Consider the following 288358-nt stretch of genomic DNA (forward strand, 5'->3'; position numbering starts at 1 on the left):
TTGGACTAAAGAGAAGCTCCTGTTTTACTCAGTTTCCAATACTGAGTTGAACTAGATATGCCCCGTTTGTGTAGGAAGCACAATTCTTTTGTTCCTAGCTAGCTCACTGTACTGGCCCTAGAGGAAACCCATTAGAGTGCAAGAATGCCCGTTTCTCAAAAGCAGAGTGTTTTTCTTGCATGGCACACTAGGGTTCAATCAAACTTCCTAAACGGAGTTGAATCACTTTCAGTTTCAAATTCTAGCAGCAAGTGTTCATTCAGGCTAAGAACAGCACTCTTCGCTATTCTGGCCATACACAGTGCAAATAGCATTCGCGTCTGTTCCCAGCCAGTACAGTGTATTGGACTGAAGAGAAGCTCCTGTTTTACTCAGTTTCCAATACTGAGTTGAACTAGATATGCGCCGTTTGTGTAGGAGGCACAGTTGTTTTGTTCTGAGCTAGCTCACTGTACTGGCCCTATAGGAAACACAGTAGAGTGCAAGGATGCCCGTTTCTCAAAAGCAGAGTGTTTTTCTTGCATGGAACACTAGGGTTCAATTAAACTTCCTAAACGGAGTTGAATCACGTTTAGTTTCAAGTTCTAGATGCAAGTGTTCATTCAGGCTAAGAACAGCACTCTTGTGCTAACCTGTCCATACACAGTGCTAATAGCATTCGCGTCTGTTCCCAGCCAGTACAGTGTATTGGACTGAAGAGAAGCTCCTGTTTTACTCTGTTTCCAATACTGAGTTGAACTAGATATGCCCTTTTTGTGTAGGAAGCACAATTCTTTTTTCCTAGCTAGCTCACTGTACTGGCCCTAGAGGAAACACAGTAGAGTGCAAGAATGCCCGTTTCTCAAAAGCAAAGTGTTTTTCTTGCATGGCACACTAGGGTTCAATTAATCTTCCTAAACGGAGTTGAATCACGTTCAGTTTCAAGTTCTAGCAGCAAGTGTTCATTCAGGCTAAGAACAGCACTCTTCGCTATTCTGGCCATACACAGTGCAAATAGCATTCGCGTCTGTTCCCAGCCAGTACAGTGTATTGGACTGAAGAGAAGCTCCTGTTTTACTCAGTTTCCAATACTGAGTTGAACTAGATATGCCCCGTATGTGTAGGAGGCACAGTTGTTTTGTTCTGAGCTAGCTCACTGTACCGGCCCTATAGGAAACACAGGAGAGTGCAAGAATGCCCGTTTCTCAAAAGCAGAGTGTTTTCTTGCATGGCACACTAGGGTTCAATTAAACTTCCTAAACAGAGTTGAATCACGTTCAGTTTCAAGTTCTAGCAGCAAGTGTTCATTCAGGCTAAGAACAGCACTCTTGTGCTATTCTGTCCATACACAGTGCTAATAGCATTCGCGTCTGTTCCCAGCCAGTACAGTGTATTGGACTGAAGAGAAGCTCATCTTTTACTCAGTTTCCAATACTGAGTTGACCTAGATATGCCCCGTTTGTGTAGGAAGCACAGTTCTTTAGTTCCTAGCTAGCTCACTGTACTGGCCCTATAGGAAACACAGTAGAGTGCAAGAATGCCCGTTTCTCAAAAGCAGAGTGTTTTTCTTGCATGGCACACTAGGGTTCAATTAAACTTCCTAAACGGAGTTGAATCACGTTCAGTTTCAAGTTCTAGCAGCAAGTGTTCATTCAGGCTTAGAACAGCACTCTTCGCTATTCTGGCCATACACAGTGCAAATAGCATTCGCGTCTGTTCCCAGCCAGTACAGTGTATTGGACTGAAGAGAAGCTCCTGTTTTACTCAGTTTCCAATACTGAGTTGACCTAGATATGCCCCGTTTGTGTAGGAAGCACAGTTGTTTTGTTCTGAGCTAGCTCACTGTACTGGCCCTATAGGAAACACAGTAGAGTGCAAGAATGCCCGTTTCTCAAAAGCAGAGTGTTTTTCTTGCATGGCACACTAGGGTTCAATTAAACTTCCTAAACGGAGTTGAATCACGTTCAGTTTCAAGTTCTAGCAGCAAGTGTTCATTCAGGCTAAGAACAGCACTCTTGTGCTATTCTGGCCATACACAGTGCAAATAGCATTCTCGTCTGTCCAGCCAGTACAGTGTATTGGACTGAAGAGAAGCTCCTGTTTTACTCAGTTTCCAATACTGAGTTGAACTAGATATGCCCCGTTTGTGTAGGAAGCACAGTTGTTTTGTTCTGAGCTAGCTCACTGTACTGGCCCTAGAGGAAACACAGTAGAGTGCAAGAATGCCCGTTTCTCAAAAGCAGAGTGTTTTTCTTGCATGGCACACTAGGGTTCAATCAAACTTCCTAAACGGAGTTGAATCACGTTCAGTTTCAAGTTCTAGAAGCAAGTGTTCATTCAGGCTAAGAACAGCACTCTTTGCTATTCTGGCCATACACAGTGCAAATAGCATTCGCGTCTGTTTCCAGCCAGTACAGTGTATTGGACTGAAGAGAAGCTCCTGTTTTACTCATTTTCCAATACTGAGTTGAACTAGATATACGCCGTTTGTGTAGGAGGCACAGTTGTTTCGTTCTGGGCTAGCTCACTGTACTGGCCGGATAGGAAACACAGTAGAGTGCAAGGATGCCCGTTTCTCAAAAGCAGAGTGTTTTTCTTGCATGGCACACTAGGGTTCAATTAATCTTCCTAAACGGAGTTGAATCACGTTCAGTTTCAAGTTCTAGCAGCAAGTGTTCATTCAGGCTAAGAACAGCACTCTTCGCTATTCTGGCCATACACTGCAAATAGCATTCGCGTCTGTTCCCAGCCAGTACAGTGTATTGGACTGAAGAGAAGCTCCTGTTTTACTCAGTTTCCAATACTGAGTTGAACTAGATATGCCCCGTTTGTGTAGGAGGCACAGTTGTTTTGTTCTGAGCTAGCTCACTGTACCGGCCCTATAGGAAACACAGGAGAGTGCAAGAATGCCCGTTTCTCAAAAGCAGAGTGTTTTTCTTGCATGGCACACTAGGGTTCAATTAAACTTCCTAAACGGAGTTGAATCACGTTCAGTTTCAAGTTCTAGCAGCAAGTGTTCATTCAGGCTAAGAACAGCACTCTTCGCTATTCTGGCCATACACAGTGCAAATAGCATTCGCGTCTTTTCCCAGCCAGTACAGTGTATTGGACTGAAGAGAAGCTCCTGTTTTACTCAGTTTCCAATACTGAGTTGAACTAGATATGCGCCGTTTGTGTAGGAGGCACAGTTGCTTTGTTCTGAGCTAGCTCACTGTACTGGCCCTATAGGAAACACAGTAGAGTGAAAGGATGCCCGTTTCTCAAAAGCAGAGTGTTTTTCTTGCATGGCACACTAGGGTTCAATTAAACTTCCTAAACGGAGTTGAATCACGTTCAGTTTCAAGTTCTAGATGCACGTGTTCATTCAGGCTAAGAACAGCACTCTTGTGTTAACCTGTCCATACACAGTACTAATAGCATTCGCGTCTGTTCCCAGCCAGTACAGTATATTTGACTGAAGAGAAGCTCCTGTTTTACTCAGTTTCCAATACTGAGTTGAACTAGATATGCCCCGTTTGTGTAGGAAGCACAATTCTTTTGTTCCTAGCTAGCTCACTGTACTGGCCCTAGAGGAAACACAGTAGAGTGCAAGAATGCCCGTATCTCAAAAGCAGAGTGTTTTTCTTGCATGGCACACTAGGGTTCAATTAATCTTCCTAAACGGAGTTGAATCACGTTCAGTTTCAAGTTCTAGCAGCAAGTGTTCATTCAGGCTAAGAACTGCACTCTTCTCTATTCTGGCCATACACAGTGCAAATAGCATTCGCGTCTGTTCCCAGCCAGTACAGTGTATTGGACTGAAGAGAAGCTCCTGTTTTACTCAGTTTCCAATACTGAGTTGAACTAGATATGACCCGTTTTGTAGGAAGCACAGTTGTTTTGTTCTGAGCTAGCTCACTGTACTGGCCCTATAGGAAACACAGTAGAGTGCAAGAATGCCCGTTTCTCAAAAGCAGAGTGTTTTTCTTGCATGGCACACTAGGGTTCAATTAAACTTCCTAAACGGAGTTGAATCACGTTCAGTTTCAAGTTCTAGCAGCAAGTGTTCATTCAGGCTAAGAACAGCACTCTTCGCTATTCTGGCCATACACAGTGCAAATAGCATTCGCGTCTGTTCCCAGCCAGTACAGTGTATTGGACTGAAGAGAAGCTCCTGTTTTACTCAGTTTCCAATACTGAGTTGAACTAGATATGCGCCGTTTGTGTAGGAGGCACAGTTGTTTTGTTCTGAGCTAGCTCACTGTACTGGCCCTATAGGAAACACAGTAGAGTGCAAGGATGCCCGTTTCTTAAAAGCAGAGTGTTTTTCTTGCATGGCACACTAGGGTTCAATTAAACTTCCTAAACGGAGTTGAATCACGTTCAGTTTTAAGTTCTAGATGCAAGTGTTCATTCAGGCTAAGAATAGCACTCTTGTGCTAACCTGTCCATACACAGTGCTAATAGCATTCGCGTCTGTTCCCAGCCAGTACAGTGTATTGGACTGAAGAGAAGCTCCTGTTTTACTCAGTTTCCAATACTGAGTTGAACTAGATATGCCCCGTTTGTGTAGGAAGCACAATTCTTTTGTTCCTAGCTAGCTCACTGTACTGGCCCTAGAGGAAACACAGTAGAGTGCAAGAATGCCCGTTTCTCAAAAGCAGAGTGTTTTTCTTGCATGGCACACTAGGGTTCAATTAATCTTCCTAAACGGAGTTGAATCACGTTCAGTTTCAAGTTCTAGCAGCAAGTGTTCATTCAGGCTAAGAACAGCACTCTTCGCTATTCTGGCCATACACAGTGCAAATAGCATTCGCGTCTGTTCCGAGCCAGTACAGTGTATTGGACTGAAGAGAAGCTCCTGTTTTACTCATTTTCCAATACTGAGTTGAACTAGATATGCGTCGTTTGTGTAGGAGGCACAGTTGTTTTGTTCTGAGCTAGCTCACTGTAGTGGCCCTATAGGAAACAAGGTGAGTGCAAGAATGCCCGTTTCTCAAAAGCAGAGTGTTTTTCTTGCATGGCACACTAGGGTTAAATTAAACTTCCTAAACGGAGTTGAATCACTAGGGTTCAATTAAACTTCCTAAACGCAGTTGAATCACGTTGAGATTCAAGTTCTAGCAGCAATTGTTCATTCAGGCTAAGAACTGCACTCTTCTCTATTCTGGCCATACACAGTGCAAATAGCATTCGCGTCTGTTCCCAGCCAGTACAGTGTATTGGACTGAAGAGAAGCTCCTGTTTTACTCAGTTTCCAATACTGAGTTGAACTAGATATGACCCGTTTTGTAGGAAGCACAGTTGTTTTGTTCTGAGCTAGCTCACTGTACTGGCCCTATAGGAAACACAGTAGAGTGCAAGAATGCCCGTTTCTCAAAAGCAGAGTGTTTTTCTTGCATGGCACACTAGGGTTCAATTAAACTTCCTAAACGGAGTTGAATCACGTTCAGTTTCAAGTTCTAGCAGCAAGTGTTCATTCAGGCTAAGAACAGCACTCTTCGCTATTCTGGCCATACACAGTGCAAATAGCATTCGCGTCTGTTCCCAGCCAGTACAGTGTATTGGACTGAAGAGAAGCTCCTGTTTTACTCAGTTTCCAATACTGAGTTGAACTAGATATGCGCCGTTTGTGTAGGAGGCACAGTTGTTTTGTTCTGAGCTAGCTCACTGTACTGGCCCTATAGGAAACACAGTAGAGTGCAAGGATGCCCGTTTCTTAAAAGCAGAGTGTTTTTCTTGCATGGCACACTAGGGTTCAATTAAACTTCCTAAACGGAGTTGAATCACGTTCAGTTTTAAGTTCTAGATGCAAGTGTTCATTCAGGCTAACAATAGCACTCTTGTGCTAACCTGTCCATACACAGTGCTAATAGCATTCGCGTCTGTTCCCAGCCAGTACAGTGTATTGGACTGAAGAGAAGCTCCTGTTTTACTCAGTTTCCAATACTGAGTTGAACTAGATATGCCCCGTTTGTGTAGGAAGCACAATTCTTTTGTTCCTAGCTAGCTCACTGTACTGGCCCTAGAGGAAACACAGTAGAGTGCAAGAATGCCCGTTTCTCAAAAGCAGAGTGTTTTTCTTGCATGGCACACTAGGGTTCAATTAATCTTCCTAAACGGAGTTGAATCACGTTCAGTTTCAAGTTCTAGCAGCAAGTGTTCATTCAGGCTAAGAACAGCACTCTTCGCTATTCTGGCCATACACAGTGCAAATAGCATTCGCGTCTGTTCCGAGCCAGTACAGTGTATTGGACTGAAGAGAAGCTCCTGTTTTACTCATTTTCCAATACTGAGTTGAACTAGATATGCGCCGTTTGTGTAGGAGGCACAGTTGTTTTGTTCTGAGCTAGCTCACTGTAGTGGCCCTATAGGAAACAAGGTGAGTGCAAGAATGCCCGTTTCTCAAAAGCAGAGTGTTTTTCTTGCATGGCACACTAGGGTTAAATTAAACTTCCTAAACGGAGTTGAATCACTAGGGTTCAATTAAACTTCCTAAACGCAGTTGAATCACGTTGAGATTCAAGTTCTAGCAGCAAGTGTTCATTCAGGCTAAGAACAGCACTCTTGTGCTATTCTGGCCATACACAGTGCAAATAGCATTCTCGTCTGTTCCCAGCCAGTACAGTGTATTGGACTGAAGAGAAGCTCCTGTTTTACTCAGTTTCCAATACTGAGTTGAACTAGATATGCCCCGTTTGTGTAGGAAGCAAAGTTGTTTTGTTCTGAGCTAGCTCACTGTACTGGCCCTATAGGAAACACAGTAGAGTACAAGGATGCCCGTTTCTCAAAAGCAGAGTGTTTTTCTTGCATTGCACACTAGGGTTTAATTAAACTTCCTAAACGGAGTTGAATCACGTTTAGTTTCAAGTTCTAGATGCAAGTGTTCATTCAGGCTAAGAACAGCACTCTTGTGCTAACCTGTACATACACAGTGCTAATAGCATTCGCTTCTGTTCCCAGCCAGTACAGTGTATTGGACTAAAGAGAAGCTCCTGTTTTACTCAGTTTCCAACTGAGTTGAACTAGATATGCCCCGTTTGTGTAGGAAGCACAATTCTTTTGTTCCTAGCTAGCTCACTGTACTGGCCCTAGAGGAAACACATTAGAGTGCAAGAATGCCCGTTTGTCAAAAGAAGAGTGTTTTTCTTGCATGGCACACTAGGGTTCAATTAAACTTCCTAAACGGAGTTGAATCACGTTCAGGTTCAAGTTCTAGCAGCAAGTGTTCATTCAGGCTAAGAATAGCACTCTTGTGCTATTCTGGCCATACACAGTGCAAATAGCATTCTCGTCTGTTCCCAGCCAGTACAGTGTATTGGACTGAAGAGAAGCTCCTGTTTTACTCAGTTTCCAATACTGAGTTGAACTAGATATGCCCCGTTTGTGTAGGAAGCACAGTTGTTTTGTTCTGAGCTAGCTCACTGTACTGGCCCTATAGGAAACACAGTAGAGTGCAAGAATGCCCGTTTCTCAAAAGCAGAGTGTTTTTCTTGCATGGCACACTAGGGTTCAATCAAACTTCCTAAACGGAGTTGAATCACGTTCAGTTTCAAGTTCTAGCAGCAAGTGTTCATTCAGGCTAAGAACAGCACTCCTCGCTATTCTGGCCATACACAGTGCAAATAGCATTCGCGTCTGTTCCCAGCCAGTACAGTGTATTGGACTGAAGAGAAGCTCTTGTTTAACTCAGTTTCCAATACTGAGTTGACCTAGATATGCCCCGTTTGTGTAGGAAGCACAGTTCTTTTGTTCCTAGCTAGCTCACTGTACTGGCACTAGAGGAAACACAGTAGAGTGCAAGAATGCCCGTTTCTCAAAAGCAGAGTGTTTTTCTTGCATGGCACACTAGGGTTCAATTAAACTTCCTAAACGGAGTTGAATCACGTTCAGTTTCAAGTTCTAGCAGCAAGTGTTCATTCAGGCTAAGAACAGCACTCTTCGCTATTCCGGCCATACACAGTGCAAATAGCATTCGCGTCTGTTCCCAGCCAGTACAGTGTATTGGACTGAAGAGAAGCTCCTGTTTTACTCAGTTTCCAATACTGAGTTGAACTAAATATGCGCCGTTTGTGTAGGAGGCACAGTTGTTTTGTTCTGAGCTAGCTCACTGTACTGGCCCTATAGGAAACACAGTAGAGTGCAAGGATGCCCGTTTCTCAAAAGCAGAGTGTTTTTCTTGCATGGAACACTAGGGTTCAATTAAACTTCCTAAACGGAGTTGAATCACGTTTAGTTTCAAGTTCTAGATGCAAGTGTTCATTCAGTCTAAGAACAGCACTCTTGTGCTAACCTGTCCATACACAGTGCTAATAGCATTCGCTTCTGTTCCCAGCCAGTACAGTGTATTGGACTAAAGAGAAGCTCCTGTTTTACTCAGTTTCCAATACTGAGTTGAACTAGATATGCCCCGTTTGTGTAGGAAGCACAATTCTTTTGTTCCTAGCTAGCTCACTGTACTGGCCCTAGAGGAACACATTAGAGTGCAAGAATGCCCGTTTCTCAAAAGCAGAGTGTTTTTCTTGCATGGCACACTAGGGTTCAATTAAACTTCCTAAACGGAGTTGAATCACGTTCAGTTTGAAGTTCTAGCAGCAAGTGTTCATTCAGGCTTAGAACAGCACTCTTCGCTATTCTGGCCATACACAAAGCAAATAGCATTCGCGTCTGTTACCAGCCAGTACAGTGTATTGGACTGAAGAGAAGCTCCTGTTTTACTCAGTTTCCAATACTGAGTTGACCTAGATATGCCCCGTTTGTGTAGGAAGCACAGTTGTTTTGTTCTGAGCTAGCTCACTGTACTGGCCCTATAGGAAACACAGTAGAGTGCAAGAATGCCCGTTTCTCAAAAGCAGAGTGTTTTTCTTGCATGGCACACTAGGGTTCAATTAAACTTCCTAAACGGAGTTGAATCACGTTCAGTTTCAAGTTCTAGCAGCAAGTGTTCATTCAGGCTAAGAACAGCACTCTTGTGCTATTCTGGCCATACACAGTGCAAATAGCATTCTCGTCTGTCCAGCCAGTACAGTGTATTGGACTGAAGAGAAGCTCCTGTTTTACTCAGTTTCCAATACTGAGTTGAACTAGATATGCCCCGTTTGTGTAGGAAGCACAGTTGTTTTGTTCTGAGCTAGCTCACTGTACTGGCCCTAGAGGAAACACAGTAGAGTGCAAGAATGCCCGTTTCTCAAAAGCAGAGTGTTTTTCTTGCATGGCACACTAGGGTTCAATCAAACTTCCTAAACGGAGTTGAATCACGTTCAGTTTCAAGTTCTATCAGCAAGTGTTCATTCAGGCTAAGAACAGCACTCTTCGCTATTCTGGCCATACACAGTGCAAATAGCATTCGCGTCTGTTTCCAGCCAGTACAGTGTATTGGACTGAAGAGAAGCTCCTGTTTTACTCATTTTCCAATACTGAGTTGAACTAGATATGCGCCGTTTGTGTAGGAGGCACAGTTGTTTTGTTCTGAGCTAGCTCACTGTACTGGCCCTATAGGAAACACAGTAGAGTGCAAGGATGCCCGTTTCTCAAAAGCAGAGTGTTTTTCTTGCATGGCACACTAGGGTTCAATTAATCTTCCTAAACGGAGTTGAATCACGTTCAGTTTCAAGTTCTAGCAGCAAGTGTTCATTCAGGCTAAGAACAGCACTCTTCGCTATTCTGGCCATACACTGCAAATAGCATTCGCGTCTGTTCCCAGCCAGTACAGTGTATTGGACTGAAGAGAAGCTCCTGTTTTACTCATTTTCCAATACTGAGTTGAACTAGATATGCGCCGTTTGTGTAGGAGGCACAGTTGTTTTGTTCTGAGCTAGCTCACTGTAGTGGCCCTATAGGAAACAAGGTGAGTGCAAGAATGCCCGTTTCTCAAAAGCAGAGTGTTTTTCTTGCATGGCACACTAGGGTTAAATTAAACTTCCTAAACGGAGTTGAATCACTAGGGTTCAATTAAACTTCCTAAACGCAGTTGAATCACGTTGAGATTCAAGTTCTAGCAGCAAGTGTTCATTCAGGCTAAGAACAGCACTCTTGTGCTATTCTGGCCATACACAGTGCAAATAGCATTCTCGTCTGTTCCCAGCCAGTACAGTGTATTGGACTGAAGAGAAGCTCCTGTTTTACTCAGTTTCCAATACTGAGTTGAACTAGATATGCCCCGTTTGTGTAGGAAGCACAGTTGTTTTGTTCTGAGCTAGCTCACTGTACTGGCCCTATAGGAAACACAGTAGAGTACAAGGATGCCCGTTTCTCAAAAGCAGAGTGTTTTTCTTGCATTGCACACTAGGGTTTAATTAAACTTCCTAAACGGAGTTGAATCACGTTTAGTTTCAAGTTCTAGATGCAAGTGTTCATTCAGGCTAAGAACAGCACTCTTGTGCTAACCTGTCCATACACAGTGCTAATAGCATTCGCTTCTGTTCCCAGCCAGTACAGTGTATTGGACTAAAGAGAAGCTCCTGTTTTACTCAGTTTCCAATACTGAGTTGAACTAGATATGCCCCGTTTGTGTAGGAAGCACAATTCTTTTGTTCCTAGCTAGCTCACTGTACTGGCCCTAGAGGAAACACATTAGAGTGCAAGAATGCCCGTTTGTCAAAAGAAGAGTGTTTTTATTGCATGGCACACTAGGGTTCAATTAAACTTCCTAAACGGAGTTGAATCACGTTCAGGTTCAAGTTCTAGCAGCAAGTGTTCATTCAGGCTAAGAATAGCACTCTTGTGCTATTATGGCCATACACAGTGCAAATAGCATTCTCGTCTGTTCCCAGCCAGTACAGTGTATTGGACTGAAGAGAAGCTCCTGTTTTACTCAGTTTCCAATACTGAGTTGAACTAGATATGCCCCGTTTGTGTAGGAAGCACAGTTGTTTTGTTCTGAGCTAGCTCACTGTACTGGCCCTATAGGAAACACAGTAGAGTGCAAGAATGCCCGTTTCTCAAAAGCAGAGTGTTTTTCTTGCATGGCACACTAGGGTTCAATCAAACTTCCTAAACGGAGTTGAATCACGTTCAGTTTCAAGTTCTAGCAGCAAGTGTTCATTCAGGCTAAGAACAGCACTCCTCGCTATTCTGGCCATACACAGTGCAAATAGCATTCGCGTCTGTTCCCAGCCAGTACAGTGTATTGGACTGAAGAGAAGCTCTTGTTTAACTCAGTTTCCAATACTGAGTTGACCTAGATATGCCCCGTTTGTGTAGGAAGCACAGTTCTTTTGTTCCTAGCTAGCTCACTGTACTGGCACTAGAGGAAACACAGTAGAGTGCAAGAATGCCCGTTTCTCAAAAGCAGAGTGTTTTTCTTGCATGGCACACTAGGGTTCAATTAAACTTCCTAAACGGAGTTGAATCACGTTCAGTTTCAAGTTCTAGCAGCAAGTGTTCATTCAGGCTAAGAACAGCACTCTTCGCTATTCTGGCCATACACAGTGCAAATAGCATTCGCGTCTGTTCCCAGCGAGTACAGTGTATTGGACTGAAGAGAAGCTCCTGTTTTACTCAGTTTCCAATACTGAGTTGAACTAAATATGCGCCGTTTGTGTAGGAGGCACAGTTGTTTTGTTCTGAGCTAGCTCACTGTACTGGCCCTATAGGAAACACAGTAGAGTGCAAGGATGCCCGTTTCTCAAAAGCAGAGTGTTTTTCTTGCATGGAACACTAGGGTTCAATTAAACTTCCTAAACGGAGTTGAATCACGTTTAGTTTCAAGTTCTAGATGCAAGTGTTCATTCAGTCTAAGAACAGCACTCTTGTGCTAACCTGTCCATACACAGTGCTAATAGCATTCGCTTCTGTTCCCAGCCAGTACAGTGTATTGGACTAAAGAGAAGCTCCTGTTTTACTCAGTTTCCAATACTGAGTTGAACTAGATATGCCCCGTTTGTGTAGGAAGCACAATTCTTTTGTTCCTAGCTAGCTCACTGTACTGGCCCTAGAGGAAACACATTAGAGTGCAAAAATGCCCGTTTCTCAAAAGCAGAGTGTTTTTCTTGCATGGCACACTAGGGTTCAATTAAACTTCCTAAACGGAGTTGAATCACGTTCAGTTTGAAGTTCTAGCAGCAAGTGTTCATTCAGGCTAAGAACAGCACTCTTGTGCTATTCTGGCCATACACAGTGCAAATAGCATTCTCGTCTGTCCAGCCAGTACAGTGTATTGGACTGAAGAGAAGCTCCTGTTTTACTCAGTTTCCAATACTGAGTTGAACTAGATATGCCCCGTTTGTGTAGGAAGCACAGTTGTTTTGTTCTGAGCTAGCTCACTGTACTGGCCCTAGAGGAAACACAGTAGAGTGCAAGAATGCCCGTTTCTCAAAAGCAGAGTGTTTTTCTTGCATGGCACACTAGGGTTCAATCAAACTTCCTAAACGGAGTTGAATCACGTTCAGTTTCAAGTTCTAGCAGCAAGTGTTCATTCAGGCTAAGAACAGCACTCTTCGCTATTCTGGCCATACACAGTGCAAATAGCATTCGCGTCTGTTTCCAGCCAGTACAGTGTATTGGACTGAAGAGAAGCTCCTGTTTTACTCATTTTCCAATACTGAGTTGAACTAGATATGCGCCGTTTGTGTAGGAGGCACAGTTGTTTTGTTCTGAGCTAGCTCACTGTACTGGCCCTATAGGAAACACAGTAGAGTGCAAGAATGCCCGTTTCTCAAAAGCAGAGTGTTTTTCTTGCATGGCACACTAGGGTTCAATTAAACTTCCTAAACGGAGTTGAATCACGTTCAGTTTCAAGTTCTAGCAGCAAGTGTTCATTCAGGCTAAGAACAGCACTCTTCGCTATTCTGGCCATACACTGCAAATAGCATTCGCGTCTGTTCCCAGCCAGTACAGTGTATTGGACTGAAGAGAAGCTCCTGTTTTACTCATTTTCCAATACTGAGTTGAACTAGATATGCCCCGTTTGTGTAGGAGGCACAGTTGTTTTGTTCTGAGCTAGCTCAATGTACCGGCCCTATAGGAAACACAGGAGAGTGCAAGAATGCCCGTTTCTCAAAAGCAGAGTGTTTTTCTTGCATGGCACACTAGGGTTCAATTAAACTTCCTAAACGGAGTTGAATCACGTTCAGTTTCAAGTTCTAGCAGCAAGTGTTCATTCAGGCTAAGAACAGCACTCTTCGCTATTCTGGCCATACACAGTGCAAATAGCATTCGCGTCTTTTCCCAGCCAGTACAGTGTATTGGACTGAAGAGAAGCTCCTGTTTTACTCAGTTTCCAATACTGAGTTGAACTAGATATGCGCCGTTTGTGTAGGAGGCACAGTTGCTTTGTTCTGAGCTAGCTCACTGTACTGGCCCTATAGGAAACACAGTAGAGTGAAAGGATGCCCGTTTCTCAAAAGCAGAGTGTTTTTCTTGCATGGCACACTAGGGTTCAATTAAACTTCCTAAACGGAGTTGAATCACGTTCAGTTTCAAGTTCTAGATGCATGTGTTCATTCAGGCTAAGAACAGCACTCTTGTGTTAACCTGTCCATACACAGTACTAATAGCATTCGCGTCTGTTCCCAGCCAGTACAGTATATTGGACTGAAGAGAAGCTCCTGTTTTACTCAGTTTCCAATACTGAGTTGAACTAGATATGCCCCGTTTGTGTAGGAAGCACAATTCTTTTGTTCCTAGCTAGCTCACTGTACTGGCCCTAGAGGAAACACAGTAGAGTGCAAGAATGCCCGTTTCTCAAAAGCAGAGTGTTTTTCTTGCATGGCACACTAGGGTTCAATTAATCTTCCTAAACGGAGTTGAATCACGTTCAGTTTCAAGTTCTAGCAGCAAGTGTTCATTCAGGCTAAGAACTGCACTCTTCTCTATTCTGGCCATACACAGTGCAAATAGCATTCGCGTCTGTTCCCAGCCAGTACAGTGTATTGGACTGAAGAGAAGCTCCTGTTTTACTCAGTTTCCAATACTGAGTTGAACTAGATATGACCTGTTTTGTAGGAGGCACAGTTGTTTTGTTCTGAGCTAGCTCACTGTACTGGCCCTATAGGAAACACAGTAGAGTGCAAGAATGCCCGTTTCTCAAAAGCAGAGTGTTTTTCTTGCATGGCACACTAGGGTTCAATTAAACTTCCTAAACGGAGTTGAATCACGTTCAGTTTCAAGTTCTAGCAGCAAGTGTTCATTCAGGCTAAGAACAGCACTCTTCGCTATTCTGGCCATACACAGTGCAAATAGCATTCGCGTCTGTTCCCAGCCAGTACAGTGTATTGGACTGAAGAGAAGCTCCTGTTTTACTCAGTTTCCAATACTGAGTTGAACTAGATATGCGACGTTTGTGTAGGAGGCACAGTTGTTTTGTTCTGAGCTAGCTCACTGTACTGGCCCTATAGGAAACACAGTAGAGTGCAAGGATGCCCGTTTCTTAAAAGCAGAGTGTTTTTCTTGCATGGCACACTAGGGTTCAATTAAACTTCCTAAACGGAGTTGAATCACGTTCAGTTTTAAGTTCTAGATGCAAGTGTTCATTCAGGCTAAGAATAGCACTCTTGTGCTAACCTGTCCATACACAGTGCTAATAGCATTCGTGTCTGTTCCCAGCCAGTACAGTGTATTGGACTGAAGAGAAGCTCCTGTTTTACTCAGTTTCCAATACTGAGTTGAACTAGATATGCCCCGTTTGTGTAGGAAGCACAATTCTTTTGTTCCTAGCTAGCTCACTGTACTGGCCCTAGAGGAAACACAGTAGAGTGCAAGAATGCCCGTTTCTCAAAAGCAGAGTGTTTTTCTTGCATGGCACACTAGGGTTCAATTAATCTTCCTAAACGGAGTTGAATCACGTTCAGTTTCAAGTTCTAGCAGCAAGTGTTCATTCAGGCTAAGAACAGCACTCTTCGCTATTCTGGCCATACACAGTGCAAATAGCATTCGCGTCTGTTCCGAGCCAGTACAGTGTATTGGACTGAAGAGAAGCTCCTGTTTTACTCATTTTCCAATACTGAGTTGAACTAGATATGCGCCGTTTGTGTAGGAGGCACAGTTGTTTTGTTCTGAGCTAGCTCACTGTAGTGGCCCTATAGGAAACACAGTAGAGTGCAAGAATGCCCGTTTCTCAAAAGCAGAGTGTTTTTCTTGCATGGCACACTAGGGTTAAATTAAACTTCCTAAACGGAGTTGAATCACTAGGGTTCAATTAAACTTCCTAAACGCAGTTGAATCACGTTGAGATTCAAGTTCTAGCAGCAAGTGTTCATTCAGGCTAAGAACAGCACTCTTGTGCTATTCTGGCCATACACAGTGCAAATAGCATTCTCGTCTGTATTGGACTGAAGAGAAGCTTCTGTTTTACTCAGTTTCCAATACTGAGTTGAACTAGATATGTGCCGTTTGTGTAGGAAGCACAGTTGTTTTGTTCATAGCTAGCTCACTGTACTGGCCCTATAGGAAACACAGTAGAGTACAAGGATGCCCGTTTCTCAAAAGCAGAGTGTTTTTCTTGCATGGCACACTAGGGTTCAATTAAACTTCCTAAACGGAGTTGAATCACGTTTAGTTTCAAGTTCTAGATGCAAGTGTTCATTCAGGCTAAGAACAGCACTCTTGTGCTAACCTGTACATACACAGTGCTAATAGCATTCGCTTCTGTTCCCAGCCAGTACAGTGTATTGGACTAAAGAGAAGCTCCTGTTTTACTCAGTTTCCAATACTGAGTTGAACTAGATATGCCCCGTTTGTGTAGGAAGCACAATTCTTTTGTTCCTAGCTAGCTCACTGTACTGGCCCTAGAGGAAACACAGTAGAGTGCAAGAATGCCCGTTTCTCAAAAGCAGAGTGTTTTTCTTGCATGGCACACTAGGGTTCAATTAAACTTCCTAAACGGAGTTGAATCACGTTCAGTTTCAAGTTCTAGCAGCAAGTGTTCATTCAGGCTAAGAACAGCACTCTTCGCTATTCTGGCCATACACAGTGCAAATAGCATTCGCGTCTGTTCCCAGCCAGTACAGTGTATTGGACTGAAGAGAAGCTCCTGTTTTACTCATTTTCCAATACTGAGTTGACCTAGATATGCCCCGTTTGTGTAGGAAGCACAGTTGTTTTGTTCTGAGCTAGCTCACTGTACTGGCCCTATAGGAAACACAGTAGAGTGCAAGAATGCCCGTTTCTCAAAAGCAGAGTGTTTTTCTTGCATGGCACACTAGGGTTCAATTAAACTTCCTAAACGGAGTTGAATCACGTTCAGTTTCAAGTTCTAGCAGCAAGTGTTCATTCAGGCTAAGAACAGCACTCTTTTGCTATTCTGGCCATACACAGTGCAAATAGCATTCTCGTCTGTTCCCAGCCAGTACAGTGTATTGGACTGAAGAGAAGCTCCTGTTTTACTCAGTTTCCAATACTGAGTTGAACTAGATATGCCCCGTTTGTGTAGGAAGCACAGTTGTTTTGTTCTGAGCTAGCTCACTGTACTGGCCCTATAGGAAACACAGTAGAGTGCAAGAATGCCCGTTTCTCAAAAGCAGAGTGTTTTTCTTGCATGGAACACTAGGGTTCAATTAAACTTCCTAAACGGAGTTGAATCACGTTCAGTTTCAAGTTCTAGCAGCAAGTGTTCATTCAGGCTAAGAACAGCACTCTTGTGCTATTCTGGCCATACACAGTGCAAATAGCATTCTCGTCTGTTCCCAGCCAGTACAGTGTATTGGACTGAAGAGAAGCTCCTGTTTTACTCAGTTTCCAATACTGAGTTGAACTAGATATGCCCCGTTTGTGTAGGAGGCACAGTTGTTTTGTTCTGAGCTAGCTCACTGTACTGGCCCTATAGGAAACACAGTAGAGTGCAAGAATGCCCGTTTCTCAAAAGCAGAGTGTTTTTCTTGCATGGCACACTAGGGTTCAATTAAACTTCCTAAACGGAGTTGAATCACGTTCAGTTTCAAGTTCTAGCAGCAAGTGTTCATTCAGGCTAAGAACAGCACTCTTCGCTATTCTGGCCATACACAGTGCAAATAGCATTCGCGTCTGTTCCCAGCCAGTACAGTGTATTGGACTGAAGAGAAGCTCCTGTTTTACTCAGTTTCCAATACTGAGTTGAACTAGATATGCGACGTTTGTGTAGGAGGCACAGTTGTTTTGTTCTGAGCTAGCTCACTGTACTGGCCCTATAGGAAACACAGTAGAGTGCAAGGATGCCCGTTTCTTAAAAGCAGAGTGTTTTTCTTGCATGGCACACTAGGGTTCAATTAAACTTCCTAAACGGAGTTGAATCACGTTCAGTTTTAAGTTCTAGATGCAAGTGTTCATTCAGGCTAAGAATAGCACTCTTGTGCTAACCTGTCCATACACAGTGCTAATAGCATTCGTGTCTGTTCCCAGCCAGTACAGTGTATTGGACTGAAGAGAAGCTCCTGTTTTACTCAGTTTCCAATACTGAGTTGAACTAGATATGCCCCGTTTGTGTAGGAAGCACAATTCTTTTGTTCCTAGCTAGCTCACTGTACTGGCCCTAGAGGAAACACAGTAGAGTGCAAGAATGCCCGTTTCTCAAAAGCAGAGTGTTTTTCTTGCATGGCACACTAGGGTTCAATTAATCTTCCTAAACGGAGTTGAATCACGTTCAGTTTCAAGTTCTAGCAGCAAGTGTTCATTCAGGCTAAGAACAGCACTCTTCGCTATTCTGGCCATACACAGTGCAAATAGCATTCGCGTCTGTTCCGAGCCAGTACAGTGTATTGGACTGAAGAGAAGCTCCTGTTTTACTCATTTTCCAATACTGAGTTGAACTAGATATGCGCCGTTTGTGTAGGAGGCACAGTTGTTTTGTTCTGAGCTAGCTCACTGTAGTGGCCCTATAGGAAACACAGTAGAGTGCAAGAATGCCCGTTTCTCAAAAGCAGAGTGTTTTTCTTGCATGGCACACTAGGGTTAAATTAAACTTCCTAAACGGAGTTGAATCACTAGGGTTCAATTAAACTTCCTAAACGCAGTTGAATCACGTTGAGATTCAAGTTCTAGCAGCAAGTGTTCATTCAGGCTAAGAACAGCACTCTTGTGCTATTCTGGCCATACACAGTGCAAATAGCATTCTCGTCTGTATTGGACTGAAGAGAAGCTTCTGTTTTACTCAGTTTCCAATACTGAGTTGAACTAGATATGTGCCGTTTGTGTAGGAAGCACAGTTGTTTTGTTCATAGCTAGCTCACTGTACTGGCCCTATAGGAAACACAGTAGAGTACAAGGATGCCCGTTTCTCAAAAGCAGAGTGTTTTTCTTGCATGGCACACTAGGGTTCAATTAAACTTCCTAAACGGAGTTGAATCACGTTTAGTTTCAAGTTCTAGATGCAAGTGTTCATTCAGGCTAAGAACAGCACTCTTGTGCTAACCTGTACATACACAGTGCTAATAGCATTCGCTTCTGTTCCCAGCCAGTACAGTGTATTGGACTAAAGAGAAGCTCCTGTTTTACTCAGTTTCCAATACTGAGTTGAACTAGATATGCCCCGTTTGTGTAGGAAGCACAATTCTTTTGTTCCTAGCTAGCTCACTGTACTGGCCCTAGAGGAAACACAGTAGAGTGCAAGAATGCCCGTTTCTCAAAAGCAGAGTGTTTTTCTTGCATGGCACACTAGGGTTCAATTAAACTTCCTAAACGGAGTTGAATCACGTTCAGTTTCAAGTTCTAGCAGCAAGTGTTCATTCAGGCTAAGAACAGCACTCTTCGCTATTCTGGCCATACACAGTGCAAATAGCATTCGCGTCTGTTCCCAGCCAGTACAGTGTATTGGACTGAAGAGAAGCTCCTGTTTTACTCATTTTCCAATACTGAGTTGACCTAGATATGCCCCGTTTGTGTAGGAAGCACAGTTGTTTTGTTCTGAGCTAGCTCACTGTACTGGCCCTATAGGAAACACAGTAGAGTGCAAGAATGCCCGTTTCTCAAAAGCAGAGTGTTTTTCTTGCATGGCACACTAGGGTTCAATTAAACTTCCTAAACGGAGTTGAATCACGTTCAGTTTCAAGTTCTAGCAGCAAGTGTTCATTCAGGCTAAGAACAGCACTCTTTTGCTATTCTGGCCATACACAGTGCAAATAGCATTCTCGTCTGTTCCCAGCCAGTACAGTGTATTGGACTGAAGAGAAGCTCCTGTTTTACTCAGTTTCCAATACTGAGTTGAACTAGATATGCCCCGTTTGTGTAGGAAGCACAGTTGTTTTGTTCTGAGCTAGCTCACTGTACTGGCCCTATAGGAAACACAGTAGAGTGCAAGAATGCCCGTTTCTCAAAAGCAGAGTGTTTTTCTTGCATGGAACACTAGGGTTCAATTAAACTTCCTAAACGGAGTTGAATCACGTTCAGTTTCAAGTTCTAGCAGCAAGTGTTCATTCAGGCTAAGAACAGCACTCTTGTGCTATTCTGGCCATACACAGTGCAAATAGCATTCTCGTCTGTTCCCAGCCAGTACAGTGTATTGGACTGAAGAGAAGCTCCTGTTTTACTCAGTTTCCAATACTGAGTTGAACTAGATATGCCCCGTTTGTGTAGGAAGCACAGTTGTTTTGTTCTGAGCTAGCTCACTGTACTGGCCCTATAGGAAACACAGTAGAGTGCAAGAATGACCGTTTCTCAAAAGCAGAGTGTTTTTCTTGCATGGCACACTAGGGTTCAATTAAACTTCCTAAACGGAGTTGAATCACGTTCAGTTTCAAGTTCTAGCAGCAAGTGTTCATTCAGGGTAAGAACACCACTCTTGTGATATTCTGGCCATACAAAATGCAAATTACATTCACGTCTGTTCCCAGCAAGAAGAGTGTATGGGACTGAAGAGAAGCTCCTGTTTTGCGTAGTTTCCAATACTGAGTTGAACTAGATATGCCCCTTTTGGCGACAAAGCACTGTTCTTTTGCTTTGAGCTAGCTCACTGTACTGTCCCTATTGGAAACAGATTAGAGTGCAAAAATGCCCTTTTCTCAAAAGCAGAGTGTTTTTCTTGTATGGCAAACTAGGGTTCAATTAAACTTCCTAAACAGAGTTGAATCACATTCAGTTTCAAGTACTAGCAGCAAGTGTTAATTCAGTGTAAGTACACCAGTGTTGTGCTATTTTGGACATACATAGTGCAAATAGCATTCACGACTGTTCCCAGCAAGTAAGTGTATTGGACTGAAGAGAAGTTCCTGTTTTACTTAGTTTCCAACACTGAGTTGAACTAGATATGCCCCGTTTGTGTAGGAAGCACAGTTCTATTGTTTTGAGTAGCTCACTGTACTGGCCCTATAGGAAACACAGTAGATGTAAGAGGCCCTTTTCTGAAAAGCAGAGTGTTTTCTTTGTATGGCAAACTAGGGTTCAATTAAACTTCCTAAACGGAGTTGAATCACATTCAGTTTCAAATTCTAGCAGCAAGTGTTAATTCAGGGTAAGTACACCACTCTTGTGCTATTCTGGCCAATCACAGTGCAAATAGCATTCGCGTCTGTTCCCAGCAATACAATGTATTTGACTGAAGAGAAGCTCCTGTTTTACTCAGTTTCCAATACTGAGTTGAACTAGATATGCCCCGTTTGTGTAGGATGCACAATTCTTTTGTTCCTAGCTAGCTCACTGTACTGGCCCTATAGGAAACACAGTAGAGTGCAAGAATGCCCGTTTCTCAATAGCAGAGTGTTTTTCTTGCATGGCACACTGGGGTTCAATTAAACTTCCTAAACGGAGTTGAATCACGTTCAGTTTCAAGTTCTAGCAGCAAGTGTTTATTCAGGCTAAGAACAGAACTCTTCGCTATTCTGGCCATACACAGTGCAAATAGCATTCATGTCTGTTTCCAGCCAGTACAGTGTATTGGACTTTAGAGGAGCTCCAGTTTTACTCAGTTTCCAATACTGAGTTTAACTAGATATTCCCCGTTTGTGTAGGAAGCACAGTTCTTTTGTTCCTAGCTAGCTCACTGTACTGGCCCTATAGGAAACACAGTAGAGTGCAAGAATGCCCGTTTCTCAAAAGCAGAGTGTTTTTCTTGCATGGCACACTAGGGTTCAATTAAACTTCCTAAACGGAGTTGAATCACGTTTAGTTTCAAGTTCTAGCAGCAAGTGTTCATTCTGGCTAAGAACACCACTCTTCACTATTCTGGCCATACACAGTGCAAATAGCATTCGCGTCTGTTCCCAGGCAGTACAGTGTATTGGACTGAAGAGAAGCTCCTGTTTTACTCAGTTTCCAATACTGAGTTGAACTAGGTATGCCCCGTTTGTGTAGGAAGCACAGTTCTTTTTTTCTGAGCTAGCTCACTGTACTGGCCCTATAGGAAACACAGTAGAGTGCAAGAATGCCCGTTTCTCAAAAGCAGAGTGTTTTTCTTGCATGGCACACTAGGGTTCAATTAAACTTCCTAAACGGAGTTGAATCACGTTCAGTTTCAAGTTCTAGCAGCAAGTGTTCATTCAGGGTAAGAACACCACTCTTGTGATATTCTGGCCATACAAAGTGCAAATTACATTCACGTCTGTTCCCAGCAAGAAGAGTGTATGGGACTGAAGAGAAGCTCCTGTTTTGCGTAGTTTCCAATACTGAGTTGAACTAGATATGCCCCGTTTGGCGACGAAGCACTGTTCTTTTGCTTTGAGCTAGCTCACTGTACTGTCCCTATTGGAAACAGATTAGAGTGCAAAAATGCCCTTTTCTCAAAAGCAGAGTGTTTTTCTCGTAGGGCAACCTAGGGTTCAATTAAATTTCCTAAGGGAATTGAATCACATTCGTTTGAAGTTACAACAGCAAGTGTTATTTTAGGGTAAGAACACCACTCTCGTGCTATTCTGGCCATACACAGTGCAAATTACATTCCCGTCTGTTCCCAGAAAATACACTGTATTGGACTGAAGAGGAGATCCTGTATTACTTAGTTTCCAATAATGAGTTGAACTAGATATGCCCCCTTTGTGGAGGAAGCACAGTTCATTTGTTTTGAGCCAGCTCACTGTACTGGCCATAAAGGACACAGTAGAGTGCAAGAATGCCCTTTTCCAAAAGCAGAATATTTTTCTTGTATGGCAAACTAGGGTTCAATTAAACTTCCTAAACAGAGTTGAATCACATTCAGTTTCAAGTACTAGCAGAAAGTGTTAATTCAGGGTAAGTACACCAGTGTTGTGCTATTTTGGCCATACATAGTGCAAATAGCATTCACGTCTGTTCCCAGAAAGTAAGTGTATTGGACTGAAGAGAAGTTCCTGTTTTACTTAGTTTCCAACACTGAGTTGAACTAGATATGCCCCGTTTGTGTAGGAAGCACAGTTCTATTGTTTTGAGCTAGCTCACTGTACTGGCCCTATAGGAAACACAGTAGATGTAAGAGGCCCTTTTCTGAAAAGCAGAGTGTTTTCTTTGTATGGCAAACTAGGGTTCAATTAAACTTCCTAAACGGAGTTGAATCACATTCAGTTTCAAGTTCTAGCAAAAAGTGTTAATTCAGGGTAAGTACACCACTCTTGTGCTATTCTGGCCAATCACAGTGCAAATAGCATTCGCGTCTGTTCCCAGCAATACAATGTATTTGACTGAAGAGAAGCTCCTGTTTTACTCAGTTTCCAATACTGAGTTGAACTAGATATGCCCCGTTTGTGTAGGATGCACAATTCTTTTGTTCCTAGCTAGCTCACTGTACTGGCCCTATAGGAAACACAGTAGAGTGCAAGAATGCCCGTTTCTCAATAGCAGAGTGTTTTTCTTGCATGGCACACTGGGGTTCAATTAAACTTCCTAAACGGAGTTGAATCACGTTCAGTTTCAAGTTCTAGCAGCAAGTGTTTATTCAGGCTAAGAACAGAACTCTTCGCTATTCTGGCCATACACAGTGCAAATAGCATTCATGTCTGTTTCCAGCCAGTACAGTGTATTGGACTTTAGAGGAGCTCCTGTTTTACTCAGTTTCCAATACTGAGTTTAACTAGATATTCCCCGTTTGTGTAGGAAGCACAGTTCTTTTGTTCCTAGCTAGCTCACTCTACTGGCCCTATAGGAAACACAGTAGAGTGCAAGAATGCCCGTTTCTCAAAAGCAGAGTGTTTTTCTTGCATGGCACACTAGGGTTCAATTAAACTTCCTAAACGGAGTTGAAACACGTTCAGTTTCAAGTTCTAGCAGCAAGTGTTCATTCTGGCTAAGAACACCACTCTTCACTATTCTGGCCATACACAGTGCAAATAGCATTTGTGCCTGTTCCCAGCCAGTACAGTGTTGGACTGAATTGAAGCTCCTGTTTTACATAGTTTCCAATACTGAGTTGAACTAGATTGTCCCGTTTGTGTAGGAATCACAGTTTTTTTGTTTTGAGCTAGCTCACTGTACTGGCCGTATAGGAAACACAGTAGAGTGCACGAATGCCCTTTTCTCAAAAGCAGAGTGTTTTTCTTGTATGGCAAACTAGGTTTCAATTAAACTTCCTAAACGGAGTTGAATCACAATCAGTTTCAAGTGCTAGCAGTAAGTGGTAATTCAGTGTAAGTACTCCACTGTTGTGCTATTCTGACCATACACAGTGCAGATAGATTTCCTGTCTGTTCGCAGCAAGTGCAGTGTATTAAACTGAAGAGAAGCTCCTGTTTTACTTAGTTTCCAATACTGAGTTGAACTAGATATGCCCCGTTTGTGTAGGAAGCACAATTCTTTTGTTTTGAGCTACCTCACTGTACTGGCCCTTTAGGAAACACAGTAGAGTGCAAGAATGCCCTTTTCACAAAAGCAGAGTGTTTTTCTTGTTGGCAAACTATTGTTTAATTAAACTTCCTAAACAGAGTTGAATCACATTCAGTTTCAAGTTCTAGCACCAAGTGTTATTTCAGGGTAAGTACACCACTGTTGTGCTATTCTGGCCATACTCAGTACAAATGGCATTCACGTCTCTTCCCAGCAAGCACAGTGTATTGGACTGTTGGAGACCGACTCTGGACAGCTGTGTCTTGAACCTTGTGTTACCTGCCACGATTTATCAAGCCTCGTGTAAATAAGAGGCTTTTAGTCTAACCTAGGAATGTAGGATTAAATAAACCTCTTTAAATCAGCTAGCTGCAGCAGCAGCGACCTCCTGCTGACCCTCCTTCGGAATTTGCTTTGTCCTCTCCTCACTCCTGCTCCCCCTCCCTACCTGAAGCCCTGTTTATAAGCTCTAACACCCACTCAATAAATGAGACCTTGACGCAACTCAGACTGACTTTGTCTTTCTTCACGCGCTTGGTCTCCTTTCCCTCTCACCCCCCATTGATTCACAGGTGGTCCCTGCTCGAGACCCTCGAATAACCTGGCCTGCTGGACGGGTCAAGTGGCGCCCGAACGTGGGGCTCGAGGCACGGCGGCTCACTACTGGACGGCAAAGAGGAAACGTGGTCTGGCCAGACTCACTAGGGTAGAGGTGCCCCAACAGCATCACTCGTGCGCCGCGGGCAGCCTTGATGTAAGTGCCGTTCATCAATCAATGGGTAAAGCACTCTCTAAAGAGGCTCTCTTCATTAAGGAAATGAAGAAATCAGGGAGAGGGGAATAAGAGTCAAAAACAAAGAAAGAAAAAAAGATTTAACTAAGTTTTTCTGTTTCGTGGAAGAAAAATGTCCCTGGCTGGTTATTAATGGCCCGGGCATCCACCCTTTGACGTGGAATAAAGTTGGAAAGGGTATCAATAACTTGCTTAAGGATGGAGAGTATGTCCCCGATGCATTCTTTAATTTCTATGGAGTAATCAGAGATGTTTTAAAGGATTCAGAAAAGGATAGTAGGGTGTCACATCTTCTGGCACTTGCTGAAGACCTATTAAACGATGTGTCCATCCCAGAAGACGGTAAGAGTGAGGTTGTCACAAATCACATTGAACAAAAGACCAAAAGACCCCACCGTGACCCTCAAGGGTCTAGAGGTTTATTGACATCTACCGGTAAGAGCGCTCTCTGTCTTGTCTCTGTCTCTGTCTTGTCTCGTTAAGTTTTGTGCTGGTCGACTGATTTGTACTTTGCAGGCTCTCACTGGGACAGACGTGTCCGGACAGTGATCCTGGGAGGGAAAGAGAGATGTCTCATTCCCTGATTTGGGCAAGGGACCCCCTAGTCCAAAGCCATTTGGGGCCACCTCAGAGGTGACCATTTGATTTTAGGAGTCTCCTCCAGGGAGTGCTTAGGAGAGGAGCATCTTTGGGTACCTTTCCCCATGGTGGGAGGAAGTGCCACTTTGTATTTTGTCCCGGGAAATTGTTAGAGACATTTTGTGGGGTTTTTTGTATGTTTTATTGTGGTCATTGTTGCTTTACTCTCTGTTTCTCTTTCAAGAAATAAGGTACATGTCTGACTGACAGGGATGTGAAAGCCCCCTGATGTCTGTTTGATCTGGATTGTTTTTGGTGTGATTGAGCCTAGAGGGTCACTCTCCACAGAGCACATCAGGCTGTCATTGTTCTTGGAGCTTTGTTGGTTATCTCGTTGGGGCAAAGTTTTTCTTTCGTGTGCCCTTGGTCTTGTGTGTAGTGTGTTAACTGTTCTCATTGTTGACTTGACTGTGACGGATGCTATGGGACAGTCCCCTTCTTCTTCACTAGACCTTTGCCTAGCCCACCAGAAGGATGTGCGAGCCACAATCAAGGGGCTTGCTTGCTGTGAGTGAGGCCATCATCATCTCAGTGCTGATGTGCTGGATTGTCTGTGTAAATGTCATCTGTTTCTGCTACTCATCTCCCTTATTTTCCTGGGGGGAGGAGAGAGAGGCACAGCGAGGGCCACCTCCCTCCCTCCCTAGCTCTCTTGCTATCAGGACTGCAGGCAGCTGGCTGCTCTCACGAGGGTGGGGGTGCGTGCTGGGTGCGTGCTCTCGGTACAGGCGGGCTAAGATTCTCATGTCCTGCTCTGGACAGGACAATGGCTGCCTGCAACTGACAAAACTGTGTGAACACTGAACAGAGAATCTGACTTTAGTCAGAGGAGTTAACAAAAACTTTTTTTCAGGAACACTGGCAGCCAAGGAGATACTTTATGACCACTGCTCCCCCTCCCTTCCTTTACTGTGATAACTTCAAAGTCTCTTCTGCCAGCCAGGAATTTCTCTTGTTAACCCTTCTCTGTCCTGATTGTGAAACCTCAGTAACACCCCCCCCCAACTTCATCCCCTACAGACAAAGAGAAGCTAAAACCAGGATTCTTAAATGTAGATAAGAACTTAGACGCCTTTTTCCAGGTGGCTTTATCAACTACAGGAACTTAAGAAAACACAGAGTTAGGATATATGACCATCTGACAGAGACTAAGTGGTCATAGAACATCCCAAACTCCCCAAACTCCCCAAACCCGGGAGACAGCTTATAAAACTCCTAAACACGGTTGCTAAACAAATGAAAAATAAAGATAACATGAAAAACTACTGATATGAACCTAAAGAGGGACACGGGCAGTGGGAGATGAATTATGTGGTCTGTATTAGCCTCACAAAGAAAGGCGTGTGCTCCTTCCAACCTCCCTGCTGTGTGTGAGAAGTTTGGAACGAGCCCCCCTGCCGAGGCTTGTAAACTTCATTTGTATAAACCTTGCTTTTGCATTCTGTACCTGAGGTCTCCAGTGGCTTCTTTGGGGACATGATCTGGGTATAACACTGATATTGCTTGAAAAAGAAATGTTAATTTCCCAGTTCAAGATACTAGGAAAATCATACTTTTGTTTCCACAGGAAAAATAAAAATTTACATGGGTTTTGGTCATTTGAATTCAATGCGTTACAAATACTTGCCATCATTTAAGAAAATTGGTTTCAAATTATTGTTGGTTAAGATAAAAGTTTAAATAAATGATTTTTTGACTTAAGGAAGCAGTTTAAGATATAAAAATTTAAAGGCTTAAGCATGTCATGAGGGTTTGAAAAAAATATAATGAAACTTTAAGGTCTAACTTTAAAGTTTAAGTAAACATATTTCAGATTTCTTTCTCTTGCTATTCTGCTGTTACATGGAGACTCCAAAGGGTCATAGTTTTAAAAAATGTCTGTCTATTCTACAGGTATGAATGAAAATGTGGCCACATGTATGTTTGGTTTTGAATGTCTGAGTTTGCATGAATGTCCTTCTGTGTTAAGGAATACAAGTTAATACTAGTCATCTGGCTATCCAGATACTAGTTTAAAGCATAAACGGTTCTATTTAAATAAAAACAAACTGAGAGGTATATTTAACTAATATATCTATAGGAGAACAAATTAGCCTGGTCATTATTACCAAACTTAGAGAAATTTTCAAGATTAGGCCTAGATTTGTTTGGCTCAGATACATTTAATAGATAATGGTCCTCAAACCTGTCAATGATCTGATGAATATGACATTTAAATTATTTGATTAAAAACTTACTATTGGAAACAGAGACTCCTAGCTGACCAGCTCCTAGCCATGACTCCCAAGGTCTCCAAAGAAGATATGGAATGACAAAAAGATGCCACCTGAATTGCGAACGACACTGACCACAGGGCAAGATGCCCCAATGCAACGCCTGCCTCCAGGACCCAGCCCAGACTGTGGACAAGTAGTAGGACACTGTCAGTCTTCCGTGTCCCTATTCCACAGAAAAGGTACTCTTCCTTATGGGCTTGATGGTGGTAGAAGATTGATGTTGTTCTGACTGGTACCTCCAACACTATAGAAACCTGGGTAAGGGGTTGATCACTGTAATTTATAGGATTGGAAGCTTCTTGGTCTGCACTCAGATATAGTTTATCCTTCTCAGATCTCTGACAGTGCTGATGACTAGGCTAGCTCTAATTTTGTCAGCATGGCAGCATCAGACAACCAGATCTTTCTGCAAGGCCATAGCTAGCCTTTTAGCTCACTTTTAAAAAAATGTTCTAAGATGTAAAAATTAAAATAAATCATAAAGGTTCGGATATGAGTCTAAAATAAGATATGTTTCAGATTACTCTCCTGTTCTATGGTTCAGAGCTTAACATTTAGGAGTTCTGATGAGCTGATAGAGCAATGACCACTTACTGTTCAGTCATTTGTTTTAGATATCATCTAAATATGTCTAAATGTAAACCTAAAAGTGCTTTTCACCAGGCTTAAAATCTCTGTCCAACTTACACCTGGCTTTCTGGACAGAAGAAAAATGCCCAAATCTGTAGTTCTTGTTGGGACTCAAAGGTATAAGTCTACTTTTGCTGTTTTACAGATACCCATTATCTGCTTTGTCTACAATATGGATTTCAGTACAGATTGGTAATGCTAATGTATCTAAAACTTTTATGTAATTCTGCAAAAAGGCCTCAAAGGATCAAAAGAGTCATAAAAACATAGACCCACTCCACAGAGGTCGAAAGAACCCAGATAAGTATTCCTAAAGATGGTATTTTTCCTCTCTCATGGTCTTGGAATTAGTGCTTTTCCTATTATTAAGGGTATAAACCTAAGGGTTCCAAATAAATTCATAAATTTTAACCTCTGTTCCTAGTTCAAATCTTTCTCAACAGATTTCTACTTGGCTGGCAGACACCTCCAAGTTTCAGTTGCTGACTCCACTGCTCCAGATGACTGTGGACTCCGGACGTGCTAAAGGCTAACGTGGACCAGCCCAGCTAACATGATTCTTCTCTGTCCCTATGGGGTCAGGCAGCTACATGCTACTGACAAATGCCCCCTGCCCAGTCTTTGACCAGCTTTTCAGCCTTTTGGGGGAGGGGCCCTAATAACGACGACCCAATGCCAGCTTGAAGCAGTTCCAGAAGAGAATACATCGTCCCATTTTCTTTGTTCAGAAAAGGCTAAAATGCTGGGTCAAAAGAAAACTCCTTGGCATAGAGACCAGATGGCTAATTATACATGAACTATTCATGGCCATTACAGGCCGTGAGTTACTAAAATAGGCCACGAGTTACTAAATGTAATACCATAATTTTAAGGTTAAAATTTGCCAAAAAGAAAATGGGGGAATGAAAAACCCTAGCCCTTCAGGCTTACACCCCCAAGCCTCAGGAAAAGAGAAAACTTTAAGCACCAGGAAATGAGAAACTAAAAATCTAGTTCCAAGAGCAACCTGACTTAGCCATTGTTCAATCTCCCCTGCAACCATATAACAATGTAAAAAGATTTCTGTTAAGAGATGTGCTCAACTGTGACTGGGATAGTTGCAGGTGTTCCAGAAAGGACCACTGTGACCTTTGTGTAAACTCCACTCCCACCTTGATACCCCCCCCCTTTGAGGTTTCAGGAAAAATGTACCTGTTGACGCAAATTACCCGTCTGTGATCACTCTGTACCCAGACCATGATCTTGTGAAATGAAATTGTATGGGAATTGTAATCTTGTGGATTTTTCCTTTATTAGCCTTTATGGGGCTGCAGTAAGATGTGGCTCTTGCTCTTAGGAGCAGGGTTTGCTCTTCTATACAAAAGCTTTAAAGAATCCCCTTGGCTTTCTACCCTGATCCCCACCCTCCTGGACCCCTGATTATTTTTCTTCTCCTTCTCATTACCTTTGGTCCCTGGGCCTTTCAGCGGCTGACTCGGTTTATCAAAAATCAGATTGATTCGGCCTTACCACGACACGTCTCCATTCATTATCACAGAGTAGATTCCGAGGAGGCCGGCCAGGAGCCCCATCAAGGACTCAGATTCAGTGTCCTAAAGCCCAAACGTCCCCACGGTCTTGCTAGAGAGTACTCAATGACGGGAATAGTACAGGGCCCACGCAGGAGACAACAGCGTGCAGAGGTCGTTGAGACTGGCTCAACATGGCACCTGCCGTGCGTGGGAGTCCCCCTGTATAGCCTAAGACAGAGGCTCTGTCGGACCTCCGCAATCCCGATCTTATGGACTTGGTCCATTTTTGAAAAAAGAGGGGGAAGTGTTGGAGACCGACTCTGGACAGCTGTGTCTTGAACCTTGTGTTACCTGCCACGATTTATCAAGCCTCGTGTAAATAAGAGGCTTTTAGTCTAACCTAGGAATGTAGGATTAAATAAACCTCTTTAAATCAGCTAGCTGCAGGGGCCTGGGACCAAAGCGACCTCCTGCTGACCCTCCTTCGGAATTTGCTTTGTCCTCTCCTCACTCCTGCTCCCCCTCCCTACCTGAAGCCCTGTTTATAAGCTCTAACACCCAGTCAATAAATGAGACCTTGACGCAACTCAGACTTACTTTGTCTTTCTTCACGCGCTTGGTCTCCTTTCCCTCTCACCCCCGATTGATTCACAGGTGGTCCCTCCTCGAGACCCTCGAATAACCTGGCCTGCTGGACGGGTCATTGGACTAAAAAGAAGCTCCTGTTTTACTTAGTTTCCAATACTTAGTTGAAGTAGATATGCCCCGTTTGTGTAGGAAGCACAGCTCTTTTGTTTTGAGCTAGCTCACTGTACTGGCCCTATAAGAAACACATTAAACTGCAAGAATGCCCTTTACTCAAAAGCAGAGTGTTTTTCTTGTATGGCAAACTATTGTTCAATTAAACTTTCTAAACGGAGTTGAATCACATTCAGTTTCATGTTCTAGCAGCAAGTGTTAATTCAGGGTAAGTCCACCATTGTTCTGCTATGCTGGGCATACACAGTACAAATGGCATTCACGTCTGTTCCCAGCAAGCACAGTGTATTTGACTGAAGAGAAGCTCCTGTTTTACTTAGTACCAATACTGAGTTGAACTAGATATGCCCCGTTTGTGTAGGAAGCACAGTTATTTTGTTTTGAGCTACCTCACCTTACAGGCCCTTTAAAACACAGTAGAGTGCAAGAATGCCCCTTTCTCAAAAGAAGAGTGTTTTTCTTGTATGGCAAACAAGGCGTCAATTAAAGTTCCTAAATGGAGTTGAATCACATTCTGTTTCAAGTTCTAGCAGCAAGTCTTAATTCAGGGTAAGAATACCACTCTTGTTCTATTCTGGCCATACACAGTGCAAATAGCATTCGCGATTGTTCCCAGCAAGTACAGGGTATTGGACTGAAGAGAAGCTCCTGTTTTACTTAGTTTCCAATACTGAGATGAACTAGATATGCCCCGTTTGTGTAGGAAGCACAGTTCTTTTGTTTTGAGCTAGCTCACTCTACTGGCACTATAGGAAACATATTAAACTGCAAGAATGCCCTTTTCTCAAAAGCAAACCTATTTTCTTGTATGGCCATCTAGTGGTGAATTAAACTTCCTAAACGGAGTTGAATCACATTCAGTTTCAAGTGCTAGCAGCAAGTGTTCATTCAGGCTAAGAACACCACTCTTCACTATTCTGGCCATACACAGTGCAAATAGCATTCGCGTCTGTTCCCAGCCAGTACAGTGTATTGGACTGAAGAGAAGCTCCTGTTTTACTCAGTTTCCAATACTGAGTTGAACTAGATATGCCCCGTTTGTGTAAGAAGCACAGTTCTTTTGTTTTAAGCTATCTCTCTGTACTGGCGTTAAAGGAAACACAGTAGAGTGCAAGAATCCCATTTTCTCAAAAGTAGAGTGTTTTTTTGTATGGCATTCTAGGGATCAATTAAACTTCTTAATCGGAGTTGAATCACATTCAGTTTCAAGTGCTTGCAGCAAGTACTTATTCAGGGTAAGTACACCACTGTTGTGCTATTCTGGCCATACACAGTGCAAATAGCATTCGCGTCTGTTCCCAGCAAGTAAGTTTATTGGATTGAAGAGAAGCTCCAGTTTTACTTAGTTTCCAATACTGTGTTGAACTAGATCTTCCCCGTATGTGTAGGAAGCACAGTTCTTTTGTTTTGATCTACCTCATTGTACTGGCCCTTTAGGAAAAACAGTAGAGTGCAAGAATGCCCCTTTCTCAAAAGCAGAGTGTTTTTCTTGAATGGCAATCTAGGGTTCAATTAAACTTCCTAAACTGATTTGAATCACATTCAGTTTCAAGTGCTACCAGCAAGTGTTAATTCAGGGTAAGAACACCACTCTTGTTGTATTATGTCCATACACTTTGCAAATAGCATTCTCGCCTGTTCCCAGCAAATACAGTGTATTGGACTGAAGAGAAGCTCTTGTTTTACTTAGTTTCCAATACTGGGTTGAACTAGATATGCCCCGTTTGTGTAGGAAGCAAAGTTCTTTTGTTTTAAGCTATCTCACTGTACTGGCGTTAAAGGAAACACAGTAGAGTGCAAGAATCCCATTTTCTCAAAAGTAGAGTGTTTTTCTCGTATGGCATTCTAGGGATCAATTAAACTTCTTAATCGGAGTTGAATCACATTCAGTTTCAAGTGCTTGCAGCAAGTACTTATTCAGGGTAAGTACACCACTGTTGTGCTATTCTGGCCATACACAGTGCAAATAGCATTCGCGTCTGTTCCCAGCAAGTAAGTGTATTGGATTGAAGAGAAGCTCCAGTTTTACTTAGTTTCCAATACTGTGTTTAACTAGATCTTCCCCGTATGTGTAGGAAGCACAGTTCTTTTGTTTTGATCAACCTCATTGTACTGGCCCTTTAGGAAACACAGTAGAGTGCAAGAATGCCCCCTTCTCAAAAGCAGAGTGTTTTTCTTGTATGGCAATCTAGGGTTCAATTAAACTTCCTAAACTGATTTGAATCACATTAAGATTCAACTGCTAGCAGCAAGTGCAAATTCAGGGTAAGTATACCACTCTTGTGCTATTCTTGCCATAAACAGTGCAAATAGCATTCCTGTCTGTTCCCAGCAAGTACAGTGTATTGGACTGAAGAGAAGTTCCTGTTTTACTTAGTTTCCAATACTGAGTTGAAGTAGATATGCCCCGTTTGTGTAGGAAGCATAGTTCTTATGTTTTAATCTAGCTCACAGTACTTGAACTATTAGAAACAAATTAGAGTGCAAGAATGCACTTTTCTCAAAAGCAGAATGTTTTTCTTGTATGGAAAACTATGTTTCAGTTAAACTTCCTAAATGGAGTTGAATCACATTCAGTTTCAAGTGGTAGCAGCAAGTGTTAATTCATGGTAATAACACCGCTCTTGTGCTATTCTGCCCATACAAAGTGCAAATAGCATTCACATCTGTTCCCAGCAAGTAAGTGTATTGGACTGAAGAGAAGCTCCAGTTTTACTTAGTTTCCATTACTGAGTTGAACTAGATATTCCCTGCTTGTGTAGGAAGCACAGTTATTTGTTTTTGAGCCAGCTCACTGTACTGGCCCTGTAGGAAACACAAGAGTGCAAGAATGACCTTTTCTCAAATACAGAGTGTTGTTCTTGTATTGCAAAATAGGGATCAATGAAACTTCCTAAACGGAGTTGAATCCCATTCAGTTTCAAGTGCTAGCATTAAGTGTTAATTCAGGGTAAGTACACCACTGTTGTGCTATTCAGGCCATATACAGGGCGAATAGCATTCACGTCTGTTCCCAGCAAGTAAGTGTGTTGGACTGAAGAGAAGTTCCTGTTTTACTTAGTTTCGAAAACTGAGTTGAACTAGATATGCCCCATTTGTGTAGGAAGGACAGTTCTTTGGTTTTGAGCTTGCTCACTGTACTGGCCGTATATGAAACACATTAGACTTCAAGAATGCCCTTTTCTCAAAAGCAGAGTGTTTTTCTTGTATGGCAAACTAGGGTTCAATTAAAATTCCTACAGGGAGTTGAATCACATTGAGATTCAAGTTCTAGCAGTAAGTGTTAATTCAGTGTAAGAACACCACTCTTGTGCTATTCTGGCCATACACAGTGCAAATAGCATTCATGTCTGTTCCCAGCAAGTACAGTGTATTGGACTGAAGAGAAACTCCACTTTAACATAGTTTCAAATACTGAGCTAAACTAGATATGCCCCGTTCGTGTAGCAAGCACATTTATTTTTTTTTGAGCTAGCTCACTGTATTGGCCCTATTGGAAACAGATTAGAGTGCAAAAATGTCCTTTTCTCAAAAGTAGAATGTTTTTCTTCTATGGCAACCTAGGGTTCAATTAAACTTCCTAAAGCAATTGAATCACAATCTGTTTGAAGTTCTAACAGCAAGTGTTATTTCAGTGTAAGAACACCACTCTTGTGCTATTCTGGCCATACACAGTGCAAATTACATTCGCGTCTGTTCCCAACAACTACACTGAAGTAGTTCCTGTTTTACTTAGATTCCAATACTGAGTTGAAGTAGATATGCCCCGTTTGTGTAGGAAGCACAGCTCTTTTGTTTTGAGCTAGCTCACTGTACTGGCCCTATAGGTCAGAGTAGAGTGCAAGAATGCCCTTTTCCAAAAGCAGAATATTTTTCTTTTATGGCATACTAGGGTTCAGTTAAACTTCTTAAACGGAGTTGAATCACATTCAGTTTCAAGGGCTAGCAGCAACTGTTGATTCAGTTGAAGAACACCATTCTTGTGCGATTCTTGCCATACACAGTGCAAAATACATTCGCGCCTGTTCTGAGCAACTACACTGTATTGGACTGAATTGAAGCTCCTTTTTTAATAAGTTTCCAATACTGAGTTGAACTAGATATGCCCCGTTTGTGGAGGAAGCACAGTTCTTTTGTTTTGAGCTAGCTCACTGTACTGGCCCTATAGGAATCACAGTAGAGTGCAAGAATGCCCTTTTCTCAAAAGCAGAGTGTTTTTCTTGTATGGGAAACTAGGGTTGAATTAAACTTCCTACATGGAGTTGAATCACATTCAGTTTCAAGAACTAGCAGCAAGAGATAATTCAGGGTAAGAACACCACTCTTGTGGCCATATTCTGGCCATACACAATGCAAATTACATTCGCATCTGTTCCCAGCAACTACACTGTATTGGACTGAAGAGAAGCTCCTGTTTTACTTAGTTTCCAACACTGAGTTGAACTAGATATGCCCCGTTTGTGTAGGAAACACAGTTCTTTTGTTTTGAGCTAGATCACTGTACTGGCCCTATTGGAAACACAGTAGAGTGCAAGAATGCCCTTTTCTCAAAAGCAGTGTTTTTCTTGTATGGCAAACAAGGGTTCAATTAAACTTATTAAACGGAGTTGAATCACATTCAGTTTCAGCTTTTATCAACAAGTGTTAATTCAGGTTAAGTACACCACTGTTGTACTATTCTGGCCATACACAGTGAAAATGGCATTCGAGTCTGTTCCCAGCAAGTACAGTGTATTGGACTGAAGATAAACTCCTGTTTTACATTATTTCCAATACGGCATTGAACTAGATATACCCCGTTTGTTTAGGATGCACAGTTCTTTTGTTTTGAGCTAGCTCACTGTTCTGGCCCTATAGGAATCACAGTAGAGTGCAAGAATGCCCTTTTCTAAGAAGCAGAGTGTTTTTCTTGTATGGCAAACTAGGGTACAAATAAACTTCCTAAAGGGATTTGAATCACACTCAGTTTCAAGTGCTAGCAGCAAGTGTTAATTCAGGGTAAGAACACGACATTTGTGCTATTCTGGCCATTAACATTGCAAATAGCATTCTCGTCTGTTCCCAGCAAGTACAGTGTTTTGGACTGAGGAGAAGCTCCTGTTTTACTTAGTTTCCAATAGTGAGTTGAACTAGATAGGCCCCGTTTGTGTAGGAAGCATAGTTCTTATGTTTTAATCTAGCTCACAGTACTTGAACTATTAGAAACAGATTAGAGTGCAAGAATGCACTTTTCTCAAAAGCAGAATGTTTTTCTTGTATGGCAAACTATGTTTCAGTTAAACTTCCTAAATGGAGTTGAATCACATTCAGTTTCAAGTGGTAGCAGCAAGTGTTAATTCATGGTAATAACACCGCTCTTGTACTATTCTTCCCATACACAGTGCAAATAGCATTCACATCAGTTCCCAGCAAGTAAGTGTATTGGACTGAAGAGAAGCTCCAGTTTTACTTAGTTTCCATTACTGAGTTGAACTAGATATTCCCTGCTTGTGTAGGAAGAACAGTTATTTGGTTTTGAGCCAGCTCACTGTACTGGCCCTGTAGGAAACACAAGAGTGCAAGAATGACCTTTTCTCAAATACAGAGTGTTTTTCTTGTATGGCAACCTAGGGTTCAATTAAACTTCCTAAACGAGTTGAATCACTTTCAGTGTCAAGTTCTAGCAACAAGTGTTAATTCTGGGTAAGAACACAACTCTTGTGCTATTCTGGCCATATACAGTGCAAATAGCATTCGTGCCTGTTCCCAGCAAGTACAGTGAATTGGACTGAAGAGAAGCTCCTGTTTTACTTAGTTTCCAATACTGAGTTGAAGTAGATATGCCTCGTTTGTGTTGGAAGCACAGTTCTTTTGACTTGAGCTAGCTCACTGTACTGGCCCTATCAAAACACAGTACAGTGCAAGAATGCCCTTTCCTCAAAAGCAGAGTGTTTTTCGTGTATGGCAAACTAGGGTTCAATTAACCTTCCTAAACGGAGTTGATTCACATTCAGTTTCAAGTTCTAGCAGCAAGTGTTAATTCAGGGTAGGTACACCTCTGTTGTGCTATTCTGGCCAATCACAGTGCAAATAGATTTCTCGTCTGTTCCCAGCAAGTACAGTGTATTGGCCTGAAGAGAAGCTCCTGTTTTACTTAGTTTCCAATACTGAGTTGAACTAGATATGCCCCGTTTGTGGACGAAACATGTTCGTTTGATCTGAGCTAGCTCACTCTACTGGACCTATTGGAAACAGATTAGAGTGCAAGAATGCCCTTTTCTGAAAAGCAGAGTGTTTTTCTTGTTAGCAAACTAGGGTTCAATTAAACTTGCTAAATGGAGTTGAGTCACATTCAATTTCAAGTGGTAGAAGCAAGTGTTAATTCAGGGTAAGAATACCACTCTTGTGCTATTCTGGCCATACACAGTGCAAAGAGCATTCGTGCCTGTTCCCAGCAAATACAGTGTATTGGACTGAATAGAAGCTCCTGTTTTACTTAGTTTCTAATATTGAGTTGAACTAGATATGCCAGGTTTGTGTAGTAAGCCCATTTCTTTTGTTTTTAGATACCTCACTGTACTGGCTTTATAGGAAACACAGTAGAGTGCAAGAATGCCCTTTTCTCAAAAGCAGAGTGTTTTATTGGATGGCAAATTAGGGTTCAATTAAACTTCCTAAACGGAGTTGAATCACATTCAGTTTCATGTTCTAGCAGCAAGTGATAATTCAGGGTAAGTACACGACTCTTGGGCTATTCTGGCTATACACAGTGTAAATAGCATTCACCTCTGTTCCCAGCATTTACAGTGTATTGGACTGAAGAGAACCTCCCGTTTTACTTAGTTTCCAATATTGAGTTGAACTACATATGCCCTGTTTGTTTCCGAAGCACTGTTCTTTTGTTTTGAGCAACCTCACTGAACTGGCTCTATAGGAAACACAGTAGAGTGCAAAAATGCCCTTTTCTCAAAAGCAGAGTCTTTTTCATGTATGGCAAAGTAGGGTGAAATTAAACTTCCTAAACGGAGTTGAATCACATTCAGTTTCAAGTGCTAGCAGCAAGTGTTAATTCAGGGTAAGAACACCAGTCTTGTGCTATTCTGGCCACACATAGTGCAAATTACATTGGCGTCTGTTCCCAGCAACTACACTGTATTGGACTGACAAGAAGCTCCTGTTTTACTTAGTTTCCAAGACTGAGTTCAAGTAGATATGCCCCGTTTGTGTAGGAAGCACAGTTCTTTTGTTTTGAGCTAGATCACTGTACTGGCCCTAACGGAAACACAGTAGAGTGTAAGAATGCCCTTTCCTCAAAAGCAGAGTGTTTTTCTTGTATGGCAAACTAGGGTTCAATTAAACTTCCTAATCAGAGTTGAATCACATTCAGTTTCAAGTGCTAGCAGCAAGTGTTAATTCAGGCTAAGCACACAACTGTTGTGCTATTCTGGCCATACACAGTGAAAATGGCATTTTCGTCTGTTCCCATCAATTACAGTGTACTGGACTGAAAAGATGCTCATGTTTTACTTAGTTTCCAATTATGAGTTGACTAGATATGCCCCGTTTGTGTAGGAAGTACAGTTCTTTTGTTTTGAGCTAGATCACTGTACTGGCCCTATCAGAAAGACAGTAGAGTGCAAGAATGCGCTTTTGTCAAAAGCAGAGTGTCTTTTTGTATGGCAAACTAGGGTTCATTTAAACTTACTAAACGGAGTTGAATCACATTCAGTTTCAACTGCTAGCAACAAGTGTTAATTCAGGGTAAGTACACCACTGTTGTGCTATTCGGCCATACTCAGTGAAAATGGCATTCGTGTCTGTTCCCAGCAAGTACAGTGTATTGGACTGAAGAGAAGCTCCTGTTTCACATAATTTCCAATACGGTGTTGAACTACATATGCTCTGGTACCTTAGGAAGCACAGTTCTTTTGTTTTATTCTAACTCATTGTACGGGCCCTATAGGAAACAGAGTAGAGTGCAAGAATGCCCTTATCTCAAAAGCAGAGTGTTTTTCTTGTATGGCAAACTAGGGTTCAATTAATCTTCCTAAACGGAGTTGAATCACATTCAGTTTCAAGTGCTAGCAGCAAGTGTTATTTCAGGGTAAGAACACCACTCTTGTGCGATTCTGGCCATACACAGTACAAATTACATTCGTGCCTGTTCTGAGTAACTACACTGTATTGAACTGAATAGAAGCTCCTGTTTTACTGAGTTTCCAATACTGAGTTGAACTAGATATGCCCCGTTTGTGGAGGAAGCACAGTTCTTTTATTTTGAGCTAGCTCACTGGTCTGGCCCCACAGGAATCACAGTAGAGTGCAAGAATGCCCTTTTCTCAAAACAGAGTGTTTCTCTTGCATGGCAAACTAGGGTTCAATTAAACTTCTTAAACGGAGTTGAATCACATTCAATTTCAAGTGCAAGCAGCAACTGTTAATTCAGGTTAAGAACACCATTCTTGTGCGATTCTTGCCATAAACAGTGCAAATTACATTCGCGCCTGTTCTGAGCAACTACACTGTATTGGACTGAATAGAAGCTCCTTTTTTACTGAGTTGGAATACAGAGTTGAACTAGATATGCCCCGTTTGTGGAGGAAGCACAGTTCTTTTGTTTTGAGCTAGCTCACTGTACTGGCCCTATAGGAATCACAGTAGAGTGCAAGAATGCCCTTTTCTCAAAAGCAGAGTGTTTTTCTTGTATGGCAAACTAGGGTTCAATTAAAATTCCTAAACGGAGTGGGATCACATTCAGTTTCAAGTGCAAGCAGCAAGTGTTAATTCAGGGTAAGTACAGCACTGTTGTCCTATTCTGGCCATAAACAGTGCAAATAGCATTCGCGCCTGTTCCCAGCAAGTACAGTGTATTGGTTGAATAGAAGCTCCTGTCTTACTTAGTTTCCAATATTGAGTTGAACTAGATATGCCCCGTTGGTGTAGGAAGCACCGTTCTTTTGTTTTTAACTACCTCACTGTACTGGCTTTATAGGAAACACAGTAGAGTGCAATAATGCCCTTTTCTCAAAAGCAGACTGTTTTTCTTGTATGGCAAACTAGGGTTCAATTAAACTTACTAAACGGAGTTGAATCACATTCAGTTTCAACTGCTATCAACAAGTGTTAATTCAGGGTAAGTACACCACCATTTTATCTATTCTGGCCATTCACAGTACAAATTACATTCCTGCCTGTTCTGAGTAACTACACCGTATTGAACTGAATAGAAGCTCCTGTTTTACTGAGTATCCAATACTGAATTGAACTAGATATGCCCGTTTGTGGAGGAAGCACAGTTCTTTGTTTTGAGCTAGCTCACTGTACTGGCCCTATAGGAATCACAGTAGAGTGAAAGAATGCCCTTTTCTCAAAAGCAGAGTGTTTCCCTTGCATGGCAAACTAGGGTTCAATTAAACTTCTTAAACGGAGTTGAATCACATTCCGTTTCAAGTGCTAGCAGCAACTGTTAATTTAGGTTAAGAACACCATTCTTGTGAGATTCTTGCCATACACAGTACAAAATACTTTCACGCCTGTTCTGAGCAACTACACTGTATTGGACTGAATAGAAGCTCCTTTTTTAATGAGTTTCCAATACAGAGTTGAACTAGATATGCCCCGTTTGTGGAGGAAGCACAGTTCTTTTGTTTTGAGCTAGCTCACTGTACTGGCCCTATAGGAATCACAGTAGAGTGCAAGAATGCCCTTTTCTCAAAAGCAGAGTGTTTTTCTGGTATGGGAAACTAGGGTTCAATTAAACTTCCTACACGGAGTTGAATCCCATTCAGTTTCAAGTGCTATCAGCAAGTGTTATATCAAAGTCAGAATACCACTCATGTGCTATTCTGGCTATACACAGTGCAAAGTCCATTCGTGTCTGTTCCCAGCAAGTGCAATGTATTGGACTGAAGAGAAGCTCCTGTTTTACTTCGATTCCAATTCTGAGTTGAACTAGATAAGCCCAGTTTGTGTAGGAAGCACAGTTCTTTTGTTTAGAGCTATATCAAGGTACTGGCCCTATAGGAAACACAGTAGAGTGTAAGAATGCCCTTTTCTCAAAAGCAGAGTGTTTTTCTTGTATGGCAAACTAGGGTTCAATTAAATTTCCTAAGCGGAGTGGGATCACATTCAGTTTCAAGTGCAAGCAGCAAGTGTTAATTCAGGGTAAGTACACCACTGTTGTCCTATTCTGGCCATGAACAGTGCAAATAGCATTCGCGCCAGTTCCCAGCAAGTACAATGTATTGGACTGAATAGAAGATCCTTTTTTACTAAGTTTCCAATATTGATTTGAAGTAGATATGCCCCGTTTGTGTAGGAAGCACAGTTCTTTTGTTTTTTGCTACTTCACTGTACTGGCTTTATAGGAAATACAGTACAGTGCAAGAATGCTCTTTTCTCAAAAGCAGAGTGTTTTTCTTGGATGGCAAATTAGGGTTCAATTAAACTTCCTACTCGGAGTTGAATCACATTCAGTTTCAAGAACTACCAGCAAGTGATAATTCAGGGTAAGGACACCATTCTTGTGCTATTCTGGCCATACACAGTGCAAATTACATTCGCGTCTGTTCAAGCAACTACACTGTATTGGACTGAAGAGAAGCTCCTGTTTTACTTAGCTTCTAATACTGAGTTGACCTAGATATGCACCGTTAGTGTAGGAAACACAGTTCTTTTGTTTTGAGCTAGATAACTGTTCTGGCCCTATAGGAATCACAGTAGAGTGCAAGAATGCCCTTTTCTCAAAGGCAGAGTGTTTTTCTTGTATGGCAAACTAGGGTTCAATAAACTTCCTGAACGGAGTGGGATCACATTCAGTTTCAAGTGCAAGCAGCAAGTGTTAATTCAGGGTAAGTACAGCACTGTTGTCCTATTCTGGCCATAAACAGTGCAAATAGCATTCGCGCCTGTTCCCAGCAAGTACAGTGTATTGGACTAAATAGAAGCTCCAGTTTTACTTAGTTTCCAATATTGAGTGGAACTAGATATGCCCCGTTTGTGTAGGAAGCACAGTTCTTTTGTTTTTAGCTACCTCACTGTACTGGCTTTATTGGAAGCACAGTAGAGTGCAAGAATGCCCTTTTCTCAAGAGCAGAGTGTTTTTCTTGGATGGCAAATTAGGGTTCAATTAAACTTCCTAAACTGAATTGAATCACATTGAGTTTCAAGTGCTAGCAGCAAGTGATAATTCAGGTTAAGAACACGACTCTTGTGCTATTCTGGCCATACACAGTGCAAATAGCATTCACCTCCTTTCCCAGCATGTACAGTGTATTGGACTGAAGAGAAGCTCCCGTTTTACTTAGTTTTCAATACTGAGTTGAACTGGATATGCCCTGTTTGTATCGGAAGCACTGTTCTTTTCTTTTGAGCAACCTCACTGTACTGGCTCTATAGGAAACACAGTAGAGTGCAAGAATGCCCTTTTCTCAAAAGCAGAGTCTTTTTCATGTATGGCAAACTAGGGTTTAATTAAACTTCCTAAACGGAGTTGAATCACATTCAGTTTCAAGTACTAGCAGCAAGTGTTAATTCAGGGTAAGAATACCACTCTTGTGCTATTCAGGACATACACAGTACAAATTACATTCGTGCCTGTTCTGAGCAACTACACTGTTTTGGCCTGAATAAAAGCTCCTGTTTTACTCATTTTCCAATACTGAGTTGAACTAGATATGCCCCGTTTGTGGAGGAAACACAGTTTTTTTGTTTTGAGCTAGCTCACTGTACTGGCTTTCTTGGAATCACAGTAGAGTACAAGAATGCCCTTATCTCAAAAGCAGACTTTTTTTCTTGTAAGGCAAACTAGGGTTCAATTAAACTTCCTAAACGGGGTGGAATCACATTCAGTTTTAAGTGCTAGCAGCAAGTGTTATTTCAGGGTAAGAACACCACTCATGTGCTATTCTGGCCATACACAGTGCAAAGTCCATTTGCGTCTGTTCCCAGCAAGTGCAGCGTATTGGACTGAATAGAAACTCCTGTTTTACTTAGTTTCCAATATTGAGTTGAACTAGATATGCCCCGTTTGTGTAGGAAGCACAGTTCTTTTGTTTTTAGCTACCCCACTGTACTGGCTTTATAGGAAACACAGTAGAGTGCAAGAATGCCCTTTTCTCAAAGGCAGAGTGTTTTTCTTGGATGGCAAATTAGGGTTCAATTAAACTTCCTAAACGGAGTTGAATCACATTCAATTTCAACTGTTACCAGCAAGTGTTAATTGAGGGTAAGAACACCACTCTTGTGCTATTCTGGGCATAGACAGTGCAAATTGCATTCGCGCCTGTTCCGAGCAACTACACTGTATTGGACTGAATTGAAGCTACTGTTTTATTGAGTTTCCAATACTGAGTTAAACTAGATATGCCCCTTTTGTGGAGGAAGCACAGTTCTTTTGTTTTGAGCTATCTCACTGTACAGGCTTCATGGGAAACACAATAGAGTGCAAGAATGCCCTTTTCTCAAAAGCAGAGTGTATTTCCTGTATGGCAAATTAGGGTTCAATTAAACTTACTAAACGGAGTTGAATCACATTCAGTTTCAACTGCTAGCAACAAGTGTTAATTCAAGTTAAGTACACCACTGTTGTGCTATTCGGCCATACTCAGTGAAAATGGAATTCGCGTCTGTTCCCAGCAAGTACAGTGTATTGGACTGAAGAGAAGCTCCTGTTTTACATAATTTCCAATACGGTGTTGAACTAGATATGCCCTGATTCTGTAGGAAGCACAGTTCTTTTGTTTTATTCTCACTCATTGTACGGGCCCTATAGGAAACACTGTTGAGTGCAAGAATGCCCTTATCTCAAAAGCAGAGTGTTTTTCTTGTATGGCAAACTAGGGTTCAATTAATCTTCCTAAACGGAGTTGAATCATATTCAGTTTCAAGTGCTAGCAGCAAGTGTTATTTCAGGGTAAGTACACCACTCTTGTGCGATTCTGGCCATACACTGTACAAATTACATTCGTACCTGTTCTGAGTAACTACACTGTATTGAACTGAATAGAAGCTCCTGTTTTACTTAGTTTCCAATACTGAGTTGAACTAGATATGCCCCGTTTGTGTAGGAAGCACAGTTCATTTGTTCTGAGCTAGTTCACTGTACTGGCCCTATAGGAATCACAGTAGAGTGCAAGAATGCCATTTTCTCAAAAGCAGAGTGTTTTTCTTGTATGGCAAACTACGGTTCAATTAAACTTCCTCAAGGAATTTGAATCACATTCAGTTTCAAGTGCTAGCAGCAAGTGTTAAGTCAGGGTAAGAACACCACTCTTGTGCTATTCTGTTCATAGACAGTGCAAATTGCATTCGTGCCTGTTCCGAGCAACTACACACTATTGGACTGAATTGAGGCTACTGTTTTACTGAGTTTCCAATACTGAGTTGAACTAGATATGCCCCGTTTGTGGAGGAAGCACAGTTCTTTTATTTTGAGCTAGCTCACTGGACTGGCCCTACAGGAATCACAGTAGAGTGCAAGAATGCCCTTTTCTCAAAACAGAGTGTTTCTCTTGCATGGCAAACTAGGGTTCAATTAAACTTCTTAAACGGAGTTGAATCACATTCAATTTCAAGTGCAAACAGCAACTGTTAATTCAGGTTAAGAACACCATTCTTGTGCGATTCTTGCCATAAACAGTGCAAATTACATTCGCGCCTGTTCTGAGCAACTACACTGTATTGGACTGAATAGAAGCTCCTTTTTACTAAGTTGCCAATACAGAGTTGAACTAGATATGCCCCGTTTGTGGAGGAAGCACAGTTCTTTTGTTTTGAGCTAGCTCACTGTACTGGCCCTATAGGAATGACAGTAGAGTGCAAGAATGCCCTTTTCTCAAAAGCAGAGTGTTTTTCTTGTATGGCAAACTAGGGTTCAATAAATCTTCCTAAATGGAGTTGAATCATATTCAGTTTCAAGTGCTAGCAGCAAGTGTTATTTCAGGGTAAGTACACCACTCTTGTGCGATTCTGGCCATACACTGTACAAATTACATTCGTACCTGTTCTGAGTAACTACACTGTATTGAACTGAATAGAAGCTCCTGTTTTACTTAGTTTCCAATACTGAGTTGAACTAGATATGCCCCGTTTGTGTAGGAAGCACAGTTCATTTGTTCTGAGCTAGTTCACTGTACTGGCCCTATAGGAATCACAGTAGAGTGCAAGAATGCCATTTTCTCAAAAGCAGAGTGTTTTTCTTGTATGGCAAACTACGGTTCAATTAAACTTCCTCAAGGAATTTGAATCACATTCAGTTTCAAGTGCTAGCAGCAAGTGTTAAGTCAGGGTAAGAAACCACTCTTGTGCTATTCTGTTCATAGACAGTGCAAATTGCATTCGTGCCTGTTCCGAGCAACTACACACTATTGGACTGAATTGAGGCTACTGTTTTACTGAGTTTCCAATACTGAGTTGAACTAGATATGCCCCGTTTGTGGAGGAAGCACAGTTCTTTTATTTTGAGCTAGCTCACTGGACTGGCCCTACAGGAATCACAGTAGAGTGCAAGAATGCCCTTTTCTCAAAACAGAGTGTTTCTCTTGCATGGCAAACTAGGGTTCAATTAAACTTCTTAAACGGAGTTGAATCACATTCAATTTCAAGTGCAAACAGCAACTGTTAATTCAGGTTAAGAACACCATTCTTGTTCCATTCTTGCCATAAACAGTGCAAATTACATTCGCGCCTGTTCTGAGCAACTACACTGTATTGGACTGAATAGAAGCTCCTTTTTACTGAGTTGCCAATACAGAGTTGAACTAGATATGCCCCGTTTGTGGAGGAAGCACAGTTCTTTTGTTTTGAGCTAGCTCACTGTACTGGCCCTATAGGAATGACAGTAGAGTGCAAGAATGCCCTTTTCTCAAAAGCAGAGTGTTTTTCTTGTATGGCAAACTAGGGTTCAATTAATCTTCCTAAACGGAGTTGGATCATATTCAGTTTCAAGTGCTAGCAGCAAGTGTTAATTCAGGGTAAGTACAGCACTGTTGTCCTATTCTGGCCATAAACAGTGCAAATAGCATTCACGCCTGTTCCCAGCAAGTACAGTGTATTCGACTGAATAGAAGCTCCTGTTTTACTTAGTTTCCAATATTGAGTTCAACTAGATATGCCCCGTTGGTGTAGGAAGCACCGTTCTTTTGTTTTTAACTACCTCACTGTACTGGCTTTATAGGAAACACAGTAGAGTGCAATAATGCCCTTTTCTCAAAAGCAGACTGTTTTTCTTGTATGGCAAATTAGGGTTCAATTAAACTTACTAAACGGAGTTGAATCACATTCAGTTTCAACTGCTATCAACAAGTTAATTCACTGTAAGTACACCACCGTTTTTTCTATTCTGGCCATTCACAGTACAAATTACAATCCTGCCTGTTCTGAGTAACTACACCATATTGAACTGAATAGAAGCTCCTGTTTTACTGAGTATCCAATACTGAGTTGAACTAGATATGCCCCGTTTGTGGAGGAAGCACAGTTCTTTTGTTTTGAGCTAGCTCACTGTACTGGACCTATAGGAATCACAGTAGAGTGCAAGAATGCCCTTTTCTCAAAAGCAGAGTGTTTCTCTTGCATGGTAAACTAGGGTTCAATTAAACTTCTTAAACGGAGTTGAATCACATTCCGTTTCAAGTGCTAGCAGCAACTGTTAATTTAGTTTAAGAACACCATTCTTGTGCGATTCTTGCCATACACAATACAAAATATATTCCCGCCTGTTCTGAGCAACTACACTGTATTGGACTGAATAGAAGCTCCTTTTTTAATGAGTTTCCAATACTGAGTTGAACTAGATATGCCCTGTTTGTGGAGGAAGCACAGTTCTTTTGTTTTGAGCTAGCTCACTTAACTGACCTTATAGGAATCACAGTAGAGTGCAAGAATGCCCTTTTCTCAAAAGCAGAGTGTTTTTCTGGTATGGGAAACTAGGGTTCAATTAAACTTCCTACACGGAGTTGGATCACATTCAGTTTCAAGTGCTAGCATCAAGTGTTATTTCAAGGTCAGAATACCACTCATGTGCTATTCTGGCCATACACAGTGCAAAGTCCATTCGTGTCTGTTCCCAGCAAGTGCAGTGTATTGGACTGAAGAGAAGCTCCTGTTTTACTTCGATTCCAATTCTGAGTTGAACTAGATAAACCCAGTTTGTGTAGGAAGCACAGTTCTTTTGTTTAGAGCTAGATCAAGGTACTGGCCCTATAGGAAACACAGTAGAGTGTAAGAATGCCCTTTTCTCAAAAGCAGAGTGTTTTTCTTGTATGGCAAACTAGGGATCACTAAATTTCCTAAACGGAGTGGGATCACATTCAGTTTCAAGTGCAAGCAACATGTGTTAATTCAGGGTAAGTACACCACTGTTGTCCTATTCTGGCCATAAACAGTGCAAATAGCATTCGCGCCAGTTCCCAGCAAGTACAATGTATTGGACTGAATAGAAGATCCTTTTTTACTTAGTTTCCAATATTGAGTTGAAGTAGATATGCCCCGTTTGTGGAGGAAGCACAGTTCTTTTGTTTTGAGCTAGCTCACTGTACTGGCCCTATAGGAATCACAGTAGAGTGGAAGAATGCCCTTTTCTCAAAAGCAGAGTGTTTCTCTTGCATGGCAAACTAGGGTTCAATTAAACTTCTTAAACGGTGTTGAATCACATTCCATTTCAAGTGCTAGTAGGAACTGTTAATTCAGTTTAAGAACACCATTCTTGTGCGATTCTTGACATACACAGTAAAAAATACTTTCGCGCCTGTTCTGAGCAACTACACTGTATTGGACTGAATAGAAGCTCCTTTTTTAATGAGTTTCCAATACTGAGTTGATCTAGATATGCCCCGTTTGTGGAGGAAGCACAGTTCTTTTGTTTTGAGCTAGCTCACTGTACTGGACCTATAGGAATCACAGTAGAGTGCAAGAATGCCCTTTTCTCAAAAGCAGAGTGTTTTTCTGGTATTCGAAACTAGGGTTCAATTAAACTTCCTACACGGAATTGAATCACATACAGTTTCAAGTGTTAGCAGCAAGTGTTATTTCAAGGTCAGAATACCACAGATGGGCTATTCTGGCCATACACAGTGCAAAGTCCTTTCGTGTCTGTTCCCAGCAAGTGCAGTGTATTGGACTGAAGAGGAGCTCCTGTTTTACTTCGATTCCAATTCTGAGTTGAACTAGATAAGCCCAGTTTGTGTAGGAAGCACAGTTCTTTTGTTTAGAGCTTGATCAAGGTACTGGCCCTATAGGAATCACAGTAGAGTGCAAGAATGCCCTTTTCTCAAAGGCAGAGTGTTTTTCTTCTATGGCAAACTAGGGTTCAATAAACTTCCTAAACGGAGTGGGATCACATTCAGTTTCAAGTGCAAGCAGCAAGTTTTAATTCAATGTAAGTACACCACTGTTGTCCTATTCTGGCCGTAAACATTGCAAATAGCATTCACGCCTGTTCCCAGCAAGTACAGTGTATTGGACTAAATAGAAGTTCCTGTTTTACTTAGTTTCCAATATTGAGTTGAAGTAGATATGCCCCGTTTGTGTAGGAAGCACAGTTCTTTTGTTTTTAACTACCTAACTCTACTGGCTTTATTGGAAGCACAGTAGAGTGCAAGAATGCCCTTTTCTCAAGAGCAGAGTGTTTTTCTTGGATGGCAAATTAGGGTTCAATTAAACTTCCTAAACGGAATTGAATCACATTGAGTTTCAAGTGCTAGCAGCAAGTGATAATTCAGGGTTAGAACACGACTCTTGTGCTATTCTGGCCACACACAGTGCAAATAGCATTCACCTCCTTTCCCAGCATGTACAGTGTATTGGACTGAAGAGAAGCTCCCGTTTTACTTAGTTTTCAATACTGAGTTGAACTGGATATGCCCTGTTTGTATCGGAAGCACTGTTCTTTTCTTTTGAGCAACATCACTGTACTGGCTCTATAGGAAACACAGTAGAGTGCAAGAATGCCCTTTTCTCAAAAGCAGAGTCTTTTTCATGTATGGCAATCTAGGGTTTAATTAAACTTCCTAAACGGAGTTGAATCATATTCAGTTTCAAGTACTAGCAGCAAGTGTTAATTCAGGGTAAGAACACCACTCTTGTGCTATTCTGGCCATACACAGTACAAATTACATTCGTGCCTTTTCTGAGCAACTACACTGTTTTGGCCTGAATAAAAGCTCCTGTTTTACTCAGTTTCCAATACTGAGTTGAACTAGATATGCCCCGTTTGTGGAGGAAACACAGTTTTTTTGTTTTGAGCTAGCTCACTGTACTGGCCCTCTAGGAATCACAGTAGAGTACAAGAATGCCCTTTTCTCAAAAGCAGAGTTTTTTTCTTGTATGGCAAACTAGGGTTCAATTAAACTTCCTAAACGGGGTAGAATCACATTCAGATTCAAGTGCTAGCAGCAAGTGTTAATTCAGGGTACGAACACCACTCATGTGCTATTCTGGCCATACACAGTGCAAAGTCCATTTGCGTCTGTTCCCAGCAAGTTCAGGGTATTGGACTGAATAGAAACTCCTGTTTTACTTAGTTTCCAATATTGAGTTGAACTAGATATGCCCCGTTTGTGTAGGAAGCACAGTTCTTTTGTTTTTAGCTACCACACTGTACTGGCTTTATAGGAAACACAGTAGAGTGCAAGAATGCCCTTTTCTCAAAGGCAAAGTGTTTTTCTTGGATGGCAAATTAGGGTTCAATTAAACTTCCTAAACGGAGTTGAATCACATTCAATTTCAACTGCTAGCAGCAAGTGTTAATTCAGGGTAAGAACACCACTCTTGTGCTATTCTGGGCATAGACAGTGCAAATTGCATTCGCGCCTGTTCCGAGCAACTACACTGTATTGGACTGAATTGAAGCTACTGTTTTACTGAGTTTCCAATACTGAGTTGAACTAGAATGCCCCGTTTGTGGAGGAAGCACAGTTCTTTTGTTTTGAGCTAGCTCACTGTACTGGCTTCATGGGAAACACTGTAGAGTGAAAGAATGCCCTTTTCTCAAAAGCAGAGTGTCTTTCAAGTATGGCTAATTAGGGTTCAATTAAACTTCCTGAACGGAGTTGAATCACATTCAGTTTCAAGTGCTAGCAGCAAGTGTTAATTCAGGGTAAGAACACCACTCTTATGCTATTCTGGTCATACATAGTGCAAATTACATTCGACTCTGTTCCCAGCAACTACACTGTATTGGACTGAAGAGAAGCTCCTGGTTTACTTAGTTTCCAATACTGAGTTGAACTAGATATGCCCCGTTTGTGTAGGAAGCACAGTTCTTTTGTTTTGAGCTAGATCACTGTACTGGCCCTATCAGAAAGACAGTAGAGTGCAAGAATGCCCTTTTGTCAAAAGTAGAGTGTCTTTCTTGTATGGCAAACTAGGGTTCAATTAAACTTACTAAACGGAGTTGAATCACATTCAGTTTCAACTGCTAGCAACAAGTGTTAATTCAGGGTAAGTACACCACTGTTGTGCTATTCGGCCATACTCAGTGAAAATGGCATTCGCGTCTGTTCCCAGCAAGTACAGTGTATTGGACTGAAGAGAAGCTCCTGTTTTACATAATTTCCAATACGGTGTTGAACTAGATATGCCCTGATTCTGTAGGAAGCACAGTTCTTTTGTTTTATTCTCACTCATTGTACGGGCCCTATAGGAAACACAGTAGAGTGCAAGAATGCCCTTATCTCAAAAGCACAGTGTTTTTCTTGTATGGCAAACTAGGGTTAAATTAATCTTCCTAAACGGAGTTGAATCATATTCAGTTTCAAGTGCTAGCAGCAAGTGTTATTTCAGGGTAAGAACACCACTCTTGTGTGATTCTGGCCATACACAGTACAAATTACATTCGTGCCTGTTCTGAGTAACTACACTGTATTGAACTGAATAGAAGCTCCTGTTTTACTTAGTTTCCAATAATGAGTTGAACTAGATATGCCCCATTTGTGTAGGAAGCACAGTTCATTTGTTCTGAGCTAGCTCACTGTACTGGCCCTATAGGAATCAGGGTAGAGTGCAAGAATGCCCTTTTCTCAAAAGCAGAGTGTTTTTCTTGTATGGCAAACTACGGTTCAATTAAATTTCCTCAAGGAATTTGAATCACATTCAGTTTCAAGTGCTAGCAGCAAGTGTTAAATCAGGGTAAGAACACCACTCTTGTGCTATTCTGTTCATGGACAGTGCAAATTGCATTCGTGCCTGTTCCGAGCAACTATACTGTATTGGACTGAATTGAGGCTACTGTTTTACTGAGTTTCCAATACTGAGTTGAACTAGATATGCCCCGTTTGTGGAGGAAGCACAGTTCTTTTATTTTGAGCTAGCTCACTGGACTGGCCCTACAGGAATCACAGTAGAGTGCAAGAATGCCCTTTTCTCAAAAGCAGAGTGTTTTTCTTGTATGGCAAACCAGGGTTCAATTAAACTTCCTAAACGGAGTGGGAACACATTCAGTTTCAAGTGCAAGCAGCAAGTGTTAATTCAGGGTAAGTACAGAACTGTTGTCCATTTCTGGCCATAAACAGTGCAAATAGCATTCTCGCCTGTTCCCAGCAAGTACAGTGTATTGGACTGAATAGAAGCTCCTGTTTTACTTAGTTTCCAATATAGAGTTGAACTAGATATGCCCCGTTGGTGTAGGAAGCACCGTTCTTTTGTTTTTAACTACCTCACTGTACTGTCTTTATAGGAAACACAGTAGAGTGCAATAATGCCCTTTTATCAGGAGCAGACTGTTTTTCTTGTATGGCACACTAGGGTTCAATTAAACTTACTAAACGGAGTTGAATCACATTCAGTTTCAACTGCTATCAACAAGTGTTAATTCAGGGTAAGTACACCACCGTTTTTTCTATTCTGGCCATTCACTGTACAAATTACATTCGTGTCTTTTCTGAGTAACTACACCGTATTGAACTGAATAGAAGCTCCTGTTTTACTGAGTATCCAATACTGAGTTGAACTAGATATGCCCCGTTTGTGGTGGAAGCACAGTTCTTTTGTTTTGAGCTAGCTCACTGTACTGGCCCTATAGGAATCACAGTAGAGTGCAAGAATGCCCTTTTCTCAAAAGCAGAGTGTTTCTCTTGCATGGCAAATTAGGGTTCAATTAAACTTCTTAAACGGAGTTGAATCACATTCCGTTTCAAGTGCTAGCAGCAACTGTTAATTTAGGTTAAGAACACCATTCTTGTGCGATTCTTGCCATACACAGTACAAAATACTTTCGCGCCTGTTCTGAGCAAATACACTGTATTGGACTGAATTGAAGCTCCTTGTTTAATGAGTTTCCAATACTGGGTTGAACTAGATATGCCCCGTTTGTGGAGGAAGCACAGTTCTTTTGTTTTGAGCTAGCTCACTGTACTGGCCCTATAGGAATCACAGTAGAGTGCAAGAATGCCCTTTTCTCAAAAGCAGAGTGTTTTTCTGGTATGGGAAACTAGGGTTCAATTAAACTTACTACACGGAGTTGAATCACATTCAGTTTCAAATGCTAGCAGCAAGTGTTATTTCAGGGTCAGAATACCACTCATGTGCTATTCTGGCCATACACAGTGCAAAGTCCATTCGTGTCTGTTCCCAGCAAGTGCAGTGTATTGGACTGAAGAGAAGCTCCTGTTTTACTTCGATTCCAATTCTGAGTTGAACTAGATAAGCCCAGTTTGTGTAGGAAGCACAGTTCTTTTGTTTAGAGCTAGATCAAGGTACTGGCCCTATAGGAAACACGGTAGAGTGTAAGAATGCCCTTTTCTCAAAAGCAGAGTGTTTTTCTTGTATGGCAAACTAGGGTTCAATTAAATTTCCTAAGCGGAGTGGGATCACATTCAGTTTCAAGTGCAAACAGCAAGTGTTAATTCAGGGTAAGTACACCACTGTTGTCCTATTATGGCCATAAACAGTACAAATAGCATTCGCGCAAGTTCCCAGCAAGTTCAATGTATTGGACTGAATAGAAGATCCTTTTTTACTTAGTTTCCAATATTGAGTTGAAGTAGATATGCCCCGTTTGAGGAGGAAGCACAGTTCTTTTGTTTTTTGCTACTTCACTATACTGGCTTTATAGGAAACACAGTACAGTGCAAGAATGCTCTTTTCTCAAAAGCAGGGTGTTTTTCTTGGATGGCAAATTAGGGTTCAATTAAACTTCCTACTCGGAGTTGAATCACATTCAGTTTCAAGAACTACCAGCAAGTGATAATTCAGGGTAAGAACACCATTCTTGTGCTATTCTGGCCATACACAGTGCAAATTACATTCGCGTCTGTTCCCAGCAACTACACTGTATTGGACTGAAGAGAAGCTCCTGTTTTACTTAGCTTCCAATACTGAGTTGACCTAGATATGCACCGTTAGTGTGGGAAACACAGTTCTTTTGTTTTGAGCTAGATAACTGTTCTGGCCCTATAGGAATCACAGTAGAGTGCAAGAATGCCCTTTTCTCAAAGGCAGACTGTTTTTCTTCTATGGCAAACTAGGGTTCAATAAACTTCCTAAACGGAGTGGGATCACATTCAGTTTCAAGTGCAAGCAGCAAGTGTTAATTCAGGGTAAGTACACCACTGTTGTCCTATTCTGGCCATAAACAGGGCAAATAGCATTCGCGCCTGTTCCCAGCAAGTACAGCGTATTGGACTAAATAGAAGCTCCTGTTTTACTTTGTTTCCAATATTGAGTTGAATTAGATATGCCCAGTTTTTGTAGGAAGCACAGTTCTTTTGTTTTCAGCTACCTCACTGTACTGGCTTTATTGGAAGCACAGTAGAGTGCAAGAATGCCCTTTTCTTAGGAGCACAGTGTTTTTCTTGGATGGCAAATTAGGGTTCAATTAAACTTCCTAAACAGAATTGAATCACATTGAGTTTCAAGTGCTAGCAGCAAGTGATAATTCAGGGTAAGAACACGACTCTTGTGCTATTCTGGCCATACACAGTGCAAATAGCATTCACCTCCTTTCCCAGCATGTACAGTGTATTGGACTGAAGAGAAGCTCCCGTTTTAATTAGTTTTCAATACTGAGTTGAACTGGATATGCCCTGTTTGTATCGGAAGCACTGTTCTTTTCTTTTGAGCAACCTCACTGTACTCGATCTATAGAAAACACAGTAGAGTGCAGGAATGCCCTTTTCTCAAAAGCAGAGTCTTTTTCATTTATTGCAAACTAGGGTTTAATTAAACTTCCTAAACGGAGTTGAATCACATTCAGTTTCAAGTACTAGCAGCAAGTGTTAATTCAGGGTAAGAACACCACTCTTGTGCTATTCTGGCCATACACAGTGCAACTTACATTCGCGTCTGTTCCCAGCAACTACACTGTATTGGACGGAAGAGAAGCTCCTGTTTTACTTAGGTTCCAATACTGAGTTGAAGTAGATATGCCCCGTTTGTGTAGGAAGCACAGTTCTTTTGTTTTGAGCTAGATCACTGTACTGGCCCTATCGGAAACACAGTAGAGTGCAAGAATGCCTTTTTCTCAAAAGCAGAGTGATTTTTTGTATGGCAAACAAGGGTTCAATTAAAATTATTAAACGGAGTTGAATCACATTCAGTTTCAACTGCTATCAACAAGTGTTAATTCAGGTTAAGTGCACCATTGTTGTGCTATTCTGGCCATACACAGTGAAAATGGCATTTGAGTCTGGTCCCAGCAAGTACAGTGTATTGGACTGAAGAGAAGTTCCTGTTTTACATAATTTCCAATACGGTGTTGAAGTAGATATACCCCGTTTGTGTAGGAAGCACAGTTCTTTTGTTTTGAGCTAACTCATTGTACAGGCCCTATAGGAAACACATTAGAGTGCAAGAATGCCCTTATCTCAAAAGCAAAGTGTTTTTCTTGAATGGCAAACCAGGGTTCAATTAAACTTCCTAAACGGAGTTGAATCACATTCAGTTTCAAGTGCTAGCAGCAAGTGTTAATTCAGGTTAAGAACACCACTCTTGTGAGATTCTGGCCATACACAACACAAATTACATTCGTGCCTGTTCTGAGTAACTACACGGTATTGAACTGAATAGAACCTCCTGTTTTACTGAGTTTCCAATACTGAGTTGTACTAGATATGCCCCATTTGTGTAGGAAGCACAGTTCTTTTGTTTTGAGCTAGCTCACTGTACTGGCCCTATAGAAATCATAGTAGAGTGCAAGAATGCCCTTTTCTCAAAAGCAGAGTGTTTATCTTGTATGGCAAACTAGGGTTCAATTAAACTTTCTAAACGGAGTTGAATCACATTCAGTTTCAAGTACTAGCATCAAGTGTTAATTCAGGATAAGAACACCACTCCTGTGTGATTCTTGCCATACACAGTGCAAATTACATTCCCGCCTGTTCTGAGCAACTACACTGTATTGGACTGAATAGAAGGTCCTGTTTTACTGAGTTTCCAATACTGAGTTGAACTAGATATGTCCTATTTGTGGAGGAAGCACAGTTCTTTTGTTTTGAGCTAGCTCACTGTTCTGGCCCTATAGGAATCAGAGTAGAGTGCAAGAATGCCCTTTTCTCAATAGCAGAGTGTTTCTCTTGCATGGCAAACTAGGGTTCAATTAAACTTCTTAAACGGAGTTGAATCACATTCAGTTTCAGGTGCTAGCAGCAACTGTTAATTCAGTTTAAGAACAGCATTCTTGTGCGATTCATGCCATACACAGTGCAAAATACATTCGCGCCTGTTCTGAGCAACTACACTGTATTGGACTGAATAGAAGCTCCTTTTTTAATGAGTTTCCAATACTGAGTTGAACTAGATATGCCCCGTTTGTGGAGGAAGCACAGTTCTTTTGTTTTGAGCTAGCTCACTGTAATGGCCCTATAGGAATCACAGTAGAGTGCAAGAATGCCCTTTTCTCAAAAGCAGAGTGTTTTTCTGGTATGGGAAACTAGGGTTCAATTAAACTTCCTACACGGAGTTGAATCACATTCAGTTTCAAGTGCTAGCAGCAAGTGTTATTTCAGGGTCAGAATACCACTCATGTGCTCTTCTGGCCATACACAGTGCAAAGTCCATTCGCGTCTGTTCCCAGCAAGTGCAGTGTATTGGACTGAAGAGAAGCTCCTGTTTTACTTCGATTCCAATACTGAGTTGAACTAGATATGCCAGTTTGTGTAGGAAGCACAGTTCTTTTGTTTAGAGCTAGATAAAGGTACTGGCCCTATAGGAAACACAGTAGAGTGCAAGAATGCCCTTTTCTCAAAAGCAGAGTGTTTTTCTTGTATGGCAAACTAGGGTTCAATTAAATTTCCTAAACGGAGTGCGATCACATTCAGTTTCAAGTGCAAGCAGCAAGTGTTAATTCAGGCTAAGTACACCACTGTTGTCCTATTCTGGCCATACACAGTGCAAATAGCATTCGCGCAAATTTCCAGCAAGTACAGAGTATTGGACTGAATAGAAGCTCCTTTTTTACTTAGTTTCCAATATTGAGTTGAACTAGATATGCCCTGTTTGTGTAGGAAGCACAGTTCTTTTGTTTTTAGCTACCTCACTGTACTGGCTTTATAGGAAACACAGTACAGTGCAAGCATGCTCTTTTCTCAAAAGCAGAGTGTTTTTCTTGGATAGCAAATTAGGGTTCAATTAAACTTCCTACACGGAGTTGAATCACATTCAGTTTCAAAAACTACCAGCAAGTGATAATTCAGGGTAAGAACAACATTCTTGTGCTATTCTGGCCATACACAGTGCAAAGTACATTCGCGTCTGTTCCCAGTAACTACACTGTATTGGACTGAAGAGAACCTCCCGTTTTAATTAGTTTTCAATTGTGAGTTCAACTGGATATGCCCTGTTTGTTTCGGAAGCACTGTTCTTTTCTTTTGAGCAAACTCACTGTACTGGCTCTATAAGAAACACAGTAGAGTGCAAGAATGCCCTTTTCTCAAAAGCAGAGTCTTTTTCATGTATGGCAAACTAGGGTTTAATTAAACTTCCTAAACGGAGTTGAATCACATTCAGGTTCAAGTACTAGCAGCAAGTGTTAATTCAGGGTAAGAACACCACTCTTGTGCTATTCTGGCCATACACAGTGCAAATTACATTCGCGTCTGTTCCCAGCAACTACACTGTATTGGACTTAATTGAAGCTCCTGTTTTACTTAGTTTCCAATACTGAGTTGATCTAGATATGCCCCGTTTGTGTAGGCACACAGTTCTTTTGTTTTGAGCTAGCTCACTGTTCTGGCCATATAGGAATCACAGTAGAGTGCAAGAATGCCCTTTTCTCAAAGGCAGAGTGTTTTTGTTGTATGGCAAACTAGGGTTCAAATAAACTTCCTAAACGGATTGGGATCACATTCCGTTTCAAGTGCAAGCAGCAAGTGTTAATTCAGGGTAAGTACACAACTGTTGTCCTATTCTGGCCATAAACAGTGCAAATAGCATTCGCGCCTGTTCCAGCAAGTACAGTGTATTGGAGTGAATAGAAGCTCCTGTTTTTCTTAGTTTCCAATATTGAGTTGAACTAGATATGCCCCGTTTGTGTAGGAAGCACAGTTCTTTTGTTTTTAGCTACCTCACTGTACTGGCCTTATAGGTAACACAGTAGAGTGCAAGAATGCCCTTTTCTCAAAAGCAGAGTGTTTTTCTTGGATGGAATATTAGGGTTCAATTAAACTTCCTACTCGGAGTTGAATCACATTTAGTTTCAAGAACTAGCAGCAAGTGATAATTCAGGGTAAGAACACCACTCTTGTGTATTCTGGCCATACACAATGCAAATTACATTCGCGTCTGTTCCCAGCAACTACACTGTATTGGACTGAAAAGAAGCTCCTGTTTTACTTAGTTTCCAATACTGAATTGAACTAGATATGCCCCGTTTGTGTAGGAAGCACAGTTCTTTTGTTTTGAGCTAGCTTACTACTCTGGCCCTATAGGAATCACAGTAGAGTGCAAGAATGCCCTTTTCTAAAAAGCAGAGTGTTTTTCTTGTATGGCAAACTAGAGTTCAAATAAACTTCCTAAAGGGATTTGAATCACACTCAGTTTCAAGTGCTAGCAGCAAGTGTTAATTGAGTGTAAGTACACGATATTTGTGCTATTCTGGCCATTAACAGTGCAAATAGCATTCTCGTCTGTTCCCAGCAATTACAGTATTTTGGACTGAGGAGAAGCTCCTGTTTTACTTAGTTTCCAATACTGAGTTGAACTAGATGTGCCCTGTTTGTGTAGGAAGCACAGTTCATTTGTTTTGAGCTAGTTCACTGTACTGGACCCATAGGAAACACATTAAACTGCAAGAATGCCCTTTTCACAAAAGCAGATTGTTTTTCCTGTATGGCAATCTAGGGTTCAATTAAAGTTCCTAAACGGAGTTGAATCGCATTCAGTTTCAAGTGCTAGCAGCAAGTGTTAATTCAGGGTAAGAATACAATTCTTGTGCTATTCTGGCCATGCACAGTGCAAATAGATTTCGTGTCTGTTCCCAGCAAGTACAATGTATTGGACTGAAGAGAAGCTCCTGTTTTACTTAGTTTCCAATACTGAGTTGAACTAGATATGTCCCGCTTCTGTCGGAAGCACAGTTCTTTTGTTTTGAATTAACTCACTGTACTGGCCCTATAGGAATCACAATAAAATGCAAGAATGCCCTTTTCTCAAAAGCAGAGTGTTTTTCTTGTATGGCAAACTAGGGTTCAATTAAATTTCCTAAACGGAGTGCGATCACATTCAGTTTCAAGTGCAAGCAGCAAGTGTTAATTAAGGGTAAGTACACCACTGTTGTCCTATTCTGGCCATAAACAGTGCAAATATCATTCACGCCTGTTCCCAGCAAGTACAGTGTATTGGACTGAATAGAAGCTCCTGTTTTACTTAGTTTCCAATATTGAGTTGAACTAGATATGCCCCCTTTGTGTAGGAAGCACAGTTCTTTTGTTTTTAGCTACCTCACTGTACTGGCTTTATTGGAAACACAGTAGAGTGCAAGAATGCCCTTTTCTCAAGAGCAGAGTGTTTTTCTTGGATGGTAAATTAGGGTTCAATTAAACTTCCTAAACGGAATTGAATCACATTGAGTTTCAAGTGCTAGCAGCAAGTGATAATTCAGGGTAAGAACACGACTCTTGTGCTATTCTGGCCATATTCTGTGCAAATAGCATTCACCTCCGTTCCCAACAAGTACAGTGTATTGGACTGAAGAGAAGCTCCCGTTTTAATTAGTTTTCAATTGTGAGTTGAACTGGATATGCCCTGTTTGTATCGGAAGCACTGTTCTTTTCTTTTGAGCAACCTCACTGTACTGGCTCTATAAGAAACACAGTAGAGTGCAAGAATGCCCTTTTCTCAAAAGCAGAGTCTTTTTCATGTATGGCAAACTAGGGTTTAATTAAACTTCCTAAACGGAGTTGAATCACATTCAGTTTCAAGTACTAGCAGCAAGTGTTAATTCAGGGTAAGAACACCACTCTTGTGCTATTTTGGCCATACACAGTGCATATTACATTCGCGTCTGTTCCCAGCAACTACACTGTATTGGACATAATTGAAGCTCCTGTTTTACTTAGTTTCCAATACTGAGTTGAACTAGATATGCCCCGTTTGTGTAGGAAGCACAGTTCTTTTGTTTTGAGCTAGCTCACTGTACTGGCCCTATAGGAATCATAGTAGAGTGCAAGAATGCCCTTTTCTCAAAAGCAGAGTGTTTTTCTTGTATGGCAAACTAGGGTTCAATTAAACTTTCTAAACGGAGTTGAATCACATTCAGTTTCAAGTACTAGCATCAAGTGTTAATTCAGGATAAGAACACCACTCCTGTGTGATTCTTGCCATACACAGTGCAAATTACATTCGCGCCTGTTCTGAGCAACTACACTGTATTGGACTGAATAGAAGGTCCTCTTTTACTGAGTTTCCAATACTGAGTTGAACTAGATATGTCCTATTTGTGGAGGAAGCACAGTTCTTTTGTTTTGAGCTAGCTCACTGTTCTGGCCCTATAGGAATCACAGTAGAGAGCAAGAATGCCCTTTTCTCAATAGCAGAGTGTTTCTCTTGCATGGCAAACTAGGGTTCAATTAAACTTCTTAAACGGAGTTGAATCACATTCAGTTTCAAGTGCTAGCAGCAACTGTTAATTCAGTTTAAGAACACCATTCTTGTGCGATTCATGCCATACACAGTGCAAAATACATTCGTGCCTGTTCTGAGCAACTACACTGTATTGGACTGAATAGAAGCTCCTTTTTTAATGAGTTTCCAATACTGAGTTGAACTAGATATGCCCCGTTTGTGGAGGAAGCACAGTTCTTTTGTTTTGAGCTAGCTCACTGTAATGGCCCTATAGGAATCACAGTAGAGTGCAAGAATGCCCTTTTCTCAAAAGCAGAGTGTTTTTCTGGTATGGGAAACTAGGGTTCAATTAAACTTCCTACACGGAGTTGAATCACATTCAGTTTCAAGTGCTAGCAGCAAGTGTTATTTCAGGGTCAGAATACCACTCATGTGCTATTCTGGCCATACACAGTGCAAAGTCCATTCGCGTCTGTTCCCAGCAAGTGCATTGTATTGGACTGAAGAGAAGCTCCTATTTTACTTCGATTCCAATACTGAGTTGAACTAGATATGCCAGTTTGTGTAGGAAGCACAGTTCTTTTGTTTAGAGCTAGATAAAGGTACTGGCCCTATAGGAAACACAGTAGAGTGCAAGAATGCCCTTTTCTCAAAAGCAGAGTGTTTTTCTTGTATGGCAAACTAGGGTTCAATTAAATTTCCTAAACGGAGTGCGATCACATTCAGTTTCAAGTGCAAGCAGCAAGTGTTAATTCAGGCTAAGTACACCACTGTTGTCCTATTCTGGCCATACACAGTGCAAATAGCATTCGCGCCAATTTCCAGCAAGTACAGAGTATTGGACTGAATAGAAGCTCCTTTTTTACTTAGTTTCCAATATTGAGTTGAACTAGATATGCCCAGTTTGTGTAGGAAGCACAGTTCTTTTGTTTTTAGCTACCTCACTGTACTGGCTTTATAGGAAACACAGTACAGTGCAAGCATGCTCTTTTCTCAAAAGCAGAGTGTTTTTCTTGGATGGCAAATTAGGGTTCAATTAAACTTCCTACTCGGAGTTGAATCACATTCAGTTTCAAAAACTACCAGCAAGTGATAATTCAGGGTAAGAACACCATTCTTGTGCTATTCTGGCCATACACAGTGCAAAGTACATTCGCGTCTGTTCCCAGTAACTACACTGTATTGGACTGAAGAGAACTTCCCGTTTTAATTAGTTTCCAACACTGAATTGAACTAGATATGCCCCGTTTGTGTAGGAAGCACAGTTCTTTTGTTTTGAGCTAGCTCACTACTCTGGCCCTATAGGAATCACAGTAGAGTGCAAGAATGCCCTTTTCTAAAAAGCAGAGTGTTTTTCATGTATGGCAAACTAGGGTTCAAATAAACTTCCTAAAGGGATTTGAATCACACTCAGTTTCAAGTGCTAGCAGCAAGTGTTAATTGAGTGTAAGTACACGATATTTGTGCTATTCTGGCCATTAACAGTGCAAATAGCATTCTCGTCTGTTCCCAGCAATTACAGTATTTTGGACTGAGGAGAAGCTCCTGTTTTACTTAGTTTCCAATACTGAGTTGAACTAGATGTGCCCTGTTTGTGTAGGAAGCACAGTTCATTTGTTTTGAGCTAGTTCACTGTACTGGACCCATAGGAAACACATTAAACTGCAAGAATGCCCTTTTCACAAAAGCAGATTGTTTTTCCTGTATGGCAATCTAGGGTTCAATTAAAGTTCCTAAACGGTGTTGAATCGCATTCAGTTTCAAGTGCTAGCAGCAAGTGTTAATTCAGGGTAAGAATACAATTCTTGTGCTATTCTGGCCATGCACAGTGCAAATAGATTTCGTGTCTGTTCCCAGCAAGTACAATGTATTGGACTGAAGAGAAGCTCCTGTTTTACTTAGTTTCCAATACTGAGTTGAACTAGATATGTCCCGCTTCTGTCGGAAGCACAGTTCTTTTGTTTTGAATTAACTCACTGTACTGGCCCTATAGGAATCACAATAAAATTCAAGAATGCCCTTTTCTCAAAAGCAGAGTGTTTTTCTTGTATGGCAAACTAGGGTTCAATTAAATTTCCTAAACGGAGTACAATCACATTCAGTTTCAAGTGCAAGCAGCAAGTGTTAATTAAGGGTAAGTACACCACTGTTGTCCTATTCTGGCCATAAACAGTGCAAATATCATTCACGCCTGTTCCCAGCAAGTACAGTGTATTGGACTGAATAGAAGCTCCTGTTTTACTTAGTTTCCAATATTGAGTTGAACTAGATATGCCCCCTTTGTGTAGGAAGCACAGTTCTTTTGTTTTTAGCTACCTCACTGTACTGGCTTTATTGGAAACACAGTAGAGTGCAAGAATGCCCTTTTCTCAACAGCAGAGTGTTTTTCTTGGATGGCAAATTAGGGTTCAATTAAACTTCCTAAACGGAATTGAATCACATTGAGTTTCAAGTGCTAGCAGCAAGTGATAATTCAGGGTAAGAACACGACTCTTGTGCTATTCTGGCCATACACTGTGCAAATAGCATTCACCTCCGTTCCCAACAAGTACAGTGTATTGGACTGAAGAGAAGCTCCCGTTTTAATTAGTTTTCAATTGTGAGTTGAACTGGATATGCCCTGTTTGTATCGGAAGCACTGTTCTTTTCTTTTGAGCAACCTCACTGTACTGGCTCTTTAAGAAACACAGTAGAGTGCAAGAATGCCCTTTTCTCAAAAGCAGAGTCTTTTTCATGTATGGCAAACTAGGGTTTAATTAAACTTCCTAAACGGAGTTGAATCACATTCAGTTTCAAGTACTAGCAGCAAGTGTTATTTCAGGGTAAGAACACCACTCTTGTGCTATTTTGGCCATACACAGTGCATATTACATTCGCGTCTGTTCCCAGCAACTACACTGTATTGGACATAATTGAAGCTCCTGTTTTACTTAGTTTCCAATACTGAGTTGAACTAGATATGCCCCGTTTGTGTAGGAAGCACAGTTCTTTTGTTTTGAGCTAGCTCACTGTACTGGCCCTATAGGAATCATAGTAGAGTGCAAGAATGCCCTTTTCTCAAAAGCAGAGTGTTTTTCTTGTATGGCAAACTAGGGTTCAATTAAACTTTCTAAACGGAGTTGAATCACATTCAGTTTCAAGTACTAGCATCAAGTGTTAATTCAGGATAAGAACACCACTCCTGTGTGATTCTTGCCATACACAGTGCAAATTACATTCGCGCCTGTTCTGAGCAACTACACTGTATTGGACTGAATAGAAGGTCCTCTTTTACTGAGTTTCCAATACTGAGTTGAACTAGATATGTCCTATTTGTGGAGGAAGCACAGTTCTTTTGTTTTGAGCCAGCTCACTGTTCTGGCCCTATAGGAATCACAGTAGAGAGCAAGAATGCCCTTTTCTCAATAGCAGAGTGTTTCTCTTGCATGGCAAACTAGGGTTCAATTAAACTTCTTAAACGGAGTTGAATCACATTCAGTTTCAAGTGCTAGCAGCAACTGTTAATTCAGTTTAAGAACACCATTCTTGTGCGATTCATGCCATACACAGTGCAAAATACATTCGTGCCTGTTCTGAGCAACTACACTGTATTGGACTGAATAGAAGCTCCTTTTTTAATGAGTTTCCAATACTGAGTTGAACTAGATATGCCCCGTTTGTGGAGGAAGCACAGTTCTTTTGTTTTGAGCTAGCTCACTGTAATGGCCCTATAGGAATCACAGTAGAGTGCAAGAATGCCCTTTTCTCAAAAGCAGAGTGTTTTTCTGGTATGGGAAACTAGGGTTCAATTAAACTTCCTACACGGAGTTGAATCACATTCAGTTTCAAGTGCTAGCAGCAAGTGTTATTTCAGGGTCAGAATACCACTCATGTGCTATTCTGGCCATACACAGTGCAAAGTCCATTCGCGTCTGTTCCCAGCAAGTGCAGTGTATTGGACTGAAGAGAAGCTCCTATTTTACTTCGATTCCAATACTGAGTTGAACTAGATATGCCAGTTTGTGTAGGAAGCACAGTTCTTTTGTTTAGAGCTAGATAAAGGTACTGGCCCTATAGGAAACACAGTAGAGTGCAAGAATGCCCTTTTCTCAAAAGCAGAGTGTTTTTCTTGTATGGCAAACTAGGGTTCATTTAAATTTCCTAAACGGAGTGCGATCACATTCAGTTTCAAGTGCAGGCAGCAAGTGTTAATTCAGGCTAAGTACACCACTGTTGTCCTATTCAGGCCATACACAGTGCAAATAGCATTCGCGCCAATTTCCAGCAAGTACAGAGTATTGGACTGAATAGAAGCTCCTTTTTTACTTAGTTTCCAATATTGAGTTGAACTAGCTATGCCCCGTTTGTGTAGGAAGCACAGTTCTTTTGTATTTAGCTACCTCACTGTACTGGCTTTATAGGAAACACAGTACAGTGCAAGCATGCTCTTTTCTCAGAAGCAGAGTGTTTTTCTTGGATGGCAAATTAGGGTTCAATTAAACTTCCTACTCGGAGTTGAATCACATTCAGTTTCAAAAACTACCAGCAAGTGATAATTCAGGGTAAGAACACCATTCTTGTGCTATTCTGGCCATACACAGTGCAAAGTATATTCGCGTCTGTTCCCAGTAACTACACTGTATTGGACTGAAGAGAACCTCCCGTTTTAATTAGTTTTCAATTGTGAGTTGAACTGGATATGCCCTGTTTGTTTCGGAAGCACTGTTCTTTTCTTTTGAGCAAACTCACTGTACTGGCTCTATAAGAAACACAGTAGAGAGCAAGAATGCCCTTTTCTCAAAAGCAGAGTCTTTTTCATGTATGGCAAACTAGGGTTTAATTAAACTTCCTAAACGGAGTTGAATCACATTCAGGTTCAAGTACTAGCAGCAAGTGTTAATTCAGGGTAAGAACACCACTCTTGTGCTATTCTGGCCATACACAATGCAAATTACATTCGCGTCTGTTCCCAGCAACTACACTGTATTGGACTGAAAAGAAGCTCCTGTTTTACTTAGTTTCCAACACTGAATTGAACTAGATATGCCCCGTTTGTGTAGGAAGCACAGTTCTTTTGTTTTGAGCTAGCTCACTACTCTGGCCCTATAGGAATCACAGTAGAGTGCAAGAATGCCCTTTTCTAAAAAGCAGAGTGTTTTTCTTGTATGGCAAACTAGGGTTCAAATAAACTTCCTAAAGGGATTTGAATCACACTCAGTTTCAAGTGCTAGCAACAAGTGTTAATTCAGGGTAAGAACACGACATTTGTGCTATTCTGGCCATTAACAGTGCAAATAGCATTCTCGTCTGTTCCCAGCAAGTACAGTATTTTGGACTGAGGAGAAGCTCCTGTTTTATTAGTTTGCAATACTGAGTTGAACTAGGTATGTCCCGTTTGTGTAGGAAGCATAGTTCTTTAGTTTTGATCTAGCTCACTGTACTTGAACTGTTAGAAACAGATTAGAGTGCAAGAATGCACTTTTCTCAAAAGCAGAATGTTTTTCTTGTATGGCAAACTATGTTTCAGTTAAACTTCCTAAATGGAGTTGAATCACATTCAGTTTCGAGTGGTAGCAGCAAGTGTTATTTCAGGGTAATAACACCACTCTTGTGCTATTCTGCCCATACACAATGCAAATAACATTCACGTCTGTTCCCAGCGAGGTAGTGTATTGGACTGAAGAGAAGCTCCAGTATTACTTAGTTTCCATTACTGAGTTGAAGTAGATATTCCCCGCTTGTGTAAGAAGCACAGTTATTTGGTTTTGAGCCAGCTCACTGTACTGGCCCTGTAGGAAACACAAGAGTGCAAGAATGACCTTCTCTCAAATGCAGAGTGTTTTCCATGTATGGCAACCTAGGGTTCAATTAAACTTCCTAAACGAGTTGAATCACTTTCATTGTCAAGTTCTAGCAACAAGTGTTAATTCTGGGTAAGAACACAACTCTTGTGATATTCTGGCCATATACAGTGCAAATAGCATTCGTGCCTGTTTCCAGCAAGTACAGTGTATTGGAATGAAGAGAAGCTCCTGTTTTACTTAGTTTCCAATATTGAGTTGAAATAGATATGCCTCGTTTGTGTTGGAAGCACAGTTCTTTTGTTTTGAGCTAGCTCACTGTACTGGCCCTATCAAAACACAGTACAGTGCAAGAAAGCCCTTTTCTCAAAAGCAGAGTGTTTTTCTTGTATGGCAAACTAGGGTTCAATTAAATTTCCTAAACGGAGTGCGATCACATTCAGTTTCAAGTGCAAGCAGCAAGTGTTAATTCAGGGTAAGTACACCAATTTTGTCCTATTCTGGCCATACACAGTGCAAATAGCATTCGCGCCAATTTCCAGCAAGTACAGAGTATTGGACTGAATAGAAGCTCCTTTTTTACTTAGTTTCCAATATTGAGTTGAACTAGATATGCCCCGTTTGTGTAGGAAGCACAGTTCTTTTGTTTTTAGCTACCTCACTGTACTGGCTTTATAGGAAACACAGTACAGTGCAAGCATGCTCTTTTCTCAAAAGCAGAGTGTTTTTCTTGGATAGCAAATTAGGGTTCAATTAAACTTCCTACACGGAGTTGAATCACATTCAGTTTCAAAAACTACCAGCAAGTGATAATTCAGGGTAAGAACACCATTCTTGTGCTATTCTGGCCATACACAGTGCAAAGTACATTCGCGTCTGTTCCCAGTAACTACACTGTATTGGACTGAAGAGAACCTCCCGTTTTAATTAGTTTTCAATTGTGAGTTCAACTGGATATGCCCTGTTTGTTTCGGAAGCACTGTTCTTTTCTTTTGAGCAAACTCACTGTACTGGCTCTATAAGAAACACAGTAGAGTGCAAGAATGCCCTTTTCTCAAAAGCAGAGTCTTTTTCATGTATGGCAAACTAGGGTTTAATTAAACTTCCTAAACGGAGTTGAATCACATTCAGGTTCAAGTACTAGCAGCAAGTGTTAATTAAGGGTAAGAACACCACTCTTGTGCTATTCTGGCCATACACAGTGCAAATTACATTCGCGTCTGTTCCCAGCAACTACACTGTATTGGACTTAATTGAAGCTCCTGTTTTACTTAGTTTCCAATACTGAGTTGATCTAGATATGCCCCGTTTTTGTAGGCACACAGTTCTTTTGTTTTGAGCTAGCTTACTGTTCTGGCCATATAGGAATCACAGTAGAGTGCAAGAATGCCCTTTTCTCAAAGGCAGAGTGTTTTTCTTGTATGGCAAACTAGGGTTCAAATAAACTTCCTAAACGGATTGGGATCACATTCCGTTTCAAGTGCAAGCAGCAAGTGTTAATTCAGGGTAAGTACACAACTGTTGTCCTATTCTGGCCATAAACAGTGCAAATAGCATTCGCGCCTGTTCCCAGCAAGTACAGTGTATTGGAGTGAATAGAAGCTCCTGTTTTTCTTAGTTTCCAATATTGAGTTGAACTAGATATGCCCCGTTTGTGTAGGAAGCACAGTTCTTTTGTTTTTAGCTACCTCACTGTACTGGCCTTATAGGTAACACAGTAGAGTGCAAGAATGCCCTTTTCTCAAAAGCAGAGTGTTTTTCTTGGATGGAAAATTAGGGTTCAATTAAACTTCCTACTCGGAGTTGAATCACATTTAGTTTCAAGAACTAGCAGCAAGTGATAATTCAGGGTAAGAACACCACTCTTGTGCTATTCTGGCCATACACAATGCAAATTACATTCGCGTCTGTTCCCAGCAACTACACTGTATTGGACTGAGAAGAAGCTCCTGTTTTACTTAGTTTCCAATACTGAATTGAACTAGATATGCCCCGTTTGTGTAGGAAGCACAGTTCTTTTGTTTTGAGCTAGCTCACTACTCTGGCCCTATAGGAATCACAGTAGAGTGCAAGAATGCCCTTTTCTAAAAAGCAGAGTGTTTTTCTTGTATGGCAAACTAGGGTTCAAATAAACTTCCTAAAGGGATTTGAATCACACTCAGTTTCAAGTGCTAGCAGCAAGTGTTATTTGAGTGTAAGAACACGATATTTGTGCTATTCTGGCCATTAACAGTGCAAATAGCATTCTCGTCTGTTCCCAGCAATTACAGTATTTTGGACTGAGGAGAAGCTCCTGTTTTACTTAGTTTCCAATACTGAGTTGAACTAGATGTGCCCTGTTTGTGTAGGAAGCACAGTTCATTTGTTTTGAGCTAATTCACTGTAGTGGCCCCATAGGAAACACATTAAACTGCAAGAATGCCCTTTTCACAAAAGCAGATTGTTTTTCCTGTATGGCAATCTAGGGTTCAATTAAAGTTCCTAAACGGAGTTGAATCGCATTCAGTTTCAAGTGCTAGCAGCAAGTGTTAATTCAGGGTAAGAATACAATTCTTGTGCTATTCTGGCCATGCACAGTGCAAATAGATTTCGTGTCTGTTCCCAGCAAGTACAATGTATTGGACTGAAGAGAAGCTCCTGTTTTACTTAGTTTCCAATACTGAGTTGAACTAGATATGTCCCGCTTCTGTCGGAAGCACAGTTCTTTTGTTTTGAATTAACTCACTGTACTGGCCCTATAGGAATCACAATAAAATGCAAGAATGCCCTTTTCTCAAAAGCAGAGTGTTTTTCTTGTATGGCAAACTAGGGTTCAATTAAATTTCCTAAACGGAGTGCGATCACATTCATTTTCAAGTGCAAGCAGCAAGTGTTAATTAAGGGTAAGTACACCACTGTTGTCCTATTCTGGCCATAAACAGTGCAAATATCATTCACGCCTGTTCCCAGCAATTACAGTGTATTGGACTGAATAGAAGCTCCTGTTTTACTTAGTTTCCAATATTGAGTTGAACTAGATATGCCCCCTTTGTGTAGGAAGCACAGTTCTTTTATTTTTAGCTACCTCACTGTACTGGCTTTATTGGAAACACAGTAGAGTGCAAGAATGCCCTTTTCTCAAGAGCAGAGTGTTTTTCTTGGATGGCAAATTAGGGTTCAATTAAACTTCCTAAACGGAATTGAATCACATTGAGTTTCAAGTGCTAGCAGCAAGTGATAATTCAGGGTAAGAACACGACTCTTGTGCTATTCTGGCCACACACAGTGCAAATAGCATTCACCTCCGTTCCCAACAAGTACAGTGTATTGGACTGAAGAGAAGCTCCCGTTTTAATTAGTTTTCAATTGTGAGTTGAACTGGATATGTCCTGTTTGTATCGGAAGCACTGTTCTTTTCTTTTGAGCAACCTCACTGTACTGGCTCTATAAGAAACACAGTAGAGTGCAAGAATGCCCTTTTCTCAAAAGCAGAGTCTTTTTCGTGTATGGCAAACTAGGGTTTAATTAAACTTCCTAAACGGAGTTGAATCACATTCAGTTTCAAGTACTAGCAGGAAGTGTTAATTCAGGGTAAGAACACCACTCTTGTGCTATTTTGGCCATACACAGTGCATATTACATTCGCGTCTGTTCCCAGCAACTACACTGTATTGGATATAATTGAAGCTCCTGTTTTACTTAGTTTCCAATACTGAGTTGAACTAGATATGCCCCGTTTGTGTAGGAAGCACAGTTCTTTTGTTTTGAGCTAGCTCACTGTACTGGCCCTATAGGAATCATAGTAGAGTGCAAGAATGCCCTTTTCTCAAAAGCAGAGTGTTTTTCTTGTATGGCAAACTAGGGTTCAATTAAACTTTCTAAACGGAGTTGAATCACATTCAGTTTCAAGTACTAGCATCAAGTGTTAATTTAGGATAAGAACACCACTCCTGTGTGATTCTTGCCATACACAGTGCAAATTACATTCGCGCCTGTTCTGAGCAACTACACTGTATTGGACTGAATAGAAGGTCCTCTTTTACTGAGTTTCCAATACTGAGTTGAACTAGATATGTCCTATTTGTGGAGGAAGCACAGTTCTTTTGTTTTGAGCTAGCTCACTGTTCTGGCCCTATAGGAATCACAGTAGAGTGCAAGAATGCCCTTTTCTCAATAGCAGAGTGTTTCTCTTGCATGGCAAACTAGGGTTCAATTAAACTTCTTAAACGGAGTTGAATCACATTCAGTTTCAAGTGCTAGCAGCAACTGTTACTTCAGTTTAAGAACACCATTCTTGTGCGATTCATGCCATACACAGTGCAAAATACATTCGTGCCTGTTCTGAGCAACTACACTGTATTGGACTGAATAGAAGCTCCTTTTTTAATGAGTTTCCAATACTGAGTTGAACTAGATATGCCCCGTTTGTGGAGGAAGCACAGTTCTTTTATTTTGAGCTAGCTCACTGTAATGGCCCTATAGGAATCACAGTAGAGTGCAAGAATGCCCTTTTCTCAAAAGCAGAGTGTTTTTCTGGTATGGGAAACTAGGGTTCAATTAAACTTCCTACACGGAGTTGAATCACATTCAGTTTCAAGTGCTAGCAGCAAGTGTTATTTCAGGGTCAGAATACCTCTCATGTGCTATTCTGGCCATACACAGTGCAAAGTCCATTCGCGTCTGTTCCCAGCAAGTGCAGTGTATTGGACTGAAGAGAAGCTCCTATTTTACTTCGATTCCAATACTGAGTTGAACTAGATATGCCAGTTTGTGTAGGAAGCACAGTTCTTTTGTTTAGAGCTAGATAAAGGTACTGGCCCTATAGGAAACACAGTAGAGTGCAAGAATGCCCTTTTCTCAAAAGCAGAGTGTTTTTCTTGTATGGCAAACTAGGGTTCAATTAAATTTCCTAAACGGAGTGCGATCACATTCAGTTTCAAGTGCAAGCAGCAAGTGTTAATTCAGGCTAAGTACACCACTGTTGTCCTATTCTGGCCATACACAGTGCAAATAGCATTCGCGCCAATTTCCAGCAAGTACAGAGTATTGGACTGAATAGAAGCTCCTTTTTTACTTAGTTTCCAATATTGAGTTGAACTAGATATGCCCCGTTTGTGTAGGAAGCACAGTTCTTTTGTTTTTAGCTACCTCACTGTACTGGCTTTATAGGAAACACAGTACAGTGCAAGCATGCTCTTTTCTCAAAAGCAGAGTGTTTTTCTTGGATGGCAAATTAGGGTTCAATTAAACTTCCTACTCGGAGTTGAATCACATTCAGTTTCAAAAACTACCAGCAAGTGATAATTCAGGGTAAGAACACCATTCTTGTGCTATTCTGGCCATACACAGTGCAAAGTACATTCGCGTCTGTTCCCAGTAACTACACTGTATTGGACTGAAGAGAACCTCCCGTTTTAATTAGTTTTCAATTGTGAGTTCAACTGGATATGCCCTGTTTGTTTCGGAAGCACTGTTCTTTTCTTTTGAGCAAACTCACTGTACTGGCTCTATAAGAAACACAGTAGAGAGCAAGAATGCCCTTTTCTCAAAAGCAGAGTCTTTTTCATGTATGGCAAACTAGGGTTTAATTAAACTTCCTAAACGGAGTTGAATCACATTCAGGTTCAAGTACTAGCAGCAAGTGTTAATTCAGGGTAAGAACACCACTCTTGTGCTATTCTGGCCATACACAATGCAAATTACATTCGCGTCTGTTCCCAGCAACTACACTGTATTGGACTGAAAAGAAGCTCCTGTTTTACTTAGTTTCCAACACTGAATTGAACTAGATATGCCCCGTTTGTGTAGGAAGCACAGTTCTTTTGTTTTGAGCTAGCTCACTACTCTGGCCCTATAGGAATCACAGTAGAGTGCAAGAATGCCCTTTTCTAAAAAGCAGAGTGTTTTTCTTGTATGGCAAACTAGGGTTCAAATAAACTTCCTAAAGGGATTTGAATCACACTCAGTTTCAAGTGCTAGCAACAAGTGTTAATTCAGGGTAAGAACACGACATTTGTGCTATTCTGGCCATTAACAGTGCAAATAGCATTCTCGTCTGTTCCCAGCAAGTACAGTATTTTGGACTGAGGAGAAGCTCCTGTTTTATTAGTTTGCAATACTGAGTTGAACTAGGTATGTCCCGTTTGTGTAGGAAGCATAGTTCTTTAGTTTTGATCTAGCTCACTGTACTTGAACTATTAGAAACAGATTAGAGTGCAAGAATGCACTTTTCTCAAAAGCAGAATGTTTTTCTTGTATGGCAAACTATGTTTCAGTTAAACTTCCTAAATGGAGTTGAATCACATTCAGTTTCAAGTGGTAGCAGCAAGTGTTATTTCAGGGTAATAACACCACTCTTGTGCTATTCTGCCCATACACAATGCAAATAGCATTCACGTCTGTTCCCAGCAAGGTAGTGTATTGGACTGAAGAGAAGCTCCAGTATTACTTAGTTTCCATTACTGAGTTGAAGTAGATATTCACCGCTTGTGTAAGAAGCACAGTTATTTGGTTTTGAGCCAGCTCACTGTACTGGCCCTGTAGGAAACACAAGAGTGCAAGAATGACCTTCTCTCAAATGCAGAGTGTTTTTCATGTATGGCAACCTAGGGTTCAATTAAACTTCCTAAACGAGTTGAATCACTTTCATTGTCAAGTTCTAGCAACAAGTGTTAATTCTGGGTAAGAACACAACTCTTGTGATATTCTGGCCATATACAGTGCAAATAGCATTCGTGCCTGTTTCCAGCAAGTACAGTGTATTGGAATGAAGAGAAGCTCCTGTTTTACTTAGTTTCCAATATTGAGTTGAAATAGATATGCCTCGTTTGTGTTGGAAGCACAGTTCTTTTGTTTTGAGCTAGCTCACTGTACTGGCCCTATCAAAACACAGTACAGTGCAAGAAAGCCCTTTTCTCAAAAGCAGAGTGTTTTTCTTGTATGGCAAACTAGGGTTCAATTAACCTTCCAAAACGGAGATGAAGCACAGTCAGTTTGAAGTTCTTGCAGCAAGTGTTAAATCAGGGTAAGAACACCACTCTTGTGCTATTCTGGCCATAAACAGTGCAAATAGCATTGGCGTCTGTTCCCAGCAAGTACAGTGTATTGGACTGAAGAGAAGCTCCTGTTTTACTTAGTTTCCAATACTGAGTTGACCTAGATATGCTCCGTTTGTGGACGAGGCATGTTCGTTTGATTTGAGCTAGCTCACTCTACTGGACCTATTGGAAACAGATTAGAGTGCAAGAATGCCCTTGTCTAAAAAGCAGAGTGTTTTTCTTGTATAGCAAACTAGGGTTCAATTAAACTTCCTAAATGGAGTTGAGTCACATTTAATTTCAATTGGTAGAAGCAAGTGTTAATTCAGGGTAAGAATACCACTCTTGTGCTATTCTGGCCATACACTGTGCAAAGAGCATTCGTGCCTGTTCGCAGCAAGTACAGTGTATAGGACTGAAGAGCAGCTAATGTTTTACTTAGTTTCCAATACTGAGTTGAACTAGATGTGCCCTGTTTCTGTAGGAAGCACAGTTCATTTGTTTTGAGCTAGCTCACTGTACTGGTCCCATAGGAAACACATTAAACTGCAAGAATGCCCTTTTCACAAAAGCGGATTGTTTTTCCTGTATGGCAATCTAGGGTTCAATTAAAGTTCCTAAACGGAGTTGAATCGCATTCAGTTTCAAGTGCTAGCAGCAAGTGTTAATTCAGGGTAAGAATACAATTCTTGTGCTATTCTGGCCATGCACAGTGCAAATAGATTTCCTGTCTGTTCCCAGCAAGTACAATGTATTGGACTCAAGAGAAGCTCCTGTTTTACTTAGTTTCCAATATTGAGTTGAACTAGATATGCCCCGTTTGTGTAGGAAGCACAGTTCTTTTGTTTTGAGCTAACTCACTGTACTGGTCATATTGGAAACAAATTAAACTGCAAGAATGCCCTTTTCTCAAAAGCAGAGTGTTTTTCTTGTATGGCAATCTAGGGTTCAATTAAACTTCCTAACCAGAGTTGAATCACATTCAATTTCAAGTGCTGGAAGCAGCAAGTGTTAATTCGTTGTAAGTATACCACTCTTGTGCTATACTGGCCATATACAGTGCAAAGAGATTTCCCGTCTGTTCCCAGGAAATACAGTGTAATGGACTGAAGAGAAGCTCCTGTTTTACTTAGTTTCCAATACTGAGTTGAACTAGATATGTCCCGCTTCTGTAGGAAGCACAGTTCTTTTGTTTTGAGCTAACTCACTGTACTGGCCCAGAGGAAACAGAGTAGAGTGCAAGAAGGCCCTCTTCTCAAACGCAGAGTATTTTTCTTGTATGGCAAACTAGGGTTCAATTAAACTTCCTAAACGGAGTTGAATCGCATTCAGTTTCAAGTGCTATCAGCAAGTGTTAATTCATGCTAAGTACACCACTGTTGTGCTTTTCTGGCCATACACAGTGCCAATAGCATTCCTGTCTATTCCCAGCAAGTAGAGTGTATTGGACTGAAGAGAAGCTCCTGTTTTACTTCGATTCCAATACTGGAGTTGAACTAGATATGCCAGTTTGTGTAGGAAGCACAGTTCTTTTGTTTAGAGCTAGATAAAGGTACTGGCCCTATAGGAAACACAGTAGAGTGCAAGAATGCCCTTTTCTCAAAAGCAGAGTGTTTTTCTTGTATGGCAAACTAGGGTTCAATTAAACTTCCTAACCGGAGTTGAATCACCTTCAGTTTCAAGTGCAGGCAGCAATTGTTAATTCAGAGTAAGAACACCACTCTTGTGCTATTCATGCCCTACACAGTAAAATGACATTGGCCTCTGTTCCCCGCAAGTACAGTGTATTGGACAGAGGAGAAGCACCTATTTTACTTAGTTTCCGTACTGAGTTGTACTAGATATGCCCCGTTTGTGTAGGAAGCACAGTTCTTTTGTTTTGAGCTAGATCACTGTACTGGCCATATAGGAAACACATTAAACTGCAAGAATGCCCTTTTCTCAAAAGCAGAGTGTTTTTCTTGTATGGAAATCTAGGGTTCAATTAAACTTCCTAAACGGAGTTGAATCACATTCATTTTCAGGTGCTACCAGCAAGTGTTAATTTAGGTTAAGTATACCACTCTTGTGCTATACTGGCCAGACACAGTGCAAAGAACTTTGCAGTCTCTTCCCAGCAAGAACAGTGTATTGGACAGAAGAGAAGCTCCTCTTTGACTAATTTTCCAATACTGATTTGAACTACATGTGCCCCGTTTGTGGAGGAAGTACAGTTCTTTTTTTTTGAGCTGGCTCACTGTACTGTTCCTATTGAAAATAGATTCGAGTGCAAGAATGCCCTTTTCTCAAAAGCAGAGTGTTTTTTTTGTATGGCATTGAAGGGTTTAATTAAACGTCCTAAACAGAGTTGAATCCCATTCAGTTAAAGTGCTAGCAGCGAGTGTTAATTCAGTGTAAGAACACCACTCCTGTGCTATTCTGGCCATATACAGTGCAAATAGATTTCGCGACTGTTCCCAGCAAATACAGTGTATTGGACTGAAGAGGAGCTCCTTTTTTAGTTAGATTCCAATACTGAGTTGAACTAGATATGCCCCGTTTGTGGAGGAATCACAGTTCTTTTGTTATGCGCAAGCTCACTGTACTAGCCCTGTAAGAAACACAGTAGCATGCAAGAATGCCCTTTTCTCAAAAGCAGAGTGTTTTTCTTGTATGGCAATCTAGGGTTGAATTAAACTTCCTAAACGTAGTTGAATCACATTCAATTTCAAGTGCTAGCAGCAAGTGTTATTTCATTGTAAGGACACCACTTTGGTGAATTCTGGCCAAACACAGTGCAAATAGCATTCGCGCCTGTTCCCAGCAAGTACAGTGTATTGGACTGAAGAGAAGCTCCTGTTTTACCTAGTTTCCAATACTTAGTTGAACTAGATATGCCTCGTTGGTGTAGGAAGCACAGATCTATTGTTTTGAGCTAGCTCACTGTACTGTCCCTATAGGAAACACTATAAACTGCAAGAATGCCCTTTTGTCAAAAGCAGTGTGTTTTTCTTGTACGTCAAACTAGGGTTCAATTAATCTTCCTAAACGGAGTTGAATCACATTCAGTTTCAGGTGCTACCAGCAAGTGTTAATTTAGGTTAAGTATACCACTCTTGTGCTATACTGGCCATACACAGTACCAATAGCATTCGTACCTGTTCCCAGCAAATACAGTGTTTTGGACAGAACAGAAGCTCCTGTTTTACTTATTTTCCAATACTGAGTTGAACTAGATAGGCCCCGTTTCTGGAGGAAGCACAGTTCTTTTGTTTTGAGATAGCTCACTGTACTGGCCCTAAAGGAAACACAGTAGAGTGGAAAAACGCCCTTTTCTCAAAAGCAGAGTGTTTTTCTTGTATTGCAAACTAGGGTTCAATTAAACTTCAAAAACGGAGTTGAATCACATGCAGTTTCAAGTACTAGCAGCAAGTGTTAATTCAGGGTAAGAACACTACTATTGTGCTATTCTGGCTATACACAGTACAAATATCATTCGCGTCTGTTCCCAGCCAGTACAGTATATTGGACAGAGCAGAAGCTCATGTTTTACCTAGCTTCTAATACTGAGTTGAACTAGATATGCTCCGTTTGTGGAGGAAGCACATTTCTTTTGTTTTGAGCTAGCTCACTGTACTGGCCCTGTAGGAATCACATTAGCGTGCAAGAATGCCATTTTCTCAAAAACAGAGTGTTTTTCTTGTATGGCAAACTAGGGTTCAATTTAACTTCCTAAACGGAGTTGAATCACATTCAGTTTCAAGTGCTAGCAGCAAGTGTTAAATCTGGGTAAGAACACCAGTCTTGTGCTATTCTGGAGTTACACAGTGCATATAGCATTTGCGTCTTTCCCAGCAGTACAGAGTATTGTACTGAAGAGAAGCTGCTGTTTTACTTAGTTTCCAGTACTGAGTTGAACTAGTTATGCCCTGTTTGTGGAGGAAGCACAGTTCTTTTGTTTTGAGCTAGCTCACTGTACTGGTACTATAGGAAAAACAGTAGATTGCAAGAATGCCCTTTTCTCAAAAGCAGAGTGTTTTTCTTGTATGGCAAACTAGGGTTCAATTATACCTCCTACAGGGAGTTGAATCACAATCAGTTTCAAGTTCTAGCACTAAGTGTTAATTCAGGGTAGGAACACCACTCTTGTGTTATTCTGGCCATACACAGTGCAAATAGCATTCGCGTCTGTTCCAAGGAAGTACAGTGTATTGGAATGAAGAGATGCTCCTGTTTCAATTAGTTTGCAATACTGAGTTGACCTAGATATGCCCCGTATATGTATGAAGGACTTTTCTTTTATTTTGAGCTAGCTCACTCTACTGGCCTTATGGGAAACACAGTAGAGTGCGAGAAAGGCCCTTTTCTGAAAAGCAGAGTGTTTTTCTTGTAAGACAAACTAGGGTTCAATGAAACTTCCAAAACGAAGATTAATCCCATTCTCTTTCAAGTGATAGCAGCAAGTGTTAATTGAGGGTAAGAACACCACTATTGTGCTATTCTGGCCATACACAGTGCAAGTAGCATTCGCGTCTGTTCCCAGGAAGTACAGTGTATTGGACTGAAGAGAATCTCCTGTTTTACTTAGCTTCTAGTATTGAGTTGAACTAGATATGCCCGGTTTTGGGCGGAAGCACAGTTCTTTTCTTTTGAGCTAGCTCACTTTACTGGCTCTGTAGGAAACACAGTAGCGTGCAAGAATACCATTTTCTCAAAAGCAGAGTGTTTTTCTTGTATGGCAATCTCGGGTTCAATTAAATCTCCTAAACGGAGTTGAATCAATTTCAGTTTCATGTGGTAGCAGCAAGTGTTAATTCAGTGTAAGAATACTCCTCTTGTGCTATTCTGGCCATACACAGTGCCAATAGCATTCGTGCCTATTCCCAGCAAGTACAGTATATTGGACTGAAGAGAAGCTACTGTTCTACATAGTTTCCAATTCTGAGTTGAACTAGATATGCCCCGTTTGTGTAGGAAGCACAATTCTTTTTTTTTTTTTGAGCTATCTCACTGTACTGGCCCTATGGAAAACACATTAAACTGCAAGAATGCCCTTTTCTCAAAAGCAGAGTGTTTTTCTTGTATGTCAATCTAGGGTTGAATTAAACTTCCTAAACGGAGATGAATCACATTCAGTTTCAAGTGCTAAAAGCAAGTGTTAATTCAGTGTAAAACACCACTCTTGTGCTATTCATGCCCTACACAGTAAAATAGCATTCGCGTCTGTACCCAGCAAGTAGAGTGTATTGGAAAGAAGAGAAGCTCCTGTTTTATTTAGTTTCCAATACTGAGTTGAAATAGATATTCTCCGTTTGTGTAGGAAGCACGGTTATTTTGTTTTGAGCTAGCTCACTGTATTGCCCCAGAGGAAACAGAGTAGAGTGCTAGAAGGCCCTTTTCTCAAACGCAGAGTATTTTTCTTGTATGGCAAACTAGGGTTCAATTAAACTTCCTAAACGGAGTTGAATCACATTCAGTTTCAAGTGCTAGCAGCAAGTGTTAATTCATGCTAAGTACACAACTGTTGTGCTCTTCTGGCCATACACAGTGCCAATAGCATTCCTGTCTATTCCCAGCAAGTACAGTGTATTGGACTGAAGAGAAGCTCCCGTTTTACTTAGTTTCCAATACTGAGTTGAACTAGATATGCCCCATTTATGTAGGAACCACAGTTCTTTTGTTTTAGCTACCTCACTGTACTGGCGCTATAGGAAAGACAGTAGAGTGCACGAATGCCCTTTGCTCAAAAGCAGAGTGTTTTTCTTTTTTGGCAAACTAGGTGTCTATGAAACTTCCTAAATGGAGTTGATCAGTTTCAAGTGCTAGCAGCAAGTGTTAATTCAGGGTAAGCACACCACTATTGTGCTATTCTGGTCCTACACAGTACAAATGGCATTCGCGTCTGTTCACAGCAAGAAAGTGTTGGACAAAGAGAAGCTCCTGTTTTACATTGTTTCCAATACTGAGTTGAACTAGATATGCTCCCTTTGAGGAGGTAGCACAGTTCTTTTGTTTTGAGCTAGCTCACTGTACTGGCCCTATAGGAAACACAGTAGAGTGCAAGAATGCCGTTTTCTCATAAGCAGAATGTTTTTGTTGTATGGCAAACTAGGCTTCAGTTAAACTTCCTAAACGTAGTTGAATCACATTAAGTTTCAAGTGGTAAGTGCAAGTGTTAATTCAGGGTAAGAATACCACTCTTGTGCTATTCTGGCCGTAAACAGTGCAAATAGATTTCCCGTCTGTTTTCCAGCAAATACAGTGTACTGGAGAGAAGAGAAGCTCCTGTTTTACTTAGTTTCCAATACTGAGTTGAACTAGATATGCCTCGTTTGTGTTGGAAGCACAGATCTTTGTTTTGAGCTACCTCACTCTACTGGCCCTATAGGAAACACAGTACAGTGCAAGAAAGCCCTCTCCACAAAAGCAGAGTGTTTTCTTGTATGGCACTCTAGGGTTCAATTAAACTTCCTAACCGGAGTTGAATCACATTCAGTTTCAAGTGCTAGCATCAAGTGTTAATTCAGGGTAAGAACACCACTGTTGTGTTATTCAGGCCCTACACAGTAAAATAACAACCCGTCTGTTCCCAGCAACTACAGTGTATTGGAATGAAGAGAAGCTCCTCTTTTACCTAGTTTCGATACTGAGTTGAACTAGATATGCCCCGTTTGTGTAGGAAGCACAGTTTTGTTTTGTTTTTTTTGAGCTAGATACTCTTCTGGACTTATTGGAAACAGAGTAGAGTGCAAGAAGATCTTTTCTCAAAAGAATAGTGTTTTTCTTGTATGGCAAACTAGAGTTCAATTAAACTTGCTACACAGAGTTGAATCACATTCAGTTTCATGTGCTAGCAGAAAGTGTTAACATAGGGTAAGAACACCACTCTTGTGCTATTCTGGCCATACACAGGGCCAATAGCATTAGTGCCTGTTCCCAGGAAGTACAGGGTATTGGACTGAAGAGAATCTAATGTTTTACTTAGTTTCCAATACTGATTTGAATTGGATAAGCCCCATTGTGTAGGGAGCACAGTGGTTTTCTTTTGAGCTAGCACACTGTACTGGCCATTTATGAAACACAGTATTGTGCAAGAATGCCCTTTTCTCAAAAACAGAGTGTGTTTCTAGTATGGTAAACTAGGGTTCAATTAAACTTCCTAAACGGAGTTGAATCACATTCAGTTTCAAGTGCAAGCAGCAAGTGTTAATTAAGGGTAAGAATAATACTCTTGTTCTATTCTGGCCATACACAGTGCAAATAGATTTCGTGTCTGTTTTCAGCAAGTACAGTGTATTGGACTGAAGAGCAGCTCCTGTTTTACTTAGTTTCCAATACTGAGTTGAACTAGATATGCCCCGTTTGTGTAGGAAGCACAGTTCTTTTGTTTTGAGCTAACTCACTGTACTGGCCATTTAGGAAACACATTAAACTGCAAGAATGCCTTTGCTCAAAAGCAGAGGGTTTTTCTTGTATGCCAATCTAGGGTTCAATTTAACCTCCTAAATGGAGTTGAATCACATTCAGCTTCATGTGCTAGCAGCAAGTGTTAATTAAGTGTAAGGATACCCCTCTTGTGCTATTCTGGCCATACATAGTGCCAATAGCATTCGTGCCTGTTCCCAGCAAGTACAGTGTATTGGACTGAAGAGAAGCTAATGCTTTCCATAGTTTCCAATTCTGAGTTGAACTAGATATGCCCCGTTTGAGTAAGAAGCAGAATTCTTTTTTTTTTTAGCTGTCTCACTATACTGGCCCTATAGGAAAAACATTAAACTGCAAGAATGCCCTTTTCTCAAAAGCAGAGTGTTTTTCTTGTATGTCAATCTAGGGTTGAATTATATTTCCTAAACGGAGTTGAATCACATTCAGTTTCAAGTGCTAGCAGCAATTGTTATTTCAGGGTAAAACACCACTCTTGTGCTATTCATGCCCTACACAGTAAAATAGCATTCGCGTCAGTTCCCAGCAAGTAGAATGTATTGGACAGAAGACAATCTCCTGTTTTATTTAGTTTCCAATACTGAGTTGAAATTGATATGCTCCGTTTGTGTAGGAAGCACAGTTGTTTTGTTTTGAGCTAGCTCACTGTATTGGCCCTACAGGAAACACAGTAGAGTGCAAGAATGCCCTTTTCTCAAAAGCAGAGTGTTTTTCTTTTATGGCAAACTACAGATCAATTAAACTTCCTAAACGGAGTTGAATCACATTCAGGTTCAAGTGGTATCAGCAAGTGTTAATTCATGTTAAGAACAACAGTCTTGTGCTATTCTGGCCATACACAGTACATATAGCATTTGTGTCTGTTCCCAGCAAGTACAGTGTATTGGACTGAAGAGAAGCTCCGGTTTTACTTAGTTTCCAATACTGAGTTGAACTAGATATGTACCGTTTATATAGGAAGTACAGTTCTTTTGTTTTGAGCTACCTTCACTGTACTGGCCCTACAGGAAACACAGTAGAGTGTAAGAATGCCCTTTTCTCAAAAGCAGAGTGTTTTTCTTTTATGGCAAACTACAGATCAATTAAACTTCCTAAACGGAGTTGATTCACATTCAGTTTCAAGTACTAGCAGCAAGTGTTAATTCAGAGTAAGTACACCACTGTTGTGCTATTCTGGCCAATCACAGTGCAAATAGATTTCGTGTCTGTTCCCAACAAGTACATTGTATTAGACGGAAGAGAAGCTCCTGTTTTACTTAGTTTCCAATCCTAAGTTGAAATAGATATGCCCCGTTTGTTTAGGAAGCACAGTACTTTTGTTTTGAGCAACCTCACTGTACTGGCCCTATAGGAAACACAGTAGAGTGCAAGAATGCCCTTTTCTCAAAAGCAGAGTGTTTTTCTTGTATGACAAACTAGGGTTCAATTAAACTTCCAATACGGAGTTGAATCACACTGAGTTTAAAGTTCTAGCAGGAAGTGTTAAATCAGGGTAAGTACACCACTGTTGTGCTATTCTTGCCATACACAGTCCAAATAGCATTCGCATGTGGTCCCAGCAAATACAGTGTATTGGAATGAAGAGAACCTCCTGTTTTACTTAGTTTCCAATACTGAGTTGAACTAGATATGTCCCTTTTTGTAGGAAGCACAATTCTTTTTTTTTGAGCTACTTCACTGTACTGGCCAAACAGGAAACACAGTAGAGTGCAAGAATGCTCTTTTCTCAAAGCAGAGTGTTTTTCCTTTATGGCAAACTACGGATCAATTAAACTTCCTAAACCGAGTTTTACCACATTTTGTTTCAAGTTCTAGCAGCAAGTATTAATTCAGGGAAAGTACAACACTGTGGTGCTATTCTTGCCAATCACAGTGCAAATAGTTTTCACGTCTGTTCCCAGAAAGTACAGTGTAGTGGACTGAAAAGAATCTCCTGTTTTACTTAGTTTCCAGTACTGAGTTGAACTTGGTATGCCCCGTTCGTTTAGGAAGCACAGTTCTTTTGTTTTGAGCTAGCTCACTGTACTGGACCTATAGGAAACACAGTAGAGTGCAAGAATGCCCTTTTCTCCAAAGCAGAGTGTTTTTATTGTATGGCATTCTAGGGTTCAATTAAATTCCTAACCGGAGTTGAATCACATTCAGTTTCAATTGCTAGCACCAAGTGTTATTTCAGGGTAAGTACACAACTGTTGTTCTATTCTGGCGAATCACAGTGCAAATAGCTTTCTCGTCTGTTCCCAGTATTTACAGTGTATTGGACAGAAGAGAAGCTCCTCTTTTCCTTAGTTTCCAATCCGGAGTTGAAATATATATGCCCCGTTTGGGTAGGAAGCACAGTTCTTTTGTTTTGAGCTACCTCACTGTACTGGCCCTATAGGAAACACAGTAGAGTGCAAGAATGCCTTTTTCTCAAAAGCAGAGTGTTTTTCTTGTATGGCAAACTAGGGTTCAATACAACTTCCTAAAGTGAGTTGAATCACATTGAGTTTCAAGTTCTAGCAGCAAGTGTTAATTCAGGGTAAGAACTCCACTCTTGAACTATTCTGGCCATACACAGTGCAAATAGCATTCGCGTATGTTCCCAGCCAGTACAGTGTATTGGACTGAAGAGAAGCTCCTGTTTTTCTCAGTTTCCAATACTGAGTTGACGTAGATATGCCCCGTTTGTGTAGGAAGGACAGTTCTTTTGTTCCTAGCTAGCTCACTGTACTGGCCTTATAGGAAACACAGTAGAGTGCAAGAATGCCCGTTTCTCAAAAGCAGAGTGTTTTTCTTGCATGGCACACTAGGGTTCAATTAAACTTCCTAAACGGAGTTGAATCAAGTTCAGTTTCAAGTTCTACCAGCAAGTGTTCATTCAGTGTAAGAACAGAACTCTTGTGTTATTCTGGCCATACACAGTGCAAATAGCATTCGCGTCTGTTCCCAGCCAGTACAGTGAACTAGACTGAAGAGAAGCTCCTGTTTTACTCAGTTTCCAATACTGAGTTGAACTAGATATGCCCCGTTTGTGTAGGAAGCACAGTTGTTTTGTTCTGAGCTTGCTCACTGTACTGGCCCTATAGGAAACACAGTAGAGTGCAAGAATGCCCATTTCTCAAAAGCAGAGTGTTTTTCTTGCATGGCACACTAGGGTTCAATTAAACTTCCTAAACGCAGTTGAATCACGTTCACTTTCAAGTTCTAGCAGCAAGTGTTCATTCAGGCTAAGAACAGCACTCTTCGCTATTCTGGCCATACACAGTGCTAATAGCATTCGCGTATGTTCCCAGCCAGTACAGTGTATTGGACTGAAGAGAAGCTCCTGTTTTACTCAGTTTCCAATACTGAGTTGACCTAGATATTCCCCGTTTGTGTAGGAAGCACAGTTCTTTTGTTACTAGCTAGCTCACTGTACTGGCCCTATAGGAAACACAGTAGAGTGCAAGAATGCCCGTTTCTCAAAAGCAGAGTGTTTTTCTTGCATGGCACACTAGGGTTCAATTAAACTTCCTAAACGCAGTTGAATCACGTTCACTTTCAAGTTCTAGCAGCAAGTGTTCATTCAGGCTAAGAACAGCACTCTTCGCTATTCTGGCCATACACAGTGCAAATAGCATTCGCGTCTGTTCCCAGCCAGTACAGTGTATTGGACTGAAGAGAAGCTCCTGTTTTACTCAGTTTCCAATACTGAGTTGACCTAGATATGCCCCGTTTGTGTAGGAAGCACAGTTCTTTTGTTCCTAGCTAGCTCACTGTACTGGCCCTATAGGAAACACAGTAGAGTGCAAGAATGCCCGTTTCTCAAAAGCAGAGTGTTTTTCTTGCATGGCACACTAGGGTTCAATTAAACTTCCTAAACGCAGTTGAATCACGTTCACTTTCAAGTTCTAGCAGCAAGTGTTCATTCAGGCTAAGAACAGAACTCTTCTCTATTCTGGCCATACACAGTGCAAATAGCATTCGCGTCTCTTCCCAGCCAGTACAGTGTATTGGACTGAAGAGAAGCTCCTGGTTTACTCAGTTTCCAATACTGAGTTGACATAGATATGCCCCGTTTGTGTAGGAAGCACAGTTCTTTTGTTCCTAGCTAGCTCACTGTACTGGCCCTATAGGAAACACAGTAGAGTGCAAGAATGCCCGTTTCTCAAAAGCAGAGTGTTTTTCTTGCATTGCACACTAGGGTTCAATTAAACTTCCTAAACGGAGTTGAATCACGTTCAGTTTCAAATTCTAGCACCAATGTTCATTCAGGCTAAGAACAGCACTCTTGTGCTATTCTGGACATACACAGTGCAAATAGCATTCTCGTCTGTTCCCAGCCAGTACAGTGTATTGGACTGAAGAGAAGCTCCTGTTTTACTCAGTTTCCTATACTGAGTTGAACTAGATATGCCCCGTTTGTGTATGAAGCACAGTTCTCTTGTTCTGAGCTAGCTCATTGTACTGGCCCTATAGGAAACACAGTAGAGTGCAAGAGTGCCTGTTTCTCAAAAGCAGAGTGTTTTTCTTGTAAGGCCGACTGGGGTTCAATACAACTTCCTAAACGGAGTTGATTCACATTGAGTTTCAAATTCTAGCATTAAGTGTTAATTCAGGGTAAGAACACCACTATTGTGCTATTCTGGCCATAAACAGTGCAAACAGCACTCGTGTCTGTTCCCAGCAAATACAGTGTATTGGACTGAAGAGAAGCTCCTGTTTTGCTCAGTTTCCAATACTGAGTTGTACTAGATATGCCCCGTTTGTGTAGGAAGCACAGTTGTTTTGTTCTGAGTTAGCTCACTGTATTGGCCCTATAGGAAACACAGTAGAGTGCGAGAATGCCCGTTTCTCAAAAGCAGAGTGTTTTTCTTGCATGGCACACTAGGGTTCAATTAAACTTCCTAAACGGAGTTGAATCACGTTCAGTTTCAAGTTCTAGCAGCAAGTGTTCATTCAGGGTAAGAACAGAACTCTTGTGTTATTCTGGCCATACACAGTGCAAATAGCATTCGCGTCTGTTCCCAGCCAGTACAGTGTATTGGACTGAAGAGAAGCTCCTGGTTTACTCAGTTTCCAATACTGAGTTGAACTAGATATGCCCCGTTTGTGTAGGAAGCACAGTTCTCTTGTTCTGAGCTAGCTCACTGTACTGGCCCTTTAGGAAACACAGTAGAGTGCAAGAGTGCCTGTTTCTAAAAAGCAGAGTGTTTTTCTTGTAAGGCCGACTGGGGTACAATACAACTTCCTAAACGTAGTTGATTCACATTGATTTTCAAGTTCTAGCATTAAGTGTTAATTCAGGGTAAGAACACTACTATTGTGCTATTCTGGCCATAAACAGTGCAAATAGCACTCGTGTCTGTTCCCAGCAAATACAGTGTATTGGACTGAAGAGAAGCTCCTGTTTTACTTAGTTTCCAATGCTGAGTTGTACAAGATATGCCCCGTTTGTGTAGGAAGCACAATTGTTTTGTTCTGAGCTAGCTCACTGTAGTGGCACTATAGGAAACACAGTAGAGTGCAAGAGTGACTGTTTCTCAAAAGCAGAGTGTTTTTCTTGTAAGGCCGACTGGGGTTCAATACAACTTCCTAAACGGAGTTGATTCACTTTGAGTTTCAAGTTCTAGCATTAAGTGTTAATTCAGGGTAAGAACACCACTATTGTGCTATTCTGGCCATAAACAGTGCAAATAGCACTCGCGTCTGTTCCCAGCAAATACAGTGTATTGGACTGAAGAGACGCTCCTGTTTTACTTAGTTTCCAATACTGAGTTGTACTAGATATGCTCCGTTTGTGTAGGAAGCACAGTTCTCTTGTTCTGAGCTAGCTCACTGTACTGGCCCTATAGGAAACACAGTAGAGTGCAAGAGTGCCTGTTTCTCAAAAGCAGAGAGTTTTTCTTGTAAGGCCAACTGGGGTTCAATTAAACTTCCTAAAAGGAGTTGAATCACGTTCAGTTTCAAGTACTAGCAGCAAGTGTTCATTCAGGCTAAGAACAGCACTCTTCGCTATTCTGGCCATACACAGTGCAAATAGCATTCGCGTCTGTTCCCGGTCAGTACAGTGTATTGGACTGAAGAGAAGCTCCTGTTTTAATCAGTTTCCAATACTGAGTGGAACTAGATATGCCCTGTTTGTGTAGGAAGCACAGTTGTTTTGTTCCTAGCTAGCTCACTGTACTGGCCCTATAGGAAACACAGTAGAGTGCAAGAATGCCCGTTTCTCAAAAGCAGAGTGTTTTTCTTGCATGGCACACTAGGGTTCAATTAAACTTCCTAAACGCAGTTGAATCACGTTCAGTTTCAAGTTCTAGCAGCAAGTGTTCATTCAGGCTAAGAACAGCACTCTTCTCTATTCTGGCCATACACAGTGCAAATAGCATTCGCGTCTGTTCCCAGCCAGTACAGTGTATTGGACTGAAGAGAAGCTCCTGGTTTACTCAGTTTCCAATACTGAGTTGACCTAGATATGCCCCGTTTGTGTAGGAAGCACAGTTGTTTTGTTCTGAGCTAGCTCACTGTACTGGCCGTATAGGAAACACAGTAGAGTGCAAGAATACCCGTTTCTCAGAAGCAGAGTGTTTTTCTTGCATGGCACACTAGGGTTCAATTAAACTTCCTAAACGGAGTTGAATTACGTTCAGTTTCAAGTTCTAGCAGCAAGTGTTCTTTCAGGCTAAGAACAGCACTCTTCTCTATTCTGGCCATACACAGTGCAAATAGCCTTCGTGTCTGTTCCCAGCCAGTACAGTGTATTGGACTGAAGAGAAGCTCCTGTTTTCTCAGTTTCCAATACTGAGTGGAACTAGATATGCCCCGTGTGTGTAAGAAGCACAGTTCTTTTGTTCCTAGCTAGCTCACTGTATTGGCCCTATAGGAAACACAGTAGAGTGCAAGAGTGCCTGTTTCTCAAAAGCAGAGTGTTTTTCTTGTAAGGCCGACTGGGGTTCAATACAATTTCCTAAACGGAGTTGATTCACATTGAGTTTCAAGTTCTAGCATTAAGTGTTAATTCAGGGTAAGAACACCACTATTGTGCTATTCTGGCCATAAACAGTGCAAACAGCACTCGCGTCTGTTCCCAGCAAATACAGTGTATTGGACTGAAGAGAAGGTCCTGTTTTACTCAGTTTCCAATACTGAGTTGAACTAGATATGCCCCGTTTGTGAAGGAAGCACAATTGTTTTGTTCTGAGCTAGCTCACTGTACTGGCCCTATAGGAAACACAGTAGAGTGCAAGAGTGCCTGTTTCTCAAAAGCAGAGTGTTTTTCTTGTAAGGCCGACTGGGGTTCAATACAACTTCCTAAACGGAGTTGAATCACATTCAGTTTCAAATTCTAGCAGCAAGTGTTCATTCAGGCTAAGAACAGCACTCTTCTCTATCTGGCCATACACAGTGCAAATAGCATTCGCGTCTGTTCCCAGTCAGTACAGTGTATTGGACTGAAGAGAAGCTCCTGTTTTACTCAGTTTCCAATACTGAGTTGACCTAGATATGCCCCGTTTGTGTAGGAAGCACAGTTGTTTTGTTCCTAGCTAGCTCACTGTACTGGCCCTATAGGAAACACTGTAGAGTGCAAGAATGCCTGTTTCTCAAAAGCAGAGTGTTTTTCTTGCATGGCACACTAGGGTTCAATTAAACTTCCTAAACGCAGTTGAATCAAATTCAGTTTCAAGTTCTAGCAGCAAGTGTTCATTCAGGCTAGGAACAGCACTCTTGTGCTATTCTGGCCATACAAAGTGCAAATAGCATTCACGTCTGTTCCCAGCCAGTACAGTGTATTGGACTGAAGAGAAGCTCCTGGTTTACTCAGTTTCCAATACTGAGTTGAACTAGATATGCCCCGTTTGTGTAGGAAGCACAGATCTCTTGTTCTGAGCTAGCTCACTGTACTGGCCCTTTAGGAAACACAGTAGAGTGCAAGAGTGCCTGTTTCTAAAAAGCATAGTGTTTTTCTTGTAAGGCCGACTGGGGTACAATACAACTTCCTAAACGTAGTTGATTCACATTGATTTTCAAGTTCTAGCATTAAGTGTTAATTCAGGGTAAGAACACTACTATTGTGCTATTCTGGCCATAAACAGTGCAAATAGCACTCGTGTCTGTTCCCAGCAAATACAGTGTATTGGACTGAAGAGAAGCTCCTGTTTTACTTAGTTTCCAATGCTGAGTTGTACTAGATATGCCCCGTTTGTGTAGGAAGCACAGTTGTTTTGTTCTGAGCTAGCTCACTGTACTGGCACTATAGGAAACACAGTAGAGTGCAAGAGTGCCTGTTTCTCAAAAGCAGAGTGTTTTTCTTGTAAGGCCAACTGGGGTTCAATTAAACTTCCTAAAAGGAGTTGAATCACGTTCAGTTTCAAGTACTAGCAGCAAGTGTTCATTCAGGCTAAGAACAGCACTCTTCGCTATTCTGGCCATACACAGTGCAAATAGCATTCGCGTCTGTTCCCAGTCAGTACAGTGTATTGGACTGAAGAGAAGCTACTGTTTTAATCAGTTTCCAATACTGAGTGGAACTAGATATGCCCCGTTTGTGTAGGAAGCACAGTTCTTTTGTTCCTAGCTAGCTCACTGTACTGGCCCTCTAGGAAACACAATAGAGTGCAAGAATGCCCGTTTCTCAAAAGCAGAGTGTTTTTCTTGCATGGCACAGTAGGGTTCAATTAAACTTCCTAAACAGAGTTGAATCACGTTCAGTTTCAAGTTCTAGCAGCAAGTGTTCATTCAGGCTAAGAACAGCACTCTTCTCTATTCTGGCCATAAACAGTGCAAATAGCTCTCGCGTCTGTTCCCAGCATATACAGTGTATTGGACTGAAGAGAAGCTCCTGTTTTACTTAGTTTCCACTACTGAGTTGAACTAGATATGCCCCGTTTGTGTAGGAAGCACAGTTCTCTTGTTCTGAGCTAGCTCACTCTACTGGCCCTTTAGGAAACACAGTAGAGTGCAAGAGTGCCTGTTTCTCAAAAGCAGAGTGTTTTTCTTGTAAGGCCGACTGGAGTTCAATACAAATTCCTAAACGGAGTTGATTCACATTGAGTTTCAAGTTCTAGCATTAAGTTTTAATTCAGGCTAAGAACAGAACTCTTGTGCTATTCTGGCCATAAACAGTGCAAACAGCACTCGCGTCTGTTCCCAGCAAATACAGTGTATTGGACTGAAGAGAATCTCCTGTTTTACTCAGTTTCCAATACTGAGTTGACCTAGATATGCCCCGTTTGTGTAGGAAGCACAGTTCTCTTGTTCTGAGCTAGCTCACTGTACTGGCCCTATAGGAAACACAGTAGAGTGCAAGAATGCCCGTTTCTCAAAAGCAGAGTGTTTTTCTTGCATGGAACACTAGGGTTCAATTAAACATCCTAAACGGAGTTGAATCACGTTCAGTTTCAAGTTCTAGCAGCAAGTGTTCATTCAGGCTAAGAACAGCACTCTTCTCTATTCTGGCCATACACAGTGCAAATAGCATTCGTGTCTGTTCCCAGCCAGTACAGTGTATTGGACTGAAGAGAAGCTCCTGTTTTCTCAGTTTCCAATACTGAGTGGAACTAGATATGCCCCGTGTGTGTAGGAAGCACAGTTCTTTTGTTTCTAGCTAGCTCACTGTATTGGCCCTATAGGAAACACAGTAGAGTGCACGAGTGCCTGTTTCTCAAAAGCAGAGTGTTTTTCTTGTAAGGCCGACTGGGGTTCAATACAACTTCCTAAACGGAGTTGATTCACATTGAGTTTCAAATTCTAGCATTAAGTGTTAATTCAGGGTAAGAACACCACTATTGTGCTATTCTGGCCATAGACAGTGCAAATAGCACTCGCGTCTGTTCCCAGCAAATACAGTGTATTGGACTGAAGAGAAGCTCCTGTTTTACTTAGTTTCCAATACTGAGTTGAACTAGATATGCCCCGTTTGTGTAGGAAGCACAGTTCGCTTGTTCTGAGCTAGCTCACTGTACTGGCCCTATAGGAAACACAGTAGAGTGCAAGAGTGCCTGTTTCTCAAAAGCAGAGTGTTTTTCTTGTAAGGCCGACTGGGGTTCAATACAACTTCCTAAACGCAGTTGAATCACGTTCAGTTTCAAGTTCTAGCAGCAAGTGTTCATTCAGGCTAAGAACAGCACTCTTCTCTATCTGGCCATACACAGTGCAAATAGCATTTGCGTATGTTCCCAGCCAGTACAGTGTTTTGGACTGAAGAGAAGCTCCTGTTTTACTCAGTTTCCAATACTGAGTTGACCTAGATATGCCCCGTTTGTGTAGGAAGCACAGTTGTTTTGTTCCTAGCTAGCTCACTGTACTGGCCCTATAGGAAAAACTGTAGAGTGCAAGAATGCCTGTTTCTCAAAAGCAGAGTGTTTTTCTTGCATGGCACACTAGGGTTGAATTAAACTTCCTAAACGTAGTTGAATCACATTCAATTTCAAGTGCTAGCAGCAAGTGTTATTTCATTGTAAGGACACCACTTTGGTGAATTCTGGCCAAACACAGTGCAAATAGCATTCGCGCCTGTTCCCAGCAAGTACAGTGTATTGGACTGAAGAGAAGCTCCTGTTTTACCTAGTTTCCAATACTTAGTTGAACTAGATATGCCTCGTTGGTGTAGGAAGCACAGATCTATTGTTTTGAGCTAGCTCACTGTACTGTCCCTATAGGAAACACTATAAACTGCAAGAATGCCCTTTTGTCAAAAGCAGTGTGTTTTTCTTGTACGTCAAACTAGGGTTCAATTAATCTTCCTAAACGGAGTTGAATCACATTCAGTTTCAGGTGCTACCAGCAAGTGTTAATTTAGGTTAAGTATACCACTCTTGTGCTATACTGGCCATACACAGTGCCAATAGCATTCGTACCTGTTCCCAGCAAATACAGTGTTTTGGACAGAACAGAAGCTCCTGTTTTACTTATTTTCCAATACTGAGTTGAACTAGATAGGCCCCGTTTCTGGAGGAAGCACAGTTCTTTTGTTTTGAGATAGCTCACTGTACTGGCCCTAAAGGAAACACAGTAGAGTGGAAAAACGCCCTTTTCTCAAAAGCAGAGTGTTTTTCTTGTATTGCAAACTAGGGTTCAATTAAACTTCAAAAACGGAGTTGAATCACATGCAGTTTCAAGTACTAGCAGCAAGTGTTAATTCAGGGTAAGAACACTACTATTGTGCTATTCTGGCTATACACAGTACAAATATCATTCGCGTCTGTTCCCAGCCAGTACAGTATATTGGACAGAGCAGAAGCTCATGTTTTACCTAGCTTCTAATACTGAGTTGAACTAGATATGCTCCGTTTGTGGAGGAAGCACATTTCTTTTGTTTTGAGCTAGCTCACTGTACTGGCCCTGTAGGAATCACATTAGCGTGCAAGAATGCCATTTTCTCAAAAACAGAGTGTTTTTCTTGTATGGCAAACTAGGGTTCAATTTAACTTCCTAAACGGAGTTGAATCACATTCAGTTTCAAGTGCTAGCAGCAAGTGTTAAATCTGGGTAAGAACACCAGTCTTGTGCTATTCTGGAGTTACACAGTGCATATAGCATTTGCGTCTTTCCCAGCAGTACAGAGTATTGTACTGAAGAGAAGCTGCTGTTTTACTTAGTTTCCAGTACTGAGTTGAACTAGTTATGCCCTGTTTGTGGAGGAAGCACAGTTCTTTTGTTTTGAGCTAGCTCACTGTACTGGTACTATAGGAAAAACAGTAGATTGCAAGAATGCCCTTTTCTCAAAAGCAGAGTGTTTTTCTTGTATGGCAAACTAGGGTTCAATTATACCTCCTACAGGGAGTTGAATCACAATCAGTTTCAAGTTCTAGCACTAAGTGTTAATTCAGGGTAGGAACACCACTCTTGTGTTATTCTGGCCATACACAGTGCAAATAGCATTCGCGTCTGTTCCAAGGAAGTACAGTGTATTGGAATGAAGAGATGCTCCTGTTTCAATTAGTTTGCAATACTGAGTTGACCTAGATATGCCCCGTATATGTATGAAGGACTTTTCTTTTATTTTGAGCTAGCTCACTCTACTGGCCTTATGGGAAACACAGTAGCGTGCGAGAAAGGCCCTTTTCTGAAAAGCAGAGTGTTTTTCTTGTAAGACAAACTAGGGTTCAATGAAACTTCCAAAACGAAGATTAATCCCATTCTCTTTCAAGTGATAGCAGCAAGTGTTAATTGAGGGTAAGAACACCACTATTGTGCTATTCTGGCCATACACAGTGCAAGTAGCATTCGCGTCTGTTCCCAGAAAGTACAGTGTATTGGACTGAAGAGAATCTCCTGTTTTACTTAGCTTCTAGTATTGAGTTGAACTAGATATGCCCGGTTTTGGGCGGAAGCACAGTTCTTTTCTTTTGAGCTAGCTCACTTTACTGGCTCTGTAGGAAACACAGTAGCGTGCAAGAATACCATTTTCTCAAAAGCAGAGTGTTTTTCTTGTATGGCAATCTCGGGTTCAATTAAATCTCCTAAACGGAGTTGAATCAATTTCAGTTTCATGTGGTAGCAGCAAGTGTTAATTCAGTGTAAGAATACTCCTCTTGTGCTATTCTGGCCATACACAGTGCCAATAGCATTCGTGCCTATTCCCAGCAAGTACAGTATATTGGACTGAAGAGAAGCTACTGTTCTACATAGTTTCCAATTCTGAGTTGAACTAGATATGCCCCGTTTGTGTAGGAAGCACAATTCTTTTTTTTTTTTTTGAGCTATCTCACTGTACTGGCCCTATGGAAAACACATTAAACTGCAAGAATGCCCTTTTCTCAAAAGCAGAGTGTTTTTCTTGTATGTCAATCTAGGGTTGAATTAAACTTCCTAAACGGAGATGAATCACATTCAGTTTCAAGTGCTAAAAGCAAGTGTTAATTCAGTGTAAAACACCACTCTTGTGCTATTCATGCCCTACACAGTAAAATAGCATTCGCGTCTGTACCCAGCAAGTAGAGTGTATTGGAAAGAAGAGAAGCTCCTGTTTTATTTAGTTTCCAATACTGAGTTGAAATAGATATTCTCCGTTTGTGTAGGAAGCACGGTTATTTTGTTTTGAGCTAGCTCACTGTATTGCCCCAGAGGAAACAGAGTAGAGTGCTAGAAGGCCCTTTTCTCAAACGCAGAGTATTTTTCTTGTATGGCAAACTAGGGTTCAATTAAACTTCCTAAACGGAGTTGAATCACATTCAGTTTCAAGTGTTAGCAGCAAGTGTTAATTCATGCTAAGTACACAACTGTTGTGCTCTTCTGGCCATACACAGTGCCAATAGCATTCCTGTCTATTCCCAGCAAGTACAGTGTATTGGACTGAAGAGAAGCTCCCGTTTTACTTAGTTTCCAATACTGAGTTGAACTAGATATGCCCCATTTATGTAGGAACCACAGTTCTTTTGTTTTAGCTACCTCACTGTACTGGCGCTATAGGAAAGACAGTAGAGTGCACGAATGCCCTTTGCTCAAAAGCAGAGTGTTTTTCTTTTTTGGCAAACTAGGTGTCTATGAAACTTCCTAAATGGAGTTGATCAGTTTCAAGTGCTAGCAGCAAGTGTTAATTCAGGGTAAGCACACCACTATTGTGCTATTCTGGTCCTACACAGTACAAATGGCATTCGCGTCTGTTCACAGCAAGAAAGTGTTGGACAAAGAGAAGCTCCTGTTTTACATTGTTTCCAATACTGAGTTGAACTAGATATGCTCCCTTTGAGGAGGTAGCACAGTTCTTTTGTTTTGAGCTAGCTCACTGTACTGGCCCTATAGGAAACACAGTAGAGTGCAAGAATGCCGTTTTCTCATAAGCAGAATGTTTTTGTTGTATGGCAAACTAGGCTTCAGTTAAACTTCCTAAACGTAGTTGAATCACATTAAGTTTCAAGTGGTAAGTGCAAGTGTTAATTCAGGGTAAGAATACCACTCTTGTGCTATTCTGGCCGTAAACAGTGCAAATAGATTTCCCGTCTGTTTTCCAGCAAATACAGTGTACTGGAGAGAAGAGAAGCTCCTGTTTTACTTAGTTTCCAATACTGAGTTGAACTAGATATGCCTCGTTTGTGTTGGAAGCACAGATCTTTGTTTTGAGCTACCTCACTCTACTGGCCCTATAGGAAACACAGTACAGTGCAAGAAAGCACTCTCCACAAAAGCAGAGTGTTTTCTTGTATGGCACTCTAGGGTTCAATTAAACTTCCTAACCGGAGTTGAATCACATTCAGTTTCAAGTGCTAGCATCAAGTGTTAATTCAGGGTAAGAACACCACTGTTGTGTTATTCAGGCCCTACACAGTAAAATAACAACCCGTCTGTTCCCAGCAACTACAGTGTATTGGAATGAAGAGAAGCTCCTCTTTTACCTAGTTTCGATACTGAGTTGAACTAGATATGCCCCGTTTGTGTAGGAAGCACAGTTTTGTTTTGTTTTTTTTGAGCTAGATACTCTTCTGGACTTATTGGAAACAGAGTAGAGTGCAAGAAGATCTTTTCTCAAAAGAATAGTGTTTTTCTTGTATGGCAAACTAGAGTTCAATTAAACTTGCTACACAGAGTTGAATCACATTCAGTTTCATGTGCTAGCAGAAAGTGTTAACATAGGGTAAGAACACCACTCTTGTGCTATTCTGGCCATACACAGGGCCAATAGCATTAGTGCCTGTTCCCAGGAAGTACAGGGTATTGGACTGAAGAGAATCTAATGTTTTACTTAGTTTCCAATACTGATTTGAATTGGATAAGCCCCATTGTGTAGGGAGCACAGTGGTTTTCTTTTGAGCTAGCACACTGTACTGGCCATTTATGAAACACAGTATTGTGCAAGAATGCCCTTTTCTCAAAAACAGAGTGTGTTTCTAGTATGGTAAACTAGGGTTCAATTAAACTTCCTAAACGGAGTTGAATCACATTCAGTTTCAAGTGCAAGCAGCAAGTGTTAATTAAGGGTAAGAATAATACTCTTGTTCTATTCTGGCCATACACAGTGCAAATAGATTTCGTGTCTGTTTTCAGCAAGTACAGTGTATTGGACTGAAGAGCAGCTCCTGTTTTACTTAGTTTCCAATACTGAGTTGAACTAGATATGCCCCGTTTGTGTAGGAAGCACAGTTCTTTTGTTTTGAGCTAACTCACTGTACTGGCCATTTAGGAAACACATTAAACTGCAAGAATGCCTTTGCTCAAAAGCAGAGGGTTTTTCTTGTATGCCAATCTAGGGTTCAATTTAACCTCCTAAATGGAGTTGAATCACATTCAGCTTCATGTGCTAGCAGCAAGTGTTAATTAAGTGTAAGGATACCCCTCTTGTGCTATTCTGGCCATACATAGTGCCAATAGCATTCGTGCCTGTTCCCAGCAAGTACAGTGTATTGGACTGAAGAGAAGCTAATGCTTTCCATAGTTTCCAATTCTGAGTTGAACTAGATATGCCCCGTTTGAGTAAGAAGCAGAATTCTTTTTTTTTTAGCTGTCTCACTATACTGGCCCTATAGGAAAAACATTAAACTGCAAGAATGCCCTTTTCTCAAAAGCAGAGTGTTTTTCTTGTATGTCAATCTAGGGTTGAATTATATTTCCTAAACGGAGTTGAATCACATTCAGTTTCAAGTGCTAGCAGCAATTGTTATTTCAGGGTAAAACACCACTCTTGTGCTATTCATGCCCTACACAGTAAAATAGCATTCGCGTCAGTTCCCAGCAAGTAGAATGTATTGGACAGAAGACAATCTCCTGTTTTATTTAGTTTCCAATACTGAGTTGAAATTGATATGCTCCGTTTGTGTAGGAAGCACAGTTGTTTTGTTTTGAGCTAGCTCACTGTATTGGCCCTACAGGAAACACAGTAGAGTGCAAGAATGCCCTTTTCTCAAAAGCAGAGTGTTTTTCTTTTATGGCAAACTACAGATCAATTAAACTTCCTAAACGGAGTTGAATCACATTCAGGTTCAAGTGGTATCAGCAAGTGTTAATTCATGTTAAGAACAACAGTCTTGTGCTATTCTGGCCATACACAGTACATATAGCATTTGTGTCTGTTCCCAGCAAGTACAGTGTATTGGACTGAAGAGAAGCTCCGGTTTTACTTAGTTTCCAATACTGAGTTGAACTAGATATGTACCGTTTATATAGGAAGTACAGTTCTTTTGTTTTGAGCTACCTTCACTGTACTGGCCCTACAGGAAACACAGTAGAGTGTAAGAATGCCCTTTTCTCAAAAGCAGAGTGTTTTTCTTTTATGGCAAACTACAGATCAATTAAACTTCCTAAACGGAGTTGATTCACATTCAGTTTCAAGTACTAGCAGCAAGTGTTAATTCAGAGTAAGTACACCACTGTTGTGCTATTCTGGCCAATCACAGTGCAAATAGATTTCGTGTCTGTTCCCAACAAGTACATTGTATTAGACGGAAGAGAAGCTCCTGTTTTACTTAGTTTCCAATCCTAAGTTGAAATAGATATGCCCCGTTTGTTTAGGAAGCACAGTACTTTTGTTTTGAGCAACCTCACTGTACTGGCCCTATAGGAAACACAGTAGAGTGCAAGAATGCCCTTTTCTCAAAAGCAGAGTGTTTTTCTTGTATGACAAACTAGGGTTCAATTAAACTTCCAATACGGAGTTGAATCACACTGAGTTTAAAGTTCTAGCAGGAAGTGTTAAATCAGGGTAAGTACACCACTGTTGTGCTATTCTTGCCATACACAGTCCAAATAGCATTCGCATGTGGTCCCAGCAAATACAGTGTATTGGAATGAAGAGAACCTCCTGTTTTACTTAGTTTCCAATACTGAGTTGAACTAGATATGTCCCTTTTTGTAGGAAGCACAATTCTTTTTTTTTGAGCTACTTCACTGTACTGGCCAAACAGGAAACACAGTAGAGTGCAAGAATGCCCTTTTCTCAAAGCAGAGTGTTTTTCCTTTATGGCAAACTACGGATCAATTAAACTTCCTAAACCGAGTTTTACCACATTTTGTTTCAAGTTCTAGCAGCAAGTATTAATTCAGGGAAAGTACAACACTGTGGTGCTATTCTTGCCAATCACAGTGCAAATAGTTTTCACGTCTGTTCCCAGAAAGTACAGTGTAGTGGACTGAAAAGAATCTCCTGTTTTACTTAGTTTCCAGTACTGAGTTGAACTTGGTATGCCCCGTTCGTTTAGGAAGCACAGTTCTTTTGTTTTGAGCTAGCTCACTGTACTGGACCTATAGGAAACACAGTAGAGTGCAAGAATGCCCTTTTCTCCAAAGCAGAGTGTTTTTATTGTATGGCATTCTAGGGTTCAATTAAATTCCTAACCGGAGTTGAATCACATTCAGTTTCAATTGCTAGCACCAAGTGTTATTTCAGGGTAAGTACACTACTGTTGTTCTATTCTGGCGAATCACAGTGCAAATAGCTTTCTCGTCTGTTCCCAGTATTTACAGTGTATTGGACAGAAGAGAAGCTCCTCTTTTCCTTAGTTTCCAATCCGGAGTTGAAATATATATGCCCCGTTTGGGTAGGAAGCACAGTTCTTTTGTTTTGAGCTACCTCACTGTACTGGCCCTATAGGAAACACAGTAGAGTGCAAGAATGCCTTTTTCTCAAAAGCAGAGTGTTTTTCTTGTATGGCAAACTAGGGTTCAATACAACTTCCTAAAGTGAGTTGAATCACATTGAGTTTCAAGTTCTAGCAGCAAGTGTTAATTCAGGGTAAGAACTCCACTCTTGAACTATTCTGGCCATACACAGTGCAAATAGCATTCGCGTATGTTCCCAGCCAGTACAGTGTATTGGACTGAAGAGAAGCTCCTGTTTTTCTCAGTTTCCAATACTGAGTTGACGTAGATATGCCCCGTTTGTGTAGGAAGGACAGTTCTTTTGTTCCTAGCTAGCTCACTGTACTGGCCTTATAGGAAACACAGTAGAGTGCAAGAATGCCCGTTTCTCAAAAGCAGAGTGTTTTTCTTGCATGGCACACTAGGGTTCAATTAAACTTCCTAAACGGAGTTGAATCAAGTTCAGTTTCAAGTTCTACCAGCAAGTGTTCATTCAGTGTAAGAACAGAACTCTTGTGTTATTCTGGCCATACACAGTGCAAATAGCATTCGCGTCTGTTCCTAGGCAGTACAGTGAACTAGACTGAAGAGAAGCTCCTGTTTTACTCAGTTTCCAATACTGAGTTGAACTAGATATGCCCCGTTTGTGTAGGAAGCACAGTTGTTTTGTTCTGAGCTTGCTCACTGTACTGGCCCTATAGGAAACACAGTAGAGTGCAAGAATGCCCATTTCTCAAAAGCAGAGTGTTTTTCTTGCATGGCACACTAGGGTTCAATTAAACTTCCTAAACGCAGTTGAATCACGTTCACTTTCAAGTTCTAGCAGCAAGTGTTCATTCAGGCTAAGAACAGCACTCTTCGCTATTCTGGCCATACACAGTGCTAATAGCATTCGCGTATGTTCCCAGCCAGTACAGTGTATTGGACTGAAGAGAAGCTCCTGTTTTACTCAGTTTCCAATACTGAGTTGACCTAGATATTCCCCGTTTGTGTAGGAAGCACAGTTCTTTTGTTACTAGCTAGCTCACTGTACTGGCCCTATAGGAAACACAGTAGAGTGCAAGAATGCCCGTTTCTCAAAAGCAGAGTGTTTTTCTTGCATGGCACACTAGGGTTCAATTAAACTTCCTAAACGCAGTTGAATCACGTTCACTTTCAAGTTCTAGCAGCAAGTGTTCATTCAGGCTAAGAACAGCACTCTTCGCTATTCTGGCCATACACAGTGCAAATAGCATTCGCGTCTGTTCCCAGCCAGTACAGTGTATTGGACTGAAGAGAAGCTCCTGTTTTACTCAGTTTCCAATACTGAGTTGACCTAGATATGCCCCGTTTGTGTAGGAAGCACAGTTCTTTTGTTCCTAGCTAGCTCACTGTACTGGCCCTATAGGAAACACAGTAGAGTGCAAGAATGCCCGTTTCTCAAAAGCAGAGTGTTTTTCTTGCATGGCACACTAGGGTTCAATTAAACTTCCTAAACGCAGTTGAATCACGTTCACTTTCAAGTTCTAGCAGCAAGTGTTCATTCAGGCTAAGAACAGAACTCTTCTCTATTCTGGCCATACACAGTGCAAATAGCATTCGCGTCTGTTCCCAGCCAGTACAGTGTATTGGACTGAAGAGAAGCTCCTGGTTTACTCAGTTTCCAATACTGAGTTGACATAGATATGCCCCGTTTGTGTAGGAAGCACAGTTCTTTTGTTCCTAGCTACCTCACTGTACTGGCCCTATAGGAAACACAGTAGAGTGCAAGAATGCCCGTTTCTCAAAAGCAGAGTGTTTTTCTTGCATGGCACACTAGGGTTCAATTAAACTTCCTAAACGGAGTTGAATCACGTTCAGTTTCAAATTCTAGCACCAATGTTCATTCAGGCTAAGAACAGCACTCTTGTGCTATTCTGGACATACACAGTGCAAATAGCATTCTCGTCTGTTCCCAGCCAGTAGAGTGTATTGGACTGAAGAGAAGCTCCTGTTTTACTCAGTTTCCTATACTGAGTTGAACTAGATATGCCCCGTTTGTGTATGAAGCACAGTTCTCTTGTTCTGAGCTAGCTCATTGTACTGGCCCTATAGGAAACACAGTAGAGTGCAAGAGTGCCTGTTTCTCAAAAGCAGAGTGTTTTTCTTGTAAGGCCGACTGGGGTTCAATACAACTTCCTAAACGGAGTTGATTCACATTGAGTTTCAAATTCTAGCATTAAGTGTTAATTCAGGGTAAGAACACCACTATTGTGCTATTCTGGCCATAAACAGTGCAAACAGCACTCGCGTCTGTTCCCAGCAAATACAGTGTATTGGACTGAAGAGAAGCTCCTGTTTTGCTCAGTTTCCAATACTGAGTTGTACTAGATATGCCCCGTTTGTGTAGGAAGCACAGTTGTTTTGTTCTGAGTTAGCTCACTGTATTGGCCCTATAGGAAACACAGTAGAGTGCGAGAATGCCCGTTTCTCAAAAGCAGAGTGTTTTTCTTGCATGGCACACTAGGGTTCAATTAAACTTCCTAAACGGAGTTGAATCACGTTCAGTTTCAAGTTCTAGCAGCAAGTGTTCATTCAGGGTAAGAACAGAACTCTTGTGTTATTCTGGCCATACACAGTGCAAATAGCATTCGCGTCTGTTCCCAGCCAGTACAGTGAACTGGACTGAAGAGAAGCTCGTGTTTTACTCAGTTTCCAATACTGAGTTGAACTAGATATGCCCCGTTTGTGTAGGAAGCACAGTTGTTTTGTTCTGAGCTAGCTCACTGTACTGGCCCTATAGGAAACACAGTAGAGTGCAAGAATGCCCGTTTCTCAAAAGCAGAGTGTTTTTCTTGCATGGCACACTAGGGTTCAATTAAACTTCCTAAACGGAGTTGAATCACGTTCAGTTTCAAGTTCTAGCAGCAAGTGTTCATTCAGGCTAAGAACAGCACTCTTCTCTATTCTAGACATACACAGTGCAAATAGCATTCGCGTCTGTTCCCAGCCAGTACAGTGTATTGGACTGAAGAGAAGCTCCTGTTTTACTCAGTTTCAAATACTGAGTTGACCTATATATTTCCCGTTTGAATAGGAAGCACAGTTCTTTTGTTCCTAGCTAGCTCACTGTACTGGCCCTATAGGAGACACAGTAGAGTGCAAGAATGCCCGTTTCTCAAAAGCAGAGTGTTTTTCTTGCATGGCACACTAGGGTTCAATTAAACTTCCTAAACGGAGTTGAATCAGGTTCAGTTTCAAGTTCTAGCAGCAAGTGTTCATTCAGGCTAAGAACAGCACTCTTCTCTATTCTGGCCATACACAGTGCAAATAGCATTCGCGTCTGTTTCCAGCCAGTACAGTGTATTGGACTGAAGAGAAGCTCCTGTTTTACTCAGTTTCCAATACTGAGTTGACCTAGATATTCCCCGTTTGTGTAGGAAGCACAGTTCTTTTGTTCTGAGCTAGCTCACTGTACTGGCCCTATAGGAAACACAGTAGAGTGCAAGAATGCCCGTTTCTCAAAAGCAGAGTGTTTTTCTTGCATGGCACACTAGGGTTCAATTAAACTTCCTAAACGGAGTTGAATCACGTTCAGTTTCAAGTTCTAGCAGCAAGTGTTCATTCAGGCTAAGAACAGCACTCTTCTCTATTCTAGACATACACAGTGCAAATAGCATTCGCGTCTGTTCCCAGCCAGTACAGTGTATTGGACTGAAGAGAAGCTCCTGTTTTACTCAGTTTCAAATACTGAGTTGACCTATATATTTCCCGTTTGAATAGGAAGCACAGTTCTTTTGTTCCTAGCTAGCTCACTGTACTGGCCCTATAGGAGACACAGTAGAGTGCAAGAATGCCCGTTTCTCAAAAGCAGAGTGTTTTTCTTGCATGGCACACTAGGGTTCAATTAAACTTCCTAAACGGAGTTGAATCAGGTTCAGTTTCAAGTTCTAGCAGCAAGTGTTCATTCAGGCTAAGAACAGCACTCTTCTCTATTCTGGCCATACACAGTGCAAATAGCATTCGCGTCTGTTTCCAGCCAGTACAGTGTATTGGACTGAAGAGAAGCTCCTGTTTTACTCAGTTTCCAATACTGAGTTGACCTAGATATTCCCCGTTTGTGTAGGAAGCACAGTTCTTTTGTTCTGAGCTAGCTCACTGTACTGGCCCTATAGGAAACACAGTAGAGTGCAAGAATGCCCGTTTCTCAAAAGCAGAGTGTTTTTCTTGCATGGCACACTAGGGTTCAATTAAACTTCCTAAACGGAGTTGAATCACGTTCACTTTCAAGTTCTAGCAGCAAGTGTTCATTCAGGCTAAGAACAGCACTCTTCTCTATTCTGGCCATACACAGCGCAAATAGCATTCGCGTATGTTCCCAGCCAGTACAGTGTATTGGACTGAAGAGAAGCTCCTGTTTTTCTCAGTTTCCAATACTGAGTTGACCGAGATATGCCCCGTTTGTGTAGGAAGCACAGTTCTTTTTTTCCTAGCTAGCTCACTGTACTGGCCCTATAGGAAACACAGTAGAGTGCAAGAATGCCCGTTTCTCAAAAGCAGAGTGTTTTTTTGCATGGCACACTAGGGTTCAGTTAAACTTCCTAAACCGAGTCGAATCACGTTCAGTTTCAAGTTCTAGCAGCAAGTGTTCATTCAGGCTAAGAACAGAACTCTTGTGTTATTCTGGCCATACACAGTGCAAATAGCATTCCTGTCTTTTCCCAGCCAGTACAGTGGACTGGACTGAAGAGAAGCTCCTGTTTTACTCAGTTTCCAATACTGAGTTGAACTAGATATGCCCCGTTTTTGCGTAGGAAGCACAGTTGTTTTGTTCTGAGCTAGCTCAGTGTACTAGCCTTATAGGAAACACAGTAGAGTGCAAGAATGCCCGTTTCTCAAAAGCAGAGTGTTTTTCTTGCATGGCACACTAGGGTTCAATTAAACTTCCTAAACGGAGTTGAATCACGTTCAGTTTCAAGTTCTAGCAGCAAGTGTTCATTCAGGCTAAGAACAGCACTCTTCGTTATTCTGGCCATACACAGTGCAAATAGCATTCGCGTCTGTTCCAAGCCAGTACAGTGTATTGGACTGAAGAGAAGCTCCTGGTTTACTCAGTTTCCAATACTGAGTTGAACTAGATATGCCCCGTTTGTGTAGGAAGCACAGTTCTCTTGTTCTGAGCTAGCTCATTGTACTGGCCCTATAGGAAACACAGTAGAGTGCAAGAGTGCCTGTTTCTCAAAAGCAGAGTGTTTTTCTTGTAAGGCCGACTGGGGTTCAATACAACTTCCTAAATGGAGTTGATTCACATTGAGTTTCAAATTCTAGCATTAAGTGTTAATTCAGGGTAAGAACACCACTATTGTGCTATTCTGGCCATAAACAGTGCAAATAGCACTCCCGTCTGTTCCCAGCCAGTACAGTGAACTGGACTGAAGAAAAGCTCCTGTTTTACATAGTTTCCAATACTGAGTTGAACTAGATATGCCCCGTTTGTGTAGGAAGCACAGTTCTCTTGTTCTAGCCAGCTCACTGTACTGGCCCTATAGGAAACACAGTAGAGTGCAAGAGTGCCTGTTTCTCAAAAGCAGAGTGTTTTTCTTGTAAGGCCGACTGGGGTTCAATACAACTTCCTAAACGGAGTTGATTCACATTGAATTTCAAGTTCTAGCATTAAGTGTTAATTCAGGGTAAGAACACAACTATTGTGCTATTCTGGCCATAAACAGTGCAAACAGCACTCGCGTCTGTTCCCAGCAAATACAGTGTATTGGACTGAAGAGAAGCTCCTGTTTTACTCAGTTTCCAATACTGAGTTGTACTAGATATGCCCCGTTTGTGTAGGAAGCACAGTTGTTTTGTTCTGAGCTAGGTCACTGTATTGGCCCTATAGGAAACACAGTAGAGTGCAAGAATGCCCGTTTCTCAAAAGCAGAGTGTTTTTCTTGCATGGCACACTAGGGTTCAATTAAACTTCCTAAACGGAGTTGAATCACGTTCAGTTTCAAGTTCTAGCAGCAAGTGTTCATTCAGGGTAAGAACAGAACTCTTGTGTTATTATGGTCATACACAGTGCAAATAGCATTCGCGTCTGTTCGCAGCCAGTACAGTGTACTGGACTGAAGAGAAGCTCCTGTTTTACTCAGTTTCCAATACTGAGTTGAACTAGATATGCCCTGTTTTTGCGTAGGAAGAACAGTTGTTTTGTTCTGAGCTAGCTCACTGTACTAGCCCTATAGGAAACACAGTAGAGTGCAAGAATGCCCGTTTCTCAAAAGCAGAGTGTTTTTCTTGCATGGCACACTAGGGTTCAATTAAACTTCCTAAACAGAGTTGAATCACGTTCAGTTTCAAGTTCTAGCAGCAAGTGTTCATTCAGGCTAAGAACAGCACTCTTGTGCTATTCTGGACATACACAGTGCAAATAGCATTCTCGTCTGTTCCCAGCGAGTACAGTGTATTGGACTGAAGAGAAGCTCCTGTTTTCTCAGTTTCCAATACTGAGTGGAACTAGATATGCCCCGTGTGTGTAAGAAGCACAGTTCTTTTGTTCCTAGCTAGCTCACTGTATTGGCCCTATAGGAAACACAGTAGAGTGCAAGAGTGCCTGTTTCTCAAAAGCAGAGTGTTTTTCTTGTAAGGCCGACTGGGGTTCAATACAACTTCCTAAACGGAGTTGATTCACATTGAGTTTCAAGTTCTAGCATTAAGTGTTAATTCAGGGTAAGAACACCACTATTGTGCTATTCAGGCCATAAACAGTGCAAACAGCACTCGCGTCTGTTCCCAGCAAATACAGTGTGTTGGACTGAAGAGACGCTCCTGTTTTACTCAGTTTCCAATACTGAGTTGAACTAGATATGCCCCGTTTGTGAAGGAAGCACAGTTGTTTTGTTCTGAGCTAGCTCACTGTACTGGCCCTATAGGAAACACAGTAGAGTGCAAGAGTGCCTGTTTCTTAAAAGCAGAGTGTTTTTCTTGTAAGGCCGACTGGGGTTCAATACAACTTCCTAAACGGAGTTGAATCACATTCAGTTTCAAGTTCTAGCAGCAAGTGTTCATTCAGGCTAAGAACAGCACTCTTCTCTATCTGGCCATACACAGTGCAAATAGCATTCGCGTCTGTTCCCAGTCAGTACAGTGTATTGGACTGAAGAGAAGCTCCTGTTTTACTCAGTTTCCAATACTGAGTTGACCTAGATATGCCCCGTTTGTGTAGGAAGCACAGTTGTTTTGTTCCTAGCTAGCTCACTGTACTGGCCCTATAGGAAACACTGTAGAGTGCAAGAATGCCTGTTTCTCAAAAGCAGAGTGTTTTTCTTGCATGGCACAGTAGGGTTCAATTAAACTTCCTAAACGCAGTTGAATCAAGTTCAGTTTCAAGTTCTAGCAGCAAGTGTTCATTCAGGCTAGGAACAGCACTCTTGTGCTATTCTGGGCATACAAAGTGCATATAGCATTCGCGTCTGTTCCCAGCCAGTACAGTGTATTGGACTGAAGAGAAGCTCCTGGTTTACTCAGTTTCCAATACTGAGTTGAACTAGATATGCCCCGTTTGTGTAGGAAGCACAGTTCTCTTGTTCTGAGCTAGCTCACTGTACTGGCCCTTTAGGAAACACAGTAGAGTGCAAGAGTGCCTGTTTCTAAAAAGCAGAGTGTTTTTCTTGTAAGGCCGACTGGGGTACAATACAACTTCCTAAACGTAGTTGATTCACATTGATTTTCAAGTTCTAGCATTAAGTGTTAATTCAGGGTAAGAACACTACTATTGTGCTATTCTGGCCATAAACAGTGCAAATAGCACTCGTGTCTGTTCCCAGCAAATACAGTGTATTGGACTGAAGAGAAGCTCCTGTTTTACTTAGTTTCCAATGCTGAGTTGTACAAGATATGCCCCGTTTGTGTAGGAAGCACAATTGTTTTGTTCTGAGCTAGCTCACTGTACTGGCACTATAGGAAACACAGTAGGGTGCAAGAGTGCCTGTTTCTCAAAAGCAGAGTGTTTTTCTTGTAAGGCCGACTGGGGTTCAATACAACTTCCTAAACGGAGTTGATTCACTTTGAGTTTCAAGTTCTAGCATTAAGTGTTAATTCAGGGTAAGAACACCACTATTGTGCTATTCTGGCCATAAACAGTGCAAATAGCACTCGCGTCTGTTCCCAGCAAATACAGTGTATTGGACTGAAGAGACGCTCCTGTTTTACTTAGTTTCCAATACTGAGTTGTACTAGATATGCTCCGTTTGTGTAGGAAGCACAGTTCTCTTGTTCTGAGCTAGCTCACTGTACTGGCCCTATAGGAAACACAGTAGAGTGCAAGAGTGCCTGTTTCTCAAAAGCAGAGAGTTTTTCTTGTAAGGCCAACTGGGGTTCAATTAAACTTCCTAAAAGGAGTTGAATCACGTTCAGTTTCAAGTACTAGCAGCAAGTGTTCATTCAGGCTAAGAACAGCACTCTTCGCTATTCTGGCCATACACAGTGCAAATAGCATTCGCGTCTGTTCCCGGTCAGTACAGTGTATTGGACTGAAGAGAAGCTCCTGTTTTAATCAGTTTCCAATACTGAGTGGAACTAGATATGCCCCGTTTGTGTAGGAAGCACAGTTGTTTTGTTCCTAGCTAGCTCACTGTACTGGCCCTATAGGAAACACAGTAGAGTGCAAGAATGCCCGTTTCTCAAAAGCAGAGTGTTTTTCTTGCATGGCACACTAGGGTTCAATTAAACTTCCTAAACGCAGTTGAATCACGTTCAGTTTCAAGTTCTAGCAGCAAGTGTTCATTCAGGCTAAGAACAGCACTCTTCTCTATTCTGGCCATACACAGTGCAAATAGCATTCGCGTCTGTTCCCAGCCAGTACAGTGTATTGGACTGAAGAGAAGCTCCTGGTTTACTCAGTTTCCAATACTGAGTTGACCTAGATATGCCCCGTTTGTGTAGGAAGCACAGTTGTTTTGTTCTGAGCTAGCTCACTGTACTGGCCATATAGGAAACACAGTAGAGTGCAAGAATACCCGTTTCTCAGAAGCAGAGTGTTTTTCTTGCATGGCACACTAGGGTTCAATTAAACTTCCTAAACGGAGTTGAATTACGTTCAGTTTCAAGTTCTAGCAGCAAGTGTTCTTTCAGGCTAAGAACAGCACTCTTCTCTATTCTGGCCATACACAGTGCAAATAGCCTTCGTGTCTGTTCCCAGCCAGTACAGTGTATTGGACTGAAGAGAAGCTCCTGTTTTCTCAGTTTCCAATACTGAGTGGAACTAGATATGCCCCGTGTGTGTAAGAAGCACAGTTCTTTTGTTCCTAGCTAGCTCACTGTATTGGCCCTATAGGAAACACAGTAGAGTGCAAGAGTGCCTGTTTCTCAAAAGCAGAGTGTTTTTCTTGTAAGGCCGACTGGGGTTCAATACAATTTCCTAAACGGAGTTGATTCACATTGAGTTTCAAGTTCTAGCATTAAGTGTTAATTCAGGGTAAGAACACCACTATTGTGCTATTCTGGCCATAAACAGTGCAAACAGCACTCGCGTCTGTTCCCAGCAAATACAGTGTATTGGACTGAAGAGAAGGTCCTGTTTTACTCAGTTTCCAATACTGAGTTGAACTAGATATGCCCCGTTTGTGAAGGAAGCACAATTGTTTTGTTCTGAGCTAGCTCACTGTACTGGCCCTATAGGAAACACAGTAGAGTGCAAGAGTGCCTGTTTCTCAAAAGCAGAGTGTTTTTCTTGTAAGGCCGACTGGGGTTCAATACAACTTCCTAAACGGAGTTGAATCACATTCAGTTTCAAATTCTAGCAGCAAGTGTTCATTCAGGCTAAGAACAGCACTCTTCTCTATCTGGCCATACACAGTGCAAATAGCATTCGCGTCTGTTCCCAGTCAGTACAGTGTATTGGACTGAAGAGAAGCTCCTGTTTTACTCAGTTTCCAATACTGAGTTGACCTAGATATGCCCCGTTTGTGTAGGAAGCACAGTTGTTTTGTTCCTAGCTAGCTCACTGTACTGGCCCTATAGGAAACACTGTAGAGTGCAAGAATGCCTGTTTCTCAAAAGCAGAGTGTTTTTCTTGCATGGCACACTAGGGTTCAATTAAACTTCCTAAACGCAGTTGAATCAAATTCAGTTTCAAGTTCTAGCAGCAAGTGTTCATTCAGGCTAGGAACAGCACTCTTGTGCTATTCTGGCCATACAAAGTGCAAATAGCATTCACGTCTGTTCCCAGCCAGTACAGTGAATTGGACTGAAGAGAAGCTCCTGGTTTACTCAGTTTCCAATACTGAGTTGAACTAGATATGCCCCGTTTGTGTAGGAAGCACAGTTCTCTTGTTCTGAGCTAGCTCACTGTACTGGCCCTTTAGGAAACACAGTAGAGTGCAAGAGTGCCTGTTTCTAAAAAGCATAGTGTTTTTCTTGTAAGGCCGACTGGGGTACAATACAACTTCCTAAACGTAGTTGATTCACATTGATTTTCAAGTTCTAGCATTAAGTGTTAATTCAGAGTAAGAACACTACTATTGTGCTATTCTGGCCATAAACAGTGCAAATAGCACTCGTGTCTGTTCCCAGCAAATACAGTGTATTGGACTGAAGAGAAGCTCCTGTTTTACTTACTTTCCAATGCTGAGTTGTACTAGATATGCCCCGTTTGTGTAGGAAGCACAGTTGTTTTGTTCTGAGCTAGCTCACTGTACTGGCACTATAGGAAACACAGTAGAGTGCAAGAGTGCCTGTTTCTCAAAAGCAGAGTGTTTTTCTTGTAAGGCCGACTGGGGTTCAATTAAACTTTCTAAAAGGAGTTGAATCACGTTCAGTTTCAAGTACTAGCAGCAAGTGTTCATTCAGGCTAAGAACAGCACTCTTCGCTATTCTGGCCATACACAGTGCAAATAGCATTCGCGTCTGTTCCCAGTCAGTACAGTGTATTGGACTGAAGAGAAGCTCCTGTTTTAATCAGTTTCCAATACTGAGTGGAACTAGATATGCCCCGTTTGTGTAGGAAGCACAGTTCTTTTGTTCCTAGCTAGCTCACTGTACTGGCCCTCTAGGAAACACAATAGAGTGCAAGAATGCCCGTTTCTCAAAAGCAGAGTGTTTTTCTTGCATGGCACAGTAGGGTTCAATTAAACTTCCTAAACAGAGTTGAATCACGTTCAGTTTCAAGTTCTAGCAGCAAGTGTTCATTCAGGCTAAGAACAGCACTCTTCTCTATTCTGGCCATAAACAGTGCAAATAGCTCTCGCGTCTGTTCCCAGCATATACAGTGTATTGGACTGAAGAGAAGCTCCTGTTTTACTTAGTTTCCAATACTGAGTTGAACTAGATATGCCCCGTTTGTGTAGGAAGCACAGTTCTCTTGTTCTGAGCTAGCTCACTCTACTGGCCCTTTAGGAAACACAGTAGAGTGCAAGAGTGCCTGTTTCTCAAAAGCAGAGTGTTTTTCTTGTAAGGCCGACTGGAGTTCAATACAAATTCCTAAACGGAGTTGATTCACATTGAGTTTCAAGTTCTAGCATTAAGTTTTAATTCAGGCTAAGAACAGAACTCTTGTGCTATTCTGGCCATAAACAGTGCAAACAGCACTCGCGTCTGTTCCCAGCAAATACAGTGTATTGGACTGAAGAGAAGCTCCTGTTTTACTCAGTTTCCAATACTGAGTTGTACTAGATATGCCCCGTTTGTGTAGGAAGCACAGTTGTTTTGTTCTGAGCTAGCTCACTGTATTGGCCCTATAGGAAACACAGTAGAGTGCAAGAATGCCCGTTTCTCAAAAGCAGAGTGGTTTTCTTGCATGGCACACTAGGGTTCAATTAAACTTCCTAAACGGAGTTGAATCACGTTCAGTTTCAAGTTCTAGCAGCAAGTGTTCATTCAGGGTAAGAAAAGAACTCTTGTGTTATTCTGGCCATACACAGTGCAAATAGCATTCGCGTCTGTTCCCAGCCAGTACAGTGTACTGGACTGAAGAGAAGCTCCTGTTTTACTCAGTTTCCAATACTGAGTTGAACTAGATATGCCCCGTTTGTGTAGGAAGCACAGTTGTTTTGTTCTGAGTTAGCTCACTGTACCGGCCCTATAGGAAACACAGGAGAGTGCAAGAATGCCCGTTTCTCAAAAGCAGAGTGTTTTTCTTGCATGGCACACTAGGGTTCAATTAAACTTCCTAAACGGAGTTGAATCACGTTCAGTTTCAAGTTCTAGCAGCAAGTGTTCATTCAGGCTAAGAACAGCACTCTTCTCTATTCTGGCCATACACAGTGCAAATATCATTCGCGTCTGTTCCCAGCCAGTACAGTGTATTGGACTGAAGAGAAGCTCCTGTTTTACTCAGTTTCCAATACTGAGTGGAACTAGAAATTCCCCGTTTGTGTAGGAAGCACAGTTCTTTTGTTCCTAGCTAGCTCACTGTACTGGCCCTATAGGAAACACAGTAGAGTGCAAGAATGCCCGTTTCTCAAAAGCAGAGTGTGTTTCTTGCATGGCACACTAGGGTTCAATTAAACTTCCTAAACGCAGTTGAATCACGTTCACTTTCAAGTTCTAGCAGCAAGTGTTCATTCAGGCTAAGAACAGCACTCTTCGCTATTTTGGCCATACACAGTGCAAATAGCATTCACGTCTGTTCCCAGCCAGTACAGTGTATTGGACTGAAGAGAATCTCCTGTTTTACTCAGTTTCCAATACTGAGTTGACCTAGATATGCCCCGTTTGTGTAGGAAGCACAGTTCTCTTGTTCTGAGCTAGCTCACTGTACTGGCCCTATAGGAAACACAGTAGAGTGCAAGAATGCCCGTTTCTCAAAAGCAGAGTGTTTTTCTTGCATGGAACACTAGGGTTCAATTAACCTTCCTAAACGGAGTTGAATCACGTTCAGTTTCAAGTTCTAGCAGCAAGTGTTCATTCAGGCTAAGAACAGCACTCTTCTCTATTCTGGCCATACGCAGTGCAAATAGCATTCGTGTCTGTTCCCAGCCAGTACAGTGTATTGGACTGAAGAGAAGCTCCTGTTTTCTCAGTTTCCAATACTGAGTGGAACTAGATATGCCCCGTGTGTGTAGGAAGCACAGTTCTTTTGTTTCTAGCTAGCTCACTGTATTGGCCCTATAGGAAACACAGTAGAGTGCACGAGTGCCTGTTTCTCAAAAGCAGAGTGTTTTTCTTGTAAGGCCGACTGGGGTTCAATACAACTTCCTAAACGGAGTTGATTCACATTGAGTTTCAAATTCTAGCATTAAGTGTTAATTCAGGGTAAGAACACCACTATTGTGCTATTCTGGCCATAGACAGTGCAAATAGCACTCGCGTCTGTTCCCAGCAAATACAGTGTATTGGACTGAAGAGAAGCTCCTGTTTTACTTAGTTTCCAATACTGAGTTGAACTAGATATGCCCCGTTTGTGTAGGAAGCACAGTTCGCTTGTTCTGAGCTAGCTCACTGTACTGGCCCTATAGGAAACACAGTAGAGTGCAAGAGTGCCTGTTTCTCAAAAGCAGAGTGTTTTTCTTGTAAGGCCGACTGGGGTTCAATACAACTTCCTAAACGCAGTTGAATCACGTTCAGTTTCAAGTTCTAGCAGCAAGTGTTCATTCAGGCTAAGAACAGCACTCTTCTCTATCTGGCCATACACAGTGCAAATAGCATTCGCGTATGTTCCCAGCCAGTACAGTGTTTTGGACTGAAGAGAAGCTCCTGTTTTACTCAGTTTCCAATACTGAGTTGACCTAGATATGCCCCGTTTGTGTAGGAAGCACAGTTGTTTTGTTCCTAGCTAGCTCACTGTACTGGCCCTATAGGAAAGACTGTAGAGTGCAAGAATGCCTGTTTCTCAAAAGCAGAGTGTTTTTCTTGCATGGCACACTAGGGTTGAATTAAACTTCCTAAACGTAGTTGAATCACATTCAATTTCAAGTGCTAGCAGCAAGTGTTATTTCATTGTAAGGACACCACTTTGGTGAATTCTGGCCAAACACAGTGCAAATAGCATTCGCGCCTGTTCCCAGCAAGTACAGTGTATTGGACTGAAGAGAAGCTCCTGTTTTACCTAGTTTCCAATACTTAGTTGAACTAGATATGCCTCGTTGGTGTAGGAAGCACAGATCTATTGTTTTGAGCTAGCTCACTGTACTGTCCCTATAGGAAACACTATAAACTGCAAGAATGCCCTTTTGTCAAAAGCAGTGTGTTTTTCTTGTACGTCAAACTAGGGTTCAATTAATCTTCCTAAACGGAGTTGAATCACATTCAGTTTCAGGTGCTACCAGCAAGTGTTAATTTAGGTTAAGTATACCACTCTTGTGCTATACTGGCCATACACAGTGCCAATAGCATTCGTACCTGTTCCCAGCAAATACAGTGTTTTGGACAGAACAGAAGCTCCTGTTTTACTTATTTTCCAATACTGAGTTGAACTAGATAGGCCCCGTTTCTGGAGGAAGCACAGTTCTTTTGTTTTGAGATAGCTCACTGTACTGGCCCTAAAGGAAACACAGTAGAGTGGAAAAACGCCCTTTTCTCAAAAGCAGAGTGTTTTTCTTGTATTGCAAACTAGGGTTCAATTAAACTTCAAAAACGGAGTTGAATCACATGCAGTTTCAAGTACTAGCAGCAAGTGTTAATTCAGGGTAAGAACACTACTATTGTGCTATTCTGGCTATACACAGTACAAATATCATTCGCGTCTGTTCCCAGCCAGTACAGTATATTGGACAGAGCAGAAGCTCATGTTTTACCTAGCTTCTAATACTGAGTTGAACTAGATATGCTCCGTTTGTGGAGGAAGCACATTTCTTTTGTTTTGAGCTAGCTCACTGTACTGGCCCTGTAGGAATCACATTAGCGTGCAAGAATGCCATTTTCTCAAAAACAGAGTGTTTTTCTTGTATGGCAAACTAGGGTTCAATTTAACTTCCTAAACGGAGTTGAATCACATTCAGTTTCAAGTGCTAGCAGCAAGTGTTAAATCTGGGTAAGAACACCAGTCTTGTGCTATTCTGGAGTTACACAGTGCATATAGCATTTGCGTCTTTCCCAGCAGTACAGAGTATTGTACTGAAGAGAAGCTGCTGTTTTACTTAGTTTCCAGTACTGAGTTGAACTAGTTATGCCCTGTTTGTGGAGGAAGCACAGTTCTTTTGTTTTGAGCTAGCTCACTGTACTGGTACTATAGGAAAAACAGTAGATTGCAAGAATGCCCTTTTCTCAAAAGCAGAGTGTTTTTCTTGTATGGCAAACTAGGGTTCAATTATACCTCCTACAGGGAGTTGAATCACAATCAGTTTCAAGTTCTAGCACTAAGTGTTAATTCAGGGTAGGAACACCACTCTTGTGTTATTCTGGCCATACACAGTGCAAATAGCATTCGCGTCTGTTCCAAGGAAGTACAGTGCATTGGAATGAAGAGATGCTCCTGTTTCAATTAGTTTGCAATACTGAGTTGACCTAGATATGCCCCGTATATGTATGAAGGACTTTTCTTTTATTTTGAGCTAGCTCACTCTACTGGCCTTATGGGAAACACAGTAGAGTGCGAGAAAGGCCCTTTTCTGAAAAGCAGAGTGTTTTTCTTGTAAGACAAACTAGGGTTCAATGAAACTTCCAAAACGAAGATTAATCCCATTCTCTTTCAAGTGATAGCAGCAAGTGTTAATTGAGGGTAAGAACACCACTATTGTGCTATTCTGGCCATACACAGTGCAAGTAGCATTCGCGTCTGTTCCCAGGAAGTACAGTGTATTGGACTGAAGAGAATCTCCTGTTTTACTTAGCTTCTAGTATTGAGTTGAACTAGATATGCCCGGTTTTGGGCGGAAGCACAGTTCTTTTCTTTTGAGCTAGCTCACTTTACTGGCTCTGTAGGAAACACAGTAGCGTGCAAGAATACCATTTTCTCAAAAGCAGAGTGTTTTTCTTGTATGGCAATCTCGGGTTCAATTAAATCTCCTAAACGGAGTTGAATCAATTTCAGTTTCATGTGGTAGCAGCAAGTGTTAATTCAGTGTAAGAATACTCCTCTTGTGCTATTCTGGCCATACACAGTGCCAATAGCATTCGTGCCTATTCCCAGCAAGTACAGTATATTGGACTGAAGAGAAGCTACTGTTCTACATAGTTTCCAATTCTGAGTTGAACTAGATATGCCCCGTTTGTGTAGGAAGCACAATTCTTTTTTTTTTTTTTTTGAGCTATCTCACTGTACTGGCCCTATGGAAAACACATTAAACTGCAAGAATGCCCTTTTCTCAAAAGCAGAGTGTTTTTCTTGTATGTCAATCTAGGGTTGAATTAAACTTCCTAAACGGAGATGAATCACATTCAGTTTCAAGTGCTAAAAGCAAGTGTTAATTCAGTGTAAAACACCACTCTTGTGCTATTCATGCCCTACACAGTAAAATAGCATTCGCGTCTGTACCCAGCAAGTAGAGTGTATTGGAAAGAAGAGAAGCTCCTGTTTTATTTAGTTTCCAATACTGAGTTGAAATAGATATTCTCCGTTTGTGTAGGAAGCACGGTTATTTTGTTTTGAGCTAGCTCACTGTATTGCCCCAGAGGAAACAGAGTAGAGTGCTAGAAGGCCCTTTTCTCAAACGCAGAGTATTTTTCTTGTATGGCAAACTAGGGTTCAATTAAACTTCCTAAACGGAGTTGAATCACATTCAGTTTCAAGTGCTAGCAGCAAGTGTTAATTCATGCTAAGTACACAACTGTTGTGCTCTTCTGGCCATACACAGTGCCAATAGCATTCCTGTCTATTCCCAGCAAGTACAGTGTATTGGACTGAAGAGAAGCTCCCGTTTTACTTAGTTTCCAATACTGAGTTGAACTAGATATGCCCCATTTATGTAGGAACCACAGTTCTTTTGTTTTAGCTACCTCACTGTACTGGCGCTATAGGAAAGACAGTAGAGTGCACGAATGCCCTTTGCTCAAAAGCAGAGTGTTTTTCTTTTTTGGCAAACTAGGTGTCTATGAAACTTCCTAAATGGAGTTGATCAGTTTCAAGTGCTAGCAGCAAGTGTTAATTCAGGGTAAGCACACCACTATTGTGCTATTCTGGTCCTACACAGTACAAATGGCATTCGCGTCTGTTCACAGCAAGAAAGTGTTGGACAAAGAGAAGCTCCTGTTTTACATTGTTTCCAATACTGAGTTGAACTAGATATGCTCCCTTTGAGGAGGTAGCACAGTTCTTTTGTTTTGAGCTAGCTCACTGTACTGGCCCTATAGGAAACACAGTAGAGTGCAAGAATGCCGTTTTCTCATAAGCAGAATGTTTTTGTTGTATGGCAAACTAGGCTTCAGTTAAACTTCCTAAACGTAGTTGAATCACATTAAGTTTCAAGTGGTAAGTGCAAGTGTTAATTCAGGGTAAGAATACCACTCTTGTGCTATTCTGGCCGTAAACAGTGCAAATAGATTTCCCGTCTGTTTTCCAGCAAATACAGTGTACTGGAGAGAAGAGAAGCTCCTGTTTTACTTAGTTTCCAATACTGAGTTGAACTAGATATGCCTCGTTTGTGTTGGAAGCACAGATCTTTGTTTTGAGCTACCTCACTCTACTGGCCCTATAGGAAACACAGTACAGTGCAAGAAAGCACTCTCCACAAAAGCAGAGTGTTTTCTTGTATGGCACTCTAGGGTTCAATTAAACTTCCTAACCGGAGTTGAATCACATTCAGTTTCAAGTGCTAGCATCAAGTGTTAATTCAGGGTAAGAACACCACTGTTGTGTTATTCAGGCCCTACACAGTAAAATAACAACCCGTCTGTTCCCAGCAACTACAGTGTATTGGAATGAAGAGAAGCTCCTCTTTTACCTAGTTTCGATACTGAGTTGAACTAGATATGCCCCGTTTGTGTAGGAAGCACAGTTTTGTTTTGTTTTTTTTGAGCTAGATACTCTTCTGGACTTATTGGAAACAGAGTAGAGTGCAAGAAGATCTTTTCTCAAAAGAATAGTGTTTTTCTTGTATGGCAAACTAGAGTTCAATTAAACTTGCTACACAGAGTTGAATCACATTCAGTTTCATGTGCTAGCAGAAAGTGTTAACATAGGGTAAGAACACCACTCTTGTGCTATTCTGGCCATACACAGGGCCAATAGCATTAGTGCCTGTTCCCAGGAAGTACAGGGTATTGGACTGAAGAGAATCTAATGTTTTACTTAGTTTCCAATACTGATTTGAATTGGATAAGCCCCATTGTGTAGGGAGCACAGTGGTTTTCTTTTGAGCTAGCACACTGTACTGGCCATTTATGAAACACAGTATTGTGCAAGAATGCCCTTTTCTCAAAAACAGAGTGTGTTTCTAGTATGGTAAACTAGGGTTCAATTAAACTTCCTAAACGGAGTTGAATCACATTCAGTTTCAAGTGCAAGCAGCAAGTGTTAATTAAGGGTAAGAATAATACTCTTGTTCTATTCTGGCCATACACAGTGCAAATAGATTTCGTGTCTGTTCTCAGCAAGTACAGTGTATTGGACTGAAGAGCAGCTCCTGTTTTACTTAGTTTCCAATACTGAGTTGAACTAGATATGCCCCGTTTGTGTAGGAAGCACAGTTCTTTTGTTTTGAGCTAACTCACTGTACTGGCCATTTAGGAAACACATTAAACTGCAAGAATGCCTTTGCTCAAAAGCAGAGGGTTTTTCTTGTATGCCAATCTAGGGTTCAATTTAACCTCCTAAATGGAGTTGAATCACATTCAGCTTCATGTGCTAGCAGCAAGTGTTAATTAAGTGTAAGGATACCCCTCTTGTGCTATTCTGGCCATACATAGTGCCAATAGCATTCGTGCCTGTTCCCAGCAAGTACAGTGTATTGGACTGAAGAGAAGCTAATGCTTTCCATAGTTTCCAATTCTGAGTTGAACTAGATATGCCCCGTTTGAGTAAGAAGCAGAATTCTTTTTTTTTTTAGCTGTCTCACTATACTGGCCCTATAGGAAAAACATTAAACTGCAAGAATGCCCTTTTCTCAAAAGCAGAGTGTTTTTCTTGTATGTCAATCTAGGGTTGAATTATATTTCCTAAACGGAGTTGAATCACATTCAGTTTCAAGTGCTAGCAGCAATTGTTATTTCAGGGTAAAACACCACTCTTGTGCTATTCATGCCCTACACAGTAAAATAGCATTCGCGTCAGTTCCCAGCAAGTAGAATGTATTGGACAGAAGACAATCTCCTGTTTTATTTAGTTTCCAATACTGAGTTGAAATTGATATGCTCCGTTTGTGTAGGAAGCACAGTTGTTTTGTTTTGAGCTAGCTCACTGTATTGGCCCTACAGGAAACACAGTAGAGTGCAAGAATGCCCTTTTCTCAAAAGCAGAGTGTTTTTCTTTTATGGCAAACTACAGATCAATTAAACTTCCTAAACGGAGTTGAATCACATTCAGGTTCAAGTGGTATCAGCAAGTGTTAATTCATGTTAAGAACAACAGTCTTGTGCTATTCTGGCCATACACAGTACATATAGCATTTGTGTCTGTTCCCAGCAAGTACAGTGTATTGGACTGAAGAGAAGCTCCGGTTTTACTTAGTTTCCAATACTGAGTTGAACTAGATATGTACCGTTTATATAGGAAGTACAGTTCTTTTGTTTTGAGCTACCTTCACTGTACTGGCCCTACAGGAAACACAGTAGAGTGTAAGAATGCCCTTTTCTCAAAAGCAGAGTGTTTTTCTTTTATGGCAAACTACAGATCAATTAAACTTCCTAAACGGAGTTGATTCACATTCAGTTTCAAGTACTAGCAGCAAGTGTTAATTCAGAGTAAGTACACCACTGTTGTGCTATTCTGGCCAATCACAGTGCAAATAGATTTCGTGTCTGTTCCCAACAAGTACATTGTATTAGACGGAAGAGAAGCTCCTGTTTTACTTAGTTTCCAATCCTAAGTTGAAATAGATATGCCCCGTTTGTTTAGGAAGCACAGTACTTTTGTTTTGAGCAACCTCACTGTACTGGCCCTATAGGAAACACAGTAGAGTGCAAGAATGCCCTTTTCTCAAAAGCAGAGTGTTTTTCTTGTATGACAAACTAGGGTTCAATTAAACTTCCAATACGGAGTTGAATCACACTGAGTTTAAAGTTCTAGCAGGAAGTGTTAAATCAGGGTAAGTACACCACTGTTGTGCTATTCTTGCCATACACAGTCCAAATAGCATTCGCATGTGGTCCCAGCAAATACAGTGTATTGGAATGAAGAGAACCTCCTGTTTTACTTAGTTTCCAATACTGAGTTGAACTAGATATGTCCCTTTTTGTAGGAAGCACAATTCTTTTTTTTTGAGCTACTTCACTGTACTGGCCAAACAGGAAACACAGTAGAGTGCAAGAATGCCCTTTTCTCAAAGCAGAGTGTTTTTCCTTTATGGCAAACTACGGATCAATTAAACTTCCTAAACCGAGTTTTACCACATTTTGTTTCAAGTTCTAGCAGCAAGTATTAATTCAGGGAAAGTACAACACTGTGGTGCTATTCTTGCCAATCACAGTGCAAATAGTTTTCACGTCTGTTCCCAGAAAGTACAGTGTAGTGGACTGAAAAGAATCTCCTGTTTTACTTAGTTTCCAGTACTGAGTTGAACTTGGTATGCCCCGTTCGTTTAGGAAGCACAGTTCTTTTGTTTTGAGCTAGCTCACTGTACTGGACCTATAGGAAACACAGTAGAGTGCAAGAATGCCCTTTTCTCAAAAGCAGAGTGTTTTTATTGTATGGCATTCTAGGGTTCAATTAAATTCCTAACCGGAGTTGAATCACATTCAGTTTCAATTGCTAGCACCAAGTGTTATTTCAGGGTAAGTACACTACTGTTGTTCTATTCTGGCGAATCACAGTGCAAATAGCTTTCTCGTCTGTTCCCAGTATTTACAGTGTATTGGACAGAAGAGAAGCTCCTCTTTTCCTTAGTTTCCAATCCGGAGTTGAAATATATATGCCCCGTTTGGGTAGGAAGCACAGTTCTTTTGTTTTGAGCTACCTCACTGTACTGGCCCTATAGGAAACACAGTAGAGTGCAAGAATGCCTTTTTCTCAAAAGCAGAGTGTTTTTCTTGTATGGCAAACTAGGGTTCAATACAACTTCCTAAAGTGAGTTGAATCACATTGAGTTTCAAGTTCTAGCAGCAAGTGTTAATTCAGGGTAAGAACTCCACTCTTGAACTATTCTGGCCATACACAGTGCAAATAGCATTCGCGTATGTTCCCAGCCAGTACAGTGTATTGGACTGAAGAGAAGCTCCTGTTTTTCTCAGTTTCCAATACTGAGTTGACCTAGATATGCCCCGTTTGTGTAGGAAGGACAGTTCTTTTGTTCCTAGCTAGCTCACTGTACTGGCCTTATAGGAAACACAGTAGAGTGCAAGAATGCCCGTTTCTCAAAAGCAGAGTGTTTTTCTTGCATGGCACACTAGGGTTCAATTAAACTTCCTAAACGGAGTTGAATCAAGTTCAGTTTCAAGTTCTACCAGCAAGTGTTCATTCAGTGTAAGAACAGAACTCTTGTGTTATTCTGGCCATACACAGTGCAAATAGCATTCGCGTCTGTTCCCAGCCAGTACAGTGAACTAGACTGAAGAGAAGCTCCTGTTTTACTCAGTTTCCAATACTGAGTTGAACTAGAAATGCCCCGTTTGTGTAGGAAGCACAGTTGTTTTGTTCTGAGCTTGCTCACTGTACTGGCCCTATAGGAAACACAGTAGAGTGCAAGAAGGCCCATTTCTCAAAAGCAGAGTGTTTTTCTTGCATGGCACACTAGGGTTCAATTAAACTTCCTAAACGCAGTTGAATCACGTTCACTTTCAAGTTCTAGCAGCAAGTGTTCATTCAGGCTAAGAACAGCACTCTTCGCTATTCTGGCCATACACAGTGCTAATAGCATTCGCGTATGTTCCCAGCCAGTACAGTGTATTGGACTGAAGAGAAGCTCCTGTTTTACTCAGTTTCCAATACTGAGTTGACCTAGATATTCCCCGTTTGTGTAGGAAGCACAGTTCTTTTGTTACTAGCTAGCTCACTGTACTGGCCCTATAGGAAACACAGTAGAGTGCAAGAATGCCCGTTTCTCAAAAGCAGAGTGTTTTTCTTGCATGGCACACTAGGGTTCAATTAAACTTCCTAAACGCAGTTGAATCACGTTCACTTTCAAGTTCTAGCAGCAAGTGTTCATTCAGGCTAAGAACAGCACTCTTCGCTATTCTGGCCATACACAGTGCAAATAGCATTCGCGTCTGTTCCCAGCCAGTACAGTGTATTGGACTGAAGAGAAGCTCCTGTTTTACTCAGTTTCCAATACTGAGTTGACCTAGATATGCCCCGTTTGTGTAGGAAGCACAGTTCTTTTGTTCCTAGCTAGCTCACTGTACTGGCCCTATAGGAAACACAGTAGAGTGCAAGAATGCCCGTTTCTCAAAAGCAGAGTGTTTTTCTTGCATGGCACACTAGGGTTCAATTAAACTTCCTAAACGGAGTTGAATCACGTTCAGTTTCAAATTCTAGCACCAATGTTCATTCAGGCTAAGAACAGCACTCTTGTGCTATTCTGGACATACACAGTGCAAATAGCATTCTCGTCTGTTCCCAGCCAGTACAGTGTATTGGACTGAAGAGAAGCTCCTGTTTTACTCAGTTTCCTATACTGAGTTGAACTAGATATGCCCCGTTTGTGTATGAAGCACAGTTCTCTTGTTCTGAGCTAGCTCATTGTACTGGCCCTATAGGAAACACAGTAGAGTGCAAGAGTGCCTGTTTCTCAAAAGCAGAGTGTTTTTCTTGTAAGGCCGACTGGGGTTCAATACAACTTCCTAAACGGAGTTGATTCACATTGAGTTTCAAATTCTAGCATTAAGTGTTAATTCAGGGTAAGAACACCACTATTGTGCTATTCTGGCCATAAACAGTGCAAACAGCACTCGCGTCTGTTCCCAGCAAATACAGTGTATTGGACTGAAGAGAAGCTCCTGTTTTGCTCAGTTTCCAATACTGAGTTGTACTAGATATGCCCCGTTTGTGTAGGAAGCACAGTTGTTTTGTTCTGAGTTAGCTCACTGTATTGGCCCTATAGGAAACACAGTAGAGTGCGAGAATGCCCGTTTCTCAAAAGCAGAGTGTTTTTCTTGCATGGCACACTAGGGTTCAATTAAACTTCCTAAACGGAGTTGAATCACGTTCAGTTTCAAGTTCTAGCAGCAAGTGTTCATTCAGGGTAAGAACAGAACTCTTGTGTTATTCTGGCCATACACAGTGCAAATAGCATTCGCGTCTGTTCCCAGCCAGTACAGTGAACTGGACTGAAGAGAAGCTCGTGTTTTACTCAGTTTCCAATACTGAGTTGAACTAGATATGCCCCGTTTGTGTAGGAAGCACAGTTGTTTTGTTCTGAGCTAGCTCACTGTACTGGCCCTATAGGAAACACAGTAGAGTGCAAGAATGCCCGTTTCTCAAAAGCAGAGTGTTTTTCTTGCATGGCACACTAGGGTTCAATTAAACTTCCTAAACGCAGTTGAATCACGTTCAGTTTCAAGTTCTAGCAGCAAGTGTTCATTCAGGCTAAGAACAGCACTCTTCTCTATTCTAGACATACACAGTGCAAATAGCATTCGCGTCTGTTCCCAGCCAGTACAGTGTATTGGACTGAAGAGAAGCTCCTGTTTTACTCAGTTTCAAATACTGAGTTGACCTATATATTTCCCGTTTGAATAGGAAGCACAGTTCTTTTGTTCCTAGCTAGCTCACTGTACTGGCCCTATAGGAAACACAGTAGAGTGCAAGAATGCCCGTTTCTCAAAAGCAGAGTGTTTTTCTTGCATGGCACACTAGGGTTCAATTAAACTTCCTAAACGGAGTTGAATCAGGTTCAGTTTCAAGTTCTAGCAGCAAGTGTTCATTCAGGCTAAGAACAGCACTCTTCTCTATTCTGGCCATACACAGTGCAAATAGCATTCGCGTCTGTTTCCAGCCAGTACAGTGTATTGGACTGAAGAGAAGCTCCTGTTTTACTCAGTTTCCAATACTGAGTTGACCTAGATATTCCCCGTTTGTGTAGGAAGCACAGTTCTTTTGTTCTGAGCTAGCTCACTGTACTGGCCCTATAGGAAACACAGTAGAGTGCAAGAATGCCCGTTTCTCAAAAGCAGAGTGTTTTTCTTGCATGGCACACTAGGGTTCAATTAAACTTCTTAAACGCAGTTGAATCACGTTCACTTTCAAGTTCTAGCAGCAAGTGTTCATTCAGGCTAAGAACAGCACTCTTCTCTATTCTGGCCATACACAGCGCAAATAGCATTCGCGTATGTTCCCAGCCAGTACAGTGTATTGGACTGAAGAGAAGCTCCTGTTTTTCTCAGTTTCCAATACTGAGTTGACCGAGATATGCCCCGTTTGTGTAGGAAGCACAGTTCTTTTTTTCCTAGCTAGCTCACTGTACTGGCCCTATAGGAAACACAGTAGAGTGCAAGAATGCCCGTTTCTCAAAAGCAGAGTGTTTTTTTGCATGGCACACTAGGGTTCAGTTAAACTTCCTAAACCGAGTCGAATCACGTTCAGTTTCAAGTTCTAGCAGCAAGTGTTCATTCAGGCTAAGAACAGAACTCTTGTGTTATTCTGGCCCTACACAGTGCAAATAGCATTCCTGTCTTTTCCCAGCCAGTACAGTGAACTAGACTGAAGAGAAGCTCCTGTTTTACTCAGTTTCCAATACTGAGTTGAACTAGATATGCCCCGTTTGTGTAGGAAGCACAGTTGTTTTGTTCTGAGCTTGCTCACTGTACTGGCCCTATAGGAAACACAGTAGAGTGCAAGAATGCCCATTTCTCAAAAGCAGAGTGTTTTTCTTGCATGGCACACTAGGGTTCAATTAAACTTCCTAAACGCAGTTGAATCACGTTCACTTTCAAGTTCTAGCAGCAAGTGTTCATTCAGGCTAAGAACAGCACTCTTCGCTATTCTGGCCATACACAGTGCTAATAGCATTCGCGTATGTTCCCAGCCAGTACAGTGTATTGGACTGAAGAGAAGCTCCTGTTTTACTCAGTTTCCAATACTGAGTTGACCTAGATATTCCCCGTTTGTGTAGGAAGCACAGTTCTTTTGTTACTAGCTAGCTCACTGTACTGGCCCTATAGGAAACACAGTAGAGTGCAAGAATGCCCGTTTCTCAAAAGCAGAGTGTTTTTCTTGCATGGCACACTAGGGTTCAATTAAACTTCCTAAACGCAGTTGAATCACGTTCACTTTCAAGTTCTAGCAGCAAGTGTTCATTCAGGCTAAGAACAGCACTCTTGTGCTATTCTGGCCATACACAGTGCAAATAGCATTCGCGTCTGTTCCCAGCCAGTACAGTGTATTGGACTGAAGAGAAGCTCCTGTTTTACTCAGTTTCCAATACTGAGTTGACCTAGATATGCCCCGTTTGTGTAGGAAGCACAGTTCTTTTGTTCTGAGCTAGCTCACTGTACTGGCCCTATAGGAAACACAGTAGAGTGCAAGAATGCCCGTTTCTCAAAAGCAGAGTGTTTTTCTTGCATGGCACACTAGGGTTCAATTAAACTTCCTAAACGCAGTTGAATCACGTTCACTTTCAAGTTCTAGCAGCAAGTGTTCATTCAGGCTAAGAACAGAACTCTTCTCTATTCTGGCCATACACAGTGCAAATAGCATTCGCGTCTGTTCCCAGCCAGTACAGTGTATTGGACTGAAGAGAAGCTCCTGGTTTACTCAGTTTCCAATACTGAGTTGACATAGATATGCCCCGTTTGTGTAGGAAGCACAGTTCTTTTGTTCCTAGCTAGCTCACTGTACTGGCCCTATAGGAAACACAGTAGAGTGCAAGAATGCCCGTTTCTCAAAAGCAGAGTGTTTTTTCTTGCATGGCACACTAGGGTTCAATTAAACTTCCTAAACGGAGTTGAATCACGTTCAGTTTCAAATTCTAGCAGCAAGTGTTCATTCAGGCTAAGAACAGCACTCTTGTGCTATTCTGGACATACACAGTGCAAATAGCATTCTCGTCTGTTCCCAGCCAGTACAGTGTATTGGACTGAAGAGAAGCTCCTGTTTTACTCAGTTTCCTATACTGAGTTGAACTAGATATGCCCCGTTTGTGTATGAAGCACAGTTCTCTTGTTCTGAGCTAGCTCATTGTACTGGCCCTATAGGAAACACAGTAGAGTGCAAGAGTGCCTGTTTCTCAAAAGCAGAGTGTTTTTCTTGTAAGGCCGACTGGGGTTCAATACAACTTCCTAAACGGAGTTGATTCACATTGAGTTTCAAATTCTAGCATTAAGTGTTAATTCAGGGTAAGAACACCACTATTGTGCTATTCTGGCCATAAACAGTGCAAACAGCACTCGCGTCTGTTCCCAGCAAATACAGTGTATTGCACTGAAGAGAAGCTCCTGTTTTGCTCAGTTTCCAATACTGAGTTGTACTAGATATGCCCGGTTTGTGTAGGAAGCACAGTTGTTTTGTTCTGAGTTAGCTCACTGTATTGGACCTATAGGAAACACAGTAGAGTGCAAGAATGCCCGTTTCTCAAAAGCAGAGTGTTTTTCTTGCATGGCACACTAGGGTTCAATTAAACTTCCTAAACGCAGTTGAATCCCGTTCAGTTTCAAGTTCTAGCAGCAAGTGTTCATTCAGGCTAAGAACAGCACTCTTCGCTATTCTGGCCATACACAGTGCAAATAGCATTCACGTATGTTCCCAGCCAGTACAGTGTATTGGACTGAAGAGAAGCTCCTGTTTTACTCAGTTATCTATACTGAGTTGAACTAGATATGCCCCGTTTGTGTAGGAAGCACAGTTGTTTTGTTCTGAGCTAGCTCACTGTATTGGACCTATAGGAAACACAGTAGAGTGCAAGAATGCCCCTTTCTCAAAAGCAGAGTGTTTTTCTTGCATGGCACACTAGGGTTCAATTAAACATCCTAAACGGAGTTGAATCACGTTCAGTTTCAAGTTCTAGCAGCAAGTGTTCATTCAGGGTAAGAACAGAACTCTTGTGTTATTCTGGCCATACACAGTGCAAATAGCATTCGCGTCTGTTCCCAGCCAGTACAGTGAACTTTACTGAAGAGAAGCTCCTGTTTTACTCAGTTTCCAATACTGAGTTGAACTAGATATTCGCCGTTTGTGTAGGAAGCACAGTTGTTTTGTTCTGAGCTAGCTCACTGTACTGGCCCTATAGGAAACACAGTAGAGTGCAAGAATGCCCGTTTCTCAAAAGCAGAGTGTTTTTCTTGCATGGCACACTAGGGTTCAATTAAACTTCCTAAACGGAGTTGAATCACGTTCAGTTTCAAGTTCTAGCAGCAAGTGTTCATTCAGGCTAAGAACAGCACTCTTCTCTATTCTGGCCATACACAGTGCAAATAGCATTCGCGTCTGTTCCCAGCCAGTACAGTGTATTGGACTGAAGAGAAGCTCCTGTTTTACTCAGTTTCCAATACTGAGTTGACCTAGATATTCCCCGTTTGTGTAGGAAGCACAGTTGTTTTGTTCTGAGCTAGCTCACTGTATTGGCCCTATAGGAAACACAGTAGAGTGCGAGAATGCCCGTTTCTCAAAAGCAGAGTGTTTTTCTTGCATGGCACACTAGGGTTCAATTAAACTTCCTAAACGGAGTTGAATCACGTTCAGTTTCAAGTTCTAGCAGCAAGTGTTCATTCAGGGTAAGAACAGAACTCTTGTGTTATTCTGGCCATACACAGTGCAAATAGCATTCGCGTCTGTTCCCAGCCAGTACAGTGAACTGGACTGAAGAGAAGCTCGTGTTTTACTCAGTTTCCAATACTGAGTTGAACTAGATATGCCCCGTTTGTGTAGGAAGCACAGTTGTTTTGTTCTGAGCTAGCTCACTGTACTGGCCCTATAGGAAACACAGTAGAGTGCAAGAATGCCCGTTTCTCAAAAGCAGAGTGTTTTTCTTGCATGGCACACTAGGGTTCAATTAAACTTCCTAAACGGAGTTGAATCACGTTCAGTTTCAAGTTCTAGCAGCAAGTGTTCATTCAGGCTAAGAACAGCACTCTTCTCTATTCTAGACATACACAGTGCAAATAGCATTCGCGTCTGTTCCCAGCCAGTACAGTGTATTGGACTGAAGAGAAGCTCCTGTTTTACTCAGTTTCCAATACTGAGTGGAACTAGATATGCCCCGTGTGTGTAGGAAGCACAGTTGTTTTGTTCTGAGCTAGCTCACTGTACTGGCCCTATAGGAAACACAGTAGAGTGCAAGAATGCCCGTTTCTCAAAAGCAGAGTGTTTTTCTTGCATGGCACACTAGGGTTCAATTAAACTTCCTAAACGGAGTTGAATCAGGTTCAGTTTCAAGTTCTAGCAGCAAGTGTTCATTCAGGCTAAGAACAGCACTCTTCTCTATTCTGGCCATACACAGCGCAAATAGCATTCGCGTATGTTCCCAGCCAGTACAGTGTATTGGACTGAAGAGAAGCTCCTGTTTTTCTCAGTTTCCAATACTGAGTTGACCGAGATATGCCCCGTTTGTGTAGGAAGCACAGTTCTTTTTTTCCTAGCTAGCTCACTGTACTGGCCCTATAGGAAACACAGTAGAGTGCAAGAATGCCCGTTTCTCAAAAGCAGAGTGTTTTTTTGCATGGCACACTAGGGTTCAGTTAAACTTCCTAAACCGAGTCGAATCACGTTCAGTTTCAAGTTCTAGCAGCAAGTGTTCATTCAGGCTAAGAACAGAACTCTTGTGTTATTCTGGCCATACACAGTGCAAATAGCATTCCTGTCTTTTCCCAGCCAGTACAGTGGACTGGACTGAAGAGAAGCTCCTGTTTTACTCAGTTTCCAATACTGAGTTGAACTAGATATGCCCCGTTTTTGCGTAGGAAGCACAGTTGTTTTGTTCTGAGCTAGCTCAGTGTACTAGCCTTATAGGAAACACAGTAGAGTGCAAGAATGCCCGTTTCTCAAAAGCAGAGTGTTTTTCTTGCATGGCACACTAGGGTTCAATTAAACTTCCTAAACGGAGTTGAATCACGTTCAGTTTCAAGTTCTAGCAGCAAGTGTTCATTCAGGCTAAGAACAGCACTCTTCGTTATTCTGGCCATACACAGTGCAAATAGCATTCGCGTCTGTTCCCAGCCAGTACAGTGTATTGGACTGAAGAGAAGCTCCTGGTTTACTCAGTTTCCAATACTGAGTTGAACTAGATATGCCCCGTTTGTGTAGGAAGCACAGTTCTCTTGTTCTGAGCTAGCTCATTGTACTAGCCCTATAGGAAACACAGTAGAGTGCAAGAGTGCCTGTTTCTCAAAAGCAGAGTGTTTTTCTTGTAAGGCCGACTGGGGTTCAATACAACTTCCTAAATGGAGTTGATTCACATTGAGTTTCAAATTCTAGCATTAAGTGTTAATTCAGGGTAAGAACACCACTATTGTGCTATTCTGGCCATAAACAGTGCAAATAGCACTCCCGTCTGTTCCCAGCAAATACAGTGTATTGGACTGAAGAAAAGCTCCTGTTTTACATAGTTTCCAATACTGAGTTGAACTAGATATGCCCCGTTTGTGTAGGAAGCACAGTTCTCTTGTTCTGAGCTAGCTCACACTACTGGCCCTATAGGAAACACAAGAGTGCAAGAGTGCCTGTTTCTCAAAAGCAGAGTGTTTTTCTTGTGAGGCCGACTGGGGTTCAATACAACTTCCTAAACGGAGTTGATTCATATTGAGTTTCAAGTTCTAGCATTAAGTGTTAATTCAGGGTAAGAACACCACTATTGTGCTAATCTGGCCATAAACAGTGCAAACAGCACTCGCGTCTGTTCCCAGCAAATACAGTGTATTGGACTGAAGAGAAGCTCCTGTTTTACTCAGTTTCCAATACTGAGTTGTACTAGATATGCCCCGTATGTGTAGGAAGCACAGTTGTTTTGTTCTGAGCTAGCTCACTGTATTGGACCTATAGGAAACACAGTAGAGTGCAAGAATGCCCGTTTCTCAAAAGCAGAGTGTTTTTCTTGCATGGCACACTAGGGTTCAATTAAACTTCCTAAACGCAGTTGAATCACGTTCAGTTTCAAGTTCTAGCAGCAAGTGTTCATTCAGGCTAAGAACAGCACTCTTCGCTATTCTGGCCATACACAGTGCAAATAGCATTCACGTATGTTCCCAGCCAGTACAGTGTATTGGACTGAAGAGAAGCTCCTGTTTTACTCAGTTATCTATACTGAGTTGAACTAGATATGCCCCGTTTGTGTAGGAAGCACAGTTGTTTTGTTCTGAGCTAGCTCACTGTATTGGACCTATAGGAAACACAGTAGAGTGCAAGAATGCCCCTTTCTCAAAAGCAGAGTGTTTTTCTTGCATGGCACACTAGGGTTCAATTAAACATCCTAAACGGAGTTGAATCACGTTCAGTTTCAAGTTCTAGCAGCAAGTGTTCATTCAGGGTAAGAACAGAACTCTTGTGTTATTCTGGCCATACACAGTGCAAATAGCATTCGCGTCTGTTCCCAGCCAGTACAGTGAACTGGACTGAAGAGAAGCTCCTGTTTTACTCAGTTTCCAATACTGAGTTGAACTAGATATTCGCCGTTTGTGTAGGAAGCACAGTTGTTTTGTTCTGAGCTAGCTCACTGTACTGGCCCTATAGGAAACACAGTAGAGTGCAAGAATGCCCGTTTCTCAAAAGCAGAGTGTTTTTCTTGCATGGCACACTAGGGTTCAATTAAACTTCCTAAACGGAGTTGAATCACGTTCAGTTTCAAGTTCTAGCAGCAAGTGTTCATTCAGGCTAAGAACAGCACTCTTCTCTATTCTGGCCATACACAGTGCAAATAGCATTCGCGTCTGTTCCCAGACAGTACAGTGTATTGGACTGAAGAGAAGCTCCTGTTTTACTCAGTTTCCAATACTGAGTTGACCTAGATATTCCCCGTTTGTGTAGGAAGCACAGTTGTTTTGTTCCTAGCTAGCTCACTGTACTGGCCCTATAGGAAACACAGTAGAGTGCAAGAATGCCCGTTTCTCAAAAGCAGAGTGTTTTTCTTGCATGGCACACTAGGGTTCAATTAAACTTCCTAAACGGAGTTGAATCAGGTTCAGTTTCAAGTTCTAGCACCAAGTGTTCATTCAGGCTAAGAACAGCACTCTTCGTTATTTTGGCCATACACAGTGCAAATAGCATTCGCGTCTGTTCCCAGCCAGTACAGTGTATTGGACTGAAGAGAAGCTCCTGTTTTACTCAGTTTCCAATACTGAGTTGAACTAGATATGCCCGGTTTGTGTATGAAGCACAGTTCTCTTGTTCTGAGCTAGCTCATTTTACTGGCCCTATAGGAAACACAGTAGAGTGCAAGTGTGCCTGTTTCTCAAAAGCAGAGTGTTTTTCTTGTAAGGCCGACTGGGGTTCAATACAACTTCCTAAACGGAGTTGATTCACATTGAGTTTCAAATTCTAGCATTAAGTGTTAATTCAGGGTAAGAACACCACTATTGTGCTATTCTGGCCATAAACAGTGCAAATAGCACTCGCGTCTGTTCCCAGCAAATACAGTGTATTGGACTGAAGAGAAGCTCCTGTTTTACTTAGTTTCCAATACTGAGTTGAACTAGATATGCCCCGTTTGTGTAGGAAGCACAGTTCTCTTGTTCTAGCCAGCTCACTGTACTGGCCCTATAGGAAACACAGTAGAGTGCAAGAGTGCCTGTTTCTCAAAAGCAGAGTGTTTTTCTTGTAAGGCCGACTGGGGTTCAATACAACTTCCTAAACGGAGTTGATTCACATTGAGTTTCAAGTTCTAGCATTAAGTGTTAATTCAGGGTAAGAACACAACTATTGTGCTATTCTGGCCATAAACAGTGCAAACAGCACTCGCGTCTGTTCCCAGCAAATACAGTGTATTGGACTGAAGAGAAGCTCCTGTTTTACTCAGTTTCCAATACTGAGTTGTACTAGATATGCCCCGTATGTGTAGGAAGCACAGTTCTTTTTTTCCTAGCTAGCTCACTGTACTGGCCCTATAGGAAACACAGTAGAGTGCAAGAATGCCCGTTTCTCAAAAGCAGAGTGTTTTTTTGCATGGCACACTAGGGTTCAGTTAAACTTCCTAAACCGAGTCGAATCACGTTCAGTTTCAAGTTCTAGCAGCAAGTGTTCATTCAGGCTAAGAACAGAACTCTTGTGTTATTCTGGCCATACACAGTGCAAATAGCATTCCTGTCTTTTCCCAGCCAGTACAGTGGACTGGACTGAAGAGAAGCTCCTGTTTTACTCAGTTTCCAATACTGAGTTGAACTAGATATGCCCCGTTTTTGCGTAGGAAGCACAGTTGTTTTGTTCTGAGCTAGCTCAGTGTACTAGCCTTATAGGAAACACAGTAGAGTGCAAGAATGCCCGTTTCTCAAAAGCAGAGTGTTTTTCTTGCATGGCACACTAGGGTTCAATTAAACTTCCTAAACGGAGTTGAATCACGTTCAATTTCAAGTTCTAGCAGCAAGTGTTCATTCAGGCTAAGAACAGCACTCTTCGTTATTCTGGCCATACACAGTGCAAATAGCATTCGCGTCTGTTCCCAGCCAGTACAGTGTATTGGACTGAAGAGAAGCTCCTGGTTTACTCAGTTTCCAATACTGAGTTGAACTAGATATGCCCCGTTTGTGTAGGAAGCACAGTTCTCTTGTTCTGAGCTAGCTCATTGTACTAGCCCTATAGGAAACACAGAAGAGTGCAAGAGTGCCTGTTTCTCAAAAGCAGAGTGTTTTTCTTGTAAGGCCGACTGGGGTTCAATACAACTTCCTAAATGGAGTTGATTCACATTGAGTTTTAAATTCTAGCATTAAGTGTTAATTCAGGGTAAGAACACCACTATTGTGCTATTCTGGCCATAAACAGTGCAAATAGCACTCCCGTCTGTTCCCAGCAAATACAGTGTATTGGACTGAAGAAAAGCTCCTGTTTTACATAGTTTCCAATACTGAGTTGAACTAGATATGCCCCGTTTGTGTAGGAAGCACAGTTCTCTTGTTCTGAGCTAGCTCACACTACTGGCCCTATAGGAAACACAAGAGTGCAAGAGTGCCTGTTTCTCAAAAGCAGAGTGTTTTTCTTGTGAGGCCGACTGGGGTTCAATACAACTTCCTAAACGGAGTTGATTCATATTGAGTTTCAAGTTCTAGCATTAAGTGTTAATTCAGGGTAAGAACACCACTATTGTGCTAATCTGGCCATAAACAGTGCAAACAGCACTCGCGTCTGTTCCCAGCAAATACAGTGTATTGGACTGAAGAGAAGCTCCTGTTTTACTCAGTTTCCAATACTGAGTTGTACTAGATATGCCCCGTATGTGTAGGAAGCACAGTTGTTTTGTTCTGAGCTAGCTCACTGTATTGGACCTATAGGAAACACAGTAGAGTGCAAGAATGCCCGTTTCTCAAAAGCAGAGTGTTTTTCTTGCATGGCACACTAGGGTTCAATTAAACTTCCTAAACGCAGTTGAATCACGTTCAGTTTCAAGTTCTAGCAGCAAGTGTTCATTCAGGCTAAGAACAGCACTCTTCGCTATTCTGGCCATACACAGTGCAAATAGCATTCACGTATGTTCCCAGCCAGTACAGTGTATTGGACTGAAGAGAAGCTCCTGTTTTACTCAGTTATCTATACTGAGTTGAACTAGATATGCCCCGTTTGTGTAGGAAGCACAGTTGTTTTGTTCTGAGCTAGCTCACTGTATTGGACCTATAGGAAACACAGTAGAGTGCAAGAATGCCCCTTTCTCAAAAGCAGAGTGTTTTTCTTGCATGGCACACTAGGGTTCAATTAAACATCCTAAACGGAGTTGAATCACGTTCAGTTTCAAGTTCTAGCAGCAAGTGTTCATTCAGGGTAAGAACAGAACTCTTGTGTTATTCTGGCCATACACAGTGCAAATAGCATTCGCGTCTGTTCCCAGCCAGTACAGTGAACTGGACTGAAGAGAAGCTCCTGTTTTACTCAGTTTCCAATACTGAGTTGAACTAGATATTCGCCGTTTGTGTAGGAAGCACAGTTGTTTTGTTCTGAGCTAGCTCACTGTACTGGCCCTATAGGAAACACAGTAGAGTGCAAGAATGCCCGTTTCTCAAAAGCAGAGTGTTTTTCTTGCATGGCACACTAGGGTTCAATTAAACTTCCTAAACGGAGTTGAATCACGTTCAGTTTCAAGTTCTAGCAGCAAGTGTTCATTCAGGCTAAGAACAGCACTCTTCTCTATTCTGGCCATACACAGTGCAAATAGCATTCGCGTCTGTTCCCAGCCAGTACAGTGTATTGGACTGAAGAGAAGCTCCTGTTTTACTCAGTTTCCAATACTGAGTTGACCTAGATATTCCCCGTTTGTGTAGGAAGCACAGTTGTTTTGTTCCTAGCTAGCTCACTGTACTGGCCCTATAGGAAACACAGTAGAGTGCAAGAATGCCCGTTTCTCAAAAGCAGAGTGTTTTTCTTGCATGGCACACTAGGGTTCAATTAAACTTCCTAAACGGAGTTGAATCAGGTTCAGTTTCAAGTTCTAGCACCAAGTGTTCATTCAGGCTAAGAACAGCACTCTTCGTTATTTTGGCCATACACAGTGCAAATAGCATTCGCGTCTGTTCCCAGCCAGTACAGTGTATTGGACTGAAGAGAAGCTCCTGTTTTACTCAGTTTCCAATACTGAGTTGAACTAGATATGCCCGGTTTGTGTATGAAGCACAGTTCTCTTGTTCTGAGCTAGCTCATTTTACTGGCCCTATAGGAAACACAGTAGAGTGCAAGTGTGCCTGTTTCTCAAAAGCAGAGTGTTTTTCTTGTAAGGCCGACTGGGGTTCAATACAACTTCCTAAACGGAGTTGATTCACATTGAGTTTCAAATTCTAGCATTAAGTGTTAATTCAGGGTAAGAACACCACTATTGTGCTATTCTGGCCATAAACAGTGCAAATAGCACTCGCGTCTGTTCCCAGCAAATACAGTGTATTGGACTGAAGAGAAGCTCCTGTTTTACTTAGTTTCCAATACTGAGTTGAACTAGATATGCCCCGTTTGTGTAGGAAGCACAGTTCTCTTGTTCTAGCCAGCTCACTGTACTGGCCCTATAGGAAACACAGTAGAGTGCAAGAGTGCCTGTTTCTCAAAAGCAGAGTGTTTTTCTTGTAAGGCCGACTGGGGTTCAATACAACTTCCTAAACGGAGTTGATTCACATTGAGTTTCAAGTTCTAGCATTAAGTGTTAATTCAGGGTAAGAACACAACTATTGTGCTATTCTGGCCATAAACAGTGCAAACAGCACTCGCGTCTGTTCCCAGCAAATACAGTGTATTGGACTGAAGAGAAGCTCCTGTTTTACTCAGTTTCCAATACTGAGTTGTACTAGATATGCCCCGTTTGTGTAGGAAGCACAGTTGTTTTGTTCTGAGCTAGGTCACTGTATTGGCCCTATAGGAAACACAGTAGAGTGCAAGAATGCCCGTTTCTCAAAAGCAGAGTGTTTTTCTTGCATGGCACACTAGGGTTCAATTAAACTTCCTAAACGGAGTTGAATCACGTTCAGTTTCAAGTTCTAGCAGCAAGTGTTCATTCAGGGTAAGAACAGAACTCTTGTGTTATTATGGTCATACACAGTGCAAATAGCATTCGCGTCTGTTCGCAGCCAGTACAGTGTACTGGACTGAAGAGAAGCTCCTGTTTTACTCAGTTTCCAATACTGAGTTGAACTAGATATGCCCTGTTTTTGCGTAGGAAGAACAGTTGTTTTGTTCTGAGCTAGCTCACTGTACTAGCCCTATAGGAAACACAGTAGAGTGCAAGAATGCCCGTTTCTCAAAAGCAGAGTGTTTTTCTTGCATGGCACACTAGGGTTCAATTAAACTTCCTAAACAGAGTTGAATCACGTTCAGTTTCAAGTTCTAGCAGCAAGTGTTCATTCAGGCTAAGAACAGCGCTCTTGTGCTATTCTGGACATACACAGTGCAAATAGCATTCTCGTCTGTTCCCAGCGAGTACAGTGTATTGGACTGAAGAGAAGCTCCTGTTTTCTCAGTTTCCAATACTGAGTGGAACTAGATATGCCCCGTGTGTGTAAGAAGCACAGTTCTTTTGTTCCTAGCTAGCTCACTGTATTGGCCCTATAGGAAACACAGTAGAGTGCAAGAGTGCCTGTTTCTCAAAAGCAGAGTGTTTTTCTTGTAAGGCCGACTGGGGTTCAATACAACTTCCTAAACGGAGTTGATTCACATTGAGTTTCAAGTTCTAGCATTAAGTGTTAATTCAGGGTAAGAACACCACTATTGTGCTATTCAGGCCATAAACAGTGCAAACAGCACTCGCGTCTGTTCCCAGCAAATACAGTGTATTGGACTGAAGAGACGCTCCTGTTTTACTCAGTTTCCAATACTGAGTTGAACTAGATATGCCCCGTTTGTGAAGGAAGCACAGTTGTTTTGTTCTGAGCTAGCTCACTGTACTGGCCCTATAGGAAACACAGTAGAGTGCAAGAGTGCCTGTTTCTCAAAAGCAGAGTGTTTTTCTTGTAAGGCCGACTGGGGTTCAATACAACTTCCTAAACGGAGTTGAATCACATTCAGTTTCAAGTTCTAGCAGCAAGTGTTCATTCAGGCTAAGAACAGCACTCTTCTCTATCTGGCCATACACAGTGCAAATAGCATTCGCGTCTGTTCCCAGTCAGTACAGTGTATTGGACTGAAGAGAAGCTCCTGTTTTACTCAGTTTCCAATACTGAGTTGACCTAGATATGCCCCGTTTGTGTAGGAAGCACAGTTGTTTTGTTCCTAGCTAGCTCACTGTACTGGCCCTATAGGAAACACTGTAGAGTGCAAGAATGCCTGTTTCTCAAAAGCAGAGTGTTTTTCTTGCATGGCACACTAGGGTTCAATTAAACTTCCTAAACGCAGTTGAATCAAGTTCAGTTTCAAGTTCTAGCAGCAAGTGTTCATTCAGGCTAGGAACAGCACTCTTGTGCTATTCTGGCCATACAAAGTGCAAATAGCATTCGCGTCTGTTCCCAGCCAGTACAGTGTATTGGACTGAAGAGAAGCTCCTGGTTTACTCAGTTTCCAATACTGAGTTGAACTAGATATGCCCCGTTTGTGTAGGAAGCACAGTTCTCTTGTTCTGAGCTAGCTCACTGTACTGGCCCTTTAGGAAACACAGTAGAGTGCAAGAGTGCCTGTTTCTAAAAAGCATAGTGTTTTTCTTGTAAGGCCGACTGGGGTACAATACAACTTCCTAAACGTAGTTGATTCACATTGATTTTCAAGTTCTAGCATTAAGTGTTAATTCCGGGTAAGAACACTACTATTGTGCTATTCTGGCCATAAACAGTGCAAATAGCACTCGTGTCTGTTCCCAGCAAATACAGTGTATTGGACTGAAGAGAAGCTCCTGTTTTACTTAGTTTCCAATGCTGAGTTGTACAAGATATGCCCCGTTTGTGTAGGAAGCACAATTGTTTTGTTCTGAGCTAGCTCACTGTACTGGCACTATAGGAAACACAGTAGAGTGCAAGAGTGCCTGTTTCTCAAAAGCAGAGTGTTTTTCTTGTAAGGCCGACTGGGGTTCAATACAACTTCCTAAACGGAGTTGATTCACTTTGAGTTTCAAGTTCTAGCATTAAGTGTTAATTCAGGGTAAGAACACCACTATTGTGCTATTCTGGCCATAAACAGTGCAAATAGCACTCGCGTCTGTTCCCAGCAAATACAGTGTATTGGACTGAAGAGACGCTCCTGTTTTACTTAGTTTCCAATACTGAGTTGTACTAGATATGCTCCGTTTGTGTAGGAAGCACAGTTCTCTTGTTCTGAGCTAGCTCACTGTACTGGCCCTATAGGAAACACAGTAGAGTGCAAGAGTGCCTGTTTCTCAAAAGCAGAGAGTTTTTCTTGTAAGGCCAACTGGGGTTCAATTAAACTTCCTAAAAGGAGTTGAATCACGTTCAGTTTCAAGTACTAGCAGCAAGTGTTCATTCAGGCTAAGAACAGCACTCTTCGCTATTCTGGCCATACACAGTGCAAATAGCATTCGCGTCTGTTCCCGGTCAGTACAGTGTATTGGACTGAAGAGAAGCTCCTGTTTTAATCAGTTTCCAATACTGAGTGGAACTAGATATGCCCCGTTTGTGTAGGAAGCACAGTTGTTTTGTTCCTAGCTAGCTCACTGTACTGGCCCTATAGGAAACACAGTAGAGTGCAAGAATGCCCGTTTCTCAAAAGCAGAGTGTTTTTCTTGCATGGCACACTAGGGTTCAATTAAACTTCCTAAACGCAGTTGAATCACGTTCAGTTTCAAGTTCTAGCAGCAAGTGTTCATTCAGGCTAAGAACAGCACTCTTCTCTATTCTGGCCATACACAGTGCAAATAGCATTCGCGTCTGTTCCCAGCCAGTACAGTGTATTGGACTGAAGAGAAGCTCCTGGTTTACTCAGTTTCCAATACTGAGTTAACCTAGATATGCCCCGTTTGTGTAGGAAGCACAGTTGTTTTGTTCTGAGCTAGCTCACTGTACTGGCCGTATAGGAAACACAGTAGAGTGCAAGAATACCCGTTTCTCAAAAGCAGAGTGTTTTTCTTGCATGGCACACTAGGGTTCAATTAAACTTCCTAAACGGAGTTGAATTACGTTCAGTTTCAAGTTCTAGCAGCAAGTGTTCTTTCAGGCTAAGAACAGCACTCTTCTCTATTCTGGCCATACACAGTGCAAATAGCCTTCGTGTCTGTTCCCAGCCAGTACAGTGTATTGGACTGAAGAGAAGCTCCTGTTTTCTCAGTTTCCAATACTGAGTGGAACTAGATATGCCCCGTGTGTGTAAGAAGCACAGTTCTTTTGTTCCTAGCTAGCTCACTGTATTGGCCCTATAGGAAACACAGTAGAGTGCAAGAGTGCCTGTTTCTCAAAAGCAGAGTGTTTTTCTTGTAAGGCCGACTGGGGTTCAATACAATTTCCTAAAAGGAGTTGATTCACATTGAGTTTCAAGTTCTAGCATTAAGTGTTAATTCAGGGTAAGAACACCACTATTGTGCTATTCTGGCCATAAACAGTGCAAACAGCACTCGCGTCTGTTCCCAGCAAATACAGTGTATTGGACTGAAGAGAAGGTCCTGTTTTACTCAGTTTCCAATACTGAGTTGAACTAGATATGCCCCGTTTGTGAAGGAAGCACAATTGTTTTGTTCTGAGCTAGCTCACTGTACTGGCCCTATAGGAAACACAGTAGAGTGCAAGAGTGCCTGTTTCTCAAAAGCAGAGTGTTTTTCTTGTAAGGCCGACTGGGGTTCAATACAACTTCCTAAACGGAGTTGAATCACATTCAGTTTCAAATTCTAGCAGCAAGTGTTCATTCAGGCTAAGAACAGCACTCTTCTCTATCTGGCCATACACAGTGCAAATAGCATTCGCGTCTGTTCCCAGTCAGTACAGTGTATTGGACTGAAGAGAAGCTCCTGTTTTACTCAGTTTCCAATACTGAGTTGACCTAGATATGCCCCGTTTGTGTAGGAAGCACAGTTGTTTTGTTCTGAGTTAGCTCACTGTATTGGCCCTATAGGAAACACAGTAGAGTGCGAGAATGCCCGTTTCTCAAAAGCAGAGTGTTTTTCTTGCATGGCACACTAGGGTTCAATTAAACTTCCTAAACGGAGTTGAATCACGTTCAGTTTCAAGTTCTAGCAGCAAGTGTTCATTCAGGGTAAGAACAGAACTCTTGTGTTATTCTGGCCATACACAGTGCAAATAGCATTCGCGTCTGTTCCCAGCCAGTACAGTGAACTGGACTGAAGAGAAGCTCGTGTTTTACTCAGTTTCCAATACTGAGTTGAACTAGATATGCCCCGTTTGTGTAGGAAGCACAGTTGTTTTGTTCTGAGCTAGCTCACTGTACTGGCCCTATAGGAAACACAGTAGAGTGCAAGAATGCCCGTTTCTCAAAAGCAGAGTGTTTTTCTTGCATGGCACACTAGGGTTCAATTAAACTTCCTAAACGGAGTTGAATCACGTTCAGTTTCAAGTTCTAGCAGCAAGTGTTCATTCAGGCTAAGAACAGCACTCTTCTCTATTCTAGACATACACAGTGCAAATAGCATTCGCGTCTGTTCCCAGCCAGTACAGTGTATTGGACTGAAGAGAAGCTCCTGTTTTACTCAGTTTCAAATACTGAGTTGACCTATATATTTCCCGTTTGAATAGGAAGCACAGTTCTTTTGTTCCTAGCTAGCTCACTGTACTGGCCCTATAGGAGACACAGTAGAGTGCAAGAATGCCCGTTTCTCAAAAGCAGAGTGTTTTTCTTGCATGGCACACTAGGGTTCAATTAAACTTCCTAAACGGAGTTGAATCAGGTTCAGTTTCAAGTTCTAGCAGCAAGTGTTCATTCAGGCTAAGAACAGCACTCTTCTCTATTCTGGCCATACACAGTGCAAATAGCATTCGCGTCTGTTTCCAGCCAGTACAGTGTATTGGACTGAAGAGAAGCTCCTGTTTTACTCAGTTTCCAATACTGAGTTGACCTAGATATTCCCCGTTTGTGTAGGAAGCACAGTTCTTTTGTTCTGAGCTAGCTCACTGTACTGGCCCTATAGGAAACACAGTAGAGTGCAAGAATGCCCGTTTCTCAAAAGCAGAGTGTTTTTCTTGCATGGCACACTAGGGTTCAATTAAACTTCCTAAACGGAGTTGAATCACGTTCAGTTTCAAGTTCTAGCAGCAAGTGTTCATTCAGGCTAAGAACAGCACTCTTCTCTATTCTAGACATACACAGTGCAAATAGCATTCGCGTCTGTTCCCAGCCAGTACAGTGTATTGGACTGAAGAGAAGCTCCTGTTTTACTCAGTTTCAAATACTGAGTTGACCTATATATTTCCCGTTTGAATAGGAAGCACAGTTCTTTTGTTCCTAGCTAGCTCACTGTACTGGCCCTATAGGAGACACAGTAGAGTGCAAGAATGCCCGTTTCTCAAAAGCAGAGTGTTTTTCTTGCATGGCACACTAGGGTTCAATTAAACTTCCTAAACGGAGTTGAATCAGGTTCAGTTTCAAGTTCTAGCAGCAAGTGTTCATTCAGGCTAAGAACAGCACTCTTCTCTATTCTGGCCATACACAGTGCAAATAGCATTCGCGTCTGTTTCCAGCCAGTACAGTGTATTGGACTGAAGAGAAGCTCCTGTTTTACTCAGTTTCCAATACTGAGTTGACCTAGATATTCCCCGTTTGTGTAGGAAGCACAGTTCTTTTGTTCTGAGCTAGCTCACTGTACTGGCCCTATAGGAAACACAGTAGAGTGCAAGAATGCCCGTTTCTCAAAAGCAGAGTGTTTTTCTTGCATGGCACACTAGGGTTCAATTAAACTTCCTAAACGGAGTTGAATCACGTTCACTTTCAAGTTCTAGCAGCAAGTGTTCATTCAGGCTAAGAACAGCACTCTTCTCTATTCTGGCCATACACAGCGCAAATAGCATTCGCGTATGTTCCCAGCCAGTACAGTGTATTGGACTGAAGAGAAGCTCCTGTTTTTCTCAGTTTCCAATACTGAGTTGACCGAGATATGCCCCGTTTGTGTAGGAAGCACAGTTCTTTTTTTCCTAGCTAGCTCACTGTACTGGCCCTATAGGAAACACAGTAGAGTGCAAGAATGCCCGTTTCTCAAAAGCAGAGTGTTTTTTTGCATGGCACACTAGGGTTCAGTTAAACTTCCTAAACCGAGTCGAATCACGTTCAGTTTCAAGTTCTAGCAGCAAGTGTTCATTCAGGCTAAGAACAGAACTCTTGTGTTATTCTGGCCATACACAGTGCAAATAGCATTCCTGTCTTTTCCCAGCCAGTACAGTGGACTGGACTGAAGAGAAGCTCCTGTTTTACTCAGTTTCCAATACTGAGTTGAACTAGATATGCCCCGTTTTTGCGTAGGAAGCACAGTTGTTTTGTTCTGAGCTAGCTCAGTGTACTAGCCTTATAGGAAACACAGTAGAGTGCAAGAATGCCCGTTTCTCAAAAGCAGAGTGTTTTTCTTGCATGGCACACTAGGGTTCAATTAAACTTCCTAAACGGAGTTGAATCACGTTCAGTTTCAAGTTCTAGCAGCAAGTGTTCATTCAGGCTAAGAACAGCACTCTTCGTTATTCTGGCCATACACAGTGCAAATAGCATTCGCGTCTGTTCCAAGCCAGTACAGTGTATTGGACTGAAGAGAAGCTCCTGGTTTACTCAGTTTCCAATACTGAGTTGAACTAGATATGCCCCGTTTGTGTAGGAAGCACAGTTCTCTTGTTCTGAGCTAGCTCATTGTACTGGCCCTATAGGAAACACAGTAGAGTGCAAGAGTGCCTGTTTCTCAAAAGCAGAGTGTTTTTCTTGTAAGGCCGACTGGGGTTCAATACAACTTCCTAAATGGAGTTGATTCACATTGAGTTTCAAATTCTAGCATTAAGTGTTAATTCAGGGTAAGAACACCACTATTGTGCTATTCTGGCCATAAACAGTGCAAATAGCACTCCCGTCTGTTCCCAGCCAGTACAGTGAACTGGACTGAAGAAAAGCTCCTGTTTTACATAGTTTCCAATACTGAGTTGAACTAGATATGCCCCGTTTGTGTAGGAAGCACAGTTCTCTTGTTCTAGCCAGCTCACTGTACTGGCCCTATAGGAAACACAGTAGAGTGCAAGAGTGCCTGTTTCTCAAAAGCAGAGTGTTTTTCTTGTAAGGCCGACTGGGGTTCAATACAACTTCCTAAACGGAGTTGATTCACATTGAATTTCAAGTTCTAGCATTAAGTGTTAATTCAGGGTAAGAACACAACTATTGTGCTATTCTGGCCATAAACAGTGCAAACAGCACTCGCGTCTGTTCCCAGCAAATACAGTGTATTGGACTGAAGAGAAGCTCCTGTTTTACTCAGTTTCCAATACTGAGTTGTACTAGATATGCCCCGTTTGTGTAGGAAGCACAGTTGTTTTGTTCTGAGCTAGGTCACTGTATTGGCCCTATAGGAAACACAGTAGAGTGCAAGAATGCCCGTTTCTCAAAAGCAGAGTGTTTTTCTTGCATGGCACACTAGGGTTCAATTAAACTTCCTAAACGGAGTTGAATCACGTTCAGTTTCAAGTTCTAGCAGCAAGTGTTCATTCAGGGTAAGAACAGAACTCTTGTGTTATTATGGTCATACACAGTGCAAATAGCATTCGCGTCTGTTCGCAGCCAGTACAGTGTACTGGACTGAAGAGAAGCTCCTGTTTTACTCAGTTTCCAATACTGAGTTGAACTAGATATGCCCTGTTTTTGCGTAGGAAGAACAGTTGTTTTGTTCTGAGCTAGCTCACTGTACTAGCCCTATAGGAAACACAGTAGAGTGCAAGAATGCCCGTTTCTCAAAAGCAGAGTGTTTTTCTTGCATGGCACACTAGGGTTCAATTAAACTTCCTAAACAGAGTTGAATCACGTTCAGTTTCAAGTTCTAGCAGCAAGTGTTCATTCAGGCTAAGAACAGCACTCTTGTGCTATTCTGGACATACACAGTGCAAATAGCATTCTCGTCTGTTCCCAGCGAGTACAGTGTATTGGACTGAAGAGAAGCTCCTGTTTTCTCAGTTTCCAATACTGAGTGGAACTAGATATGCCCCGTGTGTGTAAGAAGCACAGTTCTTTTGTTCCTAGCTAGCTCACTGTATTGGCCCTATAGGAAACACAGTAGAGTGCAAGAGTGCCTGTTTCTCAAAAGCAGAGTGTTTTTCTTGTAAGGCCGACTGGGGTTCAATACAACTTCCTAAACGGAGTTGATTCACATTGAGTTTCAAGTTCTAGCATTAAGTGTTAATTCAGGGTAAGAACACCACTATTGTGCTATTCAGGCCATAAACAGTGCAAACAGCACTCGCGTCTGTTCCCAGCAAATACAGTGTGTTGGACTGAAGAGACGCTCCTGTTTTACTCAGTTTCCAATACTGAGTTGAACTAGATATGCCCCGTTTGTGAAGGAAGCACAGTTGTTTTGTTCTGAGCTAGCTCACTGTACTGGCCCTATAGGAAACACAGTAGAGTGCAAGAGTGCCTGTTTCTTAAAAGCAGAGTGTTTTTCTTGTAAGGCCGACTGGGGTTCAATACAACTTCCTAAACGGAGTTGAATCACATTCAGTTTCAAGTTCTAGCAGCAAGTGTTCATTCAGGCTAAGAACAGCACTCTTCTCTATCTGGCCATACACAGTGCAAATAGCATTCGCGTCTGTTCCCAGTCAGTACAGTGTATTGGACTGAAGAGAAGCTCCTGTTTTACTCAGTTTCCAATACTGAGTTGACCTAGATATGCCCCGTTTGTGTAGGAAGCACAGTTGTTTTGTTCCTAGCTAGCTCACTGTACTGGCCCTATAGGAAACACTGTAGAGTGCAAGAATGCCTGTTTCTCAAAAGCAGAGTGTTTTTCTTGCATGGCACAGTAGGGTTCAATTAAACTTCCTAAACGCAGTTGAATCAAGTTCAGTTTCAAGTTCTAGCAGCAAGTGTTCATTCAGGCTAGGAACAGCACTCTTGTGCTATTCTGGGCATACAAAGTGCATATAGCATTCGCGTCTGTTCCCAGCCAGTACAGTGTATTGGACTGAAGAGAAGCTCCTGGTTTACTCAGTTTCCAATACTGAGTTGAACTAGATATGCCCCGTTTGTGTAGGAAGCACAGTTCTCTTGTTCTGAGCTAGCTCACTGTACTGGCCCTTTAGGAAACACAGTAGAGTGCAAGAGTGCCTGTTTCTAAAAAGCAGAGTGTTTTTCTTGTAAGGCCGACTGGGGTACAATACAACTTCCTAAACGTAGTTGATTCACATTGATTTTCAAGTTCTAGCATTAAGTGTTAATTCAGGGTAAGAACACTACTATTGTGCTATTCTGGCCATAAACAGTGCAAATAGCACTCGTGTCTGTTCCCAGCAAATACAGTGTATTGGACTGAAGAGAAGCTCCTGTTTTACTTAGTTTCCAATGCTGAGTTGTACAAGATATGCCCCGTTTGTGTAGGAAGCACAATTGTTTTGTTCTGAGCTAGCTCACTGTACTGGCACTATAGGAAACACAGTAGGGTGCAAGAGTGCCTGTTTCTCAAAAGCAGAGTGTTTTTCTTGTAAGGCCGACTGGGGTTCAATACAACTTCCTAAACGGAGTTGATTCACTTTGAGTTTCAAGTTCTAGCATTAAGTGTTAATTCAGGGTAAGAACACCACTATTGTGCTATTCTGGCCATAAACAGTGCAAATAGCACTCGCGTCTGTTCCCAGCAAATACAGTGTATTGGACTGAAGAGACGCTCCTGTTTTACTTAGTTTCCAATACTGAGTTGTACTAGATATGCTCCGTTTGTGTAGGAAGCACAGTTCTCTTGTTCTGAGCTAGCTCACTGTACTGGCCCTATAGGAAACACAGTAGAGTGCAAGAGTGCCTGTTTCTCAAAAGCAGAGAGTTTTTCTTGTAAGGCCAACTGGGGTTCAATTAAACTTCCTAAAAGGAGTTGAATCACGTTCAGTTTCAAGTACTAGCAGCAAGTGTTCATTCAGGCTAAGAACAGCACTCTTCGCTATTCTGGCCATACACAGTGCAAATAGCATTCGCGTCTGTTCCCGGTCAGTACAGTGTATTGGACTGAAGAGAAGCTCCTGTTTTAATCAGTTTCCAATACTGAGTGGAACTAGATATGCCCCGTTTGTGTAGGAAGCACAGTTGTTTTGTTCCTAGCTAGCTCACTGTACTGGCCCTATAGGAAACACAGTAGAGTGCAAGAATGCCCGTTTCTCAAAAGCAGAGTGTTTTTCTTGCATGGCACACTAGGGTTCAATTAAACTTCCTAAACGCAGTTGAATCACGTTCAGTTTCAAGTTCTAGCAGCAAGTGTTCATTCAGGCTAAGAACAGCACTCTTCTCTATTCTGGCCATACACAGTGCAAATAGCATTCGCGTCTGTTCCCAGCCAGTACAGTGTATTGGACTGAAGAGAAGCTCCTGGTTTACTCAGTTTCCAATACTGAGTTGACCTAGATATGCCCCGTTTGTGTAGGAAGCACAGTTGTTTTGTTCTGAGCTAGCTCACTGTACTGGCCATATAGGAAACACAGTAGAGTGCAAGAATACCCGTTTCTCAGAAGCAGAGTGTTTTTCTTGCATGGCACACTAGGGTTCAATTAAACTTCCTAAACGGAGTTGAATTACGTTCAGTTTCAAGTTCTAGCAGCAAGTGTTCTTTCAGGCTAAGAACAGCACTCTTCTCTATTCTGGCCATACACAGTGCAAATAGCCTTCGTGTCTGTTCCCAGCCAGTACAGTGTATTGGACTGAAGAGAAGCTCCTGTTTTCTCAGTTTCCAATACTGAGTGGAACTAGATATGCCCCGTGTGTGTAAGAAGCACAGTTCTTTTGTTCCTAGCTAGCTCACTGTATTGGCCCTATAGGAAACACAGTAGAGTGCAAGAGTGCCTGTTTCTCAAAAGCAGAGTGTTTTTCTTGTAAGGCCGACTGGGGTTCAATACAATTTCCTAAACGGAGTTGATTCACATTGAGTTTCAAGTTCTAGCATTAAGTGTTAATTCAGGGTAAGAACACCACTATTGTGCTATTCTGGCCATAAACAGTGCAAACAGCACTCGCGTCTGTTCCCAGCAAATACAGTGTATTGGACTGAAGAGAAGGTCCTGTTTTACTCAGTTTCCAATACTGAGTTGAACTAGATATGCCCCGTTTGTGAAGGAAGCACAATTGTTTTGTTCTGAGCTAGCTCACTGTACTGGCCCTATAGGAAACACAGTAGAGTGCAAGAGTGCCTGTTTCTCAAAAGCAGAGTGTTTTTCTTGTAAGGCCGACTGGGGTTCAATACAACTTCCTAAACGGAGTTGAATCACATTCAGTTTCAAATTCTAGCAGCAAGTGTTCATTCAGGCTAAGAACAGCACTCTTCTCTATCTGGCCATACACAGTGCAAATAGCATTCGCGTCTGTTCCCAGTCAGTACAGTGTATTGGACTGAAGAGAAGCTCCTGTTTTACTCAGTTTCCAATACTGAGTTGACCTAGATATGCCCCGTTTGTGTAGGAAGCACAGTTGTTTTGTTCCTAGCTAGCTCACTGTACTGGCCCTATAGGAAACACTGTAGAGTGCAAGAATGCCTGTTTCTCAAAAGCAGAGTGTTTTTCTTGCATGGCACACTAGGGTTCAATTAAACTTCCTAAACGCAGTTGAATCAAATTCAGTTTCAAGTTCTAGCAGCAAGTGTTCATTCAGGCTAGGAACAGCACTCTTGTGCTATTCTGGCCATACAAAGTGCAAATAGCATTCACGTCTGTTCCCAGCCAGTACAGTGAATTGGACTGAAGAGAAGCTCCTGGTTTACTCAGTTTCCAATACTGAGTTGAACTAGATATGCCCCGTTTGTGTAGGAAGCACAGTTCTCTTGTTCTGAGCTAGCTCACTGTACTGGCCCTTTAGGAAACACAGTAGAGTGCAAGAGTGCCTGTTTCTAAAAAGCATAGTGTTTTTCTTGTAAGGCCGACTGGGGTACAATACAACTTCCTAAACGTAGTTGATTCACATTGATTTTCAAGTTCTAGCATTAAGTGTTAATTCAGAGTAAGAACACTACTATTGTGCTATTCTGGCCATAAACAGTGCAAACAGCACTCGTGTCTGTTCCCAGCAAATACAGTGTATTGGACTGAAGAGAAGCTCCTGTTTTACTTACTTTCCAATGCTGAGTTGTACTAGATATGCCCCGTTTGTGTAGGAAGCACAGTTGTTTTGTTCTGAGCTAGCTCACTGTACTGGCACTATAGGAAACACAGTAGAGTGCAAGAGTGCCTGTTTCTCAAAAGCAGAGTGTTTTTCTTGTAAGGCCGACTGGGGTTCAATTAAACTTCCTAAAAGGAGTTGAATCACGTTCAGTTTCAAGTACTAGCAGCAAGTGTTCATTCAGGCTAAGAACAGCACTCTTCGCTATTCTGGCCATACACAGTGCAAATAGCATTCGCGTCTGTTCCCAGTCAGTACAGTGTATTGGACTGAAGAGAAGCTCCTGTTTTAATCAGTTTCCAATACTGAGTGGAACTAGATATGCCCCGTTTGTGTAGGAAGCACAGTTCTTTTGTTCCTAGCTAGCTCACTGTACTGGCCCTCTAGGAAACACAATAGAGTGCAAGAATGCCCGTTTCTCAAAAGCAGAGTGTTTTTCTTGCATGGCACAGTAGGGTTCAATTAAACTTCCTAAACAGAGTTGAATCACGTTCAGTTTCAAGTTCTAGCAGCAAGTGTTCATTCAGGCTAAGAACAGCACTCTTCTCTATTCTGGCCATAAACAGTGCAAATAGCTCTCGCGTCTGTTCCCAGCATATACAGTGTATTGGACTGAAGAGAAGCTCCTGTTTTACTTAGTTTCCAATACTGAGTTGAACTAGATATGCCCCGTTTGTGTAGGAAGCACAGTTCTCTTGTTCTGAGCTAGCTCACTCTACTGGCCCTTTAGGAAACACAGTAGAGTGCAAGAGTGCCTGTTTCTCAAAAGCAGAGTGTTTTTCTTGTAAGGCCGACTGGAGTTCAATACAAATTCCTAAACGGAGTTGATTCACATTGAGTTTCAAGTTCTAGCATTAAGTTTTAATTCAGGCTAAGAACAGAACTCTTGTGCTATTCTGGCCATAAACAGTGCAAACAGCACTCGCGTCTGTTCCCAGCAAATACAGTGTATTGGACTGAAGAGAAGCTCCTGTTTTACTCAGTTTCCAATACTGAGTTGTACTAGATATGCCCCGTTTGTGTAGGAAGCACAGTTGTTTTGTTCTGAGCTAGCTCACTGTATTGGCCCTATAGGAAACACAGTAGAGTGCAAGAATGCCCGTTTCTCAAAAGCAGAGTGGTTTTCTTGCATGGCACACTAGGGTTCAATTAAACTTCCTAAACGGAGTTGAATCACGTTCAGTTTCAAGTTCTAGCAGCAAGTGTTCATTCAGGGTAAGAAAAGAACTCTTGTGTTATTCTGGCCATACACAGTGCAAATAGCATTCGCGTCTGTTCCCAGCCAGTACAGTGTACTGGACTGAAGAGAAGCTCCTGTTTTACTCAGTTTCCAATACTGAGTTGAACTAGATATGCCCCGTTTGTGTAGGAAGCACAGTTGTTTTGTTCTGAGTTAGCTCACTGTACCGGCCCTATAGGAAACACAGGAGAGTGCAAGAATGCCCGTTTCTCAAAAGCAGAGTGTTTTTCTTGCATGGCACACTAGGGTTCAATTAAACTTCCTAAACGGAGTTGAATCACGTTCAGTTTCAAGTTCTAGCAGCAAGTGTTCATTCAGGCTAAGAACAGCACTCTTCTCTATTCTGGCCATACACAGTGCAAATATCATTCGCGTCTGTTCCCAGCCAGTACAGTGTATTGGACTGAAGAGAAGCTCCTGTTTTACTCAGTTTCCAATACTGAGTGGAACTAGAAATTCCCCGTTTGTGTAGGAAGCACAGTTCTTTTGTTCCTAGCTAGCTCACTGTACTGGCCCTATAGGAAACACAGTAGAGTGCAAGAATGCCCGTTTCTCAAAAGCAGAGTGTGTTTCTTGCATGGCACACTAGGGTTCAATTAAACTTCCTAAACGCAGTTGAATCACGTTCACTTTCAAGTTCTAGCAGCAAGTGTTCATTCAGGCTAAGAACAGCACTCTTCGCTATTTTGGCCATACACAGTGCAAATAGCATTCACGTCTGTTCCCAGCCAGTACAGTGTATTGGACTGAAGAGAATCTCCTGTTTTACTCAGTTTCCAATACTGAGTTGACCTAGATATGCCCCGTTTGTGTAGGAAGCACAGTTCTCTTGTTCTGAGCTAGCTCACTGTACTGGCCCTATAGGAAACACAGTAGAGTGCAAGAATGCCCGTTTCTCAAAAGCAGAGTGTTTTTCTTGCATGGAACACTAGGGTTCAATTAACCTTCCTAAACGGAGTTGAATCACGTTCAGTTTCAAGTTCTAGCAGCAAGTGTTCATTCAGGCTAAGAACAGCACTCTTCTCTATTCTGGCCATACGCAGTGCAAATAGCATTCGTGTCTGTTCCCAGCCAGTACAGTGTATTGGACTGAAGAGAAGCTCCTGTTTTCTCAGTTTCCAATACTGAGTGGAACTAGATATGCCCCGTGTGTGTAGGAAGCACAGTTCTTTTGTTTCTAGCTAGCTCACTGTATTGGCCCTATAGGAAACACAGTAGAGTGCACGAGTGCCTGTTTCTCAAAAGCAGAGTGTTTTTCTTGTAAGGCCGACTGGGGTTCAATACAACTTCCTAAACGGAGTTGATTCACATTGAGTTTCAAATTCTAGCATTAAGTGTTAATTCAGGGTAAGAACACCACTATTGTGCTATTCTGGCCATAGACAGTGCAAATAGCACTCGCGTCTGTTCCCAGCAAATACAGTGTATTGGACTGAAGAGAAGCTCCTGTTTTACTTAGTTTCCAATACTGAGTTGAACTAGATATGCCCCGTTTGTGTAGGAAGCACAGTTCGCTTGTTCTGAGCTAGCTCACTGTACTGGCCCTATAGGAAACACAGTAGAGTGCAAGAGTGCCTGTTTCTCAAAAGCAGAGTGTTTTTCTTGTAAGGCCGACTGGGGTTCAATACAACTTCCTAAACGCAGTTGAATCACGTTCAGTTTCAAGTTCTAGCAGCAAGTGTTCATTCAGGCTAAGAACAGCACTCTTCTCTATCTGGCCATACACAGTGCAAATAGCATTCGCGTATGTTCCCAGCCAGTACAGTGTTTTGGACTGAAGAGAAGCTCCTGTTTTACTCAGTTTCCAATACTGAGTTGACCTAGATATGCCCCGTTTGTGTAGGAAGCACAGTTGTTTTGTTCCTAGCTAGCTCACTGTACTGGCCCTATAGGAAAGACTGTAGAGTGCAAGAATGCCTGTTTCTCAAAAGCAGAGTGTTTTTCTTGCATGGCACACTAGGGTTGAATTAAACTTCCTAAACGTAGTTGAATCACATTCAATTTCAAGTGCTAGCAGCAAGTGTTATTTCATTGTAAGGACACCACTTTGGTGAATTCTGGCCAAACACAGTGCAAATAGCATTCGCGCCTGTTCCCAGCAAGTACAGTGTATTGGACTGAAGAGAAGCTCCTGTTTTACCTAGTTTCCAATACTTAGTTGAACTAGATATGCCTCGTTGGTGTAGGAAGCACAGATCTATTGTTTTGAGCTAGCTCACTGTACTGTCCCTATAGGAAACACTATAAACTGCAAGAATGCCCTTTTGTCAAAAGCAGTGTGTTTTTCTTGTACGTCAAACTAGGGTTCAATTAATCTTCCTAAACGGAGTTGAATCACATTCAGTTTCAGGTGCTACCAGCAAGTGTTAATTTAGGTTAAGTATACCACTCTTGTGCTATACTGGCCATACACAGTGCCAATAGCATTCGTACCTGTTCCCAGCAAATACAGTGTTTTGGACAGAACAGAAGCTCCTGTTTTACTTATTTTCCAATACTGAGTTGAACTAGATAGGCCCCGTTTCTGGAGGAAGCACAGTTCTTTTGTTTTGAGATAGCTCACTGTACTGGCCCTAAAGGAAACACAGTAGAGTGGAAAAACGCCCTTTTCTCAAAAGCAGAGTGTTTTTCTTGTATTGCAAACTAGGGTTCAATTAAACTTCAAAAACGGAGTTGAATCACATGCAGTTTCAAGTACTAGCAGCAAGTGTTAATTCAGGGTAAGAACACTACTATTGTGCTATTCTGGCTATACACAGTACAAATATCATTCGCGTCTGTTCCCAGCCAGTACAGTATATTGGACAGAGCAGAAGCTCATGTTTTACCTAGGTTCTAATACTGAGTTGAACTAGATATGCTCCGTTTGTGGAGGAAGCACATTTCTTTTGTTTTGAGCTAGCTCACTGTACTGGCCCTGTAGGAATCACATTAGCGTGCAAGAATGCCATTTTCTCAAAAACAGAGTGTTTTTCTTGTATGGCAAACTAGGGTTCAATTTAACTTCCTAAACGGAGTTGAATCACATTCAGTTTCAAGTGCTAGCAGCAAGTGTTAAATCTGGGTAAGAACACCAGTCTTGTGCTATTCTGGAGTTACACAGTGCATATAGCATTTGCGTCTTTCCCAGCAGTACAGAGTATTGTACTGAAGAGAAGCTGCTGTTTTACTTAGTTTCCAGTACTGAGTTGAACTAGTAATGCCCTGTTTGTGGAGGAAGCACAGTTCTTTTGTTTTGAGCTAGCTCACTGTACTGGTACTATAGGAAAAACAGTAGATTGCAAGAATGCCCTTTTCTCAAAAGCAGAGTGTTTTTCTTGTATGGCAAACTAGGGTTCAATTATACCTCCTACAGGGAGTTGAATCACAATCAGTTTCAAGTTCTAGCACTAAGTGTTAATTCAGGGTAGGAACACCACTCTTGTGTTATTCTGGCCATACACAGTGCAAATAGCATTCGCGTCTGTTCCAAGGAAGTACAGTGCATTGGAATGAAGAGATGCTCCTGTTTCAATTAGTTTGCAATACTGAGTTGACCTAGATATGCCCCGTATATGTATGAAGGACTTTTCTTTTATTTTGAGCTAGCTCACTCTACTGGCCTTATGGGAAACACAGTAGAGTGCGAGAAAGGCCCTTTTCTGAAAAGCAGAGTGTTTTTCTTGTAAGACAAACTAGGGTTCAATGAAACTTCCAAAACGAAGATTAATCCCATTCTCTTTCAAGTGATAGCAGCAAGTGTTAATTGAGGGTAAGAACACCACTATTGTGCTATTCTGGCCATACACAGTGCAAGTAGCATTCGCGTCTGTTCCCAGGAAGTACAGTGTATTGGACTGAAGAGAATCTCCTGTTTTACTTAGCTTCTAGTATTGAGTTGAACTAGATATGCCCGGTTTTGGGCGGAAGCACAGTTCTTTTCTTTTGAGCTAGCTCACTTTACTGGCTCTGTAGGAAACACAGTAGCGTGCAAGAATACCATTTTCTCAAAAGCAGAGTGTTTTTCTTGTATGGCAATCTCGGGTTCAATTAAATCTCCTAAACGGAGTTGAATCAATTTCAGTTTCATGTGGTAGCAGCAAGTGTTAATTCAGTGTAAGAATACTCCTCTTGTGCTATTCTGGCCATACACAGTGCCAATAGCATTCGTGCCTATTCCCAGCAAGTACAGTATATTGGACTGAAGAGAAGCTACTGTTCTACATAGTTTCCAATTCTGAGTTGAACTAGATATGCCCCGTTTGTGTAGGAAGCACAATTCTTTTTTTTTTTTTTTTGAGCTATCTCACTGTACTGGCCCTATGGAAAACACATTAAACTGCAAGAATGCCCTTTTCTCAAAAGCAGAGTGTTTTTCTTGTATGTCAATCTAGGGTTGAATTAAACTTCCTAAACGGAGATGAATCACATTCAGTTTCAAGTGCTAAAAGCAAGTGTTAATTCAGTGTAAAACACCACTCTTGTGCTATTCATGCCCTACACAGTAAAATAGCATTCGCGTCTGTACCCAGCAAGTAGAGTGTATTGGAAAGAAGAGAAGCTCCTGTTTTATTTAGTTTCCAATACTGAGTTGAAATAGATATTCTCCGTTTGTGTAGGAAGCACGGTTATTTTGTTTTGAGCTAGCTCACTGTATTGCCCCAGAGGAAACAGAGTAGAGTGCTAGAAGGCCCTTTTCTCAAACGCAGAGTATTTTTCTTGTATGGCAAACTAGGGTTCAATTAAACTTCCTAAACGGAGTTGAATCACATTCAGTTTCAAGTGCTAGCAGCAAGTGTTAATTCATGCTAAGTACACAACTGTTGTGCTCTTCTGGCCATACACAGTGCCAATAGCATTCCTGTCTATTCCCAGCAAGTACAGTGTATTGGACTGAAGAGAAGCTCCCGTTTTACTTAGTTTCCAATACTGAGTTGAACTAGATATGCCCCATTTATGTAGGAACCACAGTTCTTTTGTTTTAGCTACCTCACTGTACTGGCGCTATAGGAAAGACAGTAGAGTGCACGAATGCCCTTTGCTCAAAAGCAGAGTGTTTTTCTTTTTTGGCAAACTAGGTGTCTATGAAACTTCCTAAATGGAGTTGATCAGTTTCAAGTGCTAGCAGCAAGTGTTAATTCAGGGTAAGCACACCACTATTGTGCTATTCTGGTCCTACACAGTACAAATGGCATTCGCGTCTGTTCACAGCAAGAAAGTGTTGGACAAAGAGAAGCTCCTGTTTTACATTGTTTCCAATACTGAGTTGAACTAGATATGCTCCCTTTGAGGAGGTAGCACAGTTCTTTTGTTTTGAGCTAGCTCACTGTACTGGCCCTATAGGAAACACAGTAGAGTGCAAGAATGCCGTTTTCTCATAAGCAGAATGTTTTTGTTGTATGGCAAACTAGGCTTCAGTTAAACTTCCTAAACGTAGTTGAATCACATTAAGTTTCAAGTGGTAAGTGCAAGTGTTAATTCAGGGTAAGAATACCACTCTTGTGCTATTCTGGCCGTAAACAGTGCAAATAGATTTCCCGTCTGTTTTCCAGCAAATACAGTGTACTGGAGAGAAGAGAAGCTCCTGTTTTACTTAGTTTCCAATACTGAGTTGAACTAGATATGCCTCGTTTGTGTTGGAAGCACAGATCTTTGTTTTGAGCTACCTCACTCTACTGGCCCTATAGGAAACACAGTACAGTGCAAGAAAGCACTCTCCACAAAAGCAGAGTGTTTTCTTGTATGGCACTCTAGGGTTCAATTAAACTTCCTAACCGGAGTTGAATCACATTCAGTTTCAAGTGCTAGCATCAAGTGTTAATTCAGGGTAAGAACACCACTGTTGTGTTATTCAGGCCCTACACAGTAAAATAACAACCCGTCTGTTCCCAGCAACTACAGTGTATTGGAATGAAGAGAAGCTCCTCTTTTACCTAGTTTCGATACTGAGTTGAACTAGATATGCCCCGTTTGTGTAGGAAGCACAGTTTTGTTTTGTTTTTTTTGAGCTAGATACTCTTCTGGACTTATTGGAAACAGAGTAGAGTGCAAGAAGATCTTTTCTCAAAAGAATAGTGTTTTTCTTGTATGGCAAACTAGAGTTCAATTAAACTTGCTACACAGAGTTGAATCACATTCAGTTTCATGTGCTAGCAGAAAGTGTTAACATAGGGTAAGAACACCACTCTTGTGCTATTCTGGCCATACACAGGGCCAATAGCATTAGTGCCTGTTCCCAGGAAGTACAGGGTATTGGACTGAAGAGAATCTAATGTTTTACTTAGTTTCCAATACTGATTTGAATTGGATAAGCCCCATTGTGTAGGGAGCACAGTGGTTTTCTTTTGAGCTAGCACACTGTACTGGCCATTTATGAAACACAGTATTGTGCAAGAATGCCCTTTTCTCAAAAACAGAGTGTGTTTCTAGTATGGTAAACTAGGGTTCAATTAAACTTCCTAAACGGAGTTGAATCACATTCAGTTTCAAGTGCAAGCAGCAAGTGTTAATTAAGGGTAAGAATAATACTCTTGTTCTATTCTGGCCATACACAGTGCAAATAGATTTCGTGTCTGTTCTCAGCAAGTACAGTGTATTGGACTGAAGAGCAGCTCCTGTTTTACTTAGTTTCCAATACTGAGTTGAACTAGATATGCCCCGTTTGTGTAGGAAGCACAGTTCTTTTGTTTTGAGCTAACTCACTGTACTGGCCATTTAGGAAACACATTAAACTGCAAGAATGCCTTTGCTCAAAAGCAGAGGGTTTTTCTTGTATGCCAATCTAGGGTTCAATTTAACCTCCTAAATGGAGTTGAATCACATTCAGCTTCATGTGCTAGCAGCAAGTGTTAATTAAGTGTAAGGATACCCCTCTTGTGCTATTCTGGCCATACATAGTGCCAATAGCATTCGTGCCTGTTCCCAGCAAGTACAGTGTATTGGACTGAAGAGAAGCTAATGCTTTCCATAGTTTCCAATTCTGAGTTGAACTAGATATGCCCCGTTTGAGTAAGAAGCAGAATTCTTTTTTTTTTTAGCTGTCTCACTATACTGGCCCTATAGGAAAAACATTAAACTGCAAGAATGCCCTTTTCTCAAAAGCAGAGTGTTTTTCTTGTATGTCAATCTAGGGTTGAATTATATTTCCTAAACGGAGTTGAATCACATTCAGTTTCAAGTGCTAGCAGCAATTGTTATTTCAGGGTAAAACACCACTCTTGTGCTATTCATGCCCTACACAGTAAAATAGCATTCGCGTCAGTTCCCAGCAAGTAGAATGTATTGGACAGAAGACAATCTCCTGTTTTATTTAGTTTCCAATACTGAGTTGAAATTGATATGCTCCGTTTGTGTAGGAAGCACAGTTGTTTTGTTTTGAGCTAGCTCACTGTATTGGCCCTACAGGAAACACAGTAGAGTGCAAGAATGCCCTTTTCTCAAAAGCAGAGTGTTTTTCTTTTATGGCAAACTACAGATCAATTAAACTTCCTAAACGGAGTTGAATCACATTCAGGTTCAAGTGGTATCAGCAAGTGTTAATTCATGTTAAGAACAACAGTCTTGTGCTATTCTGGCCATACACAGTACATATAGCATTTGTGTCTGTTCCCAGCAAGTACAGTGTATTGGACTGAAGAGAAGCTCCGGTTTTACTTAGTTTCCAATACTGAGTTGAACTAGATATGTACCGTTTATATAGGAAGTACAGTTCTTTTGTTTTGAGCTACCTTCACTGTACTGGCCCTACAGGAAACACAGTAGAGTGTAAGAATGCCCTTTTCTCAAAAGCAGAGTGTTTTTCTTTTATGGCAAACTACAGATCAATTAAACTTCCTAAACGGAGTTGATTCACATTCAGTTTCAAGTACTAGCAGCAAGTGTTAATTCAGAGTAAGTACACCACTGTTGTGCTATTCTGGCCAATCACAGTGCAAATAGATTTCGTGTCTGTTCCCAACAAGTACATTGTATTAGACGGAAGAGAAGCTCCTGTTTTACTTAGTTTCCAATCCTAAGTTGAAATAGATATGCCCCGTTTGTTTAGGAAGCACAGTACTTTTGTTTTGAGCAACCTCACTGTACTGGCCCTATAGGAAACACAGTAGAGTGCAAGAATGCCCTTTTCTCAAAAGCAGAGTGTTTTTCTTGTATGACAAACTAGGGTTCAATTAAACTTCCAATACGGAGTTGAATCACACTGAGTTTAAAGTTCTAGCAGGAAGTGTTAAATCAGGGTAAGTACACCACTGTTGTGCTATTCTTGCCATACACAGTCCAAATAGCATTCGCATGTGGTCCCAGCAAATACAGTGTATTGGAATGAAGAGAACCTCCTGTTTTACTTAGTTTCCAATACTGAGTTGAACTAGATATGTCCCTTTTTGTAGGAAGCACAATTCTTTTTTTTTGAGCTACTTCACTGTACTGGCCAAACAGGAAACACAGTAGAGTGCAAGAATGCCCTTTTCTCAAAGCAGAGTGTTTTTCCTTTATGGCAAACTACGGATCAATTAAACTTCCTAAACCGAGTTTTACCACATTTTGTTTCAAGTTCTAGCAGCAAGTATTAATTCAGGGAAAGTACAACACTGTGGTGCTATTCTTGCCAATCACAGTGCAAATAGTTTTCACGTCTGTTCCCAGAAAGTACAGTGTAGTGGACTGAAAAGAATCTCCTGTTTTACTTAGTTTCCAGTACTGAGTTGAACTTGGTATGCCCCGTTCGTTTAGGAAGCACAGTTCTTTTGTTTTGAGCTAGCTCACTGTACTGGACCTATAGGAAACACAGTAGAGTGCAAGAATGCCCTTTTCTCAAAAGCAGAGTGTTTTTATTGTATGGCATTCTAGGGTTCAATTAAATTCCTAACCGGAGTTGAATCACATTCAGTTTCAATTGCTAGCACCAAGTGTTATTTCAGGGTAAGTACACTACTGTTGTTCTATTCTGGCGAATCACAGTGCAAATAGCTTTCTCGTCTGTTCCCAGTATTTACAGTGTATTGGACAGAAGAGAAGCTCCTCTTTTCCTTAGTTTCCAATCCGGAGTTGAAATATATATGCCCCGTTTGGGTAGGAAGCACAGTTCTTTTGTTTTGAGCTACCTCACTGTACTGGCCCTATAGGAAACACAGTAGAGTGCAAGAATGCCTTTTTCTCAAAAGCAGAGTGTTTTTCTTGTATGGCAAACTAGGGTTCAATACAACTTCCTAAAGTGAGTTGAATCACATTGAGTTTCAAGTTCTAGCAGCAAGTGTTAATTCAGGGTAAGAACTCCACTCTTGAACTATTCTGGCCATACACAGTGCAAATAGCATTCGCGTATGTTCCCAGCCAGTACAGTGTATTGGACTGAAGAGAAGCTCCTGTTTTTCTCAGTTTCCAATACTGAGTTGACCTAGATATGCCCCGTTTGTGTAGGAAGGACAGTTCTTTTGTTCCTAGCTAGCTCACTGTACTGGCCTTATAGGAAACACAGTAGAGTGCAAGAATGCCCGTTTCTCAAAAGCAGAGTGTTTTTCTTGCATGGCACACTAGGGTTCAATTAAACTTCCTAAACGGAGTTGAATCAAGTTCAGTTTCAAGTTCTACCAGCAAGTGTTCATTCAGTGTAAGAACAGAACTCTTGTGTTATTCTGGCCATACACAGTGCAAATAGCATTCGCGTCTGTTCCCAGCCAGTACAGTGAACTAGACTGAAGAGAAGCTCCTGTTTTACTCAGTTTCCAATACTGAGTTGAACTAGAAATGCCCCGTTTGTGTAGGAAGCACAGTTGTTTTGTTCTGAGCTTGCTCACTGTACTGGCCCTATAGGAAACACAGTAGAGTGCAAGAATGCCCATTTCTCAAAAGCAGAGTGTTTTTCTTGCATGGCACACTAGGGTTCAATTAAACTTCCTAAACGCAGTTGAATCACGTTCACTTTCAAGTTCTAGCAGCAAGTGTTCATTCAGGCTAAGAACAGCACTCTTCGCTATTCTGGCCATACACAGTGCTAATAGCATTCGCGTATGTTCCCAGCCAGTACAGTGTATTGGACTGAAGAGAAGCTCCTGTTTTACTCAGTTTCCAATACTGAGTTGACCTAGATATTCCCCGTTTGTGTAGGAAGCACAGTTCTTTTGTTACTAGCTAGCTCACTGTACTGGCCCTATAGGAAACACAGTAGAGTGCAAGAATGCCCGTTTCTCAAAAGCAGAGTGTTTTTCTTGCATGGCACACTAGGGTTCAATTAAACTTCCTAAACGCAGTTGAATCACGTTCACTTTCAAGTTCTAGCAGCAAGTGTTCATTCAGGCTAAGAACAGCACTCTTCGCTATTCTGGCCATACACAGTGCAAATAGCATTCGCGTCTGTTCCCAGCCAGTACAGTGTATTGGACTGAAGAGAAGCTCCTGTTTTACTCAGTTTCCAATACTGAGTTGACCTAGATATGCCCCGTTTGTGTAGGAAGCACAGTTCTTTTGTTCCTAGCTAGCTCACTGTACTGGCCCTATAGGAAACACAGTAGAGTGCAAGAATGCCCGTTTCTCAAAAGCAGAGTGTTTTTCTTGCATGGCACACTAGGGTTCAATTAAACTTCCTAAACGGAGTTGAATCACGTTCAGTTTCAAATTCTAGCACCAATGTTCATTCAGGCTAAGAACAGCACTCTTGTGCTATTCTGGACATACACAGTGCAAATAGCATTCTCGTCTGTTCCCAGCCAGTACAGTGTATTGGACTGAAGAGAAGCTCCTGTTTTACTCAGTTTCCTATACTGAGTTGAACTAGATATGCCCCGTTTGTGTATGAAGCACAGTTCTCTTGTTCTGAGCTAGCTCATTGTACTGGCCCTATAGGAAACACAGTAGAGTGCAAGAGTGCCTGTTTCTCAAAAGCAGAGTGTTTTTCTTGTAAGGCCGACTGGGGTTCAATACAACTTCCTAAACGGAGTTGATTCACATTGAGTTTCAAATTCTAGCATTAAGTGTTAATTCAGGGTAAGAACACCACTATTGTGCTATTCTGGCCATAAACAGTGCAAACAGCACTCGCGTCTGTTCCCAGCAAATACAGTGTATTGGACTGAAGAGAAGCTCCTGTTTTGCTCAGTTTCCAATACTGAGTTGTACTAGATATGCCCCGTTTGTGTAGGAAGCACAGTTGTTTTGTTCTGAGTTAGCTCACTGTATTGGCCCTATAGGAAACACAGTAGAGTGCGAGAATGCCCGTTTCTCAAAAGCAGAGTGTTTTTCTTGCATGGCACACTAGGGTTCAATTAAACTTCCTAAACGGAGTTGAATCACGTTCAGTTTCAAGTTCTAGCAGCAAGTGTTCATTCAGGGTAAGAACAGAACTCTTGTGTTATTCTGGCCATACACAGTGCAAATAGCATTCGCGTCTGTTCCCAGCCAGTACAGTGAACTGGACTGAAGAGAAGCTCGTGTTTTACTCAGTTTCCAATACTGAGTTGAACTAGATATGCCCCGTTTGTGTAGGAAGCACAGTTGTTTTGTTCTGAGCTAGCTCACTGTACTGGCCCTATAGGAAACACAGTAGAGTGCAAGAATGCCCGTTTCTCAAAAGCAGAGTGTTTTTCTTGCATGGCACACTAGGGTTCAATTAAACTTCCTAAACGCAGTTGAATCACGTTCAGTTTCAAGTTCTAGCAGCAAGTGTTCATTCAGGCTAAGAACAGCACTCTTCTCTATTCTAGACATACACAGTGCAAATAGCATTCGCGTCTGTTCCCAGCCAGTACAGTGTATTGGACTGAAGAGAAGCTCCTGTTTTACTCAGTTTCAAATACTGAGTTGACCTATATATTTCCCGTTTGAATAGGAAGCACAGTTCTTTTGTTCCTAGCTAGCTCACTGTACTGGCCCTATAGGAAACACAGTAGAGTGCAAGAATGCCCGTTTCTCAAAAGCAGAGTGTTTTTCTTGCATGGCACACTAGGGTTCAATTAAACTTCCTAAACGGAGTTGAATCAGGTTCAGTTTCAAGTTCTAGCAGCAAGTGTTCATTCAGGCTAAGAACAGCACTCTTCTCTATTCTGGCCATACACAGTGCAAATAGCATTCGCGTCTGTTTCCAGCCAGTACAGTGTATTGGACTGAAGAGAAGCTCCTGTTTTACTCAGTTTCCAATACTGAGTTGACCTAGATATTCCCCGTTTGTGTAGGAAGCACAGTTCTTTTGTTCTGAGCTAGCTCACTGTACTGGCCCTATAGGAAACACAGTAGAGTGCAAGAATGCCCGTTTCTCAAAAGCAGAGTGTTTTTCTTGCATGGCACACTAGGGTTCAATTAAACTTCTTAAACGCAGTTGAATCACGTTCACTTTCAAGTTCTAGCAGCAAGTGTTCATTCAGGCTAAGAACAGCACTCTTCTCTATTCTGGCCATACACAGCGCAAATAGCATTCGCGTATGTTCCCAGCCAGTACAGTGTATTGGACTGAAGAGAAGCTCCTGTTTTTCTCAGTTTCCAATACTGAGTTGACCGAGATATGCCCCGTTTGTGTAGGAAGCACAGTTCTTTTTTTCCTAGCTAGCTCACTGTACTGGCCCTATAGGAAACACAGTAGAGTGCAAGAATGCCCGTTTCTCAAAAGCAGAGTGTTTTTTTGCATGGCACACTAGGGTTCAGTTAAACTTCCTAAACCGAGTCGAATCACGTTCAGTTTCAAGTTCTAGCAGCAAGTGTTCTTTCAGGCTAAGAACAGAACTCTTGTGTTATTCTGGCCCTACACAGTGCAAATAGCATTCCTGTCTTTTCCCAGCCAGTACAGTGAACTAGACTGAAGAGAAGCTCCTGTTTTACTCAGTTTCCAATACTGAGTTGAACTAGATATGCCCCGTTTGTGTAGGAAGCACAGTTGTTTTGTTCTGAGCTTGCTCACTGTACTGGCCCTATAGGAAACACAGTAGAGTGCAAGAATGCCCATTTCTCAAAAGCAGAGTGTTTTTCTTGCATGGCACACTAGGGTTCAATTAAACTTCCTAAACGCAGTTGAATCACGTTCACTTTCAAGTTCTAGCAGCAAGTGTTCATTCAGGCTAAGAACAGCACTCTTCGCTATTCTGGCCATACACAGTGCTAATAGCATTCGCGTATGTTCCCAGCCAGTACAGTGTATTGGACTGAAGAGAAGCTCCTGTTTTACTCAGTTTCCAATACTGAGTTGACCTAGATATTCCCCGTTTGTGTAGGAAGCACAGTTCTTTTGTTACTAGCTAGCTCACTGTACTGGCCCTATAGGAAACACAGTAGAGTGCAAGAATGCCCGTTTCTCAAAAGCAGAGTGTTTTTCTTGCATGGCACACTAGGGTTCAATTAAACTTCCTAAACGCAGTTGAATCACGTTCACTTTCAAGTTCTAGCAGCAAGTGTTCATTCAGGCTAAGAACAGCACTCTTGTGCTATTCTGGCCATACACAGTGCAAATAGCATTCGCGTCTGTTCCCAGCCAGTACAGTGTATTGGACTGAAGAGAAGCTCCTGTTTTACTCAGTTTCCAATACTGAGTTGACCTAGATATGCCCCGTTTGTGTAGGAAGCACAGTTCTTTTGTTCTGAGCTAGCTCACTGTACTGGCCCTATAGGAAACACAGTAGAGTGCAAGAATGCCCGTTTCTCAAAAGCAGAGTGTTTTTCTTGCATGGCACACTAGGGTTCAATTAAACTTCCTAAACGCAGTTGAATCACGTTCACTTTCAAGTTCTAGCAGCAAGTGTTCATTCAGGCTAAGAACAGAACTCTTCTCTATTCTGGCCATACACAGTGCAAATAGCATTCGCGTCTGTTCCCAGCCAGTACAGTGTATTGGACTGAAGAGAAGCTCCTGGTTTACTCAGTTTCCAATACTGAGTTGACATAGATATGCCCCGTTTGTGTAGGAAGCACAGTTCTTTTGTTCCTAGCTAGCTCACTGTACTGGCCCTATAGGAAACACAGTAGAGTGCAAGAATGCCCGTTTCTCAAAAGCAGAGTGTTTTTTCTTGCATGGCACACTAGGGTTCAATTAAACTTCCTAAACGGAGTTGAATCACGTTCAGTTTCAAATTCTAGCAGCAAGTGTTCATTCAGGCTAAGAACAGCACTCTTGTGCTATTCTGGACATACACAGTGCAAATAGCATTCTCGTCTGTTCCCAGCCAGTACAGTGTATTGGACTGAAGAGAAGCTCCTGTTTTACTCAGTTTCCTATACTGAGTTGAACTAGATATGCCCCGTTTGTGTATGAAGCACAGTTCTCTTGTTCTGAGCTAGCTCATTGTACTGGCCCTATAGGAAACACAGTAGAGTGCAAGAGTGCCTGTTTCTCAAAAGCAGAGTGTTTTTCTTGTAAGGCCGACTGGGGTTCAATACAACTTCCTAAACGGAGTTGATTCACATTGAGTTTCAAATTCTAGCATTAAGTGTTAATTCAGGGTAAGAACACCACTATTGTGCTATTCTGGCCATAAACAGTGCAAACAGCACTCGCGTCTGTTCCCAGCAAATACAGTGTATTGCACTGAAGAGAAGCTCCTGTTTTGCTCAGTTTCCAATACTGAGTTGTACTAGATATGCCCGGTTTGTGTAGGAAGCACAGTTGTTTTGTTCTGAGTTAGCTCACTGTATTGGACCTATAGGAAACACAGTAGAGTGCAAGAATGCCCGTTTCTCAAAAGCAGAGTGTTTTTCTTGCATGGCACACTAGGGTTCAATTAAACTTCCTAAACGCAGTTGAATCCCGTTCAGTTTCAAGTTCTAGCAGCAAGTGTTCATTCAGGCTAAGAACAGCACTCTTCGCTATTCTGGCCATACACAGTGCAAATAGCATTCACGTATGTTCCCAGCCAGTACAGTGTATTGGACTGAAGAGAAGCTCCTGTTTTACTCAGTTATCTATACTGAGTTGAACTAGATATGCCCCGTTTGTGTAGGAAGCACAGTTGTTTTGTTCTGAGCTAGCTCACTGTATTGGACCTATAGGAAACACAGTAGAGTGCAAGAATGCCCCTTTCTCAAAAGCAGAGTGTTTTTCTTGCATGGCACACTAGGGTTCAATTAAACATCCTAAACGGAGTTGAATCACGTTCAGTTTCAAGTTCTAGCAGCAAGTGTTCATTCAGGGTAAGAACAGAACTCTTGTGTTATTCTGGCCATACACAGTGCAAATAGCATTCGCGTCTGTTCCCAGCCAGTACAGTGAACTTTACTGAAGAGAAGCTCCTGTTTTACTCAGTTTCCAATACTGAGTTGAACTAGATATTCGCCGTTTGTGTAGGAAGCACAGTTGTTTTGTTCTGAGCTAGCTCACTGTACTGGCCCTATAGGAAACACAGTAGAGTGCAAGAATGCCCGTTTCTCAAAAGCAGAGTGTTTTTCTTGCATGGCACACTAGGGTTCAATTAAACTTCCTAAACGGAGTTGAATCACGTTCAGTTTCAAGTTCTAGCAGCAAGTGTTCATTCAGGCTAAGAACAGCACTCTTCTCTATTCTGGCCATACACAGTGCAAATAGCATTCGCGTAGGTTCCCAGCCAGTACAGTGTATTGGACTGAAGAGAAGCTCCTGTTTTACTCAGTTTCCAATACTGAGTTGACCTAGATATTCCCCGTTTGTGTAGGAAGCACAGTTGTTTTGTTCTGAGCTAGCTCACTGTATTGGCCCTATAGGAAACACAGTAGAGTGCGAGAATGCCCGTTTCTCAAAAGCAGAGTGTTTTTCTTGCATGGCACACTAGGGTTCAATTAAACTTCCTAAACGGAGTTGAATCACGTTCAGTTTCAAGTTCTAGCAGCAAGTGTTCATTCAGGGTAAGAACAGAACTCTTGTGTTATTCTGGCCATACACAGTGCAAATAGCATTCGCGTCTGTTCCCAGCCAGTACAGTGAACTGGACTGAAGAGAAGCTCGTGTTTTACTCAGTTTCCAATACTGAGTTGAACTAGATATGCCCCGTTTGTGTAGGAAGCACAGTTGTTTTGTTCTGAGCTAGCTCACTGTACTGGCCCTATAGGAAACACAGTAGAGTGCAAGAATGCCCGTTTCTCAAAAGCAGAGTGTTTTTCTTGCATGGCACACTAGGGTTCAATTAAACTTCCTAAACGGAGTTGAATCACGTTCAGTTTCAAGTTCTAGCAGCAAGTGTTCATTCAGGCTAAGAACAGCACTCTTCTCTATTCTAGACATACACAGTGCAAATAGCATTCGCGTCTGTTCCCAGCCAGTACAGTGTATTGGACTGAAGAGAAGCTCCTGTTTTACTCAGTTTCCAATACTGAGTGGAACTAGATATGCCCCGTGTGTGTAGGAAGCACAGTTGTTTTGTTCTGAGCTAGCTCACTGTACTGGCCCTATAGGAAACACAGTAGAGTGCAAGAATGCCCGTTTCTCAAAAGCAGAGTGTTTTTCTTGCATGGCACACTAGGGTTCAATTAAACTTCCTAAACGGAGTTGAATCAGGTTCAGTTTCAAGTTCTAGCAGCAAGTGTTCATTCAGGCTAAGAACAGCACTCTTCTCTATTCTGGCCATACACAGCGCAAATAGCATTCGCGTATGTTCCCAGCCAGTACAGTGTATTGGACTGAAGAGAAGCTCCTGTTTTTCTCAGTTTCCAATACTGAGTTGACCGAGATATGCCCCGTTTGTGTAGGAAGCACAGTTCTTTTTTTCCTAGCTAGCTCACTGTACTGGCCCTATAGGAAACACAGTAGAGTGCAAGAATGCCCGTTTCTCAAAAGCAGAGTGTTTTTTTGCATGGCACACTAGGGTTCAGTTAAACTTCCTAAACCGAGTCGAATCACGTTCAGTTTCAAGTTCTAGCAGCAAGTGTTCATTCAGGCTAAGAACAGAACTCTTGTGTTATTCTGGCCATACACAGTGCAAATAGCATTCCTGTCTTTTCCCAGCCAGTACAGTGGACTGGACTGAAGAGAAGCTCCTGTTTTACTCAGTTTCCAATACTGAGTTGAACTAGATATGCCCCGTTTTTGCGTAGGAAGCACAGTTGTTTTGTTCTGAGCTAGCTCAGTGTACTAGCCTTATAGGAAACACAGTAGAGTGCAAGAATGCCCGTTTCTCAAAAGCAGAGTGTTTTTCTTGCATGGCACACTAGGGTTCAATTAAACTTCCTAAACGGAGTTGAATCACGTTCAGTTTCAAGTTCTAGCAGCAAGTGTTCATTCAGGCTAAGAACAGCACTCTTCGTTATTCTGGCCATACACAGTGCAAATAGCATTCGCGTCTGTTCCCAGCCAGTACAGTGTATTGGACTGAAGAGAAGCTCCTGGTTTACTCAGTTTCCAATACTGAGTTGAACTAGATATGCCCCGTTTGTGTAGGAAGCACAGTTCTCTTGTTCTGAGCTAGCTCATTGTACTAGCCCTATAGGAAACACAGTAGAGTGCAAGAGTGCCTGTTTCTCAAAAGCAGAGTGTTTTTCTTGTAAGGCCGACTGGGGTTCAATACAACTTCCTAAATGGAGTTGATTCACATTGAGTTTCAAATTCTAGCATTAAGTGTTAATTCAGGGTAAGAACACCACTATTGTGCTATTCTGGCCATAAACAGTGCAAATAGCACTCCCGTCTGTTCCCAGCAAATACAGTGTATTGGACTGAAGAAAAGCTCCTGTTTTACATAGTTTCCAATACTGAGTTGAACTAGATATGCCCCGTTTGTGTAGGAAGCACAGTTCTCTTGTTCTGAGCTAGCTCACACTACTGGCCCTATAGGAAACACAAGAGTGCAAGAGTGCCTGTTTCTCAAAAGCAGAGTGTTTTTCTTGTGAGGCCGACTGGGGTTCAATACAACTTCCTAAACGGAGTTGATTCATATTGAGTTTCAAGTTCTAGCATTAAGTGTTAATTCAGGGTAAGAACACCACTATTGTGCTAATCTGGCCATAAACAGTGCAAACAGCACTCGCGTCTGTTCCCAGCAAATACAGTGTATTGGACTGAAGAGAAGCTCCTGTTTTACTCAGTTTCCAATACTGAGTTGTACTAGATATGCCCCGTATGTGTAGGAAGCACAGTTGTTTTGTTCTGAGCTAGCTCACTGTATTGGACCTATAGGAAACACAGTAGAGTGCAAGAATGCCCGTTTCTCAAAAGCAGAGTGTTTTTCTTGCATGGCACACTAGGGTTCAATTAAACTTCCTAAACGCAGTTGAATCACGTTCAGTTTCAAGTTCTAGCAGCAAGTGTTCATTCAGGCTAAGAACAGCACTCTTCGCTATTCTGGCCATACACAGTGCAAATAGCATTCACGTATGTTCCCAGCCAGTACAGTGTATTGGACTGAAGAGAAGCTCCTGTTTTACTCAGTTATCTATACTGAGTTGAACTAGATATGCCCCGTTTGTGTAGGAAGCACAGTTGTTTTGTTCTGAGCTAGCTCACTGTATTGGACCTATAGGAAACACAGTAGAGTGCAAGAATGCCCCTTTCTCAAAAGCAGAGTGTTTTTCTTGCATGGCACACTAGGGTTCAATTAAACATCCTAAACGGAGTTGAATCACGTTCAGTTTCAAGTTCTAGCAGCAAGTGTTCATTCAGGGTAAGAACAGAACTCTTGTGTTATTCTGGCCATACACAGTGCAAATAGCATTCGCGTCTGTTCCCAGCCAGTACAGTGAACTGGACTGAAGAGAAGCTCCTGTTTTACTCAGTTTCCAATACTGAGTTGAACTAGATATTCGCCGTTTGTGTAGGAAGCACAGTTGTTTTGTTCTGAGCTAGCTCACTGTACTGGCCCTATAGGAAACACAGTAGAGTGCAAGAATGCCCGTTTCTCAAAAGCAGAGTGTTTTTCTTGCATGGCACACTAGGGTTCAATTAAACTTCCTAAACGGAGTTGAATCACGTTCAGTTTCAAGTTCTAGCAGCAAGTGTTCATTCAGGCTAAGAACAGCACTCTTCTCTATTCTGGCCATACACAGTGCAAATAGCATTCGCGTCTGTTCCCAGACAGTACAGTGTATTGGACTGAAGAGAAGCTCCTGTTTTACTCAGTTTCCAATACTGAGTTGACCTAGATATTCCCCGTTTGTGTAGGAAGCACAGTTGTTTTGTTCCTAGCTAGCTCACTGTACTGGCCCTATAGGAAACACAGTAGAGTGCAAGAATGCCCGTTTCTCAAAAGCAGAGTGTTTTTCTTGCATGGCACACTAGGGTTCAATTAAACTTCCTAAACGGAGTTGAATCAGGTTCAGTTTCAAGTTCTAGCACCAAGTGTTCATTCAGGCTAAGAACAGCACTCTTCGTTATTTTGGCCATACACAGTGCAAATAGCATTCGCGTCTGTTCCCAGCCAGTACAGTGTATTGGACTGAAGAGAAGCTCCTGTTTTACTCAGTTTCCAATACTGAGTTGAACTAGATATGCCCGGTTTGTGTATGAAGCACAGTTCTCTTGTTCTGAGCTAGCTCATTTTACTGGCCCTATAGGAAACACAGTAGAGTGCAAGTGTGCCTGTTTCTCAAAAGCAGAGTGTTTTTCTTGTAAGGCCGACTGGGGTTCAATACAACTTCCTAAACGGAGTTGATTCACATTGAGTTTCAAATTCTAGCATTAAGTGTTAATTCAGGGTAAGAACACCACTATTGTGCTATTCTGGCCATAAACAGTGCAAATAGCACTCGCGTCTGTTCCCAGCAAATACAGTGTATTGGACTGAAGAGAAGCTCCTGTTTTACTTAGTTTCCAATACTGAGTTGAACTAGATATGCCCCGTTTGTGTAGGAAGCACAGTTCTCTTGTTCTAGCCAGCTCACTGTACTGGCCCTATAGGAAACACAGTAGAGTGCAAGAGTGCCTGTTTCTCAAAAGCAGAGTGTTTTTCTTGTAAGGCCGACTGGGGTTCAATACAACTTCCTAAACGGAGTTGATTCACATTGAGTTTCAAGTTCTAGCATTAAGTGTTAATTCAGGGTAAGAACACAACTATTGTGCTATTCTGGCCATAAACAGTGCAAACAGCACTCGCGTCTGTTCCCAGCAAATACAGTGTATTGGACTGAAGAGAAGCTCCTGTTTTACTCAGTTTCCAATACTGAGTTGTACTAGATATGCCCCGTATGTGTAGGAAGCACAGTTCTTTTTTTCCTAGCTAGCTCACTGTACTGGCCCTATAGGAAACACAGTAGAGTGCAAGAATGCCCGTTTCTCAAAAGCAGAGTGTTTTTTTGCATGGCACACTAGGGTTCAGTTAAACTTCCTAAACCGAGTCGAATCACGTTCAGTTTCAAGTTCTAGCAGCAAGTGTTCATTCAGGCTAAGAACAGAACTCTTGTGTTATTCTGGCCATACACAGTGCAAATAGCATTCCTGTCTTTTCCCAGCCAGTACAGTGGACTGGACTGAAGAGAAGCTCCTGTTTTACTCAGTTTCCAATACTGAGTTGAACTAGATATGCCCCGTTTTTGCGTAGGAAGCACAGTTGTTTTGTTCTGAGCTAGCTCAGTGTACTAGCCTTATAGGAAACACAGTAGAGTGCAAGAATGCCCGTTTCTCAAAAGCAGAGTGTTTTTCTTGCATGGCACACTAGGGTTCAATTAAACTTCCTAAACGGAGTTGAATCACGTTCAATTTCAAGTTCTAGCAGCAAGTGTTCATTCAGGCTAAGAACAGCACTCTTCGTTATTCTGGCCATACACAGTGCAAATAGCATTCGCGTCTGTTCCCAGCCAGTACAGTGTATTGGACTGAAGAGAAGCTCCTGGTTTACTCAGTTTCCAATACTGAGTTGAACTAGATATGCCCCGTTTGTGTAGGAAGCACAGTTCTCTTGTTCTGAGCTAGCTCATTGTACTAGCCCTATAGGAAACACAGAAGAGTGCAAGAGTGCCTGTTTCTCAAAAGCAGAGTGTTTTTCTTGTAAGGCCGACTGGGGTTCAATACAACTTCCTAAATGGAGTTGATTCACATTGAGTTTTAAATTCTAGCATTAAGTGTTAATTCAGGGTAAGAACACCACTATTGTGCTATTCTGGCCATAAACAGTGCAAATAGCACTCCCGTCTGTTCCCAGCAAATACAGTGTATTGGACTGAAGAAAAGCTCCTGTTTTACATAGTTTCCAATACTGAGTTGAACTAGATATGCCCCGTTTGTGTAGGAAGCACAGTTCTCTTGTTCTGAGCTAGCTCACACTACTGGCCCTATAGGAAACACAAGAGTGCAAGAGTGCCTGTTTCTCAAAAGCAGAGTGTTTTTCTTGTGAGGCCGACTGGGGTTCAATACAACTTCCTAAACGGAGTTGATTCATATTGAGTTTCAAGTTCTAGCATTAAGTGTTAATTCAGGGTAAGAACACCACTATTGTGCTAATCTGGCCATAAACAGTGCAAACAGCACTCGCGTCTGTTCCCAGCAAATACAGTGTATTGGACTGAAGAGAAGCTCCTGTTTTACTCAGTTTCCAATACTGAGTTGTACTAGATATGCCCCGTATGTGTAGGAAGCACAGTTGTTTTGTTCTGAGCTAGCTCACTGTATTGGACCTATAGGAAACACAGTAGAGTGCAAGAATGCCCGTTTCTCAAAAGCAGAGTGTTTTTCTTGCATGGCACACTAGGGTTCAATTAAACTTCCTAAACGCAGTTGAATCACGTTCAGTTTCAAGTTCTAGCAGCAAGTGTTCATTCAGGCTAAGAACAGCACTCTTCGCTATTCTGGCCATACACAGTGCAAATAGCATTCACGTATGTTCCCAGCCAGTACAGTGTATTGGACTGAAGAGAAGCTCCTGTTTTACTCAGTTATCTATACTGAGTTGAACTAGATATGCCCCGTTTGTGTAGGAAGCACAGTTGTTTTGTTCTGAGCTAGCTCACTGTATTGGACCTATAGGAAACACAGTAGAGTGCAAGAATGCCCCTTTCTCAAAAGCAGAGTGTTTTTCTTGCATGGCACACTAGGGTTCAATTAAACATCCTAAACGGAGTTGAATCACGTTCAGTTTCAAGTTCTAGCAGCAAGTGTTCATTCAGGGTAAGAACAGAACTCTTGTGTTATTCTGGCCATACACAGTGCAAATAGCATTCGCGTCTGTTCCCAGCCAGTACAGTGAACTGGACTGAAGAGAAGCTCCTGTTTTACTCAGTTTCCAATACTGAGTTGAACTAGATATTCGCCGTTTGTGTAGGAAGCACAGTTGTTTTGTTCTGAGCTAGCTCACTGTACTGGCCCTATAGGAAACACAGTAGAGTGCAAGAATGCCCGTTTCTCAAAAGCAGAGTGTTTTTCTTGCATGGCACACTAGGGTTCAATTAAACTTCCTAAACGGAGTTGAATCACGTTCAGTTTCAAGTTCTAGCAGCAAGTGTTCATTCAGGCTAAGAACAGCACTCTTCTCTATTCTGGCCATACACAGTGCAAATAGCATTCGCGTCTGTTCCCAGCCAGTACAGTGTATTGGACTGAAGAGAAGCTCCTGTTTTACTCAGTTTCCAATACTGAGTTGACCTAGATATTCCCCGTTTGTGTAGGAAGCACAGTTGTTTTGTTCCTAGCTAGCTCACTGTACTGGCCCTATAGGAAACACAGTAGAGTGCAAGAATGCCCGTTTCTCAAAAGCAGAGTGTTTTTCTTGCATGGCACACTAGGGTTCAATTAAACTTCCTAAACGGAGTTGAATCAGGTTCAGTTTCAAGTTCTAGCACCAAGTGTTCATTCAGGCTAAGAACAGCACTCTTCGTTATTTTGGCCATACACAGTGCAAATAGCATTCGCGTCTGTTCCCAGCCAGTACAGTGTATTGGACTGAAGAGAAGCTCCTGTTTTACTCAGTTTCCAATACTGAGTTGAACTAGATATGCCCGGTTTGTGTATGAAGCACAGTTCTCTTGTTCTGAGCTAGCTCATTTTACTGGCCCTATAGGAAACACAGTAGAGTGCAAGTGTGCCTGTTTCTCAAAAGCAGAGTGTTTTTCTTGTAAGGCCGACTGGGGTTCAATACAACTTCCTAAACGGAGTTGATTCACATTGAGTTTCAAATTCTAGCATTAAGTGTTAATTCAGGGTAAGAACACCACTATTGTGCTATTCTGGCCATAAACAGTGCAAATAGCACTCGCGTCTGTTCCCAGCAAATACAGTGTATTGGACTGAAGAGAAGCTCCTGTTTTACTTAGTTTCCAATACTGAGTTGAACTAGATATGCCCCGTTTGTGTAGGAAGCACAGTTCTCTTGTTCTAGCCAGCTCACTGTACTGGCCCTATAGGAAACACAGTAGAGTGCAAGAGTGCCTGTTTCTCAAAAGCAGAGTGTTTTTCTTGTAAGGCCGACTGGGGTTCAATACAACTTCCTAAACGGAGTTGATTCACATTGAGTTTCAAGTTCTAGCATTAAGTGTTAATTCAGGGTAAGAACACAACTATTGTGCTATTCTGGCCATAAACAGTGCAAACAGCACTCGCGTCTGTTCCCAGCAAATACAGTGTATTGGACTGAAGAGAAGCTCCTGTTTTACTCAGTTTCCAATACTGAGTTGTACTAGATATGCCCCGTTTGTGTAGGAAGCACAGTTGTTTTGTTCTGAGCTAGGTCACTGTATTGGCCCTATAGGAAACACAGTAGAGTGCAAGAATGCCCGTTTCTCAAAAGCAGAGTGTTTTTCTTGCATGGCACACTAGGGTTCAATTAAACTTCCTAAACGGAGTTGAATCACGTTCAGTTTCAAGTTCTAGCAGCAAGTGTTCATTCAGGGTAAGAACAGAACTCTTGTGTTATTATGGTCATACACAGTGCAAATAGCATTCGCGTCTGTTCGCAGCCAGTACAGTGTACTGGACTGAAGAGAAGCTCCTGTTTTACTCAGTTTCCAATACTGAGTTGAACTAGATATGCCCTGTTTTTGCGTAGGAAGAACAGTTGTTTTGTTCTGAGCTAGCTCACTGTACTAGCCCTATAGGAAACACAGTAGAGTGCAAGAATGCCCGTTTCTCAAAAGCAGAGTGTTTTTCTTGCATGGCACACTAGGGTTCAATTAAACTTCCTAAACAGAGTTGAATCACGTTCAGTTTCAAGTTCTAGCAGCAAGTGTTCATTCAGGCTAAGAACAGCGCTCTTGTGCTATTCTGGACATACACAGTGCAAATAGCATTCTCGTCTGTTCCCAGCGAGTACAGTGTATTGGACTGAAGAGAAGCTCCTGTTTTCTCAGTTTCCAATACTGAGTGGAACTAGATATGCCCCGTGTGTGTAAGAAGCACAGTTCTTTTGTTCCTAGCTAGCTCACTGTATTGGCCCTATAGGAAACACAGTAGAGTGCAAGAGTGCCTGTTTCTCAAAAGCAGAGTGTTTTTCTTGTAAGGCCGACTGGGGTTCAATACAACTTCCTAAACGGAGTTGATTCACATTGAGTTTCAAGTTCTAGCATTAAGTGTTAATTCAGGGTAAGAACACCACTATTGTGCTATTCAGGCCATAAACAGTGCAAACAGCACTCGCGTCTGTTCCCAGCAAATACAGTGTATTGGACTGAAGAGACGCTCCTGTTTTACTCAGTTTCCAATACTGAGTTGAACTAGATATGCCCCGTTTGTGAAGGAAGCACAGTTGTTTTGTTCTGAGCTAGCTCACTGTACTGGCCCTATAGGAAACACAGTAGAGTGCAAGAGTGCCTGTTTCTCAAAAGCAGAGTGTTTTTCTTGTAAGGCCGACTGGGGTTCAATACAACTTCCTAAACGGAGTTGAATCACATTCAGTTTCAAGTTCTAGCAGCAAGTGTTCATTCAGGCTAAGAACAGCACTCTTCTCTATCTGGCCATACACAGTGCAAATAGCATTCGCGTCTGTTCCCAGTCAGTACAGTGTATTGGACTGAAGAGAAGCTCCTGTTTTACTCAGTTTCCAATACTGAGTTGACCTAGATATGCCCCGTTTGTGTAGGAAGCACAGTTGTTTTGTTCCTAGCTAGCTCACTGTACTGGCCCTATAGGAAACACTGTAGAGTGCAAGAATGCCTGTTTCTCAAAAGCAGAGTGTTTTTCTTGCATGGCACACTAGGGTTCAATTAAACTTCCTAAACGCAGTTGAATCAAGTTCAGTTTCAAGTTCTAGCAGCAAGTGTTCATTCAGGCTAGGAACAGCACTCTTGTGCTATTCTGGCCATACAAAGTGCAAATAGCATTCGCGTCTGTTCCCAGCCAGTACAGTGTATTGGACTGAAGAGAAGCTCCTGGTTTACTCAGTTTCCAATACTGAGTTGAACTAGATATGCCCCGTTTGTGTAGGAAGCACAGTTCTCTTGTTCTGAGCTAGCTCACTGTACTGGCCCTTTAGGAAACACAGTAGAGTGCAAGAGTGCCTGTTTCTAAAAAGCATAGTGTTTTTCTTGTAAGGCCGACTGGGGTACAATACAACTTCCTAAACGTAGTTGATTCACATTGATTTTCAAGTTCTAGCATTAAGTGTTAATTCCGGGTAAGAACACTACTATTGTGCTATTCTGGCCATAAACAGTGCAAATAGCACTCGTGTCTGTTCCCAGCAAATACAGTGTATTGGACTGAAGAGAAGCTCCTGTTTTACTTAGTTTCCAATGCTGAGTTGTACAAGATATGCCCCGTTTGTGTAGGAAGCACAATTGTTTTGTTCTGAGCTAGCTCACTGTACTGGCACTATAGGAAACACAGTAGAGTGCAAGAGTGCCTGTTTCTCAAAAGCAGAGTGTTTTTCTTGTAAGGCCGACTGGGGTTCAATACAACTTCCTAAACGGAGTTGATTCACTTTGAGTTTCAAGTTCTAGCATTAAGTGTTAATTCAGGGTAAGAACACCACTATTGTGCTATTCTGGCCATAAACAGTGCAAATAGCACTCGCGTCTGTTCCCAGCAAATACAGTGTATTGGACTGAAGAGACGCTCCTGTTTTACTTAGTTTCCAATACTGAGTTGTACTAGATATGCTCCGTTTGTGTAGGAAGCACAGTTCTCTTGTTCTGAGCTAGCTCACTGTACTGGCCCTATAGGAAACACAGTAGAGTGCAAGAGTGCCTGTTTCTCAAAAGCAGAGAGTTTTTCTTGTAAGGCCAACTGGGGTTCAATTAAACTTCCTAAAAGGAGTTGAATCACGTTCAGTTTCAAGTACTAGCAGCAAGTGTTCATTCAGGCTAAGAACAGCACTCTTCGCTATTCTGGCCATACACAGTGCAAATAGCATTCGCGTCTGTTCCCGGTCAGTACAGTGTATTGGACTGAAGAGAAGCTCCTGTTTTAATCAGTTTCCAATACTGAGTGGAACTAGATATGCCCCGTTTGTGTAGGAAGCACAGTTGTTTTGTTCCTAGCTAGCTCACTGTACTGGCCCTATAGGAAACACAGTAGAGTGCAAGAATGCCCGTTTCTCAAAAGCAGAGTGTTTTTCTTGCATGGCACACTAGGGTTCAATTAAACTTCCTAAACGCAGTTGAATCACGTTCAGTTTCAAGTTCTAGCAGCAAGTGTTCATTCAGGCTAAGAACAGCACTCTTCTCTATTCTGGCCATACACAGTGCAAATAGCATTCGCGTCTGTTCCCAGCCAGTACAGTGTATTGGACTGAAGAGAAGCTCCTGGTTTACTCAGTTTCCAATACTGAGTTAACCTAGATATGCCCCGTTTGTGTAGGAAGCACAGTTGTTTTGTTCTGAGCTAGCTCACTGTACTGGCCGTATAGGAAACACAGTAGAGTGCAAGAATACCCGTTTCTCAAAAGCAGAGTGTTTTTCTTGCATGGCACACTAGGGTTCAATTAAACTTCCTAAACGGAGTTGAATTACGTTCAGTTTCAAGTTCTAGCAGCAAGTGTTCTTTCAGGCTAAGAACAGCACTCTTCTCTATTCTGGCCATACACAGTGCAAATAGCCTTCGTGTCTGTTCCCAGCCAGTACAGTGTATTGGACTGAAGAGAAGCTCCTGTTTTCTCAGTTTCCAATACTGAGTGGAACTAGATATGCCCCGTGTGTGTAAGAAGCACAGTTCTTTTGTTCCTAGCTAGCTCACTGTATTGGCCCTATAGGAAACACAGTAGAGTGCAAGAGTGCCTGTTTCTCAAAAGCAGAGTGTTTTTCTTGTAAGGCCGACTGGGGTTCAATACAATTTCCTAAAAGGAGTTGATTCACATTGAGTTTCAAGTTCTAGCATTAAGTGTTAATTCAGGGTAAGAACACCACTATTGTGCTATTCTGGCCATAAACAGTGCAAACAGCACTCGCGTCTGTTCCCAGCAAATACAGTGTATTGGACTGAAGAGAAGGTCCTGTTTTACTCAGTTTCCAATACTGAGTTGAACTAGATATGCCCCGTTTGTGAAGGAAGCACAATTGTTTTGTTCTGAGCTAGCTCACTGTACTGGCCCTATAGGAAACACAGTAGAGTGCAAGAGTGCCTGTTTCTCAAAAGCAGAGTGTTTTTCTTGTAAGGCCGACTGGGGTTCAATACAACTTCCTAAACGGAGTTGAATCACATTCAGTTTCAAATTCTAGCAGCAAGTGTTCATTCAGGCTAAGAACAGCACTCTTCTCTATCTGGCCATACACAGTGCAAATAGCATTCGCGTCTGTTCCCAGTCAGTACAGTGTATTGGACTGAAGAGAAGCTCCTGTTTTACTCAGTTTCCAATACTGAGTTGACCTAGATATGCCCCGTTTGTGTAGGAAGCACAGTTGTTTTGTTCCTAGCTAGCTCACTGTACTGGCCCTATAGGAAACACTGTAGAGTGCAAGAATGCCTGTTTCTCAAAAGCAGAGTGTTTTTCTTGCATGGCACACTAGGGTTCAATTAAACTTCCTAAACGCAGTTGAATCAAATTCAGTTTCAAGTTCTAGCAGCAAGTGTTCATTCAGGCTAGGAACAGCACTCTTGTGCTATTCTGGCCATACAAAGTGCAAATAGCATTCACGTCTGTTCCCAGCCAGTACAGTGTATTGGACTGAAGAGAAGCTCCTGGTTTACTCAGTTTCCAATACTGAGTTGAACTAGATATGCCCCGTTTGTGTAGGAAGCACAGTTCTCTTGTTCTGAGCTAGCTCACTGTACTGGCCCTTTAGGAAACACAGTAGAGTGCAAGAGTGCCTGTTTCTAAAAAGCATAGTGTTTTTCTTGTAAGGCCGACTGGGGTACAATACAACTTCCTAAACGTAGTTGATTCACATTGATTTTCAAGTTCTAGCATTAAGTGTTAATTCAGGGTAAGAACACTACTATTGTGCTATTCTGGCCATAAACAGTGCAAATAGCACTCGTGTCTGTTCCCAGCAAATACAGTGTATTGGACTGAAGAGAAGCTCCTGTTTTACTTAGTTTCCAATGCTGAGTTGTACTAGATATGCCCCGTTTGTGTAGGAAGCACAGTTGTTTTGTTCTGAGCTAGCTCACTGTACTGGCACTATAGGAAACACAGTAGAGTGCAAGAGTGCCTGTTTCTCAAAAGCAGAGTGTTTTTCTTGTAAGGCCGACTGGGGTTCAATTAAACTTCCTAAAAGGAGTTGAATCACGTTCAGTTTCAAGTACTAGCAGCAAGTGTTCATTCAGGCTAAGAACAGCACTCTTCGCTATTCTGGCCATACACAGTGCAAATAGCATTCGCGTCTGTTCCCAGTCAGTACAGTGTATTGGACTGAAGAGAAGCTCCTGTTTTAATCAGTTTCCAATACTGAGTGGAACTAGATATGCCCCGTTTGTGTAGGAAGCACAGTTCTTTTGTTCCTAGCTAGCTCACTGTACTGGCCCTCTAGGAAACACAATAGAGTGCAAGAATGCCCGTTTCTCAAAAGCAGAGTGTTTTTCTTGCATGGCACAGTAGGGTTCAATTAAACTTCCTAAACATAGTTGAATCACGTTCAGTTTCAAGTTCTAGCAGCAAGTGTTCATTCAGGCTAAGAACAGCACTCTTCTCTATTCTGGCCATAAACAGTGCAAATAGCACTCGCGTCTGTTCCCAGCAACTACAGTGTATTGGACTGAAGAGAAGCTCCTGTTTTACTTAGTTTCCAATACTGAGTTGAACTAGATATGCCCCGTTTGTGTAGGAAGCACAGTTCTCTTGTTCTGAGCTAGCTCACTCTACTGGCCCTTTAGGAAACACAGTAGAGTGCAAGAGTGCCTGTTTCTCAAAAGCAGAGTGTTTTTCTTGTAAGGCCGACTGGAGTTCAATACAAATTCCTAAATGGAGTTGATTCACATTGAGTTTCAAGTTCTAGCATTAAGTTTTAATTCAGGCTAAGAACAGCACTCTTGTGCTATTCTGGCCATAAACAGTGCAAACAGCACTCGCGTCTGTTCCCAGCAAATACAGTGTATTGGACTGAAGAGAAGCTCCTGTTTTACTCAGTTTCCAATACTGAGTTGTACTAGATATGCCCCGTTTGTGTAGGAAGCACAGTTGTTTTGTTCTGAGCTAGCTCACTGTATTGGCCCTATAGGAAACACAGTAGAGTGCAAGAATGCCCGTTTCTCAAAAGCAGAGTGGTTTTCTTGCATGGCACACTAGGGTTCAATTAAACTTCCTAAACGGAGTTGAATCACGTTCAGTTTCAAGTTCTAGCAGCAAGTGTTCATTCAGGGTAAGAAAAGAACTCTTGTGTTATTCTGGCCATACACAGTGCAAATAGCATTCGCGTCTGTTCCCAGCCAGTACAGTGTACTGGACTGAAGAGAAGCTCCTGTTTTACTCAGTTTCCAATACTGAGTTGAACTAGATATGCCCCGTTTGTGTAGGAAGCACAGTTGTTTTGTTCTGAGCTAGCTCACTGTACCGGCCCTATAGGAAACACAGGAGAGTGCAAGAATGCCCGTTTCTCAAAAGCAGAGTGTTTTTCTTGCATGGCACACTAGGGTTCAATTAAACTTCCTAAACGGAGTTGAATCACGTTCAGTTTCAAGTTCTAGCAGCAAGTGTTCATTCAGGCTAAGAACAGCACTCTTCTCTATTCTGGCCATACACAGTGCAAATATCATTCGCGTCTGTTCCCAGCCAGTACAGTGTATTGGACTGAAGAGAAGCTCCTGTTTTACTCAGTTTCCAATACTGAGTGGAACTAGAAATTCCCCGTTTGTGTAGGAAGCACAGTTCTTTTGTTCCTAGCTAGCTCACTGTACTGGCCCTATAGGAAACACAGTAGAGTGCAAGAATGCCCGTTTCTCAAAAGCAGAGTGTGTTTCTTGCATGGCACACTAGGGTTCAATTAAACTTCCTAAACGCAGTTGAATCACGTTCACTTTCAAGTTCTAGCAGCAAGTGTTCATTCAGGCTAAGAACAGCACTCTTCGCTATTTTGGCCATACACAGTGCAAATAGCATTCACGTCTGTTCCCAGCCAGTACAGTGTATTGGACTGAAGAGAATCTCCTGTTTTACTCAGTTTCCAATACTGAGTTGACCTAGATATGCCCCGTTTATGTAGGAAGCACAGTTCTCTTGTTCTGAGCTAGCTCACTGTACTGGCCCTATAGGAAACACAGTAGAGTGCAAGAATGCCCGTTTCTCAAAAGCAGAGTGTTTTTCTTGCATGGAACACTAGGGTTCAATTAACCTTCCTAAACGGAGTTGAATCACGTTCAGTTTCAAGTTCTAGCAGCAAGTGTTCATTCAGGCTAAGAACAGCACTCTTCTCTATTCTGGCCATACACAGTGCAAATAGCATTCGTGTCTGTTCCCAGCCAGTACAGTGTATTGGACTGAAGAGAAGCTCCTGTTTTCTCAGTTTCCAATACTGAGTGGAACTAGATATGCCCCGTGTGTGTAGGAATCACAGTTCTTTTGTTTCTAGCTAGCTCACTGTATTGGCCCTATAGGAAACACAGTAGAGTGCACGAGTGCCTGTTTCTCAAAAGCAGAGTGTTTTTCTTGTAAGGCCGACTGGGGTTCAATACAACTTCCTAAACGGAGTTGATTCACATTGAGTTTCAAATTCTAGCATTAAGTGTTAATTCAGGGTAAGAACACCACTATTGTGCTATTCTGGCCATAAACAGTGCAAATAGCACTCGCGTCTGTTCCCAGCAAATACAGTGTATTGGACTGAAGAGAAGCTCCTGTTTTACTTAGTTTCCAATACTGAGTTGAACTAGATATGCCCCGTTTGTGTAGGAAGCACAGTTCGCTTGTTCTGAGCTAGCTCACTGTACTGGCCCTATAGGAAACACAGTAGAGTGCAAGAGTGCCTGTTTCTCAAAAGCAGAGTGTTTTTCTTGTAAGGCCGACTGGGGTTCAATACAACTTCCTAAACGGAGTTGATTCACATTGAGTTTCAAGTTCTAGCATTAAGTGTTAATTCAGGGTAAGAACACCACTATTGTGCTATTCTGTCCATAAACAGTGCAAACAGCACTCGCGTCTGTTCCCAGCAAATACAGTGTATTGGACTGAAGAGAAGGTCCTGTTTTACTCAGTTTCCAATACTGAGTTGAACTAGATATGCCCCGTTTGTGAAGGAAGCACAGTTGTTTTGTTCTGAGCTAGCTCACTGTACTGGCACTATAGGAAACACAGTAGAGTGCAAGAGTGCCTGTTTCTCAAAAGCAGAGTGTTTTTCTTGTAAGGCCGACTGGGGTTCAATACAACTTCTTAAACGCAGTTGAATCACGTTCAGTTTCAAGTTCTAGCAGCAAGTGTTCATTCAGGCTAAGAACAGCACTCTTCTCTATCTGGCCATACACAGTGCAAATAGCATTCGCGTATGTTCCCAGCCAGTACAATGTTTTGGACTGAAGAGAAGCTCCTGTTTTACTCAGTTTCCAATACTGAGTTGACCTAGATATGCCCCGTTTGTGTAGGAAGCACAGTTGTTTTGTTCCTAGCTAGCTCACTGTACTGGCCCTATAGGAAAAACTGTAGAGTGCAAGAATGCCTGTTTCTCAAAAGCAGAGTGTTTTTCTTGCATGGCACACTAGGGTTCAATTAAACTTCCTAAACGCAGTTGAATCAAGTTCAGTTTCAAGTTCTAGCAGCAAGTGTTCATTCAGGCTAGGAACAGCACTCTTGTGCTATTCTGGCCATACAAAGTGCAAATAGCATTCGCGTCTGTTCCCAGCCAGTACAGTGTATTGGACTGAAGAGAAGCTCCTGGTTTACTCAGTTTACAATACTGAGTTGAACTAGATATGCCCCGTTTGTGTAGGAAGCACAGTTGTTTTCTTCTGAGCTAGCTCACTGTATTGGACCTATAGGAAACACAGTAGAGTGCAAGAATGCCTGTTTCTCAAAAGCAGAGTGTTTTTCTTGCATGGCACACTAGGGTTCAATTAAAATTCCTAAACGGAGTTGAATCACGTTCAGTTTCAAGTTCTAGCAGCAAGTGTTAATTCAGGCTAAGAACAGAACTCTTGTGTTATTCTGGCCATACACAGTGCAAATAGCATTCGTGTCTGTACCCAGCCAGTACAGTGTACTGGACTGAAGAGAAGCTCCTGTTTTACTCAGTTTCCAATACTGAGTTGAACTAGATATGCCCCGTTTGTGTAGGAAACACAGTTGTTTTGTTCTGAGCTAGCTCACTGTACAGGCCGTATAGGAAACACAGTAGAGTGCAAGAATGCCCGTTTCTCAAAAGCAGAGTGTTTTTCTTGCATGGAACACTAGGGTTCAATTAACCTTCCTAAACGGAGTTGAATCACGTTCAGTTTCAAGTTCTAGCAGCAAGTGTTCATTCAGGCTAAGAACAGCACTCTTCGCTATTCTGGCCATACACAGTGCAAATAGCATTCGTGTCTGTTCCCAGCCAGTACAGTGTATTGGACTGAAGAGAAGCTCCTGTTTTCTCAGTTTCCAATACTGAGTGGAACTAGATATGCCCCGTGTGTGTAGGAAGCACAGTTCTTTTGTTTCTAGCTACCTCACTGTATTGGCCCTATAGGAAACACAGTAGAGTGCACGAGTGCCTGTTTCTCAAAAGCAGAGTGTTTTTCTTGTAAGGCCGACTGGGGTTCAATACAACTTCCTAAACGGAGTTGATTCACATTGAGTTTCAAATTCTAGCATTAAGTGTTAATTCAGGGTAAGAACACCACTATTGTGCTATTCTGGCCATAAACAGTGCAAATAGCACTCGCGTCTGTTCCCAGCAAATACAGTGTATTGGACTGAAGAGAAGCTCCTGTTTTACTTAGTTTCCAATACTGAGTTGAACTAGATATGCCCCGTTTGTGTAGGAAGCACAGTTCGCTTGTTCTGAGCTAGCTCACTGTACTGGCCCTATAGGAAACACAGTAGAGTGCAAGAGTGCCTGTTTCTCAAAAGCAGAGTGTTTTTCTTGTAAGGCCGACTGGGGTTCAATACAACTTCCTAAACGGAGTTGATTCACATTGAGTTTCAAGTTCTAGCATTAAGTGTTAATTCAGGGTAAGAACACCACTATTGTGCTATTCTGGCCATAAACAGTGCAAACAGCACTCGCGTCTGTTCCCAGCAAATACAGTGTATTGGACTGAAGAGAAGGTCCTGTCTTACTCAGTTTCCAATACTGAGTTGAACTAGATATGCCCCGTTTGTGAAGGAAGCACAGTTGTTTTGTTCTGAGCTAGCTCACTGTACTGGCCCTATAGGAAACACAGTAGAGTGCAAGAGTGCCTGTTTCTCAAAAGCAGAGTGTTTTTCTTGTAAGGCCGACTGGGGTTCAATACAACTTCCTAAACGCAGTTGAATCACGTTCAGTTTCAAGTTCTAGCAGCAAGTGTTCATTCAGGCTAAGAACAGCACTCTTCTCTATCTGGCCATACACAGTGCAAATAGCATTCGCGTATGTTCCCAGCCAGTACAGTGTTTTGGACTGAAGAGAAGCTCCTGTTTTACTCAGTTTCCAATACTGAGTTGACCTAGATATGCCCCGTTTGTGTAGGAAGCACAGTTGTTTTGTTCCTAGCTAGCTCACTGTACTGGCCCTATAGGAAAAACTGTAGAGTGCAAGAATGCCTGTTTCTCAAAAGCAGAGTGTTTTTCTTGCATGGCACACTAGGGTTCAATTAAACTTCCTAAACGCAGTTGAATCAAGTTCAGTTTCAAGTTCTAGCAGCAAGTGTTCATTCAGGCTAGGAACAGCACTCTTGTGCTATTCTGGCCATACAAAGTGCAAATAGCATTCGCGTCTGTTCCCAGCCAGTACAGTGTATTGGACTGAAGAGAAGCTCCTGGTTTACTCAGTTTCCAATACTGAGTTGAACTAGGTATGCCCCGTTTGTGTAGGAAGCAAAGTTCTTTTGTTCTGAGCTAGCTCATTGTACTAGCCCTATAGGAAACACAGTAGAGTGCAAGAATGCCCATTTCTCAAAAGCAGAGTGTTTTTCTTGCATGGCACACTAGGGTTCAATTAAACTTCCTAAACGGAGTTGAATCACGTTCAGTTTCAAGTTCTAGCAGCAAGTGTTCATTCAGGCTAAGAACAGCACTCTTGTGCTATTTTGTCCATACACAGTGCAAATAGCATTCGCGTCTGTTCCCAGCCAGTACAGTGTATTGGACCGAAGAGAAGCTCCTGTTTTACTCAGTTTCCAATACTGAGTTGAAGTAGATATGCCCCGTTTGTGTAGGAAGCACAGTTCTTTTGTTCCTAGCTAGCTCACTTTACTGGCCCTATAGGAAACACAGTAGAGTGCAAGAATGCCCGTTTCTCAAAAGCAGAGTGTTTTTCTTGCATGGCACACTAGGGTTCAATTAAACTTCCTAAACGGAGTTGAATCACGTTCAGTTTCAAGTTCTAGCATCAAGTGTTCATTCAGGCTAAGAACAGCACTCTTCTCTATTCTGGCCATACACAGTGCAAATAGCATTCGCGTCTGTTCCCAGCCAGTACAGTGTATTGGACTGAAGAGAAGCTCCTGTTTTACTCAGTTTCCAATACTGAGTTGACCTAGATATTCCCCGTTTGTGTAGGAAGCACAGTTCTTTTGTTCCTAGCTAGCTCACTGTACTGGCCCTATAGGAAACACAGTAGATTGCAAGAATGCCCGTTTCTCAAAAGCAGAGTGTTTTTCTTGCATGGCACACTAGGGTTCAATTAAACTTCCTAAACGCAGTTGAATCACGTTCACTTTCAAGTTCTAGCAGCAAGTGTTCATTCAGGCTAAGAACAGCACTCTTCTCTATTCTGGCCATACACAGTGCAAATAGCATTCGTGTCTGTTCCCAGCCAGTACAGTGTACTGGACTGAAGAGAAGCTCTTGTTTTACTCAGTTTCCAATACTGAGTTGAACTAGATATGCCCCGTTTGTGTAGGAAGCACAGTTGTTTTGTTCTGAGCTAGCTCACTGTATTGGACCTATAGGAAACACAGTAGAGTGCAAGAATGCCCGTTTCTCAAAAGCAGAGTGTTTCTTGCATGGCACACTAGGGTTCAATTAAACTTCCTAAACGGAGTTGAATCACGTTCAGTTTCAAGTTCTAGCAGCAAGTGTTCATTCAGGCTAAGAACAGAACTCTTGTGTTATTCTGGCCATACACAGTGCAAATAGCATTCGTGTCTGCTCCCAGCCAGTACAGTGTATTGGACTGAAGAGAAGCTCCTGTTTTACTCAGTTTCCAATACTGAGTTGAACTAGATATGCCCCGTTTGTGTAGGAAGCACAGTTGTTTTGTTCTGAGCTAGCTCACTGTACTGGCCGTATAGGAAACACAGTAGAGTGCAAGAATGCCCGTTTCTCAAAAGCAGAGTGTTTTTCTTGTAAGGCCAACTGGGGTTCAATACAACTTCCTAAACGGAGTTGATTCACATTGAGTTTCAAGTTCTAGCATTAAGTGTTAATTCAGGGTAAGAACACCACTATTGTGCTATTCTGGCCATAAACAGTGCAAACAGCACTCGCGTCTGTTCCCAGCCAGTACAGTGTACTGGACTGAAGAGAAGCTCCTGTTTTACTCAGTTTCCAATACTGAGTTAAACTACATATGCCCCGTTTGTGTAGGAAGCACAGTTGTTTTGTTCTGAGCTAGCTCACTGTACTGGCCCTATAGGAAACACAGTAGAGTGCAAGAATGCCCGTTTCTCAAAAGCAGAGTGTTTTTCTTGCATGGCACACTAGGGTTCAATTAAACTTCCTAAACGGAGTTGAATCACGTTCAGTTTCAAGTTCTAGCAGCAAGTGTTCATTCAGGCTAAGAACAGCACTCTTCTCTATTCTGGCCATACACAGTGCAAATAGCATTCGCGTCTGTCCCCAGCCAGTACAGTGTATTGGACTGAAGAGAAGCTCCTGTTTTACTCAGTTTCCAATACTGAGTTGACCTAGATATTCCGCGTTTGTGTAGGAAGCACAGTTCTTTTGTTCCTAGCTAGCTAACTGTACTGGCCCTATAGGAAACACAGTAGAGTGCAAGAATGCCCGTTTCTCAAAAGCAGAGTGTTTTTCTTGCATGGCACACTAGGGTTCAATTAAACTTCCTAAACGGAGTTGAATCACGTTCAGTTTCAAGTTCTAGCAGCAAGTGTTAATTCAGGCTAAGAACAGAACTCTTGTGTTATTCTGGCCATACACAGTGCAAATAGCATTCGTGTCTGTTCCCAGCCAGTACAGTGTACTGGACTGAAGAGAAGCTCCTGTTTTACTCAGTTTCCAATACTGAGTTGAACTAGATATGCCCCGTTTGTGAAGGAAGCACAGTTGTTTTGTTCTGAGCTAGCACACTGTACTGGCCCTATAGGAAACACAGTAGAGTGCAAGAGTGCCTGTTTCTCAAAAGCAGAGTGTTTTTCTTGTAAGGCCGACTGGGGTTCAATACAACTTCCTAAACGGAGTTGATTCACATTGAGTTTCAAGTTCCAGCATTAAGTGTTAATTCAGGGTAAGAACACCACTATTGTGCTATTCTGGCCATAAACAGTGCAAATAGCACTCGTGTCTGTTCCCAGCAAATACAGTGTATTGGACTGAAGAGACGCTCCTGTTTTACTTAGTTTCCAATACTGAGTTGTACTAGATATGCCCCGTTTGTGTAGGAAGCACAGTTCTTTATTTCTGAGCTAGTTCACTGTACTGGCACTATAGGAAACACAGTAGAGTGCAAGAGTGCCTGTTTCTCAAAAGCAGAGTATTTTTCTTGTAAGGCCGACTGGAGTTCAGTACAAATTCCTAAACGGAGTTGAATCACGTTCAGTTTGAAGTTCTAGCAGCAAGTGTTCATTCAGGCTAAGAACAGCACTCTTCGCTATTCTGGCCATACACAGTGCAAATAGCATTCGCGTCTGTTCCCAGTCAGTACAGTGTACTGGACTGAAGAGAAGCTCCTGTTTTACTCAGTTTCCAATACTGAGTTGAACTAGATATGCCCCGTTTATGCGTAGGAAGCACAGTTGTTTTGTTCCGAGCTCACTGTACTGGCCCTATAGGAAACACAGTAGAGTGCAAGAATGCCCGTTTCTCAAAAGCAGAGTGTTTTTCTTGCATGGCACACTAGGGTTCAATTAAACTTCCTAAACGGAGTTGAATCACGTTCAGTTTCAAGTTCTAGCAGCAAGTGTTCGTTAAGGCTAAGAACAGCACTCTTCGTTATTCTGGCCATACACAGTGCAAATAGCATTCGCGTCTGTTCCCAGCCAGTACAGTGTTTTGGACTGAAGAGAAGCTCCTGGTTTACTCAGTTTCCAATACTGAGTTGAACTAGATATGCCCCGTTTGTGTGTGAAGCACAGTTCTCTTTGTTCTGAGCTAGCTCATTGTACTGGCCCTATAGGAAACACAGTAGAGTGCACGAGTGCCTGTTTCTCAAAAGCAGAGTGTTTTTCTTGTAAGGCCGACTGGGGTTCAATACAACTTCCTAAACGGAGTTGATTCACATTGAGTTTCAAATTCTAGCATTAAGTGTTAATTTAGGGTAAGAACACCACTATTGTGCTATTCTGGCCATAAACTGTGCAAATAGCACTCGCGTCTATTCCCAGCAAATACAGTGTATTGGACTGAAGAGAAGATCCGGTTTTACTTAGTTTCCAATACTGAGTTGAACTAGATATGCCCCGTTTGTGTAGGAAGCACAGTTCTCTTGTTCTGAGCTAGCTCACTGTACTGGCCCTATAGGAAACACAGTAGAGTGCAAGAGTGCCTGTTTCTCAAAAGCAGAGTGTTTTTCTTGTAAGGCCAACTGGGGTTCAATACAACTTCCTAAACGGAGTTGATTCACATTGAGTTTCAAGTTCTAGCATTAAGTGCTAATTCAGGGTAAGAACACCACTATTGTGCTATTCTGGCGATAAACAGTGCACACAGCACTCGCGTCTGTTCCCAGCAAATACAGTGTATTGGACTGAAGAGAAGGTCCTGTTTTACTCAGATTCCAATACTGAGTTGAACTAGATATGCCCTGTTTTTGAAGGAAGCACAGTTGTTTTGTTCTGAGCTAGCTCACTGTACTGGCCCTACAGGAAACACAGTAGAGTGCAAGAGTGCCTGTTTCTCAAAAGCAGAGTGTTTTTCTTGTAAGGCTGACTGGGGTTCAATACAACTTCCTAAACGGAGTTGAATCACGTTCAGTTTCAAGTTCTAGCAGCAAGTGTTCATTCAGGCTAAGAACAGCACTCTTCGCTATTCTGGCCATAAACAGTGCAAATAGCATTCGCGTCTGTTCCCAGCCAGTACAGTGTATTGGACTGAAGAGAAGCCTCTGTTTTACTCAGTTTCCAATACTGAGTTGAACTAGATATGCCCCGTTTGTGTAGGAAGCACAGTTGTTTTGTTCCTAGCTAGCTCACTGTACTGGCCCTATAGGAAACACTGTAGAGTGCCAGAAAGCCTGTTTCTCAAAAGCAGAGTGTTTTTCTTGCATGGCACACTAGGGTTCAATTAAACTTCCTAAACGCAGTTGAATCACGTTCAGTTTCAAGTTCTAGCAATAAGTGTTCATTCAGGCTAGGAATAGCACTCTTGTGCTATTCTGGCCATACAAAGTGCAAATAGCATTCGCGTCTGTTCCCAGCCAGTACAGTGTATTGGACTGAATAGAAGCCCCTGGTTTACTCAGTTTCCAATAGTGAGTTGAACTAGATATGCCCCGTTTGTGTAGGAAGCACAGTTCTCTTGTTCTGAGCTAGCTCACTGTACTGGCCGTATAGGAAACACAGTAGAGTGCAAGAGTGCCTGTTTCTAAAAAGCAGAGTGTTTTTCTTGTAAGGCCGACTGGGGTTCAATACAACTTCCTAAACGGAGTTGATTCACATTGAGTTTCAAGTTCTAGCATTAAGTGTTAATTCAGGGTAAGAACACCACTATTGTGCTATTCTGGCCATAAACAGTGCAAATAGCACTCGCGTCTGTTCCCAGCAAATACAGTGTATTGGACTGAAGAGAAGGTCCTGTTTTACTCAGTTTCCAATACTGAGTTGAACTAGATATGCCCCGTTTGTGTAGGAAGCACAGTTCTCTTGTTCTGAGCTAGCTTACTGTACTGGGCCTATAGGAAACACAGTAGAGTGCAAGAATGCCCGTTTCTCAAAAGCAGAGTGTTTTTCTAGCATTGCACACTAGGGTTCAATTAAACTTCCTAAACGTAGTTGAATCATGTTCCGTTTTAAGTTCTAGCAGCATGTGTTCATTCTGGCTAAGAACAGCACTCTTCGCTATTCTGGCCATACACAGTGCAAATAGCATTCGCGTCTGTTCCCAGCCAGTACAGCGTACTGGACGGAAGAGAAGCTCCTGTTTTACTCAGTTTCCAATACTGAGTTGAACTAGATATGCCCCGTTTGTGAAGGAAGCACAGTTGTTTTGTTCTGAGCTAGCACACTGTACTGGCCCTATAGGAAACACAGTAGAGTGCAAGAGTGCCTGTTTCTCAAAAGCAGAGTGTTTTTCTTGTAAGGCCGACTGGGGTTCAATACAACTTCCTAAACGGAGTTGATTCACATTGAGTTTCAAGTTCTAGCATTAAGTGTTAATTCAGGGTAAGAACACCACTATTGTGCTATTCTGGCCATAAACAGTGCAAATAGCACTCGTGTCTGTTCCCAGCAAATACAGTGTATTGGACTGAAGAGAAGGTCCTGTTTTACTCAGTTTCCTATACTGAGTTGAACTAGATATGCCCCGTTTGTGAAGGAAGCACAGTTGTTTTGTTCTGAGCTAGCTCACTGTACTGGCCCTACAGGAAACACAGTAGAGTGCAAGAGTGCCTGTTTCTCAAAAGCAGAGTGTTTTTCTTGTAAGGCCGACTGGGGTTCAATACAACTTCCTAAACGGAGTTGAATCACGTTCAGTTTCAAGTTCTAGCAGCAAGTGTTCATTCAGGCTAAGAACAGCACTCTTCCCTATTCTGGCCATACACAGTGCAAATAGCATTCGCGTCTGTTCCCAGCCAGTACAGTGTATTGGACTGAAGAGAAGCCTCTGTTTTACTCAGTTTCCAATACTGAGTTGAACTAGGTATGCCCCGTTTGTGTAGGAAGCACAGTTCTTTTGTTCTGAGCTAGCTCATTGTACTGGCCCTATAGGAAACACAGTAGAGTGCAAGAATGCCGGTTTCTCAAAAGCAGAGTGTTTTTCTTGCATGGCACACAAGGGTTCAATTAATCTTCCTAAATGGAGTTGAATCATGTTCAGTTTCAAGTTCTAGTAGCAAGTGTTCATTCAGGCTCAGAATAGCACTCTTGTGCTATTCTGGCCATACACAGTGCAAAGAACATTCATGTCTGTTCCCAGCCAGTACAGTGTATTGGACTGAAGAGAAGCTCCTGTTTTACTCAGTTTCCAATACTGAGTTGAACTAGATATGGCCCGTTTGTGTAGGAAGCACAGTTCTTCTGTTCCTAGCTAGCTCACTTTACTGGCCCTAGAGGAAACACAGTAGAGTGCAAGAATGCCCGTTTCTCAAAAGCAGAGTGTTTTTCTTGCATGGCACACTAGGGTTCAATTAAACTTCCTAAACGGAGTTGAATCACCTTAAGTTTCAAGTTCTAGCAGCAAGTGTTCATTCTGGCTAAGAACAGCACTCTTCGCTATTCTGGCCATACACAGTGCAAATAGCATTCTCGTCTGTTCCCAGCCAGTACAGTGTATTGGACTGAAGAGAAGCTCCTGTTTTACTCAATTTCCAATACTGAGTTGAACAAGATATGCCCCGTTTGTGTAGGAAGCACAGTTCTTTAGTTCTGAGCTAGCTCACTGTACTGGTCCTATAGGAAACACAGTAGAGTGCAAGAGTGCCTGTTTCTCAAAAGCAGAGTGTTTTTCTTGTAAGGCTGCTTGGGGTTCAATTAAACTTCCTATAAGGAGTTGAATCACGTTCAGTTTCAAGTTCTAGCAGCAAGTGTTCTTTCAGGCTAAGAACAGCACTCTTGTGCTATTCTGGCCTTACACAGTGCAAATAGCATTCGCGTCTGTTCCCAGCCAGTACAGTGTATTGGACTGAAGAGAAGCTCCTGTTTTACTCAGTTTCCAATACTGAGTTGAACTAGATATGCCCCGTTTATGTTGGAAGCACAGTTGTTTTGTTCTGAGCTAGCTCACTCTACTGGCCCTATAGGAAACACAGTAGAGTGCAAGAATGCCCGTTTCTCTAAAGCAGAGTGTTTTTCTTGCATGGCACACTAGGGTTCAATTAAACTTCCTAAACGCAGTTAAAACACGGTCAGTTTCAAGTTCTAGCAGCAAGTGTTCATTCAGGCTCAGAACAGCACTCTTCTCTATTCTGGCCATACACAGTGCAAATAGCATTCGCGTCTGTTCCCAGCCAGTACAGTGTATTGGACTGAAGAGAAGCTCCTGTTTTACTCATTTTCCAATACTGAGTTGACCTAGATATGCCCTGTTTGTGTAGGAAGCACAGTTGTTTTGTTCCTAGCTAGCTCACTTAACTGGCCCTATAGGAAACACAGTAGAGGGCAATAATGCCCGTTTCTCAAAAGCAGAGTGTTTTCCTTGCATGGCACACTAGGGTTCAATTAAACTTCCTAAACGGAGTTGAATCACGTTCAGTTTCAAGTTCTAGCAGCAAGTGTTCTTTCAGGCTAAGAACAGCACTCTTGTGTTATTCTGGCCATAAACAGTGCAAATAGCATTCGCGTATGTTCCCAGCCAGTACAGTGTATTGGACTGAAGAGAAGCTCCTGTTTTACTCAGTTTCCAATACTGAGTTGAACTAGATATGCCCCGTTTGTGTAGGAAGCACAGTTGTTTTGTTGCGAGCTAGCTCACTTTACTGGCCTTATAGGAAACACAGTAGAGGGCAATAATGCCCGTTTCTCAAAAGCAGAGTGTTTTTCTTGCATGGCACACTAGGGTTCAATTAAACTTCCTAAACGGAGTTGAATCACGTTCAGTTTCAAGTTCTAGCAGCAAGTGTTCTTTCAGGCTAAGAACAGCACTCTTGTGTTATTCTGGCCATAAACAGTGCAAATAGCATTCGCGTATGTTCCCAGCCAGTACAGTGTATTGGACTGAAGAGAAGCTCCTGTTTTACTCAGTTTCCAATACTGAGTTGAACTAGATATGCCCCGTTTGTGTAGGAAGCACAGTTGTTTTGTTCTGAGCTAGCTCACTGTACTAGGCCTATAGGAAACACAGGAGAGTGCAAGAATGCCCGTTTCTCAAAAGCAGAGTGTTTTTCTTGCACAGCACACTAGGGTTCAATTATACTTCCTAAACGGAGTTGAATTACGTTCAGTTTCAAGTTCTAGCAGCAAGTGTTCATTCAGGCTAAGAACAGCACTCTTCCCTATTCTGGCAATACACAGTGCAAATAGCATTCGCGTATGTTCCCAGCCAGTACAGTGTATTGGACTGAAGAGAAGCTCCTGTTTTACTCAGTTTCCAATATGGAGTTGAACTAGATATGCCCCGTTTGTGTAGGAAGCACAGTTCTTTAGTTCCTAGCTAGCTCACTGTACTGGCCCTATAGGAAACACAGTAGAGTGCAAGAATGCCCGTTTCTCAAAAGCAGAGTGTTTTTCTTGCATGGCACACTAGGGTTCAATTAAACTTCCTAAACGGAGTTGAATCACGTTCAGTTTCTAGTTCTAGCAGCAAGTGTTCATTCAGGCTAAGAACAGCACTCTTGTGCTATTTTGTCCATACACAGTGCAAATAGCATTCGCGTCTGTTCCCAGCCAGTACAGTGTATTGGACTGAAGAGAAGCTCCTGTTTTACTCAGTTTCCAATACTGAGTTGAATTAGATATGCCCCGTTTGTGTAGGAAGCACAGTTCTTTTGTTCTGAGCTAGCTCATTGTACTGGCCCTATAGGAAACACAGTAGAGTGCAAGAATGCCGGTTTCTCAAAAGCAGAGTGTTTTTCTTGCATGGCACACAAGGGTTCAATTAATCTTCCTAAATGGAGTTGAATCATGTTCAGTTTCATGTTCTAGTAGCAAGTGTTCATTCAGGCTCAGAATAGCACTCTTGTGCTATTCTGGCCATACACAGTGCAAATAGCATTCTTGTCTGTTCCCAGCCAGTACAGTGTATTGGACTGAAGAGAAGCTCCTGTTTTACTCAGTTTCCAATACTGAGTTGAACTAGATATGCCCCGTTTGTGTAGGAAACACAGTTCTTTAGTTCTGAGCTAGCTCACTGTACTAGCCCTATAGGAAACACAGTAGAGTGCAAGAATGCCCATTTCTCAAAAGCAGAGTGTTTTTCTTGCATGGCACACTAGGGTTCAATTAAACTTCCTAAACGGAGTTGAATCACGTTCAGTTTCAAGTTCTAGCAGCAAGTGTTCATTCAGGCTAAGAACAGCACTCTTGTGCTATTTTGTCCATACACAGTGCAAATAGCATTCGCGTCTGTTCCCAGCCAGTACAGTGTATTGGACCGAAGAGAAGCTCCTGTTTTACTCAGTTTCCAATACTGAGTTGAAGTAGATATGCCCCGTTTGTGTAGGAAGCACAGTTCTTTTGTTCCTAGCTAGCTCACTTTACTGGCCCTATAGGAAACACAGTAGAGTGCAAGAATGCCCGTTTCTCAAAAGCAGAGTGTTTTTCTTGCATGGCACACTAGGGTTCAATTAAACTTCCTAAACGGAGTTGAATCACGTTCAGTTTCAAGTTCTAGCATCAAGTGTTCATTCAGGCTAAGAACAGCACTCTTCTCTATTCTGGCCATACACAGTGCAAATAGCATTCGCGTCTGTTCCCAGCCAGTACAGTGTATTGGACTGAAGAGAAGCTCCTGTTTTACTCAGTTTCCAATACTGAGTTGACCTAGATATTCCCCGTTTGTGTAGGAAGCACAGTTCTTTTGTTCCTAGCTAGCTCACTGTACTGGCCCTATAGGAAACACAGTAGATTGCAAGAATGCCCGTTTCTCAAAAGCAGAGTGTTTTTCTTGCATGGCACACTAGGGTTCAATTAAACTTCCTAAACGCAGTTGAATCCCGTTCACTTTCAAGTTCTAGCAGCAAGTGTTCATTCAGGCTAAGAACAGCACTCTTCTCTATTCTGGCCATACACAGTGCAAATAGCATTCGTGTCTGTTCCCAGCCAGTACAGTGTACTGGACTGAAGAGAAGCTCTTGTTTTACTCAGTTTCCAATACTGAGTTGAACTAGATATGCCCCGTTTGTGTAGGAAGCACAGTTGTTTTGTTCTGAGCTAGCTCACTGTATTGGACCTATAGGAAACACAGTAGAGTGCAAGAATGCCCGTTTCTCAAAAGCAGAGTGTTTCTTGCATGGCACACTAGGGTTCAATTAAACTTCCTAAACGGAGTTGAATCACGTTCAGTTTCAAGTTCTAGTAGCAAGTGTTCATTCAGGCTAAGAACAGAACTCTTGTGTTATTCTGGCCATACACAGTGCAAATAGCATTCGTGTCTGCTCCCAGCCAGTACAGTGTATTGGACTGAAGAGAAGCTCCTGTTTTACTCAGTTTCCAATACTGAGTTGAACTAGATATGCCCCGTTTGTGTAGGAAGCACAGTTGTTTTGTTCTGAGCTAGCTCACTGTACTGGCCGTATAGGAAACACAGTAGAGTGCAAGAATGCCCGTTTCTCAAAAGCAGAGTGTTTTTCTTGTAAGGCCAACTGGGGTTCAATACAACTTCCTAAACGGAGTTGATTCACATTGAGTTTCAAGTTCTAGCATTAAGTGTTAATTCAGGGTAAGAACACCACTATTGTGCTATTCTGGCCATAAACAGTGCAAATAGCACTCGCGTCTGTTCCCAGCAAATACAGTATATTGGACTGAAGAGAAGCTCCTGTTTTGCTTAGTTTCCAATACTGAGTTGAACCAGATATGCCCTGTTTGTGTAGGAAGCACAGTTCTCTTGTTCTGAGCTAGCTCACTGTACTGGCCCTATAGGAAACACAGTAGAGTGCAAGAGTGCCTGTTTCTCAAAAGCAGAGGGTTTTTCTTGTAAGGCCGACTGGGGTTCAATACAACTTCCTAAACGGAGTTGATTCACATTGAGTTTCAAGTTCTAGCATTAAGTGTTAATTCAGGGTAAGAACACCACTATTGTGCTATTCTGGCCATAAACAGTGCAAACAGCACTCGCGTCTGTTCCCAGCCAGTACAGTGTACTGGACTGAAGAGAAGCTCCTGTTTTACTCAGTTTCCAATACTGAGTTAAACTACATATGCCCCGTTTGTGTAGGAAGCACAGTTGTTTTGTTCTGAGCTAGCTCACTGTACTGGCCCTATAGGAAACACAGTAGAGTGCAAGAATGCCCGTTTCTCAAAAGCAGAGTGTTTTTCTTGCATGGCACACTAGGGTTCAATTAAACTTCCTAAACGGAGTTGAATCACGTTCAGTTTCAAGTTCTAGCAGCAAGTGTTCATTCAGGCTAAGAACAGCACTCTTCTCTATTCTGGCCATACACAGTGCAAATAGCATTCGCGTCTGTTCCCAGCCAGTACAGTGTATTGGACTGAAGAGAAGCTCCTGTTTTACTCAGTTTCCAATACTGAGTTGACCTAGATATTCCGCGTTTGTGTAGGAAGCACAGTTCTTTTGTTCCTAGCTAGCTAACTGTACTGGCCCTATAGGAAACACAGTAGAGTGCAAGAATGCCCGTTTCTCAAAAGCAGAGTGTTTTTCTTGCATGGCACACTAGGGTTCAATTAAACTTCCTAAACGGAGTTGAATCACGTTCAGTTTCAAGTTCTAGCAGCAAGTGTTAATTCAGGCTAAGAACAGAACTCTTGTGTTATTCTGGCCATACACAGTGCAAATAGCATTCGTGTCTGTTCCCAGCCAGTACAGTGTACTGGACTGAAGAGAAGCTCCTGTTTTACTCAGTTTCCAATACTGAGTTGAACTAGATATGCCCCGTTTGTGAAGGAAGCACAGTTGTTTTGTTCTGAGCTAGCACACTGTACTGGCCCTATAGGAAAACAGTAGAGTGCAAGAGTGCCTGTTTCTCAAAAGCAGAGTGTTTTTCTTGTAAGGCCGACTGGGGTTCAATACAACTTCCTAAACGGAGTTGATTCACATTGAGTTTCAAGTTCCAGCATTAAGTGTTAATTCAGGGTAAGAACACCACTATTGTGCTATTCTGGCCATAAACAGTGCAAATAGCACTCGTGTCTGTTCCCAGCAAATACAGTGTATTGGACTGAAGAGACGCTCCTGTTTTACTTAGTTTCCAATACTGAGTTGTACTAGATATGCCCCGTTTGTGTAGGAAGCACAGTTCTTTATTTCTGAGCTAGTTCACTGTACTGGCACTATAGGAAACACAGTAGAGTGCAAGAGTGCCTGTTTCTCAAAAGCAGAGTATTTTTCTTGTAAGGCCGACTGGAGTTCAGTACAACTTCCTAAACGGAGTTGAATCACGTTCAGTTTGAAGTTCTAGCAGCAAGTGTTCATTCAGGCTAAGAACAGCACTCTTCGCTATTCTGGCCATACACAGTGCAAATAGCATTCGCGTCTGTTCCCAGTCAGTACAGTGTACTGGACTGAAGAGAAGCTCCTGTTTTACTCAGTTTCCAATACTGAGTTGAACTAGATATGCCCCGTTTATGCGTAGGAAGCACAGTTGTTTTGTTCCGAGCTCACTGTACTGGCCCTATAGGAAACACAGTAGAGTGCAAGAATGCCCGTTTCTCAAAAGCAGAGTGTTTTTCTTGCATGGCACACTAGGGTTCAATTAAACTTCCTAAACGGAGTTGAATCACGTTCAGTTTCAAGTTCTAGCAGCAAGTGTTCGTTAAGGCTAAGAACAGCTCTCTTCGTTATTCTGGCCATACACAGTGCAAATAGCATTCGCGTCTGTTCCCAGCCAGTACAGTGTTTGGGAAGAAGAGAAGCTCCTGGTTTACTCAGTTTCCAATACTGAGTTGAACTAGATATGCCCCGTTTGTGTGTGAAGCACAGTTCTCTTTGTTCTGAGCTAGCTCATTGTACTGGCCCTATAGGAAACACAGTAGAGTGCACGAGTGCCTGTTTCTCAAAAGCAGAGTGTTTTTCTTGTAAGGCCGACTGGGGTTCAATACAACTTCCTAAACGGAGTTGATTCACATTGAGTTTCAAATTCTAGCATTAAGTGTTAATTTAGGGTAAGAACACCACTATTGTGCTATTCTGGCCATAAACTGTGCAAATAGCACTCGCGTCTATTCCCAGCAAATACAGTGTATTGGACTGAAAAGAAGATCCTGTTTTACTTAGTTTCCAATACTGAGTTGAACTAGATATGCCCCGTTTGTGTAGGAAGCACAGTTCTCTTGTTCTGAGCTAGCTCACTGTACTGGCCCTATAGGAAACACAGTAGAGTGCAAGAGTGCCTGTTTCTCAAAAGCAGAGTGTTTTTCTTGTAAGGCCATCTGGGGTTCAATACAACTTCCTAAACGGAGTTGATTCACATTGAGTTTCAAGTTCTAGCATTAAGTGCTAATTCAGGGTAAGAACACCACTATTGTGCTATTCTGGCGATAAACAGTGCACACAGCACTCGCGTCTGTTCCCAGCAAATACAGTGTATTGGACTGAAGAGAAGGTCCTGTTTTACTCAGATTCCAATACTGAGTTGAACTAGATATGCCCTGTTTGTGAAGGAAGCACAGTTGTTTTGTTCTGAGCTAGCTCACTGTACTGGCCCTACAGGAAACACAGTAGAGTGCAAGAGTGCCTGTTTCTCAAAAGCAGAGTGTTTTTCTTGTAAGGCTGACTGGGGTTCAATACAACTTCCTAAACGGAGTTGAATCACGTTCAGTTTCAAGTTCTAGCAGCAAGTGTTCATTCAGGCTAAGAACAGCACTCTTCGCTATTCTGGCCATAAACAGTGCAAATAGCATTCGCGTCTGTTCCCAGCCAGTACAGTGTATTGGACTGAAGAGAAGCCTCTGTTTTACTCAGTTTCCAATACTGAGTTGAACTAGATATGCCCCGTTTGTGTAGGAAGCACAGTTGTTTTGTTCCTAGCTAGCTCACTGTACTGGCCCTATAGGAAACACTGTAGAGTGCCAGAAAGCCTGTTTCTCAAAAGCAGAGTGTTTTTCTTGCATGGCACACTAGGGTTCAATTAAACTTCCTAAACGCAGTTGAATCACGTTCAGTTTCAAGTTCTAGCAGCAAGTGTTCATTCAGGCTAGGAATAGCACTCTTGTGCTATTCTGGCCATACAAAGTGCAAATAGCATTCGCGTCTGTTCCCAGCCAGTACAGTGTATTGGACTGAATAGAAGCCCCTGGTTTACTCAGTTTCCAATAGTGAGTTGAACTAGATATGCCCCGTTTGTGTAGGAAGCACAGTTCTCTTGTTCTGAGCTAGCTCACTGTACTGGCCGTATAGGAAACACAGTAGAGTGCAAGAGTGCCTGTTTCTAAAAAGCAGAGTGTTTTTCTTGTAAGGCCGTCTGGGGTTCAATACAACTTCCTAAACGGAGTTGATTCACATTGAGTTTCAAGTTCTAGCATTAAGTGTTAATTCAGGGTAAGAACACCACTATTGTGCTATTCTGGCCATAAACAGTGCAAATAGCACTCGCGTCTGTTCCCAGCAAATACAGTGTATTGGACTGAAGAGAAGGTCCTGTTTTACTCAGTTTCCAATACTGAGTTGAACTAGATATGCCCCGTTTGTGTAGGAAGCACAGTTCTCTTGTTCTGAGCTAGCTTACTGTACTGGGCCTATAGGAAACACAGTAGAGTGCAAGAATACCCGTTTCTCAAAAGCAGAGTGTTTTCCTAGCATTGCACACTAGGGTTCAATTAAACTTCCTAAACGTAGTTGAATCATGTTCCGTTTTAAGTTCTAGCAGCATGTGTTCATTCTGGCTAAGAACAGCACTCTTCGCTATTCTGGCCATACACAGTGCAAATAGCATTCGCGTCTGTTCCCAGCCAGTACAGCGTACTGGACTGAAGAGAAGCTCCTGTTTTACTCAGTTTCCAATACTGAGTTGAACTAGATATGCCCCGTTTGTGAAGGAAGCACAGTTGTTTTGTTCTGAGCTAGCACACTGTACTGGCCCTATAGGAAACACAGTAGAGTGCAAGAGTGCCTGTTTCTCAAAAGCAGAGTGTTTTTCTTGTAAGGCCGACTGGGGTTCAATACAACTTCCTAAACGGAGTTGATTCACATTGAGTTTCAAATTCTAGCATTAAGTGTTAATTCAGGGTAAGAACACCACTATTGTGCTATTCTGGCCATAAACAGTGCAAATAGCACTCGTGTCTGTTCCCAGCAAATACAGTGTATTGGACTGAAGAGAAGGTCCTGTTTTACTCAGTTTCCTATACTGAGTTGAACTAGATATGCCCCGTTTGTGAAGGAAGCACAGTTGTTTTGTTCTGAGCTAGCTCACTGTACTGGCCCTACAGGAAACACAGTAGAGTGCAAGAGTGCCTGTTTCTCAAAAGCAGAGTGTTTTTCTTGTAAGGCCGACTGGGGTTCAATACAACTTCCTAAACGGAGTTGAATCACGTTCAGTTTCAAGTTCTAGCAGCAAGTGTACATTCAGGCTAAGAACAGCACTCTTCGCTATTCTGGCCATACACAGTGCAAATAGCATTCGCGTCTGTTCCCAGCCAGTACAGTGTATTGTACTGAAGAGAAGGCTCTGTTTTACTCAGTTTCCAATACTGAGTTGAACTAGGTATGCCCCGTTTGTGTAGGAAGCACAGTTCTTTTGTTCTGAGCTAGCTCATTGTACTGGCCCTATAGGAAACACAGTAGAGTGCAAGAATGCCGGTTTCTCAAAAGCAGAGTGTTTTTCTTGCATGGCACACAAGGGTTCAATTAATCTTCCTAAATGGAGTTGAATCATGTTCAGTTTCAAGTTCTAGTAGCAAGTGTTCATTCAGGCTCAGAATAGCACTCTTGTGCTATTCTGGCCATACACAGTGCAAAGAACATTCATGTCTGTTCCCAGCCAGTACAGTGTATTGGACTGAAGAGAAGCTCCTGTTTTACTCAGTTTCCAATACTGAGTTGAACTAGATATGGCCCGTTTGTGTAGGAAGCACAGTTCTTCTGTTCCTAGCTAGCTCACTTTACTGGCCCTAGAGGAAACACAGTAGAGTGCAAGAATGCCCGTTTCTCAAAAGCAGAGTGTTTTTCTTGCATGGCACACTAGGGTTCAATTAAACTTCCTAAACGGAGTTGAATCACCTTAAGTTTCAAGTTCTAGCAGCAAGTGTTCATTCTGGCTAAGAACAGCACTCTTCGCTATTCTGGCCATACACAGTGCAAATAGCATTCTCGTCTGTTCCCAGCCAGTACAGTGTATTGGACTGAAGAGAAGCTCCTGTTTTACTCAATTTCCAATACTGAGTTGAACAAGATATGCCCCGTTTGTGTAGGAAGCACAGTTCTTTAGTTCTGAGCTAGCTCACTGTACTGGTCCTATAGGAAACACAGTAGAGTGCAAGAGTGCCTGTTTCTCAAAAGCAGAGTGTTTTTCTTGTAAGGCTGCTTGGGGTTCAATTAAACTTCCTATAAGGAGTTGAATCACGTTCAGTTTCAAGTTCTAGCAGCAAGTGTTCTTTCAGGCTAAGAACAGCACTCTTGTGCTATTCTGGCCTTACACAGTGCAAATAGCATTCGCGTCTGTTCCCAGCCAGTACAGTGTATTGGACTGAAGAGAAGCTCCTGTTTTACTCAGTTTCCAATACTGAGTTGAACTAGATATGCCCCGTTTATGTTGGAAGCACAGTTGTTTTGTTCTGAGCTAGCTCACTCTACTGGCCCTATAGGAAACACAGTAGAGTGCAAGAATGCCCGTTTCTCTAAAGCAGAGTGTTTTTCTTGCATGGCACACTAGGGTTCAATTAAACTTCCTAAACGCAGTTAAAACACGGTCAGTTTCAAGTTCTAGCAGCAAGTGTTCATTCAGGCTCAGAACAGCACTCTTCTCTATTCTGGCCATACACAGTGCAAATAGCATTCGCGTCTGTTCCCAGCCAGTACAGTGTATTGGACTGAAGAGAAGCTCCTGTTTTACTCATTTTCCAATACTGAGTTGACCTAGATATGCCCTGTTTGTGTAGGAAGCACAGTTGTTTTGTTCCTAGCTAGCTCACTTAACTGGCCCTATAGGAAACACAGTAGAGGGCAATAATGCCCGTTTCTCAAAAGCAGAGTGTTTTCCTTGCATGGCACACTAGGGTTCAATTAAACTTCCTAAACGGAGTTGAATCACGTTCAGTTTCAAGTTCTAGCAGCAAGTGTTCTTTCAGGCTAAGAACAGCACTCTTGTGTTATTCTGGCCATAAACAGTGCAAATAGCATTCGCGTATGTTCCCAGCCAGTACAGTGTATTGGACTGAAGAGAAGCTCCTGTTTTACTCAGTTTCCAATACTGAGTTGAACTAGATATGCCCCGTTTGTGTAGGAAGCACAGTTGTTTTGTTGCGAGCTAGCTCACTTTACTGGCCTTATAGGAAACACAGTAGAGGGCAATAATGCCCGTTTCTCAAAAGCAGAGTGTTTTTCTTGCATGGCACACTAGGGTTCAATTAAACTTCCTAAACGGAGTTGAATCACGTTCAGTTTCAAGTTCTAGCACCAAGTGTTCTTTCAGGCTAAGAACAGCACTCTTGTGTTATTCTGGCCATAAACAGTGCAAATAGCATTCGCGTATGTTCCCAGCCAGTACAGTGTATTGGACTGAAGAGAAGCTCCTGTTTTACTCAGTTTCCAATACTGAGTTGAACTAGATATGCCCCGTTTGTGTAGGAAGCACAGTTGTTTTGTTCTGAGCTAGCTCACTGTATTGGCCCTATAGGAAACACAGGAGAGTGCAAGAATGCCCGTTTCTCAAAAGCAGAGTGTTTTTCTTGCATGGCACACTAGGGTTCAATTAAACTTCCTAAACGGAGTTGAATCACGTTCAGTTTCAAGTTCTAGCAGCAAGTGTTCATTCAGGCTAAGAACAGCACTCTTCGCTATTCTGGCCATACACAGTGCAAATAGCATTCGCGTCTGTTCCCAGCCAGTACAGTGTATTGGACTGAGGAGAAGCGCCTGTTTTACTCAGTTTCCAATACTGAGTTGACCTAGATATTCCCCGTTTGTATAGGAAGCACAGTTCTTTTGTTCCTAGCTAGCTCACTGTACTGGCCCTATAGGAAACACAGTAGAGTGCAATAATGCCCGTTTCTCAAAAGCAGAGTGTTTTTCTTGCATGGCACACTAGGGTTCAATTAAACTTCCTAAACGCAGTTGTGTCAAGTTCAGTTTCAAGTTCTAGCAGCAAGTGTTCACTCAGGCTAAGAACAGAACTCTTGTGCTATTCTGGCCATAAACAGTATAAATAGCATTCTCTTCTGTTCCCAGCCAGTACAGTGTATTGGACTGAAGAGAAGCTCCTGTTTTACTCAGTTTCCAATACTGAGTTGAACTAGATATGCCCCGTTTGTGTAGGAAGCACAGTTCTTTAGTTCTGAGCTAGTTCACTGTACTGGCCCTATAGGAAACACAGTAGAGTGCAAGAGTGCCTGTTTCCCAAAAGCAGAGTGTTTTTCTTGTAAGGCTGACTGGGGTTCAATTAAACTTCCTAAAAGGAGTTGAATCACGTTCAGTTTCAAGTTCTAGCAGCAAGTGTTCATTCAGGCTAAGAACAGCACTCTTCGCTATTCTGGCCATACACAGTGAAAATAGCATTCGCGTCTGTTCCCAGTCAGTACAGTGTATTGGACTGAAGAGAAGCTCCTGTTTTAATCAGTTTCCAATACTGAGTGGAACTAGATATGTCCCGTTTGTGTAGGAAGCACAGTTCTTTTGTTCCTAACTAGCTCACTGTACTGGCCCTCTAGGAAACACAGTAGAGTGCAAGAATGCCCATTTCTCAAAAGCAGAGTGTTTTTCTAGCATTGCACACTAGGGTTCAATTAAACTTCCTAAACGGAGTTGAATCACGTTCCGTTTCAAGTTCTAGCAGCAAGTGTTCATTCAGGCTAAGAACAGTACTCTTGTGCTATTCTGGCCATACACAGTGCAAATAGCATTCTCGTCTGTTCCCAGACAGTACAGTGTATTGGACTGAAGAGAAGCTCCTGTTTTACTCAGTTTCCAATACTGAGTTGAACTAGATATGCCCCGTTTGTGTAGGAAGCACAATTCTTTTGTTCCTAGCTAGCTCACTGTACTGGCCCTATAGGAAACACAGTAGAGTGCAAGAATGCCCGTTTCTCAAAAGCAGAGTGTTTTTCTTGCATGGCACACTAGGGTTCAATTAAACTTCCTAAACGGAGTTGAATCACGTTCAGTTTCAAGTTCGAGCAGCAAGTGTTCTTTCAGGCTAAGAACAGCACTCCTGTGTTATTCTGGCCATAAACAGTGCAAATAGCATTCGCGTCTGTTCCCAGCCAGTACAGTGTATTGGACTGAAGAGAAGCTACTGTTTTACTCAGTTTCCAATACTGAGTTGAACTAGATATGCTCCGTTTGTGTAGGAAGCACACTTGTATTGTTTTGAGCTAGCTCACTGTATTGGCCCTGTAGGAAACACAGTAGAGTGCAAGAATGCCGGTTTCTCAAAAGCAGAGTGTTTTTCTTGCATGGCACATAAGGGTTCAATTAATCTTCCTAAATGGAGTTGAATCATGTTCAGTATCGAGTTCTAGTAGCAAGTGTTCATTCAGGCTCAGAATAGCATTCTTGTGCTATTCTGGCCATACACAGTGCAAATAGCATTCATGTCTGTTCCCAGCTAGTACAGTGTATTGGACTGAAGAGAAGCTCCTGTTTTACTCATTTTCCAATACTGAGTTGAACTAGATATGCCCCGTTTGTGTAGGAAGCACAGTTCTTTAGTTCTGAGGTAGCTCACTGTACTGGCCCTATAGGAAACACAGTAGAGTGCAAGAATGCCCGTTTCTCAAAAGCAGAGTGTTTTTCTTGCATGGCACACTAGGGTTCAATTAAACTTCCTAAAAGGAGTTGAATCACGTTCAGATTCAAGTTCTAGCAGCAAGTGTTCATTCAGGCTAAGAATAGCACTCGTGTGCTATTTTGTCCATACACAGTGCAAATAGCATTTGCGTCTGTTCCCAGCCAGTACAGTGTATTGGACTGAAGAGAAGCTCCTGTTTTACTCAGTTTCCAATACTGAGTTGAACTAGATATGCCCGGTTTGTGTAGGAAGCACAGTTCTTTTGTTCCTAGCTAGCTCACTGTACTGGCCCTATAGGAAACACAGTAGAGTGCAAGAATTCCCGTTTCTCAAAAGCAGAGTGTTTTTCTTGCATGGCACACTAGGGTTCAATTAAACTTCCTAAACGCAGTTGAATCACGTTCACTTTTAAGTTCTAGCAGCAAGTGTTCATTCAGGCTAAGAACAGCACTCTTGTGCTATTCTGGCTATACACAGTGCAAATAGCATTCGCGTCTGTTCCCAGTCAGTACAGTGTATTGGACTGAAGAGAAGCTCCTGTTTTAATCAGTTTCCAATACTGAGTGGAACTAGATATGCCCCGTTTGTGTAGGAAGCACAGTTCTTTTGTTCCTAGCTAGCTCACTGTACTGGCCCTCTAGGAAACACAGTAGAGTGCAAGAATGCCCGTTTCTCAAAAGCAGAGTGTTTTTCTAGCATTGCACACTAGGGTTCAATTAAACTTCCTAAACGGAGTTGAATCACGTTCCGTTTCAAGTTCTAGCAGCAAGTGTTCATTCAGGCTAAGAACAGCACTCTTGTGCTATTCTGGCCATACACAGTACAAATAGCATTCTCGTCTGTTCCCAGACAGTAGAGTGTATTGGACTGAAGAGAAGTTCCTGTTTTACTCAGTTTCCAATACTGAGTGGAACTAGACATGCCCCGTTTGTGTAGGAAGCACAGTTGTTTTTTTCTGAGCTAGCTCACTGTACTGGCCCTATAGGAAACACAGTAGAGTGCAAGAATGCCCGTTTCTCAAAAGCAGAGTGTTTTTCTTGCATGGCACACTAGGGTTCAATTAAACTTCCTAAACTCAGTTGAATCACGTTCAGTTTCAAGTTCTAGCAGCAAGTGTTCATTCAGGCTAAGAACAGCACTCTTGTGCTATTCTGTCCATACACAGTGCTAATAGAATTCGCATCTGTTCCCAGCCAGTACAGTGCATTGGACTGAAGAGAAGCTCCTGTTTTACTCAGTTTCCAATACTGAGTTGAAGTAGATATGCCCCGTTTGTGTAGGAAGCACAATTCTTTTGTTCCTAGCTAGCTCACTGTACTGGCCCTATAGGAAACACAGTAGAGTGCAAGAATGCCCGTTTCTCAAAAACAGATTGTTTTTCTTGCATGGCACACTAGGGTTCAATCAAACTTCCTAAACGGAGCTGAATCACGTTCAGTTTCAAGTTCTAGCAGCAAGTGTTCATTCAGGCTAAGAACAGCACTCTTCGCTATTCTGGCCATACACAGTGAAAATAGCATTCGCGTCTGTTCCCAGCCAGTACAGTGTATTGGACTGAAGAGAAGCTCCTGTTTTACTCAGTTTCCAATACTGAGTGAAACTAGATATGCCCCGTTTGTGTAGGAAGCACAGTTCTTTTGTTCCTAGCTAGCTCACTGTAGTGGCCCTATAGGAAACACAGTAGAGTGCAAGAATGCCCGTTTCTCAAAAGCAGAGTGTTTTTCTTGCATGGCACACTAGGGTTCAATTAAACTTCCTAAACGGAGTTGAATCACGTTCAGTTTCAAGTTCTAGCAGCAAGTGTTCATTCAGGCTAAGAACAGCACTCTTGTGCTATTCTGTCCATACACAGTGCAAATAGCATTCGCGTCTGTTCCCAGCCAGTACAGTGTATTGGACTGAAGAGAAGCTCCTGTTTTACTCAGTTTCCAATACTGAGTTGAACTAGATATGCCCCGTTTGTGTAGGAAGCACAGTTCTTAAGTTCTGAGCTAGCTCACTGTACTCGCCCTATAGGAAACACAGTAGAGTGCAAGAATGCCCGTTTCTCAAAAGCAGAGTGTTTTTCTTGCATGGCACACTAGGGTTCAATTAAACTTCCTAAATGGAGTTGAATCACGTTCAGTTTCAAGTTCTAGCAGCAAGTGTTCTTTCAGGCTAAGAACAGCACTCTTGTGTTATTCTGGCCATAAACAGTGCAAATAGCATTCGGGTATGTTCCCAGCCAGTACAATGTATTGGACTGAAGAGAAGCTCCTGTTTTACTCAGTTTCCAATACTGAGTTGAAGTAGATATGCCCCGTTTGTGTAGGAAGCACAGTTCTCTTGTTCTGAGCTAGCTCACTGTACTGGTCCTATAGGAAACACATGAGAGTGCAAGAATGCCCGTTTCTCAAAAGCAGAGTGTTTGTCTTGCACAGCACACTAGGGTTCAATTAAACTTCCTAAACGGAGTTGAATCACCTTAAGTTTCAAGTTCTAGCAGCAAGTGTTCATTCTGGCTAAGAACAGCACTATTCGCTATTCTGGCCATACACAGTGCAAATAGCATTCGCGTCTGTTCCCAGCCAGTACAGTGTATTGGACTGAAGAGAAGCTCCTGGTTTACTCAGTTTCCAATACTGAGTTGAACTATATATGTCCCGTTTGTGTAGGAAGCACAGTTGTTTTGTTCTGAGCTAGCTCACTGTACTGGCCCTATAGGAAACACAGTAGAGTGCAAGAATGCCCGTTTCTCAAAAACAGATTGTTTTTCTTGCATGGCACACTAGGGTTCAATTAAACTTCCTAAACGGAGCTGAATCACGTTCAGTTTCAAGTTCTAGCAGCAAGTGTTCATTCAGGCTAAGAACAGCACTCTTCGCTATTCTGGCCATACACAGTGCAAATAGCATTCGCGTCTGTTCCCAGCCAGTACAGTGTATTGGACTGAAGAGAAGCTCCTGTTTTACTCAGTTTCCAATACTGAGTGAAACTAGATATGCCCCGTTTGTGTAGGAAGCACAGTTCTTTTTTTCCTAGCTAGCTCACTGTAGTGGCCCTATAGGAAACACAGTAGAGTGCAAGAATGCCCGTTTCTCAAAAGCAGAGTGTTTTTCTTGCATGGCACACTAGGGTTCAATTAAACTTCCTAAACGGAGTTGAATAACGTTCAAGTTCAAGTTCTAGCAGCAAGTGTTCATTCAGGCTAAGAACAGCACTCTTGTGCTATTCTGTCCTTACACAGTACAAATAGCATTCGCGTCTGTTCCCAGCCAGTACAGTGTATTGGACTGAAGAGAAGCTCCTGTTTTACTCAGTTTCCAATACTGAGTTGAACTAGATATGCCCCGTTTGTGTAGGAAGCACAGTTCTTAAGTTCTGAGCTAGCTCACTGTACTCGCCCTATAGGAAACACAATAGAGTGCAAGAATGCCCGTTTCTCAAAAGCAGAGTGTTTTTCTTGCATGGCACACTAGGGTTCAATTAAACTTCCTAAACGGAGTTGAATAACGTTCAAGTTCAAGTTCTAGCACCAAGTGTTCATTCAGGCTAAGAACAGCACTCTTGTGCTATTCTGTCCTTACACAGTACAAATAGCATTCGCGTCTGTTCCCAGCCAGTACAGTGTATTGGACTGAAGAGAAGCTCCTGTTTTACTCAGTTTCCAATACTGAGTTGAACTAGATATGCCCCGTTTGTGTAGGAAGCACAGTTGTTTTGTTCTGAGCTAGCTCACTGTATTGGCCCTATAGGAAACACAGTAGAGTGCAAGAATGCCCGTTTCTCAAAAGCAGAGTGTTTTTCTTGCATGGCACACTAGGGTTCAATTAAACTTCCTAAACGGAGTTGAATCACCTTCAGTTTCAAGTTCTAGCAGCAAGTGTTCATTCAGGCTAAGAACAGCACTCTTCGCTATTCTGGCCATACACAGTGGAAATAGCATTCGCGTCTGTTCTCAGCCAGTACAGTGCATTGGACTGAAGAGAAGCTCCTGTTTTACTCAGTTTCCAATACTGAGTTGAAGTAGATATGCCCCGTTTGTGTAGGAAGCACAATTCTTTTGTTCCTAGCTAGCTCACTGTACTGGCCCTATAGGAAACACAGTAGAGTGAAAGAATGCCCGTTTCTCAAAAGCAGAGTGTTTTTCTTGCATGGCACACTAGGGTTCAATTAAACTTCCTAAACGCAGTTGAATCACGTTCAGTTTCAAGTTCTAGCAGCAAGTGTTCATTCAGGCTAAGAACAGCACTCTTCTCTATTCTGGCGATACACAGTGCAAATAGCATTCGCGTCTGTTCCCAGCCAGTACAGTGTATTGGACTGAAGAGAAGTTCCTGTTTTACTCAGTTTCCAATACTGAGTTGAACTAGATATGCCCCGTTTGTGTAGGAGGCACAGATGTTTTGTTCTGAGCTAGCTCACTGTACCGGCCCTATAGGAAACACAGTAGAGTGCAAGAATGCCGGTTTCTCAAAAGCAGAGTGTTTTTCTTGCATGGCACACTAGGGTTCAATTAAAATTCCTAAACGGAGTTGAATCACGTTCAGTTTCAAGTTCTAGCAGCAAGTGTTCATTCAGGCTAAGAACAGCACTCTTGTGCTATTCTGTCCATACACAGTGCTAATAGCATTCGCGTCTGTTCCCAGCCAGTACAGTGTATTGGACTGAAGAGAAGCTCCTGTTTTACTCAGTTTCCAATACTGAGTTGAACTAGATATGCCCCGTTTGTGTAGGAAGCACAATTCTTTTGTTGCTAGCTAGCTCACTGTACTGGCCCTATAGGAAAAACAGTAGAGTGCAAGGATGCCCGTTTCTCAAAAGCAGAGTGTTTTTCTTGCATTGCACACTAGGGTTCAATTAAACTTCCTAAACGGAGTTGAATCACCTTCAGTTTCAAGTTCTAGCAGCAAGTGTTCATTCAGGCTAAGAACAGCACTCTTCGCTATTCTGGCCATACACAGTGCAAATAGCATTCGTGTCTGTTCCCAGCCAGTACAGTGTATTGGACTGAAGAGCAGCTCCTGTTTTACTCAGTTTCCAATACTGAGTTGACCTAGAGATGCCCCGTTTGTGTAGGAAGCACAGTTGTTTTGTTCTGAGCTAGCTCACTGTACTGGCCTTATAGGAAACACAGTAGAGTGCAAGAGTGCCCGTTTCTCAAAAGCAGAGTGTTTTTCTTGCACAGCACACTAGGGTTCAATTAAACTTCCTAAACGGAGTTGAATCACGTTCAGTTTCAAGTTCTAGCAGCAAGTGTTCATTCAGGCTAAGAACAGCACTCTTCGCTATTCTGGCGATATAGAGTGCAAATAGCATTCGCGTCTGTTCCCAGACAGTACAGTGTATTGGACTGAAGAGAAGCTCCTGTTTTACTCAGTTTCCAATACTGAGTTGAACTAGATATGCGCCGTTTGTGTAGGAGCCACAGTTGTTTTGTTCTGAGCTAGCTCACTGTACTGGCCCTATAGGAAACACAGTAGAGTGCAAGGATGCCTGTTTCTCAAAAGCAGAGTGTTTTTCTTGCATGGCACACTAGGGTTCAATTAACCTTCCTAAACGGAGTTGAATCACGTTCAGTTTCAAGTTCTAGATGCAAGTGTTCATTCAGGCTAAGAACAGCACTCTTGTGCCCACCTGTCCATACACAGTGCTAATAGCATTCGCGTCTGTTATCAGCCAGTACAGTGTATTGGACTGAGGAGAAGCTCCTGTTTTACTCAGTTTCCAATACTGAGTTGAACTAGATATGCCCAGTTTGTGTGGGAAGCACAATTCTTTTGTTCTTAGCTAGCTCACTGTACTGTCCCTAGTGGAAACACAGTAGAGTGCAAGAATGCCCGTTTCCCAAAAGCAGAGTGTTTTTCTTGCATGGCACACTAGGGTTCAATTAATCTTCCTAAACGGAGTTGAATCACGTTCAGTTTCAAGTTCTAGCAGCAAGTGTTCATTCAGGCTAAGAACAGCACTCTTCGCTATTCTGGCCATACACATTGCAAATAGCATTCCGTCTGTTCCCAGCCACTACAGTGTATTGGACTGAAGAGAAGCTCCTGTTTTACTCAGTTTCCAATACTGAGTTGAACTAGATATGCCCCGTTTGTGTAGGAAGCCCAGTTGTTTTGTTCTGAGCTAGCTCACTGTACTGGCCCTATAGGAAACACAGTAGAGTGCAAGAATGCCCGTTTCTCAAAAGCAGAGTGTTTTTCTTGCATGGAACACTAGGGTTCAATTAAACTTCCTAAACGGAGTTGAATCACGTTCAGTTTCAAGTTCTAGCAGCAAGTGTTCATTCAGGCTAAGAACAGCACTCTTGTGCTATTCTGTCCATACACAGTGCTAATAGCATTCGCGTCTGTTCCCAACCAGTACAGTGTATTGGACTGAAGAGAAGCTCCTGTTTTACTAAGTTTCCAATACTGAGTTGAACTAGATATGCGCCGTTTGTGTAGGAGGCACAGTTTTTTGTTCTGAGCTCGCTCACTGTACTGGCCCTATAGGAAACACGGTAGAGTGCAAGGATGCCCGTTTCTCAAAAGCAGAGTGTTTTTCTTGCATGGCACACTAGGGTTCAATTAAACTTCCGAAACGGAGTTGAATCAAGTTCAGTTTCAAGTTCTAGATGCAAGTGTTCATTCAGGCTAAGAACAGCACTCTTGTGCTAACCTGTCCATACACAGTGCTAATAGCATTCGCGTCTGTTCCCAGCCAGTACAGTGTATTGGACTGAAGAGAAGCTCCTGTTTTACTCAGTTTCCAATACTGAGTTGAACTAGATATGCCCCGTTTGTGTAGGAAGCACAATTCTTTTGTTGCTAGCTAGCTCACTGTACTGGCCCTATAGGAAACACAGTAGAGTGCAAGGATGCCCGTTTCTCAAAAGCAGAGTGTTTTTCTTGCATGGCACACTAGGGTTCAATTAAACTTCCTAAACGGAGTTGAATCACGTTCAGTTTCAAGTTCTAGCAGCAAGTGTTCATTCAGGCTAAGAACAGCACTCTTCGCTATTCTGGCCATACACAGTGCAAATAGCATTCGTGTCTGTTCCCAGCCAGTACAGTGTATTGGACAGAAGAGCAGCTCCTGTTTTACTCAGTTTCCAATACTGAGTTGACCTAGAGATGCCCCGTTTGTGTAGGAAGCACAGTAGTTTTGTTCTGAGCTAGCTCACTGTACTGGCCCTATAGGAAACACAGTAGAGTGCAAGGATGCCCGTTTCTCAAAAGCAGAGTGTTTTTCTTGCACAGCACACTAGGGTTCAATTAAACTTCCTAAACGGAGTTGAATCACGTTCAGTTTCAAGTTCTAGCAGCAAGTGTTCATTCAGGCTAAGAACAGCACTCTTCGCTATTCTGGCCATATAGAGTGCAAATAGCATTCGCGTCTGTTCCCAGCCATTACAGTGTATTGGACTGAAGAGAAGCTCCTGTTTTACTCAGTTTCCAATACTGAGTTGAACTAGATATGCGCCGTTTGTGTAGGAGGCACAGTTGTTTTGTTCTGACCTAGCTCACTGTACTGGCCCTATAGGAAACACAGTAGAGTGCAAGGATGCCCGTTTCTCAAAAGCAGAGTGTTTTTCTTGCATGGCACACTAGGGTTCAATTAAACTTCCTAAACGGAGTTGAATCACGTTCAGTTTCAAGTTCTAGATGCAAGTGTTCATTCAGGCTAAGAACAGCACTCTTGTGCTAACCTGTCCATACACAGTGCTAATAGCATTCGCTTCTGTTCCCAGCCAGTACAGTGTATTGGACTGAAGAGAAGCTCCTGTTTTACTCAGTTTCCAATACTGAGTTGAACTAGATATGCCCCGTTTGTGTGGGAAGCACAATTCTTTTTGTTCCTAGCTAGCTCACTGTACTGTCCCTAGAGGAAACACAGTAGAGTGCAAGAATGCCCGTTTCTCAAAAGCAGAGTGTTTTTCTTGCATGGCACACTAGGGTTCAATTAATCTTCCTAAACGGAGTTGAATCACGTTCAGTTTCAAGTTCTAGCAGCAAGTGTTCATTCAGGCTAAGAACAGCACTCTTCGCTATTCTGGCCATACACAGTGCAAATAGCATTCCGTCTGTTCCCAGCCAGTACAGTGTATTGGACTGAAGAGAAGCTCCTGTTTTACTCAGTTTCCAATACTGAGTTGAACTAGATATGCCCCGTTTGTATAGGAGGCGCAGTTGTTTTGTTCTGAGCTAGCTCACTGTACTGGCCCTATAGGAAACACAGTAGAGTGCAAGAATGCCCGTTTCTCAAAAGCAGAGTGTTTTTCTTGCATGGCACACTAGGGTTCAATTAAACTTCCTAAACCGAGTTGAATCACGTTCAGTTTCAAATTCTAGCAGCAAGTGTTCATTCAGGCTAAGAACAGCACTCTTGTGCTATTCTGTCCATACACAGTGCTAATAGAATTCGCGTCTGTTCTCAGCCAGTACAGTGCATTGGACTGAAGAGAAGCTCCTGTTTTACTCAGTTTCCAATACTGAGTTGAACTAGATATGCCCCGTTTGTGTATGAAGCACAATTCTTTTGTTGCTAGCTAGCTCACTGTACTGGCACCAGAGGAAACACAGTAGAGTGCAAGAATGCCCGTTTCTCAAAAGCAGAGTGTTTTTCTTGCATGGCACACTAGGGTTCAATTAAACTTCCTAAACTCAGTTGAATCACGTTAAGTTTCAAGTTCTAGCAGCAAGTGTTCATTCAGGCTAAGAACAGCACTCTTCGCTATTCTGGCCATACACAGTGCAAATAGCATTCGCGTCTGTTCCCAGCCAGTACAGTGTATTGGACTGAAGAGAAGCTCCTGTTTTACTCAGTTTCCAATACTGAGTGGAACTAGATATGCCCCGTTTGTGTAGGAAGCACAGTTCTTTTGTTCCTAGCCAACTCACTGTATTTGCCCTATAGGAAACACAGTAGAGTGCAATAATGCCCGTTTCTCAAAAGCAGAGTGTTTTTCTTGCATGGCACACTAGGGTTCAATTAAACTTCCTTAACGGAGTTGAATCACGTTCAGTTTCAAGTTCTAGCAGCAAGTGTTCATTCAGGCTAAGAACAGCACTCTTGTGCTATTCTGTCCATACACAGTGCAAATAGCATTCTCGTCTGTTCCCAGCCAGTACAGTGTATTGGACTGAAGAGAAGCTCCTGTTTTACTCAGTTTCCAATACTGAGTTGAACTAGATATGCCCCGTTTGTGTAGGAAGCACAGTTGTTTTGTTCTGAGCTAGCTCACTGTACTGGCCCTATAGGAAACACAGTAGAGTGCAAGGATGCCCGTTTCTCAAAAGCAGAGTGTTTTTCTTGCATGGCACACTAGGGTTCAATTAAACTTCCTAAACGGAGTTGAATCACGTTCAGTTTCAAGTTCTAGATGCAAGTGTTCATTCAGGCTAAGAACAGCACTCTTGTGCTAACCTGTCCATACACAGTGCTAATAGCATTCGCGTCTGTTCCCAGCCAGTACAGTGTATTGGACTGAAGAGAAGCTCTTGTTTAACTCAGCTTCCAATACTGAGTTGACCTAGATATGCTTCGTTTGTGTAGGAAGCACAGTTCTTTTGTTCCTAGCTAGCTCACTGTACTGGCCCTATAGGAAACACAGTAGAGTGCAAGAATGCCCGTTTCTCTAAAGCAGAGTGTTTTTCTTGCATGGCACACTAGGGTTCAATTAAACTTCCTAAACGGAGTTGAATCACGTTCAGTTTCAAGTTCTAGCAGCAAGTGTTCATTCAGGCTAAGAACAGCACTCTTTGCTATTCTGGCCATAAAGAGTGCAAATAGCATTCGCGTCTGTTCCCAGCCAGTACAGTGTATTGGACTGAAGAGAAGCTCCTGTTTTACTCAGTTTCCAATACTGAGTTGAACTAGATATGCCCCGTTTGTGTGGGAAGCACAATTCTTTTTCTTCCTAGCTAGCTCACTGTACTGTCCCTAGAGGAAACACAGTAGAGTGCAAGAATGCCCGTTTCTCAAAAGCAGAGTGTTTTTCTTGCATGGCACACTAGGGTTCAATTAATCTTCCTAAACGGAGTTGAATCACGTTCAGTTTCAAGTTCTAGCAGCAAGTGTTCATTCAGGCTAAGAACAGCACTCTTCGCTATTCTGGCCATACACAGTGCAAATAGCATTCCGTCTGTTCCCAGCCAGTACAGTGTATTGGACTGAAGAGAAGCTCCTGTTTTACTCAGTTTCCAATACTGAGTTGAACTAGATATGCCCCGTTTGTATAGGGGGCGCAGTTGTTTTGTTCTGAGCTAGCTCACTGTACTGGCCCTATAGGAAACACAGTAGAGTGCAAGAATGCCCGTTTCTCAAAAGCAGAGTGTTTTTCTTGCATGGCACACTAGGGTTCAATTAAACTTCCTAAACCGAGTTGAATCACGTTCAGTTTCAAATTCTAGCAGCAAGTGTTCATTCAGGCTAAGAACAGCACTCTTGTGCTATTCTGTCCATACACAGTGCTAATAGCATTCGCGTCTGTTCCCAGCCAGTACACTGTAATGGACTGAAGACAAGCTCCTGTTTTACTCAGTTTCCAATACTGAGTTGAACTAGATATGCCCCGTTTGTGTATGAAGCACAATTCTTTTGTTGCTAGCTAGCTCACTGTACTGGCACCAGAGGAAACACAGTAGAGTGCAAGAATGCCCGTTTCTCAAAAGCAGAGTGTATTTCTTGCATGGCACACTAGGGTTCAATTAAACTTCCTAAACTCAGTTGAATCACGTTCAGTTTCAAGTTCTAGCAGCAAGTGTTCATTCAGGCTAAGAACAGCACTCTTCGCTATTCTGGCCATACACAGTGCAAATAGCATTCGCGTCTGTTCCCAGCCAGTACAGTGTATTGGACTGAAGAGAAGCTCCTGTTTTACTCAGTTTCCAATACTGAGTGGAACTAGATATGCCCCTTTGTGTAGGAAGCACAGTTTTTTTGTTCCTAGCCAACTCACTGTATTTGCCCTATAGGAAACACAGTAGAGTGCAAGAATGCCCGTTTCTCAAAAGCAGAGTGTTTTTCTTGCATGGCACACTAGGGTTCAATTAAACTTCCTAAACGGAGTTGAATCACGTTCAGTTTCAAGTTCTAGCAGCAAGTGTTCATTCAGGCTAAGAACAGCACTCTTGTGCTATTCTGTCCATACACAGTGCAAATAGCATTCTCGTCTGTTCCCAGCCAGTACAGTGTATTGGACTGAAGAGAAGCTCCTGTTTTACTCAGTTTCCAATACTGAGTTGAACTAGATATGCCCCGTTTGTGTAGGAAGCACAGTTGTTTTGTTCTGAGCTAGCTCACTGTACTGGCCCTATAGGAAACACAGTAGAGTGCAAGGATGCCCGTTTCTCAAAAGCAGAGTGTTTTTCTTGCATGGCACACTAGGGTTCAATTAAACTTCCTAAACGGAGTTGAATCACGTTCAGTTTCAAGTTCTAGATGCAAGTGTTCATTCAGGCTAAGAACAGCACTCTTGTGCTAACCTGTCCATACACAGTGCTAATAGCATTCGCGTCTGTTCCCAGCCAGTACAGTGTATTGGACTGAAGAGAAGCTCTTGTTTAACTCAGCTTCCAATACTGAGTTGACCTAGATATGCCCCGTTTGTGTAGGAAGCACAGTTCTTTTGTTCCTAGCTAGCTCACTGTACTGGCCCTATAGGAAACACAGTAGAGTGCAAGAATGCCCGTTTCTCTAAAGCAGAGTGTTTTTCTTGCATGGCACACTAGGGTTCAATTAAACTTCCTAAACGGAGTTGAATCACGTTCAGTTTCAAGTTCTAGCAGCAAGTGTTCATTCAGGCTAAGAACAGCACTCTTTGCTATTCTGGCCATAAAGAGTGCAAATAGCATTCGCGTCTGTTCCCAGCCAGTACAGTGTATTGGACTGAAGAGAAGCTCCTGTTTTACTCAGTTTCCAATACTGAGTTGAACTAGGTATGTCCCGTTTGTGTAGGAAGCACAGTTGTTTTGTTCTGAGCTCGCTCACTGTACTGGCCCTATAGGAAACACAGTAGAGTGCAAGAATGCCCGTTTCTCAAAAGGAGAGTGTTTTTCTTGCATGGCACACTAGGTTTCAATTAAACTTCCTAAACGGAGTTGAATCACGTTCAGTTTCAAGTTCTAGCAGCAAGTGTTCATTCAGGCTAAGAACAGCACTCTTCGCTATTCTGGCCATACACAGTGCAAATAGCATTCGCGTCTGTTCCCAGCCAGTACAGTGTATTGGACTGAAGAGAAGCTCCTGTTTTACTCATTTTCCAATACCGAGTTGAACTAGATATGCGCCGTTTGTGTAGGAGGCACAGTTGTTTTGTTCTGAGCTAGCTCACTGTACTGGCCCTATAGGAAACACAGTAGAGTGCAATAATGCCCGTTTCTCAAAAGCAGAGTGTTTTTCTTGCATGGAACACTAGGGTTCAATTAAACTTCCGAAACGGAGTTGAATCACGTTTAGTTTCAAGTTCTAGATGCAAATGTTCATTCAGGCTAAGAACAGCACTCTTGTGCTTACCTGTCCATACACAGTGCTAATAGCATTCGCGTCTGTTCCCAGCCAGCACAGTGTATTGGACTGAAGAGAAGCTCCTGTTTTACTCAGTTTCCAATACTGAGTTGAACTAGATATGCCCTGTTTGTGTAGGAAGCACAATTCTTTTGTTCCTAGCTAGCTCACTGTACTGGCCCTAGAGGAAACACAGTAGAGTGCAAGAATGCCCATTTCTCAAAAGCAGAGTGTTTTTCTTGCTGGCACACTAGGGTTCAATTAATCTTCCTAAACGGAGTTGAATCACGTTCAGTTTCAAGTTCTAGCAGCAAGTGTTCATTCAGGCTAAGAACAGCACTCTTCGCTATTCTGGCCATACACAGTGCAAATAGCATTCGCGTCTGTTCCCAGCCATTACAGTGTATTGGACTGAAGAGAAGCTCCTGTTTTACTCATTTTCCAATACTGAGTTGAACTAGATATGCGCCGTTTGTGTAGGAGGCACAGTTGTTTTGTTCTGAGCTAGCTCACTGTACTGGCCCTATAGGAAACACAGTAGAGAGCAAGGATGCCCGTTTCTCAAAAGCAGAGTGTTTTTCTTGCATGGAACACTAGGGTTCAATTAAACTTCCTAAACGGAGTTGAATCACGTTTAGTTTCAAGTTCTAGATGCAAGTGTTCATTCAGGCTAAGAACAGCACTCTTGTGCTAATCTGTCCATACACAGTGCTAATAGCATTCGCGTCTGTTCCCAGCCAGTACAGTGTATTGGACTGAAAGAAGCTCCTGTTTTACTCAGTTTCCAATACTGAGTTGAACTAGATATGCCCTGTTTGTGTAGGAAGCACAATTCTTTTGTTCCTAGCTAGCTCACTGTACTGGCCCTAGAGGAAACACAGTAGAGTGCAAGAATGCCCGTTTCTCAAAAGCAGAGTGTTTTTCTTGCATGGCACACTAGGGTTCAATTAATCTTCCTAAACGGAGTTGAATCACGTTCAGTTTCAAGTTCTAGCAGCAAGTGTTCATTCAGGCTAAGAACAGCACTCTTCGCTATTCTGGCCATACACAGTGCAAATAGCATTCGCGTCTGTTCCCAGCCAGTACAGTGTATTGGACTGAAGAGAAGCTCCTGTTTTACTCAGTTTCCAATACTGAGTTGAACTAGATATGTGCCGTTTGTGTAGGAGGCACAGTTGTTTTGTTCTGAGCTAGCTCACTGTACTGGCCCTATAGGAAACACAGTAGAGTACGAGGATGCCCGTTTCTCAAAAGCCGAGTGTTTTTCTTGCATTGCACACTAGGGTTCAATTAAACTTCCTAAACGGAGTTGAATCACGTTTAGTTTCAAGTTCTAGATGCAAGTGTTCATTCAGGCTAAGAACAGCACTCTTGTGCTAACCTGTACATACACAGTGCTAATAGCATTCGCTTCTGTTCCCAGCCAGTACAGTGTATTGGACTGAAGAGAAGCTCCTGTTTTACTCAGTTTCCAATACTGAGTTGACCTAGATATGCCCCGTTTGTGTAGGAAGCACAGTTGTTTTGTTCTGAGCTAGCTCACTGTACTGGCCCTATAGGAAACACAGTAGAGTGCAAGAATGCCCGTTTCTCAAAAGCAGAGTGTTTTTCTTGCATGGCACACTAGGGTTCAATTAAACTTCCTAAACGGAGTTGAATCACGTTCAGTTTCAAGTTCTAGCAGCAAGTGTTCATTCAGGCTAAGAACAGCACTCTTGTGCTATTCTGGCCATACACAGTGCAAATAGCATTCTCGTCTGTTCCCAGCCAGTACAGTGTATTGGACTGAAGAGAAGCTCCTGTTTTACTCAGTTTCCAATACTGAGTTGAACTAGATATGCCCCGTTTGTGTAGGAAGCACAGTTGTTTTGTTCTGAGCTAGCTCACTGTACTGGCCCTATAGGAAACACAGTAGAGTGCAAGAATGCCCGTTTCTCAAAAGCAGAGTGTTTTTCTTGCATGGCACACTAGGGTTCAATTAAACTTCCTAAACGGAGTTGAATCACGTTCAGTTTCAAGTTCTAGCAGCAAGTGTTCATTCAGGCTAAGAACAGCACTCTTCGCTATTCTGGCCATACACAGTGCAAATAGCATTCGCGTCTGTTCCCAGCCAGTACAGTGTATTGGACTGAAGAGAAGCTCCTGTTTTACTCAGTTTCCAATACTGAGTTGACCTAGATATGCCCCGTTTGTGTAGGAAGCACAGTTGTTTTGTTCTGAGCTAGCTCACTGTACTGGCCCTATAGGAAACACAGTAGAGTGCAAGAATGCCCGTTTCTCAAAAGCAGAGTGTTTTTCTTGCATGGCACACTAGGGTTCAATTAAACTTCCTAAACGGAGTTGAATCACGTTCAGTTTCAAGTTCTAGCAGCAAGTGTTCATTCAGGCTAAGAACAGCACTCTTGTGCTATTCTGGCCATACACAGTGCAAATAGCATTCTCGTCTGTTCCCACCCAGTACAGTGTATTGGACTGAAGAGAAGCTCCTGTTTTACTCAGTTTCCAATACTGAGTTGAACTAGATATGCCCCGTTTGTGTAGGAAGCACAGTTGTTTTGTTCTGAGCTAGCTCACTGTACTGGCCCTATAGGAAACACAGTAGAGTGCAAGAATGCCCGTTTCTCAAAAGCAGAGTGTTTTTCTTGCATGGCACACAAGGGTTCAATCAAACTTCCTAAACGGAGTTGAATCACGTTCAGTTTCAAGTTCTAGCAGCAAGTGTTCATTCAGGCTAAGAACAGCACTCTTCGCTATTCTGGCCATACACAGTGCAAATAGCATTCGCGTCTGTTCCCAGCCAGTACAGTGTATTGGACTGAAGAGAAGCTCTTGTTTAACTCAGTTTCCAATACTGAGTTGACCTAGATATGCCCCGTTGGTGTAGGAAGCACAGTTCTTTTGTTCCTAGCTAGCTCACTGTACTGGCCCTATAGGAAACACAGTAGAGTGCAAGAATGCCCGTTTCTCAAAAGCAGAGTGTTTTTCTTGCATGGCACACTAGGGTTCAATTAAACTTCCTAAACGGAGTTGAATCACGTTCAGTTTCAAGTTCTAGCAGCAAGTGTTCATTCAGGCTAAGAACAGAACTCTTCGCTATTCTGGCCATACACAGTGCAAATAGCATTCGCGTCTGTTCCCAGCCAGTACAGTGTATTGGACTGAAGAGAAGCTCCTGTTTTACTCATTTTCCAATACTGAGTTGAACTAGATATGCGCCGTTTGTGTAGGAGGCACAGTTGTTTTGTTCTGAGCTAGCTCACTGTACTGGCCCTATAGGAAACACAGTAGAGAGCAAGGATGCCCGTTTCTCAAAAGCAGAGTGTTTTTCTTGCATGGAACACTAGGGTTCAATTAAACTTCCTAAACGGAGTTGAATCACGTTTAGTTTCAAGTTCTAGATGCAAGTGTTCATTCAGGCTAAGAACAGCACTCTTGTGCTAATCTGTCCATACACAGTGCTAATAGCATTCGCGTCTGTTCCCAGCCAGTACAGTGTATTGGACTGAAGAGAAGCTCCTGTTTTACTCAGTTTCCAATACTGAGTTGAACTAGATATGCCCTGTTTGTGTAGGAAGCACAATTCTTTTGTTCCTAGCTAGCTCACTGTACTGGCCCTAGAGGAAACACAGTAGAGTGCAAGAATGCCCGTTTCTCAAAAGCAGAGTGTTTTTCTTGCATGGCACACTAGGGTTCAATTAATCTTCCTAAACGGAGTTGAATCACGTTCAGTTTCAAGTTCTAGCAGCAAGTGTTCATTCAGGCTAAGAACAGCACTCTTCGCTATTCTGGCCATACACAGTGCAAATAGCATTCGCGTCTGTTCCCAGCCAGTACAGTGTATTGGACTGAAGAGAAGCTCCTGTTTTACTCAGTTTCCAATACTGAGTTGAACTAGATATGCCCCGTTTGTGTAGGAGGCACAGTTGTTTTGTTCTGAGCTAGCTCACTGTACCGGCCCTATAGGAAACACAGGAGAGTGCAAGAATGCCCGTTTCTCAAAAGCAGAGTGTTTTTCTTGCATGGCACACTAGGGTTCAATTAAACTTCCTAAACGGAGTTGAATCACGTTCAGTTTCAAGTTCTAGCAGCAAGTGTTCATTCAGGCTAAGAACAGCACTCTTCGCTATTCTGGCCATACACAGTGCAAATAGCATTCGCGTCTGTTCCCAGCCAGTACAGTGCATTGGACTGAAGAGAAGCTCCTGTTTTACTCAGTTTCCAATACTGAGTTGAACTAGATATGCCCCGTTTGTGTAGGAGGCACAGTTGTTTTGTTCTGAGCTAGCTCACTGTACTGGCCCTATAGGAAACACAGTAGAGTGCAAGGATGCCCGTTTCTCAAAAGCAGAGTGTTTTTCTTGCATGGAACACTAGGGTTCAATTAAACTTCCTAAACGGAGTTGAATCACGTTCAGTTTCAAGTTCTAGCAGCAAGTGTTCATTCAGGCTAAGAACAGCACTCTTGTGCTATTCTGTCCATACACAGTGCTAATAGCATTCGCGTCTGTTCCCAGCCAGTACAGTGTATTGGACTGAAGAGAAGCTCCTGTTTTACTCAGTTTCTAATACTGAGTTGACCTAGACATGCCCCGTTTGTGTAGGAAGCACAGATCTTTTGTTCCTAGCTAGCTCACTGTACTGGCCCTATAGGAAACACAGTAGAGTGCAAGAATGCCCGTTTCTCAAAAGCAGAGTGTTTTTCTTGCATGGCACACTAGGGTTCAATTAAACTTCCTAAACGGAGTTGAATCACGTTCAGTTTCAAGTTCTAGCAGCAAGTGTTCATTCAGGCTAAGAACAGCACTCTTCGCTATTCTGGCCATACACAGTGCAAATAGCATTCGCGTCTGTTCCCAGCCAGTACAGTGCATTGGACTGAAGAGAAGCTCCTGTTTTACTCAGTTTCCAATACTGAGTTGAACTAGATATGCGCCGTTTGTGTAGGAGGCACAGTTGTTTTGTTCTGAGCTAGCTCACTGTACTGGCCCTATAGGAAACACAGTAGAGTGCAAGGACGCCCGTTTCTCAAAAGCAGAGTGTTTTTCTTGCATGGCACACTAGGGTTCAATTAAACTTCCTAAACGGAGTTGAATCACGTTCAGTTTCAAGTTCTAGCAGCAAGTGTTCATTCAGGCTAAGAACAGCACTCTTGTGCTAATCTGTCCATACACAGTGCTAATAGCATTCGCGTCTGTTCCCAGCCAGTACAGTGTATTGGACTGAAGAGAAGCTCCTGTTTTACTCAGTTTCCAATACTGAGTTGAACTAGATATGCCCTGTTTGTGTAGGAAGCACAATTCTTTTGTTCCTAGCTAGCTCACTGTACTGGCCCTAGAGGAAACACAGTAGAGTGCAAGAATGCCCGTTTCTCAAAAGCAGAGTGTTTTTCTTGCATGGCACACTAGGGTTCAATTAATCTTCCTAAACGGAGTTGAATCACGTTCAGTTTCAAGTTCTAGCAGCAAGTGTTCATTCAGGCTAAGAACAGCACTCTTCGCTATTCTGGCCATACACAGTGCAAATAGCATTCGCGTCTGTTCCCAGCCAGTACAGTGTATTGGACTGAAGAGAAGCTCCTGTTTTACTCAGTTTCCAATACTGAGTTGAACTAGATATGCCCCGTTTGTGTAGGAGGCACAGTTGTTTTGTTCTGAGCTAGCTCACTGTACCGGCCCTATAGGAAACACAGGAGAGTGCAAGAATGCCCGTTTCTCAAAAGCAGAGTGTTTTTCTTGCATGGCACACTAGGGTTCAATTAAACTTCCTAAACGGAGTTGAATCACGTTCAGTTTCAAGTTCTAGCAGCAAGTGTTCATTCAGGCTAAGAACAGCACTCTTGTGCTATTCTGTCCCTACACAGTGCTAATAGCATTCGCGTCTGTTCCCAGCCAGTACAGTGTATTGGACTGAAGAGAAGCTCCTGTTTTACTCAGTTTCCAATACTGAGTTGACCTAGACATGCCCCGTTTGTGTAGGAAGCACAGATCTTTTGTTCCTAGCTAGCTCACTGTACTGGCCCTATAGGAAACACAGTAGAGTGCAAGAATGCCCGTTTCTCAAAAGCAGAGTGTTTTTCTTGCATGGCACACTAGGGTTCAATTAAACTTCCTAAACGGAGTTGAATCACGTTCAGTTTCAAGTTCTAGCAGCAAGTGTTCATTCAGGCTAAGAACAGCACTCTTCGCTATTCTGGCCATACACAGTGCAAATAGCATTCGCGTCTGTTCCCAGCCAGTACAGTGCATTGGACTGAAGAGAAGCTCCTGTTTTACTCAGTTTCCAATACTGAGTTGAACTAGATATGCCCCGTTTGTGTAGGAGGCACAGTTGTTTTGTTCTGAGCTAGCTCACTGTACTGGCCCTATAGGAAACACAGTAGAGTGCAAGGATGCCCGTTTCTCAAAAGCAGAGTGTTTTTCTTGCATGGAACACTAGGGTTCAATTAAACTTCCTAAACGGAGTTGAATCACGTTCAGTTTCAAGTTCTAGCAGCAAGTGTTCATTCAGGCTAAGAACAGCACTCTTGTGCTATTCTGTCCATACACAGTGCTAATAGCATTCGCGTCTGTTCCCAGCCAGTACAGTGTATTGGACTGAAGAGAAGCTCCTGTTTTACTCAGTTTCTAATACTGAGTTGACCTAGACATGCCCCGTTTGTGTAGGAAGCACAGATCTTTTGTTCCTAGCTAGCTCACTGTACTGGCCCTATAGGAAACACAGTAGAGTGCAAGAATGCCCGTTTCTCAAAAGCAGAGTGTTTTTCTTGCATGGCACACTAGGGTTCAATTAAACTTCCTAAACGGAGTTGAATCACGTTCAGTTTCAAGTTCTAGCAGCAAGTGTTCATTCAGGCTAAGAACAGCACTCTTCGCTATTCTGGCCATACACAGTGCAAATAGCATTCGCGTCTGTTCCCAGCCAGTACAGTGCATTGGACTGAAGAGAAGCTCCTGTTTTACTCAGTTTCCAATACTGAGTTGAACTAGATATGCGCCGTTTGTGTAGGAGGCACAGTTGTTTTGTTCTGAGCTAGCTCACTGTACTGGCCCTATAGGAAACACAGTAGAGTGCAAGGATGCCCGTTTCTCAAAAGCAGAGTGTTTTTCTTGCATGGCACACTAGGGTTCAATTAAACTTCCTAAACGGAGTTGAATCACGTTCAGTTTCAAGTTCTAGCAGCAAGTGTTCATTCAGGCTAAGAACAGCACTCTTGTGCTATTCTGGCCATACACAGTGCAAATAGCATTCTCGTCTGTTCCCAGCCAGTACAGTGTATTGGACTGAAGAGAAGCTCCTGTTTTACTCAGTTTCCAATACTGAGTTGAACTAGATATGCCCCGTTTGTGTAGGAAGCACAGTTGTTTTGTTCTGAGCTAGCTCCCTGTACTGGCCATATAGGCAACACAGTAGATTGCAAGAATGCCCGTTTCTCAAAAGCAGAGTGTTTTTCTTGCATGGCACACTAGGGTTCAATTAAACTTCCTAAACGGAGTTGAATCACGTTCAGTTTCAAGTTCTAGCAGCAAGTGTTCATTCAGGCAAAGAACAGCACTCTTGTGCTATTGTGGCCATACACAGTGCAAATAGCATTCGTGTCTGTTCCCAGCCAGTACAGTGTATTGGACTGAAGAGAAGCTCCTGTTTTACTCAGTTTCCAATACTGAGTTGAACTAGATATGCGCCGTTTGTGTAGGAGGCACAGTTGCTTTGTTCTGAGCTAGCTCACTGTACTGGCCCTATAGGAAACACAGTATAGTGCAAGGATGCCCGTTTCTCAAAAGCAGAGTGTTTTTCTTGCATGGCACACTAGGGTTCAATTAAACTTCCTAAACGGATTTGAGTCACGTTCAATTTCAAGTTCTAGATGCACGTGTTCATTCAGGCTAAGAACAGCACTCTTGTGTTAACCTGTCCATACACAGTACTAATAGCATTCGCGTCTGTTCCCAGCCAGTACAGTGTATTGGACTGAAGAGGAGCTCCTGTTTTACTCAGTTTCCAATACTGAGTTGAACTAGATATGCCCCGTTTTAGTAGGAAGCACAATTCTTTTGTTCCTAGCTAGCTCACTGTACTGTCCCTAGAGGAAACACAGTAGAGTGCAAGAATGCCCGTTTCTCAAAAGCAGAGTGTTTTTCTTGCATGGCACACTAGGGTTCAATTAATCTTCCTAAACGGAGTTGAATCACGTTCAGTTTCAAGTTCTAGCAGCAAGTGTTCATTCAGGCTAAGAACAGCACTCTTCTCTATTCTGGCCATACACAGTGCAAATAGCATTCGCGTCTGTTCCTAGCCAGTACAGTGTATTGGACTGAAGAGAAGCTCCTGTTTTACTCAGTTTCCAATACTGAGTTGAACTAGATATGCCCCGTTTGTGTAGGAGGCACAGTTGTTTTGTTCTGAGCTAGCTCACTGTACCGGCCCTATAGGAAACACAGTAGAGTGCAAGAATGCCCGTTTCTCAAAAGCAGAGTGTTTTTCTTGCATGGCACACTAGGGTTCAATTAAACTTCCTAAACGGAGTTGAATCACGTTCAGTTTCAAGTTCTAGCAGCAAGTGTTCATTCAGGCTAAGAACAGAACTCTTCGCTATTCTGGCCATACACAGTGCAAATAGCATTCGCGTCTGTTCCCAGCCAGTACAGTGTATTGGACTGAAGAGAAGCTCCTGTTTTACTCATTTTCCAATACTGAGTTGAACTAGATATGCGCCGTTTGTGTAGGAGGCACAGTTGTTTTGTTCTGAGCTAGCTCACTGTACTGGCCCTATAGGAAACACAGTAGAGAGCAAGGATGCCCGTTTCTCAAAAGCAGAGTGTTTTTCTTGCATGGAACACTAGGGTTCAATTAAACTTCCTAAACGGAGTTGAATCACGTTTAGTTTCAAGTTCTAGATGCAAGTGTTCATTCAGGCTAAGAACAGCACTCTTGTGCTAATCTGTCCATACACAGTGCTAATAGCATTCGCGTCTGTTCCCAGCCAGTACAGTGTATTGGACTGAAGAGAAGCTCCTGTTTTACTCAGTTTCCAATACTGAGTTGAACTAGATATGCCCTGTTTGTGTAGGAAGCACAATTCTTTTGTTCCTAGCTAGCTCACTGTACTGGCCCTAGAGGAAACACAGTAGAGTGCAAGAATGCCCGTTTCTCAAAAGCAGAGTGTTTTTCTTGCATGGCACACTAGGGTTCAATTAATCTTCCTAAACGGAGTTGAATCACGTTCAGTTTCAAGTTCTAGCAGCAAGTGTTCATTCAGGCTAAGAACAGCACTCTTCGCTATTCTGGCCATACACAGTGCAAATAGCATTCGCGTCTGTTCCCAGCCAGTACAGTGTATTGGACTGAAGAGAAGCTCCTGTTTTACTCAGTTTCCAATACTGAGTTGAACTAGATATGCCCCGTTTGTGTAGGAGGCACAGTTGTTTTGTTCTGAGCTAGCTCACTGTACCGGCCCTATAGGAAACACAGGAGAGTGCAAGAATGCCCGTTTCTCAAAAGCAGAGTGTTTTTCTTGCATGGCACACTAGGGTTCAATTAAACTTCCTAAACGGAGTTGAATCACGTTCAGTTTCAAGTTCTAGCAGCAAGTGTTCATTCAGGCTAAGAACAGCACTCTTCGCTATTCTGGCCATACACAGTGCAAATAGCATTCGCGTCTGTTCCCAGCCAGTACAGTGCATTGGACTGAAGAGAAGCTCCTGTTTTACTCAGTTTCCAATACTGAGTTGAACTAGATATGCCCCGTTTGTGTAGGAGGCACAGTTGTTTTGTTCTGAGCTAGCTCACTGTACTGGCCCTATAGGAAACACAGTAGAGTGCAAGGATGCCCGTTTCTCAAAAGCAGAGTGTTTTTCTTGCATGGAACACTAGGGTTCAATTAAACTTCCTAAACGGAGTTGAATCACGTTCAGTTTCAAGTTCTAGCAGCAAGTGTTCATTCAGGCTAAGAACAGCACTCTTGTGCTATTCTGTCCATACACAGTGCTAATAGCATTCGCGTCTGTTCCCAGCCAGTACAGTGTATTGGACTGAAGAGAAGCTCCTGTTTTACTCAGTTTCTAATACTGAGTTGACCTAGACATGCCCCGTTTGTGTAGGAAGCACAGATCTTTTGTTCCTAGCTAGCTCACTGTACTGGCCCTATAGGAAACACAGTAGAGTGCAAGAATGCCCGTTTCTCAAAAGCAGAGTGTTTTTCTTGCATGGCACACTAGGGTTCAATTAAACTTCCTAAACGGAGTTGAATCACGTTCAGTTTCAAGTTCTAGCAGCAAGTGTTCATTCAGGCTAAGAACAGCACTCTTCGCTATTCTGGCCATACACAGTGCAAATAGCATTCGCGTCTGTTCCCAGCCAGTACAGTGCATTGGACTGAAGAGAAGCTCCTGTTTTACTCAGTTTCCAATACTGAGTTGAACTAGATATGCGCCGTTTGTGTAGGAGGCACAGTTGTTTTGTTCTGAGCTAGCTCACTGTACTGGCCCTATAGGAAACACAGTAGAGTGCAAGGACGCCCGTTTCTCAAAAGCAGAGTGTTTTTCTTGCATGGCACACTAGGGTTCAATTAAACTTCCTAAACGGAGTTGAATCACGTTCAGTTTCAAGTTCTAGCAGCAAGTGTTCATTCAGGCTAAGAACAGCACTCTTGTGCTAATCTGTCCATACACAGTGCTAATAGCATTCGCGTCTGTTCCCAGCCAGTACAGTGTATTGGACTGAAGAGAAGCTCCTGTTTTACTCAGTTTCCAATACTGAGTTGAACTAGATATGCCCTGTTTGTGTAGGAAGCACAATTCTTTTGTTCCTAGCTAGCTCACTGTACTGGCCCTAGAGGAAACACAGTAGAGTGCAAGAATGCCCGTTTCTCAAAAGCAGAGTGTTTTTCTTGCATGGCACACTAGGGTTCAATTAATCTTCCTAAACGGAGTTGAATCACGTTCAGTTTCAAGTTCTAGCAGCAAGTGTTCATTCAGGCTAAGAACAGCACTCTTCGCTATTCTGGCCATACACAGTGCAAATAGCATTCGCGTCTGTTCCCAGCCAGTACAGTGTATTGGACTGAAGAGAAGCTCCTGTTTTACTCAGTTTCCAATACTGAGTTGAACTAGATATGCCCCGTTTGTGTAGGAGGCACAGTTGTTTTGTTCTGAGCTAGCTCACTGTACCGGCCCTATAGGAAACACAGGAGAGTGCAAGAATGCCCGTTTCTCAAAAGCAGAGTGTTTTTCTTGCATGGCACACTAGGGTTCAATTAAACTTCCTAAACGGAGTTGAATCACGTTCAGTTTCAAGTTCTAGCAGCAAGTGTTCATTCAGGCTAAGAACAGCACTCTTGTGCTATTCTGTCCCTACACAGTGCTAATAGCATTCGCGTCTGTTCCCAGCCAGTACAGTGTATTGGACTGAAGAGAAGCTCCTGTTTTACTCAGTTTCCAATACTGAGTTGACCTAGACATGCCCCGTTTGTGTAGGAAGCACAGATCTTTTGTTCCTAGCTAGCTCACTGTACTGGCCCTATAGGAAACACAGTAGAGTGCAAGAATGCCCGTTTCTCAAAAGCAGAGTGTTTTTCTTGCATGGCACACTAGGGTTCAATTAAACTTCCTAAACGGAGTTGAATCACGTTCAGTTTCAAGTTCTAGCAGCAAGTGTTCATTCAGGCTAAGAACAGCACTCTTCGCTATTCTGGCCATACACAGTGCAAATAGCATTCGCGTCTGTTCCCAGCCAGTACAGTGCATTGGACTGAAGAGAAGCTCCTGTTTTACTCAGTTTCCAATACTGAGTTGAACTAGATATGCCCCGTTTGTGTAGGAGGCACAGTTGTTTTGTTCTGAGCTAGCTCACTGTACTGGCCCTATAGGAAACACAGTAGAGTGCAAGGATGCCCGTTTCTCAAAAGCAGAGTGTTTTTCTTGCATGGAACACTAGGGTTCAATTAAACTTCCTAAACGGAGTTGAATCACGTTCAGTTTCAAGTTCTAGCAGCAAGTGTTCATTCAGGCTAAGAACAGCACTCTTGTGCTATTCTGTCCATACACAGTGCTAATAGCATTCGCGTCTGTTCCCAGCCAGTACAGTGTATTGGACTGAAGAGAAGCTCCTGTTTTACTCAGTTTCTAATACTGAGTTGACCTAGACATGCCCCGTTTGTGTAGGAAGCACAGATCTTTTGTTCCTAGCTAGCTCACTGTACTGGCCCTATAGGAAACACAGTAGAGTGCAAGAATGCCCGTTTCTCAAAAGCAGAGTGTTTTTCTTGCATGGCACACTAGGGTTCAATTAAACTTCCTAAACGGAGTTGAATCACGTTCAGTTTCAAGTTCTAGCAGCAAGTGTTCATTCAGGCTAAGAACAGCACTCTTCGCTATTCTGGCCATACACAGTGCAAATAGCATTCGCGTCTGTTCCCAGCCAGTACAGTGCATTGGACTGAAGAGAAGCTCCTGTTTTACTCAGTTTCCAATACTGAGTTGAACTAGATATGCGCCGTTTGTGTAGGAGGCACAGTTGTTTTGTTCTGAGCTAGCTCACTGTACTGGCCCTATAGGAAACACAGTAGAGTGCAAGGATGCCCGTTTCTCAAAAGCAGAGTGTTTTTCTTGCATGGCACACTAGGGTTCAATTAAACTTCCTAAACGGAGTTGAATCACGTTCAGTTTCAAGTTCTAGCAGCAAGTGTTCATTCAGGCTAAGAACAGCACTCTTGTGCTATTCTGGCCATACACAGTGCAAATAGCATTCTCGTCTGTTCCCAGCCAGTACAGTGTATTGGACTGAAGAGAAGCTCCTGTTTTACTCAGTTTCCAATACTGAGTTGAACTAGATATGCCCCGTTTGTGTAGGAAGCACAGTTGTTTTGTTCTGAGCTAGCTCCCTGTACTGGCCATATAGGCAACACAGTAGATTGCAAGAATGCCCGTTTCTCAAAAGCAGAGTGTTTTTCTTGCATGGCACACTAGGGTTCAATTAAACTTCCTAAACGGAGTTGAATCACGTTCAGTTTCAAGTTCTAGCAGCAAGTGTTCATTCAGGCAAAGAACAGCACTCTTGTGCTATTGTGGCCATACACAGTGCAAATAGCATTCGTGTCTGTTCCCAGCCAGTACAGTGTATTGGACTGAAGAGAAGCTCCTGTTTTACTCAGTTTCCAATACTGAGTTGAACTAGATATGCGCCGTTTGTGTAGGAGGCACAGTTGCTTTGTTCTGAGCTAGCTCACTGTACTGGCCCTATAGGAAACACAGTATAGTGCAAGGATGCCCGTTTCTCAAAAGCAGAGTGTTTTTCTTGCATGGCACACTAGGGTTCAATTAAACTTCCTAAACGGATTTGAGTCACGTTCAATTTCAAGTTCTAGATGCACGTGTTCATTCAGGCTAAGAACAGCACTCTTGTGTTAACCTGTCCATACACAGTACTAATAGCATTCGCGTCTGTTCCCAGCCAGTACAGTGTATTGGACTGAAGAGGAGCTCCTGTTTTACTCAGTTTCCAATACTGAGTTGAACTAGATATGCCCCGTTTTAGTAGGAAGCACAATTCTTTTGTTCCTAGCTAGCTCACTGTACTGTCCCTAGAGGAAACACAGTAGAGTGCAAGAATGCCCGTTTCTCAAAAGCAGAGTGTTTTTCTTGCATGGCACACTAGGGTTCAATTAATCTTCCTAAACGGAGTTGAATCACGTTCAGTTTCAAGTTCTAGCAGCAAGTGTTCATTCAGGCTAAGAACAGCACTCTTCTCTATTCTGGCCATACACAGTGCAAATAGCATTCGCGTCTGTTCCTAGCCAGTACAGTGTATTGGACTGAAGAGAAGCTCCTGTTTTACTCAGTTTCCAATACTGAGTTGAACTAGATATGCCCCGTTTGTGTAGGAGGCACAGTTGTTTTGTTCTGAGCTAGCTCACTGTACCGGCCCTATAGGAAACACAGTAGAGTGCAAGAATGCCCGTTTCTCAAAAGCAGAGTGTTTTTCTTGCATGGCACACTAGGGTTCAATTAAACTTCCTAAACGGAGTTGAATCACGTTCAGTTTCAAGTTCTAGCAGCAAGTGTTCATTCAGGCTAAGAACAGCACTCTTCGCTATTCTGGCGATATAGAGTGCAAATAGCATTCGCGTCTGTTCCCAGCCAGTACAGTGTATTGGACTGAAGAGAAGCTCCTGTTTTACTCAGTTTCCAATACTGAGTTGAACTAGATATGCCCCGTTTGTGTAGGAGGCACAGTTGTTTTGTTCTGAGCTAGCTCACTGTACTGGCCCTATAGGAAACACAGTAGAGTGCAAGGATGCCCGTTTCTTAAAAGCAGAGTGTTTTTCTTGCATGGCACACTAGGGTTCAATTAAACTTCCTAAACGGAGTTGAATCACGTTCTGTTTCAAGTTCTAGCAGCATGTGTTCATTCAGGCTAAGAACAGCACTCTTGTGCTATTCTGTCCATACACAGTGCTAATAGCATTCGCGTCTGTTCCCAGCCAGTACAGTGTATTGGACTGAAGAGAAGCTCCTGTTTTACTCAGTTTCTAATACTGAGTTGACCTAGACATGCCCCGTTTGTGTAGGAAGCACAGATCTTTTGTTCCTAGCTAGCTCACTGTACTGGCCCTATAGGAAACACAGTAGAGTGCAAGAATGCCCGTTTCTCAAAAGCAGAGTGTTTTTCTTGCATGGCACACTAGGGTTCAATTAAACTTCCTAAACGGAGTTGAATCACGTTCAGTTTCAAGTTCTAGCAGCAAGTGTTCATTCAGGCTAAGAACAGCACTCTTCGCTATTCTGGCCATACACAGTGCAAATAGCATTCGCGTCTGTTCCCAGCCAGTACAGTGCATTGGACTGAAGAGAAGCTCCTGTTTTACTCAGTTTCCAATACTGAGTTGAACTAGATATGCGCCGTTTGTGTAGGAGGCACAGTTGTTTTGTTCTGAGCTAGCTCACTGTACTGGCCCTATAGGAAACACAGTAGAGTGCAAGGATGCCCGTTTCTCAAAAGCAGAGTGTTTTTCTTGCATGGCACACTAGGGTTCAATTAAACTTCCTAAACGGAGTTGAATCACGTTCAGTTTCAAGTTCTAGCAGCAAGTGTTCATTCAGGCTAAGAACAGCACTCTTGTGCTATTCTGGCCATACACAGTGCAAATAGCATTCTCGTCTGTTCCCAGCCAGTACAGTGTATTGGACTGAAGAGAAGCTCCTGTTTTACTCAGTTTCCAATACTGAGTTGAACTAGATATGCCCCGTTTGTGTAGGAAGCACAGTTGTTTTGTTCTGAGCTAGCTCCCTGTACTGGCCATATAGGCAACACAGTAGATTGCAAGAATGCCCGTTTCTCAAAAGCAGAGTGTTTTTCTTGCATGGCACACTAGGGTTCAATTAAACTTCCTAAACGGAGTTGAATCACGTTCAGTTTCAAGTTCTAGCAGCAAGTGTTCATTCAGGCAAAGAACAGCACTCTTGTGCTATTGTGGCCATACACAGTGCAAATAGCATTCGTGTCTGTTCCCAGCCAGTACAGTGTATTGGACTGAAGAGAAGCTCCTGTTTTACTCAGTTTCCAATACTGAGTTGAACTAGATATGCGCCGTTTGTGTAGGAGGCACAGTTGCTTTGTTCTGAGCTAGCTCACTGTACTGGCCCTATAGGAAACACAGTATAGTGCAAGGATGCCCGTTTCTCAAAAGCAGAGTGTTTTTCTTGCATGGCACACTAGGGTTCAATTAAACTTCCTAAACGGATTTGAGTCACGTTCAATTTCAAGTTCTAGATGCACGTGTTCATTCAGGCTAAGAACAGCACTCTTGTGTTAACCTGTCCATACACAGTACTAATAGCATTCGCGTATGTTCCCAGCCAGTACAGTGTATTGGACTGAAGAGGAGCTCCTGTTTTACTCAGTTTCCAATACTGAGTTGAACTAGATATGCCCCGTTTTAGTAGGAAGCACAATTCTTTTGATCCTAGCTAGCTCACTGTACTGTCCCTAGAGGAAACACAGTAGAGTGCAAGAATGCCCGTTTCTCAAAAGCAGAGTGTTTTTCTTGCATGGCACACTAGGGTTCAATTAATCTTCCTAAACGGAGTTGAATCACGTTCAGTTTCAAGTTCTAGCAGCAAGTGTTCATTCAGGCTAAGAACAGCACTCTTCTCTATTCTGGCCATACACAGTGCAAATAGCATTCGCGTCTGTTCCCAGCCAGTACAGTGTATTGGACTGAAGAGAAGCTCCTGTTTTACTCAGTTTCCAATACTGAGTTGAACTAGATATGCCCCGTTTGTGTAGGAGGCACAGTTGTTTTGTTCTGAGCTAGCTCACTGTACCGGCCCTATAGGAAACACAGTAGAGTGCAAGAATGCCCGTTTCTCAAAAGCAGAGTGTTTTTCTTGCATGGCACACTAGGGTTCAATTAAACTTCCTAAACGGAGTTGAATCACGTTCAGTTTCAAGTTCTAGCAGCAAGTGTTCATTCAGGCTAAGAACAGCACTCTTCGCTATTCTGGCGATATAGAGTGCAAATAGCATTCGCGTCTGTTCCCAGCCAGTACAGTGTATTGGACTGAAGAGAAGCTCCTGTTTTACTCAGTTTCCAATACTGAGTTGAACTAGATATGCGCCGTTTGTGTAGGAGGCACAGTTGTTTTGTTCTGAGCTAGCTCACTGTACTGGCCCTATAGGAAACACAGTAGAGTGCAAGGATGCCCGTTTCTTAAAAGCAGAGTGTTTTTCTTGCATGGCACACTAGGGTTCAATTAAACTTCCTAAACGGAGTTGAATCACGTTCAGTTTCAAGTTCTAGCAGCAAGTGTTCATTCAGGCTAAGAACAGCACTCTTGTGCTATTCTGTCCATACACAGTGCTAATAGCATTCGCGTCTGTTCCCAGCCAGTACAGTGTATTGGACTGAAGAGAAGCTCCTGTTTTACTCAGTTTCCAATACTGAGTTGACCTAGACATGCCCCGTTTGTGTAGGAAGCACAGATCTTTTGTTCCTAGCTAGCTCACTGTACTGGCCCTATAGGAAACACAGTAGAGTGCAAGAATGCCCGTTTCTCAAAAGCAGAGTGTTTTTCTTGCATGGCACACTAGGGTTCAATTAAACTTCCTAAACGGAGTTGAATCACGTTCAGTTTCAAGTTCTAGCAGCAAGTGTTCATTCAGGCTAAGAACAGCACTCTTCTCTATTCTGGCCATACACAGTGCAAATAGCATTCGCGTCTGTTCCCAGCCAGTACAGTGCATTGGACTGAAGAGAAGCTCCTGTTTTACTCAGTTTCCAATACTGAGTTGAACTAGATATGCGCCGTTTGTGTAGGAGGCACAGTTGTTTTGTTCTGAGCTAGCTCACTGTACTGGCCCTATAGGAAACACAGTAGAGTGCAAGGATGCCCGTTTCTCAAAAGCAGAGTGTTTTTCTTGCATGGAACACTAGGGTTCAATTAAACTTACTAACCGGAGTTGAATCACGTTCAGTTTCAAGTTCTAGCAGCAAGTGTTCATTCAGGCTAAGAACAGCACTCTTGTGCTATTCTGTCCATACACAGTGCTAATAGCATTCGCGTCTGTTCCCAGCCAGTACAGTGTATTGGACTGAAGAGAAGCTCCTGTTTTACTCAGTTTCTAATACTGAGTTGACCTAGACATGCCCCGTTTGTGTAGGAAGCACAGATCTTTTGTTCCTAGCTAGCTCACTGTACTGGCCCTATAGGAAACACAGTAGAGTGCAAGAATGCCCGTTTCTCAAAATCAGAGTGTTTTTCTTGCATGGCACACTAGGGTTCAATTAAACTTCCTAAACGGAGTTGAATCACGTTCAGTTTCAAGTTCTAGCAGCAAGTGTTCATTCAGGCTAAGAACAGCACTCTTCGCTATTCTGGCCATACACAGTGCAAATAGCATTCGCGTCTGTTCCCAGCCAGTACAGTGCATTGGACTGAAGAGAAGCTCCTGTTTTACTCAGTTTCCAATACTGAGTTGAACTAGATATGCGCCGTTTGTGTAGGAGGCACAGTTGTTTTATTCTGAGCTAGCTCACTGTACTGGCCCTATAGGAAACACAGTAGAGTGCAAGGATGCCCGTTTCTCAAAAGCAGAGTGTTTTTCTTGCATGGCACACTAGGGTTCAATTAAACTTCCTAAACGGAGTTGAATCACGTTCAGTTTCAAGTTCTAGCAGCAAGTGTTCATTCAGGCTAAGAACAGCACTCTTCGCTATTCTGGCCATACACAGTGCAAATAGCATTCTCGTCTGTTCCCAGCCAGTACAGTGTATTGGACTGAAGAGAAGCTCCTGTTTTACTCAGTTTCCAATACTGAGTTGAACTAGATATGCCCCGTTTGTGTAGGAAGCACAGTTGTTTTGTTCTGAGCTAGCTCCCTGTACTGGCCATATAGGAAACACAGTAGATTGCAAGAATGCCCGTTTCTCAAAAGCAGAGTGTTTTTCTTGCATGGCACACTAGGGTTCAATTAAACTTCCTAAACGGAGTTGAATCACGTTCAGTTTCAAGTTCTAGCAGCAAGTGTTCATTCAGGCAAAGAACAGCACTCTTGTGCTATTGTGGCCATACACAGTGCAAATAGCATTCGTGTCTGTTCCCAGCCAGTACAGTGTATTGGACTGAAGAGAAGCTCCTGTTTTACTCAGTTTCCAATACTGAGTTGAACTAGATATGCGCCGTTTGTGTAGGAGGCAAAGTTGCTTTGTTCTGAGCTAGCTCACTGTACTGGCCCTATAGGAAACACAGTATAGTGCAAGGATGCCCGTTTCTCAAAAGCAGAGTGTTTTTCTTGCATGGCACACTAGGGTTCAATTAAACTTCCTAAACGGATTTGAGTCACGTTCAATTTCAAGTTCTAGATGCACGTGTTCATTCAGGCTAAGAACAGCACTCTTGTGTTAACCTGTCCATACACAGTACTAATAGCATTCGCGTCTGTTCCCAGCCAGTACAGTGTATTGGACTGAAGAGGAGCTCCTGTTTTACTCAGTTTCCAATACTGAGTTGAACTAGATATGCCCCGTTTTAGTAGGAAGCACAATTGTTTTGTTCCTAGCTAGCTCACTGTACTGTCCCTAGAGGAAACACAGTAGAGTGCAAGAATGCCCGTTTCTCAAAAGCAGAGTGTTTTTCTTGCATGGCACACTAGGGTTCAATTAATCTTCCTAAACGGAGTTGAATCACGTTCAGTTTCAAGTTCTAGCAGCAAGTGTTCATTCAGGCTAAGAACAGCACTCTTCTCTATTCTGGCCATACACAGTGCAAATAGCATTCGCGTCTGTTCCCAGCCAGTACAGTGTATTGGACTGAAGAGAAGCTCCTGTTTTACTCAGTTTCCAATACTGAGTTGAACTAGATATGCGCCGTTTGTGTAGGAGGCACAGTTGTTTTGTTCTGAGCTAGCTCACTGTACTGGCCCTATAGGAAACACAGTAGAGTGCAAGGATGCCCGTTTCTTAAAAGCAGAGTGTTTTTCTTGCATGGCACACTAGGGTTCAATTAAACTTCCTAAACGGAGTTGAATCACGTTCAGTTTTAAGTTCTAGATGCAAGTGTTCATTCAGGCTAAGAATAGCACTCTTGTGCTAACCTGTCCATACACAGTGCTAATAGCATTCATGTCTGTTCCCAGCCAGTACAGTGTATTGGACTGAAGAGAAGCTCCTGTTTTACTCAGTTTCCAATACTGAGTTGAACTAGATATGCCCCGTTTGTGTAGGTAGCACAATTCTTTTGTTCCTAGCTAGCTCACTGTACTGGCCCTAGAGGAAACACAGTAGAGTGCAAGAATGCCCGTTTCTCAAAAGCAGAGTGTTTTTCTTGCATGGCACACTAGGGTTCAATTAATCTTCCTAAACGGAGTTGAATCACGTTCAGTTTCAAGTTCTAGCAGCAAGTGTTCATTCAGGCTAAGAACAGAACTCTTCGCTATTCTGGCCATACACAGTGCAAATAACATTCGCGTCTGTTCCGAGCCAGTACAGTGTATTGGACTGAAGAGAAGCTCCTGTTTTACTCATTTTCCAATACTGAGTTGAACTAGATATGCGCCGTTTGTTTAGGAGGCACAGTTGTTTTGTTCTGAGCTAGCTCACTGTAGTGGCCCTATAGGAAACACAGTAGAGTGCAAGAATGCCCGTTTCTCAAAAGCAGAGTGTTTTTCTTGCATGGCACACTAGGATTCAATTAAACTTCCTAAACAGAGTTGAATCACGTTCAGTTTCAAGTTCTAGCAGCAAGTGTTCACTCAGGCTAAGAACAGCACTCTTGTGCTATTCTGTCCATACACAGTGCAAATAGCATTCTCGTCTGTTCCCAGCCAGTACAGTGTATTGGACTGAAGAGAAGCTCCTGTTTTACTCAGTTTCCAATACTGAGTTGAACTAGATATGCCCCGTTTGTGTAGGAAGCACAATTCTTTTGTTGCTAGCTAGCTCACTCTACTGGCACTAGAGGAAACACAGTAGAGTGCAAGAATGCCCGTTTCTCAAAAGCAGAGTGTTTTTCTTGCACGGCACACTAGGGTTCAATTAAACTTCCTAAACGCAGTTGAATCACGTTGAGATTCAAGTTCTAGCAGCAAGTGTTCATTCAGGCTAAGAACAGCACTCTTGTGCTAACCTGTCCATACACAGTGCAAATAGCATTCGCGTCTGTTCCCAGCCAGTACAGTGTATTGGACTGAAGAGAAGCTCCTGTTTTACTCAGTTTCCAATACTGAGTTGAACTAGATGTGCCCCGTTTGTGTAGGAAGCACAGTTGTTTTGTTCTGAGCTAGCTCACTGTACTGGCCCTAGAGGAAACACAGTAGAGTGCAAGAATGCCCGTTTCTCAAAAGCAGAGTGTTTTTCTTGCACAGCACACTAGGGTTCAATTAAACTTCCAAAACGGAGTTGAATCACGTTCAGTTTCAAGTTCTAGCAGCAAGTGTTCATTCAGGCTAAGAACAGCACTCTTCGCTATTCTGGCCATACACAGTGCAAATAGCATTCGCGTCTGTTCCCAGCCAGTACAGTGTATTGGACTGAAGAGAAGCTCCTGTTTTACTCAGTTTCCAATACTGAGTTGAACTAGATATGTGCCGTTTGTGTAGGAGGCAAAGTTGTTTTGTTCTGAGCTAGCTCATTGTACTGGCCCTATAGGAAACACAGTAGAGTACAAGGATGCCCGTTTCTCAAAAGCAGAGTGTTTTTCTTGCATTGCACACTAGGGTTCAATTAAACTTCCTAAACGGAGTTGAATCACGTTTAGTTTCAAGTTCTAGATGCAAGTGTTCATTCAGGCTAAGAACAGCACTCTTGTGCTAACCTGTACATACACAGTGCTAATAGCATTCGCTTCTGTTCCCAGCCAGTACAGTGTATTGGACTAAAGAGAAGCTCCTGTTTTACTCAGTTTCCAATACTGAGTTGAACTAGATATGCCCCGTTTGTGTAGGAAGCACAATTCTTTTGTTCCTAGCTAGCTCACTGTAGTGGCCCTAGAGGAAACACATTAGAGTGCAAGTATGCCCGTTTCTCAAAAGCAGAGTGATTTTCTTGCATGGCACACTAGGGTTCAATTAAACTTCCTAAACGGAGTTGAATCACGTTCAGTTTCAAGTTCTAGCAGCAAGTGTTCATTCAGGCTAAGAACAGCACTCTTCGCTATTCTGGCCATACACAGTGCAAATAGCATTCGCGTCTGTTCCCAGCCAGTACAGTGTATTGGACTGAAGAGAAGCTCCTGTTTTACTCAGTTTCCAATACTGAGTTGACCTAGATATGCCCCGTTTGTGTAGGAAGCACAGTTGTTTTGTTCTGAGCTAGCTCACTGTACTGGCCCTATAGAAAACACAGTAGAGTGCAAGAATGCCCGTTTCTCAAAAGCAGAGTGTTTTTCTTGCATGGCACACTAGGGTTCAATTAAACTTCCTAAACGTAGTTGAATCACGTTCAGTTTCAAGTTCTAGCAGCAAGTGTTCATTCAGGCTAAGAACAGCACTCTTTTCGCTATTCTGGCCATACACAGTGCAAATAGCATTCTCGTCTGTTCCCAGCTAGTACAGTGTATTGGACTGAAGAGAAGCTCCTGTTTTACTCTGTTTCCAATACTGAGTTGAACTAGATATGCCCCGTTTGTGTAGGAAGCACAGTTGTTTTGTTCTGAGCTAGCTCACCGTATTGGCCCTATAGGAAACACAGTAGAGTGCAAGAATGCCCGTTTCTCAAAAGCAGAGTGTTTTTCTTGCATGGCACACTAGGGTTCAATCAAACTTCCTAAACGGAGTTGAATCACGTTCAGTTTCAAGTTCTAGCAGCAAGTGTTCATTCAGGCTAAGAACAGCACTCTTCGCTATTCTGGCCATACACAGTGCAAATAGCATTCGCGTCTGCTCCCAGCCAGTACAGTGTATTGGACTGAAGAGAAGCTCTTGTTTAACTCAGTTTCCAATACTGAGTTGACCTAGATATGCCCCGTTTGTGTAGGAAGCACAGTTCTTTTGTTCCTAGCTAGCTCACTGTACTGGCACTAGAGGAAACACAGTAGAGTGCAAGAATGTCCGTTTCTCAAAAGCAGAGTGTTTTTCTTGCATGGCACACTAGGGTTCAATTAAACTTCCTAAACGGAGTTGAATCACGTTCAGTTTCAAGTTCTAGCAGCAAGTGTTCATTCAGGCTAAGAACAGCACTTTTCGCTATTCTGGCCATACACAGTGCAAATAGCATTCGCGTCTGTTCCCAGCCAGTACAGTGTATTGGACTGAAGAGAAGCTCCTGTTTTACTCAGTTTCCAATACTGAGTTGAACTAGATATGCGCCGTTTGTGTAGGAGGCACAGTTGTTTTGTTCTGAGCTAGCTCACTGTACTGGCCCTATAGGAAACACAGTAGAGTGCAAGGATGCCCGTTTCTCAAAAGCAGAGTGTTTTTCTTGCATGGAACACTAGGGTTCAATTAAACTTCCTAAACGGAGTTGAATCACGTTTAGTTTCAAGTTCTAGATGCAAGTGTTCATTCAGGCTAAGAACAGCACTCTTGTGCTAACCTGTCCATACACAGTGCTAATAGCATTCGCGTCTGTTCCCAGCCAGTACAGTGTATTGGACTGAAGAGAAGCTCCTGTTTTACTCAGTTTCCAATACTGAGTTGAACTAGATATGCCCCGTTTGTGTAGGAAGCACAGTTGTTTTGTTCTGAGCTAGCTCACTGTATTGGCCCTATAGGAAACACAGTAGAGTGCAAGAATGCCCGTTTCTCAAAAGCAGAGTGTTTTTCTTGCATGGCACACTAGGGTTCAATCAAACTTCCTAAACGGAGTTGAATCACGTTCAGTTTCAAGTTCTAGCAGCAAGTGTTCATTCAGGCTAAGAACAGCACTCTTCGCTATTCTGGCCATACACAGTGCAAATAGCATTCGCGTCTGTTCCCAGCCAGTACAGTGTATTGGACTGAAGAGAAGCTCTTGTTTAACTCAGTTTCCAATACTGAGTTGACCTAGATATGCCCCGTTTGTGTAGGAAGCACAGTTCTTTTGTTCCTAGCTAGCTCACTGTACTGGCACTAGAGGAAACACAGTAGAGTGCAAGAATGCCCGTTTCTCAAAAGCAGAGTGTTTTTCTTGCATGGCACACTAGGGTTCAATTAAACTTCCTAAACGGAGTTGAATCACGTTCAGTTTCAAGTTCTAGCAGCAAGTGTTCATTCAGGCTAAGAACAGCACTCTTCGCTATTCTGGCCATACACAGTGCAAATAGCATTCGCGTCTGTTCCCAGCCAGTACAGTGTATTGGACTGAAGAGAAGCTCCTGTTTTACTCAGTTTCCAATACTGAGTTGAACTAGATATGCGCCGTTTGTGTAGGAGGCACAGTTGTTTTGTTCTGAGCTAGCTCACTGTACTGGCCCTATAGGAAACACAGTAGAGTGCAAGGATGCCCGTTTCTCAAAAGCAGAGTGTTTTTCTTGCATGGAACACTAGGGTTCAATTAAACTTCCTAAACGGAGTTGAATCACGTTTAGTTTCAAGTTCTAGATGCAAGTGTTCATTCAGGCTAAGAACAGCACTCTTGTGCTAACCTGTCCATACACAGTGCTAATAGCATTCGCGTCTGTTCCCAGCCAGTACAGTGTATTGGACTGAAGAGAAGCTCCTGTTTTACTCAGTTTCCAATACTGAGTTGAACTAGATATGCCCTGTTTGTGTAGGAAGCACAATTCTTTTGTTCCTAGCTAGCTCACTGTACTGGCCATAGAGGAAACACAGTAGAGTGCAAGAATGCCCGTTTCTCAAAAGCAGAGTGTTTTTCTTGCATGGCACACTAGGGTTCAATTAATCTTCCTAAACGGAGTTGAATCACGTTCAGTTTCAAGTTCTAGCAGCAAGTGTTCATTCAGGCTAAGAACAGCAGTCTTCGCTATTCTGGCCATACACAGTGCAAATAGCATTCGCGTTTGTTCCCAGCCAGTACAGTGTATTGGACTGAAGAGAAGCTCCTGTTTTACTCAGTTTCCAATACTGAGTTGAACTAGATATGCCCCGTTTGTGTAGGAGGCACAGTTGTTTTGTTCTGAGCTAGCTCACTGTACCGGCCCTATAGGAAACACAGGAGAGTGCAAGAATGCCCGTTTCTCAAAAGCAGAGTGTTTTTCTTGCATGGCACACTAGGGTTCAATTAAACTTCCTAAACGGAGTTGAATCACGTTCAGTTTCAAGTTCTAGCAGCAAGTGTTCATTCAGGCTAAGAACAGCACTCTTGTGCTATTCTGTCCATACACAGTGCTAATAGCATTCGCGTCTGTTCCCAGCCAGTACAGTGTATTGGACTGAAGAGAAGCTCCTGTTTTACTCAGTTTCCAATACTGAGTTGACCTAGATATGCCCCGTTTGTGTAGGAAGCACAGTTCTTTTGTTCCTAGCTAGCTCACTGTACTGGCCCTATAGAAACACAGTAGAGTGCAAGAATGCCCGTTTCTCAAAAGCAGAGTGTTTTTCTTGCATGGCACACTAGGGTTCAATTAATCTTCCTAAACGGAGTTGAATCACGTTCAGTTTCAAGTTCTAGCAGCAAGTGTTCATTCAGGCTAAGAACAGCACTCTTGTGCTATTCTGGCCATACACAGTGCAAATAGCATTCGCGTCTGTTCCCAGCCAGTACAGTGTATTGGACTGAAGAGAAGCTCCTGGTTTACTCAGTTTCCAATACTGAGTTGAACTAGATATGCCCCGTTTGTGTAGGAAGCACAGTTGTTTTGTTCTGAGCTAGCTCACTGTACTGGCCCTAGAGGAAACACAGTAGAGTGCAAGAATGCCCGTTTCTCAAAAGCAGAGTGTTTTTCTTGCACAGCACACTAGGGTTCAATTCAACTTCCAAAACGGAGTTGAATCACGTTCAGTTTCAAGTTCTAGCAGCAAGTGTTCATTCAGGCTAAGAACAGCACTCTTCGCTATTCTGGCCATACACAGTGCAAATAGCATTCGCGTCTGTTCCCAGCCAGTACAGTGTATTGGACTGAAGAGAAGCTCCTGTTTTACTCAGTTTCCAATACTGAGTTGAACTAGATATGCGCCGTTTGTGTAGGAGGCACAGTTGTTTTGTTCTGAGCTAGCTCACTGTACTGGCCCTATAGGAAACACAGTAGAGTGCAAGGATGCCCGTTTCTTAAAAGCAGAGTGTTTTTCTTGCATGGCACACTAGGGTTCAATTAAACTTCCTAAACGGAGTTGAATCACGTTCAGTTTTAAGTTCTAGATGCAAGTGTTCATTCAGGCTAAGAAAAGCACTCTTGTGCTAACCTGTCCATACACAGTGCTAATAGCATTCGCGTCTGTTCCCAGCCAGTACAGTGTATTGGACTGAAGAGAAGCTCCTGTTTTACTCAGTTTCCAATACTGAGTTGAACTAGATATGCCCCGTTTGTGTAGGAAGCACAATTCTTTTGTCCTAGCTAGCTCACTGTACTGGCCCTAGAGGAAACACAGTAGAGTGCAAGAATGCCCGTTTCTCAAAAGCAGAGTGTTTTTCTTGCATGGCACACTAGGGTTCAATTAATCTTCCTAAACGGAGTTGAATCACGTTCAGTTCCAAGTTCTAGCAGCAAGTGTTCATTCAGGCTAAGAACAGCACTCTTCGCTATTCTGGCCATACACAGTGCAAATAGCATTCGCGTCTGTTCCGAGCCAGTACAGTGTATTGGACTGAAGAGAAGCTCCTGTTTTACTCAGTTTCCAATACTGAGTTGAACTAGATATGCCCCGTTTGTGTAGGAGGCACAGTTGTTTTGTTCTGAGCTAGCTCACTGTACTGGCCCTATAGGAAACACAGTAGAGTGCAAGGATGCCCGTTTCTCAAAAGCAGAGTGTTTTTCTTGCATGGAACACTAGGGTTCAATTAAACTTCCTAAACGGAGTTGAATCACGTTTAGTTTCAAGTTCTAGATGCAAGTGTTCATTCAGGCTAAGAACAGCACTCTTGTGCTAACCTGTCCATACACAGTGCTAATAGCATTCGCGTCTGTTCCCAGCCAGTACAGTGTATTGGACTGAAGAGAAGCTCCTGTTTTACTCAGTTTCCAATACTGAGTTGAACTAGATATGCCCTGTTTGTGTAGGAAGCACAATTCTTTTGTTCCTAGCTAGCTCACTGTACTGGCCATAGAGGAAACACAGTAGAGTGCAAGAATGCCCGTTTCTCAAAAGCAGAGTGTTTTTCTTGCATGGCACACTAGGGTTCAATTAATCTTCCTAAACGGAGTTGAATCACGTTCAGTTTCAAGTTCTAGCAGCAAGTGTTCATTCAGGCTAAGAACAGCACTCTTCGCTATTCTGGCCATACACAGTGCAAATAGCATTCGCGTTTGTTCCCAGCCAGTACAGTGTATTGGACTGAAGAGAAGCTCCTGTTTTACTCAGTTTCCAATACTGAGTTGAACTAGATATGCCCCGTTTGTGTAGGAGGCACAGTTGTTTTGTTCTGAGCTAGCTCACTGTACCGGCCCTATAGGAAACACAGGAGAGTGCAAGAATGCCCGTTTCTCAAAAGCAGAGTGTTTTTCTTGCATGGCACACTAGGGTTCAATTAAACTTCCTAAACAGAGTTGAATCACGTTCAGTTTCAAGTTCTAGCAGCAAGTGTTCATTCAGGCTAAGAACAGCACTCTTGTGCTATTCTGTCCATACACAGTGCTAATAGCATTCGCGTCTGTTCCCAGCCAGTACAGTGTATTGGACTGAAGAGAAGCTCCTGTTTTACTCAGTTTCCAATACTGAGTTGACCTAGATATGCCCCGTTTGTGTAGGAAGCACAGTTCTTTTGTTCCTAGCTAGCTCACTGTACTGGCCCTATAGAAACACAGTAGAGTGCAAGAATGCCCGTTTCTCAAAAGCAGAGTGTTTTTCTTGCATGGCACACTAGGGTTCAATTAATCTTCCTAAACGGAGTTGAATCACGTTCAGTTTCAAGTTCTAGCAGCAAGTGTTCATTCAGGCTAAGAACAGCACTCTTGTGCTATTCTGGCCATACACAGTGCAAATAGCATTCGCGTCTGTTCCCAGCCAGTACAGTGTATTGGACTGAAGAGAAGCTCCTGGTTTACTCAGTTTCCAATACTGAGTTGAACTAGATATGCCCCGTTTGTGTAGGAAGCACAGTTGTTTTGTTCTGAGCTAGCTCACTGTACTGGCCCTAGAGGAAACACAGTAGAGTGCAAGAATGCCCGTTTCTCAAAAGCAGAGTGTTTTTCTTGCACAGCACACTAGGGTTCAATTCAACTTCCAAAACGGAGTTGAATCACGTTCAGTTTCAAGTTCTAGCAGCAAGTGTTCATTCAGGCTAAGAACAGCACTCTTCGCTATTCTGGCCATACACAGTGCAAATAGCATTCGCGTCTGTTCCCAGCCAGTACAGTGTATTGGACTGAAGAGAAGCTCCTGTTTTACTCAGTTTCCAATACTGAGTTGAACTAGATATGCGCCGTTTGTGTAGGAGGCACAGTTGTTTTGTTCTGAGCTAGCTCACTGTACTGGCCCTATAGGAAACACAGTAGAGTGCAAGGATGCCCGTTTCTTAAAAGCAGAGTGTTTTTCATGCATGGCACACTAGGGTTCAATTAAACTTCCTAAACGGAGTTGAATCACGTTCAGTTTTAAGTTCTAGATGCAAGTGTTCATTCAGGCTAAGAAAAGCACTCTTGTGCTAACCTGTCCATACACAGTGCTAATAGCATTCGCGTCTGTTCCCAGCCAGTACAGTGTATTGGACTGAAGAGAAGCTCCTGTTTTACTCAGTTTCCAATACTGAGTTGAACTAGATATGCCCCGTTTGTGTAGGAAGCACAATTCTTTTGTCCTAGCTAGCTCACTGTACTGGCCCTAGAGGAAACACAGTAGAGTGCAAGAATGCCCGTTTCTCAAAAGCAGAGTGTTTTTCTTGCATGGCACACTAGGGTTCAATTAATCTTCCTAAACGGAGTTGAATCACGTTCAGTTCCAAGTTCTAGCAGCAAGTGTTCATTCAGGCTAAGAACAGCACTCTTCGCTATTCTGGCCATACACAGTGCAAATAGCATTCGCGTCTGTTCCGAGCCAGTACAGTGTATTGGACTGAAGAGAAGCTCCTGTTTTACTCAGTTTCCAATACTGAGTTGAACTAGATATGCCCCGTTTGTGTAGAAGGCACAGTTGTTTTGTTCTGAGCTAGCTCACTGTAGTAGCCCTATAGAAAACACAGTAGAGTGCAAGAATGACCGTTTCTCAAAAGCAGAGTGTTTTTCTTGCATGGCACACTAGGGTTCAATTAAACTTCCTAAACGGAGTTGAATCACGTTCAGTTTCAAGTTCTAGCAGCAAGTGTTCACTCAGGCTAAGAACAACACTCTTGTGCTATTCTGGCCATACACAGTGCAAATAGCATTCTCGTCTGTTCCCAGCCAGTACAGTGTATTGGACTGAAGAGAAGCTCCTGTTTTACTCAGTTTCCAATACTGAGTTGAACTAGATATGCCCCGTTTGTGTAGGCAGCACAGTTCATTTGTTCCTAGCTAGCTCACTGTACTGGCCATATAGGAAACACAGTAGAGTGCAAGAATGCCCGTTTCTCAAAAGCAGAGTGTTTTTCTTGCACGGCACACTAGGGTTCAATTAAACTTCCTAAACGCAGTTGAATCACGTTGAGATTCAAGTTCTAGCAGCAAGTGTTCATTCAGGCTAAGAATAGCACTCTTGTGCTAACCTGTCCATACACAGTGCAAATAGCATTCGCGTCTGTTCCCAGCCAGTACAGTGTATTGGACTGAAGAGAAGCTCCTGTTTTACTCAGTTTCCAATACTGAGTTGAACTAGATATGTCCCGTTTGTGTAGGAAGCACAGTTGTTTTGTTCTGAGCTAGCTCACTGTACTGGCCCTATAGGAAACACAGTAGAGTGCAAGAATGCCCGTTTCTCAAAAGCAGAGTGTTTATCGTGCATGGCACACTAGGGTAATTAAACTTCCTAAACGGAGTTGAATCACGTTCAGTTTCAAGTTCTAGGAGCAAGTGTTCATTCAGACTAAGAACAGCACTCTTTTGCTATTCTGTCCATACACAGTGCTAATAGCATTCGCGTCTGTACCCAGCCAGTACAGTGTATTGGACTGAAGAGAAGCTCCTCTTTTACTCAGTTTCCAATACTGAGTTGACCTAGATATGCCCCGTTTGTGTAGGAAGCACAGTTCTTTTGTTCCTAGCCAGCTCACTGTACTGGCCCTGTAGGAAACACAGTAGAGTGCAAGAATGCCCGTTTCTCAAAAGCAGAGTGTTTTTCTTGCATGGCACACTAGGGTTCAATTTAACTTCCTAAACGCAGTTGAATCATGTTCAGTTTCAAGTTCTAGCAGTAAGGGTTCATTCAGGCTAAGAACAGCACTCTTGTGCTATTCTGGCCATACACAGTGCAAATAGCATTCGCGCCTGTTCCCAGCCAGTACAGTGTATTAGACTGAAGAGAAGCTCCTGTTTTACTCAGTTTCCAATACTGAGTTGAAGTAGATATTCCCCTTTTGTGTAGGAAGCACAGTTCTTTTGTTCCTAGCTAGCTCACTGTACTGGGCCTGTAGGAAACACAGTAGAGTGCAAGAATGCCCGTTTCTCAAAAGCAGAGTGTTTATCTTGCATGGCACACTAGAGTAATTAAACTTCCTAAACGGAGTTGAATCACGTTCAGTTTCAAGTTCTAGGAGCAAGTGTTCATTCAGACTAAGAACAGCACTCTTCTGCTATTCTGTCCATACACAGTGCTAATAGCATTCGCGTCTGTACCCAGCCAGTACAGTGTATTGGACTGAAGAGAAGCTCCTCTTTTACTCAGTTTCCAATACTGAGTTGACCTAGATATGCCCCGTTTGTGTAGGAAGCACAGTTCTTTTGTTCCTAGCCAGCTCACTGTACTGGCCCTGTAGGAAACACAGTAGAGTGCAAGAATGCCCGTTTCTCAAAAGCAGAGTGTTTTTCTTGCATGGCACACTAGGGTTCAATTAAACTTCCTAAACGCAGTTGAATCATGTTCAGTTTCAAGTTCTAGCAGTAAGGGTTCATTCAGGCTAAGAACAGCACTCTTGTGCTATTCTGGCCATACACAGTGCAAATAGCATTCGCGCCTGTTCCCAGCCAGTACAGTGTATTAGACTGAAGAGAAGCTCCTGTTTTACTCAGTTTCCAATACTGAGTTGAACTAGATATTCCCCTTTTGTGTAGGAAGCACAGTTATTTTGTTCCTAGCTAGCTCACTGTACTGGGCCTGTAGGAAACACAGTAGAGTGCAAGAATGCCCGTTTCTCAAAAGCAGAGTGTTTTTCTTGCATGGCACACTAGGGTTCAAATAAACTTTCTAAACGGAGTTGAATCACGTTCAGTTTCAAGTTCTAGCAGCAAGTGTTCATTCTGGCTAAGAACACCACTCTTCACTATTCTGGCCATACACAGTGCAAATAGCATTCGCGTCTGTTCCCAGCCAGTACAGTGTATTGGACTGAAGAGAAGCTCCTGTTTTACTCAGTTTCCAATACTGAGTTGAACTAGATATGTCCCGTTTGTGTAGGAAGCACAGTTGTTTTGTTCTGAGCTAGCTCACTGTACTGGCCGTATAGGAAACACAGTAGAATGCAAGAATGCCCGTTTCTCAAAAGCAGAGTGTTTTTCTTGCACGGCACACTAGGGTTCAATTAAACTTCCTAAACGGAGTTGAATCACGTTGAGATTCAAGTTCTAGCAGCAAGTGTTCATTCAGGCTAAGAACAGCACTCTTGTGCTAACCTGTCCATACACAGTGCAAATAGCATTCGCGTCTGTTCCCAGCCAGTACAGTGTATTGGACTGAAGAGAAGCTCCTGTTTTACTCAGTTTCCAATACTGAGTTGACCTAGATATGCCCCGTTTGTGTAGGAAGCACAGTTCTTTTGTTCTGAGCTAGCTCACTGTACTGGCCCTATAGGAAACACAGTAGAGTGCAAGAATGCCCGTTTGTCAAAAGCAGAGTGTTTTTCTTGCATGGCACACTAGGGTTCAATTAAACTTCCTAACCGGAGTTGAATCACGTTCAGTTTCAAGTTCTAGCAGCAAGTGTTCATTCAGGCTAAGAACAGCACTCTTCGCTATTCTGGCCATACACAGTGCAAATAGCATTCGCGTCTGTTCCCAGCCAGTACAGTGTATTGGACTGAACAGAAGCTCCTGTATAACTCAGTTTCCAATACTGAGTTGACGTAGATACGCCCCGTTTGTGTAGGAAGCACAGTTCTTTTGTTCCTAGTTAGCTCACTGTACTGGCCCTATTGGAAACACAGTAGAGTGCAAGAATGACCGTTTCTCAAAAGCAGAGTGTTTTTCTTGCATGGCACACTAGGGTTCAATTAAACTTCCTAAACGGAGTTGAATCACGTTCAGTTTCAAGTTCTAGCAGTAAGTGTTCATTCAGGCTAAGAACAGCACTCTTCGCTATTCTGGCCATACACAGTGCAAATAGCATTCGCGCCTGTTCCCAGCCAGTACAGTGTATTAGACTGAAGAGAAGCTCCTGTTTTACTCAGTTTCCAATACTGAGTTGAACTAGATATTCCCCTTTTGTGTAGGAAGCACAGTTCTTTTGTTCCTAGCTAGCTCACTGTACTGGCCCTAGAGGAAACACAGTAGAGTGCAAGAATGCCCGTTTCTCAAAAGCAGAGTGTTTTTCCTGCATGGCACACTAGGGTTCAAATAAACTTCCTAAACGGAGTTGAATCACGTTCAGTTTCAAGTTCTAGCAGCAAGTGTTCATTCTGGCTAAGAACACCACTCTTCACTATTCTGGCCATACACAGAGCAAATAGCATTCGCGTCTGTTCCCAGCCAGTACAGTGTATTGGACTGAAGAGAAGCTCCTGTTTTACTCAGTTTCCAATACTGAGTTGAACTAGATATGTCCCGTTTGTGTAGGAAGCACAGTTGTTTTGTTCTGAGCTAGCTCACTGTACTGGCCGTATAGGAAACACAGTAGAGTGCAAGAATGCCTGTTTCTCAAAAGCAGAGTGTTTTTCTTGCATGGCACACTAGGGTTCAATTAAACTTCCTAAACGGAGTTGAATATCGTTCAGTTTCAAGTTCTAGGAGCAAGTGTTCATTCAGGCTAAGAACAGCACTCTTGTGCTATTCTGTCCATAAACAGTGCTAATAGCATTCCCGTCTGTTCCCAGCCAGTACAGTGTATTGGACTGAAGAGAAGCTCTTGTTTTACTCAGTTTCCAATACTGAGTTGAACTAGATATGCCCCGTTTGTGTAGGAAACACAATTCTTTTGTTCCTAGCTAGCTCATTGTACTGGCCCTATAGGGAAAACAGTAGAGTGCAAGAATGCCCGTTTCTCAATAGCAGAGTGTTTTTCTTTCATGGCACACTGGGATTCAATTAAACTTCCTAAACTGAGTTGAATCACGTTCAGTTTCAAGTTCTAGCAGCAAGTGTTCATTCAGGCTAAGAACAGCACTCTTTGCTATTCTGGCCATACACAGTGCAAATAGCATTCGCGTCTGTTCCCAGCCAGTACAGTGTATTGGACTGAAGAGAAGCTCCTGTTTTACTCAGTTTCCAATACTGAGTTGACCTAGATACGCCCCGTTTGTGTAGGAAGCACAGTTCTTTTGTTCCTAGCTAGCTCACTGTACTGGCCCTGTAGGAAACACAGTAGAGTGCAAGAATGCCCGTTTCTCAAAAGCAGAGTGTTTTTCTTGCACAGCACACTAGGGTTCAATTAAACTTCCTAAACGCAGTTGAATCATGTTCAGTTTCAAGTTCTAGCAGTAAGTGTTCATTCAGGCTAAGAACAGCACTCTTGTGCTATTCTGGCCATACACAGTGCAAATAGCATTCGCGTCTGTTCCCAGCCAGTACAGTGTATTAGACTGAAGAGAAGCTCCTGTTTTACTCAGTTTCCAATACTGAGTTGAACTAGATATTCCCCTTTTGTGTAGGAAGCACAGTTCTTTTGTTCCTAGCTAGGTCACTGTACTGGCCCTGTAGGAAACACAGTAGAGTGCAAGAATGCCCGTTTCTCAAAAGCAGAGTTCTTTTCTTGCATGGCACACTAGGGTTCAATTAAACTTCCTAAACGGAGTTGAATCACGTTCAGTTTCAAGTTCTAGCAGCAAGTGTTCATTCAGGGTAAGAACACCACTCTTGTGATATTCTGGCCATACAAAGTGCAAATTACATTCACGTCTGTTCCCAGCAAGAAGAGTGTATGGGACTGAAGAGAAGCTCCTGTTTTGCGTAGTTTCCAATACTGAGTTGAACTAGATATGCCCCTTTTGGCGACAAAGCACTGTTCTTTTGCTTTGAGCTAGCTCACTGTACTGTCCCTATTGGAAACAGATTAGAGTGCAAAAATGCCCTTTTCTCAAAAGCAGAGTGTTTTTCTTGTATGGCAAACTAGGGTTCAATTAAACTTCCTAAACAGAGTTGAATCACATTCAGTTTCAAGTACTAGCAGCAAGTGTTAATTCAGTGTAAGTACACCAGTGTTGTGCTATTTTGGCCATACATAGTGCAAATAGCATTCACGTCTGTTCCCAGCAAGTAAGTGTATTGGACTGAAGAGAAGTTCCTGTTTTACTTAGTTTCCAACACTGAGTTGAACTAGATATGCCCCGTTTGTGTAGGAAGCACAGTTCTATTGTTTTGAGCTAGCTCACTGTACTGGCCCTATAGGAAACACAGTAGATGTAAGAGACCCTTTTCTGAAAAGCAGAGTGTTTTCTTTGTATGGCAAACTAGGGTTCAATTAAACTTCCTAAACGGAGTTGAATCACATTCACTTTCAAATTCTAGCAGCAAGTGTTAATTCAGGGTAAGTACACCACTCTTGTGCTATTCTGGCCAATCACAGTGCAAATAGCTTTCGCGTCTGTTCCCAGCAATACAATGTATTTGATTGAAGAGAAGCTCCTGTTTTACTCAGTTTCCAATACTGAGTTGAACTAGATATGCCCCGTTTGTGTAGGATGCACAATTCTTTTGTTCCTAGCTAGCTCACTGTACTGGCCCTATAGGAAACACAGTAGAGTGCAAGAATGCCCGTTTCTCAATAGCAGAGTGTTTTTCTTGCATGGCACACTGGGGTTCAATTAAACTTCCTAAACGGAGTTGAATCACGTTCAGTTTCAAGTTCTAGCAGCAAGTGTTTATTCAGGCTAAGAACAGAACTCTTCGCTATTCTGGCCATACACAGTGCAAATAGCATTCATGTCTGTTTCCAGCCAGTACAGTGTATTGGACTTTAGAGGAGCTCCTGTTTTACTCAGTTTCCAATACTGAGTTTAACTAGATATTCCCCGTTTGTGTAGGAAGCACAGTTCTTTTGTTCCTAGCTAGCTCACTGTACTGGCCCTATAGGAAACACAGTAGAGTGCAAGAATGCCCGTTTCTCAAAAGCAGAGTGTTTTTCTTGCATGGCACACTAGGGTTCAATTAAACTTCCTAAACGGAGTTGAATCACGTTCAGTTTCAAGTTCTAGCAGCAAGTGTTCATTCAGGGTAAGAACACCACTCTTGTGATATTCTGGCCATACAAAGTGCAAATTACATTCACGTCTGTTCCCAGCAAGAAGAGTGTATGGGACTGAAGAGAAGCTCCTGTTTTGCATAGTTTCCAATACTGAGTTGAACTAGATATGCCCCGTTTGGCGACGAAGCACTGTTCTTTTGCTTTGAGCTAGCTCACTGTACTGTCCCTATTGGAAACAGATTAGAGTGCAAAAATGCCCTTTTCTCAAAAGCAGAGTGTTTTTCTTGTATGGCAACCTAGGATTCAATTAAATTTCCTAAGGGAATTGAATCACATTCGTTTGAAGTTACAACAGCAAGTGTTATTTTAGGGTAAGAACACCACTCTCGTGCTATTCTGGCCATACACAGTGCAAATTACATTCCCGTCTGTTCCCAGAAAATACACTGTATTGGACTGAAGAGGAGATCCTGTATTACTTAGTTTCCAATAATGAGTTGAACTAGATATGCCCCCTTTGTGGAGGAAGCACAGTTCATTTGTTTTGAGCCAGCTCACTGTACTGGCCATAAAGGACACAGTAGAGTGCAAGAATGCCCTTTTCTAAAAGCAGAATATTTTTCTTGTATGGCAAACTAGGGTTCAATTAAACTTCCTAAACAGAGTTGAATCACATTCAGTTTCAAGTACTAGCAGCAAGTGTTAATTCAGGGTAAGTACACCAGTGTTGTGCTATTGTGGCCATACATAGTGCAAATAGCATTCATGTCTGTTCCCAGCAAGTAAGTGTATTGGACTGAAGAGAAGTTCCTGTTTTACTTAGTTTCCAACACTGAGTTGAACTAGATATGCCCCGTTTGTGTAGGAAGCACAGTTCTATTGTTTTGAACTAGCTCACTGTACTGGCCCTATGGGAAACACAGTAGAGTGCAAGAATGCCCTTTCTCAAACGCAGAGTGTTTTTCTTGTATGGCAATCTAGGGTTCAATTATGCTTCCTAAACGGAGTTGAATCACATTCAGTTTCAAGTTCTAGCAGCAAGTGTTCATTCAGGCTAAGAACAGCACTCTTGTGCTATTCTGGCCATACACAGTGCAAATAGCATTTGTGCCTGTTCCCAGCCAGTACAGTGTTGGACTGAATTGAAGCTCCTGTTTTACATAGTTTCCAATACTGAGTTGAACTAGATTGTCCCGTTTGTGTAGGAATCACAGTTTTTTTGTTTTGAGCTAGCTCACTGTACTGGCCGTATAGGAAACACAGCAGAGTGCACGAATGCCCTTTTCTCAAAAGTAGAGTGTTTTTCTTGTATGGCAAACTAGGTTTCAATTAAACTTCCTAAACGGAGTTGAATCACAATCAGTTTCAAGTGCTAGCAGTAAGTGGTAATTCAGTGTAAGTACTCCACTGTTGTGCTATTCTGGCCATACACAGTGCAGATAGATTTCCTGTCTGTTCGCAGCAAGTGCAGTGTATTACACTGAAGAGAAGCTCCTGTTTTACTTAGTTTCCAATACTGAGTTGAACTAGATATGCCCCGTTTGTGTAGGAAGCACAATTCTTTTGTTTTGAGCTACCTCACTGTACTGGCCCTTTAGGAAACACAGTAGAGTGCAAGAATGCCCTTTTCACAAAAGCAGAGTGTTTTTCTTGTATGGCAAACTATTGTTTAATTAAACTTCCTAAACAGAGTTGAATCACATTCAGTTTCAAGTTCTAGCACCAAGTGTTATTTCAGGGTAAGTACACCACTGTTGTGCTATTCTGGCCATACTCAGTACAAATGGCATTCACGTCTCTTCCCAGCAAGCACAGTGTATTGGACTGTTGGAGACCGACTCTGGACAGCTGTGTCTTGAACCTTGTGTTACCTGCCACGATTTATCAAGCCTCGTGTAAATAAGAGGCTTTTAGTCTAACCTAGGAATGTAGGATTAAATAAACCTCTTTAAATCAGCTAGCTGCAGCAGCAGCGCCCTCCTGCTGACCCTCCTTCGGAATTTGCTTTGTCCTCTCCTCACTCCTGCTCCCCCTCCCTACCTGAAACCCTGTTTATAAGCTCTAACACCCAGTCAATAAATGAGACCTTGACGCAACTCAGACTGACTTTGTCTTTCTTCACGCGCTTGGTCTCCTTTCCCTCTCACCCCCCATTGATTCACAGGTGGTCCCTGCTCGAGACCCTCGAATAACCTGGCCTGCTGGACGGGTCAAGTGGCGCCCGAACGTGGGGCTCGAGGCACGGCGCCTCACTACTTGACGGCAAAGAGGAAACGTGGTCTGGCCAGACTCACTAGGGTAGAGGTGCCCCAACAGCATCACTCGTGCGCCGCGGGCAGCCTTGATGTAAGTGCCGTTCATCAATCAATGGGTAAAGCACTCTCTAAAGAGGCTCTCTTCATTAAGGAAATGAAGAAATCAGGGAGAGGGGAATAAGAGTCAAAAACAAAGAAAGAAAAAAAGATTTAACTAAGTTTTTCTGTTTCGTGGAAGAAAAATGTCCCTGGCTGGTTATTAATGGCCCGGGCATCCACCCTTTGACGTGGAATAAAGTTGGAAAGGATATCAATAACTTGCTTAAGGATGGAGAGTATGTCCCCGATGCATTCTTTAATTTCTATGGAGTAATCAGAGATGTTTTAAAGGATTCAGAAAAGGATAGTAGGGTGTCACATCTTCTGGCACTTGCTGAAGACCTATTAAACGATGTGTCCATCCCAGAAGACGGTAAGAGTGAGGTTGTCACAAATCACATTGAACAAAAGACCAAAAGACCCCACCGTGACCCTCAAGGGTCTAGAGGTTTATTGACATCTACCGGTAAGAGCGCTCTCTGTCTTGTCTCTGTCTCTGTCTTGTCTCGTTAAGTTTTGTGCTGGTCGACTGATTTGTACTTTGCAGGCTCTCACTGGGACAGACGTGTCCGGACAGTGATCCTGGGAGGGAAAGAGAGATGTCTCATTCCCTGATTTGGGCAAGGGACCCCCTAGTCCAAAGCCATTTGGGGCCACCTCAGAGGTGACCATTTGATTTTAGGAGTCTCCTCCTGGGAGTGCTTAGGAGAGGAGCATCTTTGGGTACCTTTCCCCATGGTGGGAGGAAGTGCCACTTTGTATTTTGTCCCGGGAAATTGTTAGAGACATTTTGTGGGGTTTTTTGTATGTTTTATTGTGGTCATTGTTGCTTTACTCTCTGTTTCTCTTTCAAGAAATAAGGTACATGTCTGACTGACAGGGATGTGAAAGCCCCCTGATGTCTGTTTGATCTGGATTGTTTTTGGTGTGATTGAGCCTAGAGGGTCACTCTCCACAGAGCACATCAGGCTGTCATTGTTCTTGGAGCTTTGTTGGTTATCTCGTTGGGGCAAAGTTTTTCTTTCGTGTGCCCTTGGTCTTGTGTGTAGTGTGTTAACTGTTCTCATTGTTGACTTGACTGTGACGGACGCTATGGGACAGTCCCCTTCTTCTTCACTAGACCTTTGCCTAGCCCACCAGAAGGATGTGCGAGCCACAATCAAGGGGCTTGCTTGCTGTGAGTGAGGCCATCATCATCTCAGTGCTGATGTGCTGGATTGTCTGTGTAAATGTCATCTGTTTCTGCTACTCATCTCCCTTATTTTCCTGGGGGGAGGAGAGAGAGGCACAGCGAGGGCCACCTCCCTCCCTCCCTAGCTCTCTTGCTATCAGGACTGCAGGCAGCTGGCTGCTCTCACGAGGGTGGGGGTGCGTGCTGGGTGCGTGCTCTCGGTACAGGCGGGCTAAGATTCTCATGTCCTGCTCTGGACAGGACAATGGCTGCCTGCAACTGACAAAACTGTGTGAACACTGAACAGAGAATCTGACTTTAGTCAGAGGAGTTAACAAAAACTTTTTTTCAGGAACACTGGCAGCCAAGGAGATACTTTATGACCACTGCTCCCCCTCCCTTCCTTTACTGTGATAACTTCAAAGTCTCTTCTGCCAGCCAGGAATTTCTCTTGTTAACCCTTCTCTGTCCTGATTGTGAAACCTCAGTAACACCCCCCCCCAACTTCATCCCCTACAGACAAAGAGAAGCTAAAACCAGGATTCTTAAATGTAGATAAGAACTTAGACGCCTTTTTCCAGGTGGCTTTATCAACTACAGGAACTTAAGAAAACACAGAGTTAGGATATATGACCATCTGACAGAGACTAAGTGGTCATAGAACATCCCAAACTCCCCAAACTCCCCAAACCCGGGAGACAGCTTATAAAACTCCTAAACACGGTTGCTAAACAAATGAAAAATAAAGATAACATGAAAAACTACTGATATGAACCTAAAGAGGGACACGGGGAGTGGGAGATGAATTATGTGGTCTGTATTAGCCTCACAAAGAAAGGCGTGTGCTCCTTCCAACCTCCCTGCTGTGTGTGAGAAGTTTGGAACGAGCCCCCCTGCCGAGGCTTGTAAACTTCATTTGTATAAACCTTGCTTTTGCATTCTGTACCTGAGGTCTCCAGTGGCTTCTTTGGGGACATGATCTGGGTATAACACTGATATTGCTTGAAAAAGAAATGTTAATTTCCCAGTTCAAGATACTAGGAAAATCATACTTTTGTTTCCACAGGAAAAATAAAAATTTACATGGGTTTTGGTCATTTGAATTCAATGCGTTACAAATACTTGCCATCATTTAAGAAAATTGGTTTCAAATTATTGTTGGTTAGGATAAAAGTTTAAATAAATGATTTTTTGACTTAAGGAAGCAGTTTAAGATATAAAAATTTAAAGGCTTAAGCATGTCATGAGGGTTTGAAAAAAATATAATGAAACTTTAAGGTCTAACTTTAAAGTTTAAGTAAACATATTTCAGATTTCTTTCTCTTGCTATTCTGCTGTTACATGGAGACTCCAAAGGGTCATAGTTTTAAAAAATGTCTGTCTATTCTACAGGTATGAATGAAAATGTGGCCACATATATGTTTGGTTTTGAATGTCTGAGTTTGCATGAATGTCCTTCTGTGTTAAGGAATACAAGTTAATACTAGTCATCTGGCTATCCAGATACTAGTTTAAAGCATAAACGGTTCTATTTAAATAAAAACAAACTGAGAGGTATATTTAACTAATATATCTATAGGAGAACAAATTAGCCTGGTCATTATTACCAAACTTAGAGAAATTTTCAAGATTAGGCCTAGATTTGTTTGGCTCAGATACATTTAATAGATAATGGTCCTCAAACCTGTCAATGATCTGATGAATATGACATTTAAATTATTTGATTAAAAACTTACTATTGGAAACAGAGACTCCTAGCTGACCAGCTCCTAGCCATGACTCCCAAGGTCTCCAAAGAAGATATGGAATGACAAAAAGATGCCACCTGAATTGCGAACGACACTGACCACAGGGCAAGATGCCCCAATGCAACGCCTGCCTCCAGGACCCAGCCCAGACTGTGGACAAGTAGTAGGACACTGTCAGTCTTCCGTGTCCCTATTCCACAGAAAAGGTACTCTTCCTTATGGGCTTGATGGTGGTAGAAGATTGATGTTGTTCTGACTGGTACCTCCAACACTATAGAAACCTGGGTAAGGGGTTGATCACTGTAATTTATAGGATTGGAAGCTTCTTGGTCTGCACTCAGATATAGTTTATCCTTCTCAGATCTCTGACAGTGCTGATGACTAGGCTAGCTCTAATTTTGTCAGCATGGCAGCATCAGACAACCAGATCTTTCTGCAAGGCCATAGCTAGCCTTTTAGCTCACTTTTAAAAAAATGTTCTAAGATGTAAAAATTAAAATAAATCATAAAGGTTCGGATATGAGTCTAAAATAAGATATGTTTCAGATTACTCTCCTGTTCTATGGTTCAGAGCTTAACATTTAGGAGTTCTGATGAGCTGATAGAGCAATGACCACTTACTGTTCAGTCATTTGTTTTAGATATCATCTAAATATGTCTAAATGTAAACCTAAAAGTGCTTTTCACCAGGCTTAAAATCTCTGTCCAACTTACACCTGGCTTTCTGGACAGAAGAAAAATGCCCAAATCTGTAGTTCTTGTTGGGACTCAAAGGTATAAGTCTACTTTTGCTGTTTTACAGATACCCATTATCTGCTTTGTCTACAATATGGATTTCAGTACAGATTGGTAATGCTAATGTATCTAAAACTTTTATGTAATTCTGCAAAAAGGCCTCAAAGGATCAAAAGAGTCATAAAAACATAGACCCACTCCACAGAGGTCGAAAGAACCCAGATAAGTATTCCTAAAGATGGTATTTTTCCTCTCTCATGGTCTTGGAATTAGTGCTTTTCCTATTATTAAGGGTATAAACCTAAGGGTTCCAAATAAATTCATAAATTTTAACCTCTGTTCCTAGTTCAAATCTTTCTCAACAGATTTCTACTTGGCTGGCAGACACCTCCAAGTTTCAGTTGCTGACTCCACTGCTCCAGATGACTGTGGACTCTGGACGTGCTAAAGGCTAACGAGGACCAGCCCAGCTAACATGATTCTTCTCTGTCCCTATGGGGTCAGGCAGCTACATGCTACTGACAAATGCCCCCTGCCCAGTCTTTGACCAGCTTTTCAGCCTTTTGGGGGAGGGGCCCTAATAACGACGACCCAATGCCAGCTTGAAGCAGTTCCAGAAGAGAATACATCGTCCCATTTTCTTTGTTCAGAAAAGGCTAAAATGCTGGGTCAAAAGAAAACTCCTTGGCATAGAGACCAGATGGCTAATTATACATGAACTATTCATGGCCATTACAGGCCGTGAGTTACTAAAATAGGCCACGAGTTACTAAATGTAATACCATAATTTTAAGGTTAAAATTTGCCAAAAAGAAAATGGGGGAATGAAAAACCCTAGCCCTTCAGGCTTACACCCCCAAGCCTCAGGAAAAGAGAAAACTTTAAGCACCAGGAAATGAGAAACTAAAAATCTAGTTCCAAGAGCAACCTGACTTAGCCATTGTTCAATCTCCCCTGCAACCATATAACAATGTAAAAAGATTTCTGTTAAGAGATGTGCTCAACTGTGACTGGGATAGTTGCAGGTGTTCCAGAAAGGACCACTGTGACCTTTGTGTAAACTCCACACCCACCTTGATACCCCCCCCTTTGAGGTTTCAGGAAAAATGTACCTGTTGACGCAAATTACCCGTCTGTGATCACTCTGTACCCAGACCATGATCTTGTGAAATGAAATTGTATGGGAATTGTAATCTTGTGGATTTTTCCTTTATTAGCCTTTATGGGGCTGCAGTAAGATGTGGCTCTTGCTCTTAGGAGCAGGGTTTGCTCTTCTATACAAAAGCTTTAAAGAATCCCCTTGGCTTTCTACCCTGATCCCCACCCTCCTGGACCCCTGATTATTTTTCTTCTCCTTCTCATTACCTTTGGTCCCTGGGCCTTTCAGCGGTTGACTCGGTTTATCAAAAATCAGATTGATTCGGCCTTACCACGACACGTCTCCATTCATTATCACAGAGTAGATTCCGAGGAGGCCGGCCAGGAGCCCCATCAAGGACTCAGATTCAGTGTCCTAAAGCCCAAACGTCCCCACGGTCTTGCTAGAGAGTACTCAATGACGGGAATAGTACAGGGCCCACGCAGGAGACAACAGCATGCAGAGGTCGTTGAGACCGGCTCAACATGGCACCTGCCGTGCGTGGGAGTCCCCCTGTATAGCCTAAGACAGAGGCTCTGTCGGACCTCCGCAATCCAGATCTTATGGACTTGGTCCATTTTTGAAAAAAGAGGGGGAAGTGTTGGAGACCGACTCTGGACAGCTGTGTCTTGAACCTTGTGTTACCTGCCACGATTTATCAAGCCTCGTGTAAATAAGAGGCTTTTAGTCTAACCTAGGAATGTAGGATTAAATAAACCTCTTTAAATCAGCTAGCTGCAGGGGCCTGGGACCAAAGCGACCTCCTGCTGACCCTCCTTCGGAATTTGCTTTGTCCTCTCCTCACTCCTGCTCCCCCTCCCTACCTGAAGCCCTGTTTATAAGCTCTAACACCCAGTCAATAAATGAGACCTTGACGCAACTCAGACTGACATTGTCTTTCTTCACGCGCTTGGTCTCCTTTCCCTCTCACCCCCGATTGATTCACAGGTGGTCCCTCCTCGAGACCCTCGAATAACCTGGCCTGCTGGACGGGTCATTGGACTAAAAAGAAGCTCCTGTTTTACTTAGTTTCCAATACTTAGTTGAAGTAGATATGCCCCGTTTGTGTAGGAAGCACAGCTCTTTTGTTTTGAGCTAGCTCACTGTACTGGCCCTATAAGAAACACATTAAACTGCAAGAATGCCCTTTACTCAAAAGCAGAGTGTTTTTCTTGTATGGCAAACTATTGTTCAATTAAACTTTCTAAACGGAGTTGAATCACATTCAGTTTCATGTTCTAGCAGCAAGTGTTAATTCAGGGTAAGTCCACCATTGTTCTGCTATGCTGGGCATACACAGTACAAATGGCATTCACGTCTGTTCCCAGCAAGCACAGTGTATTTGACTGAAGAGAAGCTCCTGTTTTACTTAGTACCAATACTGAGTTGAGCTAGATATGCCCCGTTTGTGTAGGAAGCACAGTTATTTTCTTTTGAGCTACCTCACCTTACAGGCCCTTTAAAACACAGTAGAGTGCAAGAATGCCCCTTTCTCAAAAGCAGAGTGTTTTTCTTGTATGGCAAACAAGGCGTCAATTAAAGTTCCTAAATGGAGTTGAATCACATTCTGTTTCAAGTTCTAGCAGCAAGTCTTAATTCAGGGTAAGAATACCACTCTTGTTCTATTCTGGCCATACACAGTGCAAATAGCATTCGCGATTGTTCCCAGCAAGTACAGGGTATTGGACTGAAGAGAAGCTCCTGTTTTACTTAGTTTCCAATACTGAGATGAACTAGATATGCCCCGTTTGTGTAGGAAGCACAGTTCTTTTGTTTTGAGCTAGCTCACTCTACTGGCACTATAGGAAACATATTAAACTGCAAGAATGCCCTTTTCTCAAAAGCAAACCTATTTTCTTGTATGGCCATCTAGTGGTGAATTAAACTTCCTAAACGGAGTTGAATCACATTCAGTTTCAAGTGCTAGCAGCAAGTGTTAATTCAGGGTAAGAACACCACTCTTGTTGTATTATGTCCATACACTTTGCAAATAGCATTCTCGCCTGTTCCCAGCAAATACACTGTATTGGACTGAAGAGAAGCTCTTGTTTTACTTAGTTTCCAATACTGGGTTGAACTAGATATGCCCCGTTTGTGTAGGAAGCACAGTTCTTTTGTTTTAAGCTATCTCACTGTACTGGCGTTAAAGGAAACACAGTAGAGTGCAAGAATCCCATTTTCTCAAAAGTAGAGTGTTTTTTTGTATGGCATTCTAGGGATCAATTAAACTTCTTAATCGGAGTTGAATCACATTCAGTTTCAAGTGCTTGCAGCAAGTACTTATTCAGGGTAAGTACACCACTGTTGTGCTATTCTGGCCATACACAGTGCAAATAGCATTCGCGTCTGTTCCCAGCAAGTAAGTTTATTGGATTGAAGAGAAGCTCCAGTTTTACTTAGTTTCCAATACTGTGTTGAACTAGATCTTCCCCGTATGTGTAGGTAGCACAGTTCTTTTGTTTTGATCTACCTCATTGTACTGGCCCTTTAGGAAAAACAGTAGAGTGCAAGAATGCCCCTTTCTCAAAAGCAGAGTGTTTTTCTTGTATGGCAATCTAGGGTTCAATTAAACTTCCTAAACTGATTTGAATCACATTCAGTTTCAAGTGTTACCAGCAAGTGTTAATTCAGGGTAAGAACACCACTCTTGTTGTATTATGTCCATACACTTTGCAAATAGCATTCTCGCCTGTTCCCAGCAAATACAGTGTATTGGACTGAAGAGAAGCTCTTCTTTTACTTAGTTTCCAATACTGGGTTGAACTAGATATGCCCCGTTTGTGTAGGAAGCACAGTTCTTTTGTTTTAAGCTATCTCACTGTACTGGCGTTAAAGGAAACACAGTAGAGTGCAAGAATCCCATTTTCTCAAAAGTAGAGTGTTTTTCTCGTATGGCATTCTAGGGATCAATTAAACTTCTTAATCGGAGTTGAATCACATTCAGTTTCAAGTGCTTGCAGCAAGTACTTATTCAGGGTAAGTACACCACTGTTGTGCTATTCTGGCCATACACAGTGCAAATAGCATTCGCGTCTGTTCCCAGCAAGTAAGTATATTGGATTGAAGAGAAGCTCCAGTTTTACTTAGTTTCCAATACTGTGTTGAAATAGATCTTCCCCGTATGTGTAGGAAGCACAGTTCCTTTGTTTTGATCAAATTCATTGTACTGGCCCTTTAGGAAACACAGTAGAGTGCAAGAATGCCCCTTTCTCAAAAGCAGAGTGTTTTTCTTGTATGGCAATCTAGGGTTCAATTAAACTTCCTAAACTGATTTGAATCACATTAAGTTTCAACTGCTAGCAGCAAGTGCTAATTCAGGGTAAGTATACCACTCTTGTGCTATTCTTGCCATAAACAGTGCAAATAGCATTCCTGTCTGTTCCCAGCAAGTACAGTGTATTGGACTGAAGAGAAGTTCCTGTTTTACTTAGTTTCCAATACTGAGTTGAAGTAGATATGCCCCGTTTGTGTAGGAAGCATAGTTCTTATGTTTTAATCTAGCTCACAGTACTTGAACTATTAGAAACAGATTAGAGTGCAAGAATGCACTTTTCTCAAAAGCAGAATGTTTTTCTTGTATGGCAAACTATGTTTCAGTTAAACTTCCTAAATGGAGTTGAATCACATTCAGTTTCAAGTGGTAGCAGCAAGTGTTAATTCATGGTAATAACACCGCTCTTGTGCTATTCTGCCCATACACAGTGCAAATAGCATTCACATCTGTTCCCAGCAAGTAAGTGTATTGGACTGAAGAGAAGCTCCAGTTTTACTTAGTTTCCATTACTGAGTTGAACTAGATATTCCCTGCTTGTGTAGGAAGCACAGTTATTTGGTTTTGAGCCAGCTCACTGTACTGGCCCTGTAGGAAACACAAGAGTGCAAGAATGACCTTTTCTCAAATACAGAGTGTTGTTCTTGTATTGCAAAATAGGGATCAATGAAACTTCCTAAACGGAGTTGAATCCCATTCAGTTTCAAGTGCTAGCATTAAGTGTTAATTCAGGGTAAGTACACCACTGTTGTGCTATTCAGGCCATATACAGGGCGAATAGCATTCACGTCTGTTCCCAGCAAGTAAGTGTGTTGGACTGAAGAGAAGTTCCTGTTTTACTTAGTTTCGAAAACTGAGTTGAACTAGATATGCCCCATTTGTGTAGGAAGGACAGTTCTTTGGTTTTGAGCTTGCTCACTGTACTGGCCGTATATGAAACACATTAGACTTCAAGAATGCCCTTTTCTCAAAAGCAGAGTGTTTTTCTTGTATGGCAAACTAGGGTTCAATTAAACTTCCTACAGGGAGTTGAATCACATTGAGATTCAAGTTCTAGCAGTAAGTGTTAATTCAGTGTAAGAACACCACTCTTGTGCTATTCTGGCCATACACAGTGCAAATAGCATTTATGTCTGTTCCCAGCAAGTACAGTGTATTGGACTGAAGAGAAACTCCACTTTAACATAGTTTCAAATACTGAGCTAAACTAGATATGCCCCGTTCGTGTAGCAAGCACATTTATTTTTTTTTGAGCTAGCTCACTGTATTGGCCCTATTGGAAACAGATTAGAGTGCAAAAATGTCCTTTTCTCAAAAGTAGAATGTTTTTCTTCTATGGCAACCTAGGGTTCAATTAAACTTCCTAAAGCAATTGAATCACAATCTGTTTGAAGTTCCAACAGCAAGTGTTATTTCAGTGTAAGAACACCACTCTTGTGCTATTCTGGCCATACACAGTGCAAATTACATTCGCGTCTGTTCCCAACAACTACACTGAAGTAGTTCCTGTTTTACTTAGATTCCAATACTGAGTTGAAGTAGATATGCCCCGTTTGTGTAGGAAGCACAGCTCTTTTGTTTTGAGCTAGCTCACTGTACTGGCCCTATAGGACAGAGTAGAGTGCAAGAATGCCCTTTTCCAAAAGCAGAATATTTTTCTTTTATGGCATACTAGGGTTCAGTTAAACTTCTTAAACGGAGTTGAATCACATTCAGTTTCAAGGGCTAGCAGCAACTGTTGATTCAGTTTAAGAACACCATTCTTGTGCGATTCTTGCCATACACAGTGCAAAATACATTCGCGCCTGTTCTGAGCAACTACACTGTATTGGACTGAATTGAAGTACCTTTTTTAATGAGTTTCCAATACTGAGTTGAACTAGATATGCCCCGTTTGTGGAGGAAGCACAGTTCTTTTGTTTTGAGCTAGCTCACTGTACTGGCCCTATAGGAATCACAGTAGAGTGCAAGAATGCCCTTTTCTCAAAAGCAGAGTGTTTTTCTTGTATGGGAAACTAGGGTTGAATTAAACTTCCTACATGGAGTTGAATCACATTCAGTTTCAAGAACTAGCAGCAAGAGATAATTCAGGGTAAGAACACCACTCTTGTGGCCATATTCTGGCCATACACAATGCAAATTACATTCGCATCTGTTCCCAGCAACTACACTGTATTGGACTGAAGAGAAGCTCCTGTTTTACTTAGTTTCCAACACTGAGTTGAACTAGATATGCCCCGTTTGTGTAGGAAACACAGTTCTTTTGTTTTGAGCTAGATCACTGTACTGGCCCTATTGGAAACACAGTAGAGTGCAAGAATGCCCTTTTCTCAAAAGCAGAGTGTTTTTCTTGTATGGCAAACAAGGGTTCAATTAAACTTATTAAACGGAGTTGAATCACATTCAGTTTCAGCTTTTATCAACAAGTGTTAATTCAGGTTAAGTACACCACTGTTGTACTATTCTGGCCATACACAGTGAAAATGGCATTCGAGTCTGTTCCCAGCAAGTACAGTGTATTGGACTGAAGATAAACTCCTGTTTTACATTATTTCCAATACGGCATTGAACTAGATATACCCCGTTTGTTTAGGATGCACAGTTCTTTTGTTTTGAGGTAGCTCACTGTTCTGGCCCTATAGGAATCACAGTAGAGTGCAAGAATGCCCTTTTCTAAGAAGCAGAGTGTTTTTCTTGTATGGCAAACTAGGGTTCAATTAAACTTCCTAAAGGGATTTGAATCACACTCAGTTTCAAGTGCTAGCAGCAAGTGTTAATTCAGGGTAAGAACACGACATTTGTGCTATTCTGGCCATTAACATTGCAAATAGCATTCTCGTCTGTTCCCAGCAAGTACAGTGTTTTGGACTGAGGAGAAGCTCCTGTTTTACTTAGTTTCCAATAGTGAGTTGAACTAGATATGCCCCGTTTGTGTAGGAAGCATAGTTCTTATGTTTTAACCTAGCTCACAGTACTTGAACTACTAGAAACAGATTAGAGTGCAAGAATGCACTTTTCTCAAAAGCAGAATGTTTTTCTTGTATGGCAAACTATGTTTCAGTTAAACTTCCTAAATAGAGTTGAATCACATACAGTTTCAAGTGGTAGCAGCAAGTGTTAATTCATGGTAATAACACCGCTCTTGTGCTATTCTTCCCATACACAGTGCAAATAGCATTCACATCAGTTCCCAGCAAGTAAGTGTATTGGACTGAAGAGAAGCTCCAGTTTTACTTAGTTTCCATTACTGAGTTGAACTAGATATTCTCTGCTTGTGTAGGAAGAACAGTTATTTGGTTTTGAGCCAGCTCACTGTACTGGCCCTGTAGGAAACACAAGAGTGCAAGAATGACCTTTTCTCAAATACAGAGTGTTTTTCTTGTATGGCAACCTAGGGTTCAATTAAACTTCCTAAACGAGTTGAATCACTTTCAGTGTCAAGTTCTAGCAACAAGTGTTAATTCTGGGTAAGAACACAACTCTTGTGCTATTCTGGCCATATACAGTGCAAATAGCATTCATGCCTGTTCCCAGCAAGTACAGTGAATTGGACTGAAGAGAAGCTCCTGTTTTACTTAGTTTCCAATACTGAGTTGAAGTAGATATGCCTCGTTTGTGTTGGAAGCACAGTTCTTTTGATTTGAGATAGCTCACTGTACTGGCCCTATCAAAACACAGTACAGTGCAAGAATGCCCTTTCCTCAAAAGCAGAGTGTTTTTCGTGTATGGCAAACTAGGGTTCAATTAACCTTCCTAAACGGAGTTGATTCACATTCATTTTCAAGTTCTAGCAGCAAGTGTTAATTCAGGGTAGGTACACCTCTGTTGTGCTATTCTGGCCAATCACAGTGCAAATAGATTTCTCGTCTGTTCCCAGCAAGTACAGTGTATTGGCCTGAAGAGAAGCTCCTGTTTTACTTAGTTTCCAATACTGAGTTGAACTAGATATGCCCCGTTTGTGGACGAAGCATGTTCGTTTGATCTGAGCTAGCTCACTCTACTGGACCTATTGGAAACAGATTAGAGTGCAAGAATGCCCTTTTCTCAAAAGCAGAGTGTTTTTCTTGTATAGCAAACTAGGGTTCAATAAAAATTCCTAAATGGAGTTGAGTCACATTCAATTTCAAGTGGTAGAAGCAAGTGTTAATTCAGGGTAAGAATACCACTTTTGTGCTATTCTGGCCATACACAGTGCAAAGAGCATTCGTGCCTGTTCCCAGCAAATACAGTGTATTGGACTGAATAGAAGCTCCTGTTTTACTTAGTTTCTAATATTGAGTTGAACTAGATATGCCAGGTTTGTGTAGTAAGCCCATTTCTTTTGTTTTTAGATACCTCACTGTACTGGCTTTATAGGAAACACAGTAGAGTGCAAGAATGCCCTTTTCTCAAAAGCAGAGTGTTTTATTGGATGGCAAATTAGGGTTCAATTAAACTTCCTAAACGGAGTTGAATCACATTCAGTTTCATGTTCTAGCAGCAAGTGATAATTCAGGGTAAGTACACGACTCTTGGGCTATTCTGGCTATACACAGTGTAAATAGCATTCACCTCTGTTCCCAGCATTTATAGTGTATTGGACTGAAGAGAACCTCCCGTTATACTTAGTTTCCAATACTGAGTTGAACTACATATGCCCTGTTTGTGTCCGAAGCACTGTTCTTTTGTTTTGAGCAACCTCACTGTACTGGCTCTATAGGAAACACAGTAGAGTGCAAAAATGCCCTTTTCTCAAAAGCAGAGTCTTTTTCATGTATGGCAAAGTAGGGTGAAATTAAACTTCCTAAACGGAGTTGAATCACATTCAGTTTCAAGTGCTAGCAGCAAGTGTTAATTCAGGGTAAAACACCACTCTTGTGCTATTCTGGCCACACACAGTGCAAATTACATTGGCGTCTGTTCCCAGCAACTACACTGTATTGGACTGACGAGAAGCTCCTGTTTTACTTAGTTTCCAATACTGAGTTCAAGTAGATATGCCCCGTTTGTGTAGGAAGCACAGTTCTTTTGTTTTGAGCTAGATCACTGTACTGGCCCTAACAGAAACACAGTAGAGTGTAAGAATGCCCTTTTCTCAAAAGCAGAGTGTTTTTCTTGTATGGCAAACTAGGGTTCAATTAAACTTCCTAAACGGAGTTGAATCACATTCAGTTTCAAGTGCTAGCAGCAAGTATTAATTCAGGATAAGCACACAACTGTTGCGCTATTCGGGCCATACACAGTGAAAATGGCATTTTCGTCTGTTCCCATCAAGTACAGTGTATTGGACTGAACAGATGCTCCTGTTTTACTTAGTTTCCAATTATGAGTTGACTAGATATGCCCCGTTTGTGTAGGAAGCCCAGTTCTTTTGTTTTGAGCCAGATCACTGTACTGGCCCGATAGGAAACACATTAGAGTGCAAGAATGCCCTTTTCTCAAAAGCAGAGTGTTTTTCTTGTATGGCAAACTAGGGTTCAATTAAACTTACTAAATGTAGTTGAATCACATTTAGTTTCAAGTCGTATCAGCAAGTGTTATTTCAGGGTTAGAACACCACTCTTCTGCGATTCTGGCCATACACAGTACAAATTACATTCGTGCCTGTTCTGAGTAACTACACTGTATTGAACTGAATAGTAGCTCCTGTTTTACTGAGTTTCCAATACTGACTTGAACTAGATATGTCCCGTTTTTGGAGGAAGCACATTTCTTTTGTTTTAGCTAGCTCATTGTATGGGCCCTATAGGAAACACAGTAGAGTGCAATAATGCCCTTATATCAAAATCAGAGTGTTTTTCTTGTATGGCAAACTCGGGTTCAATTAAACTTCCTAAACGGAGTTGAATCACATTCAGTTTGAAGTGCTAGCAGCAAGTGTTAATTCAGGGTAAGAACACCATTCTTGTACTATTCTGGCCATACACAGTGCAAGTAGCTTTCGCAGCTGATCCCATCAAGTACAGTGTATTGGACTGAAGAGAAGCTCCTGTTTTACTTAGTTTCCAATACTGAGTTGAACTAGATATGCCCCGTTTGTGTAGGAAGCACAGTTCTTTTCTTTTGAGCTAACTCATTGTATGGACCCTATAGGAAACACAGTAGAGTGCAAGAATGCCTTTATCTCAAAAGCAGAGTGTGTTTCTTGTATGGCAAACTAGGGTTCAATTAAACTTCATAAACGCAGTAGAATCACATTCAGTTTCAAGTGCTAGCAGCAAGTGTTAATTCAGGGTAAGAACACCACTCTTGTGCGGTTCTGGCCATACACAGTACAAATTACATTCGTACCTGTTCTGAGCAACTACACTGTTTTGGCCTGAATAAAAGCTCCTGTTTTACTCAGTTTCCAATACTGAGTTGAACTAGATATGCCCCGTTTGTGGAGGAAACACAGTTTTTTTGTTTTGAGCTAGCTCACTGTACTAGCCCTCTAGGAATCACAGTAGAGTACAAGAATGCCCTTTTCTCAAAAGCAGAGTTTTTTTCTTGTATGGCAAACTAGGCTTCAATTAAACTTCCTAAACGGGGTGGAATCACATTCAGTTTCAAGTGCTAGCAGCAAGTGTTAATTCAGGGTAAGAACACCACTCATGTGCTATTCTGCCCATACACAGTGCAAAGTCCATTTGAGTCTGTTCCCAGCAAGTGCAGCGTATTGGACTGAATAGAAACTCCTGTTTTACTTAGTTTCCAATACTGAGTTGAACTAGATATGCCCCGTTTGTGTAGGAAGCACAGTTCTTTTGTTTTTAGCTACCTCACTGTACTGGCTTTATAGGAAACACAGTAGAGTGCAAGAATGCCCTTTTCTCAAAGGCAGAGTGTTTTTCTTGGATGGCAAATTAGGGTTCAATTACTTCCTAAACGGAGTTGAATCACATTCAATTTCAACTGCTAGCAGCAAGTGTTAATTCAGGGTAAGAACACCACTCTTGTTCTACTCTGGGCATAGACAGTGCAAATTGCATTCGCGCCTGTTCCGAGCAACTACACTGTATTGCACTGAATTGAAGCTACTGTTTTCCTGAGTTTCCAATACTGAGTTGAACTAGATATGCCCCGTTTGTGGAGGAAGCACAGTTCTTCTGTTTTGAGCTAGCTCACTGTACTGGCTTCATGGGAAACACAGTAGAGTGCAAGAATGCCATTTTCTCAAAAGCAGAGTGTCTTTCTTGTATGGCAAATTAGGTTTCAATTAAACTTCCTAAACGGAGTTGAATCACATTCAGTTTCAAGTGCTAGCAGCAAGTGTTAATTCAGTGTAAGAACACCACTCTTATGCTATTCTGGTCATACATAGTGCAAATTACATTTGAGTCTGTTCCCAGCATGTACAGTGTATTGGACTGAAGAGAACCTCCCGTTTTACTTAGTTTCCAATACTGAGTTGAACTACATATGCCCTGTTTGTTTCCGAAGCACTGTTCTTTTGTTTTGAGCAACCTCACTGAACTGGCTCTATAGGAAACACAGTAGAGTGCAAAAATGCCCTTTTCTCAAAAGCAGAGTCTTTTTCATGTATGGCAAAGTAGGGTGAAATTAAACTTCCTAAACGGAGTTGAATCACATTCAGTTTCAAGTGCTAGCAGCAAGTGTTAATTCAGGGTAAGAACACCAGTCTTGTGCTATTCTGGCCACACATAGTGCAAATTACATTGGCGTCTGTTCCCAGCAACTACACTGTATTGGACTGACAAGAAGCTCCTGTTTTACTTAGTTTCCAATACTGAGTTCAAGTAGATATGCCCCGTTTGTGTAGGAAGCACAGTTCTTTTGTTTTGAGCTAGATCACTGTACTGGCCCTAACGGAAACACAGTAGAGTGTAAGAATGCCCTTTTCTCAAAAGCAGAGTGTTTTTCTTGTATGGCAAACTAGGGTTCAATTAAACTTCCTAATCGGAGTTGAATCACATTCAGTTTCAAGTGCTAGCAGCAAGTGTTAATTCAGGCTAAGCACACAACTGTTGTGCTATTCTGGCCATACACAGTGAAAATGGCATTTTCGTCTGTTCCCATCAAGTACAGTGTACTGGACTGAAAAGATGCTCATGTTTTACTTAGTTTCCAATTATGAGTTGACTAGATATGCCCCGTTTGTGTAGGAAGTACAGTTCTTTTGTTTTGAGCTAGATCACTGTACTGGCCCTATCAGAAAGACAGTAGAGTGCAAGAATGCCCTTTTGTCAAAAGCAGAGTGTCTTTCTTGTATGGCAAACTAGGGTTCAATTAAACTTACTAAACGCAGTTGAATCACATTCAGTTTCAACTGCTAGCAACAAGTGTTAATTCAGGGTAAGTACACCATTGTTGTGCTATTCGGCCATACTCAGTGAAAATGGCATTCGTGTCTGTTCCCAGCAAGTACAGTGTATTGGACTGAAGAGAAGCTCCTGTTTCACATAATTTCCAATACGGTGTTGAACTACATATGCTCTGGTACCTTAGGAAGCACAGTTCTTTTGTTTTATTCTAACTCATTGTACGGGCCCTATAGGAAACAGGGTAGAGTGCAAGAATGCCCTTATCTCAAAAGCAGAGTGCTTTTCTTGTATGGCAAACTAGGGTTCAATTAATCTTCCTAAACGGAGTTGAATCACATTCAGTTTCAAGTGCTAGCAGCAAGTGTTATTTCAGGGTAAGAACACCACTCTTGTGCGATTCTGGCCATACACAGTACAAATTACATTCGTGCCTGTTCTGAGTAACTACACTGTATTGAACTGAATAGAAGCTCCTGTTTTACTGAGTTTCCAATACTGAGTTGAACTAGATATGCCCCGTTTGTGGAGGAAGCACAGTTCTTTTATTTTGAGCTAGCTCACTGGTCTGGACCCACAGGAATCACAGTAGAGTGCAAGAATGCCCTTTTCTCAAAACAGAGTGTTTCTCTTGCATGGCAAACTAGGGTTCAATTAAACTTCCTAAACGGAGTTGAATCACATTCCGTTTCAAGTGCTAGCAGCAACTGTTAATTCAGGTTAAGAACACCATTCTTGTGAGATTCTTGCCATACACAGTACAAAATACTTTCACGCCTGTTCTGAGCAACTACACTGTATTGGACTGAATAGAAGCTCCTTTTTTAATGAGTTTCCAATACAGAGTTGAACTAGATATGCCCCGTTTGTGGAGGAAGCACAGTTCTTTTGTTTTGAGCTAGCTCACTGTACTGGCCCTATAGGAATCACAGTAGAGTGCAAGAATGCCCTTTTCTCAAAAGCAGAGTGTTTTTCTGGTATGGGAAACTAGGGTTCAATTAAACTTCCTACACGGAGTTGAATCCCATTCAGTTTCAAGTGCTATCAGCAAGTGTTATTTCAAAGTCAGAATACCACTCATGTGCTATTCTGGCTATACACAGTGCAAAGTCCATTCGTGTCTGTTCCCAGCAAGTGCAGTGTATTGGACTGAAGAGAAGCTCCTGTTTTACTTCGATTCCAATTCTGAGTTGAACTAGATAAGCCCAGTTTGTGTAGGAAGCACAGTTCTTTTGTTTAGAGCTAGATCAAGGTACTGGCCCTATAGGAAACACAGTAGAGTGTAAGAATGCCATTTTCTCAAAAGCAGAGTGTTTTTCTTGTATGGCAAACTAGGGTTCACAAAATTTCCTAAACGGAGTGGGATCACATTCAGTTTCAAGTGCAAGCAACATGTGTTAATTCAGGGTAAGTACACCACTGTTGTCCTATTCTGGCCACAAACAGTGCAAATAGCTTTCGCGCCAGTTCCCAGCAAGTACAATGTATTGGACTGAATAGAAGATCCTTTTTTACTTAGTTTCCAATATTGAGTTGAAGTAGATATGCCCCGTTTGTGGAGGAAGCACAGTTCTTTTGTTTTTTGCTACTTCACTGTACTGGCTTTATAGGAAACACAGTACAGTGCAAGAATGCTCTTTTCTCAAAAGCAGAATGTTTTTCTTGGATGGCAAATTAGGGTTCAATTAAACTTCCTACTCGGAGTTGAATCACATTCAGTTTCAATAACTACCAGCAAGTGATAATTCAGGGTAAGGACACCATTCTTCTGCTATTCTGGCCATACACAGTGCAAATTACATTCGCGTCTGTTCCCAGCAACTACACTGTATTGGACTGAAGAGAAGCTCCTGTTTTACTTAGCTTCCATAACTGAGTTGACCTAGATATGCACCGTTAGTGTAGGAAACACAGTTCTTTTGTTTTGTCTAGATAACTGTTCTGGCACTATAGGAATCACAGTAGAGTGCAAGAATGCCCTTTTCTCAAAGGCAGAGTGTTTTTCTGGTATGGCAAACTAGGGTTCAATAAACTTCCTAAACGGAGTGGGATCACATTCAGTTTCAAGTGCAAGCAGCAAGTGTTAATTCAGGGTAAGTACAGCACTGTTGTCCTATTCTGGCCATAAACAGTGCAAATAGCATTCGCGCCTGTTCTCAGCAAGTACAGTGTATTGGACTAAATAGAAGCTCCTGCTTTACTTAGTTTCCAATATTGAGGTGAACTAGATATGCCCCGTTTGTGTAGGAAGCACAGTTCTTTTGTTTTTAGCTACCTCACTGTATTGGATTTATTGGAAGCACAGTAGAGTGTAAGAATGCCCTTTTCTCAAGAGCAGAGTGTTTTTCTTGGATGGCAAATTAGGGTTCAATTAAACTTCCTAAACTGAATTGAATCACATTGAGTTTCAAGTGCTAGCAGCAAGTGATAATTCAGGGTAAGAACACGACTCTTGTGCTATTCTGGCCATACACAGTGCAAATAGCATTCACCTCCTTTCCCAGCATGTACAGTGTATTGGACTGAAGAGAAGCTCCCGTTTTACTTAGTTTTCAATACTGAGTTGAACTGGATATGCCCTGTTTGTATCGGAAGCACTGTTCTTTTCTTTTGAGCAACCTCACTGTACTGGCTCTATAGGAAACACAGTAGAGTGCAAGAATGCCCTTTTCTCAAAAGCAGAGTCTTTTTCATGTATGGCAAACTAGGGTTTAATTAAACTTCCTAAACGGAGTTGAATCACATTCAGTTTCAAGTGCTAGCAGCAAGTGTTAATTCAGGGTAAGAACACCACTCTTGTGCTATTCAGGCCATACACAGTACAAATTACATTCGTGCCTGTTCTGAGCAACTACACTGTTTTGGCCTGAATAAAAGCTCCTGTTTTACTCAGTTTCCAATACTGAGTTGAACTAGATATGCCCCGTTTGTGGAGGAAACACAGTTTTTTTGTTTTGAGCTAGCTCACTGTACTGGCCTTCTTGGAATCACAGTAGAGTACAAGAATGCCCTTATCTCAAAAGCAGAGTTTTTTTCTTGTAGGGCAAACTGGGGTTCAATTAAACTTCCTAAACGGGGTGGAATCACATTCAGTTTCAAGTGCTAGCAGCAAGTGTTATTTCAGGGTAAGAACACCACTCATGTGCTATTCTGGCCATACACAGTGCAAAGTCCATTTGTGTCTGTTCCCAGCAAGTGCAGCGTATTGGACTGAATAGAAGCTACTGTTTTACTGAGTTTCCAATACTGAGTTGAACTAGATATGCCCCGTTTGTGGAGGAAGCACAGTTCCTTTGCTTTGAGCTATCTCACTGTACTTGCTTCATGGGAAACACAGTAGAGTGCAAGAATGCCCTTTTCTCAAAAGCAGAGTGTATTTCCTGTATGGAAAATTAGGGTTCAATTAAACTTACTAAACGGAGTTGAATCACATTCAGTTTCAACTGCTAGCAACAAGTGTTAATTCAGGTTAAGTACACCACTGTTGTGCTATTCGGCCATACACAGTGAAAATGGCATTCGCGTCTGTTCCCAGCAAGTACAGTGTATTGGACTGAAGAGAAGCTCCTGTTTTACATAATTTCCAATACGGTGTTGAACTAGATATGCCCTGATTCTGTAGGAAGCACAGTTCTTTTGTTTTATTCTCACTCATTGTACGGGCCCTATAGGAAACACAGTAGAGTGCAAGAATGCCCTTATCTCAAAAGCAGAGTGTTTTTCTTGTATGGCAAACTAGGGTCAATTAATCTTCCTAAACGGAGTTGAATCATATTCAGTTTCAAGTACTAGCAGCAAGTGTTATTTCAGGGTAAGTACACCACTCTTGTGCGATTCTGGCCATACACAGTACAAATTACATTCGTGCCTGTTCTGAGTAACTACACTGTATTGAACTGAATAGAAGCTCCTGTTTTACTTAGTTTCCAATACTGAGTTGAACTAGATATGCCCCGTTTGTGTAGGAAGCACAGTTCATTTGTTCTGAGCTAGTTCACTGTACTGGCCCTATAGGAATCACAGTAGAGTGCAAGAATGCCCTTTTCTCAAAAGCAGAGTGTTTTTCTTGTATGGCAAACTACGGTTCAATTAAACTTCCTCAAGGAATTTGAATCACATTCAGTTTCAAGTGCTAGCAGCAAGTGTTAATTCAGGTAAGAACACCACTCTTGTGCTATTCTGTTCATAGACAGTGCAAATTGCATTCGTGCCTGTTCCGAGCAACTACACTGTATTGGACTGAATAGAAGCTCCTTTTTTACTGAGTTGCCAATGCAGAGTTGAACTAGATATGCCCCGTTTGTTTAGGAAGCACAGTTCTTTTGTTTTGAGCTAGCTCACTGTACTGGCCCTATAGGAATCACAGTAGAGTGCAAGAATGCCCTTTTCTCAAAAGCAGAGTGTTTTTCTTGTATGGCAAACTAGGGTTCAATTAAACTTCCTAAACGGAGTGGGATCACATTCAGTTTCAAGTTCTAGCAGCAAGTGTTAATTCAGGGTAAGTACAGCACTGTTGTCCTATTCTGGCCATAAACAGTGCAAATAGTATTCACGCCTGTTCCCAGCAAGTACAGTGTATTGGACTGAATAGAAGCTCCTGTTTCACTTAGTTTCCAATATTGAGTTGAACTAGATATGCCCCGTTGGTGTAGGAAGCACCGTTCTTTTTTTTTTAACTACCTCACTGTACTGGCTTTATAGGACACACAGTAGAGTGCAAGAATGCCCTTTTCTCAAAAGCAGACTGTTTTTCTTGTATGGCACACTAGGGTTCAATTAAACTTACTAAACGGAGTTGAATCACATTCAGTTTCAACTGCTATCAACAAGTGTTAATTCAGGGTAAGTACACCACCGTTTTCTATTCTGGCCATTCACTGTACAAATTACATTCGTGTCTTTTCTGAGTAACTACACCGTATTGAACTGAATAGAAGCTCCTGTTTTACTGAGTATCCAATACTGAGTTGAACTAGATATGACCCGTTTGTGGTGGAAGCACAGTTCTTTTGTTTTGAGCTAGCTAACTGTACTGGCCCTATAGGAATCACAGTAGAGTGCAAGAATGCCCTTTTCTCAAAAGCAGAGTGATTCTCTTGCATGGCAAACTAGGGTTCAATTAAACTTCTTAAACGGAGTTGAATCACATTCCGTTTCAAGTGCTAGCAGCAACTGTTAATTCAGGTTAAGAACACCATTCTTGTGCGATTCTTGCTATACACAGTACAAAATACTTTCGCGCCTGTTCTGAGCAACTACACTGTATTGGACTGAATTGAAGCTCCTTTTTTAATGAGTTTCCAATACTGAGTTGAACTAGATATGCCCCGCTTGTGGAGGAAGCCCAGTTCTTTTGTTTTGAGCAAGCTCACTGTACTGGCCCTATAGGAATCACAGTAGAGTGCAAGAATGCCCTTTTCTCAAAAGCAGAGTGTTTTTCTGGTATGGGAAACTAGGGTTCAATTAAACTTCCTACACGGAGTTGAATCACATTCAGTTTCAAATGCTAGCAGCAAGTGTTATTTCAGGGTCAGAATACCACTCATGTGCTATTCTGGCCATACACAGTGCAAAGTCCATTCGTGTCTGTTCCCAGCAAGTGCAGTGTATTGGACTGAGGAGAAGCTCCTGTTTTACTTCGATTCCAATTCTGAGTTGAACTAGATAAGCCCAGTTTGTGTAGGAAGCACAGTTCTTTTGTTTAGAGCTAGATCAAGGTACTGGCCCTATAGGAAACACGGTAGAGTGTAAGAATGCCCTTTTCTCAAAAGCAGAGTGCTTTTCTTGTATGGCAAACTAGGGTTCAATTAAATTTCCTAAACGGAGTGGGATCACATTCAGTTTCAAGTGCAAGCAGCAAGTGTTAATTCAGGGTAAGTACACCACTGTTGTCCTATTATGGCCATAAACAGTACAAATAGCATTCGCGCAAGTTACCAGCAAGTTCAATGTATTGGACTGAATAGAAGATCCTTTTTTACTTAGTTTCCAATATTGAGTTGAAGTAGATATGCCCCGTTTGAGGAGGAAGCACAGTTCTTTTGTTTTTTGCTACTTCACTATACTGGCTTTATAGAAAACACAGTACAGTGCAAGAATGCTCTTTTCTCAAAAGCAGGGTGTTTTTCTTGGATGGCAAATTAGGGTTCAATTAAACTTCCTACTCGGAGTTGAATCACATTCAGTTTCAAGAACTACCAGCAAGTGATAATTCAGGGTAAGTACACCATTCTTGTGCTATTCTGGCCATACACAGTGCAAATTACATTCGCGTCTGTTCCCAGCAACTACACTGTATTGGACTGAAGAGAAGCTCCTGTTTTACTTAGCTTCCAATACTGAGTTGACCTAGATATGCACCGTTAGTGTGGGAAACACAGTTCTTTTGTTTTGAGCTAGATAACTGTTCTGGCCCTATAGGAATCACAGTAGAGTGCAAGAATGCCCTTTTCTCAAAGGCAGAGTGTTTTTCTTCTATGGCAAACTAGGGTTCAATAAACTTCCTAAACGGAGTGGGATCACATTCAGTTTCAAGTGCAAGCAGCAAGTGTTAATTCAGGATAAGTACACCACTGTTGTCCTATTCTGGCCATAAACAGGGCAAATAGCATTCGCGCCTGTTCCCAGCAAGTACAGCGTATTGGACTAAATAGAAGCTCCTGTTTTACTTTGTTTCCAATATTGAGTTGAATTAGATATGCCCAGTTTGTGTAGGAAGCACAGTTCTTTTGTTTTCAGCTACCTCACTGTACTGGCTTTATTGGAAGCACAGTAGAGTGCAAGAATGCCCTTTTCTTAAGAGCACATTGTTTATCTTGGATGGCAAATTAGTGTTCAATTAAACTTCCTAAACGGAATTGAATCACATTGAGTTTCAAGTGCTAGCAGCAAGTGATAATTCAGGGTAAGAACACGACTCTTGTGCTATTCTGGCCATACACAGTGCAAATAGCATTCGCGCCAATTTCCAGCAAGTACAGAGTATTGGACTGAATAGAAGCTCCTTTTTTACTTAGTTTCCAATATTGAGTTGAACTAGATATGCCCCGTTTGTGTAGGCACACAGTTCTTTTGTTTTGAGCTAGCTCACTGTTCTGGCCATATAGGAATCACAGTAGAGTGCAAGAATGCCCTTTTCTCAAAGGCAGAGTGTTTTTCTTGTATGGCAAACTAGGGTTCAAATAAACTTCCTAAACTGATTGGGATCACATTCCGTTTCATGTGCAAGCAGGAAGTGTTAATTCAGGGTAAGTACACAACTGTTGTCCTATTCTGGCCATAAACAGTGCAAATAGCATTCGCGCCTGTTCCCAGCAAGTACAGTGTATTGGAGTGAATAGAAGCTCCTGTTTTACTTAGTTTCCAATATTGAGTTGAACTAGATATGCCCCGTTTGTGTAGGAAGCACAGTTCTTTTGTTTTTAGCTACCTCACTGTACTGGCCTTATAGGTAACACAGTAGAGTGCAAGAATGCCCTTTTCTCAAAAGCAGAGTGTTTTTCTTGGATGGAAAATTAGGGTTCAATTAAACTTCCTACTCGGAGTTGAATCACATTTAGTTTCAAGAACTAGCAGCAAGTGATAATTCAGGGTAAGAACACCACTCTTGTGCTATTCTGGCCATACACAATGCAAATTACATTCGCGTCTGTTCCCAGCAACTACACTGTATTGGACTGAAAAGAAGCTCCTGTTTTACTTAGTTTCCCATACTGAATTGAACTAGATATGCCCCGTTTGTGTAGGAAGCACAGTTCTTTTGTTTTGAGCTAGCTCACTACTCTGGCCCTATAGGAATCACAGTAGAGTGCAAGAATGCCCTTTTCTAAAAAGCAGAGTGTTTTTCTTGTATGGCAAACTAGGGTTCAAATAAACTTCCTAAAGGGATTTGAATCACACTCAGTTTCAAGTGCTAGCAGCAAGTGTTAATTCAGGGTAGGAACACGATATTTGTGCTATTCTGGCCATTAACAGTGCAAATAGCATTCTCGTCTTTTCCCAGCAATTACAGTATTTTGGACTGAGGAGAAGCTCCTGTTTTACTTAGTTTCCAATACTGAGTTGAACTAGATGTGCCCTGTTTGTGTAGGAAACACAGTTCATTTGTTTTGAGCTAGTTCACTGTACTGGCCCCATAGGAAACACATTAAACTGCAAGAATGCCCTTTTCACAAAAGCAGATTGTTTTTCCTGTATGGCAATCTAGGGTTCAATTAAAGTTCCTAAACGGAGTTGAATCGCATTCAGTTTCAAGTGCTAGCATCAAGTGTTAATTCAGGGTAAGAATACAATTCTTGTGCTATTCTGGCCATGCACAGTGCAAATAGATTTCGTGTCTGTTCCCAGCAAGTACAATGTATTGGACTGAAGAGAAGCTCCTGTTTTACTTAGTTTCCAATATTGAGTTGAACTAGATATGCCCTGTTTGTGTAGGAAGCACAGTTCTTTTGTTTTGAGCTAACTCACTGTACTGGTCATATTGGAAAGAAATTAAACTGCAAGAATGCCCTTTTCTTAAAAGCAGAGTGTTTTTCTTGTATGACAATCTAGGGTTCAATTAAACTTCCTAACCAGAGTTGAATCACATTGAATTTCAAGTGCTGGAAGCAGCAAGTGTTAATTCGTTGTAAGTATACCACTCTTGTGCTATACTGGCCATATACAGTGCAAAGAGATTTCCCGTCTGTTCCCAGGAAATACAGTGTAATGGACTGAAGAGAAGCTCCTGTTTTACTTAGTTTCCAATACTGAGTTGAACTAGATATGTCCCGCTTCTGTAGGAAGCACAGTTCTTTTGTTTTGAGCTACCTCACTGTACTGGCCCTATAGGAATCACAATAAACTGCAAGAATGCCCTTTTCTCAAAAGCAGAGTGTTTTTCTTGTATGGCAAACTAGGGTTCAATTAAACTTCCTAACCGGAGTTGAATCACCTTCAGTTTCAAGTGCAGGCAGCAATTGTTAATTCAGAGTAAGAACACCACTCTTGTGCTATTCAGGCCCTACACAGTAAAATGACATTGGCCTCTGTTCCCCGCAAGTACAGTGTATTGGACAGAGGAGAAGCACCTATTTTACTTAGTTTCCGTACTGAGTTGAACTAGATATGCCCCGTTTGTGTAGGAAGCACAGTTCTTTTGTTTTGAGCTAGATCACTGTACTGGCCATATAGGAAACACATTAAACTGCAAGAATGCCCTTTTCTCAAAAGCAGAGTGTTTTTCTTGTATGGAAATCTAGGGTTCAATTAAACTTCCTAAACGGAGTTGAATCACATTCATTTTCAGGTGCTACCAGCAAGTGTTAATTTAGGTTAAGTATACCACTCTTGTGCTATACTGGCCATACACAGTGTATTTGACAGAAGAGAAGCTCCTCTTTGACTAATTTTCCAATACTGATTTGAACTACATGTGCCCCGTCTGTGGAGGAAGTACAGTTCTTTTTTTGAGCTGGCTCACTGTACTGTTCCTATTGAAAAGAGATTCGAGTGCAAGAATGCCCTTTTCTCAAAAGCAGAGTGTTTTTTTTTTGTATGGCATTGAAGGGTTTAATTAAACGTCCTAAACAGAGTTGAATCCCATTCAGTTAAAGTGCTAGCAGCGAGTGTTAATTCAGGGTAAGAACACCACTCCTGTGCTATTCTGGCCATATACAGTGCAAATAGATTTCACGTCTGTTCCCAGCAAATACAGTGTATTGGACTGAAGAGGAGCACCTTTTTTAGTTAGATTCCAATACTGAGTTGAACTAGATATGCCCCGTTTGTGGAGGAATCACAGTTCTTTTGTTATGCGCAAGCTCACTGTACTAGCCCTGTAAGAAACACAGTAGCATGCAAGAATGCCCTTTTCTCAAAAGCAGAGTGTTTTTCTTGTATGGCAATCTAGGGTTGAATTAAACTTCCTAAACGTAGTTGAATCACATTCAATTTCAAGTGCTAGCAGCAAGTGTTATTTCATTGTAAGGACACCACTTTGGTGAATTCTGGCCAAACACAGTGCAAATAGCATTCGCGCCTGTTCCCAGCAAGTACAGTGTATTGGACTGAAGAGAAGCTCCTGTTTTACCTAGTTTCCAATACTCCTAAACGGAGTTGAATCACATTCAGTTTCAGGTGCTGCCAGCAAGTGTTAATTTAGGTTAAGTATACCACTCTTGTGCTATACTGGCCATACACAGTGCCAATAGCATTCGTACCTGTTCCCAGCAAATACAGTGTTTTGGACAGAACAGAAGCTCCTGTTTTACTTATTTTCCAATACTGAGTTGAACTAGATAGGCCCCGTTTCTGGAGGAAGCACAGTTCTTTTCTTTTGAGATAGCTCACTGTACTGGCCCTAAAGGAAACACAGTAGAGTGGAAAAACACCCTTTTCTCAAAAGCAGAGTGTTTTTCTTGTATGGCAATCTCGGGTTCAATTTAACTTCCTAAACGGAGTTGAATCACATTCAGTTTCAAGTGCTAGCAGCAAGTGTTAAATCTGGGTAAGAACACCACTCTTGTGCTATTCTGGAGTTACACAGTGCATATAGCATTTGCGTCTTTCCCAGCAGTACAGAGTATTGTACTGAAGACAAGCTGCTGTTTTACTTAGTTTCCAGTACTGAGTTGAACTAGTTATGCCCTGTTTGTGGAGGAAGCACAGTTCTTTTGTTTTGAGCTAGCTCACTGTACTGGTACTATAGGAAAAACAGTAGATTGCAAGAATGCCCTTTTCTCAAAAGCAGAGTGTTTTTCTTGTATGGCAAACTAGGGTTCAATTATACCTCCTACAGGGAGTTGAATCACAATCAGTTTCAAGTTCTAGCACTAAGTGTTAATTCAGGGTAGGAACACCACTCTTGTGTTATTCTGGCCATACACAGTGCAAATAGCATTCGCGTCTGTTCCAAGGAAGTACAGTGTATTGGAATGAAGAGAAGCTACAGTTTTACATAGTTTCCAATTCTGAGTTGAACTAGATTTGCCCCGTTTGTGTAGGAAGCACAATTCTTTTTTTTTTTGAGCTATCTCACTGTACTGGCCCTATAGAAAACACATTAAACTGCAAGAATGCCCTTTTCTCAAAAGCAGAGTGTTTTTCTTGTATGTCAATGTAGGGTTGAATTAAACTTCCTAAACGGAGATGAATCACATTCAGTTTCAAGTGCTAAAAGCAAGTGTTAATTCAGTGTAAAACACCACTCTTGTGCTATTCATGCCCTACACAGTAAAATAGCATTCGCGTCTGTACCCAGCAAGTAGAGTGTATTGGAAAGAAGAGAAGCTCCTGTTTTATTTAGTTTCCAATACTTAGTTGAAATAGATATGCTCCGTTTGTGTAGGAAGCACGGTTATTTTGTTTTGAGCTAGCTCACTGTATTGCCCCAGAGGAAACAGAGTAGAGTGCAAGAAGGCCCTTTTCTCAAACACAGAGTATTTTTCTTGTATGGCAAACTAGGGTTCAATTAAACTTCCTAAACGGAGTTGAATCACATTCAGTTTCAAGTGCTAGCAGCAAGTGTTAATTCATGCTAAGTACACAACTGTTGTGCTCTTCTGGCCATACACAGTGCCAATAGCATTCCTGTCTATTCCCAGCAAGTACAGTGTATTGGACTGAAGAGAAGCTCCTGTTTTACTTAGTTTCCAATACTGAGTTGAACTAGATATGCCCCATTTATGTAGGAACCACAGTTCTTTTGTTTTAGCTACCTCACTGTACTGGCGCTATAGGAAAGACAGTAGAGTGCACGAATGCCCTTTGCTCAAAAGCAGAGTGTTTTTCTTTTTTGGCAAACTAGGGGTCTATGAAACTTCCTAAATGGAGTTGATCAGTTTCAAGTGCTAGCAGCAAGTGTTAATTCAGGGTAAGCACACCACTATTGTGCTATTCTGGTCCTACACAGTACAAATAGCATTCGCGTCTGTTCACAGCAAGAAAGTGTTGGACAAAGAGAAGCTCCTGTTTTACATTGTTTCCAATACTGAGTTGAACTAGATATGCTCCATTTGAGGAGGTAGCACAGTTCTTTTGTTTTGAGCTAGCTCACTGTACTGGCCCTATAGGAAACACAGTAGAGTGCAAGAATGCCGTTTTCTCATAAGCAGAATGTTTTTGTTGCATGGCGAACTAGGCTTCAATTAAACTTCCTAAACGTAGTTGAATCACATTAAGTTTCAAGTGCTAAGTGCAAGTGTTAATTCAGGGTAAGAATACCACTCTTGTGCTATTCTGGCCGTAAACAGTGCAAATAGATTTCCCGTCTGTTTTCCAGCAAATACAGTGTACTGGAGAGAAGAGAAGCTCCTGTTTTACTTAGTTTCCAATACTGAGTTGAACTAGATATGCCTCGTTTGTGTTGGAAGCACAGATCTTTGTTTTGAGCTACCTCACTGTACTGGCCCTATAGGAAACACAGTACAGTGCAAGAAAGCCCTCTCCACAAAAGCAGAGTGTTTTCTTGTATGGCACTCTAGGGTTCAATTAAACTTCCTAACCGGAGTTGAATCACATTCAGTTTCAAGTGCTAGCATCAAGTGTTAATTCAGGGTAAGAACACCACTGTTGTGTTATTCAGGCCCTACACAGTAAAATAACAACCCGTCTGTTCGAGCAAGTACAGTGTATTGGAATGAAGAGAAGCTCCTGTTTTACCTAGTTTCGATACTGAGTTGAACTAGATATGCCCCGTTTGTGTAGGAAGCACAGTTTTTTTTTTTTTTGAGCTAGATACTCTACTGGACTTATTGGAAACAGAGTAGAGTGCAAGAAGGTCTTTTCTCAAAAGAATAGTGTTTTTCTTGTATGGCAAACTAGAGTTCAATTAAACTTGCTACACAGAGTTGAATCACATTCAGTTTCATGTGCTAGCAGAAAGTGTTAACATAGGGTAAGAACACCACTCTTGTGCTATTCTGGCCATACACAGGGCAAATAGCATTAGTGCCTGTTCCGAGGAAGTACAGGGTATTGGACTGAAGAGAAGCTAATGTTTTACTTAGTTTCCAATACTGATTTGAACTGGATAGGCCCCATTGTGTAGGAAGCACAGTGGTTTTCTTTTGAGCTAGCACACTGTACTGGCCATTTATGAAACACAGTATTGTGCAAGAATGCCCTTTTCTCAAAAACAGAGTGTGTTTCTTGTATGGTAAACTAGGGTTCAATTAAACTTCCTAAACGGAGTTGAATCACATTCAGTTTCAAGTGCAAGCAGCAAGTGTTAATTAAGGGTAAGAATAATACTCTTGTTCTATTCTGGCCATACACAGTGCAAATAGATTTCGTGTCTGTTCTCAGCAAGTACAGTGTATTGGACTGAAGAGCAGCTCCTGTTTTACTTAGTTTCCAATACTGAGTTGAACTAGATATGCCCCGTTTGTGTAGGAAGCACAGTTCTTTTGTTTTGAGCTAACTCACTGTACTGGCCATTTAGGAAACACATTAAACTGCAAGAATGCCTTTGCTCAAAAGCAGAGGGTTTTTCTTGTATGCCAATCTAGGGTTCAATTTAACCTCCTAAATGGAGTTGAATCACATTCAGCTTCATGTGCTAGCAGCAAGTATTAATTAAGTGTAAGGATACCCCTCTTGTGCTATTCTGGCCATACATAGTGCCAATAGCATTCGTGCCTGTTCCCAGCAAGTACAGTGTATTGGACTGAAGAGAAGCTAATGTTTTCCATAGTTTCCAATTCTGAGTTGAACTAGATATGCCCCGTTTGAGTAAGAAGCAGAATTCTTTTTTTTTTTTTTAGCTGTCTCACTATACTGGCCCTATAGGAAAAACATTAAACTGCAAGAATGCCCTTTTCTCAAAAGCAGAGTGTTTTTCTTGTATGTCAATCTAGGGTTGAATTATACTTCCTAAACGGAGTTGAATCACATTCAGTTTCAAGTGCTAGCAGCAATTGTTATTTCAGGGTAAAACACCACTCTTGTGCTATTCATGCCCTACACAGTAAAATAGCATTCGCGTCTGTTCCCAGCAAGTAGAATGTATTGGACAGAAGACAAGCTCCTGTTTTATTTAGTTTCCAATACTGAGTTGAAATTGATATGCTCCGTTTGTGTAGGAAGCACAGTTGTTTTGTTTTGAGCTAGCTCACTGTATTGGCCCTAGAGGAAACACAGTAGAGTGCAAGAATGCCCTTTTCTCAAAAGCAGAGTATTTTTCTTGTATGGCAAACTAGGGTTCAATTAAACTTCCTAAACGGAGTTGAATCACATTCAGTTTCAAGTGCTAGCAGCAAGTGTTAATTCAGGTTAAGTACACCACTGTTGTGCTATTCTGGCCATACACAGTGCCAATAGCATTCGTGTCTGTTCCCAGCAAGTACAGTGTATTGGACTGAAGAGAAGCTCCTGTTTTACTTAGTTTCCTATACTGAGTTGAACTAGATATGCCCCGTTTATGTAGGAAGCACAGTTCTTTTGTTTTAGCTACCTCACTGTACTGGCCCTATAGGAAACACATTAGAGTGCAAGAATGCCGTTTTCTCAAAAGCAGAGTGTTTTTCTTGTATGGCAAACTAGGGTTTAATTGAACTTCCTAACCGTCGTTGAATCACATTCAGTTTGAAGTGCAGGCAGCAAGTGTTAATAGGGAGTAAGAATACCACTCTTGTGCTATTCTGCCCATACACAGTGCACAGAGCATTTGTGCCTGTTTCCAGCAAGTACAGTGTATTGGACTGAGGAGCAGATAATGTTTTACTTAGTTTCCAATACTGAGTTGAACTAGATATGCCCCGTCTGTAGGAAGCACAGTTCATTTGTTTTGAGCTAGTTCACTGTAGTGGCCCTATAGGAAAGACATTATACTGCAAGAATGCCCTTTTCACAAAAGCAGAGTGTTTTTCTTTTATGGCAATCTATGGTTCAATTAAACTTCCTAAACGGAGTTGAATCACATTCAGTTTTAAGTGCTAGCAGCAAGTGTTAATTCAGGGGAAGAACACCACTCTTGTGCTAGTTAGGCCCTACACAGTAAAATAGCATTCGAGTCGTTCCCTGCAAGTACAGTGTTTTGGACAGATGAGAAGCTCCTGCTTTACTTAGTTTCCAATACTGAGTTGAAATAGATAGGCCCCGTTTGTGTAGGAAGCACATTTCTTTTGTTTTGAGCTAGCACACTGTATTGGCCCTATAGGAAACACAGTAGAGTGCAAGAATGCCCTTCTCTAAATCAGAGTGTTTTTCTTGTATGGCATTCTAGGGTTCAATTAAACTTCCTAAACGGAGTTGAATCACATTCAGTTTCAATTGCTAGCAGCAAGTGTTAATTCAGGGTATGAGCACCACTCTTTTGTTATTCAGGCCCTACACAGTAAAATAGCCTTCATGTCTGTTCCCAGCAAGTACAGTGTATTGGACTGTAGAGAAGCTCCTGTTTTACTTAGTTTCCAATACTGAGTTGAACTAGATATGCCCCGTTTGTGGAAGAAGCACATTTCTTTTGTTTTGAGCTATCTCACTGTACTGGCCCAATAGGAAACACATTAAACTGCAAGAATGCCCTTTCCTCAAAAGCAGGGTGTTTTCCTTGTATGGGAATATAGGGTTCAATTAAACTTCCTAAACGGAGTTGAATCACAATCAGTTTGAAGTGCTTGCAGCAAGTGTTAATTCAGGGTAAGAACACCACTCTTTGCTATTCAGGCCCTACACAGTAAAATAGCATTCAGTTCTGTCCCCAGCAAGTTCAGTGCATTGGACTGAAGAGAAGCTGCTGTTTTACTCAGTTTCCAATACTGAGTTGAACTAGATATGCCCCGTTTGTGTAGGAAACACAGTTCTTTTGTTTTGAGCTAGCTCACTGTACTGGCCCTAAAGGAAAGACAGTAGAGTGCAAAAATGCCCTTTTCTCAAAAGCAGATTGTTTTTCTTTTTTGGCAAACTAGGGGTCTATGAAACTTCCTAAACGGAGTTGAATCACATTCAGTTTCAAGTGCTAGCAGCAAATGTTAATTCATTGTAAGCACACCACTATTGTGCTATTCTGGTCCTACACAGAACAAATACCATTCGCGTCTGTTCACAGCAAGAAAGTGTTGGACTGAAAGAAGCTCCTGTTTTACATTGTTTCCAATACTGAGTTGAACTAGGTATGGTCCGTTTGAGGAGGAAGCACAGTGCTTTTGTTTTGAGCTAGCTCACTCTACTGGCCCTATAGGAAACACAGAAGAGTGCAAGATTGCCCTTTTCACAAAAGCACAGTGTTTTTCTAGTATGGCAAACTGGGGTTCAATTTATCTTTCTAAACGCAGTTGAATCACACTCAGTATCAAATGATAGCAGCAAGTGTTAATTTAGTGTAAGAACACAACTCTTGTGCTATGCTGGCCATACACAGTACAAATAGCATTCCCGTCTGTTCCCAGGAAGTACAGTGTCTTGTATTTAAGACAAGCTCCGGATTGACTTATTTTCCAATACTGAGTTGATCTAGATATGCCCCGTTTGTGTCAGAAGCACACTTCTTTTGTTTTGAGGTAGCTCACTTTATTGGCCAATAGGAACCACAGTAGATTGCAAGAATGCCCTTTTCTCAAAAGTAGAATGTTTTTCTTTTATGGCAAGCTAGGTTTCAATTAAACTTCCTAAACGGAGTTGAATCACATTCAGTTTCAAGTGGTAGCAGCAAGTGTTACTTGCGTGAAATAACACCAGTCTTGTGCTATTCTGGCCATACACAGTGCAAATCACATTCGCGTCTGTTCCCAGCAAGTAAGTGTATTGGACTGAGGAGAAGCTCCTGTTTTACTTAGTTTCCAATACTGAGTTGAACTAGATCTGCCCCGTTTGGGGAGGAAACACAGTTCTTTTCTTTTGAGCTAGCTCACTGTGCTGGCCCTATAGGAAACACAGAAGAGTGCAAGAATGCCCTTTTCTCAAAAGGACATTTTGTTTCTTGTAGGGCAAACTAGGGTTCAATTAAACTTGCTAAATGAGGATGATTCACATTCAGTTTCAAGTGGTAGCAGCAAGTGTTAATTCAGGTTCAGAACACCACTCTTGTGCTATTCTGGCCATACACAGTGCCAATAGCATTCACGTCGGTTCCCAGCGAGTACTGTGTATTGGACTGAAGAGAAGCTCCTGTTTTACTTACTTTCCAATAGTGAGTTGAACTAGATATACCCCGTTTATGTAGGAATCACAGTTCTTTTGTTTTGAGCTAGCTCACTGTATTGGCCATACAGGAATCACAGTAGAATGCAAGAATGCCGTTTTCTCAAAAGCAGAGTGTTTTTCTTTTATCGCTATCTAGGGCTCAATTAATCTTCCTAAACGTAGTTGAATCACATTCAGTTTCAAGTGCTAGCAGCAAGTGTTAATTCAGGGAAAGAATAGCACTCTTTTGCTATTTTGGCCCTACTCAGTAAAATAGAATTCACGTCTGTTCCCAGCAAGTACAGTGTATTGGACTGAAGAGAAGCTCCTGTTTTACTTAGTTTCGAATACTCAGTTGAACTAGATATGCCCCGTTTTTGGAGCAAGCACAGTTCTTTTGTTTTCAGATAGCTCACTGTACTTGATTTATAGGAACCACAGAAGAGTGCAAGATTACCGTTTTCACAAAAGCAGATTGTTTTCCTTGTATTGCAAACTAGGGTTCAATTAAACTTCCTAAATGGAGTTGAATCACATACAGTTTCAAGTGCTAGCAGCAAGTGTGAATTCAGGATAGGAACACAACTCTTGTGCTATTCTGGCCATACACAGTACAAATACAATTCTCGCCTGTTCCCAGCAAGTACAGTGTATTGGACTGAAGAGAAGCTAATGTTTTACTTAGTTTCCAATACTGAGTTGAACTTGAAACGCCCGTTTGTGTAGGAAGCACATTTCTTTTGTTTTGATCTAGCTCACTGTACTGGCCCTATAGGAAAGACAGTAGATTGCAAGAATGCCCTTTTCTCAAAAGCATAGTGTTTTTCTTTTTTGGCAAACTAGGGGTCTATGAAACTTCCTAAACGGAGTTGAATCACATTCAGTTTCAAGTGCTAGCAGCAAGTGTTAATTCAGGGTAAGCACACCACTATTGTGCTATTCTGGCCCTACACACTACAAATAGCTTTCGCATCCCATCACAGCAAGAAAGTGTTGGACGAAGAGAAGCTCCTGTTTTATATTGTTTCCAATACTGAGTTGAACTAGATATGCTCCGTTTGAGGAGGAAGCACAGTTCTTTTGTTTTGAGCTAGCTCACTGTACTGGCCTTATCGGAAACACAGTAGAGTGCAAGAATGACGTTTTCTCATAAGCAGAGTGTTTTTGTTGTATGGCTAACTAGGCTTCAATTAAACTTCTTAAACGTAGTTGAATCACATTCAGTTTCAAGTGCTAAGAGCAAGTCTTAATTCAGGGTAAGAATACCACACTGGTGCTATTCTGGCCATAAACAGGGGAAATAGATTTCCCGTCTGTTCCTAGTAAATACAGTGTATTGGACAGAGGAGAAGCTCCTGTTTTACTTAATTTCCAATACTGAGTTGAACTAGATATGCCCCGTTTGTGTAGGAAGCACAGATCTTTGTTTTGAGCTACCTCACTGTACTGGCCTTTTGGAAACACAGTACAGTGCAAGAATGCCCTTTCCACAAAAGCAGAGTGTTTTTCTTGTATGGCACTCTAGGGTTCAATTAAACTTCCTAACCGGAGTTGAATCACATTCAGTTTCAAGTGCTAGCAGCAAGTGTTAATTCAGGGTAAGAACACCACTGTTGTGCTATTCAGGCCCTACACAGTAAAATAACATTCCCGTCTGTTCCCAGCAAGTACAGTGTATTGGAATGAAGAGAAGCTCCTGTTTTACCTAGTTTCGATACTGAGTTGAACTAGATATGCCCCGTTTGTGTAGGAAGCACAGTTTTTTTTTTTTTTGAACTAGCTACTCTTCTGAACATATTGGAAACAGAGTAGAGTGCAAGAAGGTGTTTTCTAAAGAGCAGAGTGTTTTTCTTGTATGGCAAGTAGATTTCACATCTGTTCCCAGCAAGTACATTGTATTGGATTGAAGAGAAGCTCCTCTTTTACTTATTTCCAATACTGAGTTTAACGAGATAAGCCCCATTTTGTAGAAAGCACAGTTCTTTTTTTTTCTTTTTCTTTTTTTTTTTTTTGCTAGCTCCCTGTACTGGCCATATAGGAAACATAGTAGAGTTCAAGAATGCCCTTTTCTCAAAAGTAGAGTGTTTTTCTTGTATGGCAATCTAGGGTTCAATTAAACTTCCTAAAGGAGTTGAATCACATTCAGGTTCAAGTGGTATCAGCAAGTGTTAATTCATGTTAAGAACAACAGTCTTGTGCTATTCTGGCCATACACAGTACATATAGCATTTGTGTCTGTTCCCAGCAAGTACAGTGTATTGGACTGAAGAGAAGCTCCTGTTTTACTTAGTTTCCAATACTGAGTTGAACTAGATATGTACCGTTTATGTAGGAAGTACAGTTCTTTTGTTTTGAGCTACCTTCACTGTACTGGCCCTACAGGAAACACAGTAGAGTGCAAGAATGCCCTTTTCTCAAAAGCAGAGTGTTTTTCTTTTATGGCAAACTACAGATCAATTAAAGTTCCTAAACGGAGTTGATTCACATTCAGTTTCAAGTACTAGCAGCAAGTGTTAATTCAGAGTAAGTACACCACTGTTGTGCTATTCTGGCCAATCACAGTGCAAATAGATTTCGTGTCTGTTCCCAACAAGAACATTGTATTAGACGGAAGAGAAGCTCCTGTTTTACTTAGTTTCCAATCCTAAGTTGAAATAGATATGCCCCGTTTGTTTAGGAAGCACAGTTCTTTTGTTTTGAGCAACCTCACTGTACTGGCCCTATAGGAAACACAGTAGAGTGCAAGAATGCCCTTTTCTCAAAAGCAGAGTGTTTTTCTTGTATGGCAAACTAGGGTTCAATTAAACTTCCAATACGGAGTTGAATCACACTGAGTTTAAAGTTCTAGCAGCAAGTGTTAAATCAGGGTAAGTACACCACTGTTGTGCTATTCTTGCCATACACAGTCCAAATAGCATTCGCATGTGGTCCCAGCAAATACAGTGTATTGGAATGAAGAGAACCTCCTGTTTTACTTAGTTTCCAATACTGAGTTGAACTAGATATGTCCCTTTTTGTAGGAAGCACAATTCTTTTTTTTTTTGAGCTACTTCACTGTACTGGCCAAACAGGAAACACAGTAGAGTGCAAGAATGCCCTTTTCTCAAAGCAGAGTGTTTTTCCTTTATGGCAAACTACGGATCAATTAAACTTCCTAAACCGAGTTTTACCACATTTAGTTTCAAGTTCTAGCAGCAAGTATTAATTCAGGGAAAGTACAACACTGTTGTGCTATTCTTGCCAATCACAGTGCAAATAGTTTTCACGTCTGTTCCCAGAAAGTACAGTGTAGTGGACTGAAGAGAATCTCCTGTTTTACTTAGTTTCCAGTACTGAGTTGAACTTGGTATGCCCCGTTCGTTTAGGAAGCACAGTTCTTTTGTTTTGAGCTAGCTCACTGTACTGGACCTATAGGAAACACAGTAGAGTGCAAGAATGCCCTTTTCTCAAAAGCAGAGTGTTTTTATTGTATGGCATTCTAGGGTGCAATTAAATTCCTAAACGGAGTTGAATCACATTCAGTTTCAAGTTCTATCAGCAAGTGTTAATTCAGGGTAAGAATACCACTCATATGATATTCTGGCCAATTACAGTGCAAATAGATTTCACGCCTATTCCCAGCAAGTACAGTGTATTGGACTAAAGAGAAGATCCTGTTTTACATAGTTTCCAATAATGAGTTGAACTAGATATGCCCCGTTTGTGTAGGAAGCACATTTCTTTTTTTTTGAGCTAGCACACTGTACTGGCCCTATATTAAACACATTAAACTGCCAGAATGCCCTTTTCTCAAAAACAGAGTGTTTTTCTCGAATGGCAAACTAGGGTTCAATTAAAGTTCCTAAAGGGAGTTGAATCACATTCAGTTTAAAATCTAGCAGCAAGTAATGATTCAGGGTAAGAACACCACTCTTGTGCTCTTCTGGCCCTACACAGTGCAAATAGCATTCACGTCTGTCCTAAACAAGTATAGTGTATTGGACTGATGAGTAGCTCCTGTTTTACTTAGTTTCCCATACTGAGTTGAACTAGATATGCCCCGTTTGTGTAGGAAGCACAGTTCTTTTGTTTTGAGCTAGCTCACTCTACTGGCCCTATTGGATACAGGTAGGGTGCACGAATGAAATTTTCTCAAAAGCAGAGTGTTTTTCTTGTATGGCAAACTAGGGTTCAATTAAACTTCCTAAACGGAGTTGAATCACATTCAGTTTCAAGTGCTAGCAGCAAGTGTTAATTCAGGGTAAGTATACCACTGTTTTGCTAATCTGGACATACACAGTGTAAATAGCATTCGAGCCTGTTCCTAGCAAGTCAAGTGTATTGGAATGAGGAGAAGCTCCTGTTTCACTTAGTTTCCAAAACTGAGTTGAACTAGATATGCCCCGTTTGTGCAGGAAGCAAGGGTCTTTTTTTTTTAGCTACCTTATTGTACTGGCCGTATAGGAAACACAGTAGAGTGCAAGAATGCCCTTTCCTCAAAAGCAGAGTGTTTTTCTTCTTTGGAAAACTAGTGTTCAATTAAACTTTTTAAATGGAGTTGAATCACGTTCAGTTTCAATTTCTAGCAGCAAGTGTTAATTCAGGGTAAAAACAACACTCTTGTGCTATTCTGGCTAATCACAGTGCAAATAGATTTCGCGGCTGTTCCCAGCATTTACAGTGTATTGGACTGACGAGAACATCCTGTTTTACTTAGTTTCCAATACTCGTTGAACTAGATATGTCCCGTTTGTGTAGGAAGTACAGTTCTACTGTTTAGAGCTAGCTCACTGTACTGGCCCTATAGGAAACACAGTAGAGTGCACGAATGCCCTTTTCAGAAAAGCAGAGTGTTTTTCTTGAATGCCAAAGTAGGGTTAAATTAAACTTACTAAACCGAGTTGAATCACATTCACTTTCAAGTGCTAGCATCAAGTGTTAATTCAGGGTAAGTACACCACTGTTGTGCTATTCTGGCCATACACAGTGCAAATAGCATTATCGTCTGTTTCCAGCAACTCTGCTTTTGAGAAAAGGGCATTCTTACACTCTAATCTGTTTCCAATAGGTCCAGTACAGTGAGCTAGCTCAAAACAAAAGAACTGTTCTTCCTCCAAAAACGAGGCATATCTAGTTCAACTCAGTATTGGAAACTAAGTAAAACAGGAGCTTCTCTTCAGTCCCATACATTGTACTTGCTGGGAACAGACTCGAATGCTATTTGTACC

This window comes from Peromyscus maniculatus, chromosome 18, assembly GCF_049852395.1.
Source record: "Peromyscus maniculatus bairdii isolate BWxNUB_F1_BW_parent chromosome 18, HU_Pman_BW_mat_3.1, whole genome shotgun sequence".
NCBI classification, from domain to species: Eukaryota; Metazoa; Chordata; class Mammalia; order Rodentia; family Cricetidae; genus Peromyscus; species Peromyscus maniculatus.